This window comes from Natator depressus, chromosome 21 (assembly GCF_965152275.1).
Source record: "Natator depressus isolate rNatDep1 chromosome 21, rNatDep2.hap1, whole genome shotgun sequence".
In the NCBI taxonomy this organism is placed as follows: Eukaryota; Metazoa; Chordata; order Testudines; family Cheloniidae; genus Natator; species Natator depressus.
Genome location: NC_134254.1, coordinates 15,310,251 through 15,513,860, shown reverse-complemented (window position 1 = coordinate 15,513,860; position 203,610 = coordinate 15,310,251). Strand labels below are relative to the sequence as shown.

The window sequence follows — 203,610 nt, the reverse complement described above, 5'->3', positions numbered from 1 at the left end:
CTTAGAAAGTAAAATGGCCTTTTTAAAAAAAAAAAAAAAAAGAATTGAAATAGGGTTGGAAAAAATCCACAGTGCTAATTTCCTGAATGACTGCTTAGCTCACTGAAGTGTTTGTAGTTAGACCTATCTTTGAGGTACTGTGGAGTCTCCAGCCCCTGGGAGCATCCCATGAGCAGTTCACAGAAAGCTGCGCCTGAAATTCAGACCAGATTTAGGGTTGATTCTTCTTCCTCCTTCAGTCTCTTTCCCCTAAAGGCCAATCCCCTAATTCTGCCTGGGGTGAGAATTGGTTACTTGATTGATGTGGTTCTTTTAAATAGTTCCCTGGGCAATGCTCTGGCTGCAGCAGGGCAAAACACCTGGTGAGCTTCGTTTTCCTGAGCATATCCTGTCGAGGAAGCCAGGTGTTTGCCAGGGAGTGTGCTCGCTCCTTGAACGCTAACCCTGGGAAGAGATGAATTGACTGAGGTGTTGGTGCGTCACCTTTCCAAGCAGTGAGGGTGCTGTACTTACCTTTCGTAAGGAGAGTGTTACAGCTCATTGTAAATACACTACCTGGAGAAAGCTTATGAAATGGTGGGGAAGAATGTATTTTTATGCAACTTTGAGTGGCCTTTCAAACCCTGAGACGAATGATTTGTTTTACTGGTGGTTGTTATATAGTATTATGTGTTTGAAAGTTTGGGAATAATATTCACAGCTATATGATGCTTGTAAACACAACAGTATTTATAAATGGATAAAATAAAACAGTGTTTTAACTTTTGCCTCTCAGTCTGTCTAGCAGGGTGTGGAATGGTGACTATGGATGCATACAGACCTGATGATTCCCCCCACAGTCAATGAGACACAGGGTAGGGCAGACTTGGGACGGGTCTTTCCCTTCTGCTGAGCCTCTTACATTAAAGATGAAGTTAAAAGTACAGAAAACGTTCTGTCCCCTTTATCACTCTCATGTCTCTCAAAGGCTTACCAGAAATTTCCTTCGGGTTTTGTTTTTTTGCATTAGAAATACCTGGTCCTGACTCACTTGAGGGCAGGACAAACTTCAGTTCTGGCTTCAGCCCATTGTTACCTCCCTGGGGAAGACTGATTCATTTTTTGCTGTTTAATTTGATCTGGGGCAACTGACCAGTTTGTCCGTGTGTTTATAAAAAGGCTTCCAGAGCATTATATTGGGAGCACAGTTATTCTCGTTCAGTAACGTTCTACTAACGAACAGTCGGGTCCAGTTCCCCAGCAAAAAGAGGGGAGTGAGATCACCGTCATTTTGATTTTTCTGTCGTTAAACAAAGCCCAACTTCTTACAACCAAAGGCCCTTAGAAACTCCCTCCATCCATAAAGTAGTAGCAAAGAGCACTAGTTCACCTTTAACAGTAAGATATGCGATTGAGCTATGCACCATAAGCAGCTTCAAGGACAACCTCTGCAAAGCAGCTGCTCAGACCCTGCATACAAGGTGGTAAGAAGAGTGAGAAATGCCCGAGTTTGGGGGAGGCGGGAGGAGGAAATAGACCTGGAAAAGGTGGAAACCCATCCCTTACTTCTGGGGTAAAAGTGGGACTGGGGCCAGGCCTGAATGACAGTACAGCTGTTCTTCAGTGGGGAGAGGACAGACAAGGGAGTGAAATTGCAGCCGTCAGTTATTGACTGTGGAATCAGGTGGAGCAATGAAGCTTAAGGGGAACATGCAGCAGTTCCCAGAGGTGTCCCATCTTTGCATCAGCTCATGGCAGTTTGCACCCTGCACTAGGATGTTCATTAGCACGAGGAAATGGGCCACTAGCCAAGCTTTATGGGCCTGTCCCTTTTAAATACACCTCCACACTTCCAGCAGTAGGACCCTGCCTTCCTCCCCACCCAGCCCCCTAGGTCTAGATTAGACCATGACTACGTATCAGCATAACAAGCATTTTCAAACCCAGGTTCCTAAAAATCCACGGGGAGGGACCTTAATAAAAGCAGCCTGGTTCTCAGACATGCTGAGTGCCTGCAGCTCCCATTGTCTGCAGTGGGATTTGTGGCTGCTTGGCAAATTAGCAAATCAGGCTGCTATTTTTGTGCCCTAAATATGGATTTAGACACCCGGGTTTGCAAGTGGGGACCAGTAGCATTCAACTCGTATTCATGCTAAGTGATTCCCAATTGGTTCCTGGTTTCCATCCCCCTCCTCCTTCCCTGCTAGTTCTTTTCTCCCTCCCTGGAGTGTCTGCATCCCATTTTATTTTGCTTCTATCTCCTCTTCTTGTATCTCCCTTTTCCTTCCCTTCCACTTGCTTTCTCCTGGTTCCTCTTTCCACTGGAAATGTTCCTGTCACTCATGAGGTTGAAGAATTCGTCACAAGGCTGCATATGTTTGGCTTAAGAAGCCAGCATGCTGGTTACCGGCTACTTTTGCTGAGGGTTTTCATACCATGAGGTTACCTCCCTCTTCTGATCCTGAGGTACTGGAGTGAACCCTGCAGTACTGCCAACCCCACATGCTCAAGTCATGAGCCGCAACAATTTGAGATTAAAAATAAATAATTCTTCAGTGTCTATTTACCTTCTGTTTTCGGAACCTTTAGGGCACCCTGTTTTCAAGCCTTTCTGTCCATGAAGGCTAGAAACAAAAGCTGAGCTGCTTGTGTGATCACAAGACTCCAGAAGCTTGGGCTTTAAAACCACAAATATCATGATAAACCTGCAAGAGTTGGCAATGGTGTCCGCACGCAGAGGTACTGCTGGGCCTGGGATCTCCCCCTGGCCTGGAGAGCTCTGTGGCTACGTCTACGCTGCAGCCTGTCCAGCGTAGACCTCAGCACAGGGTGTCCAGCCTTGTCCAGGATACGTCATAGCTGGGTAGCTAGCCCATCTGAAGTGCATTTGGCTTTGTTGCTGTTGGTATCTGAGATGGTAAGACTACAGCTAGCTGAGAGATGTACGTGCTGCGGTCACACTCGCATTGCGGTGTTGGCAGCTGCGTGAAATACTCGGAAGGAAACCAGAGAAGCTTGACATGGGATGTTGGTGGTGTGGTGTGAAATATCGTGAAGAAACCTGCACTTTTTCACAGGCAAAAATAAAACTATTAAGTGATTTACTCTGGCCTAGTTACTGGCAAAACCCATCAACATCAGTGTGTGATGTCTCTTCAGATGGTCACTGTCCATATGTGAAAAGTGCTATTTGTGAGACAAGGTGGGTGAAGTATTCTCTTATTGGACCCATTTCTGCTGGTGAGAGAGACAAGCTTTCCGGCTACACAGAGCTCTTCTCCGGGGCCAGGAGAGAAACTCCGAGCGTTACAGCTCAATACAACATGGAACAGACACTGACTGCATTTAGGCTCCTACCTAGATAGTGAGCAGTCAGGTCCCCTTGACTTCACCACCACTCTGTGAAGCCATTAGCAGCTGCGGGTGCTTGGCATTTCTAAAGATCAGGCTGCTTCTACTTAGCTGCCTAAATATGGAAGTCTGAATTAAGGTACCTAAATGCAAAAATGTTGGCCTCTGCCCAAGAGCGAGGGTGAGGTATAAGTGAAGGCCCTTTATTCCTTAGTAAGGTGAAAGGGGTAATCCCAACACAGCAACGGCTGTCGACCGTCATCCTCCCTGCTGTTAATCAAGACAAACACTGATGCCGTTGCCACGGGCTGAGCTTCAGCAGATCATGTGGGACCGAAGTGACATGGGGCTCGGGCTGCTCCTTCAGGCGTTCTCTCTTGCTTTCATCTTCATATGCCTCACTTGGAAGGAGAGTAAAGGTATCCTGTGCCGGCCCTTGGGCAGCGACGCACCTGATGAATGATGATTTGGATCAAGCTGTGTCTGGTGTTTTCCCTAAAAGCTGAGCCACATCTTGGGTGAGAAAAGGGAGGGAGAAAATGCCTATGGGGATGAGTTGCTGCTGATGGGTTTCCTTGATGGGTTAAAGCAATCATTGATCTGTAAAATGCATTGCAGTCCGGGTACCAGTGCATCTGCTGCATCCACTCAGCGCAGTGAACCTCTAGAGTAACTCCCCACGTGGCTTCTGTCTTTCTATTAAGGGTTTTGCTTTTTTAAAATTCTGATAAAACCCAACTGAATCATAGAATATCAGGGTTGGAAGGGACCTCAGGAGGTCATCTAGTCCCACCCCCTGCTCAAAGCAGGACCAGTCCCCAACTAAATCATCCCAGCCAGGGCTTTGTCAAGCCTGACTTTAAAAATATCTAATGAAGGAGATTCCACCACCTCCCTAGGTAACGCATTCCAGTGTTTCACCACCCTCCTAGTGAAAAAGTTTTTCCTAATATCCAACCTAAACCTCCCCCACTGCAACTTGAGACCATTACTCCTCGTTCTGTCCTCTTCTACCACTGAGAACAGTCTAGATCCATCCTCTTTGGAAACCCCTTTCAGGTAGTTGAAAGCAACTATCAAATCCCCCCTCATTCTTCTCTTCCGCAGACTGAACAATCCCAGTTCCCTCAGCCTCTCCTCATAAGTCATGTGTTCCAGTCCCCTCATCATTTTTGTAGCCCTCCACTGGACTCTTTCCAATTTTTCCACATCCTTCTTGTAGTGTGGGGCCCAAAACTGGACACAGTACTCCAGATGAGGCCTCACCAATGTCGAATAGAGGGGAATGATCACGTCCCTCCATCTGCTGGCAATGCCCCTACGTATACATCCCAAAATGCCATTGGCCTTCTTGGCAACAAGGGCACACTGTTGACTCATATCCAGCTTCTCGTCCACTGTAACCCCTAGGTCCTTTTCTGCCGAACTGCTGCCGAGCCATTCGGTCCCTAGTCTGTAGCGGTGCATGGGATTCTTCCGTCCTAAGTGCAGGACTCTGCACTTGTCCTTGTTGAACCTCATCAGATTTCTTTTGGCCCAATCCTCTAATTTGTCTAGGGCCCTCTGTATCCTATCCCTACCCTCCAGCATATCTATCTCTCCTCCCAGTTTAGTGTCATCTGCAAACTTGTGAAGGGTGCAATCCACACCATCCTCCAGATCATTTATGAAGATATTGAACAAAACTGGCCCCAGGACCAACCCTTGGGGCACTCCACCTGATAACTGGCTGCCAATTAGACATGGAGCCATTGATCACTATCCGTTGAGCCCGACAATCTAGCCAGCTTTCTATCCACCTTATAGTCCATTCATCCAGCCCATACTTCTTTAACTTGCTGGCAAGAATACTGTGGGAGACCGTGTCAAAAGCTTTGCTAAAGTCAAGGAACAACACGTCCACCGCTTTCCCCTCATCCACAGAGCCAGTTATCTCGTCATAGAAGGCAATTAGATGAGTCAGGCATGACTTGCCCTTGGTGAATCCATGCTGACTGTTCCTGATCACTTTCCTCTCCTCTAAGTGCTTCAGAATTGATTCCTTGAGGAGCTGCTCCATGATTTTTCCAGGGACTGAGGTGAGGCTGACTGGCCTGTAGTTCCCAGGATCCTCCTCCTCCTCTTTTTTTGAGCTCAGGTCCTTCCTGTGGTGCTGCACACGTGAGATAGTCCCTGCCCCCAGAGAATCTACACTCTCAAGAGAAGACAGGCCCAAGGTGGCAGAGACGAATTATCCTTGTGCTGAGGATAATGGGAAGTTCATGACCACCAGGTGCATGACTATGGAAACACCATGCACAGAAATAGAGACGTCAGCCCCCTTGGTTGGACCCACAGTGTCCAACTTTTCCATTTTTAGCATTAATAAATGGGAGCAGCCTGGCTGGTGTGAACTGACCCCTGCTGCTTGCTACCTGCGCTCAGTGCCTGAAAGTCTCATCCTGCAGCTACAAAACAACTGTTCATACATGGTGCAAAGTTAGTTATCACGAATGGCTGCCTGCACTGGCTCTGTCACTGCGCATTGCCAATCTCCCGAGCAGGCCAGGGCTTTCTAGTGACCTTTCCGAGAAGTGTTCAGCCTTGGTGCAGAAATTTCAAGCCATTGGATAGTGTCTAAATATAGACACTACAGCTGCCTTTAAAAACGGTGGCCGTGATCTGATTCTTCTCTTGCAATCGCTGGGGCTTGGGGCTCCATTGTGCTGTGTACCCCCCCCAGCCAATCCCTGCCCCGGACACAGTGCCGTTTAACAGCGCGGATGTGTGTTTTGAAGGAAGTGTGCAAAACTGGCCTTGGGCTTTGCAGTAGTCCAGTGAGCAACTGACAGTCTAGAGTTGTAGATGGGTTACCCGTCACCACGGGATCTGAACATGCTTTGGGCATCCAGGGATGCTCTACCGAGGAAGGGAGCAGAAAGCCCAGGATTTGCTTTCAAAAAACAAAATCCACATGAAATGTGACCGTTTACATTTAGGAAATGCACAAAGCAAAACCCACCCCAAATATACAGCAGCCCCGGGAGCAGTTCCATAATGGGCAGCATAGCTAGACTGAGTCATTCTGAGCCCCGACAGCTCCAGCTGCATTCAGGTGCAATCTCTGCCTGTTTCTATTCCTGGAATCCGGTTCTTACAAGCCCCTGGGAACTGGCAGCTGAGGAAATGACTAACAATCTTTGACTCTCCTGTAACCATCCCAGTGGGGGGCAGAAAAAGCAACTGCACCACAAACCCTGATCTCCCCTCATCCTTCTTGCAAGGTAACTTTGGGTGCTGAGCCTTGCGCTGCAGTGTCAATGGCAGGGGCCTGATCGTTCCACCAAGTCCGATGTTTTTCTGTAACGAGGCCCCTTTCCTGCGTGGCGTGTGACTGTGCTGGAATCTGGCTTTGGGGTGCTGGTGCTTGGTGTAGGATAGTTTACCCCCTACCAGGCTGGGGCTGTTGGATCTCTCCTTTTATGCTCCGACTGCTTGGTGTGATATCGTTAACATCTCCCCACTTGGCGCAGCTGCTCTCCCTGTTCTAGGAGGCTCGTTAACACCAACGTTTCATGACCATGCGAGCAAAGCTACTCGATGCACTGGTTTGTGCCAAGCCTCCCTTGGCTAGTCGGGGAGGGGCCTGGAAATTCAGCCCCTTAGCACATGCTATGCCTGGACATACCTAGGAGGGGCCACTTGCTACTTGGGTGACCCTGCTATGGTTAGTATAGCAGTCGCAGCTGGATCCACGTTACGCTGTCCTAAGGAGGCCTGAGCTAAATCTGAGTCCAGCATCTTCACTCAAAGTAGCCCAGAGAGAGACTTCACCAGACTTCAGCCATTCAGGCTGAAATGTCCCTGGCAGGTGCCTTTCTCAGCTGAAACTTTAAAAAAATAAAATAAAAAAATTCAGCCTAAAACCGTTTCCAAGAACAAGGGTCTCAAATGAGACGAAGGAAAAATGCTGGTTTTGCCCAGGTGTTTCCAGAACCAAACCAGGTCTCATGGAGAAGTTCTAGCACTTCCGTGCTTGGGAACAGGAACTTAGTAACTGATCTTGTGGTTTGCCCTCGTGACAGGGATGGGCCTTGTGCTCTCACCGTGAAAATTTGACCAAGATCGAAGACTCCAAATGGTCTTTCTCACGTGCTCAGAGACTTGTCCAGAGAATTTCTCTGTCAAACTGAAGATTCCACCGGCAGTGAGCGAGCTCCAGGGGCATCCTTACTTCTGCTACTCCCAAAATTCTGCGCACTTGACTTAGCAGCCTTGCTGTTCTCCTAAGGTCGTTTATTTGTGTGGTGTCTGTAATTAAAGTGAGGAACCGCCATGGGAAGCCCACTAGCAGCCAGGTTCTTGTGGGTCGTGTCCGAAAGCTGAGCTACGTGAGCTACAGTGAACAATCTCCCCGGGACAACAGGCCTGGTGCTGCCTCATGGCAGTGATCTGTGGAATGAATCCCATTCCCGGTGGGGGCCGTACACACACGTCATCTCAGCTCCACCAGCTCGCACAGGCAGGAATTCCTACCGCTGCGCTACGCCTGCCTGGATCACGAGCTCCATGCGGTGAGTTTATGAGCTTGGTTCTCGCAGCGGTGCAGCCACGTGGCAGAATCCCCGCTGCAGGCAATAAAGGGGGCTCGTGTTCTCCTTTTCTCTAGTTCTTGCTTTTCCCTCTTTGAATTCAGAATTCTCTGTGGTTGTCTCTCTCCCTGACAGAGGGCGGGTTAATGGGAAGGGAGCGTTTTCCGGGGAGAACAGCTAAGCAGAGTAGCATGCTCTGTATTACATCATGGAAGGAAAGCAGCAGATACGTGGGTGGGAAGAGAAATCCTGCCTGGAAACCTCCTGCAGTTAGTGGAGTGAGAGGGGAAGCTCTGATTCAGGGTAGACGTTGGAACCATGCTCACCCTCTGCCTGTTTCTCTGCTCTAGGGCTTCTGCCTGGAGCTGCCGTGGCCACAGCGAATGCCCCAGTCCCTCCATCAGGGCTGCGAGACACTCCGTTTCGCACATTCACTTGCACCCTGAGCTAAGGTCCTGGGCTGCTCCCTTGCCCCATTGACCCTTTATTGGCTCTAGGCTGGCTCTAGGCTGCCCGTTATGCGATAGCGACCCTTCTCTGAGGGTCTGTTTGGGCCCCTGGGGCTGTGCCCGCGGCTCCGTTCGCTGAAGCCTGCGCACTGCAAGACACGGCTCCGGTGCCTGTATCCAAGTCCGAGCTCGCAGGGGAGAACGTGTCGCTGGCTGTCAGTGCAGCTCCCTTGGAAGCTGGGGTATTAAACACTCCAGCAAAGGCTCTTTTCTTCCTCCTCAAGAGTCCCCCGAGTGCCTGCTGCCTTGTCCTTGCGGCATCTATTTGTTTCAAGTTACCAGGTGTGGTGAGAGTTGCGATGCGGTTGCCCCCCATTGCTACACGTGGCCCGCAGGGGCAGCCCCCCCAGCTCCAGCGCTCGGTGCACCTGGTAGAGTTGGTTCAACTTGACTCCTGGCTCTGGGGGCTGCAGTGAAACCAGGCGGGTGTAGACTCCAGCCCCTAGGGATCGTGTGTCCCGCACCATGCCCGGGGGGGGGGCCTGATCTTGCCTGGGGCTGCTGGGTGTTACTGCACTCAAATAAGCAAGTAGCCCGTCACCTTCAGCCCCTGCGTAGCCTCTCTGAGCTAGGCGGAGACCCCCACCCGACACAGTGTGGTGGCTATACCTTGCTGCAGCTCTGACTGGCTCCGCAAACACCCTGCCACTGGGCGTGGGCCTGGGGGAGGTGTCCAGGCAACCTACTCCCCTTGGGAAGGGCCTGATTTTTCCAACCCCATTACGGCTGCCCAGACAGACAAGATCTCAGGACCCTCATTCTGGGATTTCTCCCATACGCAGAGCCATCTGCGGCCCTAGAGCTGCACCCAGCCAGCCCGGAGTGGAGCCTGGCTTCTGGGGGGCTCTGAATGCAGCAAGTGCCAGCTGCTTCACATCTTACTGCAGGGTTTTTTCATAGATCCCAAGGCCTGAAGGGACCACTGTAGGCATCCAGTCGGCCCTCCAGGCCATAGGATTTCCCTGAGTTAATTCCTGTTGGAACTAGAGCAGATCCTTTAGAAAACCATCCAAGCCACCGTGAACTTTAGTAAATTGTTCTGACGGCTCCAAGTTTGTGCTTTATTTCTAGTCTGAGCGTGTCTACCTTTTTTTTACTGTTTCTTTCAAACCTACGCAAACCAAACCCAGATCAATCCGTAAAAAGCTCCACGAGCTACTTGTGCATTTGTTACCACCTCTGTGCCCGCTGTCTCGGCCTTGGAACGAAACCTGTAAATCCTCAGAAATGCTGGGAGGGCCCTGGATGTGACCTGGGACGCAGGACACGCCTGCTCCTAATATTTTTGTCTGGTGTTTACTGGCTGTCAATTTCATTGCCACGCCCAAGAGCTGGGGGAAGGGGCGTGTGGAGACGCAGCCCTTCAGCAGGGGCCTGCGCAACCTGGGTTTGAGCCTGTTCTCTCCTCCAGCCCCCCTTCAGCTCTTTGATTCTCACCTCCTTCCTGCTGTCTCGCTCCAGTGCTAGGACAACCACCCTGGAGCAATAGGGCCCGTGAGAAGCATCTTGCAAGGAATCCTAAGAGCCCCAGCAAGGGTGGGATTTGCATTCCCCCTGGGTTACGCTGCTGTGGGGCCCTGAGCCTTCCCGGCTGCAGGGCTGAGGCTGCTCCGCATTGCTCCAGCTAGGAACAGCCCTGGGGGCGGCCGCTCACCCTCGGCGGCACCCGGGGCCTAGAGGCGCTAACACACCAGGGACACCCGGCAGCTGCTTTCAGATCATTTCTTTAATAAGGAGACGGACATTGTTACAAAATAACAGTTTAACAATAGAGACAGAAACAACAGAGACCACACAAGGGGGGGCGGGTGTTAAAAGCAGTTTCCTGCCGGAGTTCAGTGCTGCAGAGACGGGTGCACTGCGAGAGATGCCAGGAAGGGGTTGAGACCTGGATGATCTCAAGATATGTGGGGGGGGGGGGGGGGAGATTTGTATATAGACCCCTCAGGGGGAGGGGAGGGGAGAAGAAGGAGGGGGCAGGAAGGCAGGACCCCACCCTGGTGCTTGAATGTCCGGTTTTGAAGGCTGAGATCCCTTTCCTTCCCAAAGGCAGCGGAGCAGAGCCCCGGTGGCTGTTACCCCTGGGCCTGTGCTGGGGGCGGGGTGGACACTGAAGTGGGATGTACCCCTGTTGCGAGCAGGAATTTCCCAGCTTTTTGCAGCTGTGCATGCAGGGCGTGAAGGCCTGAGCCCTGCCCCCCTCTTGCCTACAGCTTCCCTCCCCTGCTGCTTGATCCCGAGACCCAGGCCAGCCATCAGCCCTGCATCCCCTGCTGGGCTTGCTCTGGGGCTGAGGACTGCCATGAGCTGCTCCAGAAGGCGGGGTTGGATTCCCCTCGGGGGCTGCGATGGGCGCACACATCCATGGGTTTGAGGGGCATAAGGGACCATTCTGCTCTTCTCCTTGGAGCTCCTGCATAGCACAGGCCAGGGCACCCGTGACTTGTGGCTGAGACAGAGCAATCCCCTTAGGGGAACATCCAGTCTGGCTTGAAGCCCCTTAATGCCCCAGGATCTACTGTGCACATGTCCCAATGGCTAATAGCGCTCCCTGCTGCGAGCCAGCAGAGCTGTGTGGTTGCAACAACCGGACTCACCTGGGCCTGGGCCTGGTCCCTCTGCCCAGAAGGCAGCAGAGAGCTGGACTCGAGGTCAGTGCATGCTCCAGCTCTCACGAGGGGGCATGATGCTCTGTCCGCCCCTAAACCCACGCCTGTCTCCCCGGGGGGCTCGAGAGCTGGTTAAAATGTTACAGCTTGGCCCCAAGGGCAGGAACTAGAGCAACTTCTATCCCATGCAGCCCCGCTGGCCAGGGGCCGCATAGATGGCCTGGCAGCTGCCCTTGATCCAGAGGGGCGGTCGCCCTACCCATCCCTGCTCGGACACGGAGTCCGAAACCTGCTCCGTTGCCCCAGTGCCCCAGCTGGAGAGCCAGGGTCAGGCTGTGTCGGGAGCAATAGCGGGCCTGATCCCAGTTGCAGTCTCTGTCCCCCAAAGAAGCTCATGATACAATGGACAGGACCTCAGCCTCCATCAGACTGCTTAGGGCTAGCACTGAGGCGCTCACGGGGTTCGGATTCGGGCCACGCTCGTCTGCCGAAGGAGCTCCAGCATTTGCCCCTGGCGTGTAAGAACGGGATCCCAGCGTTTCAAACCGTGACATTCCAAACCCAGCTGTACGGGGCTCCAGCTTGGACGTAGCGCCAAGCTGCGGTGAGGACTAACCTCCAGGCCGTGGCAAAGGCTAGCGTCCTGAGCCAGCCCTCCCCCAGGATGGGGGCTTGGGAGATCCTTAATAAAACACAGGGAGAGACATGACCAAGAGGGGCCAGGAGGACACAGAGGATCACCTGTTGGCCCAGCCCAGGCGAGGATCCTGGCAGGCCGTGGTCTAATATGGCTTCTAAGTTTGCTGTGACAGTAAAATGCATCAACACGGGACGGAACGCCACAAAGCTGCTGCTACTGGACATGGCATAAATTGAACACAGTACAGGTTTGCACGGATTGATTACAAGACACACATGAACTTATCCCCCTACTGGCTTGTTAGTTACCCCTCAAACAGTTGTGAATGCGGCAGGCATGCTTTGTTCCTTACCGTTTTTTTTTTTTATTTTTTATTTTTAAATTGAAAATAAACTGATCGTGGAGCCTGCTGACTTGGGCAATAACGGGTGGTTTTTTTATAGGGCTCACTCTAGCCTCTTGGGGAAAATAAACCCCCTCCGGCCACGCTGCAGCCTGAGTGTGTTCTGCCCAATGGATGATGGCTCGGAGGCGTAACGAAGCGTCTGGATTCTCCGCTCAGCATGCTGCTAGGTACATAGTGGTGATCTGTCATGCATTGGTACCAAGGCTGGCTGGTTGTCGTAGCGAGCTATATATATAACTACATATACAAGAAGGGATTTTGGATGTGGCTCAGATGGCTTGAGTACGTGGGGGGGGGCTTTTTTCCCTTAAAAAGGGGGGGTTAAAGTCACAGTCCCCACCCCCTTCTCCCCCCACACACATTTAAACAGTCCAAGTTAAAAATGTGCCAAATTCAATCAAGCAGGACTGGATTTCGGGGGTGCAGTGTCCACTCCAGAGGAGTTGACGCCTGATAGAAGCCAGTGGAGCGGGGAGCAAAATGGGAGGGGGTGTTGTCCCCCCTGTGGCCCACCCACCGCCTGTGTCCTGTGCTGATCCGAAGGCGGGTATGTTGAACACACATTCTGCTCACCCAATTATGTTCTCTCCCCCAGTCCCAGACATGAGTTTTTTTAACACCCTTAGTATTGTCTGTAATAATAAACTGACCGATAGTCCCGGCGGTGGTGGGACATGGCCTTAGATGCTGATTTAGGGACCCCAGCAATGGAAGTAAGTAGTATGGGGCAACAGTCCAAGGCCTGGCGTGAAAGCAGAGCATGTTGGGTTTACTCTCCTGAGTACATTAACTCACTGAGCTCTGGTGTGTTTATTAGGTCACCCTGGTTCATAAAAAGCCCATTAACCTTTCACTTTCTTGGACCAACTCTAATTTTGGAATGGAGGGGGTGGTACAAGTGTGTCTATCGCAGGCATATGCACCGCCCTTTACGAAAAGGGGACACTCATTAGACCATGCTTGTAACCCGCCGAGGGCTGCTTTGCTCACTTTCCCGTCAGGCGAAGGCAGCAGGAGTTCTGAGACAGCCGGGTGCAGAGCTTAGACGCTCCGCTGTGTGGAATCGCTACCTCTGCTCCTTGGACCTCCTGGCCTTTGCCGTTGTGCAGCAAGGCCATATGATCAGCAGTCAGGCTGGCTTGTGTTTAAAGCTCATGTATGGATCCAGAACTCCATGAGGGCTCCCTCCTGCAACCTCGTGGTCTTCGAACTGGGAACAAATGTACGCTTCCCTAGTTACCATTAGTACGACTGCCCCACTGCCAGGCTCATGGGTGCACGGAGCTCTCCTACTGATTAAATATTGAAACTCCAGCAAGACTTAAAAGGTAAGGGTGGGAGAGGGGGGAACGAGTACAAATAAAGGATCAATAATTGTCAGAGGGAAAGAGTAGGGTGGAGAGGGGGTTGGGAGTGAAACATTCCCCAATTGTATTCGGAGGTAAGGGGTGTGAAACTGTCCACCCCTCTCCCCATGACTTAGACTCTCTGGGCATGGGTGAATTCCACCTCCTGTGAGATGTCCCGGACTGCTGGGCCCATGCCTGTGGCCACACCAAAGCTTACTACTCTGGCTCTCCTTGCTCTTCGTACTCACAAAAGTATGTCAGCAGTTGCTTGGTGCTGCAGTCTGCTTCTCTAAACCACAAGCTGTTGGGCTGGAAAGCCTGGGTAGAGTCCCAGGCAGGAGCTGTCCTCCTAGAACATTTGCTAGTGGCATGGCCAGTCACAACTTTCCCTGGAAAGACACTTCCATAGGCCAAGCCACATTGCCAGGAAAACGTAGCTGGTAATCAGGGAGATTTGCAAGGATACTCCAGAGCTGGCTGGCACGGGGCTGCAGCGAGGTCCTTTGAGGGATATTATGCAAAAGGTCCAGAATAAAACAGGACTGGACTCACAGAAGGAAAGGAAACCACAGTGTGGATGCGTATCAGATGCTACCATCCAACGCGCTGGTTCAACCAAAGCAAAGCCACTAACGTTGAAGGCCCCTTAGAGCCAGTAAATGGGAAACTGGCTTGGTCTTCTCAGGTGCAGAGTGGACCGAATTGGGAAGGGTGGGTGGTTTCTTCTTGTTACTTCAGGAAACGCTCTAGGAGGGGCAGGACGTGAGCCTGTTTCCTTATAGGTCCAGTCCTGGCCCCCTGAAAAGACATTCACTGCTCTTTGGGGGAGGGGGTGTAGGGCCTATATCTGGCGGGAGGCAAAGGAACTGGACCGGGTTCATCAGCCAGCAGGCCTTGTGGCAAGCAGCAGATAGTTTGGCCTTTGGGGCCCCTTTGGTCCTTGTTTGGAATGGATTCAGTCTCTCTTAGCCGACGTGCTTCCCCTCTTAGCTGTGTACGATGCTGGAAGGGGGTGAGAGAGCACCCCACCACCACCCAGGCCAGCTACTCATCCACCCCATGGGCACCAGCGACTGAGATTATCTCAAGGGGTTTCATGGCAAAGCCAGACACACAGTGTTTGAGCTGGCTCTCAGCCTGGGTGTGCTCCTGGCTAGCATTTACCAGGCTTCCTGTTAGCCCACAACGCCCAGCTGCCCCAGACTTCATAGCAACTCTGGGCCCCGAGACCGTCCCAACTGCCCTTCTTCCTCTTCCAGCCCAATGCTTAGTTAACACTATGACGTGGAACAGCTTCCACAGGGCAGAGAGTGGGTGCCAGAGCCTCAAGGCCTGGCTTCCCCCGGGGTTAGGCTCAGCCCCTGGAGAGTGGGAGAGCCAAGTTTGAGGCTGACTCAGATTTGATGGCAGCCATTGCTGGAGCAGCCCAGCCTCTGGGCTGTGTTGGCGGGGTTGTGGTGCCTGCTGTGGAAAGTCTCGTTTGTGCCAGGAAGCAAAGCCCTGCAGGCACACGCCCCCACGTGAGGGCACTGCCTAGCTCAGGAAGTCCAGACAGTATCTAGATAGGGGCTTAAACCTGACACGCCTACAGCCCAGCTGAGGGCCACTACTACTGGGCGAGAAAGTCACTGCTTGGGCTGGGTCTCTGGCCCAGCTACAGCGTGGAACAGCGTCAAGGGGGGAGATTGGGGGGCAATTCCCTCAGGCCCAGAGGTTAAGGCCCAAGCTGGGGTGTGGGAGAGCCTGGTTCCAGTGCCCTACGCCCTTGTCAGGGCCACAAAGGTGGGGCTCTGGCTGCATTAGCTACTGGGGGAGTGCCCCACTGGCAGAGTTTATAACCACAACATTTCGCTGAGGCCACGGTGTTTTGGGCACAAACTCACAGCCTCACCATGCCTGGCACGTCCCCTAACCACTGGGCTAGTGAGGGACTGACACACAGCTCCCTTCTTTCCCTGTATAGCCCAGTACCTACTGAATTAATTGTAACTCTAAAGTGGAACAACTTCACCCGGGGAGATTGAGACCTTTCTGCAGTGAGTTCCCCTGTAGCCCTGTGGTTATGCTCTGCGGCTGGGGTGTAGGCAATCCAGGTTTGAGGCTTAATTCTGATTCAGAGGGGGTCTGGTTTTACTTAAATATTAATTGGCCCACATCCCAGGGACTGACCCCCATCCCAGGAAGACAATGGCTCCTGCAAAGGAGATGGGATTTAAACAAGGACTGCCCCCCTACCTCAGTCACCTGGGAGGGAGGAAATCCCTGTCCAAACCTGTTCTTAGGGGGCACAGGGGAGACTGGCACTAGGCTCACACAGGCAAGTACACTAACCACTGGACTACAGAGCGATCTTAACCCTTGGGTGGGCCCGGCCAAGCTTCCACAGGCAAGAACAAGGATAAGAGCACTTAACCGACTCTTCCTCTCAGCAAGCAGAGGCAGGAATTAAATCAGCATGTCCAACATCTCAGGGGCTGGCTCAGACCACTGAGCTATAGACAGCTTCTGACGTTGCTGGGGCCCAAGTAACAGTTAATTAAGGTGGAACAGCCTCAACAGGAAGGCTGGAGCGAGCACTCTAGTCACACAGCAGCTCCAGCACCACATTCGAGCCGCTCACTGAGTAACTCAGTAGCATTGGGTCACAGGCGGCCACACTGGCAGAAACAGCAGGAGGGATTTGCACCTGCCTCACTAACACCCCAGCTCCACCCTCTCGCCTGGAGTTCTGAAGACCTTGTACCTAAAACCCTCCCCTGGGACGCATCTGGCTCTGTACGCTTTTAGGTCGTGCATCGTCAGAAGATGTACAGTAGTGCAAGGCATGATGGGACATGTATGCAAATCACCCCAGAGCTGCTTTCATTTAAGATGTCATTTACCCTCCAAAGATGGCTTTAATCAGCCATTTTGGTAAATCAACCTTGGGTTGGGTGGGCCCCTCTCAAGTCCAGCTGCTACTGTAAGCCTGCCTTGCAATGGTCATTTGCATAAACATCCCATGATGCCGTTTTTCAAAACCAAGACTCTTTTGTGCTCTGTCCTGCACTGAGATTGAACGTTCAGTTATCAAAGACATGCACCCGCCGTGTAACAGCTCCCCTTCTCTGGCAATCACATGGGGGGGGCTGCAAGGTTCAATACCCTACCTAGGTGCCACGGGGTGGCAATAGCCCAGGGTCTGTATGCCCAGCAATGCACCTGTCGCACCAGAAGAAACTAAATCTTAAGATGTTCGACGGAGCCTTGGATGTTCCAGTCCCAACGTGGCTGCCCTCTCACTTCTCTGGGTGGCTGATGGGAGTCAAAGCAGTTGCCGAGCTGCTCATCACAGTTCTTCTCCACTGACCTGCCTAGTCCAGCTGTATGTATCCCCAAAGCAAGCACAGTGTATCTGGTCAACTCACATGTTCAGGCTCAGTTGTCACCTTCGCACAAGGTTTGAAGGTCCCACTGTAAAACCGAAGAGAAAGGAAGACGATGCCCTGCCACGGCCTGGCACCTCTGGGACCCACGGCAGAAGCTGGCTTTACGCTTTCAAAGAACAGCACGTAGAAACGATGAGACATGCAGCGGAAGGAAGCGACTTTGCAGAATGAAAAGAACCATCCCTGTCTTTCACCATTTCCCCTGACAGCGCTCAGGACTGTCTGGAAACCCTTCCACAGCAACCAAAGGGTACTGCAGCTTAAAAGAAAACGGAAGCAAAAACCAAAGGTTACATAACTGAGGTATCGATAGCTCTGGGTCGCTTAGAATGTCCGTAGGTTATGCTGGGCTATGGAGCTTCCTATTTGTTCTTCCCAAGCGATGCGTCCACCTCTTCTTCCGGCTTCAGGGAGTGCCACTGGGCGATGGGCCGCCGGGGGTTAGCCAGCATGTCGGACCAGTGCCGCAGCTCCGTGCCGCTGGCGTTGGAGCCAACAAATACTTTGCCGATGGCTTCGTTCTTCCCCAGTTTGTCGTAATCCAGGACGGTGATCACCACCTGCACTTTCTGGGGCACATGGAAACGCTGTGTTATTACCAGCATCACAGCTGCAAAATGGCCCCATGCCGCTGAGAACCCAGTGGGGATCTATTGGAGCCAAGATTCCCCTGCAGCTGGGAGATGGGTACCAACCTGTCCAGTGATGCCTGATGGATCTGAGTACCTGTTCCCAGGGAATCATGTTCCCAGCTCCCCCAGGCAGCTAGGCAAAGCTCACCCTGTATCTTCAGACAGCTCTCCCTTCCCATTTTAGGGGCAATGGATATTACAGGGGCAGGTCTGTCCTGAAAAGGGGCTGTGTGATACCGGCAGAACACCTGTGCCCCATGTCCGAGTTTAGCATCTGAAGCAAGTTGGTCCTTTTCCTCTAGCTAGGCAGAGCCAGTGCAGCTAAGGGCTTATTCCCCACCCAAATGCTGCACCATTTTAATTCCACTGGTCCAGTTAAAGTGGTACGAACTCCCTCGCATGGGTGCAGTGATACGATTATAAAGGTGCCAATACCAGCATCGCTAAACCTGCTGCTGCGTGAAGGCACCGTCACACCGGAATAGCTGCACCCCTGCTAGGCCTTGTGCTGGGGTAACTATTTCAGTAAAAAAAAATGCCCCCCCCCACCCCCCAGCAGCGTTATACCAGGCCACAAGCTGGTGGAGAGCAGGCCTGAGTCCCATTGGTTACATTCTGCACACCATTAAAGGTAACATGGCTGCAGCAGGGAAGGGTGTCACTGAGGTCAGAGCATGATGGGGCCAGGGCTGTGCTGGGGGCCCCAGGGGCAGAGTGTGAAGGGGATGGGGCTGTGCAGGGGTCACTAGTGAAGGGCCTGGTGCTGTGATGGGGTTCACCAAGGCCAGAGGGCAAAGGGGCCAGAACCGCATGGGGGCTGCCAAGGGCAGTGGGCACAGTGGTCTCCAAGGGCAGTGGATGAAAACACTGGGGCCATGTGGGGGTCACTGAGGGCAGTGGGGATGGGGGGGTCATTCATGAGCCTTTCATTACAGGCGATGAAGCAAGAGGCGAAAAGGACCCAGCCTGACTTGCTTAGGGCCCTAAATATGCATTTAGGTGCTTAGCTTTAGGTCCCTCCTTTGAGACATTTGGCCTCAGACCCCGGCTCGGGGGTTTGCAAGGCTGGCAGGCCAGGGGAAAACCCAGCTTTCTGCTTGGAACCTGGCAGGTCGGCCCTGGAGCAGCTGAGAGACCACAGCACAGGGCCACTCCTCGAGCCCAGCTTTGACCGGCACCAGTGTCTTTGTCCCTTAGCTCTGCCCCTCCGCCCGCTGGCTGCCGTTAGCATTGGTTATTGCTGAAGGTGGGGCTGGACCTTACTGGCGGGAGTGACCCTCGCTGCAGGGGGCTAAGGACGAGTGGTTGTAATTTGCAACAAGGGGGTTCATTTGCAGAGATATGGAGCAGCCACGGCTTTGGCCGAGGCCAATGGGAGCCTCAGGCACCCAGTGACTCTGACATTCAGGCCCCAGTGATATTGGCAGCATTTGCCCAGCGTAAACTCTGGCTTTCTGTACTGCCTCTTGCGTTCAAAGCAGCCACCCTCATTACACAGCAGGGACATGTCAGTCTGGAGGAGCTCAGCTCCTGCTCAGTACTAGCATGTATGAAACTCCAGCCCAGTGCCGGCTCCCATCTCCCCATCTCCTCCGCTGCTCAGGGGGTGGGTGTGTCTAGATCATCTGAAGGCCTGGGTGGTCACCTTGTATGGGTGGATGTCATGGGGGAAGGGTCTCATCCCTCCAATCAGAGGCTCACAACTCAGTCATGTGAGCTGTCACTCACTCATCTCTATGCCCCACCCCAAACCTCCCAAGACGAGAATCTCGGCATGGGAACCTGTATCTGCTCAAAGGGGATCTCGAAGCTGAAGGACTCATTGAAGTAGGGGTTCAGGGTCTTCTTCTTCACAGTGGTCTTCTTCTTCTTCAGCCTCTTGCCATTCTGCATTAGGTGGATCTTCACATATGGATCTGCAGGGAGAACCCAAAGCAGGAAAGGTCAGAGCCAGCCCTACTTGTGGGCATGCAGGCATGCAGGGACCCTAGAGGGCAGGGTAGCCAGGCTGGGTTTATCTGTGACTGGGGGGTATGAGCAGGCAGAGTGCATCATGCAATGTAGTGACCTGCGGTCAAATCAGGAGTGAGCAGGAACAATAAGCAGACGCCATTTATCTGTCTACTGCTAAGTACCTACATGGTGGGAAGATACCTGCGAGCACAGGGCTCTTCAATCTAGCAGACAGCTCGGGTCCAGACAGGAAGACGGGCAGCCGTGATGGAAGCTGTACGTCACCGCTGCTCCTGTATGACCATCTGGGCTTGATTCCTGTGTCTCAGGGACTCCTTGACCCCAGAGCGAGCCGTGTCCACGTTCCTTTGCACTGGGGTCAGTGCGTACACAGGCAATGGGGAGCTTAGCCCCACAGAAAGTCAAAGGGCACACTGGGAGCAAGACCCGCTCCCTCCCTTGGGGCTGGGGGGCAGCCACCCGCAGAGGTGATGGCCTCAAGACAACAAGATGAAAGCCACTGGAGCACTGTTTTGCAGAGGGAGCTCTCAGACCCTCTGTTCCTAAAGCTCATGCTTCAAGCCAGTTGCCTGCAGGCATCAGGGAGGAATACCCCCCCCCCCCAAATCCAGTGTATGCGGGGGAGTGGTCTCCATCCTTTGAAGCAGCAAGGATGGCCATAGCTGGAGACGGGACATTGGGTGGGGTGAGCCAGGGCTCTCAGCTGGCATCGATCATTCTCTCTCTCAGATGCTTGACTGCACCGCATGGGTCACTGGCCAGGATTATCTGGGTCTCCCTCAAATAATCAGTTCCCTGCCATTGCAGGGGCCTCGCGCACTGGTGCACGTCAGTCCCCCCTGTTCTCTGTTGGTGGCACACAACAGTCCAGTCCCCTCTCGGCTGGAAGACTCAGAGCTAATTTAGGTTGTTTGGTTTAGGGTGCGGGTGCTGGGTGGCTCAGACTAGATGATCTGTGTGGTCCCTTCTGGCCTTAATCTCTATGACTCCATAACCCCACGAGACACAGCACTCAGGAGCCGGGTTTCTGATTTAAAGGTGCTGAGCCCTGGGCAGGAATTCTACCTGGGGAGTGTTAGTCAGCAGCGGGATTGGGCTGGCTCAGAAGGGTCATCAGGTGCTGGAAGGTGGCTCTGCTCTTACCTGAGAGACCCCCCACGTCCATCTTTTTCAGGTTCTTGGCTTCCAGGATACAAACGGTGAGTTTCCCGGCGGTGGGCACGTACCGTAGCGAGATGCAGATATCTCCCAGCTTCTCTGGCTGCGGAGCAAGCGGAAAAGCAGAGGTCAGTGCCTTTCCATGCCCTGGTATCCTGGGATACTTGCACTGAGAATCAATCCCTCAGGAAACCATGGGAGGAGATCCAAGAACCCCTTCACCCATCGAGCTAACCCCTGCATCAGACACTGTGCTGCATCGCTGGTGCAGGCCGGCAGGAGGTCTGTGACAGCGCCAGTCCCCAGCTGGTGGGAGAAGCCAGATCAGTTCTAGCAGTTTTTACCAGATTTAAGACAGGGCTTTTGCACAAGAAAGACACCTTGCAGTGGGCAGCAGGACCTGAGTTAAGTGCAGGTCTCAGGGCACAGCCAAAGCCCGTGTTAAATCCGAGTGTCTCCCCATTACAGAGCTCCCCAGCTGCACATGGACTGACACACAGTGTCGTATTTACCAGCTCCTGCTGTCAGACCACTGTACCAACAGTGCTGAGTTCGGCCTCGCAAACCTTCCTGTGAGGTGCGTCACTATCATTAACCCCACTGTGCAACTGAGGAAACCAAGGCACAGAGGGGCAGTGACATGGCAAAGTCAGACCTAAAACCCCATTCTGCTGACTGCCAGCCACATGACCCCACCACTTCTTTCTTAATCAATGGAGCCTCCCATTTCCTGGGAGCTCCATAAGCACTATGTTGACTTAGCAAGGCTAAGTGACTTCCCAAGGTCACACACCATGGCGATGGTGGACCTGGAATTGAACCCAGGAGTCCTAACATGTAGTCCCCTTCTCTAGCTGCGAGACCCTACTCCTTTGCCAGAGCTGGGAATAGACCCCAGGACTCTTTGTCCCTTGCTCCCGCCACTAAGCCACTCTCCTGCAGGTTATCAATCTCTCATTGCAGGATGGATCCTCTTTCTCCCCCTCTCACCAATACTCAACTGCAAAGACAACACTTATAAGGAGCCCCCCTCCTGGGGTGACCTTGAAAGCACAGCAGCTGCCTGATGATCCCAAATCCTGACCCTTTGAGCACATTTTCTGAAGCCACCTCCTGCTGGCCAGACGCCCCCGCTCCTTGAACTCCCATCTCACCTCCTCTTTCTCACCGCCCTGCAGGTCTCTCCACTCCTCAATGGGTTGGCCCAGGTCCACTGTGTTCATGGGCACCTTGACCTCCCCAATGATGTCGTGCTTGGAGAAGCGATCAAAGTCGTAGATGGCCATCACCAAGGTTTTCCCACCCAGCTCTTGGTAGGGAACCTATTATGAAGAAGGACCCTTGCAAACCATTGCCATAGCGACATGGGGTCTGGTGTAAGGAAGGATCTGATTGGCTGACGAAGGATCCGACAAGTGATCATGCACCGCAGTGACTATGGCTGGGACCCCTTCACCGGTTCTTGCAATGAGTGGCCAGAATTGCTGTGTCAGAGCAATAGCACTGCTCAGCCACACAGCTGCACGTCATGCGGGCCATGGGTCTGGGCAACTGCCTTGGTTCTCGTTCAACATGCTGGTAAATTATTTACTAGGGGCAGCCCCTCCACCAGGGGAGGTGCAGATCCTCCTGCAGTTCCTGACTGGGGCATGGTGGGGGCAGGGGCAGAAGGCTGGGACACATCCCTGGCTGGAAGATAGACAAGAGTTCTGCCCTTCTGACAGTATTAGACTGACTTAACGGCAAGGCTAAGGGGCTCCTCATGGTCACACGCCATGGCAATGGCAGACCCAGGAATAGAACCCAGGACAAGTGTCCCCTGCAGGACAGAGTGGGGTCTAGCAATTGGGGCTGGGGACCACTGTGCTGAGTGAACTGGGAAGGGTCTCACCTTGAAGACGAAAGTCTCATTGAAGGCCGGGTTGAGGGTCTTCTTCTGCACTTTGGTCTCGTATTTCTTCTTCTTGTCCGGAAGCAGGAAGACTTTGACATACGGGTCCGAGGTGCCACCCATATCCAGTGCCGGGAGCTCGGCCGCTTGGAGAATGCCCACCGTCAGCTGGAGGGGGAAGAGGGATGTTTCCTCAGTGAGACGGCTCAGCAAGACGCCGCTCCCACTCCCCACTGCATGGAAAAGATCCCCAGTGGATCTTCCAGCTCCACGTTCCCTCTGCCCCTGGCCAGTCAGGGATGAGCTTGGTCACCCTCCCCGACACCCTGCTGCAGCTGGGGCCAGGAGATCGCTTGCTAAGCGGTGTCATTCCCACAGACGGTGCTCTTTCTGTGCTGATAGTGGGCCCGCCAGCTCTGGGCTCAGGGCCCTGTGGAGAGGCACGTTCCATCCATCTTCCCCTTCCTCACATCCCAGGGTGCTTGGGAAGTGCTAGAAGGGACCCTTTCAAAGGGCATGTGGGACAATCATGGTGGGGATAAATTCCCTCCCCACATCTCTGCCCTTTGCAGGCAACTGTGCCACTCAGAGCCTGGCATTCCCCCACGCTCTTCGGCTGGAGTTTCCAAGGCTGAGTCCTTCACTTGACCCTCTCCTCACAGCCCTCCCACACTGCCCTGCCCTCCTTCCCCAACCTCCCCGTGTCCCAGCCCCTCTCCTGCCCATGTCACCTGGTTAGCCTGGAAATCGTAGTCCAGCGAGAACTGCAGCTTGCCCAGGTTCTCTGGCTCCTTCTCCTCCTCCTCGCCTTCTCCCTCCGTCAGGCCCATCTCCGCGTCGTCATCGTCCTGTTTGTTCTGCAGAAGACACAGAGCCTGCCTGCTCAGCTACGAGGCTTCGGACACGGCCGGCCGATCACACACACACAGCTCTTCCCCGGCTCGGTGCCTCGGGGATTCCCAGCTTTAGAATTCATGCACAAGTGTCACCGACTGAGAGGAGGCAGGAGGCTGAACTGGGGTTCCGTTCAGCAGACTCCCCAGAGACACGACTGCCCTCTACTGGAGGGACAGCAAGACCCTGCTCTAATGGGTAACCGGAGCCTGAACAAAAGTGAGCTTTGGGAGCAGAAGGACCTGAGATCTAGCTGCCATGATGGCTGTGCAGCCCTGGCAGCACAGCAATGGCTGGGAAGTAATGGATCTGTTACAGATAACAGCACTGACTGGGAAGCAGGCCTGGGAGAAGCCGCTGCAAAGCAGGAGGCCCCCGGGTGGTCAGCACTGGCCAGACATAAAGGGGAGGGAGAGGTTACTTACTTCCTACCATAACTGGAGTTCTTTGAGATGTCTTGTCCCGGTGAGTACTCCATGGGAGGATGTGCGTGCACTCGGGCACTCCTGACTAGAGATCTTTTCATTCGCAGTGTCTGCGGGTCTGCGCCTGCGCCATACTCCTCCTCATGCTCCGTATGAGGGTGTATAGGGAGGAGTGGACCCACACCACACCAGTTCCTTCACAACCTCACAGTATGGTAGGACCCGGAAGCAGAGGGAAAGGAGGGCAGTTGGTGGAGCAACCACAGGGACAAAACATTTTGAAGAACTCCAGTTACTGTCCGAGGAAAGTAACCTCCCCTTCTTCTTGGAGTTATTGTCCCCATGGGTGCTCCACGAAAGGAGACTCCAGAGCAGTACCTCAGTGAGGAGGTGGGTGTTGAGGAGGCGGATTCAGTGCAGAGTTTAAAACAGCTTCACCAATGTCTGGAGGCACATACCAAGGCATAGCGGTGGGAGAACCAGTCCTTGAGAGGACCTTTCTCGGGGGGCTGTGGGCATGGATTGAGCCCTAGTGGAATGAGCACTGACTTTAGGAGGGGATGCACTCATAGCATGCCAGAATACACCCCAAAACCCAGTTAGATAGTCTCTGGGTAGAAACTGAGGGACCTCTCATCCTCTCGGCGAAGAAGATGAAGAGCTTGGGGGAAACCCTCAAAGGTACAGTCCTGTGTAGGTAGAAACCCTCAAAGGTACAGTCCTGTGTAGGTAGAAGGCCAGAGCTCTTCTTATGTCCAGAGTATGGAGACTGGCCTCTTGCCTTGAAGACTGAGGCCTAGGATAAAAGATCAGTAGTTGAATGTCCTGACCAATATGGAACGCCGATGAAACTTTAGAGAGGAAACCAGGGTGGGGACACAGGGTAACTCTCAGGACAGAACACTGAGTATGGTGGCCCCTAATTCACCTACCCTCCTGGCCGTGAGGAATGGTCTTGAAGAGCAGATAGAGGAACGGACGGGTTCCCTCTAAATTGAAGTCCCAGAGTGGAGCAGCCTCCTGCACTGAAGGAAACAAATTAAGGAGGCCCTTAGAAGTGTTGCAGTTGTAGGATGTGTGAAGATTAAGAATCCTTCAACTGACTTGTGAAATGCTGTGAGAGCAGCTAGGTGAACTTTCACCGAACTCAGGGAGAGGCCCAGCAATTTCAGGTTTAACAGGCAGTCAAGTGAAGACTTGGCAGGGGACATGGAGCAACGAGAGCACCAAATCCAGAAACGCTTCCACTTCTGCACGGAAGTCTTTCTTGTGGTGGGCTTCCTGCTATTCACCAGAACTGTCTGGACTGCAGGAGGATACTCCTGCTCTAAGCCCAGAAGCCATCGAGGAGCCAGGCCTTGAGGTGTAGTGATGAGAGGTTGGGGTGGGTTGTACAGCCCAACTCCTGTGTCAGGATGTCCATCAACAGAGGGAGGCGAAGAGGCAGACACAGCGAAAGACGAGTCAGGATCAGGAACCATAGTTGTCTTGGCCATGCCTGGGCTCTGAGACTAATCACTGCTCTTGTTTCAACTTTTTCAGAACTCTGCAGCAGGAGAATGGGGGGATAGGTGTATAGCGGACATCGAAGCTAAGGGGCACAGAGAGCATCTACCTTCTTGAGTAGAAATATCAGCATTTCGTGCTGAAAGGCATCATAAAACAGTCCACCTGCGGAAGACCCCAGGTAAGGCAGATCTTACAAAAGACTGAATCATTCAGTTCCCTCTCATGGTCTTGATGGAAGAATCTGCTCAATGAATGTACAATGGTGTTCTGCAGTGCTGGCAGACAAACTGCTGAAATATCTATTTGAAGGGCTCTGCACCAGTTCCACAGCTTTACCAAGTCTTTGCTTAAGGATCGGGATTTGCTCCTCATTGGTGGTTTATGTCTGCTCAGTTGCCTAATATCACTCTGACCAAATGGCATAACGGACTGCTTGGAGTGTGAAGAAGTCGCTGTGAAGTAACAACTCCCGAGGAGAACCACCTGCCTTGAGCTGTATTATCCTAGAGATGAGCGCCTCAGCCCAGGAGTGGGGTGTCTATGGTAATGATGTGAGCAGAAGGTGGGCGTGAGAAGGGGGTTCCCACACAGTTTTTGAGGATTTTTCCACCAAGCGAGGGACACGAGTCCCATCAGAGGCACTGATAACCTTCTGGACACATTGTGTGTGTTGGGAGGATAGGCTGTCTTGAGCCAGGCTTGAAGGGACCAGAAGCGGTGTCTTGCATGGGAGTTACAAAAGTACAGGCTGCCACGTGTCTGGCAGTTGGAGGCAAGCCCTCACTGCAGTTCGTGAGCTCTGTTGCAGCGTGGAGATTTGGCTGGACATCGTGGCAAACCTGTCTGCAGGTAGATACGATCTGGCTGCCACAGAGTCTAGGGCGGCGCTGATGAAGCCTATGCGTTACACAAGTATCCAAGGCGATTGATCTATACGGGGTGAAGGCCCAGGAAGTGGGAACGGGCTAGGGCCTGCTTGGTAGCGGACTGCACCTTGTGCAAAGAACGACCCTTGAGGAGCCAGTCCCCAATAGGGGGGGATGATTTCCCCCAGCTGCCAAAGGTGGTCTGCTACGATGGAGAAGACCTTCTTAAAGCTCTCAGGGCAATTGACACGGTACCGGTAGTGTTTGGTGCCCACTACAAATCTGAGGAAGTGCCAGTGCTCTGAGTGTATGGCAACATCGAAGGTGACGAACCAGCCCCCGGGATCTAATGATGGAATAACTCCTGCAAGGGTGAGTGTCCTGAATGCTGCACATGAATACGGAGTATTTAGAATCCAAAGGTCCAGAATCAGTCACCACTCTACTTTTCTCTTGGGACCAGGATTAGAATCCCTTTCTGACGAAGTCCGAGGGAACAGGTTCTAATCATCCCCAGTTGCAGGATGGATTTCACCTCCTGCTTTAGGAGCCCCTCATGAGAAGCGTCCCTGAATTGGCAGGGGGAGGAGGAGGGGAGGGGGACATGGAGCTGAAATGGATGGAGTAGCCCATCAAAATCACCTCCAGTACCCATTTGTCTGAGGTTACGTGCTCCCAGAAAGGGAGAAAATGGGCAAACTGTCCCCATAGGGAGGGTGGGTGGATGGAGGGTTGATGCAGCTGAAGATCCGATGGGGAGAGCTTTTGGTCCTTGACTAACGGGTCAAGATGGTTGTTTGGATGAGGTAGCCAACTGAGAGGTGATGGTGGAAGACGGGCCTTTCTTATGCAGTCTGGGCCTCTTTCTAGGCAGCTCAATGAATCTTTGGGGGCCTGAGAGTACACAGGACATGAACATTGCGTTGTCCGAGGTTTGCTGTATCTTCTCTTTATAGATGGTGCATGTGTGCCAAGAGATCACAATGCTGCCTTAAGTCCATGGCATCAATAAAAAGTTTAGGCCCTTTGAAGGGCTGGTCTTCGTGTTTTGTACCTCCCTGGCCAGGCTGGAGGACTGGAGCCAGGAGGCACAGGGCATGACTACAGCAGTAGCCACAGAACACCAGGCTGTATGTGCCACATCAAGGGAAGCCTGCAGCAACACCTTCGTGATTGTCCGACCCTCTGTAATAAGAGCTGGAAACGGCTCTCTCTCGTCCTGAGGTGACAAATCAGTCCAATGGGAACATTTAGAACAATTTGTAAAGACATCTTTCGCCATCAGGGCTTGATAGTTGGTGACTCTGAATTGAAGGGAGGCCTTTGAGTAGCTGATACAACCTAGAAGGTCCAGACATTTAAGCTCCTTATCAGTTGGTGTTGATGTGAAGCAACACTGACTACTTCTCTCATCGGCAGTGTTGACGACCAGAGAGTTAGGGGTGGGATAGGAGAACAGGTGCTCCAAACCTTTGGCCCTCTTGAAGATGGGTGGGATGGCAGCTGGAGTCTGCCACACTGCACAGGCTGGTGACAGTAGGGCCTGGTTGACAGGTTAGGTCACCCTGCCCTAAGGGGAGGCGTGCAGGATGTTCACCGCCGAGTGCGGCTGATCCTGGACTTCCTCCAGATGAATCTGTAAAGCCTCCACTACATGCTTCAGAGGGTCCTCAAAGGCCTTGAATCATCCATGTAGGATGGTGGAGGGGGCATAGCTGCCTCATCTGGGGAGGAAGAGGATGGTGGTGTCTCCTCCTCTGTTTTCAATGGTGGGTCTTCTTGAGGAGGGTCCTGAGGATGTTGTTGGCCAAGAATCTTGGTGGATCCTCTTGGGCGAAGACACCCAGTAGACTTGGTCCCCACGAGGGGCCCAATGGTTCAAAAAAGCCCTCTTGGGAGGGGCATAAGGAAAAGGAGTAGGGCCCCAGAACTGTTCCTGCCAGTGCTGATGGGTCATGCATTGGCTGGTTCCTGGCATCTCATCCTCAGGGAATGTCAAGGGAGGGAGGGTGAAATGGGTAGGTGGGGGAGCCTTGAATGGATACCTCTGAATCAAAGAAAGTGTCCTCGCCCACGTTCGGTGGTGGAGCTAGTGGAGCTAGTACCAGGCTTGGATTGGTACTGGGGGCCAAACCGGCAATTGTGATGGTACCGGTGGGTGAGCATTTATATGATGCTGTGGCAGATGTGTTGGTCCCAGTTGTTATGCAGGTGCTGGTGGGGAAGTCCTGCCAGTATCCTCAGCACAGGGGACTTGGTTCCTCCAAGACCTGAAGGTCCTTGTGAACGAGGAACCGGGAAAGCACCAGTGAGCCTGGGGATGACTCCTCTGGGTGAAACACCTCTAGTGGTACTGGAGACAGTGGACCCACTTGCTCTGGAGAGGACCGGCTGAAGGTAGATGGTATTAGGTGATACTGTTTCTTCAAAGAGTCCTTCCGCTTCAAGGAGTCCTTCTGTTTGGAAGAGTCCAATTCTGGTACCAACGGGTCTATCGTTTGCTGCTTGGTGGTGGGCTTTTCAGTGCGCGGCTTTGCAGAAGAAGCCTTCCTTGGAGGCGTCAGTGCCTTGGTACCGTGATTGATAGGAGCTTCAACAGGAGATGTGGTCTCCTTGCTCCCAGGTTAAAGCAGGTAAAAATATATGTACAGGTGAGTCACAGTCTATAATGTCAAAAGGCAGCAGAGATGTAGTGTTCTGCCAGTTTCCCAAAAGTCTTTCAGGGCTACCCAGGATAACTCTGGGGATCTCCACCTCCTTCTTCAGTTTTCTGCTCTGTTAGAATCAAAACAGCCAAGAGATGAAGAATTTTTCCTTGTATCCATATTTATTGCTTCTTCTCACAGAAGCCAAGCTGCCAGTAACAGCTCCCACGCACGTCCCTTCTTCATTGAGGTGGCGGGGAAGGAATGCACTTAACAAAGGCTTTGATTTTTGATCTCACACAGAGTGCCCATTTGCTTTCCATGCACGGGAATTAGCACTCTCCGGTTCAAGTTCTTCATTTGCATTACACAAGGCTTCCTTCTTGTTTGATGGGTTACTTAGTTACAGGGGTACATACAACGCAGACATTTGCCATCACATTATACCAGGGCACAGATAAGTGACAACAATGCATGCAACATCCCACCAGTTTTCCATGAAGTTTAAACACATTCTTATACATTTTAACGTCTACTTTGAACAATACTAACACACATGTGAGCTGTGAGTTTGTCAGTTCTCAGCTGATGCCTAGGCCTTGGCCAGAGCTGGCACTTGGCTTACCAGCGTCACACCCATCATGGGGCTGACAAGACTTGAATTCTGGGGTCTTGGGCATAAGCTGCCAGGAAAGCCACTGGTTGAGAGGGCCTGAGGTGTGAAAAGGGGAGAAGGGGGAACCTCCTCTCCCTAAGCTAAGAAATCATGCTAAGAAAATGAAAAACAACTCAAGTAAAGCAGCAAGGTAGCAGACACTACAGAATTCTGTCTCGAGCCACAGGGGGTGGAGAAGGAGCTGGAGGGGCACGGGACCACTCCTCCTAGACGCCCTTGTACTGGAGCACAAGAAGACGTACGGCATAGGCACGGATCCGCAGACACTGCTAACAAAAATACCTCCAGTTGAGTACACCTGCACATCCTCAGGCAGAGAGGCTATCGGGACAAGACCTTCAAGAACAGAGGGAGCGGCCCTGGGCGGATGGAGGGCATGGCCTCCCTGCAGACGGGCCAGGAAGGGGAATGGAGATAGGCCCTTGAGGTAAAGGACTAGAGTAAGAGCCCCAAGGAAAGGCTACAGGCACCCACCTACCTGCAGGGGAACGTAGGGCCAACACTGTGTAGCGGAGCAGGAAATTAAACCCCAGGCTGGTGCCCAAACCGCTGGCCCATCCCTCCAGTTATAAATTATCTGCTACATATTAATCTATTCAGGAGGTGTCTAGGAGCGATGTGGCAATGATCTGTTAGACGTGAATAAGGCATGGGATCAGAGCCATAGCTCAGCTGGGGAGTTCCCCTCTGACCTCCCAGATCTTAGCCTCAGACACAACTTGTAGCCTGTGTTTTGCAAAATGGGGCTTTGTACGATTTTCCTGGATAGCAGTGGATGTATTGGAGCCCCAACTGCCCACTCTCCCTGGAGAGCTCTTCAACATGCATTGGGCCTGCCGGGCATAAGCTTTGGAGCTAATTGGTGCATTGGACAAATCCCCATACCCCCCGCCCCTTTGCATGGCTGACAGAGAAGCGACATTCACTTTGCCACCTACCATGAGTTGCCATCCAGGTTAGTCAGAGAACATGGAGACAGAACAACACAGAAGAAGGACAACGAGAGCACAGAGAAGGAAGAGAAGGACATTATAGAGACAACCACCACACAGATAATCAACAACACCCAATGCGCGTGAGAAACAACAGACTCCACCCTCTTAAAGGCACACCGTACCCGGGCTGAGTGTGCACGCTGGAGTGGGCTCTACTTTCAAGCAGTGAATTTGGAAAGTTTTGTCAGCACCAACATTGATTTTGTACATAATCAGCCAATCTCTAAAAGGGGGGGTGCCCATTTATGCACTTTGCCCTCGTTACATGTATCTGAAACAAGCCAATTTCAACTTTCCCTTTAATGGAAAAGTGCCCAGCAAAGCCACTGTAGTTGCTACCAGTCCAGTGTTTCTCTGGAAACCAAATGCACAGGAAGCACAGAGAGAGAGAGAGAGAGAGAACATGATTTTCCTCACAAAGATAACACATTTACCGGGACAGCACAATACCCTGCTATATAACCCGGGACGGAGGGGGGTGGAGAAAGGAAACTGACATGAAAAGGATGAGAAAATGAAGTCACTGTGACATCCTGGCTAAGTGTGCATGCTTGCGTCTCCCCTGGCTGATGGATACAAGCCCAGCTACTAGTGCTGTCCCCAGCAGAGATTCTCCTTTAGCTCAGGTGGCCGAGATCTGTCTCTTCAGAGCAGCCCGGCCTGCTTTCTGCTCCATGGAGCGCATAATGACGATGGGCAGCTGTTTATTCAGCCCTTTTGGATTCCCCATCCCAGCTGTGGGCCATCCTGAGGAGCTGTGCTCTGGCTGAGATCAGGCCCGTGCCGTCATGGCAGCTGAGTGCCTGGCAATAGCTTTTTCCCCTGTTCCTTTGTATATGCATCAGCCTGTCGCTGCAAGCCCTGGGTTTGCACTGACTCTCAGCCTTTGCCTCATACCAAGCAGCCTCCTGCCTGGTGCTAGGACCGTCGCTCCAGGCATTGCACCTCCCTTTAGTGCTCTGGAGCTAGGCTGTGTCACTAAGGCTCCGGCCTGCCGTGGGGCGATGGGAAGCCGCGTCAGCCAAGGGAGAACTCCAGGAGAAACAATCCCTTTCAGAGCTCTAAGCAGGGCCATTGCACCCACGCACCCCTGGGATGCAACATGTGTTACCCTCAGGTCCCCTCCGCATCCTATGGGGGCAGCACAGATTCCTAGGGGTACTAGCAGATGATGCACAAGGGCCACAAATTGGCATGGTGGGGCAGGCACCTTGCACCATTCCCTACTGCACACCTGCCAGGCTGGCCCTACAAGTGTCTTCCTAGATACATGGGGGGTGGTGATCACCTCCTAGGTTTCATCCTCTGCTTGTCTAAGTAGAAGGGACAGTGATGTGGGTTGGGGGATGCCACTGGTAACAGAGCAGGTAAATGCACAGAGCTTGAAGAAGCAGTTCACTGAGGCATTCAGTCACCAATGATCAAGCCCTGATAAGACTCGCCAACCCCAGAGGAGTGAGCCCTGGGCTGCACCTCACTAAAATGCCTCCTGCAAATGCAAAGATGCCAACAGTATGGGCTATAAAATGCTCAGGTCCCAGCCTGCTGCCCCGCATGTCGGGCTGGGCACCTCCAAAGGACCTGGCTGGAAGGGGGGTGGGGATTTGGAGCCTCTCCCGTGACCCAGGCTCCACATGGCTGACCTGCTGGATTGCTACAAGGATCCGCTGCCACGGTGGATTGGTTAAAACAAAAACAACGAGGAGACCAGAGGCACCTTAAAGACTAACAGATCTGTTAGTCTTTAAGGTGCCACTGGACTCCTCGTTGGTTTTGTGGATACAGACTAACACGGCTACCCCTCTGATAGTTGGTGGACTGATTGCCACCAGCAAGGCCAACGGCATAGCTCCAAGCTGCAGATGCCAGCTGAAAGGGGAATGACTGATTGACTGGAAAGCTCTAGCCCAGGTCTGAGAGGCATGTGGTGCAGACCAATCTGTAAATAGGGCTTGCCATAAAACAGGCCCTTGGGATCCCATCTGCCCTCCAGTTTCTCTACAGCTTCCAACTTCCCATCTGAATAGGGTCAGCCAGTCCTGTTGGGGCCTGATTCACACCAGCTGGCAGAACTCAGGCTGTGGGCCCTGCTGCTGCGGGCAACTCCTGCTGTGCTGGGGCTTCGCTGCTGGCTGGCACTGCTGAGGAGGGGGCAGGGAGGTAAGGCCAGGGCATGCCAGTCTGGGACCATGGGACTCCCATGGAACTTGCTTCACCATTTCCCTAAATGAAAAGGAAAAGGACACATGGGCTGGGGGTGTGTGATTCCACCCTGGAAGAATCATAGAATATCAGGGTTGGAAGGGACCTCAGGAGGTCATCTAGTCCAACCCCCTGCTCAAAGCAGGACCAATCCCCAATTTTTGCCCCAGATCCCTAAATGGCCCCCTCAAGGGTTTAACAGGCCAATGCTCAAACCACTGAGCTATCCCTCCCCCCCCAAGAAACTCATGGGTTCTCATGAAAACTCACTGGGCACTTTATTTTCATAAGGGAAAGTACACAAAATGGGGGTGGGGTGGAGGGATGATTCTGCAGCAGCTGTAGTCAGCAGATGATCCACCAGCACCTGTGGGCGTTGTTTATGGGGTGCCACAGACCAAGTGAGCATCTGGTGTTCCTCTTATTCTAGCCATAAATGTTCTCCCGGAAGGGCCGATGAAGCGGTTTGGAGACAAGTTATGACCCTGTTCTTCAACTTTTGCCAGCTCCTAGAACCAAACCTGACCCATATCTGTTGGAAGCCTGAATGTTTGGAGTCTGTGTTCCCCCTGGAACTTTTGAGTCTCATGCACCTCACTCTGCTCTTCTGGTTAGCAGCTATGACCATTATCTGAAGCACTAAAATGCCTCAAGAAATGCTGCTCTCCCTGGCTTTCCAGCCCAAATCTCATGAGACACCCTGTTTTTGTGATATTCCCAGTCATGCTTTATATACTTGAGTTGTCTGCAGTTTGATCATGTTGCTGGGTGATCACTGATCCTGAACTTTGACTCTTAAGGAGGCTCCTCATCCTCATCCCAGCATCTCCCCTGAAGGGGCTGATCCTTAAAATGTGAGAATAACTAAAAGCAAAGACGAAATGGGAGGAAATAGGGGGTAAAGAAATACTTAAATGGCCTGAAACTTATGAATGGTGATTCAGATAACGCAATCTGCTGCTTTATACCAGTCAGATTCTCCGATGTCTTTAAGCTTTAGAAGCAGTCAGCGATCCTGTGGGGAACGTGAGACAGTTGTTGTGGCAAATAATAAAGAACAGGAGATGCATTTCCATTCCTTGACAACAGAGACGCAAACTCCACTGATCAAGAGCTTATTTATATGAAGAGCAAAGAGCCCTGTGTAACTTCCTGATTCCTGTGGCTATCTCCCGTGTGTCCTCTAAGTTTGGGGGAAACAGTGCTATTGACAGGGGTGGGTCTAAATTAAAACGTGTGATTCAAGACATGGCTATAAAGAAGACTGCACAAATGTAAAATGGTAGGTCATGTAAAGCACGCCATCTGCTGGCATGTTTCATGGCTAGCTTTGTTCATGAGTCGGTAGGTTCAATAAACTTGTTGTTCTGCGGCACATGACTCCCTCTGTCTGAAACCCTGCGTGTATGGGGAAGGTCAAAAAAACCTGGATCCAAATTCTGCACCCGAGGCCCATTTCTAGTTAGGAAAGCAACCCAACCCCCCCTCCCTACCGCCATCCGTACTGCAGAGGGGATGACCCTATGCCTCTCCCACCCAGTGTCTATAACTAACTCCTCCCGCTGGATAAACCCTTCCCAAGTGCCTTATGGGAACGTAACCCACCCTAGGACAGCTGGGGAGCGTTGTCTCCCTCTGGTGGTACCAATCTGCTACGGCATCACTTTGATGCCATTACTGCTTTCGCCCTAGCTCATGCTCGTAGCGCCAGAGGTCCCTGGGGTTCAAATCCTGCTCTAGGTGAAAGCTGAGCGGGTTACCTTCACTCCCTGTATCTGAGGAACTGCACACTTCTGCTGCTGCTTTAGGAATAAATGACTGTGTTTGTTGTTTCCTCGGTCAAAATGACAAGCAGGCGCTTTCTAACACTCTGCTCAAGGGACCCGACTGAGCCTTTACCAAGGGGCGTTTTACCTGGTTCCCCGATTTCATGTCTTTCATGTTCATGGCGTTCTTCATCCCTTTGCCCTTCTCCTTCTTGTTCTTCTTCTTCTTGCAGCAGCATTTCTTGCAGATGCAGAAGCAGCAGGTGAGGAGGAGCAGGCCGCCTACCACAGCGATGGCAATCAGGGCCCAGGGAGGCACTGTGCACAAAACAACGCCAGCCACACGATCACCCTTGTGCCACAGCCACACCCCCAGCAGCCAGCACGCGCCCGGTGCAAGGCCTCAGAAATGCCCCTGGGTTATACAGGGCGTTTGTCACTGCAGGGCCTGCGCACGCTCTTTGACAGGGGCACACACATCTACCGTGCTTTGCAGGCCAAGGCAAGTTGGGAACTCTGCCATTCGCCCGGTGATAACACGGTACGTGATGTGAAATTACCCTGCAACAGCCCCTCCCCTGGCCGCTAAATGGCATTTATCCTGGAACTGAGCACTCTGACTCCCCACTACCCCAGTCCCTCTAAGGTAACTTCCCTTCCTCCCACCTGCCCCTTAGGTTTTTGAAATGCAAAAAACCCAGCACCCCCCTCACAAGGCGAGCCTGCTGCAAGCCCAACTCCCAACCACAAGGCAACTCTGCAGCTCTCCCCCATTTCAATAGCCCCTTATAGTATCTAGAGAGAGAACACCTACAGATAGGACTGATAACATCGCTTTCTTACTTACACTGTGGGAGTGGGAACACCGCAACATCTTTAGCTAGACACAGAAACTTTTAACATTAGATATCCCAGTGCATTGTGATAATCATGCAAACCTTTCGACCCATGTAAAAAAACATGGCAGACTACATTATTTTTCTGGCAACTAGCAAAGCCACAAAAAAACTGGCCAGGCTGGTCCGCTACCAGCCACATGGTAACCCTTCCGCCCTGCCCCACCCCAGACACCACATGTAAACACCCCCCACCATCAGTCACTCCATGAGAACTCCCCACTTAACTCCCCCACCCCCCCAGTCACTCCATGGTAACTCCCCCCAGTCACTCCATGGTAACTCCCCACTGACCTCCCCAAGTCACTCCATGGTAACTCCCCACCGACTCCCCCCACCCCCCGCAGTCACTCCATGTAATTCCCCACTGACTCCCCCCACCCCCCGCAGTCACTCCATGGTAACTCCCACTGACTCCCCCACCCGTCACTCCATGGTAACTTCCCCCCACAGTCACTCCATGGTAACTCCCCACTGACTCCCCCCGCCAGTCACTCCATGGTAACTCCCCACTGACTACCCCCCATCACTCCATGGTAACTCCCCCCCACAGTCACTCCATGTAACTCCCCACCGACTGCCTCCCCCGTCACTCCATGGTAACTCCCCACTGACACCCCACACAGTCACTCCACGGTAACTCCCCACGGACCCCCCACCCCCACCCCGCGTCACTCCATGGTAACGCCCCACTGACTCCTCCCACCAGTCACTCCATGGTAACTCCCCACTGATTGCCCCCCCATCACTCCATGGTAACTCCCCCCCACAGTTACTCCATGTAACTCCCCAATGACTCCCCCTCCTCAGTCACTCCATGATAACTCCTCACTGACTCCCCCCCGTCACTCCATGGTAACTCCCCACTGACTCCCCCCACCCCCCGCAGTCACTCCATGGTAACTCCCCACTGACTGCCCCCTCCATCACTCCATGGTAACTCCCCACTGACTCCCCCCCCCACAGTCCCTCCATGGTAACTCCCCACTGATTCCCCCCCTACAATCCCTCCATGGTAACTCCCCACTGACTCCCCCCCACAGTCCCTCCCTGGTAACTCCCCACGGGCTCCCCCCTAGGGATTCAGTGACCAGTAACTGATGCCGAGGCCCCGTCCATCTCGCCCGTGTCTGTGAGGGCTGCCCGGCCGTGCTCTCGCTACCCTGGGCTGAGCAGATGCAGTGGCCCATCCCCTCCGAGCTCTGTCTGGGCTGCCCAGAAAGGGATGCTGGAGGCGGGGCCGGTCGCCAGCTACTCACGGGGAATCTTGTTCAGCTCGTTCATGAACTTGGCCTTCAGCTTGGCAAATATGTCCTCCTTGCTGTCACTCAGGCTCGTGGTGTTGGTCACGTTCTCCATGGAGCCCACAGGCATCGCGGTGCTGACCGGCTGCGGAGCCACCACGGCCTCTGGGTTTTTCTTGGAGCCAGTCCCCATCATGGTTAGTTAGGGGCTTCCTGAAAGACACAGTAATGTCGCCAATGACACGCTAGGCCCAGCCGGTGTTCCACTCTCCAGAGTCACTCGGGCAGTGTTTCCAGAGGTGATGCCTGTACCCAGTGCTTCATGAGCCTGAAATCTCTGGGGCTGTCTTTGGAATGCTTCAATAAAGGCCAGTTTGTTTCTCCCCGACCGGAGGGACACAGGGTCTAACAGAGCGAGGGGTGGCATGGGAGTCAGGACGCCCGGGTGCTCTTCCCCCCTTCCTGTGAATGCTCCGAACAGCCAGTGGGGGGTGGCTGCTGTGACTCCACAGGGACATGTGACCAGGTCACCTGGGGCTGGACCCCATCTTGGGATGTCAGTATTTTTCCAAGCTTTGAAACAAAGGGTTCCTGCCATATGCAAAAGCCATTCAAGGCAGGGGAGTGACATCATCACGGTTCTTCACTGACTCCCCACCCAAGAAGACTGCTGGAAACACCTGAGGAACAAAGACTGAACTAGGGGACGTGCGGGACCCAGGCTGAAGGGATATGTAGCCTGTGAATGGAACACCTGGGGATTGCAAGCTGTAAGACAGTGCAGCTGGCCCCTTAACAATCTGCAGCCTGCTTGTATCATCTCTTAGGGTGAGAATCTGCTATTCATATCCAATCTCTTTAGTATATTAAGCTTAGCTTCAGTGTTTTGTTTATTTGCTAGGTAATCTGCTTTGATCTGTTTGCTATGCCTTATAATCACTTAAAATCTATCTTCTGTAGTTAATAAACTTGTTTTTGCTTTATCTAAAACCACTGTGTGGGAATCATAACTCAGTGGCAAAAGGCTGTCACATATGCCTCTCCACATTGCAGCGCAAGAGGGTATAATTCTGGGTTTACACTCCAGAGGGGATGTGTGCCTTAGGAACCGGGAGGTGCCCTAGCTGAAGCCTTAACATGCAGGGGGCTGGTTAGTGAGCCTGTCTGCATATAACTGCAGCTGGGTGCGTCTCTACTTGTATGTATGCTGGTGAAAATGCAGGCTAGAGAGGGCTTTGCAGCTTGTCACTGCAGTACAGTGTAAAAGGGAGCCCAAGCTGGTGGGTCAGGGAGGCTCAGTGGTACCCCAGTTCCAGGTGGCACTCCAGGGGGAACCCGTCACACCCATATCCCAGTTCCCTGCTCTAACCACTCCCTTAAGTAGACAGACGCCTCAGGAGAGGTGCCATTAAGCTGCTGGATTGTACATGACAGGGCACTCTCCTGCTTTTCATCATCCCACGCAGGAGCCGGTTGTCAGTGCAGGGGTGGCACTGTATGGAAGGACTCAGTAAGCCGCTGCGGGGCTGTCACTGCTAATGGATGAGAGGTGGCCCTGACGACCCTGGGAAAAGGATAGGATTGTTCTCAGAGGCAGTTCAGCAGAGGAAGACCCAGGGACCATGGCATCATCTCTGGCTGTCAGGGCACTGACAGCTGCCAATCAGTGTGATAAGCAAAGCAGGAGAGAGAGGACCCAGAGGGTCAGCAGAGATACAAACCCTACGGAGAATGGAAACCATTGGCCACAGCAAACCCTTCCTGAGCAGGGTCTGCAGAGATCCAGCCTCCAAACTGCTCAGTCTCCCGGGGCTCCTTTGCAAACAGCCTCCTGAGCTCTGCTACGCTCCTGCATCTCTGGCCATCACACCATGGATTCCCCCAGCCCCTGCCCATGAGCCTCCCATGGTGTCAGGTCCTCACCCTTGAAGCAGCTTCAAGGAAGCAGCAAGGGTCAGCTGTTTAAACAGTGCACTGCGAGTCTGGGTTTCTAAGATACATACCCAGCTTGCTACAGACTCCCCACATGACCTTGAGTAAGTCACTTAACCTATCAGTGCCTCAGTTTCCCCATCTTTACAATGGGAGAAATAACTCAAAGTGCGGAAAGATCTGTGGAGTAAGCAGGTTATGGTGTGTTATTGCACCTGACTGTTAAATATAAATGAAACTAACAAATCTGCATTGAAAGCCGAGACTGGAATTAATTGTTGGGTGTTTGTATGTTACAGACGGTAAACTCCCTGGGCCAGCACAGGTGAGAGTGCTTTGAAGGAACTGTGCTCAGAGGAGGGAATTTTTCTTAATGTAGATGAGGCCTGAGGAGGAAGGAACCCAGCTTGACTCTCAGATCCCAGGCTGAGTCTGCAGGGCTGACAGCCAGAGAAACCCTTTCATGCGAGCGTCCTTGATTTGGATGCACTAAACAAGAAGCCCCAAGATGTCAATTCTACATTTATATGATCACTGATTATCAGTAGGGCCCTATCAAATTCACAGCCTTGAAAAATGCGTCCCGGACTGTGAAACCTGGTCCTTTGTGTGCTTTTACCCTATAGTATATAGATTTCATAGGGGAGACCAGCATTTCTCAAGTACAGGTCTGTGTTCACCTGTACAAATTGGTGAGGATTCTTAACAAGCCTTCCCCAGGAAAGGGGGTGTAGGGCTTGAGGGTATATTTTGGGGGCAGACGTCTCCAAGTGGGCTTTTTCCCTGTTCTTTGTTTAAAACGCTCGGTGGTGGCAGCATACGGTTCAAGGACAAGGCAAAGTTTGTACCTTGGGGAAGTTTTTAACCTAAGCTGGTAAGAATAAGCTTAGGGGGTCTTTCATGCAGGTCCCCACATCTGTACCCTAGAGTTCAGAGTGGGGAAGGAACCTTGACACGTGGTGACAGAGGGAGCTCAGTGCAGGGCTGTGAGACCAAAGGTGGAAGGAGGCTCACGGTTTGACAGGAGGGGAGGTGGAATGGTGTATGTGTGTAGCACCCAGCACAGGGGCACCCTGACCTTGGGTGGGGCCCCAGGTGCTACCTACTTATACATAATAATAGTGGGGTGCCCCATCAGAGCACAAGCTGCTCTCAGCAGGGCGAGCCAGGAAAGCAGAGAAGGGCATGACGCTCCAATCCAGATTTGAACTCCCCCCTACACTGTTCTGCGCTGGGGGGGTCGCACCAGGCTCCTCTAAGCTCCAGAGAGGGAGCTGTGAATTTTCTCCCAGTCCCTCCCCACTGTCTAGGTCCTGGATCTAATCTTTTAACTGGGTCTGGCCAGCCATAAAAGGCCCTGCTTGTGGGAGCCTGTGACAAGAAGAAGCAGAAGAGAACTCTGCTAACAACCACACGCAGCCGCACAGAGGCCCAGAGCACAGTGAGGTAGCGCTGGGGCTGGAACCCACCAGGCGATTCCCAGCCACCCGAGAACGGAGCTCGGTGCATGGACCAGGCGCCGTCATCTCCCAGCTGAAGCTAAAGGCCCAGAGCTCAGTGCAAGCAGCCGAGCAGATCCAGTAGGAGCCCGGAAGTGAGATTCGATGGAAGTTCTGCTTTCAATATTGATTACGATGAAGGAGAAGCAGACAGACAGCGGGGGGAGGTTCTCAGACAGACAGGCCGGGCCCTGGCAGCCAGATTGGAAAGGAAGCTAGAGTCATGCTAGGAATATTTCATGTGAATGAGTAAAGAACAAAAAAAGTCCAATCCAACCCCCTCCCCCATTGGCCTTGCCTGCAGAGCAGAACGGCCCGGCCATGACCGGCGAGGGAAGCTGGACTGGCAGGTAGAGAGACTTCGTCCCTGCCACTTCAGAGCCGCTCCAAGGGCTCCTGCGGAAAGGAATGATTCAATGACACCTGCTCTATGCTGCTGTAACTCCCACAACTCCAAGGGGAGCTTGCTCAGCATCTCGGAGAATCAGGCCCCCTTAGCTAGGTCCCCAGCTAGGGAGGTCGGTGCCTCACTCTGGGCCCCCAAGTTTGGAAATTTGCACCTAAATGTTTTCCCAAGGTCACCCAGCAAGTCAGTGGAAGAGTGGGCTGGTGTTCTCTCTCTCTCACACACAAACACACACACACCCCAAAGTGCAAATGCACGCACACACACACACAGAGCAGAGTGCAAATGCGCACGCACACACACACACACACACACACACAGTGGAGTGCAAATGCATACACGTACACACACACACACATGCAGGCTGGGACATGCAAACCCAGCACATCCAAGGCATTTCAACCAGCACACTGCACTTCTTTATGGAAAAGACCTCAGACCCAGGTGTGTCTGTCGGTCCATCCAGCCAAATCTAGTCCATTTATCTCCTGCGGAGAGCGCTGTGGGTGGAATGGCTGGAGACAACTGTTACTAAGAAACCCATCGCTCCGGATTCTGTGCTGCACCGCGCACTGCAGTGGTCGGGTGAACATGCTTTCGGTGGCGCCCGGGGAGTCTGTGCTCTTAACAATTTCTTCTGAGTTACAGCACAATGCAGCAGCCTCTGCTGGAGCATCTGAAGGACACAGTTCTCATGTCCCCAGCTTTTAAAGTCTTTGCTCCAGGAGCCTGGGAGACGGAGGAGCCTGATAATTCAATTCCGGCCGTAACGTGTCATCTATGAGCAGCGCTGGTGCCATTGCTCAGATGTGGCGCGTGTATCATTCAGGTGCCCAGAGCTCAGGAAAGCAGGGCTCACCCAACGTCTCAGTGCTTTAGGCTGGCCCTTTGAGTGCTTGTTTCTGCTGGGCTCAGATCGGGGGGGTGCAGACTGTGACACCCAAGGACACATGGGCATGTCACCAGCACCCCCCGAGGCTGCTGCTGGTATGATGCTGCGCTTGGCCCTGGGGTTATAGTCTGGGCATTCCTGGCTTGAAAGTGCAATGACCCCACGGCCAGAGTGGCTGCCCTGCCAGCGTGAAGCACTAGCCAAGCTGAAGGACACGAGACTAGGCCAGGAGCTGAGGAGACCTCCAGGAAACTGGCCCTGATGCTAGATCTGCCCTGTTGCCCTACTACACCCATGCTCTAGGGCTGTGGGAAAGCCAACCATCCAATTCTGTTGCCCACCCATGGGTTCAGTCCAGCAGTCAGGACAATACCCCACACCCAAGAGTGTAGTCAGGTCCATGTGTCTGCCACAGTGTGTTCCCAGGGCAAGATCTCCAGGGATGTCACCTCCTTCATGAACCCCTTTCTCAGTACTCACTGTTAACCATAACTCTCACTGTTAACCAACCTGCTGCCTTAATGATCATGCTGATACAAATCCTGGCCACCTTTACTCAGGTTCTGAATTCACTTCCACTTTGAAATTAGAGACAGGCCTGAATCAAAACCCTGGCTCCAGCCCACTCCCCCTGCAAACTTGAGGGAGATTGGAAATCCCAAGCCAGATCTGTATTCAAAGTCAGTGTCTGGTCCTTCTCTCCAGAATGGATCACACCAAAGCCTCAGATCCAAACACGCCTGAGTGTTGGGAGGTTTCAAATCTGGAACCAAATCCGAAATCAGCGGCACACGCCTCTCTCTGAAATGCAAGGCTCTTTCAGCAGCCGTGACAACACAGAGATGTGAAATAAGTTCCTGGAGGGTCTTTATATTCACAGAAAACTATGTTAATGTGCCAGGAGAAAGCCTGCTCCCCAGTACTGGGGACATGAGGGTCCCCTCCAGGAACACCCAGCTCAGATGGCCTTAAACACAACACAACATGCATTAGTGACAGAGAAAGGAAGCAGCCCTCTGCTTATCCCCAGAACAGATTGCATCAATGCAGACCTCTCCGTGGTGCCTGGCCTATGCAATGCAGCAGGGAACCTGTAGGGCAAGCTCGGCCTCCATGGACCAACTGGCCTTTCCCCTTTCCCGGAGCCACTTATGATGTGATATGGACACACGTCCCGCATTGGGCTGAGATTTATTATTAATTATTATTATTATTTATTATTTGTATTACTGTCGTGCCTCAGAGCCAGAGACACAGGCCAGGAACCCATTGTGCCAGGAGCTGTACAAACCCAGAACAAAAAAGACAGTCTGTGACCACAGGGGCTTACAACCTAAGACAAGAAACAACAGATGGTGTGAACAGACCCAGAGGGGAGCACAGGTAGACAATATTGGTGAGCATGACGGGCAGTGGTCTCGGCATTTTTGTAGGCATCCTGGCAAAGGATGGGATTTGAAGGACAATGGCATGGCTTTGCGGGTGTTCTAGGGAAGTGCCTTTTGAGCACACGGGGAGGAGACCTCCAGGAAAGAGGTCTCCTGCCTGGGAGACAGCACGGAGCCGTCTGAAAATTAAACAAGTGGGCGATGGAGGGTGATACCATGGGCCAGTCGAAGATGAGCTCTGACAGCTCAGCAGCAAATGAGACGCCCACCAACTCTTCGCACCTGGGGCCATTTAACCACCAAACAGATGGTGACAACTGTCAGTCACCACCAACCTTGTCTGGATTTGAGCCAGCAAGTCAGAGGTTAAAGGCTTGGAGAGCCCACCAGCTGGCCAGTGCCCTCTACATATTCATGACTTCATATCAATGCCTCCTGCCCATAAATTCTCCCTCTCAACAATAAGAAAGGCAGCGAGGCTCATTTGGCTCTTTCAGGACTAACTGGCAGCTTGGAGGCTGCTATGTAAGTGCCTCCATAGACCAAGAATAACAGATTCTCCCCCCACCCCCCAACACACCCACCCTGTCCCCATAATAATTTCCTGTTTGAGAACTGGAGCGAAGGGGGAAATGACAGAGAGAATCCTGCACAAACCAATCTGGTTGTGGGGCGGCTAATGACTCGATACGTCTTTGCTGTTTCCTTTCTATTATAACCAAGAGCGCTCAAGTAAATGGCACGTCTCCATCAATCAGGAGCCGGGGCTAGTCAACAACTATGCTGCAGTTGAGATGACAGCACGTTACGGCCATAAAAGAAAAATATAAGGGGGCGGGAGGGGAGGAAAGGTGAGCCTCTATCAATCAAGGCCCAATCTGTTGGTGGAAAAACAATACATGCCAGCAGATGCTCATCAGTCACTAACAGGCTCCGTTTGGGGGAAATCAATGACACCAGGCAACTTACCATTTTTAGTGCCATTTACCATTTTGCTGTTTAGACAAAACGAATTGGAGGGGTGGTGAGGCTGCGCTGAGCGGAATCTAATGGGATCCCAAAAAACAAATGCCCCATATGTTGTCTGTTCTATTGGTTTAGTCGAGAGGGAGAGAGATTGCCATTTATCAGCTTCAGATGTTCCATTAAATGACCCAAATGGCCTTCACATTTTTCTAATGTCCTTTGGAACAACAGGCTGGACCCGGCAGTCCTTTCACTCAGGTGAGTAGTCCGTACCCCCCAGGAACAGTCCGTATCCCCCAGGAACAGTCCCACAGGTGACAAGGAATAATAAGGGCATTGCTGCCTGCAGATCACAACGGACATTACTCTGGAGGATGAAAATTCCTACGCCCGTTTTGCACAGGGTTAAAGCTCATTAGAGTTAAAGCTAGAGTTACGCCTCCCTCCCCCATCCATATTGATGCACCCGAAGGAGGAGCCTGGTTTTCAAAGGCTTTGGAAGTTCTGCAAATCAGGGCACTTATGTATCTAGCCGACGTACCTATACAGATACCGGTACGGTCTATCTAAGGTTACGTCTACGCTGGAAAGGCAGGCACGCGGCAGGGAATATCAGAGCCTGGGTCAACTGACTTGGACGCATGGGGCTTGGGCTGGGGGCTCAAAATAGCCGTGTGGATGTTCAGACCAGGGACTCAGAGCCCAGGCTCCAGCCTGAGCGTCCACACGGCTATTTTTAGCCCATAGCGTGAGCCCCATGAGCCTGGGGCAGTTGACCCAGACTTTGAGACTCGCTGCCACAGCTTTGTTTTTTGTTTTTTTTTGCAGTGCAGACGTACCTACAAAGCCTCACCACCTTTAATGTGTTTGTCTTCACAACAGGCCTGTGCTATTAGTCCCATTTCACAGATGAGGAACTGTGGCTAAAGGTCACACAGGAAGTCTTTAGCAGAGCAAGGATCTGAACCCATCTGTCCTTGTCCTAAACCCTAGGCTCACACCCTAACCACTAAGCTCTCCTTCCTCATTAGACACCTACATTTGAAAGCTTTGACCATAGTGGTTTACCCAAGATCATACTGTGACGGCTTAGACCCCCTGGGAAGTCACCTGATGTGCTGAGATACCACTGAGTCTACCTGTTCTGCCAGCATGGGCCCCCTTTAACCTGTCTTGCTGAGCCAGGCTCTGAAAACCTTCTCGAACAGACACACAGTAGGGCCGCACCCAGCTGCAGATCAACTCTGGGAAGACTCAGCTTAAGGGACTTGCTCCAGCACTCAGATGTCCACCTCCCTTGGAGTGCAGACCCAAAGGTATATTATATTTGCCTCTTCCCCCAGTGTGGAAGAGGGTATGAACAATTTCTCGCCCTCCCCCAGTCAGAAATCACAGAAACTGGGTTGTATTATAAACCAGTGTGACAGACCCAGACCAGGGGGATACAGGAGTCTAGTCCTATTGGGATCCAGGAAGTGGGCGGGCAAAGCTCGCCCACTGCTAAAGGATCCCCCCTCAGCCTAAGGGGGAGATCCACAGGACCTGGAAGCCAAGTAATTACGGGGGACAACTAATGAAGAACAGAGACGGGAGTGCGGTCAAAGGGTCAAAAGAAGGGAACCGGACGGGGACACCGAGCAGAGGACCCCGGACAGCGCCCACCGCTCCTCAAAGGCGTCAAGGGAGTCGGTGGACGCTGTCCAGAGGAACTCTGCCCGGAGGCGTGAACGGATGGAGGATCGGAAATAGGCCCCGCAGTCGCAGGAGACTCCATCGGCCAACCTCCTCACCCTGGTTTTATAGATGGCCACTTTAGCCAGGGCCAGGAGGAGGTTGACCAGGAGGTCCTGCGACTTAGTGGGACCACGGACAGGGAGTGCGTAGTACAGGAGTCTAGTCCTATTGGGATCCAGGAAGTGGGCGGGCAAAGCTCGCCCACTGCTAAAGGATCCCCCCCCAGCCTAAGGGGGGGATCAACAGGACCTGGAAGCCAAATGATTACGTGGGACAACTAATGAAGAACAGGAACGGGAGTGCGGTCAAAGGGTCAAAAAAAGGGAACCGGACGGGGACACCGAGCAGAGGACCCCGGACAGCGCCCACCGCTCCTCAAAGGCGTCAAGGGAGTCGGTGGACGCCGCCCAGAGGAACTCTGCCCGGAGGCGTGAACAGACGGAGGATCGGAAATAGGCCCCGCAGTCGCAGGAGACTCCATCGGCCAACCTCCTCACCCTGGTTTTATAGATGGCCACTTTAGCCAGGGCCAGGAGGAGGTTGACCAGGAGGTCCCGCGACTTAGTGGGACCACGGACAGGGAGTGCGTAGTACAGGAGTCTAGTAGAAGGCAAATATACTGGCCACTGGATGAAGAGTTTTCTGTTTCCTGAGTGACCAAAGCAGGGGCTGCCCTAGAGCAGTCAGGAACCTGCCAGAATCAATTAAGACAGGAAAGCTAATCAAGACACCTGGAGCCAATTAAGAACTTTCTAGATTCAATTATGGCAGGCAGGCTAATCAGGACACCTGGTTTAAAAAGGACATCCCATCAGTTAGTAGGGGGGCGGGCCAGGAGTGGGGAGTGAGAAGGTGTGCTGCTGGAGGGGTGAAGAGTTCAAGCATGATCAGGCTTCAGGAGGAAGTTCCTGCAGTGAGGATAAAGAAGGTGCTGGGGGGGAAGGCCATGGGGAAGTAGCCCAGGGAGTTGTAGCTGTCACACAGTTGATACAGGGAACATTGTGGACAGCTGCAGTTCACAGGGCCCTGGGCTGGAACCTGGTGTAGAGCGTGGGCCCGGGTTCCCCCCATCCCCTGATCGGACACAGGAGGAGTTGACCTGGTCTGTGAGGAAACACCAGAAGGGAAGGTCTAAATTGGAAAGGGATCTGCCCTGTCCCCGACCCACTAGGTGGGACACAGAGACTGCGGGGATTGTTCTCCATTTCCCCCGTGCTGGCCAGTGATGAGGTTAGCTGAGTGTATGGCAGGTTTGAGCCACTAGCAAGAGTGGCCAAACTGAGGGCTGTCGTGAATCTCTGAGGCGAGCAAATCCGCCAATAAGCGCAGGACCCACCAAGGCAGAGGAGGAACTTTGTCACACCAGAAATAAATATATTAACTATAACAGGTGTATTTTAAGTAGTTGAGGGAGCAGACAGAACAAGGCAGATTACTAAGAAAATAAAACAGAGCACGCAAACGAAGCTTACCACTCTAAAGATAGTGGTTACATGTGAGTTCTCACCCTAAATGTGGTTCTAATAATCTTCACAGGCAAGACACCCTTCCAGCCTGAGCCCAGTTCTTTCCCCCTGTTCAGTCTTAGGGCTTGTCTACACTGGCACGTTACAGCACTGCAACTTTCTTCCTCAGGGGTGTGAAAAAACACACCCCTGAGCGCTGCAAGTTGCAGCTCTGTAAAGTGCCAGTGTAGACGGTGCACCAGCGCTGGTAGCTACGCCCCTCGTGGAGGTGGTTTTTTAGAGCCGGGGTAGCGCTTTAACGTTGCCAGTGTAGACAAGCCCTTAGTTGTTTCCAGCAGTCCTCTTGGGTGGGGCAGCAGGGGAGAACTGATGACCTCGGATTACCTCACTCCCCACCCTTAAATAGGATTTACATAAGGCAGGAGTCCTTTGTTTCCTAGTTTGACCACCCTTCCCTTACAGTGGAAAGTTACAAGAAGTCCCAGGTAATGTTTTAGTATCAGGTGACAAGACCACCTGACTCTGTAGGGCCCCTGTAGCCATTCTTCACAGGCTGACCCGCATGGTCACAGGAAGACTAAGCTATTTAATGTCCATTGTCCTTGTTGATGGGCCATGAGCCCTCTCTGGCTTTTCCATGGTTGTACCTGAAGTGTTGGCAGTGGGCGTCACCCCAAGTAGCAAAGTTGAAATACAGATACATAGTCAATATCCCTAGCTTCAGATACAGAAATGATACAGGCACACAGATTGTATAATCGCATTCAGTAAATCACACCCTTTCCAATGATATCTCACATGAGCCATTTGGCATAAAGTACATCTCCATTATGTCATATTTATATCATAAGTATATTTTCATAAAGAATATGGGACGACATGTCACGCATACCAGAGCTGGAAAGAGAACCAATGGCTTCTGAGTGCCAGTCCAGTCTCCTGGACCATGCTGCCTGCTTGCCATGGGGGCTGCTCCTTGTAATGATGGGTCCTGGCTACCACAGTACAGTAATCTGAGAACCCCCAGAAAGCTACAGGTGAGTCTAGGACAGGAGTGCTGGAGCTCTGCTAATCAGAGAACTACCCTGGCTGCATGCACTTGCATTTACTTCCCAAGAAACTGCACTCATGGGAGCACGAGTCTGTGACATCAGACCCCAGAACTGAAAATAGTAAATAGCACCCAGGCACCAGGGAAAGCTGGCAGACTTTTAAGAAGTAATTGATCCTGGGACTTTTAAGAATGAAATTTGGTTTAAAGGTCACAGAATAAAAACATCCCAGTGCCTGAAATGTCTGGACTCAGTAACATATGTAGCAGTGGTGTGTGTGTCTCTACACATGCGTGTGGGTTTCTTTACAGTACAGAAGCTTGTGACTAATTTGAAGCACACTTTTTTCAGCTGGATGCAAACCTGAGGCCCTGACATTTGTGGGCAAGAAAGTTTCCCTGGCATTTGCTGCAACAGTTGGAGTGTTGTGTTCCGGTCAGATGCTGATATTAGTGAGATTGAGGGAGGCAGAATTGTAGTTTAGAATAGATATGTGGTATTCTTTTTCACTTCTTGCGCCAAATGGTTGTGCACCATGTACGCTGTTAATCAGCTGCCAGCTTCCAGCCCAGTAGGGTCTGCATTTCAGTGGTGGGCCATTGATTCCTGTACATAGTTTGTATGTTGATTTGGATCCTTTGGGATGAACGTGGATATTATTAGCAGTAATTACCTGTAATGAACGAGAGGTTATGAAGGAATCAACCTGCCTTGCTCGTTTTCCTGCTATGTCCCAAGTCCATTCCTCGACCCTTTCTGATTTTAGCTTAGCTTCTTGTACACAAGCCACCCACATGCTGACATCAATACGCTTTACAATATCTGCATTGATCTAATCTCTCAAATGTTGCCCATATGCTCAGGGTTCAGCTGATCGCCATATTTGGGGTCGGGAAGGAATTTTCCTCCAGGGCAGATTGGAAGAGGTCCTGGGGGTTTTTCGCCCTCCTCTGTAGCATGGGGCATGGGTCACTTGCTGGAGGATTCTCTGCACCGTGAAGTCTTTAAACCATGATTTGAGGACTTCAATAGCTCAGACACAGGTGAGAGGTTTATCGGAGGAGTGGGTGGGTGAGATTCTGTGGCCTGCATTGTGCAGGAGGTCGGACTAGATGATCATAATGGTCCCTTCTGACCTTGTTATCTATGAATTACATGTAGCCACCTGGGTCATCCTACAGCTCATTCCCCCCCACCCCCCATTTATTCTACCTAGAAATGAGCCGATTCCTGAAAGGACTCTTCAACAATCAGAGGGGAGAAAAGAAACTTTGCTCAAAATGGCACCAATGTAGGGCACTGGAGAGGAACTTGCAGAGTCAGTTACAAGCTTGCGAGGACAGGTAAGAGCAGCCAAGCCGAGTAAAGTAGCTGTGCCAGCGGGTTAAGGAGAAAGAGAAGGGCTTTTAGAGATACACGGGGGGGGGGGGGGGGAATAAAGAGAAAAGCAGCAGCATTAATAAGCAAGGAAGGAGATGAAACTGATGATTTAAAAACTGCTGAGCTACTGAACTGGCTTTTTCCAAATCGGTCTCCGCTGAGAAAAGAATAAAAGTTTGGATGAGTAGGAAATAATGAAGAGCTTGTGTAGATCTACGGGTTTGTCTACACTAGAAAGTGCCATTGCTTTAACTATACCGGGATAATTAAACCAGCAAAACACGAGGCATTGGACTGGTATATCAGTAAACAATTGCTAAAACTTCTGCACCCCCATCCCCTTCTTATACCAGTAAAACTTTTCTAGTGTAGAGCAAGGCTAACTGCGGATACCTGGAGTAAATGAATGCACACATATCAGCATCCAGATTATCTTGTTTGAATGGAATTAGCTCATGGTCATGGATTTAAGGAATTATTGACTATATTTTTCCTAATGTCACGGAGAATTAAATATGGAAGTCCTGAAAATGTGTCATCAGTTTTCAAAAAAGCAAAGCAGGTCGATCCTGACAATTCCTGCTTGCTATAATTAGTTTCACTGCCAGATAAAAGTAATGCAGCAAATTACTGAGAGAACGATCAGAACCCTCAAGAGGACTTCAGAAGCCGGAGCAATAAACGGTACAGATTTATAAACAAACCAACCACGCCGGACGTGCTTGATCCCTTTGTAAGCAAATTACAGATTCAGAGGATGAGCGGCGTGCAGTTGATGGGCTTTAGTAAAGCATTTGACACAGTGCCTTGCAAAACCATACTTGAAAATTTAATGCATGCAGCTTTGGAAATGAGCATTTGCACAGCTGACAGAACTGACCCAGACAGTAATGTCTTTGGGAAGATGCAATGCAAATTCTGATTGCTTTTCTCCGCCAAAACGGTCGCGAATGTTCATGAACTTTTTATACCTGTACTCGAATAGAGCACAGAAGCCTCTCTCAGTTTCTGTTCTCCACACACAAATCCTTCCCTATCTTATTATTTATTATTTCTACTACAGTAATGCTCAGAGACCCCAACTAGGCACTGTACATACACACAGAGACAGTCCCTACTCTGGACAGTTTAGGGTAGGCTGAAAGAAGACAGTCTTATTTTCCAAAGGTGGCCAACTTGAAGTTTTTGAAACTGACTAGTTAAAATACTGTTTGCAGTGTTGTTACAGCTCTGCTGATCCCAGGATATGAGAGAGTCTACATGGTGAGATAATATCTGTTATTGGACCAATCTCTGTTGGTGAAAGAGAGAAGTTTTCAAGCTACACCAAGCTCTTCTTCAGGTCTGGTAAGGGTACTCAGAGTGTCACAGCTAAATGCAAGGTGGAACAGATTATTATGAAGCATAAGAAGTTAATACACGTTGCAAGAGACCATTCTTGCAAGACACACATTGCAAGAAGTTGGCAGTTATCTCCTATGCAGCCGTAGGACACAGGAGGGTTAGTGCATTACAGATGGCAATTAAAATACTTCAACTTTCAGAGCCCTAACTTTAAAAAAAATCCTTTAAAAAACAAAATTATGGCTGAGGTTTTCAGCACTGCCCAATGGATTTGTTTCATGTAAAATTAAATCCCCTAGATGGTTTTGCAAATCCCTCTCTATAAGGACGTGCGCTTCCTCTCCGATATTGTTTAGAAGGGTCTATCACCACTAAACATTCCTGTCTTCTCTCTGCCTGCTGAAACCCACTCTCCTGCCCCTTCAGTTTAAGGGTGTGTCTATATTACAAGCCCATAGCAACACTACACCTACAGAGACGGAAAGGGCTTTTCCATTGCTGTGGGGAACCCACCCCCTCAAGAGCCGGCAGCTAGATTGACAGAAGAATTCTTCTGTCAATCAGCCTAGTAGTGTCTACACAGGGGCTTAGGTCGTCTTAACTATGGCTCTCGGGAGTGAATTTTTAACACTCCTGAGCAATGTAGCTATGTTTTAGGAGTAGGCCAGACCTAAGTTTCAGCTCAGCTGTTGCTTTTACTGAGGTTTGAGGCTGATCTACACTAGAAAGTTAGGTCGAACTCACTACATTGCTCAGGGCTGGTCTACACTACGGCGGGGGAGGGGGAAATCGATCTAAGTTACGCAACTTCAGCTACGTTATTCACGTAGCTGTAGTTGACGTACTTAGATCTACTTATCGCGGTGTCTTCACTGCGGTGTGTCAATGGGAGAGCGTAGATTCCCCTTGCACTTCTTGTTGAGGTAGAGTACTGGAATCAACGCTAGAGCGACTGGTGGTCGATTTATCGTGTCTATACTAGACTAGACACGATAAATCAACCCCCGCTGGATTGATCGCTGCCCGTTGATCCGGCCGGTAATCTAGACAAGCCCTCAGAGATGTAAAAATTCACACTCCTGAGAGGTAGTTAAGCCAGCCAAAGTCCCAGTGTAGACAGCACTAGGTCAAGGGAAGAATGTTTCCCTCAACCTAGCTACCGCCTCTCGGGGAAGTGGATTTACTACAATGACAGAAGAACCCTCCTGTCGCTGTAGCTTTTCTGGTGTACACAGAGCCTTGGTTTACACTTAAAACGTAAGCTGGCCAAGCTCTGTTGGTCAAAGGTGTGAAAAAAGGTGTGACCTGAAACAGTTATGCTGGCAAAACCCCAGTGAAGACTTATGTCAGCACAGAAAAAAGTAATTCACTCCCCGATGATCTTCCTACACCGGCAGAGCTCCTTCTGTGAGCATACACTGGGTCTACACTAGGGAGTCATCCAACATAGTTATGGTGACATAGGTTCTGTACTGTAGACATAGATTGCGACACAGCCCCCTCGCAAGGATGCGCCTCCATCACCAGAGAGTGAAACGGACTCTAAAGAAAGCGCTGTCAAATGCACAAGAAAAGCAATCTGAAAAACGAATGCTCTTCTCCTAATCTCTTTCCATTTTAGTCAGCTCTGGAGTCACTTCTAGCTACAGCAGGTACAATCGTTTCAAATGGAAATGCAATCTCCCCGTAAATTAAATTATAGTTCTCTTTGAAGAGGGACACTATAAGCTCTAATATCATCCCTTTGTCCCAATAAGATTCTTGTTCACCTGTATGGAAGCAAACCAAGTCTCATGGCTTGTCTACACTACAGACGCTATGTGGCACAATTACAGTGTGGGGGTTTCAATCGCTGTAGTTAAGTCACACCCTGATAGGTTGCAGGTAGGTTAACAGAAGAATTCTTCCATCGACCTAACAGTGCCGACACCAGGGCTTAGGTTGGCTTAACTACAGCACTCAGGGGTGTGAATTTTTCATATCCCTGAGCAACATGACTAAGTCAACCTAAAGTTTAGTTGTAGACCGGGCCTCAGGTAAGAGACACAGATACATGGTGGTTTCAATTGGCTGTACTTTGTTTCTTAATTAAATAGCTGAAAAATGTGTTTTTTGCCCATCTGCTGCGGAAATTTTAGAAACAACATAATTAACGTAATGAAGCATGAACACGAGCCCTTCTTGGTGTCCTGCCAAAGCTGGTATCTTATCTGTTACAGAATTGGATGATCACCCTTAAATATATGTTACGGAGAGACTCTCATTTCTCCATAAGGCTGCAGCCATCTAAATTAATACAACTGTTTTCGACCACCTCCCAACTCAGCCAAAACTAAACCAATCTGCCTGAAATCATTCACAGACATGGTGTTACTCGTGGGTAGAAATTTTCTGGAAAGTTTGAGAAAAACAGGACAAGAGGCTGGGGAGATACCAGGATTCAAACAAATGAGGTGGTTAGTGTTGATTTTCAGTAAGTCTTGCTGAGCACAGGGGAAGATCCAGGAGACTGGAAGAAAGCTAATGTGCCAATATTTAGAAAAGGTGAACAGGATGATCTGGGTAATTATAGGCATGTCAGACCGACATCAATCCCGGGTAAGGTAACAGAACGGCTGATACGAGACTTGATTAATAAAGAATTAAAGGAGGGTAATGTAATTAATGCCAGTCAACATGGGTTTGTGGAAAATAGATCCTGTCAAACTAACTTGATAGCTTTTTCTGATGAGATTACCAGTCTGGGTGATAAAGGTAATAGCGTTGGTGTAATATATTTAGAATTCTGTATGGCCTTTGACTTTGTTCTGCATGACATTTTGATTAAAAAACTAGAATGATATAAAATTAATGGCAAACATTAAATGGATTAAAAACTGGCTAACTTCCAGGTCTCAAAATGCTACTGTATACACAGTGTCATTATTGAGGATATGCACTTCTAGTGGGGTCCCACAGGGACTGGTTCTTGCCCTCACGTTATTTAACATTTTATCTATGCCGATAAAGTTTGCAAAAGACACAAAGAATGAAGAGAACAGGTCACTGATCCAGGATCATTTGTTAAACTGGGTGCACGTGGACAATATGCATTTTAGTATAGCCAAATGTAAATATATACATCCAGGAACAAAGAATGTAGGCTATACTTATAGGATGGGGGTCTCCATGCTGGGAAGCAGTGACTCTGAAAAAGACTTGGGGTCATAGTGGATAATCAGCTGAACATGAGCTCCCTGTGTAATGTTGCAGGCTAATGTGAACCTTTGATGTATAAACAGGGGAACCCCAAGTAGAAGTAGGGAGGTTATATTACCTCTGTATTTAGCACTGGTGTGACCACCACTGGAATACTGTGTCCAGTTCTGGTGTCCGTAGTTCCAGAAGGATGCTGTTACACTGGAGTCAGAGAGGGTTCAGAGAAGAGCCGCGAGAAGTATTAAAGGATTGGAAAACATGCCTTGTAGTGAGAGAATCCAGGAGCTCAATCTATCTATCTTAACAAAGAGAAACTTAAGGGGTGACTTGATTACCATCTATAAGTACCTACTTGGGGAACAAATATTTGATAATGGGCTCTTCAATCTAGCAAAGGAAGGTCTAACACAATCCAATGGCTGGAAGTTGAAGCTAGACAAATTCAGACTGGAAATAAGGCATAACATTTTAACAGTGAGAGTAATTAACCATTGCCACAACTTACCAAGGGTTGTGGTGGAGTCACCATTGCTGGTCATTTTTAAAACAAGATGCAATGTTTTTCTAAAAGATCTGCTCAAGTTCTAACAGAAATTAATTCAGGGAAGTCCTACCGTATGCAGGGGGTCAAGACTGGATGATCACAGAGGTCCATTATGGCCTTAGAATCTATGCACCTATTTAAAAAAGGTCTTGAAAATTCTTCTAACTTTTTGTTTCTTCGTACCATAACACCCTTACCACTCGTCCTAGGGATGCCACATTTGGCATGTTCTTTCAGCCTTGGAGACAATACTGGTGATTTTGACTCATCTCACGGGTTAATCTTGCAGTTATTAACACCAACACTGCTTGCCCATCCTCTCTCAGGGCCCATGACACAGGGTTTCAGGCTGGTGTCGGGATATGTAATTTACAGTGGGCACTGGTGACACACCAAACTGCACTTCCAAAGCAAACGCGCTGCCTAGAACGTATTCATTAGTGAGGTTCAATGATCAAGTGCTTTTCTCAGCTCATCCCTCGAGAAAACAGACAGGAAAATACAAATAGGCAAAGTAGGAAGCTTGGCGCATTGATTTCCATGCCAGTAACAGGAATGCTTTTCAGCAAACTGTTTTTTGTTACAAGAGTGCTCTATTGTGTATATAGGTAAACAGTTCATAGATAAGGTGCCAGTAGATGGCACTCCAGAAGATAAAGCATAGTTCCTGGGTTTTGGAGGGCCTCATAAAACTTTTGGTGAGCTACCAATGGCTTCCTCTGTGCAGCTTCCGACATCAGCTCCTCACAGTTTTGTGGGGGCACTGAGGTCTGAGCTTGGGAAGCTGAAAAGGGCTTGGGAATTGCTTGCGTATGCTCAGCTCAAGATGGAGCCCTGCATATTGGGGGCTAGCCTGTGATGGGTAACCCCTCTTCTCTGAACAGCTGGGAGCACAGCAATGGGGACTTGCAATCTCCTCTTTGCCCCATTTTGTTTGTTTAATCATTCGAATTGCATTCCCGCTGGACCAATATATAGATACACTCCCCTCAATTAGAGACTATCAGTCTCTATTTCCAGAAGACAGACCACTCCACGCCCTCCGCTCCACCTCCCATCAACAAGACCGACCCAGTTCTTGACCCACATCAACAGAAAGCCGTATTCAACACATGTGTCCTAGGGGTGGACAGGTCCTGATGGATGGCAAAGGGGAACAGATCTTAGAGCTGAGGGCCCTCCGCTGAGTATGGAATGCAACTGCCCAGGAATCCAGCCCTGGGGAAGAGATTGTTCTGAGCAACCCCTCCTGGTGGGATAAGAGGGTCCCACTTGGGGCTCTAAGAATATGCACCGCCTTGAATTGCAAGCAGAAGGGAAAGCGGAGCCAGTGCATGTGGGTTATGCTCTCTCACCAATCTAACACACCTGAAAGGTAGGCAGCCTGATGCGCCCCTTTGTGGAAGCTCTAAGCACAGCCCATTGCAGTAGATGGTGGTGACGTCTACACCAGACAGGAATGCTTGCAGCCCCTGGGCTGATGAAACTCAGTGGTGCCGCATGGGGCTCCGTTGGCCAATCAGCTGCATTTTGACCTTCCCAGCCACTTAATCCCTCTTAATAAAAGTCACCTGCTGCCCCCCAGTCTCATCTCTTCCAGAGGCAAGAAGGAGCACGGTGCCCTCTGTGAAGAAGCTAGCAGTAATTTGGGCTCAGCTTGTGCATAATTGATGCCGCAGACACATCTCAAAGGGCCTCTGGATGGTGGCTGAAAGCAGCAGGAGAATGCCAATTAATGGTGTGTGCGGTGGGTTGCACAGAGATACTTGATGAGGTTGCAGATACGGTAACTATTTTAAAAACTGTCTCAGAAGATTCTTCTCTGGGGCTTTTTTATTTCTGCTGCTGCTGCATTTATTCTGCAGAAGTTCCAATCAATACACCAGCATGGGGCACAAGCTGAAATCAAATAATAGGGAAGAAAGGGAAAGCGAAGAGGGGTTTTATCATTCAGGGTTTCAGGCCAAGCTAATTCTCCACTGTGAAAGGAGCTCTTCCAGACCGTGCAATATCAATATACCGCTGCACGAGAGCAGAGCAGATTAGAAAAGAACTAAATGAGTCAGTGCCGAGAATAGAGGGGGGAAAAAATCTCCATTTCAGAGACCCGACAGAGAATTCTCGGTCAGAGGTCTTGGTTTTGCATCTAATTCTGAGTTCAAACAGGGCGCTAGGGTGTTGTTAGGGAATTTCTGCTGAAGGAAGCATGCTGGACTGACGGCCTCGCTGCCTGAACGGGCCTGATCCTGCCATCCTCACATGACTGATCCTGGCTGCTGCAAGTGGTTCCTCTGCCTGCCCATGTGCAGAGACAAGACACGTGAGTACAGGGCTGTAGGGTCATGTCTAAGGGCAGCACATCCTCTGCTGCAGGGGGGGCTTCCCTCGGCTACCCCGCCCGGGCCTCAGGCCAGGCAGAGATGGGGAGACCAGACTCACTCCTTGACTTCCATTATAAGCCCCTGCTTTGAACAATTCATCACGTTCCCAGGTTCTTCCAAGCTTGCAGACCCCGTGGGCAGGTCTGCACTTACAATCCGGCATTGGCACAGCTGCACCGCTGTAGCACTTACACCCAGACGCACCGATGTCGCCGGCAGTGAGCTCTCCTGGCGGGGCCGCTGATCCGCCTCTCGGCGCTACGTCAACAGAAGCAGCCCTCCGCTGACATAGCGCTGTCTGCACCAGGAGTCCGGTCTGCGGCGCTCAGGGGTGTGGATTTTCCACGCTCCTGAGCGATGTAGTTAGTCCAACATCGTCCGGAGCAGGGCTCAGGACGGGGCTAGGGGGCACCTGAAGTGAGCCTATCATGAGTCTTCTGGGAGCTCTGTGTTTGGACTGAAATCGGCACAGCAAGTGACTCTGCCTGGGGAAGGGGGCACAGCAGAGGAATATGCGTGGAAAATGCAACTGCAGTGTAGACGGACCCTGAGACGCTTTGGAATTAAACCGAAAGAGCTGGCTGGTCTCTAAGCCCAATGCCCTCTCGAGTGGTGAGGCATTTCAGCACCAGCATGCAATATCCCTTCAGTATTGCCCTTGACTAAGCCCAGCTCCCCTAGGGCAGTGACTGGGCCATCTGGGCTGCTTCATGGCCTACCGCTGCTCTTCCTGCACGTCACTCTGAGAAACGCGTGGCAAGCGAGTCATCTGCTTGAGGCTGGGCCCAATCCTGAGCACCCCTCCCCATACCCTCCCAAGACTTTCAAGGGCGCTCAGCCCTGTGCAGGAGGAGTTCACAAGATCAGGCCCATAGCTCACTGCTGCTCTTAGCCTCGTTTCGCATCACTCCACAGCTGGGTTATTTTGTGCTTGGATATTTTTGCCCAGGATGCACGTAGATATGTCTCTGGGGAGCTGCAAAGCTTTGTCTAGCTGCTAACTACCAAACGCTGCTGGCCGATGGGCTCTGTACCACTGCAGCAAAAAACTTCCTCCATCAATAAAAGAGTTAATAAATAAATGCATAAAAACAGGCAAGGCTAAACGGCCAAACTCTCCCACCTCTGCGCATCCCCACAAAGCAACGCACAAGTCATTGGGCAAAAACGTAGCGTGGAAGGAGTGATTCAAAGGGAGCGGATCGGCAGAAGACTGCCATCTCCCTGCAGCCGTCTGGGCCCTCTCTGAGAGCGACAGCACCAGGCAGCTCCCCAGCTTGCCTCTGGGATTGATTATTGCTACAGCACTGGCAGGTTCAGCTTTATCCGCACAGAAAAAAAATACGGCCTGCTCCATAACACTGGGTGTCCGCTGCTGTAACTCATACGGTCTAGGCACATTTCTCTGCACTGGTGAGTTCTGGGGCCACTAAAAGAGAAGCATGTTTCTGGCTAAGTGGCTGCATGACTGTCTGGTTAATGATGCATTTTAAGCACTGGAGTGTGTTTGGGATCCACGCCGGTTGGGCACAGGGTATCAGGATCGCTCTGTAAAAGGGGTTGCTGATAAAGTCCAAAGCTGCATCAGGTAGGTGCGGATTCCTTGAACCACCTGGCAAGATGGATTTCTGGGCAAGTGCCATAGAAACAGGAAGTGACACTAACTAGAAATCAAAAGTGAAGGGAGACGCAGGCAAACACTGAACTATCAAGAGTCTATTACACATTCAGGACGTCTTTGAAGGGAGGTCTCTTCAGCTGTGTCTAGGGGTATGGCATCTGCGTCTGCATTTTGCACGTACACCCACCAGTATTGCCAAGCGTTCCACAGTCATGTGTCAGGACCCCAAAATCATGAGGTTTGCTTAAAAATTGTGAGATTTTAAAAATCAGAAATGTTAAGTTTCTCTTTTTTTATTAAAACACAAATCTCAGAGGTGTAATTAGAGAGGCCCAATAGAAATGTGGTCCTTAAAATGTCTCACATATTATTATTTCTATGGCTGTAGTGCCCAGGACCAGGTGCCTTCGCAAGCTAGATGAGTTTTCCTGTTGTCTTGTATTTGCTCCATGCCATCCACAAGCATCGGCATCTTTCACAACATTGAAACTAACTAAACCATATTGAAACTTTGCACTAGAACCTTCGAGGACAAGTTACAGTCCGAAGTCTACCCCTGCATTGTGACCCCCGGCTTTAGGAGTCACCTGTAAATCTCTTCCTTAAAGTCTGATGTAGAGACCCAGCAAGACTTTAAGCCACTCTGGGTCTGTCTACACTGCAATTAGACACCAGTGGCTAGTCCATGCCAGCAGGCTCAGGTTTGGGCCAAGGGGCTGTTTAATTGCGGTGCAGACACACTCTTAGTGTACATCTACACTGGAATTAAAAACCCACAGCATGGCTGTGGCTTGCCTAGGTCAGGTGACTTGGGCTTGCAAAGCTAAAAAGTGCTATACAGACATTCAGGCTCAGGCTGGAGCCTGGGCTCTGGGACCCCCCACAGCTCCAGCCTGCACTCTGGGAACATCTAAAGCCTCTTCCAACAAGTCTGGAATTTGAGTACAGAGCATTTGTATGGAGTGAGCAAAGGGTAACTAGACAAGGAATGCACCTAGGCGCAAAGTCTGGCAGTGGTTAAAGCTGCAATTTCATTGCTACCAGCTCGTGTGATTTTATTGCCAGTTCTGTGATTGGCAGGAGGGGTATTTTAAAGCCCCAACCCCTGGAGTCAGAGGATTATGGGAGGAGCTCATCTTTCATTTAAAAAATAAAATAATAATTTCCTAGCCTGCCTGGTTATGAAAAAATCTGGAAAAGGTGACCCCTAAAAGCTCTGATCCCAGTAGGCAAGAAAAGACAAACCCCAAATGTATTATATTTTAAATCTCATAATACTTTTAATTAATCTGTGGTGATTTTGGGGGGCATGACATGATTTTTGACCACTTGGGATTGCTAAACTGCAGTTTGCCCAGGACATGCGGCTAATAAGCTATTACAGAAAATGCTGTTTCTTAGTCCCCAGTTCCCCCAGAGCAAGGCAATTCCTGCCTCGTGCCAGGGGCGGAAGAGGCATAACAAAAAGATAAAGCCCGCATCAGACATGCGGGAGCTAATCCTGTGCAAAAGTCCCAGCAGCATTTGCCTCGAAAGCCAGAGGAGTGTGACGCCCCAGTACTCCTGGACTGAATTCAGATCGTGAGGGGCAGAGATGTGGTAGAGTCTTGGCAGAGCAGTTTCACGCTCCTTGGGTGCATGATTTCACTGAAACAAGAGAGAAGGCAGCTCATCATGCACAGAGGACTTTTGCGTGTCCCCTTCTCGGCCGTGCCATCCATCCTCATTCCTTATCCTGAGAACCTCTGCCAGGTTTATGTCCTCGGGAACCGGCTCAGTGCAAAGAGAGTTCTAAAATCCTCTTTGAGGCCCAAAGAGACTGAGACTTAGGCTACACTTAGAAATTTTGCTGCTTTAACCAGGGCACTGTAGTTAAAGTGGTATGACTCCTCTTAGTGTGGATGCAGCTATACCTGCATAAAAAGGTGTTCGTACTGGTACAAAGCACCCCCTGCTAGTATCACTGTATCCACGCTAGGGCTTGTACTGTCATAACTCCGTCAGAAAAAAAAAATCAGACCTCTAACCAAAAGAGTGATCCTGGTACAGCTTTTTAAGGGCAGACCAGGCCTAAGTGACCTTCTCAAGGTCACATAGAGAGGCTGGTGCACAGCAGCGCTGAACACAGCAGCACCAGAGTCTCAGGCTAGCTGTCTTTCATGCTGCTGGGAGCGGTTAGGCCACTGCCAAATGCTTTTGAAACTCTCGCTCCCAGACGTTCTTACAGACCCTAGAGCCTCTCCAGCCCTGAGAAGCACGGCTCTCTGGCAGGGAAGGAGATGCCTGAGGTACGATGGCATCGCTGCCTTGGTGCTTCACAGCTGAATGACACACTTGTGCAGACCCCACGCAGCCACAGGACAAGACCGCGCCTGCGGAGAAGCCCTGGGGGCTCTCAGGGGACAGGGGAGTCTCTGGTGTCAACTTCTCCCTCCCAGACCGTTGGGAACTGGGTTCCTCAGGCCTCGCCCCGATGGCCACCCTCGTGATGGGTCCAAGTGTCGCCCACCACTGGTAGGCCAAGGACTGCATCCACTCAGCCCCCCCGTCGCCTGTACAGCCAGTCCTGCCAGAGCCGTGGGGGAGCCTGTCCTGCTGGCTACATTGGGGCGGCAACCACCTTCAAGGCTGGTGGCCAGCCCTGAATTCACTAGAGAATGTGATATGGAAATGGGCCTGGCTGAGGAGACCCACTGGCCCTCTGGGACCCTGGATCCTTGGGCTGGCGGGGGCCAGCCTGGCCTCTCCTGAGTCAGCAACGGCTCTAGACTGTTGCTGACGTGTCTCATAGACTTGAAGGCCACAAGGGACCATCAGGATCATCTAGTCTGACCTCCTGCACATCGCAGGCCACAGAACCTCACCTACCCGCTTCTGTAATAGACCCCCTAGCCTCTGGCTGAGTAACTGAAGTCCTCAAATCATGATTTAAAGACTACATTACAGAGAATCCACCATTGACACTAGTTTAAACCTGCAAATGACCCGTGCTTCAGAAGAAAGAGAACACCCCCCACCCCGCCCAGGGTCTCTCTAACCTTGCCTTGAGCTCCCCTGGTGATTCATCCTTCTGGTGACTCACCCTTCCTTCACTGGAGCACAGAGACTTCCCTTAGCACGAACTCTACCACAGCCAGAGGCTTTCGTGTTATCACCTCACTGCTCTGCTGATACCTGCCTGGCACAGTGTCTTGGAGTGACAGCATCCCATTGCAGGTTTGGAGTCATGATCCATCCCTCCAAATGCGCCCTACCCCCGGCTGGGACCCCCCACCCTAGCTCTCCCCTCCTCAGCCAGCTGCCAGACTTTCTTCCTTGAAATCTATGCCACCTTCATCCTCTCAAAGCAGTATGATCACAAGAACAGCGCCAGCCTAGTCCCCATTGCCAGCAGGGGAAGCCCACCCCCCACTTCCCCCATTCCCAGCCCCGTGCCTAGCCACTAGACAACACTGCCTCTGATGGAACTTTGATTGCACTCAACACTCTCAATGCTGTGTGCTCCTCCATTGTTTGGGAACCCAAGTTGGGGCCCAAACTTTCAGAGGTGCTGAGCACCTACAGCTCCCACTGACATCCACTGTAGTCATGGGCGCTCAGCACTTCCGCAGACCAGGACCCCCGGGGTTTGAAGTCGGACATGCAGAAACCGCCTGCCAAAATCAAACGCCGGTTTGCAAACAGAAACAAATCATGTTCCCGATTCCTCACAGCCTCAGGTCTAACCCCCTGGCCGTTGGGTCAAAGCCTGCAGAGAGGATTGAAAGCATCTTCATTGTGAATGTGTCTCAGAGAGACCCCACCCTCAGCTCGCGAGAGGCGGAGCTGGGGAGGGCTCCCAGTGCTTGGTCACCGCTCCTCCAGGAAGAGGCGCTGGGACAGCGTAAGTGCTGGTGTGAGACACAAGGTCTTAGTCCCAGCTTGCCAAGCTGCATTAACTTCTCCACTGAGCCACCGCTGAGATCCAGAGGGCAGCAGAAACCCAGAGCACCGGGGAGGTGCACAGCCACTCCAGTGATGGGGAATCCCTGGGGATCTATCAAGTTTGCGGGGCTGGACTCTCCACCCCTCCCTGTCCTGGCCACGCTCCAAACCTGACTGAGATCCCATCCCTGGTGAGAGGGGACACTGAGGCCCTGCATGGCTGTGGCCACGATCTAGCCCAACAGGCCCCTAGTCTGGCTGTTAACAGGCAGCCCTCCTGGCCCCATGGTCTGGGACAGCACCCAGCAGTGTGGCTCGGCACGCATCACAATGTTCTTTGAAGCTTGTCATGAGAATCAAAGCTCTTTGATTGCACCAGGGCCTCCGGGACCAACGTAGCAGAGGAGGGTGCAGGGTGGCCTGCCAAACCCCAGCATGAAGCGGCAGGTAGCTCACAAACACAGGTGTGGATCCCTCTCTTCCTTCTCCCTTCTTGTCCTTGACTCTGCTCTCCTCCTGCAGTCCGGCACTGAAAGAGCCACGGTCCCACCCCTCCAAGCTGGTAACAGTCTCTCTGCGGGAGAGGAGCCAGGAATGCTGCTCTGCCCTGGAAGGAAAAAGGGGCCTTGGGGGAAGGCACTTCCATCTTCTCGGCTGCTTTGTTCCACCATCACGTCGTAAGCTCCAGCCCCCTGAGCTCCCCATCCCACAGGGGGAGTGGGCCTGTTGCTACTTGGCTTAAGGGGATGCAAATGAGCGCTCACCTGTGGGACAGATCCATGGCCCTGCATTCGCCACCATTCCCACCATCATTAGCCAGGAGCCGCGTGCTCTGGGAGGCACAGGGGCTGTAGTGGTGGCTGGTGCAAGGACTGGAGCTGCCGGATCCTTCCACTCTCCCCACTGGGGGGCCAGCGTCAGAGGAGCAGTCCAGTTTGGCCCTCAGCTCCCAGCTGGTCCTGGGTTCAGTCCCCTCCCCTGCAGCGCCACATAAAGTGATGCATGTTACTGATCGAGGGGACAGGTCTCTGTGTTAGCACCCCGCACCGCAGCTCCCTAGTGCAGCATCTAGTGGAGAACGTGCGAAACGCTCCAGCACTGCCAGGCTTTAAATCAGGAGCGGGTGTCTTTTTGTAACAGCTACGCTCCAGCTCAGCCAGGAGTGACGGCTGGATGCTGGAGACTGGATAAAGCTCTTGGGGCCCACGGAGCAGGTCGGGACAGTCCCTTCTGGCCTTAAAAGCTATGAATCGGGAAGTGCTTTGGCGAGGCCGTGAACGGGGCTGCAGCCAGTTCAGCTTCCTTGATGATTTGTTCTGTTCGCTCCCTCTGGGGCACCTGGCATTGGCCACTGTCAGAACACAGGACACTGGGCTAGACGGACCTTTGGTCTGACCCAGCAGGGCCGTTCTTATGTTCCTCCTCTGTCCATGCCGAGTCGCAACAAGAGTCTGCGCTTTGCTCAGAGACAGACGTTTTCCAGGACAGATGGTGTCAGCAAAGGCTCAGAGAGGGCCCAGAGGGGATCCAAACCCTGGCCTCCATTAACTGGCCTCGCTCTCAGGGCCCAGCCTGTGGAGCCGAATGTCCAGGGCTGGTTTGAACTTTGCCAATTAGACTTTTTTTTTTTTTAAAGGATTTTATTTTATATCTTCTCCCCGCCCCCCCAGCAAAAAAAATCCAATGTCCCCACCCCCCGAAACAACCCCAGACATTGGTTCTCACTCCGCCAGCTGGCCCCATTCCACAGCGTCCCCATCCCTGTTCCCGGAGCTGGACTGAGCTCCCATTGCAGAAACCAGGAGGGGAAATTCCCAGATGTTTAACACAAAAGTCGCAAGAAGAGACAAACAGGCCCCAGCTTCCCAGAGCACGCTGCAAACAGAGTTTGAAAGAAAAGAGCCAACAGCCCGTGTCAATGACTCAGGAGGGGTCTGTGAATCAATGAGTTTCTCCTCCGGTCCCAGACACTTTCACTGGTTCCTCATGCAGTCCAGGACCCAGTTAAAATAAATCATCCTCCAGGTCTGCAAAGCCTTGTTCCAGGTGACTCCATGGACCCTCTGTGCCACCATCCCTTGTCATTCCTTCGTCCTTTCTGGCTGCAAAAGGTGCAAGAATCTTCTCCTCTGCAACTGACTCTGCTTCACCCACCCTCTCAAACCCCCATTTCAAGTCTCCTCTGAAAAGGCACCTTTCCTCTGCTGCCTCTGGATCCTGCTCTCCCCCTGCTCTTATTACTTGACTCTGGGAAGCATTTGGCGAGACAGTTTGTAGGAAAAAGGTCCCACAGACAGAGCTCACAGAGCTAGATTCAGGGTAGTTGCACTGTACTAGACTGGGGGATAGGGGAAGAGAGGGTTTGCCGGCCTTTGGGTGTACACAGTGCAAGACAAGCTGTTGCAACAGAACATGGTCACAGAACTGAGGCCTGCATGCACTTCAGAGTAAAAAATCACTCTGTTCACTTCAAAATTCCCCCTGAGAGCAAATGCATATGTAGATAAGTGCATTCCAGCAGCACCCTGAGGTGCTGCATAAACACACAGGAAGACATGGCCCCTGCCCTGAAAAGGTTAAATGGAAACAAGAATAATTAGAACCCTTTAAAAACTGAAGGAAAGGCAGAGAATAGAAAGAGAAATGTGGAAAACAACTAGTGGTGACTGATTTTATAGAAAGCTTGCTTTAAATATCACGCCAAGTTGAATCTATACCTGTGGGCAGAGCACTGGACTGGAACCCAGGAGACCTACATTCTATGTCTGGCTCTTCCACTGACTGGCTGGGCAAGTCACTTCCTTGCTTCATGCCTCTGTTTCCCCACCTGTACAATGAGGATAATGACACCGACCCACTTTTGAGTTCCATGGAAGAGTAACTCCAATTTCAAACCCTGCATTTCCCAGCACTGCCCCCTGGGGATGCTGGCAGTCCCCCTCCTTTGCTGGCTGAGAGGCCGGCAAGGCGGCCCACGAGCTGTGTGCACAGGGTGAGCGGAGAGTTAACACTGCGACGGAGCCGGAGAGGAAAGACGCACAAGAAAAGTGCTGAGTCACTAAGCCAGCTCTCAGGGCAGCACTTCCATCCTGCCAGGTTCCTGGAGCCGCCCTCGAGCAAGAGCGGCTGAGCCAGTCCTCTCTGACACGGGTCGCCAGAGCCAGTGCCATTCCCATGACGGAGCCGAGGCAGGAGCAGCGGGAGAGATGCCGGCAGATGTAGCAATCCCCACCCACTCTGCGGGATTCCTGGCTAGGTTGCCCAGGTGGAAATCGCCAGCAGTCAGTGGTGCCTGGGAGGTTACAGCTGGTCCGAGAACCATCGTGGGCCCATGCTCAGGAAAGAAACTGCCGTCCTGATCGAGCTGACTGAAGCCGCTTCCAAAATCTCAACAGACATTTTTCATTGAAAGAAAAAGATGCAAGTTCCCAACTCCTCCTTTGCCTCAGTAATAATTCCTTCCACTTTCCACCCAGGAATCTCGCCAAAGATGATTTTTTTAAGGTTCACATTCTGGCCCATTTCCCCGCTGGGGAAACTGAGGTATAAGACTTGCCAAAGGCAGGAACAGAACTCAAGTCTCCTGTCTCTCCTTAGCATGCATTAGCCACACACACCCTTCTTGCTGTGAGTGGAGAATGTGCCCTTCCTCCCCAGCTCATCCTGACAGCATGTTTCTTTCTTTGCTCAGTAGAACAGCTTGTGCCATCAAAGCTGGGAGTCCAAATACATCCTAACAGAAGTCAAGTCTCTAATGGCTGAGTCTGTGGTTCATGCATGTCAGTGAGTGGGCTGGCTGGGTGGGTTATTAAGCTGCCACATCTGTACATAACTGTTCTGGTTTTGTTATCCTGCAATATGATATGCTGGGATCAATAATCTAGGGGCTAGGTTGTGGTTATTCCTCATGTCACAGTGGATTTAGCGGGGACGTAAATAAGAGTGGCCAAGTATGTAAAATAACAAATGGTCTAACAAAGCTAAATGGAGGGGCTTCTATTTACCTTATAAGACAAGAGCCATGAGACCGCCAATGAAACTGAAAGGCAATTTATATACAACCGATAAAAGGAAATATTTTCATGTACAGCATATCAGCCTGCGGGACTCATTGCCACAAGATACCAGTGATGGCAGGAGTTCAATAGAATTCAGAAGAGGATGAGTATGGGTAAAGAGAATACAGAACACCCCCAATGACATAAGAAAGGGTCTAGCAATGTTTTTATAAGGGAGTAGAAGCCAATCACTGACAGATGGGGTTAGGAAGAAACTTTCCCCATGGGCATATTATTCCATAACTGTCCACAAAGGGTTTCTGAAGTAACTGGTCCTGGCCATGTGAGAGCCAGGATACTGGGCTAGATGGGTCCCTGCCATCCTGGGTGTGATTCAGCATGGTAAATCCTGGGTCTCCCCCAAATGGGAACATAAGATTCCTGTTAGACCTGGACTTGCAAACTCACCATGCTCTAGGGAGCCTGGGATGAGGTGACAGGAGTCTGACTGACCCTAGGAGGCTCTAACTGGGCATGGCAAAACAGAATGGAGGGACAACCCCAGATCTGTATTTGGGGATGCAGATGTCTTTGCTAGGGGGCCCCAGCCCACTGTACTGGGGGAAAGTTTCAGTGCATTCTCTCACCTGGCCTCCATGGAGTTAACAAGTGCCCGTTTCTCCAGTTCCCCTCCCCACAGTCCAGGGCCTGTTGGTTGGAGCAGGGGACACAAAGGTTACCAGTTCAGAACTCTTCATAGGAATTCAGAGTGAAGACACCCCTTGGGCCCTATCTAGAGCATCCTCCCCCTGCGCAGAGCTCTGTGCAGGGTCGTCCTGGACACTTGATCCCTCATGGCTTGTCTGGTCCCAAGTAATGGGGCTCCCAGCCCTCCCTCAGGGAGACTCTCCCACACTCCCGCAGAGCTCCATGCTATAATCCATTTAGGAGCCAATTCCTCCTCTCACTGTCAGCTGTACAACCCCAGTGACTTCCAAAGGGTGCACAGGCAGAGTGGAGCCAGGTTTAGCCAAGATACGTCCTTTCCCTAACTCTCACCCAGGGCCTATGAGACCTGTAGTGCGATTGGCTCTTCTGCTAGAACATCCCAGTGACTTTCTCTACCTCCAGGTCTCTCTTACCATTCTTATCCCAGTAGTATCTCACTGAGATCAGAGCCCCATTGTGCCAGGCACAGACACAGACAGTCCCTAACCCCAACGAACATACAGACAAGAGAAGAAGAGGCACTAGTATCACCCCCTTTGATAGAGGGGAAATGGAGGCACAGAATAAGTGTGTCGCCAAGATCACACAGTGAGCCCGGAATTGAACCAAGGAACTCATGAGCCCCAGGTCAGAGTCTTAACCACAAGGCCAGGACTTCCTCACATCTCCTAGGACTTCCAAAACCTCACACCTAGGACAGCAGTCCTGCAATCTCCCCCTTAGCATATGGTTGGGAGCTTGGATGCTAAAGGTCAGTGCCAAGGGCTCCTGTCTCCAAAGGGTTCATAGAATCATAGACTATCAGGGTTGGAAGGGACCTCAGAAGGTCATCTAGTCCAACCCCCTGCTCAAAGCAGGACCACTCCCCAATTTTTGCCCCAGATCCCAAATGGCCCCCTCAAGGATTGAACTCACAACCCTGGGTTTAGCAGGCCAGTGCTCAAACCACTGAGCTATCCCTCCCCCCGAAGGCAGGCGGATGGAATTGAGGGGGGACACTATTCTGAGCTGCATCGTCTCTCTCTTTGTTCCCAGCTGTAGCAAATTGGCTGATGTTTGTTTATTTGGTCGCTTTGGAGCCATCGAAAGGAGCTAACTGGCTTGCCAGCCATGAAAGGGATAATTCATTGCGCTGGGCGGGCATATTAGCATTTACAGTAAGGGGATAAAATTGCACATGGCAATGAGCGTTCATCATCCGTCTGGCCCAGTTGTCAGCACGCACGATCGGAGTGGAGAACTAAGCTGTGTGTCAAGTCAGCAGCTTCACCGCGGGAAGATCAATGGAGTCCTCCCTGGCACTGCTTCCCCGGGCACGCTGGAGGGGGAGAGAGAATGCCATTTCCCGCAGTGTTGTGCTTGAGCAAGGTAATTACTTCTCAGCTTTAGAAACGCAGCCAAGGATTCATTCATCTCCTCTGGAGACGAGCTGGGATTTCAAGGGAAGGAGAGACTGGAGGGAGCTCGGGGGTCAGGCAGTTCAGGGGGTGATGAAGGTGTGATGTTGCACTCTATATGATTTTATGATGAGTATGAATGTAACTGGAATATGCTTCATGCAAACGGGCTCCTGTAAGGTATCATTACAAAGCTTATAATCTACTGAGTGTGGTCATCCTATTTGTATAAATGTATCACTCTTGTATCTGAAACTAGAAATATAAAATATAACTCTGAGGGCCTATTGTAATTATGCAAAGTGTGGGCCATTAATGGTGGTTGGGAATCTTGATGGCTCCCATCAGCCAGGACAATTGACTGTGGATGGCTCTGTTTGCAGGCAGGCCTTCCTGTGAGCCAGGCTGGGAGGAATGAAGGCTTGGGGTCTCACAGGACATGTGACCATGTCACCTGGTACTGGAATCCATCTTAAACCTGGTGTTTTTCCATTGAGAAGCAGGGGTGGGGACCCAGAGAGACAAAAGATTCCCGCCGTGTGCCAAAGCCATACAAGGGGGTGGAACAGAACAAAGGAGGCTGCAGTTATGAGAAATCCCTTCGCTACCACCTCAGCTGGAACAAGGGCTGTACCAAGGGAAAGGATTGTGCCCAGACTAGGAAGGTGTCCAGTCTGTGAAAGAAACTTATTGAAACATCTCTGAGGGTGAGATTTTATCTGTATTCAGTTTTATTACTGTATTAGGCTTAGACTTGAGTGTTTTATTTTATTTTAATTCACTTTGTTCTGTCTGTTACTACTTGGAACCACTTAAATCCTACTTTCTGTATTTAATAAAATCACTTTTTACTTATTATTTAACCCAGAGTATGTATTAATACCTGGGGAGGGGAGGGAGGGCAAACAGCTGTGCATATCTCTCTATCAGTGTTATAGAGGGCGAACAATTTATGAGTTTATCCTGTATAAGCTTTATACAGGGTAAAACGGATTTATTTGGGGTTTGGACCCCACTGGGAGTTGGGCATCTGAGTGTTAAAGACATGAACACTTCTTAAGCTGCTTTCAATTAAGCCTGCAGTTTGTGGGATGTGGTTCAGACTGGGGTCTGTGTTTGTGGCCGGCAAGTGTGTCTGGCACAGCCAGGCAGGGTTCTGGAGTCCCAAGCTGACAGGGAAAGCAGGGGCAGAAGTATTCTTGCACATCAGTTGGCAGCCCCAACAGGGTTTCTGTGATCCAACCCGTCATAGAAGGGTCCACAGAATGGCGGGTGTTGCGGTTGATGGTTTATTGTTCAAGGCAGGGACATAACAACCCCAGCAAGGAACGAAAAGCACAAGTCAGTACCCACTTGAGCTAAAGAAGGGGCTCCCAGGGGGTAGGCCGACGCTGCAGTCGAGAGGTGGGATTGCAGCACAGGTCGAGATCCCTAGCTAACTTTAACCGTGCTAGCTCCGGTCCCGGAGCAGCATAGGCGTAGCTGCCATCATCCTTCCAAATGCAGTGCAGACATACCCTTAGGCATGCGCAAGCGGCAGGGTCAGCCACACACTACAGAGCCGCAGGAGCACACGGACGCATAATCCCTCTGCTACCCAGACATCACCTCACTAACTGCCTTAGACACATGCTGCACCCAGAGAGACCTTTGGTCCCAAGAGCACATACTTCCCTAGCACTAGCTGCAGTAGAAGCAATGCTCCTAGCCTCTGGGAGCCAGCCGCAAAATCTGGGGGCTCCTTTTTAGAACCCATAAGGAGCTGAGACAGCATGGTGATGAGCTTGAGATAGAGGGGTGGAGCCCTCGGGAGACAGATGACTATAGGACAATGTGCTCATCGTGGTAGCCATTCCATCACAAACACCCCTATATCAATAGCTGGAATACACAGTTGTCTTTATGGGCACCTTGACTTACTTCTCTGCAGCAGTTATAACAGGCAGTGGCAAACCAGATCAGACTAGGGGTCCATCTAGCCTGATATCTTGGCTGTGAGAGTGCCCAGCACCAACTGCTTTAGAGGAGAGCGCAAGACACCCCTTCTCCCCCCGGCCCAGGGGACAAGGATGGAGAAACCAGCCCAGGGCAGGACTTACTTCCTGACTGTCAGAGTTTGGCTCGTGCCCTGACACAGGAGAGTTTATACCTTTCATACATTTTATCCTTTCCATTCTTACCTCCTTGGATGTTCTCATTATCCATACAAAGATCTACTTTTCCCCAAATATTTCTAAGCTCTTGACTCCAATATCTTGTGCCAATGAGTTCCACAAGCTAATTATGTGAGGTGCAATTCAGTTAGAGCTTAAGTGTTTATTTTCAAACCTAGAATATTAAAATCATAGAAATTTAGGGCTAGAAGGTACCGTGAGAGGTCATCTAGACCATTCCCCACCCTCACACTGAAATAGTACCAAGTAAACCTAGACCATTCCTGACAGGTGTTTAGCCAACCTGTTCTTAAAAACCTCTAGTGAGCAGGGTTTCCACAACCTTCCTCAGAAGCCTGTTCCAGAGCTTAACTATCCTTAGAGTTAGAAAGTTTTTCCTAATATCTAACCTCAATCTCCCTTGCTGCAGATTAAGCCCATTATTTCGTGTCCTACCTTCTTCAGTGGACATGGAGAACAATTGATCTCCATCCTCTTTATAACAGCCCTTAACATATCGGAAGACTTACCAGGTTCCCCCTCAATCATCTTTCATCAATACTAAAGTTCCCAGTTTTTTTTAACCTTTCATCATAGATCATGTGTTTTGGCAGGCCCTGATGACTTGAATATATCTAAAGTTATCTAGATATTCTTAAACTTGTTCTTTCTCTATTCTGGCTTCTGTTTCCTCCCCTTTGTTGTTAATATTGTGTTGAGTATCAGGCCCCTTTTCACCTATAAAATGAAGACTGCAGCAAAATACGCATGAAACACCTCCACCTTCTTCGTGACATCCGTTATTAGCTCTCCTTCCCTGCTACATAGTGAGCTACACTGCTCTTTGTCTTTCTCTCGATCTTAATGTATTTACAGAACCTCTTCTGACTGCGTTTTACGTCCCTTGCTAGGTGTAATTCATTTTGTGTCTTGGCCTTTCTGATTTTGTCCTCCCCTGTTTATGCTATTCTTCTGTATTCATTAGGGCTGTCGATTAATCACAGTTAACTCACGTGATTAACTCAAAAAATTAATTGCGATTAAAAAAATTAATCGTGATTAATTGCACTGTTAAACAATAGAATACCAATTGAAATTAAATATTTTTGCACGTTTTTCTACATTTTCAAATATATTGATTTCTATTATAACACAAAATACAAAGTGTGCAGTGCTCACTTTATATTATTTTTATTACAAATATTTGCACTGTAAACATGATAAAAAGCTAGTATTTTTCAATTCATCTCATACAAGGACTGTAGAGCAATCTCTTTATTGTGGAAGTGTAACTTAAAAATTTAGATTTTTTTTGGTTACATAACTGCCCTCAAAAATAAAACAATGTAAAACTTTAGAGCCTACAAGTCCACTCAGTCCTACTTCTTGTTCAGCCACTCGCTAAGACAAACAAGGTTATTTACATTTACTGGAGATAATGCTGCCCTCTTCTTATTTACAGTGTCACCAGAAAGTGAGAATAGGCTCTCTCATGGCACTTTTGTAGCCAGCGTTGCAGGGTATTTACATGCCAGATATGTTAAACGTTCGTATGCCCCTTCATGCTTCGGCCACCATTCCAGAGGACATGCTTCTATGCTGATGATGCTCTTTAAAAAAATAATGCGTTTATTAAATTTGTGACTGAACTCCTTGGGGGAGAATAGTAGGTCTCCTGCTCTGTTTTACCTGCATTCTGCCAGATAGCTCATGTTATAGCAGGCTCGGATGATGACCCAGCACATGTTCATTTTAAGAACACTTTCACTGCAGATTTGACAAAACGCAAAGAAGGTACCAATGTGAGATTTCTAAAAATAGCTACAGCACTTGACCCAAGGTTTAAGAATCTGAAGTGCCTTCCAAAACCTGAGAGGGTGAGGTGTGGAGCATGATTACAGAAGTCTTAAGAGAGCAACACTCCAATGCGGAAACTACAGAACCAGAACCACCAAAAAAGAAAATCAACCTTCTGCTGGTGGCATCTGATCAGATGACGAAATGAACATGTGTCAGTCCGCTCTGCTTTGGATCATTATCGAGCAGAACCCGCCATCAGCATGGAAGCACGTCCTCTGGAATGGTGGTTGAAGCATGAAGGGACATATGAATCTTTAGTGCATCTGGCACGTAAATATCTTGCGACGCTGGCTACGACAGTGCCATGTGAACGCCTGTTCTCACTTTCAGGTGACACTGTAAACAAGAAGCGGGCAGCATTATCTCCCGTAAATGTACACAAACTTGTTTGTCTGAGCAATTGGCCAAACAAAAAGTAGGACTGAGTGGACTTGTAGGCTCTAAAGTTTTACATTATTTTATTTTTGAATGCAGGTTTTTTTGTACATAATTCTACATTTGTAAGTTCAACTTTCATGATAAAGCAATTGCACTACAGTACTTGTATGAGGTGAATTGAAAAATGCTATTTCTTTTGTTTATGAAAGTTCAAATATTTGTAATGAAAAATAAATATAAAGTGAGCACTATACTCTTTGTAGTCTGTGTTGTAATTGAAATCAATATTTGAAAATGTAGAAAACATCCAAAAATATTTAAATACATGGTATTCTTATTGTTTAACAGCGCAATTAATCATGTGATTAATCGTGATTCATTTTTTTAATTGCTTGACAACCCTAGTATTCATCCTTAGTAATCGGTCCATGTTTCCACTTTTTGTAGGATTTTGGAGACCTCCTGATGCCGTCATAGTGGCTCTTACTATGCTTCCTAGCTTTCCTACATGTCGGGATAGTTTGCTGTTGTGCCTTTAACACTGACCGGGAGTAACCCGGCATCACATGGACCAGGGAAGCCTGTTGCCCCACTTGCCCAAGTACTGTAATCACATTGCATCTTTTGATAACGATGAGCAATGTTCAAAAGGATCACATTAAGGTTCGGTTTCAATGAACCCCTGCAGACACTCCTTAAAGGGCTGGAATAGCCAGGGGCTGCAGGTCAGGACTGAGGGGCACCAGCAGAGCTACGTGTAGCCCCAGAATAGCAGGGGGATGGTGAGTCAGGCTTGAAGGGCATTGGCAAAGCTGAGTGCAAGGACCCCAGGGCTGGGATAGCAGTGGGGAGCAAGGGCCATTGGAGAGTTGTCTGAGGGAAGATTTCACAGCACCGGCTGCACAATCCCTCACCCATGCTACCATGAGCGGACTGTCACTTTCATTAACTCTAAATATGCTCCTTTAATTAAAGGGTGAGCCAGTGGAATTCTTGCGGAATTACATATTGTCTCCCAGCGAAGAGCAGCTGAGCTCATCCTGACTCGGGCCATTACACTGCATACCGCAGGAATTCACATTACTCACATCCCGTAGCCTTGCCAGGCACTTATTCCACCTCTCTAGATAAAAGGGTCATTGTCAAACGGCCAGCATCAGGCAGAGTCAAGATGGGCCGGAACCAACACCTGGATCACTATAGGAGAAAGCTTTGACCCAGATCTGACTTTGTGGCTCAGACCCAGCTCTCATGGAAATAAACGGGCAAAAAAAAAAAAAAATCACTGGTAACACTCTAATGCTCTGCCCGGAAGCACAAGCACATGTGCTGTGAGAGCAGCTGTCAGCCTGGGATAAATATCCTGCATAAACACTCCCAGACATTGAAGCAAGTTGGGTGATTTTCCTGCCTCTGATAGGGACTCCCCACTCTTGCTGCTGCTAAATCGACTCCTAGACAACTTATCCCAAGGCCCATAAACCCACAGCTGAAATGCAAGTGTTTCCAAGAGAAGGAAGTCTCCCCAGGGATAGTCACTGAGCTACATTCCCAGTATACCCAATCCCGTTTTCAGGAGAGGGTGTGAACATTACTCGTAAATACTTGTCGGTGTGTTCGCTCTTCGGTCACAGAGAGGAGGAGACATTATTCAGCTCCTATCATCCATCAGTGCGAAAGCACTGTACAAAGGGTGTGTGTATCCATATCATTAGCCCCCATTTTATAAGGGAAGAAACTGAAGAACAAAGAGAAAAAAGGATTTGTCCAAGGTCCGCCCCAGAGCGGTGACTATAGCATTGGTCTCCTGGCTTCCACTCCACAACCCTGCCCTCTGGCTACAATCCCACCCTTTTTGAGCCTGCTGTCCACCAACATTAAAGCAAGCGAGTCCTTTTTCAAACATCAGAGTTATCCATGAAAAATGTTCACACCTGAGGTGTTTGCAGGTTCCTCCAGGCAGGGGACAGGAACACCACCATGTGACTTGGCCAACTGATTGCACCTAATCAATCCAGCTGGTCCATAGATTGGCGACTGGTCCGCAGATTTAAATAAACCAATGACTGTGAATCGAGGAAACTGCATCGGGTCAGAGTGATTCTGTGAGCAAGGAAAAGGGGCTGACTTGGCCCCACTGGTTACCCCTCACACACTATTTGCTGAACTTCAGGAGGCTGCTGTACATGGGGGCAAAGGCAGATCTTTGTAGAAATATTGACAGTGCATCGCCAGAGATAACCTCAATCAACCCAAGATTTGTAGGGCTCATAGACTGGGGACTGTTTGTTGTGACTGATACGGCAAATTCCAGTAATACCTTTGGGAGATCTTACTGTATTAAGTTTATGTATCATTGTGGGTCAGGGCTTGTATGTAATTCCATGAGGGAGGGTGACCAATGCCCACTAGGAACTAAGAACTTTATGGGGTGTTGAGGCAAATTCACTCAGATTGTAACAACTCCAGAGGGGTATCACCACCTGGGGAGGCTGCATATACTTGTTCCACCTGGATTCTCCAGAGCCCACCAGGCAAAGAAAGGACTTTTGGATAAATAGTCTAACTTAGTGCCTGCTTTCTGATCCAGCAAACAGACGGGACCTTCTGTCCAAGGGGGGGCCCCACAGGATTGATGAGTGATGTCAGGTTAGCTTTTAGCATGTGCATAGGAACTTGTTTTTAATGCATTTTCTCTGCAACGCTTTCACCTTAACAATAAATGTGCTTGCTTACAAAGAGCTGCGGGGTAACTTATAACTGCAGGCCATTATGCTATTTACAGCCTCTGGGGAGAAAGCAAAATACAGACGCTGGCCTGCTTAGGCCACCTGACTTGTTGGGCATAACACAGTGTAGGCAGGGAACTGTAGGGCCTGGAAAAACCCAGTCGGGAGGGAGAGAGACACAGGCCTCTACCCCAAGAGAAGTGATGGCTAAGGAGCCAGGAGCCTGAGAGTGGGTGCCCTGGCTGGACTATGGGGGAGAAATACAAGTGCAGTTGCCCTGAACTGTGACACCCACAATGAACTCCTTGGGTAAAACTTCCTTAGTAACATACAGGCTTGTGCCTGTGTGTGTTATTGGTCAGACTGGTCTGTGCTGGAAGATTACGTGGAGAACGAACACTATGGATCAGCAAATACAAGTGTGCAGTACTGAGCTACCCCTCTGGTCCAGAGAAGGTCCGGTCCCCCGCGCACCCTTTTTAAGAAACATTTTGTTAAGGCAAAGTTACAATAAAACGTTAACATACTACATCACACGTCACTTGTTCGGGATCAGGTTAATATTAAAAGAACCTGGCAGTTTCTCAGGTCACACTTAGGGGCCAAATTCCACTGACACCAGTGGAGTTATTATTACACCATGAGTTGGATTCAGCTCAAGATGTTCTCAGAGACCAGAATAAAGCTGACAGGACTTACCACAGCCACTCAGGTTTACCAGTTGTTCGGTACTGTGGGAATCTCGTGACGGGTGAGAGAGACAGGAGACCTAAACAGAGCAAAGCAACAAGAAATAAGATGGGCATAGCCATGGGCTTTCTCACTGCCTTGTGGAACTGCTCGAGTCCATACACAGTGCCAGGCAAAACATTTTCAGGCAAAAAAATTTATCGGAGACAAATGCAGATTCGATGACACCAAGATGTTTTGTGAACTCATGTCGGCTTTGACTAACTGTTCAGTTCAAAAACAATTCCCCCAAAGTCAAAACATTTAATTTGTTTAGTTCAAAATGACTTTTCATCTCAAAGTTTCCTTTAACTTTACTTTAAAAAATCCAATCAAATGGTCAAAACTGAAACAAACATCGCGTAGACGGGCCCTTAGAAAGAACACTGCACTTTCAAAACATGCCGTAATTAAACCCTGGACGTGTCAGGAACTGATGAAGCCCTTACACAGGGAAATGGGACAGATTCATTCTGGAGCAAGAAAATGAGAAAGTGGTGAAAATAATAAATAATAATAATAATAGAAAAAGCCACGAGGAATCAGCTAACCGGACTAATCCTCCAAAATAGTCAAATGGGAAAGAACGTGAAATCATTACAGCCAGTCTTAGCTCAAATGTACACCAGGCAGAAACTGGTAGTTTAGAGGGGGAAGGATTTCCAGGTAAGTTCTCTGGGGCCTGGTCTACACTAGCGGGGGGGGGAGGGGGGGGGAGGGGGCGATCGATCTAAGATACGCAACTTCAGCTACGAGAATAGCGTAGCTGAAATCGACGTATCTTAGATTGACTTAGAATCACTTATGTCGCGTCCTCATGGCGCGGGATCGACGGCTGCCGCTTCCCGGTAGACTCCACTTCCGCCTCTCACCCTGGTGGAGTTCCGGAGTCGACGGCAGAGCGATCCGGGATCGATTTATCGCGTCTACACTAGACGCGCTAAACCGATCCCCGATAGATCGATCACTACCCACCTATGCGGCGGGTAGTGTAGACGTGGCCTGGGGCAGGGGCCAACTTTTAGTTGCACCTGTACAGCTCCTGGCACAGCCGGGAGCTGGTCCATGACTGGGATTCGTGGGCACTACAGTAATAACACAGCTGTTGTGTGGTTTCAAACTGCATGAAAAGAGGAACATGGGTTAGAACGATTTTGATTTGCAGCCCATCTAGAGTCATGAAATGGGGGGTTTAAAAGGTATTTGATAAAGGCAAGTCTATAACAACAGGGCACCGATTTAACTGGGTGTTATTTATAAGTGGATTCTCCCTCACTGGCAATTTTTAATTCAAGATGGGATGTTTTTCTAAAAGATCTGCTCTAATTCAAACAGAAATTATTTGGGGGAAGTTCTCTGGCCTGTGCTATGCAGGAGGTCAGACTAGATGATCACAGTATCCCCTCTGACCTTGGAATCTATGCATTTTAATCCGGTTTAGTTAAATCAGGGCGAAAGGCCAGGTGGATGCCCTCATTTTGGTTTAAACCATGCTTGTTTCAATTCATGAGGTTAAACTCACCCAAACTCAGCTGCTCTTCAACTGAAGTCAGAGCATCCACACAGGAGTCTGCACCGTTTGACTAAACTGGTTTCACTAAACCAGTGCACGTTTGCGTGTAGACAAGGCCCAATGCATTTTAACTCACTTGAGTCTAAACAGGGCTTTGCACTTAGTGTAGACAGGGTGAGTTGTGTTTAGAGAGATGTTAGCTGGTCCTGGTTGGTGTTGTGGTTACAGAGCTAGCTGCATCTCTGATCTCTCTCTGTATGCAACCCTCCCCCCTCCCCCAGCCTCCAGGCATTAAGCCTCTTTCTTTCGTCTTGCTGGGGTGGGATCCCACAACTCTCTTGGTCCTGGACATGGCCTCTGGCTACAGCCCCTGGGAACTGGCCGTGATCTCTCAGCAGATCGAACCGGGCTCAGTGCCTGCACGACTTCCCCGCGCCAGCTAGGATGATGGTTGAAGTGCTGACTGCATAGCTTTCTTAAACCAAAGGACGGCTCAATCTTTGCAGCACAGCACAAATGAGGATTTTAACATAACAACAGGCCTATGAGCGTGGCTGTCTAACCTAATCCTCAGCATCCCCCTGACAGCTTAGGCAGGCCCACCTACTTCCGACCCATCCTGCAGGGCCTGGGTCTGAGTCAAGGGGCTGTTAACTTCCCTACGCAGTCACCCTAACTGTTTCAGTCCTTTGGACGCCTCTATTCCCAGCCTGGGCAAAACAGCTGTGTAACTCAGGCTGGGACCCGCAATCAGCATCTTCACAGCTTAGTGGCTGTGGCCCTGTCTCCTATCCACCTGCCCTGTTTACCCTAAGGTGTTCTATCCCAATCCATTGTGCTACCTCCCTGCTATTCACCTAACCCCCCAGGGGCAGACAGTAAACCTCTCCCATGTCACGGTCACGTACAGCATCCAGAAATTAACACAGATCAGAATTCCTAGCCCCACATCACCACAGCCAGCTCGCCCCCACCCCCACCCGCCCCGGACTATCCATGAGCCGCTAACACGGCCTGTTCTCCTAAACTCACTGGACCCTTTGTGGGGGTCTGGTTACAAAACTGCAGTGAGAACGCGTTTGCCAGCATAGCCACATCCCGCCAGGGAGGCTAGGCAGGGGCCCTGCCCCTCTCTAGGGCAGAAGGCCCATCCCCCATTTCCTAGCCCTTCCTAGCCCTTCTAAAAGTCTCTCTGCACCTCCGCACAGGAGACCTGCTCTGCCAGGCTCATCCCCCTGGAGTGGTGCTCCATGCACCCTCCATCCAATCCCTCCTCAGGCCTCATTCTTGTGGGGGGTCCAAGCAGTGTCAACCTCCCCTCCCCCATGCCAGCTCCCCAGCAGCCTCAACCTCCCCTACCACAGCCCCCAACAGCAGTGACAACCTCCCCTCGCCCACCCCAGCCCCCCAACTGCATCAACCTCCCCTCCAACCCCGAGCAGCACCAATCCCAACCTACCCTCTACTGCCCCCTCCTCCACCCTGAGCAGTGCCGACCACTGGTTTTATCCTCCTTCAGACTAGGGCTGGCCCTAGACCAAATGGCATCCACCCTCCATTTGTTAAACTTTTGAATACCTTATTTTTATTGCATTTGTAGCCCATTTCATGACTTTGATGCACAGTTTGATTTGCATGCATGATTTATCCCTGTCATAAAAGACGATAAATTTGCACGCTAGGATCTGTAAATCTGTATTTATTCATGCCATATATAAGCAAATTAAAAAAAAACCTATTTCCTCTAAGCTTATAGAAACTTTTTAATGTTAAGAATAAGTATCTTTTATTTTCTATGGGGGGAAATATTAGGGAGAGCAAATGATTAGGGAGAGCAAAAGTCTATGTTCCGCAGTCTTAGAAAGTCATCCAACTTTACGCGTCAAGCCTGGCAAAAGAAGTAACGGTGTTTCTTTTATATCGTTGAGTAGACAGGGGTTTGATAGATATCTCTGGTGTAGGGTGACCAGAGAGCAAGTGTGAAAAATCGGGACGGGAATGGGGGGTAATAGGTACCTCTGGTAAGAAAAAGCTCCAAATATCGGGACTGTCCCAATAAAATCGGGACATCTGGTCACCCTACTCTGGTGTATCATTAAATATGTCCTTTATTAGTCGCTACTCACACTCTTCAAGTCTTAAAACACAAATACACTTTCACAATTACACAACAAAACAAGGTTCACAATATCTCAACTGGGCTCTCACGTCTCTTCGTTCTTACATCTCACTGGCTGACTGGCGACGCCCCTTACCTACCCGCGAGGGCCTCGCTGACAACGTTCTAGGAGGTTCAAGGAAAATGTAGTTCTCGAAGTCTGGGAGGTTCCACGAGATTCTACATTCTAGGAGGTTCGTGACAAATTACTTCACCTACGGAACACCCAAAACGTGTCACCTCAAACTTTCTCTTTTCCCCTTTGTCGCGAACAACAAAACCAGCCCTCCGAGCCCAGCGCCCCACAAACCCAGCACCCCAGGCATTGCCTGCCCCTAAATCTGGCCCTGCTTCAGACTATTAGAATATCTTAATTTACCACAAACGTGAACTCACACTCACACCTCTCTGTAAGTCTCCAGGCTTAGCTATTGCACTGCGGAATACAGCATAGTAACCAGATTCATGCAAGCGCTTTGCTATTGGTCGCCTCCCAGCCCCATCCCAGCACTTCCCATACAGACTACTGCAGGGGTTCTCAACTTTTTTCTTCCAGGGACGGCGTTAAGGGGTAGCAAGCAGGGCAATTGCCAGGAACCCCTCACCACAGGGGCCCCCCGTGAAGCTAAGTTGCTCAGGCTTCTGCTTCAGCCCCGGGTGGTGGGGCTCAGAGCCCTGGGCTTCAGCCCTGCACAGCAGGGCTTAGGCTTTTGACCTGGGCCCCAGTGAGTCTAACACTGAGGCCTTAGCGGACCCCCTGAAACTTGCTCACCCCTGGTTGAGAACCATTCAGTTAAAGGACAATTGATTAACAGCTGTGAAATAATCCTGCATGTCATTTTTGGTGCCTCTGCCTCCAGGGCTCTGAGGCCCAGATCCTGAAAGGTATTTAGGCTCCTAACTCCCATGGGAGCTAAAATACCTTTCAGGGTCTGGGTGGGAGTGAGCTCCAAATGCAGGCGGAATCACAAATCATTTTCACTTGCCCTAATCAATTCGAGGCTGGGGCAGTAAAACACCAGCACTGCCCTGCACCGTCCCGCTTTTCCCCCATACGTGCAATGAGCCAGAGAGCCCCACAACAAACATCATGGGCTGGGTCCCCAGCTGGTATAAGTCGGCATCGCTCCAATGGATCAGCACTGACCCCTCACCCTGGTGACAGGGGAGCATAGTAATAGGATGAAATTTAATAGTGAAAAGTGCAAGGTCATGCATTTAGGGATTAATAACAAGAATTTCTGTTATAAACTGGGGACGGAAGTAACAGAAGAGGAGAAGGACCTAGGCGTATTGGTTGATCACAGGATGACTATGAGCCACCAATGTGATGTGGCCGTGAAAAAAGCTAATGCGGTCTTGGGATGCATCAGGCGAGGTATTTCCAGTAGAGATAAGGAGGGGTTAGCACCGTTATGCAAGGCACTGGTGAGACCTCACCTGGAATACTGTGTGCAGTTCTGGTCTCCCATGTTTAAGAAGGATGAATTCAAACTGGAACAGGTGCAGAGAAGGGCTACTAGGATGATCCGAGGAATGGAAACCCTGTCCTATGAAAGGAGACTCAAGGAGCTTGGCTTGTTTAGCCTAACCAAAAGAAGGCTGAGGGGAGATATGATTGCTCTCTATAAATATATCAGAGGGATAAATACCAGGGAGGGAGAGGAATTATTTAAACTCAGTACCAATGTGGACACAAGAACAAATGGATATAAACTGGCCATCAGGAAGTTTAGACTTGAAATTTGACGAAGGTTTCTAACCATTGGAGGAGTGAAGTTCTGGAACAGCCGTCCAAGAGAAGCAGTGGGGGCAAAAGACATATCTGGCTTCAAGACAAAGCTTGATGAGTTTATGAAGGAGATGACATGATGGGATAGCCTAATTTTGTCAATTAATTGATCTTCGACTACTAGTGGTAGATATGCCCAATGGCCTGTGATGGGATGTTAGATGGGGTGGGATCTGAGTTATTACAGAGACTTCTTTCTTGGGTGTCTGGCTGGTGAGTCTTGCCCACATGCTCAGGGTTTAGCTGATCGCCATATTTGGGGTTGGGAAGGAACTTCCCCCCAGGGCAGATTGGCAGAGGCCCTGGGGGTTTTTCGCCTTCCTCTGCAATGTGGGGCACGGGTCACTTGCTGGAGGATTCTCTGAACCTTGAAGTCTTTAAACCACAATTTGAGGACTTCAATAGCTCAGACATAAGTTAGGGGTTTGTTACAGGAGTTGGTGGGTGAGATTCCGTGGCCTGCATTGTGCAGGAGGTCAGACTAAATGATCATAATGGTCCCTTCTGACCTTAAAGTCTATGATTATCCCTAGCTTTCAGTGCCACTGGAGCCAAAGCAGAGTATTCTCTAGTGAAGTGAGTAGCAGAAGAATTTAACCCAGCGCTGCCCCTCGGCATGGTAAGATGATGTCTTGAGCACCTCCGGTTTGTGTCTTCAGGAGCACTGATCCTTTCGGGGCTTCGTCCGACTCATTACAATCTGTGTTCAGTGCTGGGCCCCAGACTTCAGTCACCAACTCTAAATCCTGGTACTTTTAGTCCCTAAGAAGGGACTTGATCAAGGCATACCAACTAACTAATGGCCCAGGCAAAAGAAATCTAAGACTCCTGTTTACAGTTTTCTGTTGGAGAAGAGTAAAGGGACATTTCATTCCATTGGAAGGCAGCCAGTTTAAACCAACAACAGGAAATACTCTCCCACACAAACACACCATTAGCCTGCATAACTCATTGCCACAAGAAATCATTGCAGCCACGAGCTTAGTAGGATTCTAAGAAGGAGCAAACATTTCTCTGGATACGGAGAACAGCATATAAACTCTCATGCCTTAGGACACGGGCCAACCAGTAACTGACGGGTCAGGAAGAAATTTCTCCAATGGGCTACTTATTCCATCATTGCCCAGACATCTTCCGCTGAAGCAGCGAGTGCTGGCGGTTTTCAAGCCAGGACACCAGTCAAGATGGAGCCTTGTGCTGTCAAAGTATGGTACGTCCTCTGCTTCAGACTGGTACAGTGACAGAACAGAAGCACTCAGACCAGATGTCAAAGGATCCCAATAAAATGCCCTTGAGAGAAACCTTTGCCCCAACTCTTCTGCACCAGGAGTCATGGAAATGTAGAGAGGCTGGATACAACAAGGTTCATCTTCTCCTGGGGCATGCTCCATCAGGGGTTAGGACCATTCCTACCAGGCCCTCATCTTCAGGCCAAAGGGTTGTGCCCAGCTTTGGACCACGGCAGAAGCCTCTTGGTGATACCCTGGAAGGAGTGGAGTTTTGTGGCTCAGCTGAAGGGCCAAGTCGCCTCAACACTGAAGGCCAAGAGAACGAGCATGAGATGAGGGGAAACTGAGGCAGACCGGGTAGTTCCCTGTTAGTCTAGATACTTCCCTGGGTACTGTCCAGCCTAGCTTTAAAGATCAACGAATGCAGCCTCCACCACTTCCCCTGGGAGATGGCTCTACAGCCCATGTGACCTTGCTCGAAGGAAGTTTCACCCTCTAACATCTTCTAGCAGAGCTGATGGACCCTATCAGTGGTGCTGATCCTACACACACACCCCCATTAGCTTCATGCACTCTGCCCATGCACAAGAAGGTGGCAGGCAACCGTTAGGTCCCCAAATCTACCCAGGTCAGTAGTGACACAGCTGTGGCGATCAGCCAGCTGCTCAATGTCTGAGGTCTCAGTCCACTTCTACCACTGCCCAGGTCATCAAAAGCTTTGCATCACCCATACCCCACTGGCACAAATTGGGCCACTCATTGGCAGCCTCAGAGGCCATGGACTGAAAGCTCTGATTCCAGACAGCACTTGAGCAAGTGCAAGTGCTTATATCCCACGGACTTCAGCACTTCGCTGAATCAGGGCCAGCACGTGCCATGGATACGGAGCTCATCCCGGCTAGAGGTAGGTCCTGCACAGGCCAGGGCTGAGGTATGAGCAGGGTGGGCATGCTTCTGCAGCCACGGCTTGTTCCGTGCCGGTTGGGATGATAAATTAGAAGCCTCCAGGGCCATCCGGCTGGCTCCTTTCCTCAGCGCTATCGCTCACTATGTCAGTGTGGCCCATTGTCAGACTGAGCGGCTGATGATGGAAGGGAGTTATTCCAGGTCAGGAGCAGGTTGCACAAGTGTACGTGATTGGTTTGGTTAATGCCCAAGCAGAGCTCTGGGGTGGGGGTGGGGGTTTAGGGGGTGCATTTGGGCTTGCTGCAGGTTGTGCAGCTAGGGATGGCCCCGGTAAGTCACTAAGAGCCAGCCAGATGCCATCTGCGGACACAAGGACTCATATTCAGAAGCTTCCAGTTCTATGCCAGAGACATCTGGCCGAGCTCTTTATTTTTGCGCCTCGTGGTTCCAGTGCCATACTGAGCTGAGTGGGGGGGTGAGGATGGTATGTCTGGGATCTCTCCCTCTTCTCAAGGTGCTGGGACTCTGTTCTCCAACGCCTGCAGCCGTGCTTAGGAAGGGGAGGTCAGGACGCCAGCCTAGAACCGGGCATACTGCTGCCTTGCTCTGCCCCTGGCAGGCTAGTCCTGATTCTGAAGCCCACATTGCCCCATTTTGACTACTATTGTTACCTGCACTAGCTAGACCAATGGCAGCATAAAGTACCCCAACCCATGCTGTGACCACATCTCCATCTCCCATCTGAGTGCACTTGGGAGATGAACGTTGCTCCGTGACTAACTACTACCCCACAGAGGCACTTCAGCAACTCTGTCAGGTCAGACTAAACCGGGGCTAAATGAACATCTGCCAGAAAGTCATCTTCATCATCTCTCTGACTACGAGGCAACACCTTGCCAGCGCTTAGAGCTACAGCTGCCCGGTCTCTCTGATCCGCTGGAGAAAGCTCCATATTGCAGCCTCTCTACGGGAGTTGGCCAAGAAGTTTTTTGATGGAAGGGTCAATACAGCATTCACACTGGGGAAGGACGGCTCAGTGGTCAGAGCACCCGGCTTGGCAACGGGAGACCTGGGTCAAGTCACATAAGGCCAGAGTTTCCAAGCTGAAATATCTAAAGATGCCGATTGGTACCTAGTGGCATCTGCAAAAGCAGCGAAGCAAGTCAGGTGCCTCACTCCCACTAAAGCCACGGGCCTTAGACACCTTTGGAAATCTGGCGATTCATCTCTCAGGACATGGCAACAGCTAGAAGTGAGCCTTCCAGCCCAGGGAGACGGATGCACTAGTGTGTTAAAAATAGCAGCGTGGCTGTGGGGGGGGTTGGGTGCTCAAGCCCACCAGCCCCTGGGTCTGATCTCACGTGGTTAGCTTGACTCTCCACTGGAGCTAAAACACCTGCAGAGCTGCTTTTAGCACGCTAGCCCTACCCAGGCTGGGAGGCTCACGTCCAGATGCAGGATAGACAAAAACCCGCTGGGCCTCAATTCCCCATCTGTGCTACTTCACGGGGTGTTACGAGCACTAATGCTTTAGAAACTGTGAAGCGCTCAGATAGGACAGTAACGGAGGCTAGAAAAGAAAAAAACATTAAATCTCCTTATTAAAACAACCGCTTTTAATGAACAAATGTGACTGTAAACATTGTGATGTTCCTGAAAGTTTGTTTTTTGACAAATACAATGAACATTTTGGGTTGGTTTACTGGGTTTCAGTTTTGTTTTTCTGGGTTTTCTTTGTTGTTTGTTTCAGAGTAACAGCCGTGTTAGTCTGTATTCGCAAAAAGAAAAGGAGTACTTGTGGCACCTTAGAGACTAACCAATTTATTTGAGCATGAGCTTTCGTGAGCTACAGTGAGCTGTAGCTCACGAAAGCTCATGCTCAAATAAATTGGTTAGTCTCTAAGGTGCCACAAGTACTCCTTTTCTTTTTGTTGTTTGTGTTTCTTCTGTTGCCAGTTTTGATGGTCTTGGCCACAGAGGGTTTTCAGAATGGGACGTTTACAAAGGCAAACCCTTACAATGATAAAACTTGAAATTTACGTGTTCAAAAGTTCCAATTTTCAGAAAAAGTCAATACATTTCCCCAGAAATTTTTTTAAAATCTCTCCATGTTATAACCTAGCAGAATAAAAATGTACTTAACACTTCCATGAAACTTAAAAAATTTTGAGCAGCTCTTCTTTGCACTAATCCTTATTCTAAATTTTTCTTCCCCCAGTAAAAGAAATAGGTCTTCAATACCTCGGGCTACCCTCCTCACAGCGTGAGTCATGTCAATACCCTCTCTCTACTCATTTCCCAACATCCCACTTTGGAATAACAGCCTTCCATGCTGAAACTGGGCCTAACCAACTAATACCGGGCAACTCCAAATACTTACTGCATGGCAAATCGGATTCCAGAAAATCAAATTCTGACCTGCCCCAAGTTAAGACAAATATCAGCTCCTTGATTCGCACCCCCTCATGCCAACAGTCAACTCCTCAGTCACACATCAGCTCATCATCTTTCGGGGGCACAACTGACAGTGCTGGAATTCCAGCTTGATCCAAAGCCCAGAGAAACCAACGGAATCACTCCCCTCGGCGGGCTCCGGGCAGACCCTAGCAGAGCTATTTAAGCCACACTGCGGAGCTCAGCACAGCTATTTTATATTATAGGAACATCAGGAGGCCCCGGCACACCGGGTGCTGTGCAGACAGTGAGACACAGTTGCTACCCCCAAAGCATTTACAAACTAAATAGTCAACCGGGAAACAGAGGCACAGAAATCTGCCCAAGATCAGTGGCAAAGGTGGGATTAGAAGCTAATTTTTGTGACTCCCAGTCAGCGCCCTACCCACCAGACCACCAGGGAGCTGCTGCGGATACGGATCAAAGGGAAGTATTTATACTGAATCTGGATTTGCCGTGACAGTTTGGGCTGGGATTCCAGCCAGTTAGCTGTTTCCCCAAAGATCACCACAAGCCCCTATAAATAACTCAACCGCTACCTCCATGGAGGCATTGGGTTCCGGGTCTCCGGTTCCTGAACTCTGAATCCCGCGACTCCCTGGAAAAGCTTTTCTGAAGCGCCTTCCATCACGATGCTCAGAACAAACCCTTGGCAACTGTCCCAGTGAGAACACACCCAGCTGCTGCCCTCTTACCCTCCCCACAGCTCACCTGGAGCCTGCCTGGAAGGGCATGACCCTGCCAACACCGGGGCAGAGCACTGGGCAAAGTCAAGAGCACAGGGCCGGATAAGGAGTACGGGGGCCTCTGATCCTACATGGACAGGATGCTGCTGCCATGTCACTCCTCGCTATCTGACTTCCACCCTGTAACAGACCCGGTGGCAGTCTGTTCACGGCTCAGCCTCCTACTGGATACCCCTGCACGAGCTGGGTTCTCTCCTCTTCAAAGGGGCTCTTGGATGCATTCAACAGCCCTGCCCTGTTCTGATTTAATGCTGAGTGGGGGGAATAGCACAACATGATGGATACAGGCGCAATACCATTAAACCCTGTAGGGGGCCCCGTCAGACAGAATGAGATGGCTCATAAAGGCTGCATGGAAAACGGGCTCATCAAAGTTACAGGCAATTGATGACTAAATCCTCCCTGCTCTCAAAAGCCATTTCTCCTCTTGGTCCTCCTGCCGTAGCATACTCGAGGAGGCTAAAAGGCTGCCTGCCTGACAAATTCGCTCTCCTCCCTTGACATCCCCCCAGCTATTGTACTGTGGGTCCCCCACACCCCGCTCAGCAGCTTCCCTCTACTCAGGGCTTTGAAATTGATTGAAAAGTTAAGGATCTTGAAGGAAGCAGAAGGCGGAGACGTGTCATCGGGAACAATACTTCAAATATATTCGGGAACGCGCAGCGAATTGTCTGAGGCATAAATCAGGTCAGCTGCCTCCTCTGAGTCACTGCGGGGTATTTAATGCAAAGGACTCGGAGTCCATTATAAAACATCCCAGGCCTGCTCAAGCACAAGAGCTCGATTCTAATTTAATTTAATTTTATCCCCACATTCATTTTGACTCGCCATGGCTGACAGCACCTCACAGAGGCTGGAAATCCAACGGGCCAGGTCCTCAGCTGGCATAAATCCTACTACACTGGAAGGCGTAACCCATTTCTACTGACTGTGCCCGCAGCCTCGGGGGCTTGAAGTGGCATTTAGGGCTCGAGCCACAGCAGAGCTGAGGGGTGGGGACGCCGAGCAGCACCACGCCTAACGTTTCGAAAGCCACCGGGAGACACAAAGCCCGAGTTTGGCGCTTAGGATCCCTATACAACGAACGGGGACAGTAAGGGTACGTCTACACAGCCTGCAGAAGCCTGGGTCGACAGACCTGCGCCAGCGCCCTTACAGCGGGGCACACAGCACGTGGAAGTTGCAGCTTGGACTGGAACGCGGGATCTGAAGCCCCAGGCCCTCAGCTTCATTGTAAATCCCAGTTCAAATCCCTTCTCCCCCTCAGGTGGTGACGGGACTTAGTTGGGAGGGTCTCACGCATCCTATGGCGCAAACGGATGTGAGGTCCTCCTCCTCTACTCCCCCCGCGCAGCCAGGAGCCCCCGTACAGGGGCCCAGTCCGGTCAGCGAGTTCTGAGCTCACTTACCAGGCGAGGAAGGCCCATCTTCCCGTTTCGTGCGTTGCTCTGGCGTCTGGATGCCGAGAGGGAGGGAGTGGCACGTGTGCGCAGAGGCAGAAATACAAGCACCGAGCGAACTTGTACGGCAAAAACATCGGCGCTGGGCAAGTTTAGGTGCTACAGGGTTTGGAGGCAGCTGAGCAGGGTTTTGTGAAGCTGATTCTGCGAGTTAGGCACCTAAAGTGACAGTCAGTCAAAGTCTTTTTGGGAATCTAGCCCCTAAATCCAAAAGGAGGCACCTAAATAAGTAGCCTCCCTGCCTGAGATGCTAACAAACCAACGGGAGCTGCAGGGGATCAGCACCTCTTTGGGTTAGGGCAGAGGTGGGCAAACTACGGCCCGCGGGCCACATCCGGCCCACGGGACCGTCCTGCCCGGCCCCTGAGCTCCTGGTCCGGGAGGCTTGCCCCCGGCCCCTCCCCCACTGTTCCCCCTCCCACACAGATACGCCACTGCGTGGTCAGCGGGGCTGTGAGCTCCTGCCACTCTGAGCGGCATGGTAAGGGGGCAGCAGTCGGGGGGTTGGGCAGGAGGTCCCGAGGGGCAGTCAGGGGACAGGGAGCAGTTGGATGAAGGGGAAAGGAGTCCAGGAGAGCTGGCTGTATTTCAAGGAATCCCTGTTGAGGTTACAGGGACAAACCATCCCGATGAGTCGAAAGAATAGTAAACATGGCAAGCGACCAGCTTGGCTTAATGGTGAAATCCTAGCGGATCTTAAACATAAAAAAGAAGCTTACAAGAAGTGGAAGGTTGGACATATGACCAGGGAAGAGTATAAAAATATTGCTCGGGCATGTAGGAAAGATATCAGGAGGGCCAAATCGCACCTGGAGCTGCAGCTAGCAAGAGATGTCAAGAGTAACAAGAAGGGTTTCTTCAGGTATGTTGGCAACAAGAAGAAAGCCAAGGAAAGTGTGGGCCCCTTACTGAATGAGGGAGGCAACCTAGTGACAGAGGATGTGGAAAAAGCTAATGTACTCAATGCTTTTTTTGCCTCTGTTTTCACTAACAAGGTCAGCTCCCAGACTGCTGCGCTGGGCATCACAGAATGGGGAAGAGATGGCCAGCCCTCTGTGGAGATAGAGGTGGTTAGGGACTATTTAGAAAAGCTGGACGTGCACAAGTCCATGGGGCCGGACGAGTTACATCCGAGAGTGCTGAAGGAATTGGCGGCTGTGATTGCAGAGCCCTTGGCCATTATCTTTGAAAACTCGTGGCGAACGGGGGAAGTCCCAGATGACTGGAAAAAGGCTAATGTAGTGCCAATCTTTAAAAAAGGGAAGAAGGAGGATCCTGGGAACTACAGGCCGGTCAGCCTCACCTCAGTCCCTGGAAAAATCATGGAGCAGGTCCTCAAAGAATCAATCCTGAAGCACTTACATGAGAGGAAAGTGATCAGGAACAGTCAGCATGGATTCACCAAGGGAAGGTCATGCCTGACTAATCTAATCGCCTTTTATGATGAGATTACTGGTTCTGTGGATGAAGGGAAAGCAGTGGATGTATTGTTTCTTGACTTTAGCAAAGCTTTTGACACGGTCTCCCACAGTATTCTTGTCAGCAAGTTAAGGAAGTATGGGCTAGATGAATGCACTATAAGGTGGGTAGAAAGCTGGCTAGATTGTCGGGCTCAACGGGTAGTGATAAATGGCTCCATGTCTAGTTGGCAGCCGGTGTCAAGTGGAGTGCCCCAGGGGTCGGTCCTGGGGCCGGTTTTGTTCAATATCTTCATAAATGATCTGGAGGATGGTGTGGATTGCACTCTCAGCAAATTTGCAGATGATACTAAACTGGGAGGAGTGGTAGATACGCTGGAGGGGAGGGATAGGATACAGAAGGACCTAGACAAATTGGAGGATTGGGCCAAAAGAAATCTGATGAGGTTCAATAAGGATAAGTGCAGGGTCCTGCACTTAGGATGGAAGAATCCAATGCACCGCTACAGACTAGGGACCGAATGGCTAGGCAGCAGTTCTGCGGAAAAGGACCTAGGGGTGACAGTGGACGAGAAGCTGGATATGAGTCAACAGTGTGCCCTTGTTGCCAAGAAGGCCAATGGCATTTTGGGATGTATAAGTAGGGGCATAGCGAGCAGATCGAGGGATGTGATCGTTCCCCTCTATTCGACACTGGTGAGGCCTCATCTGGAGTACTGTGTCCAGTTTTGGGCCCCACACTACAAGAAGGATGTGGATAAATTGGAGAGAGTCCAGCGAAGGGCAACAAAAATGATTAGGGGTCTAGAGCACATGACTTATGAAGAGAGGCTGAGGGAGCTGGGATTGTTTAGTCTGCAGAAGAGAAGAATGAGGGGGGATTTGATAGCTGCTTTCAACTACCTGAAAGGGGGTTCCAAAGAGGATGGCTCTAGACTGTTCTCAATGGTAGCAGATGACAGAACGAGGAGTAATGGTCTCAAGTTGCAATGGGGGAGGTTTAGATTGGATATTAGGAAAAACTTTTTCACTAAGAGGGTGGTGAAACACTGGAATGCGTTACCTAGGGAGGTGGTAGAATCTCCTTCCTTAGAGGTTTTTAAGGTCAGGCTTGACAAAGCCCTGGCTGGGATGATTTAACTGGGAATTGGTCCTGCTTCGAGCAGGGGGTTGGACTAGATGACCTTCTGGGGTCCCTTCCAACCCTGATATTCTATGATTCTATGATTCTATGATGGGGCAGAGGTTCTGGGCCCTAGGGGTCGGGGAATGGGGGGGGTTGGATAGGGCGTGGGAGTCCCGGGGGGCCTGTCAGGGGGCGGGGGTGTGGATAGGTCGGGGCAGTCAGGGGACAGGGAGCAGGGGGGGTTGGATAGGGGATGGGATCCCAGGAGGGGGCAGTCAGGGGACAAGGAGCAGGGAGGGTTGGATGGGTCGAGGGTTCTGAGGGGGACAGTCAGGGGGCGGGAAGTGGGGGGGGAGAATAGGGGTCAGGGGCCAGGCTGTTTGGGGGGCACAGCCTTCCCTACCCATCCCTCCATACAGTTTCGCACCCCAATGTGGCCCTTGGGCCAAAAAGTTTGCCCACCCCTGGGTTAGGGGGTGACTTTAGGCCCAGCCCTGGGATGCAAGCGCTACCATCTCAGGAGTAGCTCTGGGGTACACAGCAACACCCCTTCTTGCTCTGGGGGTAGTAACTTACTCCTGGCCTACACCTGTAGCAATTACTACCTGCCCCAGGCTCGCTCAGCTGCTCTTGCTAATAAGCAGGGGTAGGAATTGAGCCCTGGCTCTGCCCATTTGCTGCCCCTCCCCCTGCTCCAGGTAGGGAGCAGGTGAGCAAGCAGCCCCACATATCTGGACCCAGGTCCAGGCAGTCTGTGTAGGGGGGTTCCTAGTCCCTTTTGTAACCCCAAAGCCTTACTCACAATCTAGCCTTTATTTAGGCATCCGCATTGGAACAGGCCCTTACGTGCTATTTGGTTGAAAACCCACATCGAACCACTGTGTCCAAACAAGGGTGTACAAATTGTGGGCCAGATCCTCAGCTGGTGTAGCTCAGCATAGATCCAGTGGAGCTACGATTCACACCTCGATCTGACCAGAACTGTGCTCAATAGCCAGAGTTAGAGAGACAGAAACAAGGCAGGAACCGTCCAGTTAACTAACCATTCCTCCCTGCCATGCTGAAAACATCCCAAATTACCAGCCGATAAGCAGCTTTAAAATCCAGTTTACTTTTCTTCAGACACATTCAATCATGATTAATAATATTACAGCAACATCTAGAGACTGAGGCCCCATTGTGCTGGCGGGAAGTAGACGCGTAGTAAGAGCCAGACCCTGCCTGGAAAAGCTTGAGCCGATCCTGACTTCCATGGAAGCCAGAGCCCGCATACCTTTAAGGATCTGGGCCTTATAGTCCAAGCAGACAAGCCAGACAACTGGTGGGAGGGGAAACTGAGGCACAGAGAGGCAACATGGTCACCCAGCAGGTCAGTGGTGGAGCTGGGAATAGAGTCCAGGTCTCGTCTGTTCCTCTCTTCACACGTGGGACGAACACTCCCTATGTTTAGTAAACGATCATTCTCATGCTCTGCCCCTCCAGAAAGCTCTCCTTGGCCAGCCCATGGAGTTAAAGGCCGAGTCTCTCCCTTCACACATCCTCCTGTTTGTAGATTTGATAGGGATTCAGTATGCTGTAGGTTTATCTGGTGCATTTCACTTTTGGGATCTCAGGCAACACCCCTGGTTTTGGCTCCACAGCCCAGCTAGGAAGGCTCGCTCATCAGGACCAAAAGAAAAGGTCATTAATTACATGGGGCCAGATCCTCAGCTGGTGTCACAGGTCACTGAGGCCAAAGAAGTTGTGCTGATTAACAGCAGCAGAGGGGCTGGTCTTGCTGGTTTCTGCTAAGTGAAACTGTGTTTGCTGGATGGAAAGAACAGAGATCGACATTTTGAAATGTGGGGGCCAAAGTGGCTAGGCAGAGCCGATTCACAGCTGGACTTCTGTAACCATGGTCATGCAGGTCAAAATTGGGAGCTAAATGTGACAGTGCGCCTTTAAAATCCCCCAGCCTGTTGAATGACATTAGTTTCATGCTGATTAAATTGCTGGATAGCCCCATCTCTGTCTGTCCCGTGTTGGCTACCACCGGCCACGGTGGGCTGGGACTAGAGATGAGTGAAAAGTACAGAGCTGCTTCAGCGATGTGGCAGGGGCAGAGTCTGCAGAAGTTGGGATCTGCATTAGGATGCAATGCGTGCTGTGTGCACAGATGGCAGGGATGCGCTGCACTTTCCAGAGGTCTTTGCCTGAGCGCTGCCTGCCACCGCGTGAGACCCTCCCGACGCTGACTGCTCCATCCCAGCGGCTGGTGGAGAGGCAGCAGCTAGGAAGCTGACCTGGATGATAGCAGAGTGTCTAGCTGCATGGGGATGGGACCCGTGCTACTTTCCCTCTCCCTGAATGGAATGCCCCTTATGTGACCTGAGCTATGAGGGGGAGCAAGGACAGAGTACAGGGAAATTCACTGCAGCTGATCACAAAGGAGAGACTCCAACCTGAGGAGCCCTAACCCCATTGACTGGGAGGGAAGAGCCATCCTAGCCAAGTTGGGGTGGGTGAGAGAGAGGTTGAGAACATCCCCTAATACCGGGACAGAAATCTCACCTGCACAGCAGTGATTATTAGACCCTACTGCACCGCAGCTCCACATAGCCTCCTTGCCTCCAAACAGCCCCAGCTGGATCTGCATTCCTTCATGTTAAGATTGCTCTATACAGATCCCAAATCCCTGGTGGATTTGTTCCAGCTGAGTTCAGCAACAGCACTTAATAAAGAAATCACACACAGCCTTGCATCCCATGGGGATCTCAAAGCACTTTGCAAACACCCATTAATTCTCTCAACACCCCTGCAAGAAACCGACTGAGAAACAAACAGAGGCCTCGGGAAGAGAAGTGACTTGCCCGACATCACATGTCAAGTCAGTGACAGAGTAGAACCCAGGAGTCCTGGCTCCTAGTCTTTTGACCTCACCACTAGAAGATACTGCCTCACAGAGCTGGGACTAGAACCCAGGAGTCCTGGGGTTCCTAATCCTTTGCTCTAACCACCAGCAACACTGCGAACAGTTTAGCTGAGCAAGTACATAACTGACAGAGAAATGAACTCCAGTGCCCCTGTCCGAATCCGACTCTGGCTACTAGTGTCCAGTGCCCAAAAGTACCTTGTGCTGGGAACAGAGGGCATCAGATGTGGGGGATGGCAAACCGGTGCTGTGCCCACTGCTGAGCAGACAGTCAAGCTGGATCTTAGGTTCATGGCTGTCACGTTTTGGGCAGCTCTGCATGTGATGTTGCATTTAATGAGCTAATTTGCATCTTTGTGAATGAAATGCACATGACCATACACCCTGCCCCAAACACTAGAGGGGCAGGGCGTGGAGATGCACAAAACTCGGCGGCTGTGAGTGCCGGAGTGTTCCTGGGGCCTGTCAGACTGGGGGTGCCGTAGACCCCCCCTTATCTTGTGTCCCCACCATCTCCATTGCTGCAGCCTTCCTCTCCTGGCTGCTCCTTGGATCCAGCAGGAGGGGCAGCGAGGGCGGCACCAGGCTGCCTGCTCTGAGCAGCCATCGCAGGCCACGGTGACAGCCCAGCAGGATGCGTGACATTTCAGCTGAACTGCAGAAAGGCTTGTCCCATGTCCACCAGCCCCGGTTAAGAGTCGGGGTTAAGCTTCTTCGTCACGCTCACTTTCAGCTGTGAAAGAATTCATTTCCTCCAGCCGGATGGGTGCAGGGCAAGAGCCCAGGGTATGAAGCAATGCTGCTCTGAGAGCCGGTTCCAGCTGAGTTGAGCTTAGCTTCATTCAAGGGAGCGAACAGACCAAAGGTGTTCTGCCCACCGCGTGGCTGGGGCTAATGTATCCTCCCTGTTCACAGCACAGCTAATGCCTGACACTGGCCCAGAGAAGCCCTAGCTGGGATGCACCCACCCTTCTTTGCTCTTTGCTAGCTTCTCCCACGCAAAGGTCTCAAAGCAATTTGTAAGCATGAATTAATCGAAGCTCACGCACGCCTCACCCAACCCAGGAGGGAGGTATCATTGTAACAGTGGGGAAACTGAGGCACAGAGAGTCGAAATAACTTGCCCAAGGTCACACCGCGAGTCTGCAACAGAGCCATACCTCCTTGTTGTTCTGTCCTGTGCATTAGCCAAAAGACCATCCTTCTCCACCCAGTGAAGGACCGGATGCTGGGGCCACTCTCCACAAGTCATGCTGGGCAGAAGCCTGTGTAATGGGGACCCTGGAAAGGGCTTTAACCCCTCCATAAAAGAGCTTGAGGCTCTGCAGAGAATTAGTGGGTCTAGCTCCACCCCTCCACTCCTCCCGCAGCAGCTGCTGCCGAATGGGCAGGTTCGGGTCCCTTTCCCTGCTGCTGGAGCCGGCACAGACTTTCAGGGAGTGTCACGAGCAGGGTCTGGCTGAGAACAAACTAAAGGCAGCAGCCAGAGGGCTCTCAGGAAAGGCTTTGGATTGGTGAGCTGGGCACTGCCAAGCCCCCTGGACACACTGGTTTCCCTGCATTATGCCCAGCATCTGTTTGCGTCCTGCAGATATTCTAGCAAATGGGTTTCCTGGTAGCAGCATTAATGGAAACGCTTATTTGGAGTGAAATTCGACCCATGCCAAGGACCAGCACCTGGCCTATGCTTAAGCGCTTCTGTGCCCTCCTTGGTTCCCCATGCTCAGCTCTGCCAACGCTAACCTGCAGCCCTCCCTCCCCACCTCCCCAAGCAGCAGAGCCTGCTGCTCACATCAGGCCGTGCAGCAAGTTTGGGATATGGATGCAAAATTGCAGGTGCTGAGCATTTTTGAGAAGCTGGCCAAGAGGGGGCTGATTCTCAGGTGCTGAGCCCCCAGCCCTACCATGGGAGTCAATAGCAGTTGCTGGCACTCAGCACCACTTCAAACCAGGCCAGCGTTGCCCAAGGACTTGGGAGCCACCCTCCAACTTATGTTGCCACAACAGCAGACCAAATGAGCGCCCCTGCTCTGGGCCCCAACTTCCCATCCCTTGGTCATTAGGAACACTTATTTCACCAAAGTTTCCAGGCTTGTAAAGCTTCATCTGACAGACCCTTGGCCGTATTTCTACATCGCACCCCTCCTGCCCCAAGAGTGACTTCAACTGGCCAGTGTTTCTGGCTACTGCGAGCAGAGGGGTAGGTCTTGTGCCTACCCCTGTAGGGCCCGTGCAGGAGAACTCAAGCTGTTAAATGTGATGCACAGAGGTGAGAGAGAATTTCGCAGGTGCATCTGTGAAGGCGCTTGTCTGGCTCCCATTATCACAGTATCTGAGCATCTCACAGTCGTTACCATATTTAGCCTCATCTCCCTCCCCCACACCGTGAGGCAGGGCAGTGCTATTGTCCCTGTTGTACAGGAGAGAAACTCAGGCCCAGAAAGACTAAGGCCCAGATCCTAAACGGTATTTCGGTGCCTAACTCCCGTAGACCCGTCTCAGAGGAGCTCCCTTGGGCGTCTCTTCAGATACATACCCTTGATGGGGAAGAAGCCCGGTGCAGTGCTTATGGCAGGAGTTGGGGAGACCCAGGTTCAGTTCCCAGCTTTGCACTGTTCTTCCCCCTCTGGCGCGTGCATTTAAAGAGACACCAAAGGGAACTCATGCAGGGTTCTTGCAGGAGTCACTGCGTGGGGCTGTGGGAGTGAGGCCCGGACGTGGGGGCAGCTGCTTTCTTGCTCCACATGCCAGCCTGGGGCAGAAGGAATGTGTTTTCCATCCCGGACAGCCTTGCTTTGGAAGTGAGGGCAGGGCTCCCATCCCTCTCCCACAGGGGCTGTCTCTTGTACTTCTGCCCTTTGATGACACTTGTCTGATCAAACTGAACTGAAGCCCCTTTGGGCGCAATGAGACACACAACCCCATGTGCCCAATGAGAGATGATCTCCCCAGGACTTGGAGAGAAGCTTTCATCACACTGAACCAGCACAGACAAACACCTGGCTGGCCTGATGTATTTTCACCACCGTCCCCAAAGGCATTTTCAGATCGGACAGAATCTCAGCTTTCATCGAAATGTAAGTATTAGCTCTCGCGGGTGCAAGAAAGCGCTTTGATGTGACCTGAACGTAGCAGGCCGTGGCATCGGCTTGCGTTGATGACCGAGACGTGAAAACACTCCTGACCTCCAACCCTTTAATCTTACTGGGTGTGGACTCTGACGTCTACAGGTTTTCAGTTGTCAAAGACCGTTTCTCAGCAAAAACATGTGGCTTTCAGTGAAAATTTTCCGTTTTCAACAACCGATTCTTTTTAACCAAAAATCAAATGAGAAAAAAAAATCATTCATTTCAGTCCTACTGAAAATTACTATAAAAAAAGTTGTTTTTTCCATGAAAAACTTGAAAAGTTTCAACAAAAAACCTGGTTACCTGCTGTGACGAAGTGGAACTGTTCTTAATGTTTCCTCTGAATATTGTGGGGGTGCCTCAGTTTCCCCTAGGTAGTTCTGAAGTATCTAGATGGTGGGGTAAGGGTGTATGATCATTGCGGAGCCCTAGAGGGCAGGTGTGTGCAGGGGTCTGGACACAGAGAATGGCCGACACCCTGTTTCCTGGCAACTGATGGCCTGGCCCTTCCCCCCTGCAAGGTGAGAGCTAAAGGGTTGGAGAACAAAGGAATCAGGTGACCTCCTGGCCCGGGAAAGGGACAAAGCCCAGAGGAGGAGGGGCTGGAGGGAGTTTCAGTTTGGGGCTGGCTGGGGACATGGAGTGAAGGGCAGACGTAGTTGTCTGGCTCACTGCCCCCCAGAATGGATCTGGCTGAGGGGTCCCGTTCCCTGCACCTACAAGCTCTGTTTTAGACCATGTTCCTGTCGTTTAATAAACCTCTGTTTTACTGGCTGGCTGAGAGTCCCGTCTGACTGCGGAGTTGAGGCGCAGGACCCTCTGGCTTCCCCAGGATCCCGCCTGGGCGGACTCGCTATGGGAAGTGCACAGAGGGACAGAGGATGCTGAATGCTCCGAGGTCAGACCCAGGAAGGTGGAAGCTGTGTGAGCTTTGTGTCCCGAAGACAGGCTGCTCACAGGAAGGCGATTGCCCCAGAGTCCTGACTGGCTTCATGGGGAGCAGTTCCAGAGCATCGCCCAGGGACTCCGTGACACCTGCCTTTCGTAACTGTTGTTCTTCGAGATGTGTTGCTCATGTCCATGCCAAGCAGGTGTGTGCGTGCCACGTGCACAGTCGTCGGAAGGTTTTTCCCCTGGCCTCACCCGCCAGGTCGGCTGTGGACCCCCCCGTGGAGGTGTATATAGGCCCCTGCCAGCCCACTGCCTCTTCACTTCCTTCTTGCTGGATACTCTGCTAGCAGGGAGGCGGGTGGGTCTTGGAATGGACGTGAGCTACACATCTCGAAGAACAACGGTGACGAAAGTCAGGTAACCGTTTTTCCTTCCTCGAGTGATTTCTCACGTCAATTCCAAGTAGGTGACTCCCAAGCAGTCCCTAGGAGGCGGGGCTGGAGTTCACCAAGTCGCAGACTGCAGGACTGCTCTGCCAAACGCAGCATCACCTCTAGCCTGCACGACATAAAGGTGTGAATAGACAAACATGCCGCCACCTTGCAGATGAGTTGAATAGGAACTGGCACCAGGAATGCTGTAGACGAAGCTTGTGCTCTTGTGGAGTGAGCCATTAATGCTGGGGCCGGTATCTTTGCTAGGTAGTAGCATGCCCTGATACAAGCCATGATCCATTAAGAGATCCTTTGGGACGACACCAGGAGCCCCTTCATCCTCTCAACAATCACAATGAAGAGCTGTGTTGATTTCTGAAATGGCTTTGTCCACTCAGTGTAAAAGTCTAACGCTCATCTGACATCCAAGGAATGGAGCTTAGGGAAGAACACTGGAAGAAAAATGGCCTGATTCATGTGAAATGCCAAACTACCTTGCGGAGGAAAGCTGGGTGTGGCCGCAACTCCACCTTGTTTTTATAAAACACAGTATAAGGGGGCTCGGATACCAAGGCCTTGAGCTCAGACATCCTGGCTGATGTTATAGCCACTAGGATGCCACCTTCCAAGAAAGAAAAAGTAGACAGCATGTTGCTAGGGGCTCGAAGGGAGGGCCCATCAGCCTCGAGAGCAGCAGGTTGAGATCCCATGGGAGAATCGGCTGCCTTACTTGCAGGTACAGTCTATGTAGCCCTTTGAGGAGGCAGCCAACCATGGGGTTAGCGAATGCTGACTGTCCAGCTGAGCCGGGATGGAAAGCTGAAATAGTGCACCTTTATCGATGGTACCGCCAGGCCGTGCTGTTTTAGGTGAAGTAAATAGTCCAGGATGAAGGGAATTGATGACTACAATGGAAGAGTGCCCTTCTGCACAGACCAAATAAAAAACCTCTTCCACTTAGCCAGATAAGGAAGGAGAAAGGCGTCCGCGAGCGAGCCCGGACTGTGATTCAGGAAGGAGCAGAATGGCTGACATGTCCTGTTCCACCGTGCCATGAACAGGTCTATCTGGGAGATCCCCACCTTTGGAAAATGTCGATGGTGACATCCGGGCGGAGAGACCCCTCATGGTCGTGAAAGTTGCTGCTGAGGTGACTGGCCAATTCGTTCGGCGAGCCCAGAAGGTTCAAAGCCTCCAAGTGTATCGAGTGGGCGATGCAGAAGCCTCACAGCTTCAGGGCTTCCTGACACAGGGAGAGGAGCGAGCACCACCCTGTCTGTGCATATAGAACATCGCTGTGGTATGGTCTGTCGATACCGATTCACATCTGCCCCATGGATGGGTTTGGAACATCTGGCAAGCCAGGCAAACTGCATACAACTCCCTGACGTTGATGTGCAGCAAAAGTTCTGCCTGGGACCAAAGACTTTGAGTCCTGAGTGCGCCTAGGTGCGCCCCTCTTCCCATTGCTGAAGCATCTGTGACTAGGGACAGCGATGGCTGAGGTCTGGAGAAGAGTATTCCTGCACAGACTGCTTGCAGGTCGAGCTACCACCAGAGGGACTCAAGGACTGGAGGAGTGAGTGTGACCAGTCTGTCTAGGTGGTCTCGGTTCAGCCTCTATACCCAGGCTAGCCAAGCCTGACGGGGACGGAGCCGCAGCCTGGCGTGCTGTACCACATATGTGCAAGCAGCCATATGTCCGACCAGTTTCAGGCAATTCTGCACCACAGTGGTGGGGAATCTTCTGAGTTTCTCTATGATGGCACCCATGGCAAGGAAGCGAGATTCCGGGAGGAATGCTCTGGCCCGACTGGAGTCCAGGAGGGCGCCAGTGAACTCTATCCTTTGAGTGGGGGTTATGGTCAACTTCACCATGTTCAGAATGAGGCCAAGCCCACGGAAGGTTGTCCGCACCAGGCTCACATGGTTCTCCACTTGGGCCTGGGAGCAGCCCTTGGTTAGTCAGTCATCTAGGCATGGGAATACTTGCACATGCTGCTTCCACAGGAAGGCTGCCACGACCGCCATGCACTTGGTGAACACCTGAGGGGCCGTCGAGAGGCCAAAGGGAAGGGCTGTGAACTGATATTGGGTGTTGCTGACCACGAAACGGAGAAACCGTCTGTGGGATGGAATTATGGACACATGAAAGTACACGTCATTCAAGTCGAGGGCTGTGTACAGGCCCTCGGATCCAGGGAGGGAACCATGGAAGCCAGGGAGACCATGCGGAACTTTATCTTCTTCATGAATCTGTTTAGGTTTCGCAGGTCTAAAATAGCCCCGAGCCTACCCTTGGCCTTGGGGACGAGGAAATACTGGGAGTAGAACCCCCTGCCCCGAACTCCGGAGGAACCTCCTCTACTGCCCGAGTTGTCGGAGCGTTTGCACCTCCCTGCACTAGAAGTTGCTCATGAGAAGGGTCCCTGAATAGGGATGGGGAGGGTGGGTGGGAAGGCGGGAGGGAACAGAATTGGAGAGCATATCCCAGTTCTACCATTCTCAAGAACCATCAGTCTGAGGTGATTTGAGCCCAGGCATGATAGAAATGGGATAGATGATTCACAAAGGGAGGAGAAGGATCCAGGATTTGGACTGGTGCATCGCCTCCAGGCGCACCTGCAAAAGTTTGGCTTAGAGACTGAGGGTTGCTTTACTGAGCCCTGACCCTGACTAGAGGAGGACTGAGAGGGCCTCCTCCTGTTACTCCTGCTCCGCTTTCAGTTATAGTCCTGCCTGGGAGGAGCTGAGTAGAAGCGAGTGGCGGGTTGTGGCTTGAAGAGCTTTCTCTGGGGGTCTGGCGTATGAAGCCCCAGGGACTTAAGGTTTGCCCGCGAGCCCTTCAGGATGTGGAACTCAGTGTCTGAGTGCTCTGAAAAGAGTCCTGACCAGTCAAAAGGCAAGTCCTGGATGGTGTTTTGGACTTCTGTAGTCCGAGTCGCTGAGTCCACTGAGTCCCACCTCCAGGACAGCCACAAATTCAGAGCAGGAGTCCGCTGGTAGCAGTTCCTGGAACCTGGACAATGTGTTCCGGGAATTGTAGCTATTGTGGTTCAGGACTGCTGGCTGGTCGCCTATGTGAAGCTGGAGCCCCCCTGTAGAACACACCTTCCTACCCAAGAAATCCAGCTTCTTTACTCTTGGACTTAGGGGTCGGCGCTGGCTGTCCCTGTCTTTCTTTCTGGTTGGCCACCTCCACCACCAGACTACCTGGGTGAGGGTGGGTAAACATGTGCTCATACCCTTTGGATGGCACAAAATATTTCCTCTCTACCCCTTTTGCCTTGGGGGGGAAGAGAGGTGGGTGTTTGCCACAGCACCTTAGTAGTGTTCCAGATAGTTTTAATGAGGGGCAAAGCCATGCCCTCAGGGACCAGAATGTCCACCGTAGGGTCTGTCTCCTCCGAGACCTCCTCCGCCTGCATGTTTAGGTTTTGAGCCACCCTCCTGAGCAGCTTCTGGTGTGCCTTGGTGTGCATGGCAGGCAGTGTGGTGGAAGTGCTCACCACTGCTTCATCTGTGGAGGATGCCCGTAGGGGCAATGGGTCTTTCTGCCCCCTGGTTCGCAGCGATCCTCCTGCGTCAAGACACGTTGTGTGGTGCTGGGGACGGTGCTGGTTCCCGGGCTCGCACCTGTCTTGGTACCGGTACCGGTGCCGGGTCCCGTAGCAGCCTCGGTGCCGACCTCCGTGCCCATCTCCTGCCCTCGCACAGGTTCCTGGGCTACCGAAGTCGATGATGGAGGGACCCAAGCCTCCGAAGCCACCAACAGGGATCTGGACCCCGGCCCTCGGGCTGGGTGGTAGGCCCATGGTGTCCAGTAGGGCCATTGAATCGGCACCTGCCACTGCAGAGGCCAGGACATCATGGGTAGCAGCTGCCCTTCTTCTTGTCTCGAGCGGTGCCTGGAGCAATGCCAGCTCCGCCCAGAGGTGTACTGCTCCACCTCCAAGTCCACTGAATATGCCGACTTTGGCGACCAGGGTGGAACAGACCGAGACAGTGCTGGGGCGCGGCGCTGAGGTGAAGGCGAGCGGTGCCGCCTCATTGCCGACTTGCCTCTCGAGGGCACGGTGCTTCTCTGCGGTGCCAATGTCAGTGCAGGGGACGGCGCCGTCGTTGCGATAAGGTGCCTAGCCACCTCAAAGGTATCCAGCATAGAAGGAAGGTCTATGCCCTCCTCCCAACACTCCTGCACCGGGGAATCCACGAGAACCGGGCTTGCTGGACCTCCCCATGAGGCCGGAGTCAACGGTGCTGGCAGAGTTGGAGCTGGAGCAGTGTTTCCCGATGTGGGACACAGCCCGCCTGTGCCTGCTCAATTCACTACTTAGTGGGAGAGCGCACTCAGTCTGTCCTCTTCTTCTTGTGTGGCACCGGCAAATGGGAGCGGTGCCAGGCACTCGCACCGGAAGGAGTCTTCAGCACTGGGGAATAGCGGTGCCGAGGCTCCTTAGAGCCCGAGTCCTTTCTCGGTGCCACGGCCTCCCTTACCGAGGCCGGCGTGCTCCACACCAAAGTGCTGGGCTTGGGGTCGGAAGCCGCCTGGCCCAGCTGAGGACAAAGAGCTGACTCCATAAGGAGCAGTTTCAGCCTAAAGTCCCTCTCTGTTTTGGTCCTTGGTTTGAAGCCTCTGCACATTTTGCACTTATCTGTGTGATGTGCCTGTCCCAAGCACTTCAGACAGGAGTCGTGTGGGTCTCCCTTTGGCATGGGCTTCAGACAGGACCCACACAGTTTGAACCCCTGAGACCCAGGCATGCCCCAGTCCCCGGGGAGGGGAAACGTGATGGGTGGGTGGGGGACCCCAACTGAAACTTATCTAAACTAACTACACTATTTACACTAACTGTAAGATTTTAACTATTTACAGATAACACTGGAAGAAAGTCCACTAGGGGATCGTTTGCTGTTCGCAAGAGAGAAGCTCCAACGACCATCACTGGTGGTAAGAAGGAACTGAAGAGACAGCGGGTTGGCGGGGACCTATGTACACCACCATGAAGGCGCGACTCCAGGGGGCTCCACGGCCAACCCCATGGGTACCGGTAGGGGGAAAACCTTCTGGTGACCGTGCACGCGGCACGCACACTCCTACTTGGAATCGACATGAGCCATCACTCGAAGAAGAATGAAAATTGTCTGCCAAAAAGCTTTTCTCATTGAAAACAATGCTTGGACCACAACCCCCTCACCCAGTTCTAATGGTGATACTTTAAATGTCATCAGTCATATTAAGTTGCTGCCCGTGAGTGGGAGGTGCCGCAGGGCAGGGAATTCAGAAGACGGGACATAACGCTGGAGGCGAGGTGGAGGACAGAGAAAGAAGAGAAACAAAGAGCAAGGACAGTGCTAGTGACGAGACTTTTCCCCCACTGAGTGACGATGAATGTGAGTAACAAATAGTTATGAGACTGAAGGATGTGGTCCTGCCCCATTGAATCAATGGGGATTTTGCCATTGATTTGAATGGGAATGGGATGAGACCCTAAAGATTTAGTTACGACATAGAGGCCAGATTCCCACTTTGATCTTTAGGGCAACATTCCGCTGATGTCAGTGGACGTTCTGACCTGAACTCAGGTGAGCATTCGGTCCTACCTGCACCCGCTGCCCCATGGGCCAGAATGATTAATGCCAGCCAGTCCTTCCCAATGATTTGACAGGCTTTCCCCTAAACTCACAACTCGTCCCAACGCCTTGTCTCGCGAAGCTGGCTTGGAAGTCTTGGGAGACCAGCCTAGAATCTCCTGAGATTTGTGCAGTATTCTGCTTCTGAGCTCCCTTTTCGTTGTGGGTCAGGCTATGCGCTCTTGGCTGAAACGACAACAGTGCAAAGACATGCAACAAAAATGAGAAATAACCACCTGGGAGGGAGAAATTAACCCAAGAAACTCCAGAATGTTTGGCTCTGGTTTGAGGTTTGACCTGAAGTCTGGGATGCAGGGGAGGAGTTCTCAAGAGGCAGTTGGGTCTAGTGGTTTAAACAACAGACCTGAGAATTCTTCTCCTGACTGTCATGGTGTAACCTGACGACCAGTCACTTCTCTCCGTGCCTCAGTTTCCTGCACGGCAAAACAGAGACAGTGATACTTACCTACCTCCCAGGGGGGCTGTGAGGGTAAGTGAAGGTTTATCAAGCACTTCCATGAACAGATTAAGAGCTACAGAAGTGCTGAGTTCTGGCTCAGACTGCAGCTGGAAGCACATGTAAGAGATCAGAATCTCTTTCTGGGTCACTGTCATATTGTCATTATACCTCCATTGCAAAGGGATCTTAGCTCAAAGATTTCCCTGTGGCTCCTGACTCTCGGGCTTGAGCTGCGTGGGGTGGCGCCTGCCCTTTGCTAGGTCTGCTCAGTCCCTGGCGAGCCCCCTCTGCAGCGTCCTGGATGAAGCAGTCGTGATGGCTATTTAGCTCTAAGCAGGGCGTGAGTGTTTGGCTTGCTCTAAATTCACTCCAGCTGCGGATGTCTCAGTGTAATCCAGATGCTGTATACCACCTGCGCTTCTCGCTCATGTTATTAAGTACTGCAAAGTACCAGATGGGCTGTGACGAAGTGGGACTGTTCTTAATGTTTCCTCTGAATAGTGTGGGGGTGCCTCAGTTTCCCCTAGGCAGTTCCTAAGTATCTAGGGGGTGGGGTAAGGGTGTATGATCATTGCAGAGCCCTAGAGGGCAGGTGTGTGCAGGGGTCTGGACGCAGAGAATGGCCGACACCCTGTTTCCTGGCAACTGATGGCCTGGCCCTTCCCCCCTGCAAGGTGAGAGCTAAAGGGTTGGAGAACAAAGGAATCAGGTGACCTCCTGGCCCGGGAAAGGAACAAAGCCCAGAGGAGGAGGGGCTGGAGGGAGTTTCAGTTTGGGGCTGGCTGGGACATGGAGTGAAGTGCAGACGTAGTTGTCTGGCTCACTGCCCCCCAAAATGGACCCAGCTGAGGGGTCCTGTTCTCTGCACCTGCAAGCTCTGTGTTAGACCATGTTCCTGTCGTCTAATAAACCTCTGTTTTACTGGCTGGCTGAGAGTCACATCTGACTGCAAAGTTGGGGGGCAGGACCCTCTGGCTTCCACAAGACCCACCCCCCGCCCCCCGGGCGGACTCGCTGTGGGAAGCGCACGGAGGGGCAGAGGAGGCTGAATGCTCCGAGGTCAGACCCAGGAAGGTGCAAGCTGTGTGTCCTGAAGACAGGCTGCTCACAGGAAGGAGACTTCTCCAGAGTCCTGCCTGGCTTCATGGGGAGCAGTTCCGGAGCATTGCCCGGGGACTCCGTGACATGGGCTAAGAGACAAACTTGGGTTCTGATCCAGATCTGGGTCTATATATTCAGATGGTGGGGGGAGACCATTCTGTTGCGTCCATTACAAAAGCAGGAGTCAGCAGCAAAATTCCAATCCACCTCCAGGTTCCAAAGCCACCCGTCCCTTCTCCACACTCAGAGTCTGGGGGTGTTTATATCCAGCTCATCTCTTCTGGTGACCTTAGGAGATCCTTCAGCTGCATGGCCCCTATGAAACAGAATCTGACGTGGCCGCTGGGGTGCAGACCGGCCCAGCAGAAGCTGACTTCTAATGACCAGCTGCGCGTCCCCCCAGGAGGGCAGCCGCAATAGGCTGTAAACACCGGAACAGCCACTGTTTTGCAGAGACAGCCAGAAAAAAAAGAGTTGACCACTAGTCAAGCTTCCAACTGACCCTTTACTGCAGCTGCAGTCAGCATGTCTGGCTTTAAAATCACTTGAGAGACTTAGTACAGGATTTGAACCCACAGCCCCAGCACACTCCCACTGACTGCCCTCTTATTGTGTGCTAGAACCCACCCATCTAAGTACATGCCGCCTGCCACATATATTTGCCACCCTCCTGGTGCATGACTGAGCCTGCTCCGCATTAACCTTCTCTCCCCACTCTGTGCGCTGCCCACCCAATATGCTAATAAGCCTCCTCCCCCGCAGACCTGAGCCCGTCCTGCTCTGAGTCCCTTTCAGTGGTGTATCAGAACCCAATCCCAGCAAAACCGACTGCACACTCACACCTCTCCTTCCAGTGTTCCTGAGGGCAGTCCTGATTGCACTTCCCAGTCTTCTCTGTGGATCCCAAACCCCACTGCAGCCTGGGTTATCTATCAGCAGATCTGCTGGACAATTAGAATTCCCATCCCATGGACAATTCTGACATTTCAGCAAACTATCAACATTTTTGGTGATATGATGAAATGAAACATTTTGACCTTTCTGATCAAAAGGAAACATTTCAACATTCCCAGAGTGAAATATTTGGCTTCAGGTTAGTTTGACATTCATCTGGGTCATGATCCCCTCTCCAAGCTACTGCATCACCCTACCAAATTCACAGTCCACTGTGGTCAATTTCACGGTCACAGGATTTTAAAAATCGTAAATTTCACGATTTCAGATATTTAAATCTGAAATTTCAGGGTGTTGTTACTGTAGGGGTCCTGACCCAGCTCTGAAGGCAGCAGTGCAGAAGTAAGGGTGGAATGGCATGGCATTGCCACTCCTACTTCTGCGCTGCTGTTGGCAGGGTGCTGCCTTCAGAGCTGGGTGCCTGGCCAGCAGCCGCCACTCTCTGGCCTCCCAGCTCTGAAGGCAGTGCAGAAGTAAGGATGGCAACATTGTGACCCTCCCTACAATAACCTTGCAACAACATCCCCCCCCACTCAGCTGCCCCGAACCCTCTTTTGAATTGGGACCCCCGATTTGAGAAACGCTGGTCTCCCCTGTGAAAGCTGTATAGTATAAGATAAAAGTACACAGAAGACCAGATTTCACAGAGGAGATCAGATTTCACAGTCCGTGACATGTTTTTCATGGCCGTGAATTTGGTAAGGCCCTACTCATGGGAGTTGTAGTTTGCATGCCTCAAGCTCCCATTCTCCTCTATGGGCAAGAATCCCTGTTCGAACTACATCTTCCATGATGCACCGCGCGGTTCAACTAAAGCCAAGATTGTGGTGCATCATGGGAGTTGTAGTCTAGCTAGGTAGCCTGACCCATAAAGGAGAATGGAGACAAGAGGCACTCAAACTGCAGTTCTCAGAAAGTATCATGGCAGCTCAGGCAAACACAGGTTAACGTCAAACTGACCTGAAATTAAATTTTTCGATTCAGTTCGACAAACAAAAGTCTTTCAACCAGGTTGACCGGACCTGAAACAAAATATTTTGTTCAGATTTTCCCAACAGACAACTGAATAATTTTGTCAAAATTGAAATTTGCCAGCAGAAAATTTTGACTTTGTGGAAACTGTATTTTCTGTTGAAAAAACATTTTAATGTGAAATTCCCACCCAATGTTTAGCCAGATACCTGAACCTCTGCCTTTCCAACTGACAAAAAGTGACCAATGACACTTACCCCAAACATACCTGATAACCCAGCATGCTTGGCTGGCTCCAGTCCTGACACAGGACCTCAAAGACACCTCATCCCCCAAACTCACCTCTCAGGCTGCACCCCACTCACCTCACTTTGCCTCTGTGTCCCACTGCTGACGTTCTAAAAGGACTTCCCCCCGCCCTCTGCCCCCAGTTTCAGTGGAATACTGGATTCTTCTTCACTTCCTGTCTCAAACTGTAGAGGAGTGTGCTGTTGACAAGGAGCCGTGTCCCACCTCAGAGGTGGCCGCATGTCAGTAGTAAGTGATGTGATCCATTTGTCAGTAGAGGATGCTCAAAGTATGTAGGGAGAGCATTGCCTACCTCGTTTTGAATCATGTGATCCTGCTGTATACTGGAATAGGGTACAAACTGGCTGTGAGTATCAGACACCAGGGTCTGGTGAACCACGCTGGGATCTTCCAGGGGGAAGATGCCAGAGCGATATACGTTTAAATGATTGCCGTAATTAATAATAATATAATTAAATCTTAGCTCTTATATAACACTTTTCATCAGTAGATTTCAAAGTGCTTTACAAAGGAGGTCAGTATCATTAACCGCATTTTACATCTGGGGAAACTGAGGCACGGGGTGGTGACGTGACTTGCTCAAGGTCCCCCAGCAGGTCGGTGGCAGAGCTGGGAATAGCTATGACTCCTGAGTCCCCGTCCGGTCCTCTATCCACTAGGTCATAAGTATAACCAATGTTTCCTTGGTGCTCACGATGTCTCCCTCCCTAGTGGTGGCTGGGCCACATGAGGGTTGAGGAGTCTGCTACAGCTTTCAAGCTGCGAGGACTCTTTTAGCTCAGGTGGTGGAGGCTCCTGGTTTCGCAGTCCGCGGTCCCAGGTTTGACTCTGCTATTAATGCCCCAACAAAGGGCATCACGTTACGTGGGAGCCGAGAGAGGGGCTGGATCTCACCGACCCCAGCATAAATCCAGAGGTGACTGCACTGAAGCCAGGGCAGTTTTTCTGGATTTACACCAGGGTGAAGGAGATCAGAATCTGGTCCAAGGAGGGGATGGGCAGGTGGAGGTAAGGAGGCTAAAATGGATTTTGCTTTCCCCCTTAGAGATTCCTGTTGCCTGGTCGGGGGCTGTGGGGCTGCAGCAGGAGGAACAGGCTGTGGGTGGGAGTATCATAGTGGGGGGAGTCCAGGGGTTTCAAAGGAGGAATGGTGGCTGATGGGAAGATAGGTGGAGAGGAGCCCAAAAGTGTGGGAGGGTCAGATAAACTGAAGACAAGCCTCATTGCAGGAGTGTGGCCTGGTGGTTAAATCAGGGGACGGCACTATTCCTGTCTCGGATACTGAGTTGCTCTGAGATGTTCGGCAAAGCCCTTCGGTGCCTCAGTTTCCCCATCTGTAACATGGGGGGCGGGGGAAGAATCTCTGGGGACCTGCAAGGCTGGATTTGTTAAAACTTGTAAAGAAAGGATGGCCCAGTAGCTACGTCCCTAGCCTGGGACCCAGTGGATCGCAATTCTCTACTCTGCAACAGACTCACTGTGTGACCTTGGTCAAGTTTCTTGAGGGTATGTCTATGCTGCAAAACAAACAAACAAAAAAACCCCCAGAACCCACGGCAATGAGTCCCAGGGCCAGGTCTACAGACTGGGGCTCATGCCATGGCACTAAGAATAGCAGCAGAGACATTCCCGCTGGGGCTGGAACCCAGCTCTGAGACTCGCTGCCATGCGTGTTTTCTCGCAGCGCAGATGTACCCTTAGTCTCGTTGGGCCTCAGCCCCCCCTCACGTGTAAAATGGTGCCCAGGGCACTGCCTGGCTTCCCAGGAAAAATGCACTCGCGATCGCCAGGTGCTCCGATGGCTGCAGTGATGGGGGCCAGGGCTGTGCCACGGAGAGGCAGAAAGATGCAGGGGGACGTGGTTTTTGTTTCAGTTCAAGGGATACTCAGCAGCAGCCTGTCAACGGCTTCTGGCGGAGAGGGGGTCCCGGCCCAAAGCTCCTCCCCTGCCACCTTATGGGGTCACCCCCAAGGGAAACGTCCAGGGTCCCTTATCCCCAGCCCGGCTGCTCCACCCTGCCTCTGACTGCAGCAGCCAGGACAACGCGCTTGTCAGGAGCAAAGTGCTGAGAGGGCCCCTCCGACAGGGGCAGGTGCGGGCAGAAAGATCCTGGCTCCCAGCCTGCCCTTTCCCAGGGGCTCGTCCCTTGGCTGGGGATGGGGCTCACCCCAGGGGCTGGTGCAGGACCAGGGGTGGTTCCAACTTCAGCTGAATGGGGGGGGGGAGGAGAGGGCGAACAGGGGCAGAACCGCAGTGAGCATTAGGAGCCAGCTTACCCTGGTGTAAATCCGGACTGATGCCACTGACTCCCTCCAGCCCCTCGCCCCTGCCGCTGGGCTGGGGGCTCCGGAGCGAAAGCTGCGCCGGGCAGCCCCGTCCCGAGCCCAGGGTGGACAAGGCAGAGCTGCCCCGCGGCCGGGCACCCCCCGTCCCGTCCCAGGAGACACCCCCGGGGCCGGGAGCCCCGCAGCGCCTCGGGCTCCCCGTGCGGAGAAACTTCCACTGCAGCCCGTGGGCCAGCCCCCCCCACTGCCCCGGGGGGCAGGAGCGCCCCCCCCTCAGCTGGCTGCACTTCACCGGGGGATCCCCCCTCCCCGGACAGCGGGCGAGCGCCGCGCTCTCATGTTCGGGGGGCTCCGGCTTACCGGGCAGGTGCGGCGGCCGCGGCTCTCCGGAGCACTGCGGGACTTGGGCTCCGGCGCCCGGCCCGCCGGTGCATCGCCCCCCGCCCCCGCCCCGCCGCGCCGCCTCCCCGCTCTGCGGTAGCGCGAACACCGCTCGCTCGCTCGCTCGCCATTGGGATGCCTCTCACATCCCGCTGCATCGGCTCCCCGCCTGCGCCCTGCCCCCGGGGCGAAACTCTGCCCGGGCCGGGGGTCGGAAGAGCCCCGGAACTTTCTGCAGCCTGCCGTGCTACCGCGCCCTTGGAAGGGGAGCCAAGCTGGGCCCCTCCAGCCTCCCTGTGAGAGGGACAAACGCTGCAGGGGCAGCCCGCCGCCCTTGCCCCCTGCAAGTGCATTGCACGGGCCGGACTGGGGGAGGTGGGAGGGCGGGGGGTCACGGCTTGTGGGCATGGCTTGTGTCTCTGGGCATGGCAGCGCGGGTGGCCCTGCAGACATGCACAGTCGTGCGGGGTGCATGTCAGTGTTCACACGTGTGCATGGCTGTGGGGAGGGGTTTATGGCGCCCCCGTGTGTACTTGTGTGCATGCTTCTGTCGGTGTGCGTGCGCTGGCCCAGGTGCCCACACCGGGGTGCATAGGGGAGCAGGTCAGCCGGTGTGCCTGGGCGGTGTACCTGGCAATAGGTGGCTCTCGCTGCAGAGACAAACTTGCATTTTCCTATATTTCTAAGGCTACTAAATATACTCCGGGTTTAATTCCCTGCTGAGGCCCCTGCAATTACACCAGCAGTTACTCGGGCCCTGGAGTTTTTCCTCTGGATTTTTTTTTTCCATTAGGTTGTTTTAGGAAGGAACCCGATTCCCCTCAGCCTGAGGCTTTTGCACATACACACAGTCTTAGCCCTGGTTTTGTTCTCAGGGGGATGAGAAGGGGAGAGCAGGGCTGTACTATGGGGGTGGGGGGGGAGTGAAAGTAGGGCAGGGGGGAATAAAGCTCTTTAGAGAAGATTCAGGGTGGAGGGAATTCAGTGAGTCCTAAATTGCAAGGCCCAAAGCAATCACTCTGCTCAGCTACTCTCACCCCTTACATAACACAGGCTGGAGAACTGCACCAGGGATTCCTGCAGCCAGTGCTTAGAGTGGTCTGAGAAAGCATGGGGGGGAGGAGAGGACTTTCCTCACCTGGGAGCGGCAGCTTTGGTAAAACACTGCTTAGAGCGCACCCTGGCTTAAATTTTTTTTATTTTTTTGGCTGGGAGTGGCCCCCCCACCCCCCAAGCGCTGCCTCCATCAAGCCCATCGCTGGTGGCTGAGCTACAGCACGGTTTTTATTTCATTTTTTTAACAATAGAGACACCCATGGTTGATTTGCAGATGCTAAGCACTGCAGTATGCACCCGGGGCCTAGGGACATGGTTCCTGGTTAAATCCCCTCCCTCTTAAACATCTGCACCTTATTTCTAGCCTCAGTGTTTCTAGCTTCAGCTTCCAGGCACTGGGTCTTGTTCTTACTGCCAGACTTTTGGGGTTTTTTTTAAAAACGCATCCAGCCTTGGGTGCAATCAAGTGCATTTGAAAGGCAAAGTAAACAAATCACTCTTCAGAAAGGTCACCCTGAGCAGGGACAAGAGGGTGCGGGGGGCTGAGAGCTCTAGTTGGGGGTGTGGGATGAAAGGTTTGGGGTGCAGGCTGCCCCGGGGCTGCAGTGGGGAGAAAGGACTTCCCCCAGCCCTCTCTCGCCACTGCAGCCAGGGGCGAGGTGCCTCTCCCCACTTGCATGGCCCTTGAGCGCCTCAGCTGCGCAGCTTAGAAAGGATTTGGCCAGCACTGGAAGGTGGATTAGGGGAAAGGGGGAAATAAACCTTCCTTGCCCCTCACCCTTTGCCTCTTCCATCTAAACACAGGGGGAGAGCTAGGGATGCAATGAGAAGCAAGAGAGCCGGAAAGAGTTTAAATGAAGCATTTCCCCATCTTTTGGTTTGCCCGCTAAGCGGGGGCAGAGACTGGATGCCTCTCCCAGTGTGCCACTTTATGGCTCCCACTGGGGACAGGAGAATGCTGGGGCCGGGAGCTCAGGGTGAGCACAGTGCTGGGAGTCACGACCAGCCTTTAGAAGACGGGACAGTCTGTTCCAATCCTCCTCCCTGTCAAGGCAGCCGTGTTAGATTGATTTCTGGAAATAATTTATAATGCAATAAGGAAGAAACCCCATAGCTAATGTGTTAAGGAAGCTGAAGAAGGCCATAAAGCTGCCATGGTGCAGCTAGACGACTACAGCAGCATGGGCAGCTGCAAATTGCCATTGATTTTGATCCTACATCAACTCATTGATTCTATCCAGGGCCTGTCACGCTAGCCCAGGCAGAGTCAGGGATTCCTTCATCAAGCCTTTGCATTTAGATCTCTTGAGCCCAAGCCAGAAAGCTGATGGGGAGCAATTTAAGTCCTCGGTCAGCTGGAGGTCATTTCCTTTGGCATCAGTGGGCTGCTTAACTGCTCGTTGCCTCAGTATCCCCACCTGTGAAAGAGGATCTTATGATCTGGGTTATGATTTCGATTGTGGTGATGACTAGAGGCAAAATACTAGTTAGACCACCTCTTCCACAGCCTGGCCTACGAAGGGGTGAATTGCCCCTGCTAGCCCTTTGCTTACTCTACTAAGCTGGCTGGCTTTCAGGGACTCACCCACTCCCTGTTCTTCCAGGGGGAGAATACCATTTCACAAGACATGTTGCATTTTGGACCGCACACAGCTTTCGACGTTGTCCCAGTGGTGGTGGAGAAAATCCACTTCAATTTTTCATCAGACAGTTGGGAAAGTTCTCACACATAAAATTACTGCTGCTTCGCAAACTCAATCACGGGCAAACATCAGCGGGAAAGCTGCCTGGAGCAGATTGCTCGTACAGCTCTGTTGGTGAGGCATTGCTGGTGGACATTCAGGATGGGTTCTGAGGTCGTCTTACCCCTTCTAACACAGTGTGGCTCTTAGCCCCCTCTAGTGACAGGACCATGCAAAGTAGTGTATGAATCCACTAGCAAATACCTGGAGAGTTTAGCTCAAGCAGGAGATACTTTTAGGGCGAGAGGCGATGGGTTCAGCCCCTGCAGAAGACGGTCCATTGTACATCTTGTTATGCTTGGAAGGAAGAGATTTCTACTATCATGACAGTCCAGCCATGCTACATAGCCTGTGTTTTCTAGTTCTCTTCTCCTTCTCCAACCCCAGTGCCTTCAGCATCCCACTAAACAGCACTGATGAACAGCATGGGGGCAGGATGCTTTCAGCAGGTCAGTGGCAGGTTTGTTTTGCGTGTGCGCATCACTCTTTATCCTTCCAAGATGGGGTAGGGTTGAGTAGGTAAGTCAGGCACTTGTATTCCCCCTTTCCAAGGAAACATCCAATAAAAAATAAAAGGGAAACTGATCCGAGGGAACCCAGTTTTGCACAACACAATTAATGGGTGGAACTTCGCACCATAAGTATCAGTGAAGCCAAGAACTCAGTAATATGAAGAGAGAGAAAAAAAAGACAGATACTCACATGAGTAATGAGAAGATCCACAGTTACAGCAGAAAGAGAAATAATACAAGGGATTAAACTGCAACTTCAAGGCACTACCTGACAGAGGTTAAGAAGAAGCTTCACTGAGGCTGCAGGGGGAAACACAGATGTGTCCTGACCCAACACAGCCCAGGGCTTTGTGGTTCTTCCCAGTCTGCCTCAGAAGGTTTTTATTACTGAGCATATTTTGGATGCATTCTCCTTGCAAGTGTTTATTCTAGGCACACTGCTCACCGCACTTGCCTCTGTGGGAGCTGACCAGGGCACTGCAATTTTGGATGCGGTTTTGAAGTTACCAGGAAGGAAAGAGGTGGGCTCCTATACCTATTAGAATTGTTCATGGTAAATTACGTCACTTTTACATCTCTGCAACGCGCCCTGAAGCTCTAACCTAACTCCAGCGCATCAGAAGCACCAGCACAGCTCCATGGGCAAGAACACATTCACCATCTGGTGCCCACATTCTTCTGAAGAAGTCAGAGTCCTTCCAAACCAGATCTCTGTTATAAAGTGGGTCCTTCACTTTAATGTGCTCTCTCTACCAGGTTTGCTGCAATGCCCAGCGCCAATGATTTCCCCTGTTCCTTTGGGCACCACTGCAGAGATGCAGGATGGAATGAGATGTATCCCCAGTCACACCTTAGTTTTTAGCGCCTACCACCTTGTACAGAGATCTTGTCAGCTCTTCCAAGCCAAGCAGGCTAGGGCTGGGTGTGGAGTTGGATGGGAGATCTCCCTAAAGAGCAAAGGTGACAGCATTGCTTCAGTAGGGGGCACTCAGTCAGTACTGAATCAATGCACAGATTGTGAAACCAAAGTCCCAGCTGCTGTGTTTGCTACAAGCCCATAGTGATGAAGGAGGGCATTAGCCCTGATCTCCTGGCCAAATGAATTGCAACCTGTGTCCTTAAATTCCTCCTGGAGCACCACTTCTTCCCCCCCCCCGCCCCCCACCTTCCTGTCCTAAAAACTCATGCTATCATTTACATATGCACTCTCTGCTTTGCAGGGGTCAACACTGTGAGGTGTTCAACCTGAGACACGCGGGGGCAGCTATTCCGACGTGCTCAGCACCCAGCAGCTCCAGTTGAGACAGGGCGCCTCGGTTCCCCAACCATGCCACAGGGATAATCCTTCTTCCTTTCTCTGATCTATTTAGCCTGTGAGCTCTTTGGAGCTGGGATGAGTCTGACTCTGGGTCTGTGCAGTGCCCAGCCCAGATTAGCTGGGTCCAACACCCTAATGCATCTAACACGGACTTTCTGGGAACTGAGGATCACAGGACACTGATCTTGGGGAGGATCCACTCCAGCCTCTTGCTGCATTTTGGGGTCTCCAATGAACCTAGACTCCATAGAAGGGCACGCGATCCAAACCAGACCTAACACATGGCAAGTCCCATGTTACCGCTCTGCAAAAGCGTCAAAAAACAAAACAAAATGAAAAAAAACACCCTTAACTGGCCTCAGTGTCACAGGAAACTGGGGTCAAAACCCATGAGCCCACCTGGCCTGGCCTCAGGTGGAAACCCCGGTGAAAATGAGAGCCATGAAGCTTGTCCCGATATTCTGCACAGCTCTTTCTATTGCCAGACACTGAGGCACAGGGCTCTGCTCCAATTACCAGGCCACACTTCCTTCCCAGACCTGGCCACCTGGTCCCCTGCTCACACACCCCTCTGACAGCCAGAAATAGGACCCAGGGTCTCCAACCCCCACTCTCCCAGTCCTGCTCTGTTCATTAGAGCTCACAGAGGCAGTGTGCATGCACATTGCTGCACCTATTGGAAACCAGCTGCTGCATGGTAATTGATTTTCCAAGGCAGGTGCTCATGAATGCCAACATGGCAAGGGGTTGCAGCCCGGTGGGGAGATGGGAGAGCTGTGAGCAAGGATCCTCACAGGGGCAGCCTCCTGATTCATCGCACAGCTGATTGCTTGGAGACGAGGACATGCAAAGTAGCTCCAGTCCAGCCGTGCCAGGCTCAGGAAATGGCTAACTTCCTAATAAGAAAACACCCAAAGTGTCTCTCATTTTCCCCACTGAGCTGGGGAAGGAAATTGATTGCAGGCTATTTTTGACTCTGATTACAACAGGGCAGCCCAGATCCAGCGCTTGAGAGGAGTCACTCAGGGATGGCTCCCTTCCCTTTCTTCTGCTGATTATTAAATAATTCCAGTCAGCGTTGGCACTTTTGGATTCTGGAGCTTGGAGCTTATGCTGGGACAGCAGGGGATCCCTCACTCACAAAAGGGGTTTAAAGAATAACTCTCCCAGGGCAGATTATTGCTGGGTCCTCATCAGGAGAGTTTCTTTGCGTATTCCCCCAAGGCAGTTAGTGCTGGTCACTATCAGAGCCGTGATACTGGGCTAGATGGCCTGCGGTCTGATTGCCTGGGTTGTGCTGTAGATATTTCGAGGTACATCATTCAGCGTGGTTTGCAGCGGATTCATAGAATCATAGAATATCAGAAGGGACCTCAGGAGGTCATCTAGTCCAACCCCCTGCTCAAAACAGGACCAATCCCCAACTAAATCATCCCAGCCAAGGCTGTGTCAAGCCTGACCTTAAAACCTTCAAAGGAAGGAGATTCCACCACCTCCCTAGGTAACACATTCCAGTGTTTCACCACCCTCCTAGTGAAAAGGTGTTTCCTAATATCCAACCTAAACCTCCCCCACTGCAAATTGAGACCATTGCTCCTTGTTCTGTCATCTGCCACCACTGAGAACAGTCTAGATCCATCCTCTTTGGAACCCCCTTTCAGGTAGTTGAAAGCAGCTATCAAATCCCCTCTCATTCTTCTCTTCCGCAGACTAAACAATCCCAGTTCCTTCAGCCTCTCCTCATAAGTCATGTGTTCCAGTCCCCTCATCATTTTTGTTGCCCTCCGCTGGACTCTTTCCAATTTTTCCACATCCTTCTTGTAGTGTGGGACCCAAAACTGGACACAGTACTCCAGATGAGGCCTCACCAATGTTGAATAGAGGGGAACGATCACGTCCCTCGATCTGCTGGCAATGCCCCTGCTTATACAGCCCAAAATGCCATTGGCCTTCTTGGCAACAAGGGCACACTGTTGACTCATATCCAGCTTCTCGTCCACTGTAACCCCTAGGTCCTTCTCTGCAGAACTGCTGCCGAGCCATTCGGTCCCTAGTCTGTAGCGGTGCATGGGATTCTTCCATCCTAAGTGCAGAACTCTGCACTTGTCCTTGTTGAACCTCATCAGATTTCTTTTGGCCCAATCCTCTAATTTGTCTAGGGCCCTCTGTATCCTGTCCCTACCCTCCAGAGTATCTACCTCTCCTCCCAGTTTAGTGTCATCTGCAAACTTGCTGAGGGTGCAATCCACGCCATCCTCCAGATCATTAATGATTAATTAATTCGCCATAGCATGTCTAGAATATGCTCTCTCCTTTCACAGCTTTGTCCTGACCTCAGTAAGCCATGTTGTAGAGAGACATTTGGGACGGGATTGGGGACAAAGATTGCCCCCACACACACACGGCTCCAGAGGACTTCAGAGCCAAATGACACTAACTTCTGCTTCTGGCCCAAAGATCAGAGACTGTACAGGCAGCCTTGCAGGGACAGTAACTGGACTCTTTCCGAAACCCAGCACAGGGTTAGAGTTTGAGCTGAAGACTCCATCTAAGCCAAGCTTGACCACCCATCCCTTGAGCACACATTTGCACGCGTGCACACCCACCCTCTACGTGCACACCCATGCAGGGAGGAAAATGCATCAGATACCACACCTGTTAGCACACTTGCCCTCACTCTGAGCCCGTTCAGGTGGTGTGGATTGGGAAGTTCACAGCCAGGGTGCCTGGACTCAGGCCCTGCTAAGGGGAGACCTTCCCACCCACCAGGGACAGGAGCGTGCCACCAGCATCCCCTCTGCCTGAGGGTGTGAGGAGCCACTCAAGGGGGAGGGGAGATCCTGTGGTACCTCTGAAGCCACGCTGCCAGCTTTAATTTCCACTGGCAGCGTGCACCAGGTGCCCCAGAGGGAGAGGCCAGTGCGGGCTGGGAAATGCTCAGCCTCTCCCATGTGTGAGCAGCATCTCACACCTCATTCTGGTCTCGTGGAGACAGAGCCCCATTTGCGGGCAGGGTTTGAAGAGGACTATTGCTCTTCCTCTCCCCCACCCCCCTATTCCTTGCTCCTGTGCTCACCAAGAGTGGGACAGGGGATGCCTACCATTGTCCATGGCGCTCGGCACAGCAGCCAGTAGGGGGCACTCATGTACAGCAGCCCGAGGGCCGCTTGCTCTTTCCTGTCCACAAACCCTCTGCCTTGGAGCATGCACCCAGTCGGACGCGAGGCAGCAGCATTGAGTTGCTTGCTCACTGACACGGGCACAGCTGTGGTCCAAACAGCCTTGTTTATACCACCCCCCAGCCAGGCCAGGCCTCACTCTGCTGCGCTCAGGGAGTTTCTCAAACACAGGACACGCTCAGCGAGCCCCAAGAGAAGGCTGCCAAGCTATTTAAAGGGATACCGCCCAATTCCTTGCAAGTAGCCTCAACCCTTCCTCTTTTTCCACTACTCCCCTTTTACACCAATCCCTGCTCTCATCTGCCAGTTCATTGACCCGGACCTGCCTTCCCTCAGTATCTCTTGCCTGGCTGCTTGGTGGGAACATTGCCAAGCAGATTCCTGGGACACTGGCTGTTGCTAGATGATGACATAAGAACGGCCACACTGGGTCAGACCAATGGTCCATTTAGTCCAGTATTCTGTCTCTGACACTGGCCAATGCCAGGTGCTTCAGAGGGAACGAACAAAACAGGGAAATTATTGGAGGGATCTATCCCCTGTCACCCAGTCCCAACTTCTGGCAGTCAGAGATTTAGGGACACCTAGAGCATGGGGTTGTGTCCCTGACCATCTTGGCTAATAGTCATCAATGGACCTATCCTCTATGAACTTAGCTAATTCTTTTTTTAAACACAAAAAGTATTTTTTTTATACTTTTGGTCTTCAGGACATCTCACAGCAATGAGTTCCACAGGTTGCCTGTGCGTTGTGTGAAGTACTTCCTTCTGTTTGCTTCAAACCTGCTGCCAATTAATTTAATCAGGTGACCCCTGGTTCTTGTATTATGTGAAGGGGTAAACAACACTTCCCCAATTCACTGTCTCCACACCAGTTAGGATTTTATAGACCTCTGTCATATCCCCCAATATTGTCTCTTTTCTAAGCTGAGCAGTCCCAGTCTGTCTAATCTAGTCTGGCTAGATTGTCGGGCTCAACGGGTAGTGATCAATGGCTCCATGTCTAGTTGGCAGCCGGTGTCAAGTGGAGTGCCCCAGGGGTCGGTCCTGGGGCCGGTTTTGTTCAATATCTTCATAAATGATCTGGAGGATGGTGTGGATTGCACTCTCAGCAAATTTGCAGATGATACTAAACTGGGAGGAGTGGTAGATACGCTGGAGGGGAGGGATAGGATACAGAAGGACCTAGACAAATTGGAGGATTGGGCCAAAAGAAATCTGATGAGGTTCAATAAGGATAAGTGCAGGGTCCTGCACTTAGGATGGAAGAATCCAATGCACCGCTACAGACTAGGGACCGAATGGCTAGGCAGCAGTTCTGCGGAAAAGGACCTAGGGGTGACAGTGGACGAGAAGCTGGATATGAGTCAACAGTGTGCCCTTGTTGCCAAGAAGGCCAATGGCATTTTGGGATGTATAAGTAGGGGCATAGCGAGCAGATCGAGGGATGTGATCGTTCCCCTCTATTCGACACTGGTGAGGCCTCATCTGGAGTACTGTGTCCAGTTTTGGGCCCCACACTACAAGAAGGATGTGGATAAATTGGAGAGAGTCCAGCGAAGGGCAACAAAAATGATTAGGGGTCTAGAGCACATGACTTATGAAGAGAGGCTGAGGGAGCTGGCATTGTTTAGTCTGCAGAAGAGAAGAATGAGGGGGGATTTGATAGCTGCTTTCAACTACCTGAAAGGGGGTTTCAAAGAGGATGGCTCTAGACTGTTCTCAATGGTAGCAGATGACAGAACGAGGAGTAATGGTCTCAAGTTGCAATGGGGGAGGTTTAGATTGGATATTAGGAAAAACTTTTTCACTAAGAGGGTGGTGAAACACTGGAATGCGTTACCTAGGGAGGTGGTAGAATCTCCTTCCTTAGAGGTTTTTAAGGTCAGGCTTGACAAAGCCCTGGCTGGGATGATTTAACTGGGAATTGGTCCTGCTTCGAGCAGGAGGTTGGACTAGATGACCTTCTGGGGTCCCTTCCAACCCTGATATTCTATGATTCTAATCTTTCCTCCTGTGGAAGCCGTTCCATACTCCTAATCATTTTTGTTGCCCTTCTCTGCACCTTTTCTAATTAATTCCAATATATCTTTTTTGAGATGGGGTGACCAGAACTGCACACAGTATTTGAGGTGTGGGTGTACCATGGATTTATACAGAGGCATTATATGTTCTGCTTTATCATCTAACCCTTTCCTAATGTGCGGTTTGCACTTTCTGACTGTCGCTGCACATTGAGCGGATGTTTTCAGAGGACTAGCCGCAATGACTCCAAGATCTTGGTCTTGAGCCGTAACAGCTAATTGAGAGGTGGATTCTGCAGAAAAGGACCTAGGGGTTACAGTGGACGAGAAGTTGGATATGAGTCAACAGTGTGCCCTTGTTGCCAAGAAGGCCAATGGCATTTTGGGCTGTATAAGTAGGGGCATTGCCAGCAGATTGAGGGATGGGATCGTTCCCCTCTATTCAACATTGCTGAGGCCTCATCTGGAGTACTGTGTCCAGTTTTGGGTCCCACACTACAAGAAGGATGTGGAAAAATTGGAAAGAGTCCAGCGGAGGGCAACAAGAATGATTAGGGGACTGGAACACATGACTTATGAGGAGAGGCTGAGGGAACTGGGGATGTTTAGTCTTCAGAAGAGAAGAATGAGGGGGGATTTGATAGCTGCTTTCAACTACCTGAAAGGGGGTTCCAAAGAGGATGGATCTAGACTGTTCTCAGTGGTAGCAGATGACAGAACAAGGAGTAATGGTCTCAAGTTGCAGTGGGGGAGATTTAGGTTGGATATTAGGAAAAACTTTTTCACTAGGAGGGTGGTGAAGCACTGGAATGCGTTACCTAGGAAGGTGGTGGAATCTCCATCCTTAGAGGTTTTTAAGGTCAGGCTCGACAAAGCCCTGGCTGGGATGATTTAGTTGGGGACTGGTCCTGCTTTGAGCAGGGGGTTGGACTAGATGACCTCCTGAGGTCCCTTCCAACCCTGATATTCTATGATTCTATGCTACAATCACCATGTGAGGGTTTGCCCAGGAGGGCAGGTCCTTGTGGCGGTGCTACCTCTATAATGGAAATAAATCTTTAGTAAGCCTGGAGAGAAACATGGGATCCCTCGAACAGCTGCAACAAAACGTGGGTCTACAGTAATAGCCTTTCCCCTCCTCTAGCATATTTCACCCACGGAGCGCTCAAATTGCTTCATGCACATTAATGAACTAAGCCTCACAGCCCCCCTCTGAGCAAGGGAAGCATTAATAGCCCTAACTAGTGCCATTTATAAACGCATGGGATTACTGCCATCTGCCACTAGGACTTTCCGGCCGCGGGCACAGTCAGCAGTCTCGGCACAATGGCTGTGGGGTTGGAGCCCGGGAGTGCTGTATCTGAAACACACTGCTAGTGCGTGAGCTGAGTCCAGTCTGCTAGTTTGGAGGCAGGAGCCGTCTCATTAAAGGTCTATACGGGGTCTAACCACCCATGGGAGACAGAGCGGCCCAGAGTTAGTGCAAGTGACACCGGGAGATTGGCTAGCTGGGCACACGCTGCAGGAGAAGATGCGAAAAATGCCTGCAAAATACCCACTCGCCTTCAGCCTTTATGTGGATGCTTCCCAATTAACTGTTTCTGGAGCTACCCTGCTGAGGTGCTGCTAGCAGCCAACCACACCTAGCGGAGTTCCTTAAAAGGTAACCTGTCATGGGGGGAAAGTGGGCTTTTTAGCATCTTTCTGAAGGAGACCAGGAAGGTTTCTGGTTTCCAGGTACCTTCCTGACCTTTATCTTTAGAAACTCAGCTCTCGAGAGTTGTGCTTTCCCTGGAAGACGCTGGACAGATGGACACCTAGCGTGAGTTCTGCCAAAGGGATACCAAATCACGTGAGCCCTGATTAATTGAGAGGGGAAGGGATTTTTATTACACTGTTTAATGCTGGTTGGTTGCTTGTGTGTCCCTATTTAACTCAAATGCTCCCCAAAACACTAGTAAGAACAGAGGTCAATGTTAAAGAGTTGATGTCCTTGCTCCTTCGAGTAAGGACTACAAAAGTGCCTGACCCCTATCTGAGAACTCAAGGGGAAAACGCTCCCCTTTTTCTTACGCCTTGCAGGTCCTCTCATCCCAAAGAGCCAATGCCAGTTCCCCTCACCCTTTGCAGATCAGTAAGACAACAACTGTGATTAAGAGAGGGGAGATGACTAATACTGTTATTACTGTAGGGTGGTATCACTGTTAATACTGTAGGGTGAGCACATATGCCAGTGATGGGTAGGTTAGAATATGAAGCCAGACAGATGTGTAAACACCTACGACAGTCAGCTGCATGCTCAGAGGTGGCTGCATTCTAGTGGTAGGTAAGTGATCCCTATTTACTTTGTTTACATGCACGTCCACCCATCCACCCCTTCCGTATGAAACAAGCAGCACTTATGGTCTGTAAAGCCCATAGCTTTTTACAAAGAGGAGGTATTATTATATCCCATTTTACACATGGGGAAACTGAGGTAAAGAGGCTTATGCAGGGTCGCACAGGGAGTCTATGGCAGAGTTGGGAATAGAAACCAGAGCTGACTCCTAGGCCAGTGAATAGGAGACCGGCTTACGCTGCCCCAGATAGTAATGATGCCATAGCAACGGACTATGTCCAAAATCCACCCTGGGGGCTGGAGTCTGATCCCATTCAGGTCAATGGGGGCGGGCGGGGAGGAAAAGCTTGTTCACGGGGGTGAGCCTGCCTTGTCTATTTAGACTGTCAGCTCTTTGGGGAAGGGACTGTCTCTTACTACATGCATGTACAGCACCTAGCACAACAGGGCCTCAGAGCAGTGCCAGTAATAATATTGGCTTGCCTGGCTGTCCTCTGGGCAAACGGGTCTCCCGGGGTACCCGGCATTTCAAAATCCACATAGCGCTGCTGCGAGAGTGCACCACGCTGGCTCGTTCACTCTCTCGCCTCTGGCTGCCTCGCCAGTGCCAAGCTGCAGAGCATGGAATATTAATATATGGGCCTGTGCCACTCCCTTGCAGTGCTGGGAGGGAGTTTACAGGGGAAATTAGAGTGACATTGTTGCAAGTAATTGAGTGCCTTTCCTCAGCTCGTCTTCAGGCCTCGCTGCATTAGCTATTTCTTAAATGGATGAGCTAATTAACTTAACTGATTGCTCCCACGGACTAATATTTTTGCTGTCACGTACCCAGCAACCATGTTCTCTTTTTCCAACCACCTGCATGTTTGTTTCTCATGGACTTTAATGTCAGAAAGGACTATCACAATCATGTAGTCTGACCTCCTGCAGAAGGCCACAGAACCTCCCCCACCCACTCCTGTAATAGACCCCTAACCTCTGGCTGAGTTACTAAACTCCTCAAATCATGATTTAAAGACTTCAAGTTACAGAGACTCCGTCATTGACACTAGTTTAAACCTGCAAGTGACCCGTAACCCATGCTGCAGAGGAAGGGTTTCTGCCAATCTGACCTAGGGAAAAATTCCTTCCTGACCTCAAATGTGGCTATCGGTTGGACCCTGAGCATGCTGTTGTAGCCAGTCTCATCACACCATCTCCTTCATAAGCTTATCAAGCTCAGTCTTGAAGCCAGTCAGGTTTTTTGCCCCCACTGCTCCCCTGGGGATGCTGATCCAGAACTTCACTCCTCTGATGGTTAGAAACCTTCGCCTAATTTCAAGCCTAAACTTACTGATGGCCAGTTTATATCCATTTGTTCTTGTGTCCACATCTGCACTTACCAGGGAGGGAGAGGAGTTATTTAAGTTATTTATCTCTCTGACATATTTATAGACAGCAATCATCTCTCCCCTCAGCCTTCTGTAGGTTAGGCTAAACGAGCCAAGCTCTTTGAGTCTCGTCTCAGAAGGTAGGTTTTCCATTCCTTGGATCATCCTAGTAGCCCTTCTCTGCATCTGTTCTGGTTCGAATTTACCTTTCTTAAACATGGGAGACCAGAACTGCACACAATATTCCAGAGGAGGTCTCACCAGTGCCTTGTATAATGGTACTAACATTTCCCTGTCTCTACTGGGAATACCTCACCTGATGCATCCTAGGACTGCATTAGCCTTTTTCACAGCCACATCACATCGGTGGCTCCATAATCCTCTGATCAACCAAGACCAACCAAGGTGGGTAGAAAGCTGGCTAGATTGTCGGGCTCAACGGGTAGTGATAAATGGCTCCATGTCTAGTTGGCAGCCGGTGTCAAGTGGAGTGCCCCAGGGGTCGGTCCTGGGGCCGGTTTTGTTCAATATCTTCATAAATGATCTGGAGGATGGTGTGGATTGCACTCTCAGCAAATTTGCAGATGATACTAAACTGGGAGGAGTGGTAGATACGCTGGAGGGGAGGGATAGGATACAGAAGGACCTAGACAAATTGGAGGATTGGGCCAAAAGAAATCTGATGAGGTTCAATAAGGATAAGTGCAGGGTCCTGCACTTAGGATGGAAGAATCCAATGCACCGCTACAGACTAGGGACCGAGTGGCTCGGCAGCAGTTCTGCGGAAAAGGACCTAGGGGTGACAGTGGACGAGAAGCTGGATATGAGTCAACAGTGTGCCCTTGTTGCCAAGAAGGCCAATGGCATTTTGGGATGTATAAGTAGGGGCATAGCCAGCAGATCGAGGGATGTGATCGTTCCCCTCTATTCGACACTGGTGAGGCCTCATCTGGAGTACTGTGTCCAGTTTTGGGCCCCACACTACAAGAAGGATGTGGATAAATTGGAGAGAGTCCAGCGAAGGGCAACAAAAATGATTAGGGGTCTAGAGCACATGACTTATGAGGAGAGGCTGAGGGAGCTGGGATTGTTTAGTCTGCAGAAGAGAAGAATGAGGGGGGATTTGATAGCTGCTTTCAACTACCTGAAAGGGGGTTCCAAAGAGGATGGCTCTAGACTGTTCTCAATGGTAGCAGATGACAGAACGAGGAGTAATGGTCTCAAGTTGCAATGGGGGAGGTTTAGATTGGATATTAGGAAAAACTTTTTCACTAAGAGGGTGGTGAAACACTGGAATGCGTTACCTAGGGAGGTGGCAGAATCTCCTTCCTTAGAGGTTTTTAAGGTCAGGCTTGACAAAGCCCTGGCTGGGATGATTTAACTGGGAATTGGTCCTGCTTCGAGCAGGGGGTTGGACTAGATGACCTTCTGGGGTCCCTTCCAACCCTGATATTCTATGATTCTAAGACACCCAGATCTTTCTCCTCCTTTGTCACTTCCAACTGATAAATCCTCAGCTCATAGCAAAAATTCTTGTTAGTCTCTACGTGCATGACCTTGCACTATTAAATTTCATCCCATTTGTATTACTCTAGTTTACAATGTCCACTAGATCTTTTGTACGATATTCCAGTCCTCCTCTGTATTGGCAATACCTCCCAACTTTGTCTCATATGCAGATTTTATGAGCACACGCCCACCTTTTGTGCCATGGTCCATAATAAAAATGTTAAATAAGATCACTCCTAAGACCGAGGAACTCCACTAGTAACCTCCCTCCAGCCTGGCAGTTCATCTTTCAGTATGACCTATTGTAGTCTCTCCTTTAACCAATTTTTTATCCACCTTTCAATTCTCCTATTAATCCCCATTTTTTCCAATGTAATGAATAATTTCCCATGTGGAACGGTATCAGATGCCTTCCTGAAATCCAGGTAGATTAGATCTACTGCATTTCCTTTGTCTAAAAAATAATCAGTTATCTTCTCAAAGAAGGAGATCAGGTTGGTCTGGCACAATCCACCTTTTGTAAAACTTCTGTAGGAGAGCTGTCACCTCATGCGTTCGCTCCACCTGAGCTTAGCCGTGGTGTCTACCAGGCAGGCATCTTGGGTACAATGATCTAATGCAACCTTCCCAACCAGGCTCCCCAAATCACCATGCCCCCTTATTTGCAAAGGAGGGTCCCATTAGGAGCTGGAGATGCTTGATGCCTAGGACCTTGCCTTGTCATCCCATATTAGCAGCTTCAGTGCCAGGCATCTATAAAACAGAAGGGGGCAGCTCCATTGAATGCCATATTGACACCAAGGTCAAATTCAGGCCTCTTGAACCTCTGGGGGTTTTGTTTCCCCGCCCAGGGCTTCTTCCTGGGAGTCAAGAGAGAAGAAGAGGGGCTACAAGCCGCCCCTCGGCTGGCATGAGGCTATGCTAGCTTTGGCACTTGGAGCTTCCCGACCATCGGAGTCTCACGGCAGGTTCCAGTTTAGTGGGAGGAATCTGCAGAACTGGTGGCAGCCGGGGGCTCGTGGACATAGCTAGGGAACATGCATGCCCCAGTCGCTGCTTCCCAGCGGCCACAGGTTCCCCCTCCAGCAAGGATCCAGGCAGGCAGCCACCCTTAGATGTCACAAACATGTGTCCTCATGCGGAGTAGGCTTCCTACAGCCACAGCGCTGTTTGTAAGGGCCAAGTCACAGCCACTGTAGCCTCTGTCCCCTCGGCTTGGCCCACAAGAATGTCACTGCGACACACCCAGCTGGTGCTGCTTTGCTCCGTCAGAACCCAGAGCTCGCTCCGCAGAGCGACGGCCCGCAGGACAGCGCAGGAACGCTGGGTGGGGACGCACGGGGACCGGCTCTGCCGTAAGTTGCACACTCAGGTCGCATAGTGTACGCTGCGGCCGGGGAGCGCCCGTGACTCGGGGTACGTCTACACTGCAATCACGGGGCACGACTGCACGGAGTTGGCTTTGCTCTAGCTCGCTCGGATCCTGCAGCAGTGATGCCGTAGCAGCCCTGGCTGTACAAGTCTCCCCAGAGCCCCGTTAGCTACTTGGGTGGCTAGTCCAGGCTGAAACCTGTGTGCCTGCAGCTTCACGAGCGAGCTCAATCAAAGCTAGCCGGGGTAGGTCGACACGAGCTGCCATCACACCCTGTGACTGCAGAGGAGGCATAGCCCACAGGTAGAGAAGTCTCAGGGGCTTTGCAGAGCCCTGTAACTTGCATTTTGGCTGAGAACAGTCAGAAGAACAGCGTTCCATTGACCCATGAATGCTACAGGACCCCTACGGCTCTGCTTGAGCCTCCTGGTGTAAATTGGGAATGACTCCCCTGCCCGAGAGTCATGGGTGTCATCTAACAGGTGTGAGCAAGAGGAGAATGTCCCCCACAGGACTGTGTCCAGCCACATGGCAGGGAATTAACTTCTGAAGATCCCCATCCGTGCATAGCAATGACATCTTGGGGGCAGAGGGGAGATTAGATATCTCCAAAGGGTAGCTACAAGTGGGGGAGAGGAAGTGGGCTAGAGTGATTCAAGGGGTTGTTCCTAGGAGACAGGAGAAGAATCTGAAGAAGGGAAAAAATGACACTGAGAACCAAGACAGACTTCCCAGCAGTGAGAGGTACTACAACATGGAAGAGTCCCCGGGCCAGAGCTCGTGTCATTTCAAGATAGACTGGGCAAGGCCCTGGAGACCACATACTTGGTCTGTTCCAGCATCTTCCCCCTGCATTTAGCTAGGAGATGTCCTAGAAGAGCCGGGGAGAAGGAAGGATGGACTTAGGACCAAGGTACCGGTCTGGAACTCAGATGATGCAGGTTTGATTCCCAGCTCAGCCAGCAAGACCCTTGGGGAAAGCCACTTCATTGGGCTTTGGGTCCAACCTTCGTGTCTCTGGGCCTCAGCTCTTCACCTCTAGAGCAAGGATAACAGCACTTCCCTCCCCAACACCTCTGCAAGGTAGGGTACGTACATTAAGGATTGTGCAGAGATACTGCAGTGATGAGGGTCCCTGGATATCCTATAATAGGGCTATTCGGTCCCCTTGCACCACCCAATTCTACTTTGCCCTTCTATCGTGCTTTCCATTCAAGGATCTCAAAGCACTTGGCTAAAAATGGACAGCCTCCCAATCGCCCTGTGAGGGAGAGGGCAGCGTTCTTAGAATCAAATCTCCTGCAGAACACAAGCCAGAGGAGAAGATCAGACAGGAGGCCTGAGTCACGACGAGACCCCACAGTGGCTGGCTTGGGCTGAAACGAGACCATCCTCCCTAGCCTTCTTGCACGCACACACACACAAGAATTATTAAGGTAGAGAGCACAGAGTCCCTAGCACAGCTCGCCCCCCAACCCTCACACACCCTTTGCCAGCGTGGAGCATGAAAACACTTCGCCCCATGCCTTGTGGGCTGCATCAGACTCCGACTTGAAGGCCAGAAGGGACCATCATGCTCATCTAATCTGACCTCCTGTATATCGCAGGCCACCGAACCTCACCCACCCACTCCTGCGATAGACCCTAACCTCTGGCTGAATCACTGAAGTCCTCAAATCATGGTTTAAAGACTACAAGACTTCCTGTGCAAATGCATCTCAGGGCACATCCCAGCTAGCACATGCTTCTCCCCAAGGTGGGGATTCGTTCCAATGGGTTATTGCAAGCTGGGCGCTGTAATCTCTGGTAGGCCAGAGCAGATGAAGGTTGCTTTGGGCAGCAGCATCTAGCTTTGCAGGTCCACATCTGACCTGCAGACTGCACTTTGGCCGTCCCCTGCTCTGGGAGGTTTTGGACTAAATATGCCCTTGACCCATTTCAAGGGATGACAGCTCCCAAAGCCAAGCTCCTGGGGTACTAAGGTGCCAGCAACCGAGGAATCATTCTAATGATGCTCAAATGTTCCCAAGCAGGGAATAGACACGGTACCAGGTGACTTAAGTGGCCAGTCAGTACAAAGCACCATAACTAAACTTTGCAGGAGTGAGCACTGCATAGAGAACCAGAGAGTAAATGAAATTCCCCTAGGTTTTCACTTGGATCAGTTCAAGCAGCAAATCCATCCTGGGTAAACCTGTCCTGTTCCTCGCTGACAAGACACGCCCAGGAGAAGGGGGGCTTTGTCAGATTCAGTATAACTGTGCGGGGCACTGCATGGTCACAGGCCCTGCCTTGGAGAGTTCACAATCTAAATAGACAAGGGCAGGAGGGGAAAGAGACAGAAAGGCGAAGGGACTTGCCTAAGGTCACACACCAAGTCAGTGGCATATACAGGAATTGGGACCCTGCTGAATTACGCACTGGGCTATAACAAATGGCCTGCTTTGGCTCCAAAGGGTGGGTGTACAGCAATATCCCCTCCTCTTAGCTCAAATTAACCAAGGTTTACACAATCAAAACATTTGCTCTCTGGGTTCCACCCGATCCATCAGTCAGATCTGCCTCGTCACAATCAAGCCCTGTAGGGCTTCAAAGGAAACAGAAGCTATTTTTTATTAAATCCAAGTGTAGTTTAGTTTTTTAACTAGCAACAGCACTCCCTGGAGGCTTTAGGGAAACATGCTTTCAATTCTGAACCATGTTTTAATGAGGACTTGGTACTGAAAGGAGATTCTGGGAGGGCAGGTGTGATCTCTTCTTGGTGCAATAACCGAGAAATGGCAGGATTTCCCCACACGCTCCACCCTTTCTAGACAAGGTCAGCGTGACAGAAGGGCTGACACTTAGAAGCAGACAGAAGAATAACAAGGGCATATGGACTCACCGGGTGTTTCTGGGACCAATTCACATCTGCAGCTGTAAATGAGAATTTAAAAAAATGGATTCCAAATTTATGAATAGCTCCAAGGGCAACAGATCAAAACAGAGTAGGCAGCACGGTCATAAAAGTACATGGTGCACACAGAGCCAGACTGATCGCAGCTCTGTTAGGGATCAGGGCACACCGGCATGTGTGTAGCGGGGAGTACTGCCAGTTATTTCTCTGGGATTGGCGGCTTTCACACCTGCATGGGGTTTGCTTTCCACAAGTATTCTAGCACCAGAAGCACTTGTAGAAAGACAAGGTGTTGAGGGTCAGATTTTAAAGGTTTTTAGACACCTAGCTCCCATGGCAGTTAGGCACCTAAATACCTTTTAATGATCTGGGCCTAGGTGATTTTGCAAGCCTTGCTCATGTCGATGAGCCCTTGCTCACATATGTCCTGTGCACCCAGCTATTAGCAAAGGGTTGCACGATCCAGCCCTCTGTAAATATTGCAGGGGTCATATAGATTTCCATGTTTTGAATAGTGAGTTTGACTCCCATTGACTCCAGGTGGCACTGATAGAATTTGAAAGACACTTTTTTTCTAGCAGGCAAGCAGCGCATGGTGTTTACATCACAAATGATCCAGTATTATGCCTTCCGTTTCTTTTAGGGGAGCTGTCCCCAGCAGCAGGAGGGTTTGCTCTGTGCCAGGATTTAACTGTAGCCAATTGCCAGGGCAGAGCTGCTGCCTGGGACCTGGATATTGGTGTTTGGCAGCAATTTCTGAAAGGTGGGCTCGCTGGCATGCTGTTGGCGACCACCTCTGTCCCATCACCACCAACTGCCCAAAGGACACACCCAGATTCGGGGTCACAGTTTCACTTCTGCTGGGAAGTAGCGAGGTTGGGGCCCAGCAGATCAGTCACTGCTTGTAGACGGGGAGATCGGTACCAATGTGCACATGCACCTGGCACACGGGTAGATGAGCACTCGTCACCAGGGCTAAGTGCTCAGCAGCACAAGATTTGAACTGCCGGACACAGCTGGCAGAACAGGCCCGGAGCCCGGTGGTTGCACCTAGTCAATGTCCATTCTTCATGCAGACCGAGTGCCCGGAACCCTTGTATTCGCTGCAGTTACAGGGAGAGAGCAGGCGGGGACTGGGCCGGGCCACTACCATTTGGGATCCAAGCACAGCGCACCGTGACATGGTCGTCCCACCCCCGCACTTACAAGTGGCAGCTCCCAGAAAGCCAGATGCAGTGAGTGGGGTCCCCGTCTCCCATCTAGGAAGCAGAAGAGGTCTGTAGCATCTACGCCTTAATCCAGCCCTGACTGGGGCAGTGGTTCCAGATCCCAGGGGCTGTGTCCAGCCCTGGCGTTGGGGACAGCGAGTGCCCTTTCATAGCTGTCAGACACCGCTGCTCCACAGCTTAGCCTCTGCCCAGCTGCTCCTTGGCCCAGGAGTGAGTCGCGGGGAGTGGCTGTGCATAAGGGAGGCTGGCAGGGAGCTGGGACTGGAGCAGTGTCGCCGATCTGCAGGTTAGGAGGAGGCAGCATTGCCAAGGGGCTGGAAGGCAGGGATGGGGGCTGGTGGCAGGTGTTCTGCCAGCAGCATGTCCTTCTCTCATGATCAGGCAGGTGACTAACTAGTCCAGAACCATAGCTTGAGCCTGGGAAGCTGAATGGATGGCCCTGTAGACACTGCTGCCCTCCCTGCCCAGGTCCCACAGCAGGACAGCCCAGCAAACTGCACCCCTGCAAAGGCTCAGTCCAGAGGGGGAGCGGGAGAGAGCCAGGAACCTCAGGGCACAAGGTCCTAGAGGTCTGAGCTAGCAGGGGCCTGCTAGATCACCCATTCCACAGTGGGGCCAGACCCTCAGCTGGTGCAAATGCCAGGCATTCTAGTTAAGTCAGTGGGACTTCACTGATTTACACCAGCCAAGAGTCTGGCTCCTGCTGTGTCTATCACCCTGGTATCCTGGCACACTGCTCCCTACAGCACATTGTACATGGCTTGGGTTTAGCTGTCCCAAGAGGTGGGTCTCTTACCCCACCCCCCAGTCTGACTGATCAGCCAGGAAGCCTTTCCTGAGACCCTTGGATTTCAGCCCATTACTCTTCGTTTTATCCCCCGGATCACATTGAAGAGCCTCTCTCCTTCCCAGCTGACTGCCCCCTCCCCAGACACAGCTGCCCCAGGAATGATTTCCCATCCCCTCCCCGGGAAAATTTTCCGATGAAAGCAGAAATGCTTGTTTTCAAAACCCCGAAAGCTCCCGAAGCAAACTGGTTTGGGACTGAAAGTGCTTTCAGCAAAGCGCAGGAAGTTTTCAAACATTTTTCACAACGTTTCTGTTTAGCTGGGGAAAAAAAATCAATTTTCTGTTGAAAACTCCCCTCCGCCCCCCCAAGCAACATTTTGGTGGGGAATTTTCAGCACGCTCTGCTTCCAAGGACTTGCAGACTTATATTCTCCAATAGCCCCTGCTTAGCTGAGCTCCATCACGTTACTCTTCTAACCTCTCCCCGGGACTCCATCCCGGGGGCCCTGGCTCATTTTGCTATTACTTCCCCATAACCTCCGTTAGAAGTGGAATTTTCAAACACCTCCCTGTTATTCCAGCCCTGAACTTCCCTCGCACAGGCCTGCCACTGATGTCCCTGTCACTCAGCTCTCGCAGGCTATTATCCAGCAGAATCGCACTTGTCCAGGACGGTACGACAGCTTTATGGTCTCTCCCTCCTAGATGATCATTTCTAAAAGATTTACATTTGTCCCTGTTTCACCCAGCCCTGCAGAACAGGGGCACCCGTTACAACAGTGAAACACCAGCTGCAGTGGAAGGAACCCTTCTCTGTGTCCATGAAGTTAGTGATAGTGGCTATGCTTCTCCCACCTCCCCCACCTCCTCACCCCAGAGAGACTGTCTCCAGAGGACAGCTCAGTCTCCAAGGCCTGGTGAGGCTTTAGCCTGAGTCTCTACCCAGGTTTCAGGCAACCTGCCCACTAGTGGAAGGATGGGCCAGTGGTTACGGGACTAACCTAGGGATTAGGAGACCTGGGTTCAGTTCCCTGACAAGCCACACACTCTCTGGGTGATGCGTGGGCAAGTCATTTAGCCTCTCCATGCCTCAGGCCCCATCTGTACAATGGGGCACCCGGCAGGTACGTTAGAGATCGTGGAGTGCTTTGAGACCTCCTGATGAAAAGCACTCAGAGCTAGGGGTTGGTATTATGGGAGTAGCACCTACAGCCCTCAGCCAAGATAGACACTGTACAAACAAGAGACAGCCCCTACCTCAAATTGCTCACAACCTAAATAGACAATAATTGGGGTGAGAGGTGAACTGAGGAAGTGGGGGGTGACACGCCCAAGGTCATAGGCAGAATCAGGAACAGAACCCAGGTGTCCTGAGCCACAGCCCACTACTATATCCACTATGCCACACTCCCATCCCGCTGTGCCCCCCAGCCCCCAAATCCCTGGGAATTCCATCGCAGGCAGCTGCTGGAGATGGCCTCTCCAGCTGGCTCGGTTTTCCAGATGTGCTTATTCAGCAAAGCAGCCCCTGCTGCAGCCCTGCCTCTGACGAATGAGCGCTCAGCGCAGGGAGTGGGTGGAGGTGCTCCCAGCTAGTCTGGCCTGTCGCCCAGCTTGGGGCTTTATTTATTATTTATTCCAATGTATAAAACTCCATCCATCCACCACGTTTCCATCCATCCATCACCCGGGCGTCAGAGAGAGAAACAAACATTCAAGCACTCGCTCAGCCAAGGCTCCGGGCACAGGGATAAATCAACGTCCCTTCTTTAAGGATACACGCGATCCCAAGCCAACCAGTATCAATGAAAGCGCTCCCTGCCCCATCCCTGATCCCCCCCACTCCACCAGGACACATATACAGCCTTTGCCATGCACCCTCACTGTCCACAGATCCCAGCTCTCTGCCTCAGCAGAGGTGGAGAAAGCAGATCTAGAGTGGAGGGCCCATGCCTGCTGCCTGCCCCCACACCCCCCTGGTCTCCAGTATTCTTTGCGGAGAGATTGGTCCATAAGGAAGCTGTGTACTATGGGGTTGCTGAGCATCTAGGTCAAAAGTAAGTCCTTGAATGGTCTCTGGAGACATCCGCTCTAGGTATTTATCTGCCCCCTGCATTACTGAAGTATCTGAGCAGCTCACCAGCCTTACCCTCACCCCTACCACGCGGCTAGTATCCCCAGCGTGCACGTGGGCTAAGCAACCAGCCCAAGGTTACACATGGAGTACATGGCACAGCAGGACGTGAACCCGGGTCTCCTGGGCCACAGCCTAGTGTCCTGATCATCCTTCCTCTGTCCCCCCAAAACCCCTCCATCATCCACCCCCTTCTCCAGACACACCGGAGCTAGCAGCTGGGAACCACCAGCTGGGAGACAGGCTGCATGGGAAGCACAAGTCCAAGGGCAGGGAGAGGTAGCAGTGAGGACATGGTACTCGCACCAGGCAAGAGTCCTGACGTGCTGTCCCTAGCCCAGTCCTTCCTCATCCCACACCCCAAGGCAGCTACGTCCTGGGTGTCCTTCGCTGCACACAGGGAGAGAGCAGAGCGACTCCGGGCCCTCTGCTACACCTCTAGGGCAAACACAACCCATGTGTTTTAACCTTCCCCACCCAACATCGCTATGCTGCCATATGCAGAGATGGGCATCAGCCTCAAAGGCACTCGGGGGGAACCCTTTTAATGTAACTAGATCCACCGTCCTCGATCGGCCAATGGGAGTGCGTGTGGATGAGGTCACGCGGCTGACTTGCTGTTTAACTGGTTGAGGCTAGAGGGGATAAAGTGAATTTCCCCAATTATTCAACTAGTTTGAGGGGGGTGGGATTGGAACCCAGTTGCCAGTCTAGCGCCCTGTCATCAAAAGCAGCGTTTCCCACAACAGGGTGACAGTACAGCAAAGAGCTTCTAACACCTCTGGGCTCTTCATCTTGCTCAGGGTACAGGTCCCTTCCCCCGCCCCCCCCAAACATGGGGGTGACAGAAGTCTGTGTAGACAGCTGTCCTGTTTTCATGTCTCAGATCCAGCAGGGGCCCAGCCCAACCAGGGGGCAGAAGATGGAGGTCGGGGAAAGACCCTGCAGCCCTAGAGATTGTGACCTTTGATCAGCAGGCTCCTCACTAGCTCTGCCCCCACGTTCGGCTTTATTGGCACGGTTCAAACTACCCTGAATAATGGAAGCGTTTCGGGTGGCTGGAGGTAATTTATGTGCTAATCACCTGGAGGAGCCGGATCTCGCTGCAGGCTGAGATTGCTGCGGGTTTGGGGAAACAGCTGAACCAGATGCTGCCGCCTATGCCCCCAGGGTCTCCGTGGAGTTGGCAGTGGCTCAGAAAACACCTCCCAGTCCAGCCTGAATGCACAACAACCCCCTTCCCCAAAGCAAAATGCCACCCCCCCCATGACTGGGCATCCCCTCTTAGCCACAGAGGCTGGGTAGCCGGAGTCTCCTCCATTTCATTCCATCTCCTACTCAGCTTCTGCCCACCCTCGGGGGCTGGACCCAGGGGCCCTGGGGCCCAGCATGGAGCACTGCATGAGCTGTCTGAACCCAGAGGAGCACAGCCATGGGCTTTCCCAGATCAAAATTCAGTTTTTAGTAGCTGGGGCTTGATCTATTCTTTGCTTAGAATATTCAGACCAAGGCCTTAAGCCAGGGGAGGGCAAACCTTTTGGCCCAAGGGCCACATCTGGATGAGGAAATGGCATGCAGGGCCATGAATGTAGGGCTGGGGCAGGAGGTTGGGTTGCAGGAGGGAGTGCAGGGTGTGAGAGGGGGGTGCAGGAAGGGGCTCAAAGCAAGGGGTTGGGGTGCAGGAGGGGTGCGGCAGAGGGCTCAGGGCAGGGGGTTGGGGCGCAGGAGGGGTGTGGGCTCCAGCCTGTCGCCACTTATCTCGAGCAGCTCCAGGGTGGCAGCAGGGCTAAGGCAGGCTCCCTGCCTGCCCTGGCCCTGCGCAGCTCCCAGAAGTGGCCAGCATGTCGGGGAGTGGCTCCTGGGGGTGGGGTGGGACAGGAGGCTCCCCCACACACTGCCCTTGCCTGCGGGTACCACCCCCGAAGCTCCCATTGACTGCGGTTCCCCATTCCTGGCCAATGGGAGCTGTGAAGGGGCAGGGCCTGCAGGCGCACAGAGTCCTCTGCTCCCCATTCCCCTTCTCCAGGGGCCGCAAGGCCGTGGTGCCAGCTGCTTCCAGGAGTGGCGCGGGGTCAGGGCAGGCAGGGAGCCTGTCTTAGCCCTGCTGCGTCACGGGGCTAGCAATCCTGCAGACCAGATTGAAAGCTGGATCCAGCCTGCAGGCCGTAGTTTGCCCTCCCCTGCCTTAAGCTGCCACCTGAAACCGCTGGGGAGTGGGTGGCATTTGTTTTCCAGCAGGGGTGCCATGGCAGATCCTGATCATTTTTGATTGTCAGTGGTAAGATCAGTCCCTTGCCAGCACTCCTGTGGCTCATCTTTATCAGGCAGCATCAGAAGCTAACTCAATGGAGCAAATGAAGCCTCCTGCACCCTTCGGCTTGGAAGGGAACCCGGCAGGGCTTCCCAGCATCCCTGGGAGCAAGAGGTATTGCAGAGAAATCCTCCCCACTGCTCCCTGGGGCAGGCCCAGAGGAGCTACAGTGCCTGCCCGGAGGAGCTAGGGAATTCAGAGCACTGGGCTCCACACAAGAGCGTCGCATGGGAGACACGAATGATCTTTCAAAAGAACAGTGCAGCCGGGTGAAAGCACCGACTGGGACGTTACTGATCCATGGATCGAAGCGAAGTCCTGTGATCCTGAACTGCACACGCTATCAAGTCTGGCAAGCACTGGCGGAGCCTAAGATGACCCATCACCCGCATTTTGTCTTTCTTTGCAACCCACCCAGAGCCCAAATTCATAGGCCAGCATCCTCCTCACCTCACCAAGGTGCACTGATCACACACAGCGGCACCCTCCACCCCAGCACCCACCCTAATCCCAGACTGCTACAGCAGGGAGGCCCTGGGGCCAGAGGCTCCTCAAGACAATCTACCATCTTACATGAGACCCCTCTGCACTGCCTCCCCCAGCCCTTGTAGGCCTAGGCCAGCAGATTTGAATGAGAGGTGTTGCAGCCTGGTGCACGGGGGCATAATGCCACGCAGGTTTCACCTTGCTGACCTTTGTGGAGGGGCAGCCAGACCAGATCTGCCACCCTAGGCAGCTGCTTAATTTGCCTATAGCTAGAGTAACCCCTGCCCAGGACCGGGGATGTTTGAGAGAGAATAAGCCTGTCCTGTGCTCACCCCCTCAGCAGTGGTTCTTGTCCCACAGGGCTGGGCCCAGCTCCCCACTCCAGCTACTGCAAGCTGGCATGTGGGGGCTGCACCACTACTCAGGTTGGTCCCAGCCACCCCTCTGCAGAGACAGAGACCACTGTGAGGGGCATGCCAGGCAGGCTTACTGTCCAACCCTTCCCTCCCCCGACCGTCACAGGGCCTCTCCTCCACACCTGGCTTGCAGCTCAGTTATTCTGGGACATGGACTTGACTTTGCAGAGAACCGCAAATATTTGCTGGGCTAATGAGAAGAGCTGCCCAAAGGAAAGCCTTAGCAAGGATGAAAGCACTCCTGGTTTCCTTGTACTCTCCCGTCTATCTCCACCAGCTGTCAAACTGTACGCTCTTTGGGGCAGGGACTGCCTTTTTGTTCTGTGTGCGTACAGCTCCTAGCACAACAAAGCCCTGGGCCGTGGCCGGTGCTCCCAGGCACTACCTGTAATACATTCAAAAGGCAGAGGCAGAGCACAAAGGTAACCAAGTAACCAGGTTTAGAAACACCCAGTAACTGTGGAGGCAGCTGCCATGCAGCAGGGAGGGGTCACATTTGCAGTGACATCATTTTGCCAAGCGACTGCCCTCTCGCTCTGTGCATCCTCCAAAGAAATGCAAATGCAAAATGTGCCCAGGACTGCCCAGTGGTAGGGCAAAGATCTGCCAACGATCAAAAGAACCCTCTTTCTGTCAGGAGTCTCTTGCTAAACCTTCCAAGCGAGGTTTTACAGCAGATTGGGCTCTGACATAGGAAATAGGTTCACCAAGTGGATTTCAAAACAGATACCGGAGCACAGGGCAACGTCTGTATATGAGTGACAGTCCGGTGCTAACACAGAGAAAAGGCAGGCGCAAGGAGCACTCTGAGTGCGGATGCTCAAATGGGCGTATCCTTTGTCTCATGAAGAAGACGCATAACAGGGTCTGATGAGGTGTATCTTATATCAGATGGGTCCCGACCCCAGTGTGCTGGCAAACGTGCATCCATCTGTTTGATCACCCACGTTTACATGCTGCTCGTCAACCCAGCACACTTGCCTTGCTGCTGTTTCAAACCTGAGCCGTTTTTGGCCTTGGACGTGCCAGCAGCACTGTGCCACTTGGGCTCACATGCGCCTCTCTGGCTCGAGAAGTACTGTGGGCTCCAGCGTTCAGGCTTGTCCAGTGCACAAAGGATCCTGTGGATGAGGTGCAGGGAAGAAGGCAGTGTTCTGCGCTGCCTCCCTGCTCCGTATGTGCATCAGACAATAGGATTTGCCAGGCTGGATCAGACCATTAAAGCCAAGTTTGGGATCGATTCTCCAATACTCTGGCAGCTGTGTACGTGTCCAGAGCTGCTCAGAACACTTGCAACAAAACTTTTTCCAGCAAAATACCCTGTTTCAAAGAAGCCAGAACATTTCATGGAGAAATAAAGATTTTGACGAAGGTTTCTAAATCCCAGAGAGACAGGAGAAGACAGACCTGAACCAAAAAGCTGGCCCCTCTGATCAGACGTTTCAACACAATTCTCTTTGGGAAAAAAAATGTCTGAATGGTTTTGTTCTGCAATTGAACAAAATTTCAAACCAGTAAAGGTCATTGCAAAACTAAAGATGGTCGCCCACCAGCCAGCATGACCCATTTCCTTCCTGACCTCTACACTGGTCAGCTTGTGCCCCAGAGCACAGCATTTGATTGCCTCTGTCTTAGCATGGATAATGAATGAGCTTATTAGTGGTTAATGACCCATTAATGTTTCTACATTTGTAAAGCACTGTAAAGCACGGAATTAAAATGCTAATCATCATCATCATCAGGACTCCTGGGTTCTGTTCCCAGCTCTGACACTGACTCCCTGGGCAACCTTGGGTAAGTCCCTTCTCTCTGTGCTTCAGTTTAATAGATTCATAGGGTGACAGCCTGACTCCATCGAAATCAATGGGGAAACTCCCACTGCTTTCAAGAGGCCAGAACTGCACTCATATACTGAGGCCAGAAGGAACCACTAGGATCACCTAGTCTGACCTTCTGCCTAATCCGGGCCAGAGAATTTCACCAAGCAATTCCTGCATCAAGCCCATATTTGCTAGTCGAGTTAGAGTGTATCATTTAGAAAGACATCCAGCCTTCATTTGAAGACTCTGCGATGGAGAATCCACCATGTCCTTTGCTACATCATTCCAATGGTCAGATCCCTGCACAGCTGAAAAATGCCCCTTATTTCTAGTCTGAATTTGTCTAGGTTCAGCCTCCAGCCATCGCATTGTTACCCCTTTGTCTGGTCGGTCACAAAACCGGTGGTCAAAAAACCTCTTCCCCATCAGTTCTTGCAGACCATGATCAGGTCACCGCTTAATAGATGGGAAACTGAGCCATGGAGACTAGGCACAGGCCCTCAAACGGTATTTATGTGCCTAATTCCCATTGAAATTGTGGGAGTTTGGTGCTTAAATACCTTTGTCTCCTAAATCACAAGCCAGTGCTCTAAGCACTTGGCCATCCTGCCTCTCAAGCCATTAAACTTGTCTGGGGAGTTGCCCGCACATTGCAGAATCAGGTGAGACACCAGAACCCTGGGCACATTCAGCCATTTTCCCCGCCATGTTGTCATGGGAATGGGGGTCTGGCTAGTTCTTCCCCACACCCCAAAGTTGCTCAAAGTCCTTGTTTAGCACCTGCCATCAGAGGCTCTCCAAAAGCTTTGCTTCAGTTACGCTCTTGAGACGAGAAAGTCTTATTGTCAGATCTGTGCTTATGCCTAGTCCCTGCTCTAACCACCAGACCATGCTCCCCTCTCAGAGCCAAGCATGGAACCCAGGAGTCCTGACTGCAATTTATCTGCTCAAGCCACTAGACCACACTCCTTTCCCAAGGAAATCAAGTCTGATTTCAGCCATTCACTGCAGTCCAATGAGCAGCAAAGGTGGCAAAGTGGCAGACAGGAGACTGGGGTTCTTTTCCCCACTCAGACCGACTGTGTAAGCTTGGCCAAGACACCGCTCTCAGTACCTCAGTTTCCCCATCTGGTGAGCAGTCCCAAAGGCTTAAGATTGGGCACATAAGTACTTAGCTGAATCAGGGCCATTAAAGAGCCTTTTAGTAACTAGTATTTTCTGCCCATGAAGGTGCCTATTATACACAGCCATCCAGTCACACTTCAGTCATCTTTCTGATCAGCTAAATGGATTACCTGGCCTCATTTTTTCCAGCCCTTGAGGTTTTTTTGTGGGTCTTTTTTGCACTCTTTCCAACATCCTTTTTAAAATGTGGACACCAAGACAGGCCACGCTACTCCCATACTGGTCTCACCAATGCCACATACCAAGTGTAAAAAGCACCTACCCACTTGTGCTTGCTACTCCCCTGCTTATACAGCCAAGGTCGCAGTAGCTGTTTTTGTCACAGCATCACTCTGGGAACTCATGTCTAGTTGCTTGTCCCCTAAATCTTTTTCAGTCCCTGCTTTCCAGGATACAGGCCCCTGTCTGTAGGTCTGGCCTGCGTGCCTTAGAATCATAGAATCTCAGGGTTGGAAGCGACCTCAGGAGATCATCTAAGTCCAACCCCCTGCTCAAAGCAGGACCAATCCCCAATTTTTGCCCCAGATCCCTAAATGGCCCCCTCAAGGATTGAACTCACAACCCTGGATTTAGCAGGCCAATGCTCCAACTGCTGAGCTACCCCTTTTCCTAGATGCACTATGGAAATAGTATTTGTGTACACCCAACAGTGCACACCCTGGTGCAACGATGCATAGTGAAGATAGGTTAATATTATGGGGCTTCCTCAGATGAGTTCTCTTCTGTCTCCTTACACACACACTGTTACACACGGACTACCAGCTTGTCCGGCTCTGCAGGTACCTGAAATGACCCTTCTCCTTGGAGAGCAAGCTGTGCTAGGAGGAAGCCGGCCGAGCTGCACTGAGCATAAAGCAGCAGGAGCAGTCCCGTCAGCACCAGGCAATCTCAAAGGTACTGCAATGCAGTGGTAATTTTTTTTTTTTTTGGGTAATTCTTCCTCCCCCCCTGCACCACCTTTGAAAGTTGCAACGCAAGCACTTTGAACAGGGCTGGGAGTTTGTGCTGCGAAAGCCTGGACTGACCTTATCAGTCCCAGCACACCTCTCTCAACAGTCCAATCCCAGGATATAACACGGTGCTACCCTGAGCTGTAAGTCACAAGCATGTCAGGCTGCAGGGAGATGTGATCTCAGGCAATTTCCCTCCCCCGCCCCCCCCCAACCCTTCCTGTTACTAACACAGCTCGTCCCTCTGCCCTTTCCTCCAAAAAAAGGACCTTTGGCTCTGCGGTGGCCATGACTCAGTGGGAGGGTGACACCCACCCCCTTGCCTGCAGTGGGGGTGTGGGGGGAACACTTCTTTGCTACGCTAGGGGTTAAAGTAAATGGGAGCTAAAAATCAAAGGGAGGATCCCCATCCTCTCCCTGGTTTGGAGAAGAGCTTCTCTGAGAGGGCTGCTTGGCGGGGGCAGAGCGGGGGAGGCTGCCGTGGCAGCAGTAGGAGGAGCTGGGGAGTCACTTGGGCTTCTGGCCTCCTGCCCAGGAGATGGAGAGGCATTAGCAGCACCGGACAGGAAGACGGCTGTTCCCAGCACTAGGGTCAGACCCCGGCCCTGCTCTTCCCACTGAAGAGGGGGCCTCCTCAAGCTAGCTCCAGAGAGGAGAGGAGACTGGGTGCATCCTCCCCTGCCCACCCTGAAGCTCTGCCCATGGGATGGAGCTCTGAAATCCTGTTCTTGGTGAAACAGGAGAGGAGACCAAAAGCTGCCCTGCCCCACGCAATGCCAATGCTGCCCTCCCTGTTAATGCAGCTAGGTGGAAGGGGAGGGAGGGCCAAGGTACCAGGAGGAGCTGCAATTGAGCCTTGCTCCTTTAGGCTAGACAGCATGTGCGCGCTTGCTGACATAATCTAATTACTCCATGTGCCAAGCGCTGAGCTCATGTGATGGCTGTTCTCTTGGTCAACGCACCAGGGATCGAACCAGCAACGCCTAGTGCTAAGAGTGCAAGTTCCTGTAATACTCAGCAATGGGTTACACTGGCTGATCACTGGTTAGCTGAGGATTTTATTCTATAGACCCTGTTAGAGGGAACTGTGGGGCCCATGCCAAGGATCTGCCTTGTTACTCTGGGTGTTTGGGAACAAGAATCTGACCACTCGTCAGTTTTCTTTAATGGTCTTATTTTGAAGGATGAATGAAAGAATCACTGAAAGACAGCAGAGAATCTCAGTTTCACCTGTCCATTCCCATCTCTCCCCCTACTCCTCTCTACTTCCAGCTGTCCTCTGCACAGGTTCCCGGGTACCAGACATTGCAGAAGAAACTGACCAACCACAGCAGCACCCATCAGGCCTGTGTGGCTGCAGGGTTCGGCTGGCACTTGCCCAGGAGATGATTTTCCATCAGACCCTAATTTGCTACCTGTGGAGAGCACATCTTTGAGGAATGCCATTGCAGATGGCAGCTGCATGGCCACTGCCAGGGTAATGAGAGCAGCGGCAGCTTTGCCATTAACAAAGCTGGTGATTCATAGATTTTAAGGCCAGAAGGGACAGTTCTGATCCTCTGGTCTGAGCTCCTGTGTAGTGCAGGCCAGAAAATTTCATCCAGGGGTTCCTACATGGAGCACAGGTGAACTGGGATTTCTCCTTCAGAAAGAGACATCCAATCTGGATTTAAAGGCGCCACGTGATGGAGCATGCACCACATCCTCTGCCAGATTGTTCCAATGGCTAGTTAACTTCCTTTGATTGTAGGCTCTCTGCAGGGAGGAACCATCATGTTGTGCTGAGTTTGTACAGCACCTAGCACAATGGGTCCAGGACTAGGGCTTCTAGGTGCTACCGGAATACAAATCATAAGCCTATGTGCCTGATCCGATTTGTATTCGGGTCCATGGGACTCTTGCCATTTACTTTACTGGAAACTGGATTCGGCTCCTAGAGAGCAGGATTTAATCCATGCTTCCAAAGTAGGCTAGCGAGCAAAGATTTAGCAAGATAGAGACAGTGCAGGGGAGTGGATGGGACCCCAGCTGGGTCACAGGATCAGGATCAGGGATGGTCTCTCACTATGCATCTGGCAGAATGAGGCCCTGATCCCAGTTAGATACACATAGGTCACAAGGTACAGTCTCAATCCCTCCAGTGCATCGCCCTGTCTTCCAGCCCCTCAGCTTGCAAAGCCAATCTCAGTGGTGACCAGAATGCTAGCAAATGGAGATGAGGTTAATTTCTTACTGTATCAGACCCAGCTGATGGCTCCTGTAGATTAACCTGCACCTACCTCCTTTCCCCAACACAAATGCCTCTGGAAAAAAAAAGGATTATAATGGACACGCCCACGCCAATATTACGTAGCTTAACGAGGATGTCAAGTTGTTATCCTGAGCAGCTATTGAGTGACCCAAGTGCTGGCTTGTCCTCCACTGGCTGGTTTCTAAACTGGAATTAATACCCCTTCATTTGCTTGACTGTGGCCTTTTGAAGCCACTTGCTCAGATTTCTCTCCAGTTTGGATGCTCTTAAGTGAATCTGCAGGTGGGTGGAGTTGCAGGCTTGATCGCCCTGGAAACCAATGTCCCCCTGGAGCAAAGAGCTGCTATGGAGCAGGGCGAGCATCCCTCACCAAACAGGCCTGATTGCCCCCGCACTTATTTACCCCCTGTGCAGGCTGGGTGTGAATTGCTTCACATGGGAAGCCCTGACTCATGTCCTCCGGTCCTGCACTTGGGGCAGGATCTGGCCCAGGGAAGGTCGCGTGGTCCACCTCTGGGGTGGAACGCAGCAGCCATTTAACAGTGGTGCTACAGGCCCTGAAGCGGGGAGGGGCCTCTGCCAATCCAGTGCTGGAGGGATTTCAGCCGGGAGGACGTGAGCTGGGATGCGGGCAGGCACCATGGAGCTCGTACAAAGGCCAGCCTGGCATCGTTTGCCAAACATGGCTCGGGGCCTTACATTTTACAGTTCTTCCGAACAGATGGCAGCTTCAGCAGCACAGCGCCCCCTAGCGCCGCTCCGGGCACTCATCTGGACAGACGAGCAGCCTCGACTGAATCCCCACTGATTGGCGTCCTTACCCAGCCTCCATCACCACAGCGTCACCCACACTTTTATCGTATTTCCCCCCACAACAGCGCTGGGAGGTAGGGCGGTGCCATTTACAGGTGGGGGACGGAGGCAGAGAGGGGAAGGGACTTACTCACGGTCACAAAGGGAATATGTGGCCTAGCAAGGAATCGAACCTGGGTCTCCCCACCTAATTATGCCAGCAAAACTTTTCAGCCTAGACCAGGGCGCAGCCAGCGAGAGCTGAAAGGGACCCAGGACAAGGGGACCGAGACCGGTGCGCCCTCTGCTGGAACACTAGCTCCACAGCGGAGCGTGGCAGAGGCGTGCGCTCACTTCACCCCCGTAAAGAGTTCTCACCGCAGCTGCCTCAGCTGTGCCGGTGGCCAAATTGCCGCCATGTTCCTGACTGGCCTCCCTGCCGATGGGGGGTGAGGGGGGCAGCCATTCACTCATAAGGCATCGGCCCTGCTGAGCGCAGCCAGCCTCCTCCTCGCTCACGGCTTCAGCAGATGGTCCTACTGCACGCACATCCTCCAGCAGCTCACAGATCTCCATGCCCGGAACATCTGAAGGGGGGAGATTTGCAGTTGGGTGCCCCAGAGCCGGGAGCAGTCCAATCTGCTGCGGAGGTCACAGTAGCTGATATGTAACTAAGAGGGCAGTGAGCGGATGTGGAAAGCCACAGGGCCGGTCTACACTTGGCAGCTGTAAGCGGAGGGAGCTGAACACACCACCTGCGCTGTTGGCCACTAAAATGGAGCCAAGGGGTGAGGTGGGACCTGTTTCCCCATATGCCAGAACTGAGCGATCCAGGATAAATGAGCACAGTTCCTATTAGAGTTCCTATTACAAAGGGATTATACATGATCAGCAGATGTTAGAGGCATGTTGCAGACAGCAGTAGCGTGTGCTAGGCATGGTTATGAGCTCAGAGGCAGGAGGAGGCGTAGATTATTATGTAGAGAACTATTTGGGAAGCGTTCCCACCTTCCCCTCCCCCCCAACCCACACACACACACCTGCTTTTCTTCATTTCTTTCTAATATTTTCAGCAAAATGTTCAGGTTTTCACAAATTCCAGTCTTTGGCCAAAAAAAACCCTCTATTTTTTTTTTGGCAAAACCCCAACATTTCTGACAAAAAAGGGGGGGGGGGACATTTCACCCCCCCCCCCCCCAAATTTCTGCCCACACCTTTGATGGAAAGTTCTCAACCAGCCCAAGTTATAAGCCACGGTAACAGGCTTGACCCGTTGGACTCTGACCATTGATAAACTATTTATTAACCCTTTATAGGCTCTTTAGAAGTGGAACCTCACCGTCAAATGACCTCACTGTCAATATATTTTTTAAAGCAATTTCAATGCTGGCCTGACAGTCCTGGAGAGCAATGCCCTCTGCTTGCCCCCCACCCCCACGCAGGCCGTCCTGTCCCTGCCCTGAAGGAACCAGCTCTTCCGTACTTCTCTCCAGTGGGCCTTTCCCATAGAATAGCAAGTCAAGCTCAAGGTCTTGGTCCTTATTGTCAAGGTGCCCAATGGCCTGGGATACTGTCAAAGATTACCTAAAGCTCTGGGATGAAGACCATGGTAGATAGTTCTGCTCCTCTGGCCCAACAAAACTGTCCATCGTGAGGGAAAAGCTTGTCTGTGCAGGAGACTGAGCGGTCTCGGGGCTGGGCCCAGATTGGGGAGTGAACTATGCCAGGATCTAAGGGCCACCACAAACCTCCTCACCTCCCGCTCCAAGTACCAGGCCTTGGACCTGTCTTGTCTCACCCAACAGAGCACCATGGACCTTTCAAAATACCAGCCCTGCTATAACAAACCACTCCACTGCTAGGGACAGGATGAGAGAGAGAGAACAAACCACGCGTGATGGACACGAATTATGTTGCTCGATGCATGACTGGACGGTGCTGAGAAACCACGGGGCTGACAGCGGGTTAAGAACCTGTACAGAACAGACTGGAATTCACTGCTTGCTTTCTGCTGGGCCTGGCTAAGAGGTTCCTAAATAGAACTCCTTGTGACGGGGACTCCGGTTCCCTCAAACCCGGGTTCTGAACCTGGTGGGAGCGAACAGCTGTCAGGGTTGTGGCTTGCCTGTCTTTCCCATATTGCCAAGGGGAGAGGTTCATAGCTAGCTGGAAGAAGGTTCTGCAGATGGTTCCTGGTATGGAAGAGGTTGAGAACTGCTGCCCTAGGAAACACCCCAAGACCCACCCACCCCTCATAGATGGGTTACCAAACAGCAGTCCCATGGGAATGACTCTTAGCTCTTTACTGCTCACCAGGGCTAGATTCAGACTGATCCAACTTCAGGGCAAAAGGCACCACTGACCATTACCAGCCCTCCGAGCCCTATTCTGCAATGATCTCCTCCTCCAGTGCCACGACAGCTGGGATCTGGCAGCTGGGCTGGTCTAAGCCATGGAGATCAGCGGAAGCAGGGTTGGACCCCAAGGCCCTTCTTCAAAGGATCACAAAGTACTGATGCCTGCTGGATGGTGGGATAGAGCCCAGCCCTCCCACACCCACCCTGGTTGTGGTTGCTTTGTACCAACTATTCAGGGACTAAGGGGCTGCATGGCACCCCATGAATCCCCCTGGCACAGCAGGGCCCTCTGCCCAGGCCAAGCCACCTCTGTTGAAGTCCTGATGCATTATGGGCCAGAGGAGGGGGGGCATGGAAGAGGCATGACTGGGGCAGATGTGCTTCCACCGATCCCCCAACTGGGGCTACAGCAGCCTGGGCCATGTTAGAACAGCTTCAGGGCTACCCGTGCTGTGCCCCAGTCATGGCAGGAGAGACTGTACTGAACATCTGGAGCCAGTTGTGGGTCCTGCACCCTTCTGAGTACTCTGGTCCTCATAGGACAGCAGCGGGGGGGGGGGGAGTGGGGAGGAGGGAATATTTTTGTTCTTAATTTATGTGGCATTTAATCAGCTATGAAACCCCTGTAGTTCCTCATACACTGTCTGCCAGGAATCAAATGGCTTAAATAAATAAATATCCATTAAAAAATCTACACTAGTATTCCTTTAACATTCAATAATTGTAACCCTAAATCAGATATGGTATATTCCAGCACTTTAATTTTAAACCTTGTGCATTATTAATATCATTCATGGGGCTCTCTTGTCTAATGGGCATTCATCATTATAACCACTTTTAACAGGGCTGCACTCTAATCCTGTTGGAATTTCATTACAAGTTATTAATTTTCAGGTATTTGTAGTAAGTATTGGGACAAGACAACCATTCAGAAGCAGTACTGCAGGAAAGGAACACACCCGTGTTTTCAAAACAGCAGGAATGGTTGGCTTGGAATACACTGAAATAATCGCACCAGGGAAAAAGTTAAATCCATGCTTGTGTTAATACACAGGGCAATGCGATATTGGGATCTACAGCTACTGGGGACTTTGTTTAATAATCATGAATTGTGTATCCTACAGTTCAATAATGATGCATGCACAGGGCCATTCATCTGGCAAATGCTCAGATGGCACAAGTGAGCTCCATTGAAGTCAATGGCAAAACTCCCTTGGCTTCAATGGGGCCAGGACTTCACCAATGCTCGTATTGAGAAAGCTTCAACAATCATTGAAATGCGGTAACCTCTGGGGTGGAGCACAGCAGAACCCAACAGCACTAGAAAATGGTTTAAGATAGGGTTAGTCAATAGGCAGATCACAGGCCAAATCTGGATCACTGGACACTTTTGAACAGGCCCCAAAATCTTTTTGTTTACTTTTTTATTATTATTTTCTCTGAAGTCTGGACCTTGACAAAAAGTAATTGCCTTCTCCTGGTTTAAGACAAGGAAGTGATGGCTACAGCGTCCAACTGAAATGACAGGGAAGAATGCAGATACCTGATGGAGAATTTGACCAGGATACCATGGAGAACAGTCACAGTCCTGCCCACAAATACGCAGCACCTCGGTTTTACATCTCACCAAACAAGACTACCCCTCTAGCAGTCGGGCGCACTCTAGCACCATGCTGGGGCCTCAGATCCAAGAGATCAGACCCACCTCCTAATCCCCAACGCCCGTCGGCTGCAGCACCGTGCCCCCAGCAGCAACTGCCTCTATATTCGCTTAGAGAGAAGGCCGCCAATCACCACTAGTACCAGCCGAAATAGCTCAGTTGGGAGAGCGTTAGACTGAAGATCTAAAGGTCCCTGATTCGATCCTGGGTTTCAGCAGATGTTTGGGGGGAGGGATAGCTCAGTGGTCTGAGCATTGGCCTGCTAAACCCAAGGTTGTGAGTTCAATATTTGAGAAGGCCATTTAGGGATCTGGAGCAAAAATTGGGGATTGGTCCTGCTTTGAGCAGGGGGTTGGACCAGATGATCTCCTGAGGTCCCTTCCAACCCTGATATTCTATGTTCTATTCTATGATCACTGCGCACAGGATCCTGTGTTTTCCCTGGACCACTCCCAGCCGAGCACGAATCAGGCTTGATCCTGCTTAGTTTATGCTATCAGGCAAGGTCGCAGCCCAGCTTGTTATGGCACTGGGCCATCACTAATCTCAGCGTCTATAACTTGTAACTATATCTTAAATATGAAACAGTGATTTAGTGCAGTGTTTTTCCAAGGCTCAGAGGGGGAAGCTGATGAGCCATAACTTGTCTTGATATCTCCCTCTCCCTGTGCTCCCATTCAGCAATAATACCTTTATGCTGCCAAGCCTCCTATGTGGGTGAAGGTGAATGGACTCAAGGATCCCAGTCAAGTAACAGAACGCACTTAAAAATGACCAAACAACAAAACAGTCACTTAGCAAGAGACAGCCATAACATAATAGCACAAGTTTGCATTTCTATGAAGATCTCAAAGTGCTCTGCAAACACTGATGAATTAATGCACGCACCAGCCCTGCAAGGCCAGGGCGTAATGATTGTCCACATTCTGCAGCTGTAGAAACCGAGACCCAAAGTGATTCAGTGGCGGGACTAGAGCCCACGAGGCTCGACCGCTATTTCTGCACTGTCCCTACAAGGCTATCATCTCAGCATCACCCCAGATGAAGAGCCCATCCCATCACAGCACCTTACCCATCATCATGCTGCTCCCCAGCCTGCTTTCCACATAAACTATTACAGCTGGCTGGAAAACAGCCAGCCCCCCTGTCCCCGCTCCCGCCCAAAATTTTGCCTTTTTGACAAGGTACCATCCAGGTACCACTGTATTTTGATTCAAAATGACACTGTGGTGCCTCATGGGAGTTGTAGTTTGGCTACCTTATGCTCCCATTCTCTATGACTGGGGTCCCAGGCTGGGCTACTTCTTCCATGATGCACCATGGCCTGGGACAACTCCTATGTGTACTCGGTCCCAGCACCAAGAGGTGCAAGGTGCTGTCACCATGGGAGATGTAGTCTGGCCCAGAGAGGAGAACAGGAACATAAGGCACCCAGACTACAACTCTCCTGAGGCCCTGCGGTGCCATTTTTAATAGAAATACCAGCCTTTTCTACAGGGAGCAGACTTTCTTCACGAAAAGTTTCATTTATTTAAGTTCTCATTTTTCTGCCAGAAACCAGGTTTGACAGGAAGTGCTTGACCAGGTTTGACAGGAAGTGCTTGACCAGCCTGAGAAACGGTCCCTTTTTCTCCTGTTATACACCAGACCCAAACTCCAGGTGCTCCCCTGCAATAGGCTCCGCTCCCTGACCCGCTGACTCATGGCCAGCGAGGCTAGGTAGGAAACTGGCAATGCACACCTGGCTCACTTGCCTCCCCCAAGCCAGATCTCCTCTTGATGGGCAGATCAGAATCTGGAAGTAGGGTAACAAGTCCTGTGGGTCAGGACTGCCAAGGTAAATGGGGGTCAGAGCAACCCCTGGACCTGTACCCAGTACCTGCCCCTTCCAAACTCAGCTGTTATCCAGGTGCTGCCAGTTTCCCAAGGCTTTGGACAGAGCAGGCCAGATAGCTCCCCATGACATCCCTGGGCATGAACAGGGGTGTCCCTCAGCATGTCCTTTTGGCAGCACCATATCTGCAGGACGTGGTCTCAGTTTTCCCTCCTCAGAGCTGTCAAGAGCTCAAAGAAGGGCTTTCTTATAGCCAGTAGCCCTGCTTGGAGCTGACTTATTAACATAGGCAATGCAAGTAGCTCCCAAAGTGCCAACACGCAGTCCAGCCACACAACCCATAGTCAGCTCCCACACCTGCCGCCAGCCCTAGGCCTTCTTGCCCAGCCCCTTCGAGCTGGATTGCTTCCCTGCTCTTCTGTGCAGAACTCCCCAGCCTTCCTACCTGGACTCCTTGCTTCCCCAGGAGAGACTCCAACACTTCCCCCATGCTCTGCACAGGTCAGCAAGCAAACCCTTTGTCCTTAATTAACCCCAGCGGCCACCCACCCTCCTAATCAGGTCCAGCTGGGGAGCCCCGGTTCTGTGACAGGAGAGCCAGATCTGCTACTAGCACCGATCTGGCTGGCTCCAGAACCCCTGGCCCTTATACGGGCAGATGACCCTGATGCAAAGGGGCTTCTTGTGCAGGGGCAGAAGATTGGTGTTGGCCAAGGTAACAAAGTCCAACGCAACATGTCACCTAAAATTATTTACAAGCGTCAGCACAAGATGAATCGCCTGAGTGCCGGGGGCTTGTTTCCATTAAAAGCCCTGAGTTCAGGGGGTGTGCGGGGCTCCTGGGCCAGGGCCGGGCTGGCATGGCAATGAGCGGAAAGGTGCTAGAAATGGGAGGGGATGGTTAGGGTTGAGCCAATGGAAACGTGTTTGATTGGTGAGTGTTAGTGGGATGAGCCTCCACCCCTGCCCCCTCAGACACTGGTTATCAGAGGGTCACTAAACACTGACAGGAACCAGCTTCACCATCACAGCTAGTGGGATCCCAGGAGCCACCATGACACCAAGGGGCCTTCATCAGCCTTCTCCTGAAAGGGCTCCTGGCAGCACCAGGCCAGGGATCTGATGACATCATGAACACTTCCGGCTTCAGCTAAAATCTGACCAAGGCCTGGCCCTGAGAGGCTGGGGTCTCTGCTGTGCCCCCCCTCCCCACCTTTTTTCTTCTCTTGCCTCTGTCCAATACACGTCTGGCTGAGCTGCCAAGACAGCATCCCATTTGCACCAGCGCTGGGCGCCCGTGCCCAGAGAGGCAGCTACAAGCAACGCCTTACCCAGCCCCAGGCGGGTACAAGCTCCCCAGGTCGCAGCGGCTGAGCAGACCGTGGGCTGGGCCTGTCTTTTCCAGCAGAGAGGCTGCAACGGAGACTCGGCACCAGAGACAGAAACTGCATCTTCTCTGCTGCTTTTCTCTCCCTTGTGCGGGTCTGGCTTGAGGACGGCAGGATCAGACTTCAACATGTGCAGCTCCAGCCCACCTCCGCGAACTGCTTCTTTTCCCCCAAAGGGGGCTGGAACCCCCTTTAATACGACCAAAACAACTGTCAAACAGGAGAATTTCCCCATAAAAACTCTCTGCAGCTAATGGGACAGGGACTAAGGAGCAGCATTACCATGGAAGCTTTAGTTAATTAACACTTTACATGACAAATCCTTTCACTGTTTTTCCTCCTTTTCCTTCCTCTTTAATAAATGGCTATCAAGATCTCTCATGGCGGTTGTTACAGTGGGAGTGGCCGGGGGAGCACACTGACCTGAGCAGTGTCCCAGTGACCAAGGGGTTCACTAACCTCTTATCCCTTGCTGGACCTCAGTTACCCCTTTCCAAAACAGCAGGGTGCTGTGGAAGGGTGTGCCTGATACAGCTTCAGCCTTCGCTCAGCGTGGCCTGCTGCCCCAGTGCAGGGATGGGGGGAACGGCCCCACCTCTGCCCTGCCCTGTACCGCCTGGGGCTGGAAGACGGAGCACGGGACTGCGACTGTGAGCCTTGGATGAAGCATGTCCGAGGGCAGGAAGAGGCCCCTTGTAACCCTGCCCCACACACCCTGGAAAGGCCATGCTGCAATTTGTGATACCCTCAGCAGTTGCAGAAGAAACTGAGAATCCCAAACTTGGGTCCTGGCAACTGAGCTCCCCTCTGATACCAGTCCCTGCCGGCTTCCCTTGGATGGTTCCAGGAGGAGGGGCCTGCATCTTCCCTGGGAATAGCTCCAGCCCGCTGGCCTGGGTTGGTCCACGGGATAACACATATTGTATATTGTAACAAAGGTTTTGCTTTGGAAGAAAAATTCCTTCCCCCTGGTTCCTTCCCCGTCAGGATACCTTGTTCTGCTGTGACTGGCCATTCCTCACCTCCATCAATTGGCTCTCCTAGACCAATATGCAAATCTAATCCTGACGAAGGACCTCTGGAGTTTACCTTTATAGAATCAGTAGCTCGAGCTCCAGAAGGGGAAAGCAAAGAAACAATCTGTCCCTGGCTATAACTGTAGCCAGACAAGACGCCCCAGGGGCCCAGCATGGGAGCTGAAGACTCTAGGCTGGATTTTCCAAAGAGCTCAGTTCCATTTCGGCTCAGCACATTGGAGAATGTCCAGCACACCTGTAGGTTCCGAAACCTTGCAAATCTAGCTGCTTGCACCTACCATGTACTCAAAGCACCAAAAAGAAAAGGAGGACTTGTGGCACCTTAGAGACTAACAAATTTATTTGAGCATAAGTTTTCGTGGGCTACAGCTCACTTCATCGGATGCATTCCAATACTCTTTGTTAAAGTGTGACAGCACCGACATTTGAATGCCTTTCCACTTGCTTTAAGTGGGAATTTCACCTCCCCTCTTGTCTGTCATTGTTTCTCTGCCTGCAACCTGCCTTCTCTGCTTGTTTGCTTGCTTAAAAGTGGGTATCTAAGTTGACGACAAAAAGAAAAAGGAACTGACATGAGGCCCCCAATGTTTCTAACGCAGAGCTGGACGGAGCGATATTCAGACGCAGCCTTGGTCATGGTGCAGGACAACTGCAGACTTCAGAAAGACGCCGGAGTCCATGAAGGTGCACAGGACAAGTCAAAGTTGGGGCTGTACTGTACAGTTCATGGTGTCCAATCAGGCGGCGCATTCTTCAGACAATAAGACCAAGCAAGAGTGAGACAGACATGAAGGCAGTTCAGAGAAAGGAGACCTCAGAGAGAAGTCACTTGGGTCCCCTCTCGTCCTCACCCCTTGGCCAGTGCAGAAGGATTATCTAGAATCCAGTGCTCTGTTTAGTCCAGTGTTGGAGAGCACACAAGCAAGTGGTCTCCTTCCCCATCCCTTGGGGGGCAGAGGTCATTCCCCCACTCTAAGGCTCTCACTGTTGGGAAACGCTTCCTGAGATCCAACCTCCATTTTCCCTTGCTCAATTCCATCCCACTTCTCCTAACCCCCCTACTGCTCCTCAGCAAGGCCACCCCCTAATTGAAGGTGATGATCTCCTGCAGGGACTGAACCCATGACCTCTGGACCTAAAAGCCTTTGCTCTTGGACCTAAACGGGGAGGCCTATTAGCCTGGAGCAGACTCTGCAGAGCCCATGTTCTGGAGGAGGACAGAAAACCAGACTGGGTTCACATGGGCTCTGTTAGCACAGTCCAGCAGCCTGGGTGAAGGAGAAGAGCCAGGACTGGAGTAATTTGCTTGCATGGCTTTGTTGTTGCACTTGTGCAGGGGGGGGGGGCACAGAGATGGGCCAAACCCCAAAGTATAAGTGATACAAAAGCAGGGGAGTTTGGACACGGTGAGACCCCGATCTGACCCACCATACCAAAACCTCACTGCCCAGCACTGACTCAGCCCAAGCCCAAGCCCCACCACCCTGTCCTCTCCAGGAGCCCCTCCTCCCTATGCCAAATGACTGCACCGAGCACAGGGATGTTGGTTCATCAAACTCAGCTCTGCCTCTTCAGCTGCCACTGAGAAAATCAACAGCTCCCAGAGCTGCCGTGAATTAACTTCGCTCTTCACTGCCACGTGCTTTATGCAGCTCTCAGGGACTGCTTGAATTACCACCTCGCTTAGAACCTTTACTACCCCATAATCTGCGGTAAAGACCCCGGCAACACAACAAAGGAAGTCTTATAAATAGCAGGGGAATGTCAGACACCCGCGGTGCCATTATAACTGCTGGATTAAGGATGTATTTGCTAAAGGCTCCTGGGGGGATTGTTACAGTCTATGGGGCTGATACCAGACATACATGCTTGTGTATAAGCCAGGGAAATTTATACTGCAGTTTCGGTTCATCAGTTGCAAAAGGACACGGCAAACTCCACGACGTGGGGGCTGTGCTGGGGTCAGGGAGCAGTGCTCCTGACTGCAGACATGGGACTCACGATCCCCATTGATGCCAATAAAGCATCCAGCAAGGGTAAATCAGGAGTGAGGTCAGAGTCAGGCCCAAAGGGTGTTTCGCACCTCTGGAAATCAGAGCCAAAAAGCCTCCCAGAAGGAAAAAGGGGGAAGATATGAAATTAGCAGACTAGCCACTAAAACCAAGCTCCTCAAAGGGATTTAGTACATAACTGCGACTGACTGAGGATCTGCCAGCTCACTGGAGCCAGGTTAACACATTGCCCAGACGAGCATTCTTTCAGGAAGGATCAACGGAATAGCAACCTGCACCCTGGATATTAGCAAGGAGCTGAGAGCCCACCTTCTGAAATACCTCAGGAGCAGAGACTAAGGCAAAAGGGTCTTGTGGACAGCAGTATGCCCAAAGGGTAGGCTGAAAGTCAATAACAGCTGCGAACTTTCAGCCCCAGGTAATGACTGGATCGGTAATCCAACACATAGAAATCTGGGATCCACCTAGCCGGCATGTCACCTCTTCCAAGGTTGGTTCCTGAAACTGCTCACGTTTCCCATATTTATTAAGTGACCTAAAATCTGCGCACAGTCGAATATTGCCCTTCTTCTTGGATATGATCACTGTGGGTGAGCTCCACTCCACAGGCCCTTCCACCTCCCGAACGATACCAGTATCCTCCTTGCGCTGCACAGCTATGGGGATCTTGTCCAGAAGCAGAGGGGGCACTCGACGTGGTGGTGGTGCCAAGGGTTCGGTGTTCAAATCCAACTGCAGAGAATACGTAAATCCCACAGACCAGTAAATCCTGGGGCGTCTGAACAATCCTTTGGGTATCCCCTTCTGTCCTAGCCAGCGAAACCACACCTGAGCCCATGCATAATACCAAGCTGTAAGCACAGATCGTAGGGCATTAATGGAACAGAATTCCAGCTGCGCCTTTAACAATGCGAAACTTTCCAGTCCAGGCTACGCCTTTCTGGAGCACAGACCATAAAGCTTCACTGGCTATCTGCAAGGCATCCGCATTCCAGGCTTTTATAACCTCTGTAGTCAGGCAGATGTCCAGATTGTGAACTAACCCGAAGAGGAGGATGCTCACCTCAGCACCGGGATCCACCATGCATTTCAGCAATGTGCCATTAATTTCCACAATATGGGATACCAGCCGCAGCGCCTTGCTACATGAGAAGATGATAAAAAAGGAAACATCCGGGTCCCCGGTAAAGGTGGTCTCATGCAGCTCCACATTCACAGTAGACACCTCAGGCCCCATCTCTGTGAACCAGTGCACAGTGGCACCCTCACTTCAAGTGTCCTTCCCACAAGCCTGGCACATAGCAGTTCTAGCTGAGCGGGCAGGGAAATTGCCCAAGTGATCTGTACCCCCCCAGCAGAAACAGTGAGGAGATGGCAGCTTTCACTGCCAAAGCAGTGGAGTGGGAGTAGGCAGCACTGGTTGAGGGAAGTAGGAAAAGCAGCTGACAGTTTAAGTGTAGACACAAAATTAGCAGCTGTCCAAGACACAGAGCCCTTCTCTGCCCCAGCCCTCTCAAACGCCTCACTCTGAGCAATGCAGGATCAAAAGTGAGCGGTCTAGCACCTTCAGCCAGTAACCGTTCACCCAGGCGATCATTGGCTATGCCAGTCTTAAAAATATCTCTGAGCGTGATCATCGTAACGTCCCCAGTTCTGCAGCCAGGATAACCCAGCAGCATTGCAGGGTTGCCTAACCTGCAAATCCAGTTCCAAAAACACCGAAGGAAGTATTGCCAGTCAACAGCCGAAGGATGTGCAGGCAGCATGGGTTGCAGAATTAAAACACTCGTCACCATAACGTTATGCTCTGGTGCACTCCAGAGCAAAGTCAAAGCTCCCCTGAGCCAATGGCTCATTGGGCTGACGCCGTTAAGGCAAGTCAGTTTCATAGCCAAGGGAATGCAAGGGAGCGATGGGGCCAGCATCACATCCAAGCACCTTTGAGTGCTCTAACGCAATAGATCAGGCCCCCAGTTTGCAGCTGGGTGAACTGGAGGTGCTAGCCATCTCAAAACATACCAAACGCTGAGCAATACACACAGGTAGGTTGTCAATCAAAACATGTAATACCCATGAACAGGTTAGATCAGTAACAGTGTGAACAAACATAATAACAGCCGCTATGTAGCTGAAGGCTCTGAGTAGCTGCACACACAGATCAGGGAGCAGGAACCAGGAAACAAAAGAGGGAGCAGGAAGGCAAGACACACTAGTCATCACACAACCCCAGCCTGTACAGCCCCAGTAGGACATGTGTCTGACCCCTGATCAGGTCCCCAACAAATAATAGTCACTCAACACCCATTGCATTCAAGCCTGGTCTACACAAGCCTGATCTGGAACCAAACTGTGCGAACCCTGGGCCCACTTCTGATCTCCCACACATGGCTTGTGTTGCACCAGCATGGCCCCGCTGAGCCCCAGTGCTGTGAGTGAGAGCAGAATTGCGCCCCCCCCAGGCTCTACAAGGGTTCAGCCACATCTGAGCTCAGCCTGACTTTGGGGGGACTTTGCCTGGCTTCTTTACCTGGTTGAGTGTCAGGGCTCTGGCCATGGGATTTCAAGAAGCTGGTGTCTATTCCCCTATCCAACAACAGCAGCGTAGCCTCATACACCTGCCAAGCGCTTGGCTTGAATCCTGTCATGTCATCTCTCCCCAGCCAGTTCCCATGGGGTGAGGGGTGGGGCATTTCCCGAGCCCCCTGCTGCCCTCTCATGCTGGCTGCACCCAACCGCTCCTTGTGAGAGACTTCAGCGCCCTGATTCAGCCAGGCACCCAAGCACGCCCTTCTGTCCATCCCTCTAAACAAGGTGTGTGTGCCTCACTGATGCAGGGCCAGCATCGCTGACTTTCTCTCCGGCTCTGCTCTCACGCAGGCATGGGCCTGGTGGTGCTCCAGGGGTGAGCAGCCATGGGGGTGCACAGACCCACTGGCTCATCCGTGGCATCCTGCCCCCTTCCCTACATGAGGAGACTGAGGCTGGTGGGGATGTGGAGGGATGTGGAGGGCAGGATGTGGAGGGTTTGGTCGTGGCCCACCCAGCTCCATTGCCGGGCGAGAATGGAGACACCCCTCCCTCCCACTTGCCTTTCCATCAGCCCCATCCTGCTCTCAGGTGGCCTTGACTGAGACCACAGCCTGTGGCCCCTCTCTCGACCCACAGAGGCTGCTCCTGCAGCCTGAAGCAGGGGAAGTGGGGCTATCTGTAGGGAGGCAGACTGTGGAGGTATCAGGGGGCTCACCCATCTGCGTCTCTGGATGACCTAATGCCAGGTCATCGCCTCCTCCCAGGCCAGCCCCGAGATGGGCCAGGCTGGCACAGAGCCTCCCTATGTGGGAGGAAGAGGCCTGAGCACCCCTGAGGGCATCACCCGGTAAATACCATTACAGCCTGGCAGGAGCGCAGCCCGAGCCTCTCCCTCTGCTGCCCCCACTGTGCTTTATTGCTTTAATATCCTGGAAACGGCACCCGAGCCCTGACAAGCCTTTCTGCTCCCGAGACGAATCTCTGCAGAGGGGGAAAACGAACAGAGCCGCAGGGACAGAACAGCCCGAGCGGTGAGCGGCAGGTGGCTGGCTCTGCGTGCCAGGACCAGTCCACAGCTAGGCTCCCCAGTCAGGTGTGTACACACCTTCCCAGCCACTTGCCAACTGGGGGCGATAGGCATGTTCCATCCTCTAAAATGATGAGGGGTATGGAACCGCTTCCACACACGAATGGTGTGGAGACAGTGAACAAGGAAGTGTTATTTACCCCGTCACACAAACCAGGGTCACACAACGAAATTAACAGGCAGCAGGTTTAAACCAAACAAAAGGAAGTGTTTCTTCACACAACGCATAGTCTGCCTGTGGAACTCATTGCCAGGGAATGTTGCGAAGGCCAAAAGTACTGCGGGGTTCAAAAGAGAATTAGAGAAATTCATGGAGAATAGGTCCATCAATGGTGATTAGCCAAGATGGTCAGGAACGCAATCAATGGGTGTTCCTAGACTTCTGACTGCTGGAAGCTGGGACTGGACGACAGGGGATGGATCACTCAATAAATTGCCCCGTTCTGTTCGTTCCCTACGAAGCATGTCACCAGGCACTGTCGGAAGACAGGACACTGGGCTAGATGGACCGTTGGTCTGACCCACTCTGGCCATTCTTATTCGTATGTTCTGCAGCCTGTCCGTAAGGATCTGAACCCGCCGCGAGTCTGAAATGTCTGGGAAGTCCACCCCTGGTGTAATAACTCAGTTAGATTCAGTGGAGTTGCACCAGGGGCTCTGACATTGGCCCCTATTGTCTGTAAGGCAATGATGTAAATCGGCCTAGCTCCATTGACTTCCAAGGAGCCACCCTGCTGAGGATCCGGCCCGCTCTATTTTGTTCCAACTGTGCTCCAAAGGGATAAACGTCATTCTTTTACTTTGCTTGGAACTGATTCTCTTCCAGCCCCGGCACGGGCTGTAATTAAAGACCAGGGCAAGGCTTACACTGTGCATTTAGCCCACTGACAGCCTGTGATGTATTTTGTTTACTCGAATCACTCGAGAATCTGATGGGTGCCTGCGGTGGCTCTGAGATGGAAATTTTGCTTTTACGAGAATGATCTAATTTATATACAACGTATTGCTCCGGTCGCTAGCAAGCCGGCTGCCTGCATGTGTACGGCGCAGGGTGGGCTCCAGCAGCCCAGCCATTAGATCAGCCTGTGGGCAGCCCCCCAACCACCTGTTGTTATGTCATGGGTGACCCAGCCCAACGCAGAGCACGAGCAAGCGTGATCTGGGCTGAGATCCCGGCAGTGAGCAAGACTTTCCTGCAGCAATAGGTCCGCCGGGGCCGAGCCTAAGAGCCCCAGCACAGAAAGGGCAGCCGGGAGGGATGTGGACAAAGGTGGCCAGAAGCCACCTTAGTGCTACCTGGATTCTGGCTCCCAGCATAATTTAGAGCAGCCCCAGAAGCTGCGCTACCTTACAACAGCTTCCTCACAGCTCCCTACAGCTGCACTGTGGCCTGCCCCATACCCTGGGGCCTGTGAAAATGGGCAGTGTAAGGCCAGTTACATTGGGAAAAGTCTCCCCCAGCCCTCTGGGGCTGCTTACAGCCTCTACACACTGCTGCAGGGGCATATAGGGTCAGGGGCGGGGCAGAACTGACCCCCTAGATTTTAAAATCCAAAGGGACCGTTAGATCATCTAGCCTGACCTCCCACATAACATTTCAGCCACTGATTCCTGCAGTGGAGGGCAAGGCTAGTAATGATTCCTCCCCACGCATCGTAACACCGCCTCTCTCTGGACAACACCGCCAACTGCCCTGCAAAGCAGGACCTGCCTTCTTGCTGCGCAGCACCCAGTGCAGGGAGGCCCTGATCCCTGAGCAGTGGCTCTCAGCGCTACCGTGATCCCCAATGTTGCTCACTAACCCTTGCCCCAGGCAGAACTTGCCCATTTCAGAGATGGGGGGGGCGGGGGGGGGGAGGGAAGGGACTCACGCTGGGTCCATGTAGACACCTCGCTGATTGGTGGATGTGGTCAGGTGGCTTTAGCCTGTGCTCATCACTGGAATATCTGAGGGGCTCCCATCGGAATGAGGTTCCAGGACAAGGTCTTGACCGTTCCCAGACCTGAAGAAGAGCTCTGTGTAGCTTGGAACCTCGTCTCTCAGGCAGCCAGAATGCAGGTGCTGGAAAATACCCACTTCTTTTAAGCAACCCCATTGGCCTCAGACGTGGAAATGGATCAGTCTAGTTATGGGCTAGGGAACGATTCCTTCCGTCTTGAATTGGGCCCCAGGAAGGCGTACGCTCCCTGCTGTAACTGAACCTGACAGAGCTTCCCCTGGAGTACTGCTGCCTCCCCGAAAGCTGTTAAGTCAGAAAGTGCAGGAAACAGATTCTCTGTAATAAATCAAGATTAATGAAGTTCAAACAGTAATTAATTACTGCACTCTTTGGTAGCTAGTTGGAGTTGCATATGCGGAGCCATTAATAACGTTCATGTCGTGTTTTGGACAGCACAGAGCACTGAGTACAAGAACCCCTCCCTCCCCAAAGTCAGGAGAAGAGATGTCAGAGGGCACCCCTGTGGCCAGATCTTCAGCTGGCATAAAGGGGCATAGCTTGCCTGACTGCAGAGACACCACGCTCATTTACCCCAGCTGGTGAAAAACTGGAGGCTGCAGGTCATTGGACTGTGGACTTGCCAGCCTTGGTTCTCCTTTTGTCCTTCATACAGCTACAGCTGGTGAAGCTGGGAGAGGAATTTCAGATGGTCTAGTCCTGCCCTCTACAGAGGCAGGGAGGGATCTGCCCTGCTCCTTCACTAGCCTTGTGGTACCTCTCATTTGCCAGTAAACGAGCTAGAGATGTGCCGAATCTAAACCCCAGACCTGAACTCCGTGGGCTTTTGAACTTTGCTGAGCTTATTCCCAGTTGCATTATTCTAGTGAACTCACTGGAATCAAGTGTCTTGTGAATCTGGCATAGCGCTAAGGGGAGTCAAGCCATGCAGCACTAAGCGAACCCCAGAGAATCAAGGCAGCAATAGGAGGGTAGCTGCAATTCCTGACATCCGTTGCATTAAGTTAGGTCAGAGGATTGGAGTGGATCAGCTGGGACAAGAAACTCTGAAAGCTTTTCTCCTCCAGCACTTGTCCCTTAGGTTTGCAGAGGGTCAGGCTGACAACAGGTGAAACAAAATCAGTTTCACATGATTACAAAATACTGAACAATTCCAGCATGGGTGTAATTATGCCCCATACCTGGGCTCAGAGCTCTGGCTTCCAAACCCCCCAGTTAATCAGGAAGAAGAGCTAGTCCCAAAAATGGTTTCATTCAAAATGTTGATGTAATTTTCATTCCAAAATAAAACAATTCTTTGTTTTTTTGAAATTTGTCATTAAACTATGTTTTAATCACAAAAGGTTGTGGGTTCCCTTTTCTCCACTGAATGCAATTGGACGACTGACAGGTCTAGGGGGTTTCTTTCCACATTTTCATTTTTCTTTGTCTCTCTCTTTTCCCCTTTGCTACGCCATAGCATCTCAAATCTGCCTCAATTTGGACAGAGGGACAGAATCACATTTTTCCTCTTGCTGCTTTGGAATTTCACCAACGTTAAGGAATTTTTTTTAAAGCTCCAGAGCGCAAAAAGGAACAAAATGAAAAAGTAAAACCAAACGAACAAACAAAAGAAAACACCCTCCCCACCGCCAAACAATAGTCTTTCTATTGCATTTGGGGAGGGGGAGAAATGGGGAAAGAAACTGAGAAAAAGGTGAAAACCAAAATAGTGGGTGATGCTCTATCTTGGGCTAAGCAACTAGGTCATACCTCTGCCTAAGCAACTAGGTCATACCTCTCCCGTGACCTGATTCAAAGCCTGCAGAAGTAACGAGACATACTCACTGACTTTGGACCAGCAAGTATATTTTGAATTTGATGGACCACATCACACCCTCTTTCCATGTGCAGACTCCAGTGACTTCCATGAGGGCAAAATTTGGTTGGTTGTGTTCATCACCTGCAAAGCACGGCTAACTCTGTCTCACAACGATAAGTGATTTATGTCGATATATCCTAGCATATTTCATCCTGAAGTATCCCAGGGTGCTTTGCAAATGGCTGCACAGACACAAGGTAAACATCAGGACTAGAAGAACCTAGGTCACACATTGAACTTCATCTCAGGTTGGACATGACCAGAAGTCATGAGGACCTGAAAGCTGCACACCGACCTACATGCAGTGAGTGGCTGGACTCCAGCCCCCTTCCTTGTGTGTTCTTTTCACAGAAATCACCATCTCCACTGGCACGAATGGGCAGTAGGTCAACGTGCACTATGGAATTTTTAGGGTGTGGTGGCAGGATCCACACAGCCAGTTAGTGCACTGTGGATTTGCACCCCAGTTTGCCATGCACTAACTCTCCACAAAGAACAAGCCCTTTTTTCTTCTTGTCTTTTTAGATTACAGGCTCTCTGGGGCCCGGGCTATCTCAGTAATTGTGAGTCCAGCATAGTAGGGTCCCAGTCTACTGCGGATAATAGATGGACAGCTCATAATGCCGTTTAACAGATAGTATCTGTGCCCACACCTCACCTGAACCTGATTAAAATGATTAAAAGGCTAGAAAACACAACCTACAAGAAGAGAGAGAAAAAATTGGGTTTGGTGAGTCTGGAGAAGAGAAGACCGAGGGGAGACATGAAAACAGTCTTCAAGTACATAAAAGGTTGCTCTGAGGAGGAGGGTGATAAATTGTTCTTCTCAGCCACGGAGGACAGGACAAGAAGTGAGATTTCGGTTAGACATCAGGAAAAACTTCCTAACTGTCAGGGTGGTGAAGCACTGGAACAAATTGCTTAGGGGGGCTGTGGAATCTCCATCATTGGAGATTTTTAAGAACAGGTTAGACAAACACCTATCAGGGATGGTCTAGATAATACTTAGTCCTGCCTCAGTGCAGGGGACTGGACTAGACAACCTACCGAGGTCCCTTCCAGTCCTACATTTCAGGGATTCTCAGGAATGCCCCTGATGCTGGAGGCTGGGGCTACATTAGAAAAGTTTTGGTGGCACAGCTATGCCTGAGCAGCTACACCAGCAAACCCTCTGAGAGCAGATGCAGCTTGGGCTGGGAAAAGAGACCCTTTCCTGGTCTAGCTTATACGGGTTCAGTGAGCAAAATACAGTCCATGTCAAATGGAATTTTTTGCCAGTACCACCGTGTCTATACTAGGGCTCTGGCCGGTGCGCACCCAGAACTGACACTGCCACACTGGCAAAAGCTTCCAGTGTAGCCCTGGCCCTACAGTGGGAGAGTACAGACGGTGAATCTATTTACTTTATCCGAGAGAAGGTTAAAATGTGACTTGATCACAGCTGAGGAGCACCTACACGTGAAGATTTCTGAGAGCAGCCAGCTCTTCAACCTAGCAGACAAGAGCAGAACAAGATCCAAGGGCTGGAGGCAGAAGCTAAATGAATTCAGACTAGAAATCAGGTACAAATTTGAAACTGTGAGGGGAATTGACCATTGGAACAGCTGTGGTGGATTCTTGGGAGTCTCGGTATGAAGATCGGGGGTCTCTTCCCAAAAGCTCTGCTCTAGCTTAGTCAGGAGTGATAGAATAGGAGAATCGTAGGACTGGAAGGGACCTCGAGAAGTCATCTAGTCCAGCCCCTTTGATGGACTTGGTGCAGGAATCAATGGGTGAGGTTCCCAGGCCTGGGCTATGCAGGAAGCCAGACTAGGTGGACGTAACGGTCCCTTCTGGCCTTACCGTCTATAACTCCCGCTGACAGAGATCTGCCTCCAGCAGCACTTTACCCAAGTACAGAGCTTTTTACCCTCCTCCTTCCTCTCAGGCGGGAACTAATGACTCTCAGTGAGGCAAACGTTTCACAGCTGGGGAAACTGAGGCCAAGGGGTCACAAGACTTGCTCAGGGGCTATGGAAGGAACCAGAATTAGCTCATGACCGTGTTTTGGTCCCAGTCTGGTGCAGAAACCACTAGATCACACCTGCCTCCAACTGGCGGCATTCGGGCGGGAAGTACAGACCACCAGAGACACTCCAGGCACCAGAGCCCTGAGATGGACTCACAGTGCATACAGTAGCATATTGTACAGGGCCCAGCCATGGGCTAATGCATGAAATAGCCCTGAGCACTACCTATCAATGGTGCTGGCCCCCCGAAGGTGCCGTGCCAATGGCAACAGCAGATGCTATCTGTCGATAGTATTTCTCTGGCCCAATCAAACCACAGTACCTGAGCATCTCACAGTCTGCCTTGATCCTTACAAACCCCTGGGAGGCCACTCAGTGCTATTCTCCCCCTGGGCACAGGGAGACTACGTGATTTGCTGAACATCACACAAGGAGTCCAGAAGAGCAGGAATTAAAACCAGGACTCCCAAACCCCAGCCTAGTGCTCCAACCACTAGGCCACCCTTCCTGTCCAATAACCCTCCTTCCCGCTCTGAACCATTTGTTCCTTCTGCTGTGCTCTGTCCACTGGGGGGAAGTTTCCATCTTCTGGGGATTTTTTTCTAATGCCAGAGCAGTCCATTCAGATGAAAACTCCCCCGTTGACAAGCTGCCCACTACACGCCTCTCTGTGTAATAGGTTTGACTATTCATCTCCACGCCATCTGACCTGAATATTTAATAGCAGGAGCCAAATCATCCATTAGTGACTATGAATTATTCAGGGCAGGGATCTAGGAACAATGACCAAGTTATGACGTCGTCTGGCAGGTGATGGCAGAAACATACACCTGCAACTTACATGTGTCAAATTACATGCAGGAGACTTCCAGCCTCCATCCCTCCACCTTGCTTTCCTACTGAGCTATATGTGCATGGAGCTCTCTTTCTATAAACTATTTCCCTGCAGCTCCCAGCTGCCCATCAGCATAGGGGGCATGTCAGGGGTGTGGCCAAAGAAGGGGCGTGGCAAAGCATGTCAGGGGTGTGACTAGTGGAGAGGGTGCAGCCAATGGAGAGACTGCAGCCAATGGAGAGGGTGTGGCAGGAGCGCTGTGATCCTCAGTGGCACCAGGGCCCCCTGGGCTGCCACCAGCTGATGTAAACTAGAGCAGCCCCAAGGCTACTCTAGTGCCAGCAGTCAAGCCAGCAGCCCTGGATAGTGAAGTTGCAGGTGCTACAGACCTACACAGACACCAGGGTTCTCAGCTAGAGCCCAGGACTAGACCTGAGAAGGTCAGACCTCCTGGAGCTCCGGGCTTGCTAGTGGGCTCTGTAGCCTTCCCCCTCAGTGCTGGGGATGCAATCATCCCTCGCTGACAGCTTCTCCATAGCCAGGTAATGAAATCACTGAAACCATACCCCCACCTCACTGGCACTAATCACGCCCATAGGCAGCCTCCGCAGACAGCCCAAGGACTGCACGCACCTCGGAGACTGATCCCCTCCTACAGCGATAGGGCATGGGAGGGAGCCTTTGCTGTGGCTTGGTGGAGACCTTCAGACCCCCGTGCACAGAGCTCCCTTACCTGGTGCTCTGAGCAGGGATCGGTGCCAAGAGTCTGGCTGCATTTTAACCATGGGAAGTTTCCTCGCTCTCTCTACTTCATCCCCCTTGCAGTGACACAGGCGCTTGCAGCTACACAGTTCGGCCACTAGATGTCACTGTACAGAACTCCAGACAGGGAGGGGTGCCTGGTAAACACAGGCGGGTCCAGCTGGAATGCGAGCTGGGTGGGAGCCTGCTCCTAGCGAGAAGCTGATTGCTACAGTTAACGCCCCCTGTTTAGGAAGGGTCGTAATTCCATGATTCTGTATATCGTGATTCTTCCCCAGCACTGAAAATCTGCTCTATTTGGGTCTACCCCCTCCTGCTCACTCTCAGAAGAAAGATAAGGAGGACTTGTGGCACCTTAGAGACGAACCAATTTATCTGAGCATAAGCTTTCGTGAGCTACAGCTCACTTCATCGGAAAGCTTATGCTCAAATAAATTGGTTCGTCTCTAAAGTGCCGCAAGTCCTCCTTTTCTTTTTGCGAATACAGACTAACACGGCTGCTCCTCTGAAATCTCTCAGAAGAAAGAACATTTGGCAGGAGTGCACTGGCTGATCTGGCCACATCCCGGGCTCCCTGCTCCCGTCTCCTCCAGCACCCCACCCTGTGGATGCTGTCAGCTGCTTCCCTTGGCACGGGCAGCTCGAGGGGCTGGGTCTGCCAGGGTGGATGCTTCTCACTCAGGAAGGCTGCCAGTCACTTGGACAGGGAAGGAGGCATTTCTGTTGGGCATGGGCACTGCTGCCTGACAATGAAACAGAGGGTGCCTGGCTCACAGGGTCCTGCAGTGGTGTCAGTGCCCATGTGCTATAGCCAACCATTATGCCCAGCCATGCTCTGTTTGAGCCCTGTGCCGACATTGTGTGTGTGTCTGTATCTGCGTGCACATGTGTCTGGGTAGGTGCATGTGCCCAGCTTGGCTGCGGTATTCCCCACCTTGTGCAGGCCCCATTCCTAGCAGCGCATCCCACCCCATCTGCTGCAGATTTGGCTGGGACGGCACCTCACACGGACGCTGCAGTACTGGCGAGCAGCTGGCATATTCCTGGCGCTCCCGCGCCACCTGCCAGGGCTGCAGTGTCAGTGGGGCTGCCCTGCCATTGGCTGCTACCCACATGCAGGTAGTTTGGGAGCCTGGCACAGCCTCCTGGAATCGGCTGTGCCAACTGCCCTCTGCCCCATCAGCCACGGCTCTGCCCGGCCCCACGCATGGTCACACACATACCTGCAAAGGGAGGCAGAGATCTACATCACCAATGCACCGATGCACGTAACAATGGGACACACACACCCCAGCACAGACACACACGTTATCCACCTAGACACATGTCGTTATAGCCTCAGATGAACACACACATTTTTACCTGCAAGAAAAGGGCCCCCTACAGAGGGTTCCACAAAAGCCCCTGCTTTTCCAGCCCTGGCCTGCCTACCCACACATAGCTCTGCTGATGCCCCTCAATCCGAGACTGCAACCCCCTGCTATCCCAAACCCTGGGTTCTCCATATCGTTATATGCTGGGAGGTATTAATGGCCACTATCAAGTGGGCCTTTGCTCTGCAGAGAGTCACCAAGTGGAAAAAGCCGGTGGGTGTGCTAAGCATCCTTCTTTCAGGCTAAACAGAATGAGCAATGAATCCCCCTTTTACGCAGTGATAGCTGGAAACAATAGAAACCACCATCCAAGGCAACGGGCCGCATGGCAAGGCCTGAGCAGAAGCTAAGCTGTGTGGGCTGAGGGGTTCCCTGCTTGCAAATGCTGGAGTGAGGGGGTTGTTTGGCAAGCTGTGTGCATGTGTGTGAAAGAAAGCTAGCAGACAGGGAGAGAAGCGCCGGTGAGCATGGCCCTGGGACAGAGCAGAGACTGGTCTCCTGCGGGCCCAGGACTGGCTGGAGAGGCAGGCTTGAAAACTGCTTTCACTTGTTTGGTCCTGCTGCCTCAGGGGAACAGGACTGTGTGTGTATTCTGTGTACCAAAGAATTTGCCTATCTCCTATCATCAATTTCTCCTCCTAATGGAAACAATCCACAAAGCACTGAATATTGGCCAACCGTTTGGGCCACAGAGCCAACAACGCACAGAGTTCTGCCAATGCCCCTCAATCTCAACTCGCAGCTTCCCCCACCCCCCGACTATTCCAGCTTTCCAATCCCCTCACATTCAGAAAGCTCTGTCGACTCACTGCAATGCTGAGCTAGTCCTGGACTCTGTCTCTGATGGGGAAAGCAGCCAGCGGTGAGATGCAGAAGAACAACCAAGGACATTTAATTAAGCAAACATGTAACCACATTGCTCTGAAGCGCGGCCCCGCATTGCTCCTGAGGCCCAATTCTGTGCCCAGTGCTCCGGGTGCAACGCCGACCGGGCCTGAGTTCCTGCGGGCATAACTCAAATGACTCCACTCTGAGCTGCCCCCCCGTAACCATGGGAAGAATTTGCCCTAAGTCTTAAAAGAAGGGGTGATGCGAATGCACCAGGCGCAAGTCAACCCAACGGAATGGGGAGGACAAGTGCAGAGAGGGGACCAGACTCCGGGTTCCATTACAAGGGTGCCCACCCAAGGCATCTCGAGTGAAGCCAGAGGGTGGCTCTGCATTTCCACCACTGTACCCGAGAGCAGCATCCATCCCTGGGATGGGGGCCTGAGCGCTGCCCCAGCTGCACGTTCTCCCTTCTCCGAGCCGAATGAGCCTGCTAAGAGCCCCGGGCCCCAGCAGGACACGGTGTGTGGGGGGAAGGGTCACTGCCCCGGAAATCCAGGAAAGAGCCATCCTGTGGGCCCCTCCAAAGCCAGGCCCCAGGAGCCTGGGGTGGGGGCAGGGGCAGCACTGCAGCAAGTAATGCAGAGTGAGAGCCTCGTTCATCAGAGCTGTCAGGGCAGCACTGCAGAGCCCTGCGCACTCTGTCGCAATCAGCCTCTCCCGGCAGCTTCCCACCTGCTCTGGCACAGGGCTGGGGAGCGGGGACCGTTCCCCTCGCTGCCCGCGGAAGAGCTGTGGGCATCATTTGCATTCTAATCAGGGAGCCTCCCATGGGACCCCATGATATGCAGCCTCCGTGCTGCTCTGCAGAAGAGAGCCCCCATCCTGCCTAGCTGGAGTTTAGCAGGTGGCTCAAGTATTTCCCCACGTGCACGGTTCTGCACCCCCACCCCATGCCCCATCCACTCCCCAGGGACTTCAGTGCCAGCCACCCACTGTCACTAGCACCAGCATCCGATTCCCCTCTAACGCATCCCACTGTAAATCAGGAGTGACTCCACTATTGATATTTGGACCAGATTCTCGTCTGGTGTAATTTGGAGTAGCACCACCAACTTAAAGGGGGATAATCCAATTTACATCCGCCGGGGATCTGGCCCCTTATCCAGACATTATGGGTACGTCTACACTGGCACTGAGTCTCAGAGCCAGGATCAGCTGACTTGGGCTTATGTTGTGAGGCTAAAAATCACCATGTAGATATCTGGGCCTGGGCTGGAGACCAAGCTCTTAGATCCTCCCACCTTCCAGCATCTCAGCTCCAAGGGTCCAGCCCCCACCTGACCGTCTCCATTGCCATTTTATACCCCACTGCCTGAGTCAACTGACAGCCACGGCCGCAGGTCTTTTATCACAGTGTAGACGGACCCTCTGAGGTCGGTCTCACTCCCTCTGGTTTTGCACAGGGGTAGCTCCACTGATTTCAGTGGCCTTTCTGCTGCTTTACACCCCTGTAACAGAGCAGTATGTGGCCCAAAGAAGTCACCTCTGGCATCTTCCATGGTGTAGCTGCAGGGACTTCAGCAATGCTCAGGAGCACCGGGCTAAGGTGCTGTAATATCTGAGCATCTTGCAATCTTTACTGCATTTACCCTCTCACACCCCTGTGCAGCAGGGCAGGCCTGGTATCCCCTTGTTACATGCGGGGAAGCAAGGCACAGACCCAGATCTGCAAAGGTGTTTGGGCACCTAATTCCCGTTGATTCCAATGGGAGCGATGAACCTAAATAACTGAGGATCTGTGGCTAAGTGACTCACCCAAGGCTGCACAGAGACTGGGTCAGAGCAGGGAATTGAACCTCATTTCCCCCAACTCCCAGGCAAGTGCGCTAACCACTGGGCCTCCCTCCCCTGCCTTTAAGCTTTCCATTCCCCTCCAGTTCCACTTTCCAATAACTAGTCCAACGATTAAGGTATTGACACGGAACCCCAAGTCTCACCAGGCCCCTTCCGTGGGTTCAGCCTGTGGCCCCCCAAGCCAAGTCCCCAGCTTCAGTAACTCAGCGGAGCTCCATAGAAGCCAGCGGAGCCATGGTGGTTTACAGCCCCTCCGCCCCCCTGGGTCTCGAAGCCTGGGTTACCCAGCAAGGCAGGCCTTGGGCTGGGTTCGCCAGAGTAATTAAAAGCACCTAGTGGCACAAGGTACTGGTGCTGGGTTGTAGCATAGCCTCCCCCCAACCCCTTCAAATTCACAGCTGCTGCAAGTTGCTAAGGCCTGAGAGTTACTGGGTGGCTAATGCGAGATGAGTTTGTTAGGTGTGAATCCCACCCCGGGCAGGCAGGGATCCCCGTCATTAAGATCACGGGGCTCTCTAATTGCCCCTCCTTTGTGGTTTCATCGGAGGGGCCCAGGGTAGACCTGGCCTTGGCGACTGACTCGCTAGCAAGGCACATTGGTGGGCAGAGGGAAGCTTGCAGGCCCTGCTGTCCCTGGGGCTGGCCTACCAGCAGGAAATGTTTCACAAGGACAGCTCCTAACTTGGAATGTCCCTGGACTCAGAGCAAAACCACTGGGAAACTGAGGAGGTGAAATCCAGAGGGCACCGGGGGCGCATCCATCTCACCGCCATTGCTGCCGTAACGAAGCAGCTCCCAGCCCTTCATAGAGTAGATGGGCAGGGGAAAGTGTAGTTTGAGAACCCTGCTGGGACTTAGCCACACGCTAAGGCTCTGAGCAGCTGGTTGGGGTGGGGCAGCTTTGCACTATGCCCACTGGCAGAAATTTAGGCACCAGCTGAGCAGTGGTTTGAGAATGTCAGTGGTGTCTAAATACCTTGGTAGACTCAGCCCAGAGAGAATTGGTTACTGGCCAGAGATCACAGACACCATCTGCGGCAGAACCAGGAAATGATCCCACATCTCCCAAGTCCTCAGGATGGTGCCCTACCCACTAGATCATCCCATTCCACATAGGCCATAGAGCTTAAGTGGGACATCGGCTTGCTGCTAGCCCACTGCAGAGTGGCGAATTTCACCCACAGACATGTAGAAACAATGCTGGTAGCAAATGTTCACATACGGGCTGGGCATGCAGCCTAAAGCGCTCAGTCAAGCAAGTCAAGGAAGGGATCAGGCTGCAAGGGAGAGAAGAGAGAAAAAAGAAGGGTACAAGTGGTAACATACTGGCTGGGGCGGCGGGAGATGGGCCCACGTGTAGATACATCACTGTCCTCTCCTGGGGGATGGAATTAATTCTGCTTGTGGGTAAGAAGATTCTGTTGCCCTCTAGAGACCTTTCTGTATAGAGGATAAAAGCCTTAATACTACGGACTACTAACTGTGATTCCCTCCCAGCCCACTTGGAAGAGGCCCGGATCACCTCCCCACGCCACGTGTCAGTCACTTAGCTGGTGTTTGCAAAAACGTGTGTGATTGTTACAACAGGAGTGGGGGGAAATGAAGGAAAAATCCCAGCCCCCTTCACTCAGTCATGTGCAGCCTTGAGAGAAAAAGTCACGCTCCAAATTATTGGGATTTCTGTGCCAGTGGCTCAATTAAGCAGCTGTCTGCCAGCCTACAATCAAGCGCTATTTACCACCCAGGGCAGAGCGGGAGCGGCCCAGACGTGCCCGCCCCCATATTTAGAGTGTATAAACAGACCCTTTACAGTGTCAATACCGAGAAAATACAGCCTTCAAACTAACACCATCCTGGGTGGCGTGGCAGCCTTCCGCCTCTCTCACTGTCAACCCAAATAGATTCCCAGCCCCGTTGGAGCTGGGGATTTCCTCCCTTGTGATACCATGTATTATGCTCAGAAAGGCTGTACCAGCAACACCAGGCCTTGCATAAATCAGCGTTACTGACCAGGAATCTGAGAGGCAGTGCGGTCTAACGGATAAGTCTGCTCTGGGATTCAGGACACCTGGGTTGTACTTCCCAGCACAGCAGTACCACCTCTGGTTTCTGAACTTTCTGGGGCAGGGTCCAGCTCTCACACTGTGTCTGTGCGGCACCCGGCACAATGGGACCCTGACCTCGGGTGGTGCAGCTATCATAATCAATCAGTGGTTTGCACCAGCTGGGTCATTTACTACCCTAGAGAAAAGGATCCCACTTCATTTGAAGCCACCTGGCAGGGCAATTCTTTCCCTCCTCTGTCCCCCGTCAGGGCCCTGAACGGGCTAGAGAGAACATCTTCCTAAACTGACGGCTTTCAGGGACTGACTGAATTCCAACCACCTGCTGGTATTTCCCAACGAGGCCCCTGAGAGCAGAGGGCCATTATTACTCAATAGCGCTGATGCAGTGGGGTGGTTAATGGCAATTACATGGGAAACAAACATGGATCATCAATCAGCAGAGGCTGCAGATGAGCAGCCGTCACCTTGCTATGCTGCTCATTCTTAAATACATGTACTTGTGCATTAAGCCCATCCACTGGACCACTTCCTAGTCTATGCCAGAGCTTCACCTCTCAGCTCGCCACAAATGAACTTCCTTTGGGAAGAGCCCTTTGCAAGAGGCTGTTAAGAAAACTAAGTGGCAATGGGAAAGAGGTCTGTCATGGATTGGAAGCGAGAAAAGTCAGGAAGCCTCAAAATAAGGATAAATGGTCGTGACTGTTAACTTAGCCAAAGGAGAGTGGTGGGTTCCCCAAGGATTTATGCTAGAACCAGTGCTTAATATATTTTTCAATGATCTGGTCAGGCATGCAGGGAGGTGGTGGGCGTTTTACGCCTCCCTGAAACACTGGGTCCAGACCAGAGTCTCAGGGAGCGTCTACACTGCAGTCAGTCGCTCAAAGCTAGCCGGGGTCTGCCTATGCACGCTGTAGTTACACCTCTTGACCGCAGTGCCGACGTACCTTAAAACAGGACACTGCACGAGAGGGGCCTTTAGTCTGACCCCCGCAGAGCCCTTTCGACGTGTCCCGGTGTCACCGTAGCGATGCCGAGGAGACGCTAGTTACCTCAGGGCATGGTAGTCTCGAGCACGTTCCCACTGGACGGTCGTACAGAACATTTTGATTGAACTTCCGTGGCTCCGAGACCCTGATCCCGCAAAGCTCAGGCCTGCGAGGGCGGGGAGGGGGAATCATGCACAAACGGGTCTAGACCCTCGCTCCCACCACTGCATTGCAGGCCTGGAACAAATTGCAGAGGGTGAAGAGAAGCGACACAACGCTGGGGTTATGTGGCATGGCAAAGGGGCGAGTGCCAGGGCTCTGAAGAAGGGATCTGAGATCGGTCCCTTCTGATCAGCTCCTCGTTTTAACTCCGCCCCGTAATGTGGGAACAAGGGGTCGCTCACTGGAATTGGCAGCAGATAAATTTAGAACAAATTAAAGGAAGTCAACTGCTGCAGCTGGAAGTCTAACAAGTCTGGATAATTGCATGGCCGGTAACGACCCTGGGAGCTGCACAGGCTGTCAGGAGAAGAAACAGATCTGCTGCTTCATGGCCAGGAAGGAGCTTTGTCCCCCATGGGACAGCACCTCACAACGACCAGCCATACTGGGCTTAGGAACACAGGTCCAGCTTGTGCATTGCTTCCTCACGCTGGTGAAGAGTTACTCACACAAGCAGCTCCCCCGAAGTCAGTGGGGTGTTCCCACATGAGTGACTGCTCATAGACTGGCCCAAAGCAGTTACGATATCGGAGCAACCGGGGGCCCGATTAGTTCAGTATCTTGCCTCCCACCCTGGCCAACGCAAGATCCTTCAGCTAGAGGTGAAACAAACCCCCTAATGGACAACTGGGAACTGACCTGCCCATACAAGACGTCTCTTCCCAAGCCCCGCCAGTCAGTGTTTGGCTCATGTCTTGGAGCCTGAAAGTTTGTACATCTTCTAGACATTGTTTTCTATCCTGTCTGATGTAACTGAGGAGGGTCTTGTTAGCTAAATACATGTCTAGCCCTTTTTGGAACCCTTCCACACTCTTGGTCTCAACAATATCTTGTGGCAATGAGTTCCCCAGGTTAAATCTACATTATATAAACAAGTCTTACTGTATATATCAATTTTAAATGCAAGGTATCCGTTTGAATGGATATTCCCTTTTTTCTCACATTACAAGACCAGGTAAATAGGGGCTCCTGATTCACCTTTTCCATACTATTCATTATTTTGTGAAACTCAATCATGTCCCTAGTCATCTCTAAACTGAAGTGTTCCAGTTTTTCCTCCATCCATCTGGCCCCATGTGTGCAGCAAGTACATCGGGTGGAGGGGGTGTTAATGAAGTCCTTTTTCTTCTGCAGGGATATTCAGGGTCCCCAGAGACTTTTTGGAAGAGTTGGGGTCTGCCCCAGTGTCCAAGATTTCCCATTTCCCAGAAATCTGTACTGCATGATGGTTGGCTGCTGCACTGCACCCCAGAGCGCCAATCCTGCTGCCTGTGGATAATTTGTGTTTGCACTTTGGGATCTTTCAGGGTGACAGATGCTATGGAAATGGCGATTAGGATTGTCACTAGAGCTGGTTGAAACATTGTAAATGAACATCTCACTCAAACTTCGCTTTTAAACTGAAAACTTCCTGTTTTCATCAAAACAACATTTTTCATGGAAAAGATTTCTTTTAGCAAAATTTCACTTTTGATGAAAAAAAATCTTTTTTGTCCATTGGTTTTGACCAAATGTAGCAATAACACATTTCATTTCTATCGTACCAACCTGCAGGGTCTCACATGGAAACACAAATTATACACTTACACCCCCGCGGGAATGCAGCTAGGTCTGGGGTGGGATCTGTGAGGTGGAACATCACTAGAGCGCCTCAAGAGATTGTAAATGACAACATTCATCCAACTTCACTCCAACTTCCAGTTTTAAACAAAAAACTTTTCAATTGGCTGAAAACTCAAAGATTCTTCGGGGCAGGGGGGAGTCTCAGGTTTTTTTTGCTCAAACCTCAGCATTTTTCATGGGACAGTTTTGAGAAAACCAAAGCATTTTTAATTATAATTATTTTTAAAAGGGAAAAAAAATAATCTCCCAACCAGTTCTAATTATTATTCTAGTGGAGTGGCCTTTTGACAGTGCTTTTTTCTATTAGAAGAATCAGAGAATGAACCTTTGTCATCTGAGAATGAGATCCAAGACAAAAGCAATTTTCTCCTCTCTCCCGGCCTACCTGCTGTGTTAACGCACAGGGTGCCCGTTCAGTTACAGTGTTGAAGTCCATCACTCCTAGATGCACAAGTCTGTATTTGCAAATTGGCAGCGAACTGTTCAGAAAGCTGGTTACACACCTGGGAATGGGCAGTTTGCAAGATGTGTATGGCTTTGTTTTAATACATCCTTTCTACATATTCCCTTGTCTGCCTGTATCAGCCTGCTGTCTCTTCTCATATTTACATTGTAAGTTCTCTGGGGCAGGGACCACCTCTCTATCCCGTTTGTACAGCAGCTGGCACAATAGGGTCTGGTTCCATGACGGGAGCTCCTAAACACAACAAATTGCACGCACATGCATGCATGCACACACTACAATAAAAGACTATTAAGTAAGCAAAGCGAAGTACACAAAAGTTAGGCATTAAGGTTGCCCATTCACTTATAAGCAACTGAAAACTGGGCCTTATCATGGAAAATGTTAAGCAACCTTAATCATAGACATAGCTATCATAATAATAATTTTCAGCTAACTGCAGGTGATAGCACATATCAAAAATGAAACACAGGGGAAACAAGGTGGCTTAAGGATTGGTAATGAATGAGCCTTTCACGTCCTGCCGGGGCTGGTCGAAAAGTAGAGTTCCATTTTTGTGAAAAATTTCAAAAGAACCAGAAAATTTTTGCTTCAACTCAAAATGTGTCACTTTTCTTCCCCATGCTCACTGAGATAAGAAGGCATCTCTGTGCCAAAGACCAGCACAACATTTATGCGCCACTTATGGCCTCAAAATAGGGCTTAAGAAGGATTTAGGAAATACATCAGCTTTGCACTGGCCTCTGCACAGAGATGAATTTCATCCTTAATGCACAAAAAACAACAACCCTCCAAACCCCAAATAATTATACACCTTAGTATTCTTTGCTCAGTGCATACACAGGTTACCAACAGTCATGGCAGTGTACAGTGACTCTGATTGTTAATATACACTTGTAAAACTAAATCTCAGACATTAGGGTAGGAAGGGACCTCATGGATCTTCTAAGACTAAAGGAGTAATGGAGATAACTGGAAATCAGCATGGAAAAATTAAGGCCACAAAACCCACTTGCTAATCCCTGATTCGCCAAGAATCCATTCAAATTGTTCTTTTACACACACTGGGCTTGATTCAGATCTCAGTGTAAACTGAGACACACTCCGTTGCTTTCAGTGGACAATATTAGGGGAAACTCCACTAATTTAACGGGGGTCACACCATTGCAAACTTGACATCAGAGAGATCGGCATCTAGCCCAGCATCTCGGCCGCTGTCGCACCCGTGATCAGCGATGGACTGATAGCGCTGGGGGGATGCATGGGAATCTGGGAAGTCTGGCACCTTGCTGGATGCATTTGTACCACAATTGGCTGAAATTTTCCAAATACTTTTTTTCCCCATTGAAAATTTGCAATGTTGATTTTCAAAATGTCTGCGCAGGGTGAACTTCACCCAAATTGCTTTTTGAACCCTTCGAGTTCGCACCCTGATTCTCTGAAAGGCCACCTCCAGCTCCTGCATTTTCCTGATTGCTTGAGGTACCATAAGGCTGATTGCTTAGGTGTTCCTGCTGCCTTTCACCATCTGGTTCAAATATTTGCCATCAGTCCCAGGCCCCCACTCTGCCCAATAACACTAAAGGCAGCCGGTGCTGTTACCTCTTACACTCTCCTGCTATCACTTACATCAAAAGCTAGACACCATAACCCTGTCTAATTAAAAATAATTATGTGCTTGGGTTCACCGGGCTGCTTTGGCCCGGCATCTAGCTCCCGCTCGCTGGGATCGCCCTAGAGAGCAGACACAACTGCAGAGCCTTCTGTGAGAGACGAGCAATCTGGAGGTGTTTTATTTCGGCCAAGACATACGTGGCTTCTGTAAAGACCCATTTGATCAGCCTCCTTGGCTGATTTTACAGCAGAGCTAATTTAATTGTATTGCTGAGTCCCTGGAGCCGCCTCTGAGCCATATGATATTTTTATCGTCTGAACTCCTAATACATTTTTTGTGCCCTCTAAACTTCGAAACTTTGGTCACTGACGCGCCACTTTCCCATCAAACTCTCTTAACCTGCAGGTAGGGGGAATTGCCCCCAGTGCAGAGAGCCCAGGACCAAGTGTGTGGGTGGATGCGTGAGGGGGAGGTTATGATAACACCTTGGCTTTGCACTGCTCCCTCTGGCCGGGGGCAATTTCAGCCCAGATTAGAGGCCCATTTCCCATTCACTGGAAGCTGTCCCTTAAACACCCAGCTGTATTTTAGGGAGCTGTCCACACACTCCAGTTCTGAAACACATGGGCCCTTTGATTAAACCAGCAGTCAGTTAAAGCAAAGGGCCATCTTGTGGCAGTGATTTTTGAGCAGAACTCTCCCACTGGGCCTAAATGAAGCCTGCAGGAGCTGACGCTAGCTAAGCTCCCCTCACAATTCATGCACCAACTGACACACAACTCAGCAGTTGAGCTATTAGCTGTCCCATCATGATTCCAGGAATAAGCCTGAGCTCCTGCACAGAACTCTTCATCAGCATATCTCAGCGTACTTTACACAGGACAAAAGCATCATTATCCCCATTTTACAAATGGGGAAACTGAGGCACTGGGAGGTTAAAGTCACTTGCCCAAGAACACGGAGCAGGCTGGTGGAAGAGCTGGGAATAGAACCTAAGTCTCCTGAATCCCAGTGCAGCGCTCTATCCACAAAGAAACATTGCCTCTGTAGGTGATTGTTATTTACTCCTACGCAGTTCTGAAGGCTGCTGTCAGACCCCACTCTGGGGATTGCTGAGTCAGATTCCTCCCTGCAGCAGCCACCTCCCTGAGTGAAAAGCACATTAAAGTCCCTTTAATGCTTTGAACTTTCACTATTAAAACTATATGACCTGGGAATGATGGAAGCAGTTGCATCGCAAGGCAATACATTAAGGAAGCAATAACCAATTTTTCTGACCGCAGAACATCATAAGCCATTCATCTGGTACCCAAGTGATGGATGAAGGCTACTTTTCAGACTATATTTAAGTTTTGTTTATTTTTAAAGAGTGTCAGAAGCATAATGTCTTTATCGTGACTGCCAGAGAGGGAGGCAGGGATGCAGAGATTGGCTAAAAGGAAAAAATGGCAGATTTTTTAAAATTAAATTATTTTTGAAAAAGAGTCGGCATTTTCGATGTGATCTCAGAGCTGTTCCCCTTGGCTACAGAAACGCTCACCACCTTGGCATGAAAGAGCAGCAGGGACAGACTGATCAGTGTACTAAGATCTGAGAGGACACATAGATATATCAGATCGCTCTCTTCCGCGTAGCTTCCTGAGCAGGGTCCAGGAGGGTTATGCTGAATGGGAAAGCTCAGGAAATATTGGACATGATTTCTCAGCGATAGTTGCTGGAACATAACAATGAATTTGCTCAGGCCATGCCCACAACCCTGTTCTGTTCACTCCCATTTATCTAATCTCTCTATTTATGTGGCCCTCAGTAGATAGATAAATGTACTAAGATCTAGGAGGAAAGATATATCCGATAATTCAATTCTATCTAGCTTCCTAGATCTTAGTACACTGGCTGGTCTATCTATCTTCTTATGTGATACTCATCACAATGGTACCTGGGTACTCAGCTCTGTGGCCATTCGAGCCATTGAGTTTCACTGGGATCAGTGTTCACAGAAAGTGAATTTCAAAGCGGCATATATGAGTATTCATGCTGGACGTGCTTAAGGGGCTCATCCAATCAAAGAACAGGACCTGAACCATGTGACTTATCTGCCCACTCGGCAACCAGATGAATGGCTTATGATGTTCCACCATCAGAACAACTGGTTACTGATTCCTTAATGTATCGCCTTGCGATGCTACTGCTTCCATCATTCCCAGGTTACACAGTTTTAGTAGGGAAAGTCCAAAGCATTAAAGGGACTTCAATGTGCATCCACTCAGGGAGGTGTCCTGGCATGATTGGGTGTGTTTGTGTCATCATGCAAAATAGCGAAGGGAGAGTTACCATTAAAGGCCAGATCAAGTCACCCAGGAAGGGCATTGGAGGAAAGATACCATCTTGGTTTGGCACACATGACTTCTTAGTCCTTTTATCTGCCTACCAACCAGCCCTGACATTTGCATGGCCCTTATCACAGGAGAGAAACAGAGGGGTATGCATGGGGATAGGCAGATAGACCAACCTCTGTATCCTCCTAGATCTTACTACACTGGTGTACATAGCTAGCTAGCTCACACCCCTGTGATCTACTTAGCTCAGACCCATCTTCTGTTCCCTCCCCTCAGTTCATGTCCCTAGATATTTACATGGCCCTCATCACAGCAGGTAGCTAATTCGCTCTTTCTAGATTTTTATGCCCATCACCATGGTGTGTGAGCCTCCTTCGGGGCTGGGAATAGTAGAGTTTTTCTACTAGATTTTAGCTTTCCTGTCCTTAAGCCAACATGTTCCCATTCCACTTACATTTCCCCAGGCCTAGGTCCCTCTTCAGGAACACACTTAAGTACATGGTTCACTTCAAGCACATGCCTCGGTCCCATTATAGTTGATCGTGTGCTGAAGGGCTTTCCTGAATGGGGGCCTTCGTGTCCGAGCGGGTGACTGTGCCATCAGTCTTCTATCGGTCTGGCCGCTAGGCATCTGAGCCAGACTCTTCAATGGCTGCTGGGGATTGGTACCCAAACCATAAAAGTGTTTTCCCCACCTTGACTTAGTAAAATCAGGCCACCGCCGAGATAAAATCAGGGAATGGGCTACAAGAAACAGTAGAAAAGGGAGTGCATCATGTGATTCAATCAGAGCCCCAAGGATGCTGGACTGCCAATGGCTTAGGCCAGATCCCCCTTCCGCCGAACTACGGCACTTCAAATCTTTGCCCCGTTCCCATCGGGCCATGCTTGCGGTTAACCACCCCCTGCTGCATTTCAAGTTCACAAGCTTCTTTTGCACACGGTAGCAGTGCCTTGGCTGTAGTCACCTCCCGAATTATACATTAGGTGCCACATCCTGCAACCTGTCCCTCCCACAAGACGTCCTTACTCATGCCAGTCACATTGCAATGTGCGAGCTTCGGGTCTGGGCGCTCCTGATGTCGCCCTCCAGGGGCCAGGTCTGCGAGAAAGAGAAAGGAACAGCTTTCTGCATCCACCTACGGGAGGTCTCTGGTAACTCAAGTGGTAGAGGCGGATAGTTTGAAAGCTCAAGGACCTGGATTCTAGCCACAGCTCCCAAAGCATGCGTGCAATTTATACAGCGACTGTGAGTGTCACTCACTAGCTGGACTCATTACATTAGAAGGGTGGATTTGGAGGGTCAGGATTCCCAGGCTCTGTGGGAGTGCTGTGAGGCTGAACGCATTAATGTGCTTGGAGATCCCCTGGAGCGAAGGGACCGCAGTTGTGGAAAGCATCACAGAGCCTGAGCCCCAGCTGACAGAAATCCCTCTTGCTCTTTTGGAGCCAATGGATCTAGGTTCCTTTACTCCTGCTGAGGAGCCAGACTGCCCTTGCAAATGAACACGAGACAGAGCCTGGGTCTGCAGTAAATGATTAAACTATCAAAAAGGTGAAGGTCAGAAAAAGTCCAAACTCCATCATAGAATCATAGAATATCAGGGTTGGAAGGGACCTGAGGAGGTCATCTAGTCCAACCCCCTGCTCAAAGCAGGACCAATCCCCAATTAAATCATCCCAGCCAGGGCTTTGTCAAGCCTGACCTTAAAAACTTCTAAGGAAGGAGATTCCACCACCTCCCTAGGTAACGCATTCCAGTGTTTCACCACCCTCCTGGTGAAAAAGTTTTTCCTAATATCCAACCTAAACCTCCCCCACTGCAACTTGAGACCATTACTCCTTGTTCTGTCATCAGCTACCACTGAGAACAGTCTAGATCCATCCTCTTTGGAACCCCCTTTCAGGTAGTTGAAAGCAACTATCAAATCCCCCCTCACTCTTCTCTTCTGCATAACGGTGCCCTTGGGAGCCATCAGAACGCACTGGAACAGGGATTGTCATTTCCCTCGGATAGAAACAACATTTTAATATGTTTCCAAAGCAATCAGACCAGCGACTGTTTTCTCTTCTCCCCCATCTCCACCCCCACCCGTCCTTCCCTGCTTCTCTTTGCTTTGGTTTCATTAAGTGGTGTTGCAACATCCGGCCAGCTGCCAAGAACACCAGGGAAGGAAGATTCCTTTCTAATAAGCTGGAAGGAAGGAGAGATCATTTCCAGATACCTGCTCTTGTGGCTACTGAGCCAGAGATCCCTAGTGGCAAAGACATTTCTCCCTTTGCTCGGGGCACCCTCACTTTCCTAGGACTTTAATGAGGTTTTTTTAGGATCCTGCCATGGAGCAGAAGCAAGACCTAACACAGTCAGCATAAGCCTCAGCTCCCCAGACTCCCACGGCACCCTTGGTTTTGCTTCCACTGAGCGGGTGTCTGATTGGCTGATGCAAGATGGGCTAGGGCAGGGGTAGGCAATAGGCGGACTGCGGGCCAAATCCAGATGCCAGACGCTTTTTGAACAGACCCGGAGATCTTTTAATTTATTTATCATCATCATTATCAGGGGTTTTATTGGTTTCTCTAGAATCTGGACCTTGCCTATAGCTTGACCAAGAAATTTGGACCTTGATAAAAATAATTGACTACCCCTGGTCTAGGGGTTAGAGCAGGGAAGGGGAAAACATGATTTCTGGACAGGATATTGGTTCTGCTACAAGCCTCCTGTCTGATCTCAGATAAATCGATTAGCTGATCTTTATTATGGGAGCACCTGGATGGCTCAGCCATGATCAGCCACTGTGCTGGGCGCTGCACAAAACACAGAGTGAGAGACAGTCTGAAGAGGCAAAACAGACAAAGGGTGTGAGGGGAAAGTGAGGCAGGGAGCGAGGAAAGGCCTGTTCCAAGGGCAGGCCAGCAGCAGAGCTGGGACTAGAACCCAGGTCTCCTGAGTCTTCCTTCCCTATGCCTCAGTTTCCTTGCCCAGGATGACACCTACTCGCCTCATGGGGGTGGGGGAAGGGGCTGCGTGGGGTTAAACCGTCACCGTTTGTCAAGTGCTTTGAGACCCTCGCAGGAGCGGTGCTACAGAACGGGAAGGGAACGAGCCATTAATCACAATGACTCTGCATCCCACTGCTCCCCCAAGCTGCCTCGTGATGCTGGACCCTCGTTTCCAAAAAGCTCGCAGTCTCAGTTATGCCGCACGAGCCCAGCGACGGTGTCGAAGGCCCTTGTTAAATAAAGGTCCCTGGCCTTTTGGAGGATGCAATGGCTTCTGAGCAGCCTTGTGAGAAGCTTTGTACAGAAGCTATGAGAGCCCCTGGCTTGAGCAAGCTCCACAGACTTGGAATAAAGGCTTCCAAGCGCTTGGTACAGACCCCGAAGGGGCAGCAATTTAATTGGGGCTGTACCGAAGCGTGCTCCGCGTTCCCGCCGGTCAGTGCTTCGAGCAGGGGGCTGGATGTCAGGACTCCTGGGTCCCATCCCCAGTTTCGACACTGACCATGTGACCTTGGCCAAATCATTTACCCCGTGCGGACCTGAGCTGCGCAGAATGGGCCCAGTCACCCCTGCATAGCTCCCCACACCAGAGTGTTGTCGGGGTTCGGTACCAGGTGTTAGGATCTAGATATTCAGGCCTGTCTGTAAAGGCCTGTACTCTAAGAATGTAGGTGTATTCTTATCACTTGGCTAGTTCTAGAGGTATAAAAGAAAGAATCAAAATCGCTGGCTGCCGGTGTAAGGGCCTTCTCTCCCTGTGACAGTCTGAGGCCCTGTGCTTAGGCTAAGGCCTTTGGCTAAGCAGCAGAGGCAGCCATGAGCTGGGAAGCGACCGGTCACCTCCTCACATCCCAAACTAGACACATTGAAAGAAGGTGCTATTGGGCTGTTAGGATACAATCCTGTCCTGATAATGCCCATCACCTCCAGAGAAAGGGAAGTGCCTAGAAGATGTAAAAGGAAACTTAGTTTGATAGCATCCTGTCTGGCAAGAACTCACTTATCAATAGCTGGGATGTGAAATCCTCACTTCTGTATTGTTTTGTCATTATAGTTCCCACTTTGCTATTGTTTGTCTGTATAATCTCTGTCTGGTTCTGTGATTGTTTCTGTCTGCTGTATAATTAATTTTGCTGGGTGTAAACTAATTAAGGTGGTGGGATATAATTGGTTAAATAATCATGTTACAATATGTTAGGATTGGTTCGTTAAATTTCAGTAAAATGATTGGTTAAGGTACAGCTGAGCAGAACTCAAGTTTTACTATATAGTCCGCAGTCAATCAGGAAGTGGGTGTGTGGGGGGAAATGGGAACAGGGAATGGGGGTGGGGGACTTGGAATCATGTTTGGCTAAGGGGGGGAAATGGGAACAGAGACACAGGTAAGGCTCTGTGGTGTCAGAGCTGGGAAGGGGGACACTAAGGAAGGAAACTGGAATCATGCTTGCTGGAAGTTCACCCCAATAAACATTGAATTGTTTGCACCTTTGGACTTCGGGTATTGTTGCTCTCTGTTCATGCGAGAAGGACCAGGGAAGTAAGTGGGTGAAGGAATAAACCCCCTAACACCAGGTTCTTTGAAATCCCAGCACAGGAGGTTTGCAGGTTCAGACTCCCAGGGCTTGATCCTGAGCTCCTAGAGACACCATGGTTGGTAAACTCACCCAACCCCACCCACCCCTGTGGGCAGAATGGCTCCCCTTGCCTGGAAACATCCATAGGGCAAGTCTGGAGGGGGGAGAAAAACGGCCCCATCCCTAGATCTCCGTGGGCTCCTTCACAGCACCCCACGCCCAGATCAGTGGGGCACAATCAGGCCCAAGAGGTGATTTCGCTGGGCACGCGTTAGCAGCAGCCAGCTCAGGTGGCTGGTGCTGATGTTCCTGGGGCTGCAAGTCTCTGAGTCATCAAGGGAAACACTCTCCGGCTGCTCAACGAATGACAAACTGCACCGCAGAAGGGAGCGTAGATCAGAGTAAGCACGGATTCTGCTGCAGCCACATGTCTCCCAGGCCCCTGGGACACCTGCTGCCTTTATAGGGAACATCAACACTAGCGCTTGGTGACACCTTTCCTGCCCAGCCAGCCTTCCCCACACCATGGGCTCATCTTGTCTGGGTTGGGCTCAATCCTGCCCTGATCCCAGGTAGACTCGCCATCTAGAGAAGGTTTGTCCTGAGATTTCCGTGTCATCCAGGCTCCCGTTGGCAGGACAGGGGTAGCCCCATGTGTGCATTAAGTTAAACTGGGCCTTCTCTCCCCTTACCTCACACACATACACAAGCAGAATTGCACTCCCCTCAATGCATGCCATGACTCACACACACGCATGCTCACACACTTCCTGGTGCACAATCATCCTCTCGCTCAAAGACAAACATGCTTACGTACACACACACGCCTGTGTATAGGACTAGGACAGTCACACACATTCTCACATCATGCACAATCACACACTCACGCATGATCCCACTCTCCTTCAGAGACATACACACGCGCGCGCATTGGCATCCATACCCACACTCATGTACAATCACACACATTTACACACAAACATTACTCATCCATTCTCACACACACACACACCAATAGTCACACATACATGCACACCCATACCCTTGCTCAAGCAAAATACGGCATCACTCTTCATGGCACCATAGCCCATGCCAACACTGAGTTGTCTGACTTTGGTAACAGATGCTTTCTGAGGCAGGAGCAAGTGGGGCACCTTATTGACTAGATGGGGATCTTATCAGCATTCCTATCTTGTTATGTTTTAAAACACAGGATCTGGTGCTCATGGGAAGACACCTCAGTCCATGAGTAGAGGCTGCTCACGTGAGTAAGGGTCAGAAGACTGGGCCCAAATTGTGGTAGAAGGAATACTTTTAGTCTCAGCTTCTAATCTGGGAGCACCCTCCAGAGTGTGTGTGTGCGCGTGTGTATGGAAGGTCTGTAATTAACTCAGGTTCAAATAGCCACGAAGAGACAGCAACTCCGCATTTAACTCGAGTTAGCAGGGCGAGTTTGAGCCTAGGGTCGAATCCGCGTTCAGGGGCTGGTATGTGCTTCCAGGGATGGAATCTGCAAGGTGTTTGGGGAAGAGAGAAACACTATCGAAAGAGGAGTATTTCTTGTCTCTGGACAGAGAGCATTAGCAGTTAGGAAATCCCTCTTAGGTCCCACAGCCCACCTCCCTCAGTGCCAGACTGGTCTCCCCAGCACATTTAGTGCTTCGTCCCGTTTAGCTGTAAATATCGCAAGGGATGGAGGCCGTGGTCATATAGCGTATCGTGCCCCACATCCCAGAGCCCGCAGAAAAGGACACGCCCAGCCTCAAGATCTCACCAGCTAAATGAGGCCTGCACTGGGGTGCTGAAAGCTGCAGGTTCAAAGCCTGCGATGGTCCAGGTGTGGGCTACAGAACTGGCCTCAGGGGGTGTCTTCTCCCCAGTGCTGGCAGACCTGCTCCAGGCAGGACAGGATGGGGGAAGAAGCCTGGCCGGTAACGCAACCGCGGGGAATTTGGGTTAAAAGTCTCTGGGCCAGTAGCAATGACATCTCACCCCTACTGGAGAGGAGATCCCAGGTATAAGCTCCCCTGAGCTAGGCTGTTTCTGCGACTTGTCACACAGCTGTTGCCGAAGCACTGGGTAACACCACACCTTATTTTACCACCCCCATCCCCACCTTGCCCCATTTCATCCAACGACCTCAACGCTTCTGCGAGGGACGGATCAGGATACCCTAGATGGGGGAAACTGAGGCAGGGAGCGGGGAAGTGACTTGCCCAAGGTCCCACAGTGAGTCAAAGGGACTTAAGTGGAGTAGAACCCAGGAGTCCTGACTCCCCAAGCCCTTCTCTTGGCCTAGTGCACAGTGCCTGCCAGACTCAGGAATAGAACCCAGGAGTCCTGCCGGGGGGACCCTGCTTGAACTGTTAGACATACTCCCCTCCCAGAGACTGAAATAAAACCCAAGATTCCTGACTCCCACTCTCCTGGTCTAGCCCCTAAACCACATTGCTCCTGTCTTGTGCTGCTCAGAAGGGTTGCAGATACCACTATGACAGAGTCCTTCCCTGGTATCTCGGCTCCTAGGTTCCAAGCCCAGAAGGGCCATCTGTGATCTAGTCTGCCCTCCTACATAACAGGCCAGAGCATTTCCCTGAAATAATTCCAGTGAGAATCAGAGCAGATCTTTATCAGAAAACATCCAGTCTGGATTTTAAAACATCCAGTGATGGAGACTCCGCCCTTGGTAAATTCTTCTGCTGGTTAATCGGTCTCACTATTTCTAGCCTGCATCAGAGCAATCTGTGTCAAGCCAAGCTAGGCAGGACTGGCCCGATGCACAGCCAATGATCTTTGTATGAGCGTCATAAGAGGTGGCTGGGCCATTGCAGCAGATCTGTCCCGGACTCGTGAAGGGCCCCCAGGCACTGCCAGCTTGCATGGGATAACAGTGCTTCTAAGAGAGAGACGAGGCCTTGCAACTCATTGCACCCAGAAGCTCCCTGGGCTGCATGCCAGAACTGCCAAGAGCGGAGATCAGTTCTTTACTTGTGTCTCTGACCGGTTTACCCTTCTGTCTTAACAATAGACCCAGGTGGTAAAAAAACCATCCACCCGGGTAACCAGATCAGACCCGGTATCCTGAGAGCTGGGAGAGAGGCAGGAGGCGAGAACAGGCCGGGCTTTGTTTATTGTGCATTTCGCTGCAATAACTGTGGGGGACTCGCTCCGCGTGGCCCCTGGCTCTGCACGCAGTGGGCTGGGTTAGGGATCAGATGACAGAAAACGTGCACAGGAGTTCACAAAATCACGTGTGTGATAGTGAGAGGGGGCGGGGGTAAGAGTGCAGGCCACGTGTGGCCATGTTTGTGGATCTGCGGTTGCTGGTGCCCCTCTCTCCCCCAGCCCCTGGCCCCATTCTGTACGCAGCCCCACAAGCTGACTGAGTGCAGGATGCTGCCCCCCGACTGATTAACACTCAGTCACGAAGGGGACGGGCAATCCCTGGCCCCTCAGATGTCTGCAGGGAACACAGGCTTGACCTTGAAGTCAGCCTCTGAGACTGGCTCGAGAACAGCCCCAGCAGGCTGGGCTGGGAGCCTTTTGCTGCCTGCCAGTTCGTGGTGACCCTCATTAACATTGCCCCAGAGGTGGGTCTGCATGCAGGCACTGCACCAATTTCTTTTGCAGACCTCTCTCCTTCTGCAATTGCATTCACCCAGTGCAGACGATGGGGATAGTCCCTCATTGCTCCAACCTTCTGCTTTTCAGGAGCTGGTTTTGCAGCAGGAAACGAGCCAAGCTGGGGCAGAAGCTGATCCTGAATTTGCACAGGATTCTGCAGGGGACGGAGGTGCCTTCATTCTGGTGCAGTCTCTTCCTGCTGCAGCAGTGAGCGGAGGGGTGCTGGAGTGGAGAGCAGCAGCAAGTAGGCAGAGCTGCCAGCCCTGATGCACAAGCTCCAGGCAACCTACAGGCTTTTTTTGCTCCCTAGCAAACAGTCCCTGCAGTTTCCTTGCTCCGCATACCCTCTGCCTTGTTCCCTGACATGAGGAGCCAGGACAAAATATGACCCCCATGCAATAGCATCCTCCGAAAGCCAACAGGAAATTCAAGGCAAGAGGGAGAAGGGGGTGTAACAGGCGGGGGAGAAAGGAGAAAAGGGTTACTGGAAAACACCAGCCAAGCATCGGAACCCAAATGAGAATGACTCCTTCCCTTCCACCTTCATTAGTTTAAGTTCACATTTGTTTCCCCCTTTTCCAGGGCACACAATCATTGATGAAAGGTGGCGATTTCAGAGAAGCCAGAAATGATACAAACAGATCACAAGGGACGCGCCGATGTCCGATTCCGGCTCACGCAAAAGCCTCTGTTCACTTAGAGTGAAGGGTACTCCCGGGAGTTTCCAGTGACTCAATGAACCTGCTACAAATCTGGGCAATCACTAGCATCCTCTGCAACCTCCAACAGCATCGTACCCCCAAACAGCTTTGTGCCCCCCACACCCTCGCTGACCCTCTCCAGTCCCAGCACTCCCCCATCCCCAAGCCACACACCCAGTCCCCCTCCACAGCACGCGGACATGCAGCTTTAACTTGTGCCCCATGGAGCGTAAGGGCTAGGCTGTGACTTGGATTGGACACCTGTACAGGGGACTCTGAGCACCCCTGCCTGAGCTACCTGGGCCCTGGGGTACTCCCCCATCCCAGACCAGCGGAACGGGGGGAGTCTTGTCGCCTTCCCTTAACACAACTAGCACCAGGGGGTGTCAATTTCCAGCTGCGAAGTGGGATGCAGGGGGGGATTTGTCCCTCCGAGGGTTGCGGGAGTGACTCCTGGGGGTCTCGCTCGCTGAGCGCCTTTGGGATCTGCCCTCTACCCCTCTCCGCCCCGTCCGCTGCACGGCGTCGGTGCTGGGGCGCAGGAGCCCATTTCACTTTGTCTTGAGCCACCGAAGCAGACTTGCCCCAGGCTTCTTCACACTTCTGCTCATCTCAGTGGCTCCCTCTTGAGGCTAAGGGCCTGGTCTAGGCCTCAGGAGAGCACCTCGGTCGGCTCTCTGTGTGACCTTCAGCGAGCGGCTTCACCTCTGTGGGTCTCACTTTCCACAGCTATAGACCGAGGAGGTTGCTGATGGTGTGCGGGGAGGATACATTCACGAATGTCTCGGAGGTGCCCAGCTGCTGCTGTGATAAGGGTTGTAGAAGCCGGGTGAGGTCTCATTTTCCTGGGTCTATCGCCCTGGCGCAATGTTGAGCCTCCAGTACAGAAGGAGAAAGGCAGGGGTCAGAGAGGCTCCTCTGACAGCTTCTGCAAGAGCTGGGGGGCATGATATCGCTGGTTCTGCCCTGCAGCGATGGTTCTGGGCAGCGTCACAGGGGAGGGGTCATGCACAGTGGCCTGCGGACGGACAGCCATGTGATCTGTGCTGAATGCCAGCATGGCCGAGCCAGCGACATGCCTCCAGGAGCTCAGAGCCTCTCTCTAACAGCACGGTGACCCAGCGTAAGACCCAGAGATCAATTCCAGGGACAGCATCGACTGCCGTACCGGCAGCAGGCGTGAGGGAGGCTGCTCTCACCCCAGTGACTCACCACGCTCTGACCCCAGAACATATCTCCAACCCCACCTAGGAGATTCTCCTCCTCTGATTCCTTAAAGACGAGGTGATGAACATGTTTCTAGGGCCTCTATATGGGAACCAGTGCTGCTGGTCCCTGGATTTAATATCACCAATGTCCACTGCAAACAGGGGAGAGTCCCATTGGCTTCAAAAGGTTTTGGATCAGGCCCGTGAGGTGGGGACTGTTTTCACTCTGATAAGGCAGCAGAGACGTATGAGCTGGAATTCCAGTTAGCTGGTACGTAGCATGGGCCTGTGCCCAGGGGATCTTCGCACACCTTTCTGGAGTAGTGAAACTCTTCTCTGGGCTCTAGGGAACTACATGATGCATCCTCCAGACACCCCTGGGAAACAGCTAATATCATTATACCCCTGTTTTGGGGGTGGAAATAGTTGAGACACAGAGAGGCTAAAGGGACAGATCTTTAAAGATATGTAGATGCCCAACTCCTAGGGTGACCAGGTGTCCAGTTTTCGACCAAAACAGCCGGTTGAAAAGGGACCCTAGGCTCTGGTCAGCACCGCCGACCGGGCCATTAGAAGTCTGGTCGGTGGTGCTGCAGGTCTAAGGCAGGCTAGTCCCAAACTGTCCTGACTGGCACCGGGCTGCACCCCGGAAATGGCTAGCAGGTCCAGCTCCTAGGCGGGGGGAGGGCACAGGGCTCTGCACGCTGCCCCCACCCCAAGCACTGGCTCCACACTCCCATGGGCCGGTTCCCAGCTAATGCGAGCTGGGGGGGCGGGGCGGTGCCTGTGGGCGAGAGTGGTGCATGGATCCTCCTGTCCCCCCCCCACCTAGAACCCAAGCCACAACCCCTGCCCCAGCCCAGAGCCCCCCCCCAAACCCAGAGCCCCCTCCTGCACCCCAAACCCCTCATCCCCGGCCCCAACCTAGAGTCCACACCCCCAGCCCAGAGCCCTCAACCCCCTGTACCCCAACCGTCTCCCACACTCCAAATCTCTCGGTCCTACCCCCCCAGTCTGGAGCCCCCTCCTGCACCCCAAACCCCTCATCCCCAGCCCCACCCCAGAGCCCACACCCCCAGCCGAAGCCTGCACCCCCTCCCGCACCCCAAGCCCCTGCCCTTGCCCAGTGAAAATTAGTGAGGGTGGGGGAGAGCAAGCCACCGAGGGAGGGGGAATGTAGTGAACGGGGGTGGGGCCTCAGGGAAGGGGCGGGGCTAGTTTGGTTTTGTGTGTCTAGAAAGTTGGCAACCCTACCAACGCCCACTGATTTCACTGGCAGTTAGGAGCCTAAATACTTTTGAAAATCCAGCCCTAAGTGACATGCCCAAGGCCACACAGGAAGTCTGTGGCTAAGCTGGGAAGACAACGCAGCCAGTGCCTGCTAAACCCAGGGTTGTGAGTTCAATCCTTGAGGGGGCTGTTAAGTTGATCTAGGGCAAAAAATGGGGATTGGTCCTGCTTTGAGCAGGGGGTTGGACTAGATGATCTCCTGAGGTCCCTTCCAACCCTGAGATTCTGTGATTACCTGATTATTTTCCTATAGAACCCCTCAAAATCAGAGCGACACCCCCTGTTGCTACAGAAGCGAGAGCACAGACTGTTTGCCAGTCTGAGTGCCATGCGATTCACCGCATTAAAAAGCTACAGTCACCCAATCGGGGAGCAAAACCCCATACCACATGACTTAGGGGACAAATCAGAAACCACAAACTGCTCAACGGGAGCAAGGCTGAAAATTGTCCCTCCGCACTATTCGCAGAAGGTGAAATTCACCCCAGTCCCGGGAGCCAGCCCGCAGGAGGTCGGATTGTCAAGAAGAGCAGAGAGCCAGATTTCCAGGGGCTCAGCACCCACAACTGGGGCAGAATTTCACCAGAGCCCTCCGCCCATTTAGGCACCGAAGGAGGGGGCCGATTTTCAGAAGTGCTCAGTCCCCAATATGCTGAATCACTGAAAATCTGGCCACTTATTTAGCTGCCTGTGTGGGAGCTGAGCTCTTTGGAAAACCAGATCCTCGGGGGCTTAACTGGGACTTAAGTGACTTCTCTGCACAGGATGCATCCCCCCAGAAATTAACAGCATGTATCACCCACACTTAGTGCGGCGTGCTCGTCCCCCCAGTGGTGGCTGGGGCGCAGAGAGAGCCGACTGCAGCCTTGGCTAGCAAAACTGGCATTTTGGCTCAGGCGTTAGAGGCTGGTGCTTTTAGAACCAGGAGTCGCAGGTTCCATCCCCACGGCTGAGAGCCCAGCATTACTTTAGGAACAATTTGCAAACGGGGGAAAAAAAGCAGCAAACTTGTAAAGAGATAATCCAGCCAGTTCTACTTACCACCCGATTTCTCTCCCACCGATGTGCGTAGTGCTGCACGCACCTCGCTCTACCAGTTCAACCCCCCCACACACACCTCTTTCAGACCCCCCCCAGAAGTTAGTGCTCCAAGGACGTTCCTCCCCAACGTGTGCAATCCCTACCCTCTGTTCAGAGGACAAGGTCAAAAGGGAGCTTTCTAAGTGTCTCTGCAAGCAGCGCGAGGGCTCAATCTATCAAGCGGTTCTCTGAGCAGCTCACATTCAGTCTGGCCTGACCCTTGCTGCTCAGTTCATTGCAGCCAAAGCCAGCCACGAAGCGGCTGCACATCCCAATGGAGGTTTCCTGCGTGAACAGGAGACGAGGCTGGAGCTGATCCCCAGGCTGTGCAATTCACACAGGTCCATAGGCAGCAGGCCTGGCTAAGGGAGTCTTTCTGCCAGCCTCTGCGGGGCCACTGGAGTGAGCAAGGAGAGTAGAACTGGGAACAAAGGCATCTACCCCACAAAGCCCCAGGCATGGACTCCAAGGTACCGTGGCAGGAGGGGTAGGTATCTACCGGCAGGTGAGTTGAAGGGAGGGCACGGCAGGGCTTGCAGCGACCAGGAGGAGGTGGTCAGAGGATGTAAGTGGACGCAAGCGTCCCTTCCTTTCGCCAACATCGTCCTCCACCAACCCTAAGCTGCCTGTCAAGGCCCTTCCCAGTCAGTCCCCACTCTGCTTCTGATCTCTCATTTGCTACTGGGCTCTCGATGCTCGCCTCCAGTCGGCCAATGCTGCCAGCCTCCATTGCCCGCTCGTTATGTTTTCCAACGAGCACCTTCGTGCGGTCTCCCCAGCTCCCCTTCGCGATGGGGGGAGCTCCCCGTAAACATCCACAAAGCCACCTCCTTCTCCTCAAAACGCTCCTTTGCCGGGATGCCGACACAAAACTCGGCCATGAGCAGGCCACTGGTGTGCCAAGACAATGGTCCGTCGTGCTAACTCCTCGTACTCCCCCGTCTGGCTGTGGGCATCAGCTGTCTCAGGTCTTATGCTTAGAGTGTCAGCTCCTTGGGGCAGAGACAGTCTGTTTGTTGTGTGTGTCTGTACAGCACCAGGAGGTCCTGAATTGTGGCAGAGGCTCCTGGCCTTGACGGTAATATAAATAATATTTATTACTATTTAAGTCACATCAGCTACACTCTGACTCAGTGGACAGGGATGGCGGTAGGGAGCTGGTTGTGCTTCCCTGATCTCGGGCCACCTGGTCTAGGCAGAAGTTAGAGGGGCAGGGAGGCTACCCTAATTTCTGCTTCTGGTGCTCCACCATGCCCCTCCCTCCCCCCTTCCCTCCCCTTGCATGGTGGGTTTCCCAGGGAGCGGCAGAACTGCCTCTGCTGGCAGAGGGTTCCCTTCCACAAGGAGAATTCTCCACCGGATTCCAGCCCTCAAAGGGACAAGCACAAGCCCACGATGCGTGTGGCCTCGCCGAGGTCCAAAGGGATTTGAAGCCTAAGCATTGTGGGGAAAATGCTGGTGCCAAAGAGCGGGGCTGTTAGCCTGTCTCTCGACTGCAGAGGGGAACCAGCACTTCGATGGTTGCGATGGGAAGACGGCTCCAAGTCCAACCGCGCGCTGTCTGAATTGGCCTTGAAGGTTTAATTAATAAATGGGGAATTATGCTGATTGTATCCAATACTTTAGGAAGCGTGACGTTCTCAAAATCCCATTATAAACTAAGGGAAGCATGATGAGCAAAATTAGCCACAGCATCTGAAACATCTCAATCCAAGCGATAACACCGTTATTAGGGGTAATGATCAAACGGCGCTTTGGGAACTGCAGCCTCCTCTGGGACGGGTCGTGGACCTGAGGCCTGGACTAGCTGAGCCGAGAGCATATGGGGCCACGGCCTCTGCGAAGTGACCCTCATAACCAAGGGCGGAGAATAACTTTGCAGAATTCAACTTCTCTCCCAGCTGAGATGGCTCTCCTGGTCCCAGCAGCACACGGCAGCTGCATGAGCCAACTGGCCAAGATGTAAGCTCCCATGCACAGCCCTGTCGGTCCCTAGCATTCAAAACTCCTGAATTGAGCCTCCAGAAACCATGGTTATTGCTTTAAAAAAAAATCACAAGACCTCAAAAGTAACATGTGCTGGGTTCTGTTTATTTGCCTGCTGGTGCCACAGCCTTTGGCCGTCTTTTCCAGCTTTTCTTTACAACCAGGAGGGCTAGGAACTGAATGGTGACCCTCCCAGAACCACCTGACTCCAGGAGCTGGAGCTTGCTGGGAAAACACCTAAAATCACAGTTGTCGTGATCCAGTAATAGGAGCTGGGGACACGAGGGCCAAATCCTGCCCCTGGAAGTCAGCGGGCGTGTTTCCACTGTGTGTGCTTTAGGTCAGGCCCGCTGCCCAACATTATCGTGAGAAGGGTCCCCAGAATAACGGTACAGGCGTGGGTTCAGCAAGCAGCAGGGCTGGCAGAGGGCTCCCTTGGAGAACAGACACACTCTGAGCGACCTTCCCTTCCCAGTTATCTCCAGAGACGAGGGCTCGTCTCCTCAAGAGGCACTACCCCTCCCGGGGCTGCCTGTGGGAGTGCCACGGGACACCTACTCGCCTGCCACTGGTACTGGCCTGCAGGGGAGCAAGCTCGCTGGCCCTCAGCACCTCCCAGGATCAGCCTGGAGAGCTCCTTGCAATGGAGAAGAGCCAGGACTGGGCTGTAATGGATACAAAGGGGAGTCTCTAGTGAGGCTGCAGAACCTGGACAGACCCTGTGGTTCTCTCTGGCTCCCACTAGCCCGCTCCTTAAGTCACGGCACGTCCCCAGAGAGGAGTCCTTTGCCCAAACTGAGCGAGACGCAGATGGGGAGGGAGGAAGAGGGGAGAAGAAGAGAAGGAGCATGAGGCAGATTTCCCAGGCCCTTGCACAGAAAGGTGGGTGAGTGCTGCTGAGATAGCATCTGGCCATGCTAACAGCCCCTCCGGCCCCAGACAGCGCTGCCAAGCCCCGTTTTCACAGGCACAACATTCCAGCTGTCATTCCCTTTTAAAACATAAAGACGGGGGCACTTGATGGCCCAAAGGGCTGATAATGGGAACGGAGCCCCAGGCAGCAGTGACCCACAGCCGATGGCTGCCGCATGACCCCAGTGTGCAAGGCACCGTTTGGGTCTCAGTCCGCTTCCGAGCTGAGGAGATGTGTTGGCATCCCATTGGCTACCCCAACCAGCGCTAATTAGCCCACTCAGCAAGTGTCTTTTCATCTTCTTCTTTTGGCTCAATTGTGCGTACAGCCCCTAGCGCAAAGGGGTCCTGGTGCTACTGTAATACACCTAACAACAGCAATGCTAGGTTGCCGCTGGTGTGTTGGGGGCTGATGCTCACAGAAAGCAAGCCCGTCATGGAGAAACTGGACATCGTGACAGCTTCTGTCTAGTTACACCAAGGAAGGTCAGTGTGGTCCAGTGGATCAAACATATAACTGCGGGCCAAGAGACTGGGGTTCTAAGCCTGGCTCTCACACTGACTTGCTATGTAACTTCAGGGAAGCCACCACCCCACTCTTTGCCTCAGTTTCCCCATCTGTAAAATGGGGAGTAAACACTGACTTCTCTTGGCAAAGCACTTTGAAATCAGTGAGCAAGAAGGCCTGGCCGAGTGTTTCGGTAGGTTTTGTTCTGGTGGAGTAGCAGTAATATCGTTTGAAAGGCAGGAAGACCTAGGAAGTCTGACTCCACAACTAAATCACGGCGAGGACCTTGGGAATGTCACGCCTTTGCTCTATGCCTCAGTTTCCCCCGTTTGAAAAGCGGGATAACGACATTTTTGCAAAGTGCTTTGAGATTCTCAAGTGACAGGCAAACGCAGAGTATTAACTACTGCTCCTATCGCATTAGAGCAGCCAGCAATTACAGAGAGTCTCCTTCAAAGGACACGTGCTACAGAGAAATGATGCAGCAGACGGCGAGTGACCCTTCCTGCCCGTTGCTGCTCTTCTGTAGTTTCTGGTGCCCGGAGGGGAAAAAAGAAATCTGCAGCATCATCTCAGCACAAAGAATTAACAAATAAAACCCTGCGCTCGTTAAGCGACAGGCACCGGGCGGTGACCACAGCACTCCACCACTGCAGAGAGGCATCTGCGTGGCCCAGTCAGTTCCCAGTGGCTCCAAACTGGTGAACACCAAGCTGCACAAGCTGGGAGGGGTGGGGGGAGAAAGACTGGAGGGTTCTGAGGAGCTTTCCAAAGCAGTTCCCCCCACTCAAGCTCCCACACCCCGAGGGATGAACGCAGCTGCCTGATTGGCAATGAAGATCCAGGATGCATTGTGCCCACTCATCATAGGAGGTGCCAAGTCAGGCCCCCTGATTGCAGGCCGTTCGACCACCCGTGGGACAGGCACATCCCCATGCACCAAGGAATCCGCCCGCCGAAACCTGGCTGCAGCTAGATGAGAGGTTTGGGGTGGGGCAGGGGGAGTGAAGTGCAGGCTGCCTGCCCGTGGATAAACTCCTCCTGCCGCCCTCCACCTCCCTAACCCTTCTGTCTCTCGGGGAGGAGTCTTTGTAGCCAGGTGGGAAGATGCTAGCGCAGACAGAGATGGACCCAAGCTGCAAGGTTGGGATGCAGAACTCCTGTCTCTCTCACGGAGCTCGGGGAGGTGGGACCCTGGATTTTGGTTCCGATCCCCCACTCCAGGTCTATCCTGAGCTCTAAACCACCCACCAGGGCCTATGGCAGGCGGCTGCTCTGGGTCAAGCTAACATGGCTAAACACAGGAGTAGCTGGGGTTCCCCACATGGCTGTTTGCGGCCAGTCAGAGCATAGCAGCATGTGCAGCAGTGTCACTCCCCTTCCTGCCCCATCCCTTCACTTCCTCCAAGGGAGGGGAAAGTTCCCAAGGCATTTGGGACTGTGAGATGCCAGGCATCCGTGCTGCACGCCCACCTGCCCCAGGGGCCCTGTGTGCAAGGGGAGCAGTAATAGGGCCAGGGAACTAGCCTTGGCTAATACACTGATCATGGTACTCTCAGCCAGACCCAACTCGGCTGTCATCCCAGCTCTGCCACTGACTCATTGTGTGACCTTGCGCAAGTCACTTACCCACCCCGGGTTAGACTCTTGCTTGGGTCCTAACCCCTTTTCCTCTTCTGGGGGCGGGGGAAAGAGTGAGCCCTGGCCACATGCTGCCAGAGAATAGGAGACATAAGAACAGCCATATTGGGTCAGACCAATGGTCCATCTAGCCCAGTATCCTGTTTTCTGACAGTGGCCTGTACCAGATACTTCAGAGGAAATGAACAGAACAGGGCAGTTATCAAGTGATCCATCCCCTGTCCTCCAGTCCCAGCATCTGGCAGTCAGAGGCCCAGGTCTACCAGCTGCATCCAGCCACGCTGCAAGGGGGTGGGAGGGGGAGGTGTGGCTCAGCACTGATGGGGTTAATGCAACCATTCCACTCTCCTTATGTTATCGTGGGCTCTGGGGAGCAGAACCTTGTCTTTCAAGTCTCATAGGAAGGTGGCCTAGTCTAGCAGTTAGAAGGGACTGGCAGTCTGGCCTTATGGGTTCTATTTTGGGCTCTGCTGTGTGGCCTTGGGCACATCCAGTTTCCCTGCCTCAGTTTCCCCCTTTGTCAAATGCCAGCCGTAATAATGACACTCACTTCTATAGCACATGGTGATCTCAAAGCACTTTGCCGGCATTCATTCATTCAGCTTCACGATTCCTTTGGGTGGTGGGTACAGAACAGAGAGGCCTTACTTATTCCATGGCTGAAATGCAGCCGCCCCTTGGGTGGGTCGTGGCTACTGCGTAGCAGTGCACAAGAACACGACACTACATTAGGGCAGGAAGCGAAGGAGAACATCGTATCCAACTGAAACTGCAGGGGGAATTCAGTTCAGCAGAATGTAATCACTGGAGGTGGCGTTTGGCCAGGGCACCAGCTTTAACTCCTCTGCTCCGATGGAAAGCACCAGCAGCCCATGAGTGGGGAGGGCCTAGGCTAGATGTCTCACCAAAACCATCCCCCCATTTTGCAGCAGAGCACCCCCTAGCACCGTGCTGGGGCATGGGGGTCAGCACTGACTCAGAGGGGAGAGCACCCCCTACTGAGTCCCCTGCCGGCTCCCTGCAGCGCGCTCCAGTACGACACTGGGGCATTGGGGTCAGCGTTGTCTGCAAGGGGAGAACGCCCCCTAACCCAAGCTGTAGCAAGGTCCCAGCTGGGGCAGTCTGTGGCTGCAGGCTGGGCTCCCAGTGACAGGGCTCCCAGAGGGGTATGAAACATCCCCTCTCTGCCCAGAGGGAACGAAGCTGCCAGAGAACAGGGTGCCCACGCCAACAACGTCAGCCACGTCACAGGCAGACAGGCCCTTCTTAGAACAAGAGGGGTCAGAGCCCGGATGTGCTCGTGCCGTGCCAACACTGCCACCAATTTCTGGTGCTGCTGGTTATATGTTAGAGCCCACTGGCACCACCCCCCACCCCCCCGGGACACTCCCATCCCGGGATCCCCTTTCACACACACACACACACAACTAGGCATCCCTTCCTTCCCCTCCCCCTCCCCGCGGCCAGGTACTCCTCCACCTCCAAGACAACCACACACAACCCTGCAGTCCTGGCACCTCTCCTGAGCAGTGGGGCACTCGCGCCCCACCCTACACCCCCCTCACCAGCAGCGTTGACACCCACTGAACCTAGCAAAAGAAAAGAGGCAAAGTGAATAGCAGCTGGCACAGCCCCCCTGGGGACAGGGGGCAACTATGCCCACTCCAGAATTGGGAGCCTACCAACCAAGGGAAACACCTTTCAGCATAAACACCACAGGAGACCAAATCCTGGCCCAGTCCGGCCCCCTCTCCCCTACCCCTCCTGCTTTAACAAGAGCACCACATCAGAACGGCCACCCTGAGTCAGACCAGTGGTCCATCTAGCCCAGTGGCCAATGCCAGGTGCTTCAGAGGGAATGAACAGAACAGGGCAATAGTGGAGTGATCCATCCCCTGTTGTCCAGTCCCAGCACCCGGCAGTCAGAGGTTCAGGGACATGCAGAGCGTGGGGGTTGTGTCCCTGACCATCCTGGCTAATAGCCATTGCTAACCACTAGACTACACTCTCTCCCTAGGGCTGGGAATAGCACCCAGGAGTCCTGGCTAGACCATCCTGCTGTAACAGGTTATAATGCTCACGCGTCAGCTCTGCCCAGTCCCTGCCTTTGGAGAGAACCCCGATTCCCCCTTGCTCTGGCTGGCCTAACCTGATTGTTTGGGGGTGCCAGGCTGGGCCATTGGGCTGCAATCCCAGCCCATCTCTGCCCACTGAGACTGCAATCCCGTCCCGGCTGCGGCAGGAGGAGACCCAGCCTTGTCGTGGACAGGCAGCGCTAATGACTCAAGAGTAGGGAGTTGGTATCTCCCGCCTCATCTTGTAAGTGCTCCAGTGCGGTAATAGACTGAGAGCTCGGAGAGTGACCCTCCTCTCAGCAGCTGGCAAGGAGACAGAGACGCCTCTGCCCGCAATTCTTCCTAGGCACTGCTGGCAAGGGGGGGGATGACAGGGGCGGGGGCAGGGGGGGGTTGACAGTCTCTGCTTGGCGCTGGTATTTAATCTGCTGCATCCCCTGGGACATGAGAGATGGACCCTGCCCCCAGTGACGCTGGCGTGAAGCGGTCAGAGTCACTGCACTGACACCCGTGTCTCCCAGACCCCACCCCACAGGGCCCACTTAGGCCTGCTGGGCTCTCGCTTTCTTCCTGCTGCAAATCACCCAGAGAAACGCCTCCCCTCAGCAATGGAGCTTGCTGTCATGGAGCGACCCCTACACAAACTGAGGCGCTGGCCTCAGCCCCACACCGGCGGCTGGCATATAGGGCTGGCACGCTCTCGCCCTCCTTCATCTGCACTCGCTTCCTCCCGTCACCTTTTTCTCATTCCTGCCCTTGTCCCACTCCCCAGCCTCGCTTTTCTGACCCATTCTGGCCTGCTCCAGGCCCCGCTCCCAGCTGTGTGCCCAGAGACACTCGTTCTCATCTTCCCCCCGGCGTGGATACGCTCAGCACGCCCGGTACTGACACGCTTCACTTTGGCGCAGTGGGTTCATCCCATCACTGGGGCACTCCTGGAAAGGGATGGGGAGCTCTTCTTTCTGCAGCAACACGGCAGATGGTGCCACTGGCCTAAGGGTCCCTCGGAGAGCAGGGATGGCCACGCGCACCAACCAGGGGTACACAGTGGGTCCCAGGGAAGGGGCTGCTTAGATCCAGGGTTTGGATGTGGCCCATTGTAGGGCGACTGGGATCAAAGCTCAGGGTTGTTCGGAGCTGGCCCATCCTACCCATGAAAGGACACCCCTGAATCCACCCCTTCCTCACACCACAAGCAGGCAGCCAGAAAGTTTGTTTTAGTGCCAGTCATGCAGCGCTCTCCAGGGACCCTGCAGGCGGCAGGCACCCACTGTGTAATCGCCCCCCCAGACACTATTGGGATCATGGGCATCGTGCTAGCATGAGCACAGATGCTCCAGATCCTCTCTGGGGCTTCAGACCCAGCCCAGGCTGTCCGCATGACCCACAGGCAGGCCAGAGACCAAGTGGGAAACGTTCTTTCCTCACTTCCCTCCTTGTCTCGCCAGCATCCCCTGGGATCCCAAGCCCTGTGTCCTGCCTGAGGGAAGCCCCCGAATTGTAGCCTTGAGACAATAGACACCAGCCCTGCAGCATCACCCCTGCACGTCTTGCTTTACCCTAACCAGTGCTCGGGAGTCTTCCCGGTCAGGACCAACCCCGGGCTGGAGCCACTTCCTGGCTGGAACCTTGAAATTACCCCCGCGTCTCTCCTTCTCCGCAGCGCCCGGAGGCGAGGGTCCCTCTGCCAAGCCTGCATGCCGCGTGCTAGGCTCTCCAGCCCCAGGGCTTCACTGGCCATGAAAGAGGGGCCGGCGCTCAAGCAATTGTTATACTTTCACAACTGATGCAGCAAGCCCAGAGGGGCCGGGGCTCTGAACTGCCCGTGCCCGGTGTAGAGGTGCCCGGGCACAAATATGCCCGGTGCAAACCAGGCTCCCCCCGAGTCAGCCAGCGGGCCCAGGAGCCCCCCCAGCAGCACCCAGCGCCGCTCCCCTTCCCAGGGAGAAAACAAACAAACTTCAGGGAGCTCTTTCCCTCCGCCGCGCCCCAAGCCAACCCAGCGACGCCAGGGGCGCCAAGCCGGGGCGGGGAGCAGCGCCCCGGACCCTGCCGCAGAGCCAGGAAACTCACCCGCCTGCGGGAGCGGAGCCGGCCCCCGGCGCGCGCGGGACCAGGACGCACCGAGCCTGGGCTCCGGCAGCTCGAGCCCCGAATGCGGCAGAGCCGCGCTCCCCACCCGCCCGCCGGGGCTCCCGTGCGTCGTCGGAGCGCAGCGCTCCCACCTCATTGGCTGAAGCATCTGCGTTAAGGGAGCGGGGTCGGGAGGGGGGAGAAAGGCTGCGGCCCCCCCCCGCCCACAGCTCCTCCCCACCACGGTGCGGCCCATCCCCCCGCCCCGCCCCACTCCTGCCCAAGCGCCCCCCGCCCCAGCTCGACTTGGCTGCGCGCCGCGGCCCGGAGCGCGGCAGGAGGAAAATGGGGAGCGCGCCGCACCGGGGGCAGGTCGCTGCGCTGGCAGGAGCGGCGGGGAGGGAAGGAGGCTTCGGGCGCAGCCCGGGCTCGCTCCGAGCGCTGAGGCTCGCGAACGTGGCCTCCCGGCGCTGCGCAGTGGCGGGCTCCGAGCCAGGCGACCCCCGGCAGAGGCAAGGCTGGGGAGCCGACGCGCTACCCGGATCGAGGCCCCCGAGCAGGGATCTGGCTCCGCTCTGGATGCGCAGCCCCCCCCCCCTTTGGACGGCTCCTCTTTGGGGCTGGCGAGTTGTGACTTCGGCTTCCCCTTGCCCGGACTAGTGCTGAATGCAGAGTGGGGGGGCCCGCTGGAGACCAGAGAGCGCTGCCTCGCAGTGGGGCTGGGGTGGCAGGACTCCTGGGTTCTATCCCTGGCTGTGCCCCTCGCCTGCTGGAGGAAGTTGGCCAAGTGGCTCCTCTGTGTGTCCGGGTCTCACTCCGTGGCACAGGGACAATCACACCTGTCCTGTCCCCCGGGTGGGCTGGGGTGGGTGAATGGACGGATGAGGCTTACTTCAGGAATGGCTGTGATGGGCTTCGAGGTCCTCGGAGGGGCTAGGGAAGGACAAAACTCTATTACTCTGTATTAGCAAACTAGAGCCAGCTGCCCTCTGCCCCGTCTAGTGATTGCTCATGGGGCAGTTAAAGACCTCCATTTGTACGGGAATGTAATATACCCTGGGCTGAGCTGTCTGCCCTGGGCTTGACCCTGGGATACCTGTATCACTCCTGCTGGATTCAGAGTAGCAGCCGTGTTAGTCTGTATTCACAAAAAGAAAAGGAGGACTTGTGGCACCTTAGAGATGAACCAGTTTATTTGAGCATCAGCTTTAGTGAGCTACAGCTCACTGCATCGGATGCTACCAAACCCAGCTCCTGCAGTGCAAAGCCTGGAGCAGCCTCACAAATTGCTGTACGGGGCGTGGCCATTAGAGGGAGACCGAGACATGCTCTCGTCAGAAGGAGGGCAGATTGACCTGGAGGCGGATTTGAGTGCTGGCTTCTTCATTGCGATACTTGGTCCCCTTGACCCAATTGTCCAGTAAGCACTGGATTAATTACAGCACGCTTTTTAAATTTAAGTTAGTATGTAAATGCCTACATCCGTTACAACGCCCCCAAACCCCTTATTAAGTCATAAAAACACCCATATAATTACTATACCTGCCCCTTTCTCTTGTTTGCAACACTACGCATGTTAGATGGGCATTTTTACCTTGAAAATACATTGCTTTGCAATAATTTGTTGCTACAGATTTTCTTAATTAGCAGTTCTTACTGGAGGGAGGAAGGGGCCATGAGCAGTTCTCCGGGGTGGGAGGAAGGGGCCATGACCCGGGGCCTGCTTGTGTAGCTGGGAAAGAAGGGAGGGGGAGATCACACTTCTTTTACACAAAGGGTATTTTTTAGACAACGACATTTCTCATGCAGCTGCAAGGCTTATCAGTTCTCAACAAGCTACGGGGAAGGGAAAAATATAGCAACTTATTTATTAAACAAAAAAATACTGCCTGTCTGTGCCTTTCGTCCCTCATGCCATGTCAGCACACCAGCAGTTTCCCGGGTCTTTACTTAACCCTAACATATCCCAACACCTGGTTACAATACTATAATACTGTTGCCCTTCTGTGGAGCAGTAGCATCTACCTAGGCCTTGCTACCTAGGTCAGCTACCAGTGAAGAGAAAATCGGTGACACAGAGTCTGAGTGTAACTTGTTTTAATGACATGTAAACACCCATCCTGGGATGGAAGGGGGTCAAACAGCATGCAGACAATCCGGTTTTCTGGGAATCTCAGCCCAACACCCTTGTCGCATCCCCAGGGAGCAGTCCCAGAATTGACTCAGGCGAGAGAATAAGGCAAAGAGCAAACTGTCCAGCTCCTTACAACAGCTCCCCTAAAGAAGGCCAGCAATAAAAACTTACTTCAATACAGCATTTCTTCAAAGACTAAAAACTTGCTCTCACGTTAGGAAAAAGAACTTGTAAGATTATTTGTAACAGCGCCATCTGGTTCCTGCTATGACAACGTAAGATACTTGACTCTGCTCTAGCCCCTTTTACCAGAGGATCCCAGAACACTTTGTCACCAAAGTAACCCTCCTCTCAACCCCCTGAGGGCAGAACAGAGGAGAATCTCTGTGTCTGATCAGCAGCGCTTCTCTCAGTAAAATATGCTTTCGTGACCCACGCCCCAGTCCTGCACTTAGAAGTGCATGGGCAACCCCCCGTTCCTGCATCACATCCCAGGAATCTGCCCACATGGTCCTCAATGCAGGATCAGAGTCTGGGACTTTATGTGAGCTACTGGCACTGCTGTGCCCAGAATGACTGCTGTGATGGGCAACAGAGGCTATACTGCGGCCGCCTATCCTCCTGTGCGTCTGCAAGCAGAACACCCTGTCAAGCAAGTGGAAATTTTGCCTGCAGAATCCGTCCCCCGCTTGCAAAGTGGTTGGCATTCCTGAAGAACCCACCTTACCTGGGTATCTCAGAACCTGGCAGGATGCCCAATGCCCTCGCGGCTAGCCTATCGGTGCACATTCTCCTTCAGAAGCAGTTTCGAATCACGCTAGGTGAAATTTGCCCCGGTGCAGAGAGTCA

General features: G+C 51.8%; 1 protein-coding gene and 1 non-coding gene across 4 annotated transcripts; one reads left to right on the top strand and one right to left on the bottom strand.

Annotated features, from left to right (window-relative positions):
• Nucleotides 1-12,792: 12,792 nt before the first annotated feature.
• On the bottom strand, nt 12,793-200,730 carry SYT2 (synaptotagmin 2). 3 transcript variants are annotated; one of them, XM_074935839.1, is made up of 10 exons: nt 200,628-200,730; nt 76,286-76,355; nt 36,631-36,828; nt 34,624-34,793; nt 23,229-23,354; nt 22,498-22,665; nt 21,761-21,928; nt 20,592-20,709; nt 19,257-19,390; nt 12,793-17,411 (listed from the first exon to the last, which is right to left on the bottom strand). In XM_074935839.1, the coding sequence occupies exons 3-10, from the start codon at nt 36,809-36,811 to the stop codon at nt 17,205-17,207; spliced, it is 1,272 nt and encodes a 423-aa protein (XP_074791940.1). In that variant the 5' UTR covers nt 36,812-36,828; nt 76,286-76,355; nt 200,628-200,730; the 3' UTR covers nt 12,793-17,204. The 3 variants fall into 3 exon arrangements, with proteins under 3 accessions (XP_074791940.1, XP_074791942.1, XP_074791941.1); XM_074935841.1 differs by having other exon boundaries at nt 23,229-23,345; XM_074935840.1 differs by lacking the exon at nt 200,628-200,730 and adding an exon at nt 110,558-110,615.
• On the top strand, nt 148,419-148,491 carry TRNAF-GAA (transfer RNA phenylalanine (anticodon GAA)). The gene has a single exon. It is a non-coding gene; the product is annotated as a tRNA-Phe (tRNA).
• Nucleotides 200,731-203,610: the final 2,880 nt, after the last annotated feature.

Coding starts and splice junctions, on each gene's coding strand:
- SYT2 (XM_074935839.1), bottom strand. CDS start 36,811: ATGATGGGGACTGGCTCCAAGAAAAACCCAGAGGCCGTGGTGGCTCCG. Junction 23,355..34,623: donor ACATGAAATCGGGGAACCAG/GTAAAACGCCCC, acceptor TGTCTTCTGCAG/AACAAACAGGACGATGACGA. Junction 19,391..20,591: donor GGACGTGGGGGGTCTCTCAG/GTAAGAGCAGAG, acceptor TTCTCCCTGCAG/ATCCATATGTGAAGATCCAC.